Consider the following 237,999-nt stretch of genomic DNA (forward strand, 5'->3'; position numbering starts at 1 on the left):
AGACACTATGAAATAAATGGATAGATAAAATATGTTGTATAAACATGAAACTAAACTAATCCACTTTTTAGAAACTCTGCTCATTATTCTGAAGTTGTCTGCTTGAGGTTATATCAGGTCATTTTTATTTCATAACAGCAATTTCTCTTAGAAACACTGAATGGTCTGTCTGCTCGTTCAGACCAAAGTCTGCCCAGCTGCCCTTGACATTAGAAAATAAATTAGGGGCAGAAAAATAACACTGAATTAAAGCAGAAATATTCTGAAATACAAATTGCTGGAATGAAATAAATATGACCTGCAATGAATGTGAAAAGAGACAGGTTTTCATCATAATGATCTGGGTTTTAATCAGGATTGTTTGACAGTCCCACGGTTTAATTGCATATCAAGTATTTAATCAAACGACACACTGAGTGTCCGCACATGAAGGTGAGCAGCGAGCTGTTGAGGACTTTAATGCTCTTAACAAGGTCTTAACAAACAATGTCTTTAATTTCCAGGCTTTAGGGCCTCTCCTCCATACGTGCCCTGCACTTTTAAATCAGGCCAGTCCGTCTGCTCCGTCTCCTTTGTCTTCTCATGGTGTTAGACGCATGCCATCTGCTCCGTGTTATTATAGGCGGCTTTAGATGAAAAGCAGCACAACTTCTGCTGGTCCCTTTCGCCCAGACTTAAGTCAGCAACTTCCTGAACTCTTTCCAGCATTGCATGTCTTCTCGACTTGAATGGTGGCTCCTCCAGTTTCAGCGCTTTCTGACGGGGTGATAAGTCAGAGCTTATAGTTTAACATAACGGTGTATGGTTGCCTGGTGACGTCACTGTCCCAGTAAGAGTCCCATTTTTTGAGGCGCAGGCTGTGGGAAGAGACCAGCCAGGATGCTTTTCACTCTCAGTCCGGACTGCTGCAAACACCGCCCAAAGTCTCTGTGCAGGAGGGTCGGCCAAATGTGAAAGGTGTGCCGGACTATGTTTCGAAGAGCGGCGGTGTTGAAGAGAGCCGACGATGGAAACGTGGACTCCGGGGCTGAAACTGCCGAGTGAGTCAACGGTCGCCTGGCGTTAGCTTCAGGCTAATGTTAGCTAGCCAACTTCGCCTCGTTAGCCGCAGCCACAATGGAAATTAATTTTGTCCAAGACAGATAGTGTGAAGGGGGCTGACATTTGAAAGCAGAAACTTAGCACTTGCTTACACCTCTCAGCACTTTGCCACAGCGTTTTGTAATTGTTGAACTCTTCGCGGTATTTTCTCAGAAATGTACTTTTTAAGCTTATGTTAGCTAACAACAGGTTGTCATGGTGACCAAAGTGAAGGGGCAGCTTTCCAAACCAACCGCCACGAGATGGAGACAGATTTTTGTCTGGTCTCCAGTGTAAAACTCAACAAAATGTTGCGCAGCAATCACTCGTTTTTAGTATTCTTATTTATTTATTTTATTTCTTATCCTATTCAGATCTGACTGCAGCAGGATGTCATCATCTGGCAGTAAGTATTCATCCACTCATGGCAACCCTGTCATTTACAGGGTACTTTGATAAACTTGCAAACAACAATGGTCAAAATTGATGTAATGGATGCCTAGATATCCCAAATATGAGTCAAGCTCCAAAAACCTCAAATCCTACACCTCCCATAATGCAGTTGGATAGTTATTTTGACTAAAATATCTTTGTGCGTGTTCGTGTGGTGTGTGTTTGTGTGTGTGTGTGTGACCCCAGTTGAGCTCATGACCAGCCGGGTCAGGCAGCAGCAGCGGCAGCAGCAGCTCCTGCTGATGAACTTGCATCTGCTGGCCAACCCTGGAGACTCCCTGCTCCTGCAGCACACCCTGGATCGCCTCCTCCGCTGGCTCTGCCCGAGCCTCCGCATCTTCCACGTGTCGGAGAGGGCCTCCCCGTTCAGAAGTTACACGCGCCTCTGTCCTGTGACAGGTAAGGAGTCTTGCTGTGTGATCTTGCCTTTATGTACAATCATGTTGTTATACAGTCGGGGTCTCAGGTATTTCACTGGCAGAGGTGCAGAAAAAAACCCTGTTGTCCCATTGCATTTAACCTCACCGCTCGTTCTGTACGTGTATATTTTCCGTAAAAAGGAAAAAAATTATTTCCATGTGTGAGAACAAGACATGTTTACGGGAATTTCAACCATTTCAACTTTCCGTTCATGTCAGCAACCCCCTCAGACGTTTCGCTCTTAACTGAATATTACTTTTGCGCTGTGTATGGTGTAAACATGCCATTCCAGAATGAGCTTCTCTTCTTAGAATTGCATCTGTTTTTATTTAAGCTTGATTGAGAATAAATCTTTGCCAAAAAATGTTTCAGGCTACCCGTCTCTGGCCATCACGTTCTTCCTCCATGAGGCGTATGGAGAGGAGCGAATCCTCAAAGTGCTGGACTTCTTTCAGCGCCCGCCCTGGCAGTACCACCACACAGAAAGCTGCAGCAGACGAGCCGGAGGGATCCACATCACCTCCAGCAGCTCTCCTGCTAGTGCACTGATGCGGCCCTACCTCCTGCCCAGCAGAGACTTCTACAGCTTGGGTGCAGGGATGCCTGTGTGGGGGGTTCGACCGGTGCACTGTGGAGGAGAGATACTGCGCGTCACGCTCTACAGTGGATATGACAACTATGAGGATGCTGTGAGGCTCTATGAGACTGTGTTGCAGCGACAGGCGGAGGAGCAGAAGACAGGCTTCTGCTGGTTCACTCTCCACACTGGTACATCTTTGTAGTGTTGCACTATGGTTTTTGTCATGTTTGTATTCTAAAGCAATGAAAATTTAACATAGTAGCCTCAACAATTCCAGCTTTAAAGCTTATCTTTTATTATAATATCTAGAAAAGTAACTGGGCAGTGAAATGACACAAAGTCACTTGTTTCCAATGCAAAGATGCAAATCTGTTTGTCTACAGAACATCTTTGCATCCAGTGATCTTGACAACATGAAATGTTTCGCAGTATTGAAAGTATCAGTTGTATTTTGGATGAAATCCTCAAAACAAGACTAACTCTTTTTTTTTACTTCTGCTTTTAAAAGAGATTTCCTTCAATACACTCCCTTACATTCACTTCTCCTATATATCTGTTGCCCTCATTTGGCCTCCCCACACAGAGCCTGGGCTGTGCCTGCAGTTGGCTTTAAAACAACTGTCACCAGGGGTTCGGGTGGAGCCATGCAGCTCTGCCGTGCTGCAGTTCAGTGTGGAAGAGATTGGCCAGCTTGTCCCTCTGTTGCCCAACCCCTGTACCCCCATCAGTACTACCCGCTGGCAGACAGAAGACCTGGATGGCAACAAAGTTCTCTTCCAGGTAAGTGCAGCTAAAAATGCACCCAATGTCCTCATTTTATCCTGTCATCAGGAAATGATGAGAGGTTTTTGTTGAAAAAGTCAAGTGTGTTTCATGTTGCCTGATGTCTAGCGTAGCGTGGATTTGATTGTTCAGTTCCTGCTGTTTAATTGTATGTGTCACAGTCAGCATAATGACTGATGTTGTGTGTTTTTAGTCTGTCAGTCTGTCCCGCACTCACATATTAGGTATAATGGAGGAAAAGCTTCCCTTTGATTTATGTCAGGTTAAATCATGGTCTGAAGTAGCCCTACATTAACTGTAAACACACAGCAGTCTGCTGGTTGGTTTACTCTATAATCATCTCACAACATACAGAGTCCAGAGAGCAGGATCTCGTCCTGCTGAAATGTTATTTGTACAACAGGAGATTTTTTACTCAATCTGTAGCTGGCCAGGCTTCTGTGGAGACTAAAGATTTTGCTTTGGAGAGAAAACAGCAGTTGTTATGAAAGGAAGCAATGTGTTGTCTTTCAGTTTTATTTTTTCATTTTATGTTATGCTAAACAAACAATGATGATTTAAGCTGAAATTAGTAAAGGAGAAGCTTTTCTCCCATTGACAATTATCTCACATTATACAGCTGGAACTACAAATGTAAAAAGACAAACAACATCAGTTATTCTGCTGCATGCAAAGCACAGTTTTTATAATGCAAATCACCAGATGTTGTTCAAACACCTCAGTGTAAATAGAAATAGATACTTAGAAATAATAGAACATCTGTGGAGATGTATAGGGAAATAGAGAAATGATAGAATAGAATAATAGAAATAATACTGTCCAGATATTACAAGTATTACAAGATCAATGCCAGGATTTTTTATTTGAAAATTAATTCTGACTGGTTTTGTAATAGTAGTAGTAATAGTAATAGTAATAGCCAACTGAGGTGCGTTGTTATTTTAGAGGCTTTTAGATTAGTGTCCAAATACAATTATGCGTGAAATGATAAAGATGGTGAGGGAACTCATGATATTAGTCTTATATGTGGTAGTTGTTTTCTCAAATGTTATTGTTTGGTGCTCACATTTAAGTTTTTAACAGTGTCATGTAACACAAACGTGATGAGACAGAGCCCAATGAAATCAATCATCTCCAAAAAAAAAAAAGTATTGTTGAAGCCAAAAGGCCAGAGTCAGAGCTATTCAGCCTGTTCACACCATAGAGTGATCAGATCAGAGTTGACTGTCTGTGTTTATTTAGCTCAGAATAATCAAATCAAGCTTTCAGCTGGTGTTAAAATCATCTATTATAACCATCCCCATAAGATAAAGCATCATCCATTCAACACTTATCATGTTCATCCTGTGTGACAATCAAATCAAAAAAGGCATGTAGTTGCTGTCCTTGGCAGAGCCAACTCAAAGCTCTCACAATAGCCATATGCTCTAATGTTAATTCTGTCAAGTTACTTAACTTGCTTAAATCTCTCTAGTCCTGGTGTAAATCATAATCCTGCTCCTCCTGTCCTTCTGTGCTGCAGGTGAAAACCCCAACTCAAGCTCAGCGACCTCTGACCTGTGCTTTCCCCCTGACCTGCCCCAGCGTTCCCCCTCGAGGAATGCAACTCAGGAGCTCAGTGCAGGGCCACAGCCTGTCGCCCTGCAGCTTCACCATGCCCCTGCCCTGGCAAACGCACAGACAAGGTAAGTGCACAGAAGTAAAAGCTGTGTTCACAGGGTTTAAGATGCTCGACAGTGTGTTATATCTGCTGCATATATTGGTCGGCACAAATTCGCACGGAGCTCGAGGGACGGGGCAGCAGGAGAGGACACGATACTGGCAGTGAAACGGGTCTCTACAAGTCAGCCAGAATGATTTGACTCAACTCATGACAGAAGTATTTTAAATTTTTTCCCACCAGTCACATATGTATTAAATGACGGTTTTTATGTGGGAGGCTTATTGTAATCATAATCAGTTTAACAAATCAAAATGAATCAGAGACATGGAAAGTTTGCCAAGTAAGTGTGAAGTCTTTGTGTTACTCTCTGGAGTTTTTGGCCTCTAGTAGCAACATGGAACTTTTTTAGCGGCTGGGTCCCTGTTTTGTTGTCTCTTATACGCACAAGGACGCAGGTGACGTGATACACATTCCCGCCAATGGTTTTACACTTTTCCACTGAACTCCGGAATCTGCAGAAGAGGAAGAAGACTGCTAACTAGTGGACATGAATATAAACAAGAAAGTACTTTGAAATTATCGGCTTTGCACATATTTTATGAGGAAGGAAATGCATTCCATACGTTTGGTAGACCTCAAAGATACAGACACAGTGCATTGGGATGAATAACACTGAATGTGCACATAATGTTCTCTGGCCCAAGAGTCCCTGGTATTTGACAAAGCCATAACTTTGTATTCAAAATCATTAAAGCCCACCCATGGTGATTTATTTGTCAACACATTTCTTCTTTCTTAATTAAAAACAAATTTATCAAAATACTCGCCTACACTTTGAGTTGACACTGCACAGAGAAATCACTCTGAGCTGTTTTCATGTTCAATGATATTTGAGTTCAGTATAGCAAAGGTTTATTATTCACCACATTTGTTCCTCTGCTCGATGTGTCTTTGGTTGTCGATAGGCCACAGACCACGCAGTGACCCTGTCCTGGAGAAGCTTCATGGAGGAGGTGGTGGAGCAGAGAGCCTGGGATCAGGAAGCTGCTGCAGCACCCCTCCAGGCAGCTCTTGTTACTCATCCCAGCGCAGCAGCCCAGCACTACCTTCAACCACCAATCACCCTGACTCTCCTCTGCGCCCCTCCATCACCCGTTCTCTGTCCCATCTCCTTCTGGAAGAAGAGGAGGAGGAGCCAGAGACCAACGTAGACACAGGAGTCCCTGTATCACTTACACACTCTGGTCCAGCAGTCAAAACAATTGCTCGCTCTTCCTCCATGGACCTTTTGATGAGTCTCCGCTCTGAGAGGCCTGCAGCTGTCGGGGCTTCAGCTGGTGAGGGTCTGGCCAAGGAGCTCATTGAATGTCTGCCAGGGACACACATACACCCTCAGTGCCCCTCCAGGACATGGGGCTCCGCCGGTTGTACAGATGCAACCAAGAAGGGCTGTGGCAGCAGGACTGTGGCAGCAGGACAGAGCCCCTCCAGAGGGCCCGTGGTGGAGAGCAGGACTACTGCTGAGCTGCTGTCAGCACGCACAAACAATGAAGAGCCAGTCGACGAGTTCTTCATCTAAATTCCTGCCGCTACACTGCACGCTGTGGTAATAATCACAGCACAGGAGAAAACAGAGAGGTTGGGCAAGGTGAGAAACCCCTTAAAGAGGAGTTCTGTGGAATACAGACAAAACCAAAGTTCAGCTACAGGTGACACTTTCCACTGATTAGTGTCTGAAGTCTTTAAGTGTTTTGACTCATCCCATTCATTTCCACATTATACAGTCATTGTCCAAAGCCTACTCTAACAGACCTGCCAAGAGAGCGGTACACAGGGAGTGATATTTCAGTGCAGGTAGTAATATTGCTCAATATTAAAATGACTCTTGTATTTCGATCCAACTAATGATTTGTGCAGCTATTGTGCTAAAATGTAGCCCTGTGAGTAGCAAAACATGTCTCTGTATCAACTGTCAGGGTACTAGTGCCAGGCTAGGTTTCTGTTCTCAGCTAGGAAAGTAATGTCTTATTCTTCAATTGCCCTTGAAACAGATGAAGATGATCTCAGCGTGAAGTCGCTCTTTGATGTCTCTGTTGATCGTGATTAGAAACCTGATTTAGTCTGATCCACCGTGCAGCACTGTGGGTCTGTATTACACTTCTGAGGCCAGGCCTCACATAGTGAAAGTATATCCCAGTGGCTTTTTTTAAACGCACTTCAAATGATCTATGCTCGAGCATTTTTGTTTTACAATGTGTAAGTGGTGGACTAGACCTGGCCAAATTACTGTCCTGAAGAGGAATGAATATTCTCTCTTTTCATCCACAGAGATCCTACAGTTACTATGATTTCCTGAATAACTACTTTAAGAGAACATTGGGCCTGAATATCTTGTAGTATGATTTTCTTAATATTAATCTAACCATGTGTATGTAAGGTCTGAGACATCAGAAAAGTTGATTACTGTAAGGCCACAGTAAGCTGAGGGATCAGCACAGATTAACCACAGTGAAACCTCAGCTAATACACCATCTATTGAACTGATCAGTTCCAACAGATGGCCGTCAAACCCACAGTGCTCATGATCAGTGTAGTCAGAATAGCTGTTTAGAGACAAGTCTGATAAAGATAATATTGTATCATGTGAGGAAAGGAAAATACTATGCATTTAATGACTGCATGACTTCAACTCCAATTCCATAACATCTTTTCTTGTGACTAAAACTTCCAATTGTAAACCTGTGTCTGTTATTCACTTCTGTTACACATATGGCCAATGCATGATCAAACGCATGTAAGGTGGTATGGTAGGAGTCGCTCCTGTCCGGCTGCTCACACTTCAACAAGACGCTGTGGGTGTGCCGGCCAGCTTGGCTGTGTGATTGTGTTTGTTTACTGTAAATGGGCGTTACTGGAACAAAGCAAGTGTGCTCGTTCAGAGAGCGTCAACTGCGAGGCTACTTAGTGTCTAACATGTTCCGCCATGCAGAGAAATGTCATAAGGCTTGAGTATTAAAAGAAAAATGAATAAAATCACTTTCTGTTGTGGTCAGATGATGAAGGCAAACTGTGTGTGTTCTGATGGAAACGTTTCCTCGTCAATGTAATATCGAACTGTACTGTACAGTGAGCTGAGTTATCATCCATCCACATGTGCACTGACAGGCCGCTGCTCCGCCTGCAGTGATGTACTGCAGTGATGTACTCCTCCACTGGGATGAGAAGCACAGAGGTGAACACTGGAGGTTTCCCAGAATCACTGATACTCTACAGCTCTCTTTGAGAATGCATCACAATGTCGACAAAGCTATCACCGTTGTGATAACATCCACCACTCAACTGCCATCGCAATACACATCTGCTACACTTCAGGATGTGTTCCTCATATTATCCAGACAGTTTGACCTACACATCTACTACCTGCTTTGACAGACGTGAATCAGAAAAGTGCTGGAAGCTCAGCGTGTTAAGGCACAAAGGTTCAGGCCTTCTACACGAGCAAGCAAAAAAAGCAGGAAACACACAATCACAGACCAGAGTAAGTTAGCAGTCATTTATACAATATGTTACACATGTTAGTGACACTGCAGAAGAGATGATGGAAACATTTTGGTTTCTCTGTCAGTGTGCAAATACTACAAGAGAAAAGAGGATTGTTTTAAAAGCCAACGTAAAACAGTTCTGCTCTCATGAGAGAGCACGGTCACGCCATTATCTGTATTAATGAGGTTATACTTGCACATCCATATACAGTAATATCCATTGCTCTATAAATACTAAAGCAGTAGAAATACCAAATGTGCTTCAAAATGTAAAAACCAGATGGGTGTCTTTTTTTTTTTGTTGAATCCCTTCATGGCAGGAGTTCGCTGAGCTCGGCTCCTTTTGTAATACATAAACTCAATGTGGGTTCAGGCTGAAAGTGTTCAAGCACCTTTATGTTACAGGATACGCCAACAAATTGCACATTATCTAAAGCCTACAGCTCCCTCTGCTGGTCAAAGGATATTATTGTTCTGAGGAGCTCTGCTGCAACCAGTCCAGCTCAGATCCTTGGCCCACTGGCCCTCTCTGGTGACTCGCACCTTGACTGGGTCAAACCTCCAGAATCGCTGTTCTCTGAACAGGTAGAGACGTCCGTCTGGTCGGGTCAGCCCCCCATTGGTCCCCTGTGGCACACCTGTCCAGTCTGTCAGCCTGCGGGGGTAGTAGGGCTCTTGGTGCAGGGTTTTGAGGTTCAGCACAGAGTAGCGGGAGCCCTTGAAGACGACCATGTGACCCAGAGGAGCGTAATAGAAGGCACAGTCGGGGTGGCGAGGCAGCCCCAACTCACTGCTCTGCCTGGGGAAGCCACTGTCCAGAACACTGCCGGTGTAGCGCCACATCCGCTTCCCTGCACACCACATCAACAAGGGGGAAAACACAAAGGGACAGATTCCATAAGTCAGCAATAACTTTGGATGTATATTAATCATTTTGGTATCACTAATAATAAGACATTTATTTATAAAGCACCTTTCAAAACTACCATAAAGTGCTTCACAGCCAAGGACGAATGAAAGAACAGTCAAGCTTTACAAGATACAAGATCAAAGAAAAAGATGGAGGTGATTTATGGAATATAAATTGTGTCATCATAGAGCATCCCTAAAACAGTTCTGCACGTAGCAGATTAAGTAGAATCAGTGTCAGGTTTTTGGCCCTTAGCAGCAAAGTTAACCTTGGCAATAACTTCAAACAAGTTACCAGCCTTAAGCACACAGGTGAAGCTACTTCAACTACAGCTGAGGCTTCAGTGCAGTATAGTCTTTAAATAGGCACAATAGAATCTATTTTGGGTGGCAGGTTCATGAGGTTAGGCAACAGGTTAGTGAATGTCTTTAAAAGGAAGTGTGAGTCACATTCATGAGCTCAGCGAAGCAGCACCTTTGAAAAAGTACCACTTGGAGTCCAGCGGGGAGAAGGCGGCTGCCTCGATGGCCAGCGGGAGGTCGGACCAGCGCTGACGGAGAGGCAGCGGGCCGCTCACGCCACCTTCAGCCGACACCGTCCAGTACACGCTGCCCCGAAACACCAGCACCGTCTCATTCTGGTCTGGATGCACACAAACACAAATATATATGTGCCACGTTACAGATCTTCATTCCTGACCTTCCTGACAAAGTTCAATGTAGCAGCTTTTTCCAGAGCTTTCAAGTGCATCTCATGGTCTTCATCAGCAGACAGCGAGCTCAGTTGTCATGCAGTATGTGTCATGTGTCACAGGGTATAAAGACATGAAATGTGGTTGAAAGCTTCAGAAAAATTAAAAACTGTATACTGAAAACAGATAATTGGATGAAAACTAACTGGTTTAACTTTAACATGGCTTTGAAATAAAACAAATACAATAACAGGAATCTCTTCTGCTTGTGCAGGATCATATTTCTAATCTTGAAGCCACGCCAGTGCCCACAGTCATGACGGATACGGCTGAATGTTATTCTGGAATAACATTTCATTTGGAGCTCACCCATAGTGATGGCATCAAAGACACCCTGGCAGTAGAGAGGCTGCCCTGTGCTCTGATGCCCGTTGTGAAGCTCTGTGAACTCCCACTCTTGCAGCGCAGCATGCAAAACCTGGCCTGGCAGCCTCACAGGGCGATCGCCTGATGGCTTACCTGAGGGCAAAAACAAAGCAGGACAACTGTGAATTAAACGGTGACAGACAAGGCCATGAAAGAGGAATCCACTTCCTGTCATATAATCACATTGTGTAGGTTGCTGTCTATCCACAAATAGTGTGGTTCTATAGAGGTGATTATTTCAGACCTACAGTGACACAGATCAGCCTAATTTTTCATGCCGACAGCAGCTGAAGTGTTTTCTGAATTGGACAGCATGGGAACACATGGAAAGACAAACAGTGCAGGCTTCTCCCAAAACAGGACTTGGCTAATGTTAACATTGAAATCATCCTTTACAGGATGTGGCTGGGTTGATGCATACTGATGGATGACATTGTACTGGGCAGAAAATAAACAAAGCACTCTAGATAGAGCGCACACTGGAACCTTAAACAAACTTTCTGAATTTCAAGCACTTAAAAAAAGAGCCCAACATGCAACATGCCGAAGTATTAAGAGTAAACGACGGTGCTTTAGACGTGATTACAGCCATTTTGTTTGCAAGGAGCTGAACAAACATTTGTGTAGGAGGTGGATAAAATCAGCACACCCAAGAACAGGAGGGAGACAGCAGGAAAAATAGATATATACACACCACAGTGGATAGCACATAGACAGCTGCCCGGCTTTGTGTGTGTGCGTGTGTGTGTGTGTGTGTGTGTGAGAGAGAGAGAGAGAGAGAGAGAGAGAGAGAGAGCAGTGTAAGATAAGAGCTGAATGTCTGACTTCACTCTGTTTACATTCATCAGTGGTGCAAGAACTCCAAGATACCACAACTCACCATTACAGTATACTGAGAGAAAACTGACAAAACCCATACAAGTACACTTCTGGGCATCTGTAACATCATAGACAATATATAGAATGTAATATAATGTGCGCAAATCAGCATTTTGTGTGGAAAAATAAGTTATTTCCTATTATGAGTTCCATATTGTTCCTGTGTTCACCAGTGGTAAAGTACATGTATTCTAATATTATAAGTACTTAAGTGCACATTTGCGGTACTTGTACTTAACTTGAGCTGTTTTATTTTTATTTTATGCCACCTCACCCAGCACATTTCAATGGGACATATTGTACTTTTGACTGCATGGCGTTACCTAACATTATATATAATTGTTCAAATTAGCTCCATGATAACAATAAAAAGCTTCTTACACATTAATGTATGGGTACTGATCACACATATCTAACGCAATAACACTCACAGGGAGCAAGTTTTTATACTTTCAGTGCATTTTGCTAATAATATCTGATAACATTTTCACTATTTTCTCCGCCAAGTTAGGGTGTGAAGTTGACACCGGAAGCTTAGTCACTACTAGTTCGTTTCTTGCGGCATGATCTAACTTGTTTGGGTGTGAAATCATAAGAAAGCCAACCAACGATCAAAGATGGAGTTGAATCATCATGGTTACAGCGTGCATTAGCTTTCTGGCTGGCATGAGCCTCTTGGTATGGCAGCACATCATAGTGAAATAGATTAATATTGAAATGTCATATCAATAAATTAGATCTGTGCTGGATTAACTGGCGTGCAATTCATGAAAAAATGATGTGGTGTGGCAGAGAAAGTGCTGTTTCAGCATTAGCAAGTACAATTCTGACTACTGTCGGGGCAAATCTCAACTAATTAATTGTTCCTGCTGTAACTTCTCTTCGTGGTGCTTTTATTCTATCACGCATAATCCACAATTTAGAGACAATTCATGTTATAACTAGGCTAAATTCAGTTAAGTTAAGGCTAAGAGCTGACACACAGCTGGTGCAACAGGCTGCAGAACACTTGCTCCACCGCTGCTGTTCATCACACACACTGGATGTACATCGTCTTATAAGGCAGAATCACCGCCAGCGTGTTCTTAAATACGCTCTGAGGGTTTTCATGTTTCTTGACGCAGAGCAATCAGAGGGAGTCAGGAGCTCTGGAGACTGACAGAGTCAGGCTGTCTCACATCTGCTTCTCTTCAGATCACAATGCCAACACCAGGAATGGTTCTCTCTCTCACACACACATACACACACACACACACACACACACACACACACACACACACACACACACACACTGCCTGAAGCTCATATCTTTGTATGTAACATTCTCCCAGTGCTGGCAGGTCCTGTTAGCTGCCGTTCCTGTCCATGTCTGTCTGTGGAGCTGCTTGACATTTAGGTGGGAGCAGCTGCAGTTTGTAGAAATTACTGCCGCAGGGTGGAAATCAGGTAGATAAGCGCGAGAGTGAGCTCTCTTTTCTTCCTTTAAACGCTGATAAGCAAACATTCAGCCTTCAGTTTAAAAGCAAAACACATACAGCTCAATGACTGACTGAAACCTAATCAGCTGTTCTAACTGCTGCTCATTAGTGGCTATTAATTTAATGGCAGTATCTGTGGTCACATAATATATCAAAGTGGCATTAAGTGCTGTGGCTATTGAGCTGAAAACGAGAATGCGAGTCTGAGCGGCTGCTTGGCCGTGTGGTCAGTTGCTGTATTTTTTTTAAATTCCAGTGTGAATAAGGGAGGCCCTGAGGAGAAAAGGCTGGCAAATACCATTTTAGGAAGCTGAGGCCAGAGTATCTCCAGAGGCAGAGCAGATGGGACTACTCAGATATTAAACAGAAAAGGAGGCATATGGACGCCGGCAAGCTTCTGTTGGGCTGAATCTCAAATTCAGATTTGAATAATCCAAACGATAGCGAGGACATCCTGAGGCCATGCAAACATTGCTGCAGAGTGTTGTGTCTTCACTTGCAGCTGTTGTACACCACATTTCGGGGTCAAAGCAGGCAAACCATTTCTGCACCTTGAGCACCACATCATCACAGAGGAGGGTCAAATAGCTGCAGGAGCTACTTTGGGTGCAAACAAAGTAGAAAGATGTGCTCTTGTGCAACTGCTGCAGTGAAATCAGTATCGTAGCAGCAGGAAAAAAAACACAAGCAATACGAGAACCCTGCACATGTGGGAACGTGCCTGACACATGCCAGGAGGGTCAGCACGCTCACAGTCAACAGAAACTATTATATTTGTCATACGCAAAGACGTATGCAATGCTCCCACCCTCTGCAACAACGCCAGCAATCTATCACACAAAACTCCCAGGTAAGCGCTGTGTGAAGCACCGAGAGGCTGTTTGGTAATAATAACACATGGACAGGCCGCTGAGTGTGGAGCGAAGCCCGGCCCTCCTGCCAGAGATGAAGTCACTCAGTCTGTATTGTTGTGACGCCCACACCACCTCTGCTGCCCTCAGTCTAAAGCCTACTTCTCCCAGCAGCACAGAGGCCACAGAAGTGAAGCTGATAGAACAGACTTCCTCACGCTGTTAATGAGAAAAAAAAAGAAAAGATGTTGTTTCAACTCTTTATGGTCAAGAAGTGGCCGCAGAAAGTCGCCTGTTCTTTCCCTCCCTGTTATATAAATTAAGACTTCCAACAATCCCCTTCACAAATAATGCTGCTGTGGACTTTTAATCACATTCATAGTTGTGTGCTTTGTTTCACTACAACTCTGAATGTGATGCAAGCTTAAATGGGTAAAGGTGAACAGCCTGGAAGACACTGCTCTCATAACTCTCATTTTAAAACCAGCTTGAACGAACTGTGGGAAGTCTCATCAGGCGTTGCAGTTCTACTGATTCTCATTCTGTGTCTGCAGGTGGTGGCCTTTAGGGCTGCCTCTCCGGCCTTTTCACAGCTCAGTGCCACGACTCCTGGTTTAACGGGCAACAGAGCAAAAAAGGCTCCACTTCTGCGTTTCCTCAAAGACAGTCTGGATTCATAACAAGTCAGTCATTCATGCAGTCCATCCTACGTAATCCAATAACATTTCTCTCTAAACTGCAGCCTCATTTCACCATCTTTAACTCAGGCCAGACAGTGAGACATTTGTCATCTGTCCTCTAAAGGGCCCTTCAGACTTGAGGAAAAAGTTGTAAAAATATATCTGTGTGTCCAGTGAAGGCGCTATGTTTAACACTCCTCCTGACCTTGAGACCACACACTCCATTCCACCAAGAGCTCCCTTGAGTAGCTGCAGGAATCCGGACAAGACACAACAAACCGGAGGCTGCGGGGTTGGATAGATCACCATAAAAAGTACCATCATCTCACCGTACAGCTGCTGCACGGCGATGATGTCGTCCCAGCTCAGCACCAGGCTGCGGCCCAGTTTCCTGTAGTACGGTGACATTAGGGCGTGGCGGACGGGGGAGTGCTCCAGTCCCAGAGTGTGTCCAATCTCGTGGGCGGTCACCATGAACAGGTTGTGTCCCTTGTGTCCGTTCAGCGTCCACCTCTCCGCCCTGTCGAAGTGGGCCTCACCGCGGCGAGGCAGGAAGGCGTGAGCCAGAGTTCCTCCTGAGGGTCAGAGGAGGGAAACAGTTAGAGGCTCAGTTCAACAGTCATACGGGACTAAAACAAACCTGACCTCGGTTAACATGGTGGTTACAAGTCATGGAAACTTGTGTAATTCAGGCCAGTACAGAGTGTCTAATCAATCTATTATCTTAATCTGGTGGACTCGCAGTAATCCTGTTACTGTGTACAAATAAACAGTAGGACTTGTAAAGCTTTATTCATTCAGGAAGTTGGGATCAAGATCTCTTTTGCAGGAGAGATCTGAGAACAAATTACAGACACACGATCGTAACACAAAACAACCATCTCTCTCTCTCACACACACACACTAATTAAATCTATGACAAATCTTCCTTGATAGATGAAAACACAGATATGATCAGTCAGTGTGTGGCTGTCCCTGACCTGGGCCATCAAAGGCATTGCCGGCCCCATCGTTGTGGTCTCCCTCATAAAAGGCCAGCCGGATGTCCGCGGGACCTTCGGGGGCCTCCTGGAACACCAGGCCTGACACGTTGCTCCACAGCTGGAAGGCAGCGCGCACCGCGAGCCGCACTGAGCCCAGAGGCAGGTGGCGAGGCCAGTTCACTATCTGGTAGGTCAGATGACGTTTGTACCACTTCTCAGCTGGAGAACACACAGAGAGATGAGACATGCAGGTATGAAGCTCACAATCTTATTCATCACAGACTTACAGTCAGTGCAACTGCTGAAAAGCTCCAGTCACCAGATAACCAACAGAAAATCCCTGGCAGTCTTCCTCTGAGCAGGAATGTGGCAGCAGATGCTGAACTCATGCCTGCATTTCCATTAGTTTTGTTATTGACATTTAAAGTGAATTCATCACTTGTTTATCACTGCTATTTTCTCAAACAACCTCTTTTATTAGTATTATCCACTGGAGGAGTATTTACATGTTGCATGGCTGCATTATAAACTCGGATGCCAGATATCCCATGTTCAGATGAAATGTTTTGAAGTAGAGCCCGTCTACATCCAACAGGCAAAGCCAAAATGACAGGATGTTAAGCATGTTAGCTCGCAGCTGGGTAAACTAACAAGCACTGTGAGCACACACTCGACTAAACAATTTACTTCAACACGTGTCTGTGGTTTCTCAGCTTAGATATAATTATATGTGTCGCAAATGTCAGAATCTCCCATGTGTTCGGGGGAGAGAGGGAAGGGGGGAGTTCAATTCAACCGTTCTGTAATTTACAAAACGCTAATCTCTTCGATATAGACATTGGATTGCCATATGTAGCAATCGGGACGCAAAGCAAACGTAACAGCAAACACACACAAGCTCTCAAGCATGCAGCTAACGTTCACAACAAGCAGACAGAGAGGCTGCCTCGCAGGAAACAGTCATTAGATAATATGAACCTTAAGGGAGAGGCAGCGGGGGGGGGAGGCTCCTGAGTCACAGTGGACACATTTTAGATAGCTCAGTTGTTAAATTATACCAGGACGAAATCTCAAATCAACTTACAGTGCAGGATGAATATCTCTTTAAAATAATCTTACTCTGAATAATAAATAAATGAGGGCCACAGGAACACTTTCTGACAAAGGATAATTGGACTGTAGCTCTTTATGAAAAAACTGTATAGAGAAACTGACTATTACATTAAGACTTTTTATTTCTATTTTCAACCAAAACAGGTGGTATGTGGGTACAAGTCCGTCTGACACACAGAAAAAATGTAAAACAACCACAGAACCACTGCAGCAGCAGTAATTCAGACAAAATGAGGGCACTGCCCTTTAAAAGTATGTGTACTTATAGTGGTACGAAGGTTTAGAAGGCACTTTAGATGACTTACCACAAGGGCCTCATACATTTACACATACTTTCCCATCTGAGGCTGCACTAAAAAGTGGCAAAATAACTCAGGAACACTTACAGGTGTCAAAATATTTAAAGACACAGCCGTCGTATGTTTGCCCCGATGTGGAGGCCTAATGTGAGTGGGAGGTCTGCACACATGCCTGCGTTACACACCTCTGCTCAATCTTACACAGGGGACTGAGGCGGTCAGGTTAATGCGATGCCATATGTGCTCGGCTGAATAATATACAGCAGAGAGTCATGCGAGAGATGAGGGTGATAAAGCAGAGGTATGTGCTACATACTGTTACTGTTACAGCTCAACGGCACCCGTATCTGGATATCTGGAGCCATTAAGACATGGCTCTGGCAGTGACATCGGTGTGTGTTTCTATGCTTCAGCTCGACGCAAATCTTGGCACCAGGGTCTCACTGTAACCGCATGGGAGTGAATGACAGTCATCCTACTGATTTACATTCCAGGAAGGATGAAAATGAGATACAAGACGGTCAGAATTCAACCTCAGGAGTAACGTCACTGCCATCACAGCCTCCATTTCTATTTCTACCCAGTTTGATATCTGGTCTAGTTCTCAGCAGAGTCAGAGGGACACTTGAACACTCCCTTGTTTTCCCAACCCAGCTTCATTTTTCAGTCCCAGCTGAATAATACACATCGGGCTTGTCACCACTTGATGTGTGCAGATCTGCATTCTCGGCACAGCTCAGGCGCCTTTCTCCATCCCAGACGGCCGCAGAGTAAAGGGTCCCCGAGGACGGCAGAGAAGCCAGGAAGTCAGATACACAAGACATTCCCCAACTTCCCTTATGGAAGCAATTAGCATGATGCCCTCTATAGCAGCAGTGTGGGGCGGGTGGGTTATCACACACATTAGGAAGTGACCGAGATCATTCGATAGCTGAACTTATTGTTTGTGGAGGTGCAGACAGATTTGGTTTGTTACTGGTGTCAGTTTGGAGGCTGTTTGACGCAGCTGTTGCTCAGGTCAGCATGCAAACAGGCTCACAATGACAGCGGTGACCTGCTTATGTTTACCACGTTCACAATGTTAGCATTTTAGCACGCTAACATTTACTGAGTATCTAAATGGAGAATGAAAATAATCAGTAAGTGCAGTCCTGTCCTGTAATCAAGTAAACTACAATCTGTGCATTCAGCAGAAATAGTGTCAAATTAGCATATACTGGTAAAATGTTGTGAAATACCAATAAAGTGGTTAACAGTTTCCATGGGCAGGGCACAGACCCATAAGTGCACACCTTTGAAAACACACACACACACACACACACCTAGCACACTTATGGCGCTTATCTTGGACAAGGGTGGTGGAATGTGGGCTCTGTAAATATCAGTGGGAATGACCATCAGATTCAACCACAAGTCAAGGTCTGTTTTCAGTTTCCAGGAAGCTCAGAGGCAGCCATGTTCACACCAAACAAAATCACATCACACCACAGCTGAGAGTGAATAAACAGGCTGACTCCTCTGCATGTTGCTGTGGCCTGCAGGCCGGCTGCAGCCAATGTCAGCTGTCAAGGACACACAGCTCAAAGAGTGAAGCATTAAGTTGAAGTCATGGATGGTTTGGGTCGCATGTGTCCTAACTGGAGAGAGAAGCTGTAAGCTACGAGGGTTATTGGTGGACTGATACCTGAAAAATCAACAAATCATGACTGCAGTAGAATTTAAATTGCAAGGAAGCATTTGAATCATACATTTATAGTTTAATATGCAGTAATGAGAGGAGTTTGCATGCTAGCAGCTCTGTGAGGCTGCACAGTATTGCGAACGGCTAATGTCAGCATGCTAACATGCTTACAATGACAATGTTAACATGCTGGTGTTTAGCAGGTGTAACGTGTACTGTGTTCACCATCTTAGTTTAGCGTGTTACGTGCTAACATAGCTAACTAGCACTGAACGCAAACCGCAGCTGAGGCTGATGGGATTGTTATTAGATTCAAAGATATTCAGTCACAAAGGTAAAACTGACAAACTGAAATTTTGACCCGGTGATGAAAAGAGATGAAAGGTTTTTACAGTTCATCCTGAGGGAGATGTGAATGTTTGCACCAAATGTAATCGAATCCATCCAATTATTGTCAAAACATTTCACTCACAGCTACAAACGTGAACTTAAAGTCGTGGACAGACCAACCAGCATTTCCATCCAAACAGCCATGCCACTAACATACCTATAAACAAAGGCTATACACAATCATGGCCTGCAAATCAAATGTTACTGCCACCAAGCACTGAGTAATTCACTGTTTACCTTACAAAGACAATTTTTATTTACCCAGTGTGAATCTTTTAGACCAAATGTTCTATCCAAACATGAAAGTCTTCCAGTAAACATTCTTCAAGTCACAGGCAGACATATATTTTATCTGCTGCCACTGTTTGACAAAGCAAACTAATGTGTGAGTGCAAGGAGGTGGTTACACAGCCTCGCTGCACTGCCACTCACAATTAAGTTACTGAACAACTGAAAAACAACAGTGGATATATAAGAGGCTCGACCTGGGGGTGTAAAAGTATCTGCCATTATAATACAGCTACATATGAGTCATGTCTGGGACAAGAGTAAGGACAGAGACTTGTTTCCTTAATCGAGAACAGGCTGTAATCCATCCAAACAGTCAGTCACTCAGCAAGATATCCACTCATTTAGCCAGTGAGATATCTGGCCTTTGAGACAACCAGCCAGCCTGGCAAACAACGTGATCCAGTCAGTCAGCTGCGGATGTGTTTACCACAAGCGAACATGTCAGGTACTGACACGAAGAGGCAGCAGCAAACATCAGCCACCGCTGCATTCCCTGAACATTAGCCAACCTCGTCAGTGACAGGAAGGAATGCAGAGGCTTCACACGTCGTGAGGCCAGAGGCACCGGGCTGCTGCCGCTCATTCACACAGGAGGCTGAGGAATGACAGTGCCATAGAGGGACAGGGAGAACAAGAGAGATGAAAACATAAGTCATAAAAGGCACAGATGTGGACCTGTAACTCTATGTAACAGGGTGAAAATGGACCCAGAGCCATAGAGAGAAATAACGTTTTACTGCTGGGCCTGTGCTCTGGACCTTCCACCAATTTTCATTAAAAAGCCATTGAGTGTTTTTTGAGATATCCTGCTAATGTACAGACAGACAAACAAACAGCAGGAGCAAAAATCCACCTGCCCCATGCAGGGTTAAAAAAAAAAAAGATCCATTAGAGTCAAAAAAAATCACCCCAGCTCCTCTCAATATCTCCCACACATGTTTAGAGGAGAGGAGAAATTACACCTCTTGAGGATTTTCTCCTAAGCTTGGAGTGGAGGACGTTGTGCTTAGTTATGTCACACAGTCTGCAAGAAATCTGGCTGTTCAGCTGCACCGTGAACCACCGTTAAACACTTTAAATCCTGCAGTCTTTGGCCAGGGCAAACTGCAGCATTCTGCTCACCAATGAACGCTGCTGTGTTTAGAGCAGAAAATTAGGATAATCTCCAACAAGAGCCTCAGTAAACCCTCAAAGGAAAGCTGTGGTATTGTGAAAGAACATAACTTGGAAATGCAGATTTTTAGAGGAAATTGCTCAGACAAAGAGAGCCCAAAGAGGAAGTAAACTGGAGAAACTGGAGCTGCAGGATGTGTTGTTGTTCTTTCTCAAACCACAGAGGAGCCAGAAACTCCTAAAGATAAAAAACGCTACTGAGAAAACTGAAGGTGAAGGTTTTAACCCAGCGAAGATGACGCGCAGGATACACGAACTTGTGTAATTGCAGCTAAAAGCAGGAATCATCCGAGCTGACGTGTGGAACATCAGACAGTCCACCAGCTTTAATTGCACCCCTCGCCTCTATGCTTTAGTTTACAGGAGTGGACCCTCCCAGTTCACTGTTGGCTTTTTATGACCGCTCCACAACAGGACGCCCAAAACCTCCACATACAAGACAATGAGACACACCACAGCGTGCAAACAGAGGCAAAGATCTCAGTTCGGTCTTCACTATAGATACTCAGAAACACACACATCGACAGCACCTTGTGCAGAAGAGCTCCTCCTGCGGCGCTGTGGTCGTCTCCTTCCAGTGAAGATGGCGTTCACCCTCTGAGCCCAGATCTGCTGGCTGCCCTCGTCCGACACCCCGCAGCGGGGCTCCGACATCTGCCTCAGGGTGGCGCCGTCCAGCTCACCTGTGACAGGTAGCCGGGACAGCCACTGGAACTCGCTGCAGAGGGAGGAAATGTTTGCATGATGCTCCTGCTGGACACACGTTTGGCTTTTCGTGGCTCAGAAGGTTCATCATGTCATATTCATTCAACAATGGATTCTTTGCACTGTTTGTATTGTTTTGAATACGAGGACGTACATTTAATTTAATTCCTTTATTCTCTACCATTCTTCAGCTTTTTGTGGTATTCCTTGTAAGAGTACACATACTTAGCGAATAAACTCAGTCCTGACTCCTGACCTTTACTTTGTTTACCAGAGGCAGCTGACATGAATTAGCAATCAAAATGATCTTAAGTTACCAGATTTAGACAAAAGGCACATTTACATCTGCTCTCCATGAGATGAACAAGTAATATCAAAGCTTTCCAATCAGCTTCCATTAAAGTACAGTCAGTACGAGGGCCAGGGGACGAGGTTCTCCACATTCCTGGGTGGTTCAGTGAGGGTTCAGGGGAGGTTTCCCAGTGCAGAGGTAAGGGTGTGTTTTACTGCCCTGAAACTGACGTTCAGCCCCGGGGCTCATCCCACAACGAGCCCACCCTTCCCCCTGATGAACACAAGCAGCTAATGGTTGTTCTAAAATCACATCACATTCATTTCATCTCTGTTGTGATACATTGACACTGGCCCAGCAGAGGTTCTGTGATGAAGTTTCACAGGCTCTTTAGCTTGTTAAGCTTTAATAGATGAAGATCATCTTAAGCACCCACCAGATAGCTGACTGTATCTCAGCCGCGCTGTGGATGTGGTTGTCCTGGTGGAGGTAGCCGTACTTTTCCAGAAAAACCTGCAATTGTTACAACACTTGTTAATACTGCTTCAGAGAAACACATCAACCCCACAGGAAACTGCTTTCCCATCATTACTGCATCCTAGTGCCCTTCTGTAAAAAGGCAGTGCTTGCTTGGGGATGATGTGGATGATTTTACAGACCTACACTGTCACACTTTGCATCTCATAAAACACACTGTGGTAAATCCCCAGAGAGGCATACCTCACCATGAGGGGGGAAAGAGAGAAATCATAAAAGTGGAAAGATAAGTTCCCCTTTTTTTTTTATCATAGCTGCTGTCAGCTGCCACAGCAGATGTATAGATCTGGACCACCCCTAAGAGAGAGAAACCCCTCGGGTGACCCTGAAAATTCCTAGTTATTATTTCACAAGAATGTCATGCAAACATGCAAGCTGAGAATAGTTCTGAAGTTTGACGGCTATAAAATACTGTACAAAAACTGAGCCAACTGGATACATGACAACAGATGTCGCATTGTGGTTTGGGATTCGACCATGTTGATGGTTTGATATTACCATCTCTCAATCACAGCCCTTGGTGTGCATGTAGCGGGTTTCATGTTCAGACAACAGCAGGCGCAGCTATGATTACAGATGTGGTGAAGGTGGGATGGAAATTAAAATTGAGGAGATGACAGATGTGCTACAGCAAACAGGAATGTGCACTAAAAATGTCCCTTTGTCTCTCCGAAACGTGCCAGAAGGCTTTGTTTTCTGTAAGAGTGAGGCTGCAGAAACACATGTAAGATCATCGTTTTATATGCTCTAACAGCTTTGATGAACGTATAACTTATGGACGGCCAGCAGAGACAGCGGTGAAATGAAGCTACTGCAGTCTAAACCACAGTGAGGCCATTAAACGGTTATGTCCCAAAACAACACCACACACAAATAGCTGTACTGTCCTGTGGGCTTGGGCTCCTTGTGAGTCACTATTTGCAGCTATAATGTGTGGTTAAACATGTCATTCAATGGTCACATGGATTGCTATTGTAGACAATAAAATGATCAGGAAGCAGTTCCCAAGACAGTTTTTAACTTTTCCTCAGTTTTCAGAGATGTTCTGTGATGTTATCGACACAGGCTTAAAGAAAACTGCTCCTTTACATGGACATGTCATTTTAAAGGGACATAATCCAGTTTAACTCCTTTGTTTTGTTGCGATTTGCTGTTTCCATCAGGGGTTCCACATATCATTACTGTATGTACAGACATGTAATAACTGCAAAATTAACCAATTTTCCTCCTTTAAATATCCATTTTCTTATTTTCTAACTTAATAAATAACTAAACGCAATACGTAGAAAGTATTCAAGTGGTAACAATTTCCTTTACCATAAACTAAGCTTGCTCTCTTAAGGTGACACCGAAATGGGCACAAATTATTAATGAAAAGAAAATATTGCATATTTAATGTTATATGGGCTACAGATTAAACTAATAATCATTCATTTTCTGTGTCATTCACGAATACACGTTAGATAGCGACCTGGCTAATGTTTGGAGTCAACTTGACCGCAGAGACGTCTTAAAGTCGCTCAACACAAAGCCACATGGTCTTATTTAAAGTTTGGACGTAAAACCAGAAGCCTTTTACGGGACTACCTCTGGCTCCAGGACCAACGGTGCTCCCGCTACAGCCCGGGCGGTGATGAGAGTGGTCACAGTCAGGATCCAGGCTGTCCTCATGTCCCGTCCAGTTCCGCGCCGGTCCGGAGGTCGGCGGCTCATTCCGGGACAAGCACACGTTCACCACGCCGCTCCCAGCATGGCGCATCTCTGCTCAGATCCTAATGTGCGTTTCATTACTGGTTTTCCTTGCTGTCAGTGCCTGTGAGCATGCTGCTGCTCGTCTAAAGCCTCCATCCATGCGAGGAGTGCCGCAGCAAACACAGCCAGCCGGAGTGTTTACAGGGGGAGGGCCGGCACCGGCGCCGCCCCTCAGAACGGCTCACGGCAGCCGAAGGTTTTAATGTCTATCTGGATAAACTGTCATCAGTATCGCAATTGAGAGGTAAAAACTCACACAAAGCAGGGAGAAAAGATCAGTTTTTAATATCATTTTGGAAACAGAACCAAAAAGAAAAAAAAAAGAAAAGAACCGAAGTAAAATATTTTATTCCGCTCATACAAAACAAATGGTACGAAGCCTAACTCACAAAACACCTGCTACTAGAATCTGAGGAAATTAAAAAGGATGTACAAAGAAATAAAAACAAAAAAAATAACAAATCATAACAAACATTTGACCACATGCTAACCAGCCCAAAAGTCCCGTCACAGTAGCTCAACACACCCCTCCCTCACTCTGAAGAGCAGGAAGAACCTGAATGCACCGGCTACCAAAAAAAAAAAAAGGTACACAAACCAGAACGTCTGATCCATCCCCTTCCCCAGTCCTTTCCCCAAACTAAACCCTCCCTCCACGGCGAGCTCCAGGGCTGGAATGGTTTCCACCTGCTCAACACTTAGTATGGCCGGTCTCTTCTGTCGTCTCTACGTTCACCTCTGTGGGGAAAAGACAAAGATGTCCATCACCACTTTTGTCATTGAATGAAACAGCTTTGCTCTGAAAGACGAAGATGAGGGTGAAATATGGCGTCAACGTTTCCCTCCCATTCACCCTCCGCGTTGCCTTTTAAATCTGTAAATGGATAACATCATTTGCTTCCATTTAAATGACCGTCCTTCGTTTAACGCAGCACTTCACCTTCAGTGAGCGGCGATATATCAAAATATTCAAATCCACGAGACGCTCCAGGGGCATAAAAACACCCAGTGGAGGGCAGCATGGATATTTACAAACCAGACACTTCACTGCTTTGGCTCTTAATAAGCAGCGATTTAAAGTGGGTCTCTCCATTCAGGGGTAGAACTGTGATTCTGAAGAGCCTTGAACAGACATTTTTTTGAGCTTTTCTCTATTTTTTGGGGGGCATGTTGAGCAACTCGAGCAGAGTGCCATCTAGTTCCATTATGTTGGAGAGAAGGCAGACATCCATGTCTAAGTATAATCAAATCAGTCAGTAAGCATAACAACATTGATTTGAGTGTGCTGCTGATTGGACTCTATTCCTCTGCAATGATTACACATGAAAATGGAGCAACTTCTCAGCTGGAATACATTGTGGTAAAATACATCAGAAGCCGTGTGCTGTTTCTGTTCAACAGCAGCCTTTTAACATCTAATAAACTCCTACAAACAGTATACTAAAAAAATGTGCACAGTAGTATGAAATTGGGGTACAGCGTTTGTTACAGATTTAGAATAATCTCAGGCAGGCTGCACCATCTTCTGGTCATACAATGAAACTACAGCGGCAAAGAACCACAGATCATACGAGGACCATCCTGCAGAAGGTCAACTCACATGTAAAATATAATAAAATACAAAAAATTAACCAACCTTCCTCCCATTTTATAGCCCCCACCAAATCCTCCTCCGCCACCACCTCCTCCATAGCCTCCACGGTCTCCCCCACGGAAACCTCCACGGCCTCTGTAGCCGCCGCCGCCTCTGTCGCCGCCGTAACCACCTCTGCTTCCACGATCTGCAAACAGTCACAGCATTGTGAGTAAAACTGTAACAACTTTTTAAGGAGAACATTTTGCTATTTTCAATCCTCTGTGGTTTTTAAGAACACAAACAGCTGACACGCACCTCCACCTCCAAATCCTGCGTCTCCTGGTTTGGGTGCGCCACACTTGTTACACTCTTGCCGCCGTGCAAAATTCATGTTGCCACAAGAGCTGAGGACAGAGGAAAAACCAGTTGAGCACTTTATACTTAGAAATATAATCAACACATGAGGGCAAATGAACCCCTGAAGTTGTATATTAGTTACAACTTTTTTTTTTTTTTAAATAATGGGGCAGTGGGGGCAATGAAGAGACAAACCTGTTGGGGCAGGGCCAGTCCCCTCCCTTAATGTCAAAGTTAGGTCCTCCTCCACCGCCACGACCTCTGAAACCTAACACAAGGCACCAGGTCAAAAACTTCAGATCAGCAACATTAACACAAGTATTTCAATTTATTTCTAAACTACATACTTGCAGTATTTGCCATTTGAGCAGAGCGTCAGCTCGATCAATACCCACCTCCTCGTCCCCCTCCTCTTCCACCTCTCTGTGTGAATTCAGCTCTGCGAGTGGCAAATGATACTTTGATGGGTTTTCCATTGAACTCTTTGCCTGAAATGGAAAAGATAACAAAGCCAGTACAGGGACACCGTAGGATTTGAACAAAACAGTACGATGAGGACTTCAAAGACACGCCTGTGCTCTTACCATCAAACCAATCAATAGCAGCTTTGGCAGAGGGCGGGTCATCAAAGGACACTGTAGCTTCTCCCTTTGGCCGACCGGTGGCCTTGTCAGAGTAGATGTTTATCATTGGCTGGCCAGTCTTCTTGTTTACCTAAAAGCACAAAATGAACACACAACATTGAACACAACAAACCAAACAATGTGTCATTTTCATTAAGAGTTCACTAATTTGCTTCAAAAATACCAATGTGACATAAAAGTAACAAACTAGAGAAGTGTTCACATCGTAGTGCAGCGTTTGATAAATCAAAGAGAACAACTCAATACCTTTATGATACCAATTTGCTTGAAGAAGTCACCCACTTCCTGAACCGTGGCATCTTCTCCCAGTCCCTGGACAAAGATTGTGTTGTTGTCAGAGTTGTCCTGCTCACCAGCTGTGGAAGACATCAGAGGAGAGAAGACGTCAGTGATGAGGATATACAGAGATCAACCAGTGAGGATTTACTGTGCTCATCTCACAGGCAGAGGCAAAACACAAGTAATGATCAAAGAGTTTCACCTGGTTCATCCCTTGAGCCGTAGTCTCGAGAGCCTGTAAAACAGAGGAGAGGAGGAAGACAATGCTTGAGCAAGAAATCTTAAACTGTCCGCACGCTTTCACACAAATAATTAACTTCATCCCTATCAATGCATAATGATAAAGAAAATTAAACAAATGTCCATGTTTACAGCTCTCTGATGGGTGTTTTCATACCGCTGCGCCACATACCAACACCTTGCAACAAGAACAGAACTGTTCTGTTTTTTTGAGCTTACACCAGAAAAGAAAACCACCAAAAAGTCTCCAGTTTTAGAAAGTTCTCCTCCTTCGTCCTGGGAACACCTCTGTCATTTACAATCAGCCCTTGTCTTCATGCAACAATACCATTATTTTACAACTCAGGCTCCATGTTCTTTACCATATCTGAAGTCACTTATGAGAATTCCTGCTAAGAATAATAGGTGGAGTCCTTTGGGATCTGGACATGAAAATGGTGGCATTCACTGAGATTTTTTTTTTTTTAATCCCCCTCTCTTTTTTGCTAACTCAAGTTCTTTCCTCCCCCACCGACACAGTTCTGATGCTCGTCACTTACCACCGTAATTTTTGTAGCCACCACGGTCACCACCTCTGCAGAGGAAAAATTGGAGATATGATGGCTTTTCCTTTGTCCCAACTGAGAGCTCAAAGCTCCCCTACATCCCCATCAGTTTGCACTCCTGCCAGCGTGTGCGACTATGGTGGAAATGTCTCACACGAGGAATGCGTTAGTCTTTGACATTAGAGATCAATGGACAGACGACTAGGCAGCTCTGACGTCAGGCAGACGAGTGAAGACAATTATTACATGTCAGCGGGTCACCATTTACAGAGAATTGGGCACTTTTTCTTTTTACATGACCGGATTGGCTACCAAGAGCTGGAAAACCAGCTAAATTTAAAAAAAAACAAAACAAAACATAAGGCCAAATTGTTGTGAAAGGGGTGTAGGAACTGATAAGCAATCTTCCACTGAGTGCGTTTATGAGATCCTTTAACTGAGGTCCAAGTTTTAGTTCAATCACTCTGAATACCTGTAGTATAAAATGTAGATCCATGTTAACACAACACACATGTTCGCCATTGTCAAATATACAACACTTGAATGAAACCTGTTGAATGCGAAGCAGCTGAAGATGTGGGCTCCAGGTCTAAGGGCATCGTTTCAGCGGAGTTTCCTTTGTTCAAAAACCATTATGTGGTCCTCAGAGCACAAGAAACACACCAAAGCTGAGTTTCTAGCAATTGAAAAAATATGGCTGCTGGAGATTTAACTCTAATTTTGATAGTAACAGTAAAAAAAAATAAGATGGAAGCACAGCAAAAATTCCCCACTGTTTGGATCAAGATCAAATGACAAAATGTGACAGAAAAGTTCTCGTCTGAATCAGAGACTGCCATGGTCTAAGAATATAGATAACGCAGAACAAATATACAACAGACAAGAGTCTATTGTGCCAGTCGGCTTCACGGCGTTACCTGGTGGACCAATGTGTGGAGCTTTTACGTTGTACCAAAGTGCTACCTTTGCAGGTACTACAGGGAGGAAATGGGTCCATTCACAAGGGTGAAAAGATGACTCACATTATGTGCTTAGCTCAGAGTGGAGCACAAGTTTTCGGTGCCTAAGAAAGAACTGTGTCATATCTTAATGATGTGCTGCAGCACTGTTCACGTTACAGAAACTGTCTTCAGGTAGAGTTCTTAACTTTTTCAATGCTTCAATGTTTTGATTAATACTATACAGACTGATTAAAAGAAAAAAAAAAAAATAGGAAAAAAGGAAGGGGAAAAAGGCACAAGGTGCCCCTTCGTGGTTTATCGAAAAATTGCCGGCTGTTGGGACAAACTCTGTCACCAGGTCAGGGGTAATATGATCAGCAAGACCAGGTCTCTTTTGCCTTTAAAGCTCCATTTTGAGCAGGTATGTTCAGTCTCCATTCAGTTACTTGGAAACCCAGTGATAACGAGCAGATCCCCATTGGGTCAAGTATCTCATCTTTAACCTCCATCTAACCACCACTTGTGTGTAAGCACCCATCATTTGATCTCAACAGCAATGTGGATTAGACAGACTTGTTTAAAAACTCCAGGAGAATCGGGTTTGGAAAAAAACACTGACGCAGTTTGGGAACCTGGAGCACAATGCAGAGGGGTAGTGAATATTACTTATGTGATCTGTGACAACTTCGGATAAACCAGGTTTTGGGAAAACAAAAACGAAAAACAGTTTGAGGATCTGGAGCACAAAGCAGATGAGTGGTGAAAATCATCAAGGTGGATGGTGTGAAGTTCATGAGTGATGATGTGTTGAGTGGCAACAAGTCATTTCTCATATTTCAGTGTATAGGAGGTACCTTGGGGGCAGTGGCACTATGCAACTTACCCCATACCAGGAGGTCCACCTCTTCCGCCACGGTCGTATCCGCCACGGTCGTATCCACCACTGCGGTCATAGCCGCCACGGTCATAACCACCACGGTCATAGCCACCGCGGCCTCGGCCTCTGTAGCCCCCTCCATCTGAGCGGTCTCCTTGGTCACGTCCAAACCTTCCACCCTGACCGCCACTGTCACCTGGAGCAAAGAAAGATTTAATGAGGACCTTGTGTCACGTTCATATGTTCTTTCAAAATGTATGTGTAGTGTGTATATTTAAGTTCCAGTTATTCATACCTTCACTCCATCTTCCATAGCCACCGCCGCCACTGCCACCCCCTCCACCTTGTCCCTGGCCACCGTAAGAACTTTGCTGTCCATAGCTGTCGCCCCCTTGGCTCTGGCCACCATAGGAAGCTTGCTGCCCATAAGTCTTGTCTCCATACCTTGAGACAAAAAACACAGAAAGTCAGTGAGACTCATGAGGCTCAGACAACTCAGAGCACTCACTCAACCTAAGACGGTCCCTGAATAATGTGAGATGAGTGTCTTACCCAGTCGAGTCCTGTCCGCTATAGTTATCATAGCTCTGTTGTTGAGGCTGATTATATCCGCCTGGCAAAATACAGAGATGAGTCAAAAAGACAATTCACAAAACTGCATCTAAACATTAAAAATAATTACGTGAGGATTTAACAAATTAGAAAGGCATCAGTGCAATATTCATTGGTTTGCCAAACAACTGCTGTTCTGAAAATCTAGACATACTATACCTGGCGTCACACCTTGCTGTCCATAGCCACCATAACTCTGTCCCCCATAAGAGCTACCGCCATTTCCTTGGCCATAACCCTGTCAAACAGAAAGACCAGTTCGTTGACATAAAACTTGATTCTGACAGCGAACAGGCTGACAGTCATTTGAGGAATGGGCTTACCTGTCCACTCTGCTGACCGCCATATGATCCATAGCTAGACACAAGATATCAGCAGTTAGTGTCATGCTTCATATGCATCCAAGAAGTGGTTATATTTACATATATATGAACATTCAATTAATGTGAGGCTCGTTTGTTTGTACATTACCTTTGCGAGCCACCGTAGCCTGAATCTGAAAGAGACACAAAGCAGTGGTTTAAAGTTGTAAAAGGTTGACCGGAAGAAGAAAAGTATGTTTCCCAAATGATGGTGACTAAGCATTTCAGGATGAATCTGTAGTTTGAAGGCAGCAGAGGGTGGGCGTCACGTTCAGCAGGACAGCTGCACGGAAACGGGCCCGTCACCACGCCAACCCACTAAAAATGGCGGTCACTTAGTCTCGGCTCGGGCTAAATCACGCAACAAAACTACCAGGAGCTTAAAAATTATGCCCATTCTTTGGAAAGTTTGCTTCCAAAGAAACTCGCTAAACTGTGCAAACTTGTTCTAAAACCACATCTGCCCAAGTGGCGCAAAATGTTTCCTGTTCAGGTGGTAAACAATAGCATCGGCATAAACAAAGACACATTCATGTTCGCTAGCAGGCACCTGGGGCTAAGTTAGCTAGCCGACACAAGGCCTTCCACTGTCTACAGCAGTATTTCCATATACGAACAGTGCGGCGCAATCCTCGATAAATCCACACTCGAGTGTAATCATAGAGTAAACTCCCCTCTACAAAAAATTTTCACTGAACTTCCCGATAAACGTACTTCTACGCAGAAACGACGAGCCATGTTCCATGAAATAGACGCAGCCCATGTTCTGGCCTCGCGGTTGTCTGCTAACTAATAGCTCCAATGCTATTCGACCTACTTTTCATTATCCATACAAAAAATACACACAAAATCGACACATACTAAAAAGGAGTGCTGACTTACCAGTGGCCATTCTGTGCCGATATATATATGTTAAAAACACAACGAACTATGTTTCTTCTGATTAGCTGATAAAAACCCAGGTTGACATCTGCGTAGCGCCACAGGACTGAGCTCACCACACTGCGGCACTTCCCTTATGCAGCTTCTTCTTTTCCTGTTTGAACGCACAGCTCACATCCAGAGCTGAGTTACAGCACCGCCACCTACTGGTTCACAGTAGTGAGGATGAAAGAGTAATGCTGAAAATAACCTAAATACCACGTAAAACTGTACAGTATTCAGTGCTCCTTTGTTAATTGAGAAAGTTTGAAAAGATATTAGGCTGAATTGTATTAATCTTTTTCATTGTCGCATATTTATTATGTTGTGGGGACAAGAATCTACTCACACTAACACATTCATCTCAGTGGCACACAAGGTAAATCCTTTCATTTGTGGGTTAAGACTTGATTTTGGTTAAGCTTAGGATAAGGCTAATGAATGTGAATCAATGCAATGTAACTGTCTGAATATGACAAACACAAGGCTGTCTGTGTGTACATGAGTGACCAAACAACCCTTTTCATACAACATTTTTGACTTGGTTTGCATGCTCTCATGTCTCTCGCCTGTATGTCTGTCCTGAGAGAGGCGTCCCCACTCTATTTCTTTCCCTGAGGTTTCTTCCATTTTCCCCATTAAAAGTTTTCCCTTATTTGAATCCAGAGTCTGAGGACAGAGGGCAATGTATGCTGTGCAGATCTTGAGGTAAATTATAATACATAAATAAAAATCAGTGTTGAGTGTTGATTAACAATTCTATCAGCTGGTGCCTGTACTCCATTTAGATGTGTCCGTTTCAAGGTCCTGAATCTGTGCTTAGTTGCAGAGCCCTGTGTGACTTACTGGGAGACTTCACTGAAACATTACCGGTCATCAGGAACGATACTAGTTCAACCTGTTCTTGCTTTGACAACTCAGCATGTCTGGCATGAAAGAATGACGGTCTAGTGAGGAAATGCTCAACATTTTTAATTACAATATAAAAGTGTGTTTATGACAATGAGTTTTTGGGAACCCGGAGCAGGATTGATCACATCAGTCCTTGATCTGGGGGGAGTTGGTGTTTTGTTCCAATAACTTAAACAGACAGGTCAGTACACTTGCTTCTTGGAACAGGCTGCTGGTAGGGTTACTGAGAGTCACTCTCGATAGGAGGAGCTGCTGATTCAATTAAAACAGAAACAGTCTGTGGGCCTGTGTGATTTTAATCTCTCAACATTACTGTCTTGTGAATATTAGGACTGATGGAGCAGAATTGTCATGACAAATGACCAACAGATGGTGGAGATAACAACCTGCTAGAGTTCAGACTAAAATATACTCAGAGTTGGACTGATGGTCCTACACTCACAGCTATTCTGTAAAAGAATAATGCTACGATACTTCCCTCACATAGGTCATGTTTAGTGTAAGTGTCCAAGTTGTTGAATATGTTCTGTTCATATTCAACTACAGCCATGCCTGAAATCTCCTAAAACCTTATTTAATCCCAAAAAGTAATTAACATGACGGATTATTCCAATTTTATTCATTTAAAAAAATGCATGCCTTGATAAAACCAAATAATTACATCGTAAAATGGAATGACAAAAAAGTGACAGTACTGGGTAAAGTGACTTTCTATCAAAATATAAGCATGGAAGAAAACAAATATTAGACAGTGAAGTGTCAGAGTTTTAATTCTAACTTAATTATTAAGGCAGTGTTAAGAAGGCACAGGCTGCATTTCAACTGCTTGGCTGACCACCTCAAACTCCCCATATCCACACAAAACTACTGCAGTGACAGACACTGGGGGGGGGGTCCAACCATGTCGTGGTGCACATGACTGGACGAAATAATAGAAAATTACAGATAACCAAGGAGAGGTCGTATGTTCAAGTTACTGCCACATGACAAACACATTTCATAATCCTGTCAGATGCATATAAAATACACAACCACCATCTGGGAGGGCAGATCTGGTTTCAAGGCCAGAATATCAAGTGTTTTAACATTTTACCAATATAGGATACCTACATGTTCATTCTCATGTTCAAAAACAGGCTTTTACAGGGAATATAAATGCACAAAACCTCATGTTTTTGTCTAGAAATTGTCTTACCTTTTGCATCACTTTTTGTGCCTCTCAAAAAGTCACCATTACTGATTAAAATGAACAGAAACTTTTGCATAAGAGGCAGAATCCCTCATTAAAACACAAAGGTAAACATAATTGTACCTATGATGGCGGTTTGCCTCACCAAACATTAACCTCTTCATGTCTAAAACTACTCTGAGTGTTCACACTTCAACAGGAACACACAGCGCTCCTTAGGTTCACTTCACGTATGATGCACAGTTACCTGCTGCGGTGTGACTACAAACCGTTTATCAATTAGATCAAAGTTACGAACATCCCAAGATGGAAAAAGTGAATGAGCAAATTCTGAATCCAAATCTTCATATTCACAGTGGAAATATAATTCTGTACATTCAGAGGTTGGGCGCAGCGAGTCCCCGTCCCACAAAACAGATGGCTTTTCAACTCTGAGCTGTCATCAGCTGATAAATCTGCACAGCCGCACCGACTGACTCATTGATATAATCCAATCACAATTAAATCTGAAATGAAGACGGCTGTGCTGCTTTTTCAAAGTGAGCACCGTATTCAGTTGATGATTTTCAAGCCAGAGTTGCAGTCAAACACCCAATTACACAAATTCATTCATTTATATCAAACCTGCTGAGGTAGGGTTTGCCTCATGATGCTCTGCTACCTGTAGTGCTCATGAACAGGGGTGATGAGCAAGTGTTTCATGTTTTTATATTCAGTCCTGATAAAACAAGACACACAGTAAAAAGAGAACATTTAAAACCACAACTTGAGTAGTGAGGCTGAGGCCGAGTGAGGCTCTTTAACTCCACACATCTTGCGAGTAGCGTCCCTTGGTCATCAGTTTCTTGATGTAATCTGTGGCCTGGCTGCGCGTCATGGCTCCCAGCTCTTCTGCGATCTCATAGAAGGTCGTCTGCACGTCTTTAGCCATGTTCCTGGCATCCCTAAAATCAGGAAAGAGATCACTTTGGACATGTGGTCGCCTTTGTTTTAGTGCTGTTTTTTTAAATATTGTTTATTAAATATGGCTCATTAATAAAAAAAAAAAAAGAACAAAAACTGATCTTCAGCCAGCAACAACATTCACCTCAAACTCTGCTTTTGACTTCTCAATCATGAGGAATTTACAGAGAGAATATTGACTTCCAAAAGGGTTATTTCATTAATTTTGTTTTCCTTGTGTGTAAATTCCTGTTTCTATAATAACAAACGGTCAATTTTGATATGAGTTACAATCTCCAATACTCAACAACTCACTCCAGAATTCTTTCACAACATAAATAAGTGAAGAAAGGCTCAATCTTTTTGAATAAATGATATTTAATTGGAATTTTTCACTGGGCAAAAGGGTGACTTACCCACAGACGTAGATATGAGCGTTGTCTGAGTGAATCAGCTTCCATAGGTTCTCCTTATTGTTCTTCAGGAGATGCTGCACGTACACCTTTATTTTGAAAATGGAAAGCGAAAACATTGTTCGTGTGTGCGTCTTTAGCTGTATGTTTAAAGGCACACAGCGCTACTTTACCCAAACATCAATTATCTGAATACCATTCTTGTTGCTATGTAAGACTTAATCTGTTGATGACCAGGAAACAACTGCACAAATTGAGATACACCTCTACTATAAAATCCTGGAACGTTTTTTTCTGAACTAAACAATGACTAACAAGGACACTGAAACCTACAAATTCCCCTAATCCAACCAGGTACGCTCAATAAGCTGAAGTATGTTTGAGTCCCAGCAGCTTCTAGCTCCACCTCTGAGGGACCAGCAGTGAGGAACAACAGCCGTACCTTGTGCTCCTGGTCTCTGGAGAAGGCGACATTAAGCTGCGTTAGAACATTGTTCTTCTCTGCCTCCTCCAGCTCCTCCTGGTAGATGTAATCCTCATTCTTATGTCTGCAGCCGAAATACATCACCGTCTCTCCGACCTCCTTTCCTATATAAGGAGACGAAACAAAACAAAGAACTGGTTATTTTGTACCTGCTGATTATTCCATTCAGCCTCTTCCACTGAGGCTTTTGAGAATATAACTGATCAAGTAATTGTCAGAAACAACTGCACACACAAAGATTAGATAAACACACACACACACACACACACACACACGACCCACAGCGTCTATAAGTACCTTGCTCTTTGAGCCAGGCCCTCTCTTGGACGAAGCCCATGAAGGGGGCGATTCCTGTCCCAGGGCCGATCATGATCACTGGGTTGGTGGCTTTGAAGGGCAGGCGGAACTGAGACTTGCGGATGTACATGGGAACGGTGGACTTGTGGCCGTTGTCGCTGACCACTTTGTTCATCAGCCAGTTGGTGGCGACTCCCTTGTTGGTGCGGCCAGTCTTGGTTTTGTACTCCACCACTACAGCACAAATGTGCACGCTGTTGGGGTGAACCTACAGAACACGGGAGTTACCAACAGATCTCTACTTTAATTCTCACAGCTGACTGTATTTGTGTCTTTGTGGCAGCATTTCTACAAATGAAGTCTTTCACAAAAGGAAAAAAGGATATGACTCTTGTCTATCTTGGGCGATTTAAACAGGGCATTACCTTTGAGGAGGAGGCGATGGAATAGTAGCGAGCCTGGAGACGAGGCAGCAGCTCGCACAGGTGGTCAATGGGAGGCTTCAAAGAAGGCATGTCCTCCAGGATGGCCAGGATGTTTCTACTGGCATCCAACACCCAACTCTGGTAGAGTGCCTATGGAGAGGCAGCAACAGAAAGACAATAACATGAAGTATTCGAGGTAGAAGGTGGTTGAAAAAACACAAGTATCTGTATGCAGTGTAACGGTCTCCATGCATGAACCTGGCACTGACCTTGCCCTCAGGTGAGGAGGAGGCCATCTTGCGCATATTCTCCTGGTGTTTGGGGTCAGAGGCGTACTGTGCCAGCTCGTAGAGGACGTTTGTGCGAGGAGGGTGTGTGATGTCCAGGTAGTGAGTGAGGGCCGTGCGGTAGGTGGTGGGGCAGGGGAAAGGGTGCTTCTTGTTAGACTCCTCTGAAAATACATAAAGCAGATTCAGTATTGGTATCTAGAAGGAAAAGAAAATGTGTATCAAGGGCAAAACATTAAATGTCATTTTCCTGACACTTTGACCTTCAGATCATTTATTTCTGTTCAACACTGCGGACCGTGCACAAAGTCCATCATTATGAAGCATTTCCTGTAATTTTTTATAATGTCAAACACTCAACAAGGACTGCCTTAATGATCACTTACGCAACCACAAATTACAGCTGAAATATTCCTGCAATAACACCTAATTGCTGTAATAAAACAATATCCCATCCATATGCATTGAGTGAGCTGATACTGCGAGCAGAGATATGAGGGGAAGGTTTCGTGAGAAGGTTTGGTCAAGTCAAGGTGCTTCACGCTTTCAGTGCCGCACCGTCAAGGTTGTTGAGAGAGATAACCACATCAAGGTCCACTTCAAGGATTTGTCCCAGCTTGTTCACCAAAGTGGAGTCATTTGTGGGGAAAACAGCAACGTGGTCACCTGACTCATATCTGAAAGCACACAATGTGGTAAATTGAGACTTTGACCTGTATTCATAAAACCTTAAAATTGAACAATAATCAGAGTTTTTCATCCAGTTGTACGGCATTGGGTTTATGAAAAAAAGAATATATAACAATACAATGGACGTATCCATCCAGTCTCACCTGATCTTGGAGCCCGTTATGTCTAACTCCAGGTGCATGAGATGTCTATCACCAGCTTTGTTGAGTTTGCGGTTGACAGTGACCGGGGCCAGGAAGGGGTTTTTCGAATCAAAGGGCCTAAAAAGAGATAAAAGAGCAACAGAAATGTGAAAATACAATCACAAAAGGCTGAGCGCAGTCACAGAAGAGACATGAAATCTCAACTGAATAAAAAAAATTACTGCAATCCATTAATCCATTAAATAAATGACTTATTATAATTTGATTAAAACAGGCTGCAGAAGTGTGTTTCTCATGTCCACTAGGGGGCAGAAAGCTTGATTTTTAGAAAGTGATCTTCAGTAAACTTCACAGTGGGTTGTAATTGTGGGTGAAATGTGAGCAGACAGCACTTTGATGAAGAATGAGTTCTGGTGATGAAGAACAGCGTCTCTGCTACAGTACTTACGGCTTTTGGACCTCAAAACTCTTCAGGCGGCCGATCTCTCCTGTGTACACTTTGTTCATGTTGATGTCTGTGTGCTCTTTCAGCTCGTACTGTCGTATGCTGCAGGGGAAAACAGTTTGAAGTTAGCCCCTTCAGACGCTCCAAACAGACACAGTGACGACAGTGAAGATCTTAGTGCTGGTAAAGAAAAGCTTCAGAGTAAAGGTAAGACAAATTAAGAACGGTGGCAGTATGGTGAAAACTGAAAAGCAGTAAAAGCTTGAAATGATGATGTGAATGAACCTTGATTCATCTCCTAAGGCTTCCACTCCAAAGTGCTCACAGACGGCCGGCCAGAACTGCTCTCTCCATGAAACGAAGTCCTCTTCCAGACTGAAAGACAATTGTATTACAATCAATAATACATGTTTGATGCAGCAAATATAATGACGATTGTTATTATTCATTATATAGATATTCTTGATATTAGCCCCTTTATGATTTTGGGGTAAACACTGGGTTGCATTACAGTGAGGGCTCACGTTTTTCATGGTGCACTGAACACCTCTACACCAAGAGAAACGTTTACTTGTCATTTCTTTTTTGGTGCAGAGAATTTGCAGGTCACTTACTTGCCATCATCGTCCCCTAAACCGAGGTCAAAGATGCGCTTGGCCCCAAGTTCTTCCAGCCTTTTATCAACATATTTTCCCATTGCATTGTAGTGTTCATATGTCTTGTTGCCCAAAGCGAATACCTGGAGACAGAACAGGACAAAGTGAGACACCGTCAGCATGTGGCCTTGGCCAAATCTGGATCCAAACAGACAGAAAATAAAAGTACATGATGAACTTGTGGTTTACAGTTATCAATATTTAGACAGAAATTGTCTTATGAAGTTAAGAGGGGAGCCACGATCCTTTGATCTGGATGCGATATCATCAATGCAGACTGAAAACATTGACATTGAAAACAACCCCCCCCATCCTCAGCTGTGTTTCCAACATGAGATCAGGTGGATGTGTTTTGCTAATGGCTAAGAGCACCTGTCAATAAAAGTGAGTATTCCAACAATAGATTATTTCATACATGCTAAAATTGCTGTATTGTATTCAAATTCTGAGTTTGTTGTTCGTAAAGCAAGCTAAGAGTTACAGGTATAGGTTACAACTTCTGGTAGGGCTGTGCTGCAGGCGGACCCAAGCCAAAGTTCATCTCAGCCACAAACACACAATCTCACAGCAGGTATTAACTGGGAGTCAGAAAAAACATCACTTCACTGTTTGCCTTGTGTGAAGGGAGATAGCGATCAACCAGGCAGCCAGAGAGCGCGTGATGATGTCTGTATGTCTGTCTTTTAACCGTCTCCCCCTTTCTCTCAAGATCTGTTACCGACTGCTCAGATTTGTGACTCTCAAGACAGCTGTTCCACTCAGCTATCCTGGTCACCACGCAACTCGTGTTAAAAGGGCATATACTATCCTCTCATATCAATCACAAGCCCTTGAATTGAACCTAAATTATTCCATGGAAGACTGTCAGCAATATCAACAAATATCTTATCGTCGTCCAAAGAATCAATGTAATATGGTATTATGATAAAACTCGCGATTTATACCCCTAAAAGTTAATAATTTAACAATGCAGATGTTTGCTTTTGGTTCAAGGGTGAACACAGTATCAAGTCAAAAACAAAATGAGAACAACATGCCAAACTTAATGTCTCACAAGAGATCCAAAAAAATCTCTCAGTGGCTGTAACGCATGCAGTCACTCTAATACAGACTAGATAAAATACAAGAGGAAGGGCGTGACTGTGCCCAAGAATTTAACTAGATTTCCCACAATCAATTTCTTCACTCAAATGAGGCCAGAGGCCCCGCACCCCAACAATGACACACACACACACACACTCACACACGACACACAAAGCCCTTTCTTTCACGATGCACACAAAGGCCGACGCAGCTCGTGTTAGTGAAGCCTGTGTGCTGTGTGTCAGCGGGATAGACACGCAAACTGACATAGCGTGACTCCTAAAATGAACAGGTAGTGAAGCAGTGACAGTGAACAAAATGTGAATTTATATGTGAGTAATTCAAATCCAGCCTTTGCATCCCATTAGTCAGAGCTGGCTGTTCAAATTTCCATGCAACAACAGAAGCTATATAAAAAATGTGCACATTGAAAAACACAAGTCTCTCATACATATTAAGTTTGGAACCTGAACATGAAACCTGAGCTGCAAAGACGAGCCCGTTAAGTGATCAGTCAATTCATCTGCAACTATTTTCATCAAAAATCTATAAACAGTTCGACTAATTTTTAAGCGAAAATACACTCACAGTGTAGTTTAGTCCCGAGAGGTCTTCATCGTCGTTCTCCTGCAGCCAGTCATAGAAGTCCTGGGCATTATCTGTTGGGTCTCCTTCACCATAGGTGGCCATGCAAAATATGGCGAGGGAGTTTTCAATCTCTGACAGACGTGACAGCTCCCCCTGGAACATGAGCCAGCAGAATCAGACAGTGAGCACTGGAAAACTAATCATTTTCACATATTATTCTGTAATATAAAAAGCACATTATCATTGGTTATATGGTTCATCACTGGTTCTCAGTGTTGCAACACATTCTCGGAGAAAGCCTGACGTCATAACATTGTGCACTTTGACAGCGGACACATGTTGATATGAGTGTGTGTTGTCCTTGGGTGTTTACGGACTCACTTGCCCGGACATGTTTCATTTTATCACAGTGAATTTATAATTAGAATAATTATTACACTTGCAGTTATTAGAAACTGTTGCTTGGCTCATGTTTTACATTTTCATCAAAATCACTGAAGTCTCATGTCTGGACATCGCAGCAGAATCAGATTATCCACAGTCTTAAGCACTTCAGTGACACGTAGTTCATAATCTGTTCACAAATCATTGCGACAATAACCGACAGCTATCGTGAGTAATATCCAAAAGAACGAGCTCTTGTTAGTTTCGCTTCTGTGGTTTGGATGTTTTTCCACTGATGCAAATTACCATGTCATACTCCTCTGGATCGGCAGCCATTCCTTTCATGCCGTACCGCTGCGCGTCTTTGGACAGTCTGTTGGCAAACTCCTCTCCTGTGCCTGTCTGGGAGCCGTAGAACACGATGATGTTCTTGCCCTGGTTACAAACAGATAGAAAAACACAAGGTTTACATGGTGCAAGAAGAGGCTTTATCCCTCAACTGCAATAACAAGCTCATTCATCTCTGGCTGCTTTATGACACAGACCATGTGCGAGTACAACAGATGCAGTAGATCTTTTGTAATTTAATTAAAATATGTGGCGAAAGCACGCTGAAATGCTGCATTGCCAGCTAGAGCACTGCTGCATGTGACACAGAGGTATGAACACAACCCAAAACTGCACAATGTTCGATGACTTCAACTCACTTCAAAGCAAACACACATGAGAACATGCAGCTTATATTTTCATAAACAAGAAGCTCAATCTGCACATGGATTTTGTCCTTGCCTACAAAGTTGCCAATGATAATTCACAACACAGAAAAACAGAGACAAAATCGAATAGCACTGTGGGCCAACGTTCTCTTCTGCCACCATCATGGTATCCAAACTATTTGCTCCAAAACCACATGATTCAAAACCGAAGTCCTCTCTCAAGGCTGGCTTAAAAACAGAGGACCATCAAAGTCAAAACTACAGCTACACAGAGTCACATCAGCAGGGAGACCGTTATGGTCGTATCATCATAGCAAAATGAGTGTTGGCTTTCAACTACAGGCTGTAGGCTGTAGGCTGAAAAACCAACAAAACAAAACAAATACACTTTTCAGCTGAAGTGTTCCACTTATTTGCTGAGGAGAAAAACAATCAACATGTTGTGAAAGGCCACAACAGAAACACTGTTTAACACTGTATATCTGCAAGTCCAAATGATTCACAGAAAACCCTGAGTCATGTTTTGGAACCACAGATGTGCTCGTGGAGAATGAATTCATGTTGGCTAAAGGAAACGGCAGACACAGAACACGATTTGAGCTCATGTTATGGGAAAGGTTACGTGACTGAAAAAAAAAAAAAAAGAGAAATGCTTGTTAACAGTAACATTACTCACCGTTTTCTTCATTTTCTCGATGAAACTTGTCTCTCTTGTGGTGGGTGCTCTGTGATAAAAACAGATTTGACTTGTTATTAAGTAAGTTAACAAGTCGAGTTGTCCTTTACCATGACATTAACTATCTAGCACTTAGCAATGACCACGTTCATCCCTTACAAATGGAAATGTACTTTCATGTAATGCATCAGCTGTAATGAGAGGTGGAACTACTCCTCATCAATTAAAGGCCAAATAATCAAATTCAAGGTTTAACCTGATACCTTAAAGAAGAAGTACACTGTAGCCCTGCGAGCTCAGAGGGTTCAAAGGGATCAATAAAATGTATTTACTCTACAACTTTAGTTTTATTTAGAGCCAACCGATAAGACGGGAGTCGGTAATACTATGACAGTTGAGGTAAACACGGTTCAAAAGAGACACTTAAACATCTTCTGGGTAAAGAAAGTAGTAGAACTGGTTAATAAGTCAACATTATCATCTACCTCGCAAACATGTGATCATACTGATCAGATTTGTAAATTGCGCTGATGACTAAGCAAACCGAGAAAATGAGTGTTTGAAGTTTTTTGTTTAATGACAATTAATATATTTCATATTAATATTTAACAAATAAATAGGTGGATAGAAATGTACTGAGTTCTTATTTATTATTAAAATGACAAATAATCATGCACCAGCAACTTGGGTTAAAAGAAATGTGTGTAAGCCCTTTAAATTGATCAGGAATTAAAATTCGAGTGCAACTGCATTAAATCACAACAAAATGAAAACATCAAATCACAATGAAGTCACAAACGACTGCAAACAAACCTGATAAATTCACATTCACAATTTCAATGATTTATTTGAGTCAGTATCACATCAATATGCGATATCAGTATCAGACCATTGCATCCCTACATCAGTATGGATTATTTTATGTGGATGATTCATTCGCCTCATTGCGATATACAGCACAAAAGCCACAACAGCCTTACTGCTCAGACCAAGCATGACGTGAACACATTTTCAAATAATCAGCATCTAAATAAATGTGCAGCACGTGGACAACGTGAGCAAACTGTCTATTCTTTGTTATTTCTACAACAACAGGGAGTAGCAGAGCTGTGACTCAGCAGCCACACAGGCATTAGTCATAGTAACCATATGTGCAAGCACGTACTAAGCATCCGCATACAGTTTGCAATTTGTGATATTAAAGAGGGTACACCTCACGGTAATTCAATATCTTTATCCAGATTTGTCCAGGAAGTAATTAAAGGATGGGAACAGATCAAAACAACACATGTGAATGCAGTGTTTGGAGGAAAAAAAAAAAGGGAAACAGGAAGCAAAATCTATTATCGAGCCAAATAAAAGGCAACGCCGCTTCATTCAGCATCAAAGGTCTGAGTGGACAGCTGCAATTCCGTCTGCACTGAGAAAAATAAAAAGCCTACATGTAAGAACAAGCAGAAATGGTGAATATATTTTCAGATTTCACATATCCAAAAGCACAAGGCTATAATACAGCCATGAAAGCTAAGAGAAATAGAGGTGATATATGAATTTGCTACATTTAATCTGGGCTATATTAAGTATGAAGGAATTACACACAAAGAGCATCTGATTTCTTTTCTGTTCTTCTTCTCATCCACAGAGCAGCCGTGTGCAGAGTGCAGGCATGTGGGCCTGATGCCCAACATGCCATAAAAATGGGCCCCCTTGATTAATAAGGACTGCACACAAACACACAGAGCGAAGTGTAAACTCTCGATTAAAATTTGAAACAAGCTCGGTCAGACATTTTAATCCATTCCTTGGTCATTTCACTTGGGTTAGATTGTAGTTTTATTCTTTAATCTCAGTAAAGTACAAAGACTTAATGGAATGAAGATACAGGAAAAAACACAACTTATGGACAAAAATCATAGTTGACAAATGGCCCCACTTCATTTAGAGAAGACAAAGCTGTGTTTGCAAATCATACATTTTCAACAGGAATTTAAGTACTGCTGATCTGAGTGTGAACGAGCGCATGGACGCTGGCGTTCGGTCATCGGTGAACAATTTACATTTTAGCCCGAATAGCTCAGAGCTCATCAGCATTTATATATACTGTCAAATTTCATTTCCATCTATTCAACTCTTCCAGGACCTAAACATTTCCAAACATGCATACTGAGTCAGTTCAGTCTTGCTCTGCAGCACAAGGCTCATTCACCAGCGGAGGTGATCTTATGATGCTACAATCAATGACATGTTTTAGATTTACTCTTTAAAGGTACACAATGAAATGGAAATCAAACTCACGCAATGCTTATTTACTGACTAAAATGAAACAATCCTGGACATGTGCGACACAATGATGGCTGACACTGTAACTCACTGAACAGCGTTTGAGGAGCTTGTGGAAAAAGGGGGAAAAACAGAAGACCCAATAATTAAATTGGATTTGTAGTCAAACAGATTTTACGACCATCTGTTACATAACCTCCTGGGAACATTGAATGGTTTTTGAAACCACTATCTTGCCAGTCTGTGCTCGAGACAAGCAAATGGCACTGTGCGTAACGTTTACTTTGGAAACGAGCCGCCACTTCATTTACAAATCACTTTTACAAGGTGTCAAAGAAACACTTACACACCTAAGTGTGAGCTGAGCTAAGAAATCAAACAGCAGGATTAAACGATAGCTGTGAAAAATGTTTATGACCATATAAAGCAAGAATCATTAAAAAAAAAAAAAAAATCTCTTATTGTGTCTTAGAGGGCACAGTAAATCAAACACTTTTACTGACCTTTCAGCAGCATCTCTCCTGTCCTCTGGCAGGGAGAAGACACAGCCCATGGCATGCAGCCCTGTAGCTCGCCACTGCCACTACCACCACTGGCTAGGCCACACCGGGAGCCGCCACGCTCAAAATCAAAAGCAGGACGTCAACACTCCACAGCCACAGGATGGAAAAATAAACCAGCCCAGAAAGGCAGCCGGACACTCGCAGGTTTGGAAGAGCTGCCTGGCTTCACCATAGAGGCTTCAAACACGATGTGAACTCTGTCTCTTCCTGTGCTGCTCTCTGAGACCAGCAGCGTCTGTTCTCCACACACACACAGCCTACAAGCCCTGTCAGTGTCTGGCAACCGCTGAGGACACAATGGTGGGAAACTGACTTTCCCATAAAATGTAGCCGAGCTGCAGACCCACACTTTTGACTCACACAAACACACACTGAAACACTCTTGAGCTGAAAATGCCTTCCTCCTTGTCCCCGCCCCTTTTCCTCTCTGGTCTGAAAGGTGTTGGGAATGAAAAAGTCTACAAGAGCCATTCTAAGAATTTGGCTGGTTATCAGAGCAACTCCACGGTGGACCATTTAAGAGAGCGAGAGGTGGGGGGGGGGGGGCTGTGAATGGTAGTTTTTTCTCAAGTATCTCCCGCCCCCATCTCACTGGAGGAGAGAAAGGGGAATGTCATTGCTATGGTAACCTCATTTATCATAAAAGGATTGCATTTGTGACATGGCGCTACTCCAATGGCAGAGCAGCTCAGCTCAGCCCACACACACACACACACACACACACACACACACACACACATGCATACACATATACACACACACATAAAGAAAAACAAGGGAGTAGGGAAAAGAATGAAAAAAAAAAGTAACTCAGGGCAAAGAAAGGGTTGCTTGTCTTTTGCCTCAACTTTCCACCTTTGGAGAGGACTCACAAAAGCAGCTTGGCTAGCCCTCCTCATTTGCTCTCCAGGGAACTTTCAAAATGGGTTCAGAGCCAAAAACAAAAGCACAGGAAAGACATGGAAGACTACGCCCCCTTCATAACAGTTAGGTAATCACTGCTCCCTTTAAGGGGAGGGGAGACCAGCTTGGCGCTTGTGTTGCTCTATGCTCCCCTTCCTGTATTCCCGCCCTGCACTGATACATGCTCTTCCCGAGGCAACACATGCTCTAGGGGGGTCTTTCCAAGTCCTGCTTTTGCACAAATGGCCTGGATCTCCCCCACTCGGCCTCCAACACTGTCTCCATTCACACAACCACACAGCGAGTGTGGCTGCTGCTGGCCCGTGGCTTTTACTCTGGTGACCAAAGAAATTGTGTTGTGGTTGGGGAGGGAATAAAAGTGTGGCCAATGGAAGGAGAGTCCACTGAAACCAAGCCAAGCCTCCATAACTCCACTGATAAGTGATGAGGGGAGGGAGCGGAGAGGGAGAGGCACACATGCACTGAGAGACAGGCAGGCCGGAGAGTGAGATCAGACAAGTTTCTGAGGGAACGACACTGTGTAAAAGAGCACTGAAGGCAAAGAGAAAACAAAGGTCACTACTGGTGGAACATTTACAAGCCTGAAGCTATGCACTGTCACACACTTTCTTCAAGGCTCATACGGTGACTACTCCAACCGCTTATATGTAATAAAGCATTTGCAGGTAACTAGAGATACACTATACTATAAGCAAAGTCCAATTACAAAAACACAACAATTAAAAAAGTAATATCTTACTATGCCAAGATACTCCGCTCAGTAATCAATGAAAATATTAATTTCAACTGCAGAAAAACATGTCTTTTGGAATTCCATATCATAACACAGCATTTAACAGTTTTTACATGAACTACAGTGTGTGTGACAATTTTTGGGCAACAAATCTTGTGTGGATCAAAGTAAATATTGCGTCTCTTTGGGAGGTTTGTTCAACAGAAAGTACTGGTGTCAAAACCAGCTCCTAGATGAGTACAAGATAGCATAGAGGCAACAAGATAAACTTGATTCCTAAAAGTAAAGCTTCTTTAAATATGAGTCAACACATGACTTTACAGTGTGGCTGACGGGCTAACACTTCACAAGTAATGGAGGAGCTAATTTTCATTTGATAATCGTTTCATGAGCCGTCCTAGCAGCATGGTATCGCCGTAAGAAAACGCAAAATTTCTGATGTCCAAAGTCGTAGCCATAAGGCCCTAAACCTGCAGTAAAAACAAGTGTAAAACAGACTTCTTTTATATGGTGAGATAAGAGAACACGCTTTTTTATTTGACCTTTTTTCGTAAAAAGAACCGTGAAACACCTCATCATATATCTGCTAAGAATTAAAGGTAGCATTTGCCTTCATCATATTTTGTTAAAAAAATATTAAGAGTTGGAAGCAGGATATGACCAAATTAAAAAAAGATAAATGCAACATGGATCTCTTGAAGAATCTATGAAATCTACACAATAGCCAGTGTTACATGAAACTTCAATGACTAAAAGTAAAGCACAATCTATGTAAAAGACACAATATATATCCTCCTCCTTACATTTAGGAGCATAAGGATTTCAACCTGTTTCTTTACCTTTCAGCAGCATTAATTTTTTCCTCCTACACCAGTTAATACTCCAAACTCTTTAAAAAATGTGAAATAAAACGCAGTTTTAACGTGACGGATACTCACGGTGTGTCGAGCTTCTTGAACTCGGGGATGGGCTCAGGCTTCTTGCGTGACATGAACCAGTAAATGACGAGGCCGACAACCAGGGAGAAGAGGAGGAGGTCCAGGTTGCTGAAAAGAGGCTCCTCTTCGGCCTCGGTGTGGGTGGTGGTCTCATCCATGTCTGTCATGTTGACGCTCTACATGAGAACAGAACAAACACGACTATTAGACCAGTCTACCATGAAAAAAAAAGAAAAAAGAAAAAAAAAAGGAATCGAAAAAGAAAATTGACAAAGTTCGTAAAGGTTATAACTAAGCTATTATTTTTTCAAAAATATGTTTTCAAAAACATCAAATATTTGCCTCACTTCTCTTTGAGTATTTGGACTGTTGGTTAGACTAAAGCACCAGTTTTTACTCTGGGAATAGATATTTGATATCTTTTTATTATTTTACAGACTGAAGACCATCATTATCTTGCAATGATAATAATTATCTTACATTGACTACATCTACACACGCTACACTTTACCTGTACATGTTCCCTAAATGCCTTCCTTACACAGACTACTGTCTGTTTTTCACAACGTGTCATGAATTGCTTTTTTTTTTATAATTTAAGTTTTTATTTGAGTATGCATGAACAGACAGTATTCTTAATACATAATAATATATCCATAAGCAACCACAGTGGTACAGTTATATTATTGTCCAACAGTTACAACAGTGTCCCAGCAACGTTATGAGCAGAAACAAAAACCATCCCATGACCTTCATCATTAATTCTAGCTATCATTTGTTCATATGATACTATTTCTAACACAGATTTCATCCATTTCTTCAAGTCTGGAGGAGATGTACTCTTCCAAAATCTGAGGATCACTCGAGCAGCCCTGACCACCCCCACATTTATCACTGCAAAGTCATATTTTGACACACTTGGAAGCTGTGTTTGATCCCCCATCAGGCACAGTCTTGGTGATTTAGGTACCGTAGTACCTAACCACTTACCCATGTGTTCTAATATTTTTTTCCCAAAACGGGTAAACAAGTTTACATTCTCAGATGACATGTATAAATGTCCCAGTTTCTACCTGACATTTCCAACATAAATCACTGGCCAGCAAGTCCATCCTGTGGTGCTAAGAAGGAGTAAAATAAAACCTACGTAATAACTTACATCGAATAAATTGCCCTGTGCCTACTTTAGACATGAACTGGTTTAACAAAAAATGCAGGAAGAGCAAGTGTTAATTAAAACCTGCATTTCAAAAGTCTGTCACAGGTCTACAGGCTCGGGGTTAAATTCAAACTGAACAAAACTGGGGATTCATAAAACTGGTTAAAGTGCTGCACATACAATATGACTGTTAACATACATGAGCAGTTGTCCACATGCCATACCATACAATGACGCCATGTGTGCAAGCATTACTGGACAATAGGCTCTACATGCTACAAAACTGTGACCATTTGCTTCCCATAAACAAGGATTTTATTATTATTATTTTTTTTTTTGCATTAAAAAGCATCTCTTACCACACTGAGCACGAAAGCACTTCATGTTCTGACTGCTCAAGTTTCAATTAGGTTCAAAGAATGAAAAGAATGAGATCATCTTACGGCTAATCCAGCAAACTGGCTAGTCCACAACTACAGAACAATCTGTTTGACACGATAATGTGTACGCTCACTCAACAAACCACTGGTTTGCACACTTCTGGACTGCTGACTCACGGACATATCAAATAAATCACTTGAGCTTTTATGTACAGAGGTACCTGCGTGCCAGCCCAGTAGGTACACAAGTCACAGTTCATTTAAGGCTTTTCAGATGAACACTCAACATGGTCAAAAACACTTTGCAGTCAGTCATTTCTCAATAAAAGGTTCCAATGGTGTGTTCACAAATCAGTGTAGTGTGTTTTATGTGTTATATTTTGTACTGGAACATTGTCTATAATTGGACAACAAGATTTAAAAAATTGATTATCTGTCACTTTACAGCAAGCATTTCAAGCTAAATCAGACACTGAACATAAGTTTTTCTCAGAGCTTTTATCATGACTGTAGCTACACAGCAGCTTCATTGTTCTGTTTAATTGGTCTATGAAAACTGTACTAGTTAGTTTTATAATGGCATCCAAATGTATGGAATGATCAATTCTGGATTTTAAAGGCTGATATTGACATTTAAGAGGCATAAAAGTCTGTTCACAAACAAACTATGCTTACAAAGTGTTTATTTGAAAGATGTGATATGTATTGAGGGGAACATTTTATAGTTTTAAAAGTAACTTAGTCAGCGGTCTCTGATGGACAAACTATGTGAGTGACATTGTTTCTCAATGACTTCTGCCATTTCTGCATAGCCATTTGATTTTTCATTAGCTGACATATCATATAAGTAAGATATATCCACAAAAACCTAATATCAGCCAATTTATCAGTCTTGAAAGTAGTGACCCAAACACACTCAGTTGCCAGTTTATTAGGTAAACCTGACTAAAGGCCTGCAATAAATCCTGCCTTTGAGAGGGGTATTATATTAAATCATTTAAAATGGCTATTTTGCCTTTGTTGGACAGCAAGTAGTAAAGATGGAGACAGGTAAAAAGGGGGGAGCGAGGGGGGCAATGTATGCAACAAGGGTCCCACAGCTGGGATCAAACAAGAAACAGCTGTGGTTACGTGGTCACACACTTTAAGCATTTATGGTGCAGTTGAACTGTATTAAGTTATCCTCAGAGGTATATTATGTTCACCCTATTTATATCAATGAGGGTAGAATATTATTATAATATTAGTTTTAGCAAGATGTACCCAATAAACTGACAACTGAGGTTAAGTCTGATCATCCAGGAGCGAAGGTAATGACCACATACTACATCGTTTACGCAGTACCAGTGTCTCCTGTCTGTTGTAATATTGTATCCATGCCGACGACGTGTCCCAGCATAAAATGAACACACAAAAACCTCCTGTGTCAAGGTCAAAGCGTGTCTTACATGTATGAATACAAATGTACACAGAAGCACAGGCAATTTTTACTGATCATTTTGTTGATTTCACACACAGTGATGTATTCAAAAAGAGACCGTGATCGAGAAGCACTTACCTTAAGTTAAGCTCAAATGTTACTTAATGTTTTAGCGGTGTGGTCAAGGAGAAGTTGTCCAAAGACTACCAGCTATCCCAAATAAGCCACACACTTGACAGACGCACTGTATACCCTGTTCAAGTGTACGTAACTACAGACTATCACATGGTGTATTCAAAATCATGTGAGACTTTGGATAGTTGCCAACAGCGACAAGTAAAAGACACTTTAATAGCTGTTGCACCCGGGGATGTAGCTGATCAATGAATCAGACATGATTGAGGTTCACTGGAGTTCGTCCTAACAATTCACGTCTTCTGCTTAAAGCAAATAACGCTAGTTGTGTAACAGTCGGGATGGTGGAACCAGAGTCCGACAGCGTGTATGGAGTCCCACGTGAAAGTTAATGTAGACACCAGTTTAATTTCCTTCAAATGGGTTATGTCATAGCTGCTGAGCTATTTTCTTTTTACAAAATAATGCCAGCGGTCAAACAAAAAGAGGAAAATACCCAAGACAGCCAGCGGGAGTGGATTTTAGGGCCCCGACTATTCCCTGGACCGTGACAACTCTGGCTGAAAACACTACACTGTCAAAAATACAGGTTTATACAGAGACAAAACAGTGTTGGCTGAAACATGACATGTGCAAAGCTTATTAAATGTAAAATATTTCAACCTGTACACGCCGAGGAAACGACTTGCTCCAAAGACATAGAAGTTAGCCTCAGTTTGCGTAACATTGGAGTAAGCACTTCAGTTAAGCTAACGTTCATGCATCACTGAAAGAGCTAAGCATTTCCTCTCTTTTTCCATTTTCTAGCTCGGTGTTAATCTATTATTGCTGTCGTGTAATTCCCACAGACTGACACGCACTATAACTCGTAAAAAAACAATTTAAAGACGAGAGTTTGCTCTTGCGCTTACCTTCGTCTCCCCTCTTTGTGTTACACTCACACTGTATTCAACGCGGAAGGAAACTTTACGCCAGGTAGGATCAAACCAAATGGACCCTGGCAGCGGGGGAGGACACTTACACTTTCAGCGCCAATTACATCTAATTGTGGGATATTTGATATTTTTTTTTACAAAGCTACATATGTGTGTTTTTGAAATAAACACGTCTGGTCATATCGACTATTAAAATTAACAACGTTTATTCCTAATATCGATGGACACGTGTTTCGACATGGATCGGTCGACAAAGACATTACCTAATGTCATTATGCTCAAGTAACCCGCAGTGATAGATAACTTTCGAAGTGCAGCAGGCTAAGGATCATGGTTATGTAATATCACCAAGAGATCAGACCGTGGATCCCTGACAGAATGAGAGGCAGAGTCATTAAACACGTCCTCCTCAACTTCAAGGGTGTTTACGTTGACAGTACCAAGGGCATATGTTAGATTACCATGTTTAGTTATTCGTCCAGTGGACGAACTATTATTTACTGAAGTAAAAGTACCAATGCCACATAATAAAAATATTCTGTTAGAGGTAAAAGTCATGCATTCAAAATCTTCTTTAAGCAGAAGTTCACAAGGACACCAAAATGTGCTTGATGTATGAAAAGTAAAAGTATTCATTTAGGGGCAGAGTGACCCTGTCAAGAGAGACGGAGAGTTACTCAATTATTATATTATTTGTTATCAAATATTTGCTGTGATATTTCTGTCTTATTATTTGATATTTCTGTCATATTATTCACATTTGTCTTTTTGCTTTTGTTTGTTTTTCTCCAGTATCGTTTGGGATTAATAAGGTACTCTATTTGTCTATCTGTTTTATCCTTTAGGCTTCAATGCACTACATTTCAGAGAGAAATTGATTATTGTGTAGTTTTAACTTTAGCAATTAATCATATTTTATAAGCTTATCACAGGTTTTCTACATAAAATCATGCAAAAGAACTAGTTCATATTGCTTCCACATGAACGTCGTGGAGGAAGAAATACAGTATCTACTTCTCTAATGTGTAGTCAAGTACAAAGTTTAGAGTAACAGAAAATGGAAAAACTCAAGTAAATTACTTTAAGAATTGTACTTAAATACAATACATGAGTGTATGTGTTACATCAGTACGGCCTCAGTTAAGGTCACAGTTTGCATTACTACCTAACCACAGGGAGAAAATATTTATCTAATGTAACATAATAAAATAAAATGAGACGTAGTTTTTTAATCCTCGTGGGGATACCCAACTTTAACTCAACCAGATAAAAGGTGAAAAAAAAAGAAAAATATATCAAAGATATTCAAACACAAGGACAAAAGTAGGAGTACTAAAAAACATCTTCAAGTGTTTCTGTATTATATGATATACTTTATTGGAGGCTGCTTTTAATCATTGTCTTTTCATATAGGAGTAATTTTACTCTTTTTATTGTCATAATTTAACCTTTAATGATGATTGAATATTAAACATTTTCCATGTCCTTGTGTCTGCTGTACATGTATTGTAATAATAGTCAGAGACTTATGATGGCAAACAATGTTAACAATAGCAGTAATGATGACATGAGCTTTCATTTGCAGAAGACGCAACATTAAGTATCACAGACTCTTCGATTTCTGATTCCTGCTCTTGACCTTCTGACGGACCACGGCAAGAGTCGTGAAGAAGTTTCCCATGAACAGAATAAGGAAGCAGAGACCACACATCAAGACCTGGCATCACATGGAACACAGAGAACAATACATGAGTGAGCATGATAGTTTTAATTCAATGTTCAACTTGTGGTTGATTTCACCATAGCCATACAGATGATAAGGCCTCTACTGGTGTAAGCATGCTGTATAAGCAATTAAGAAGTGTTAATGCTGGCTGGATGATAGATAAATAGTTTCAGCAAATATTTAAGTTTTAGTAAGAACCAGATGAAATTGTGAAACTTGGTGACTGAGGTACGGACCTGCCATTCTTTACAGTCTGGACGCTGAGCCAGTCGGAAGAGAGACAGGCCGTTGAAGAGCTGCCAGAACTACAAGACAGAACATGACATCAGGGTTTATTTTGTGAAAACTGAATGTATACGCTGCAGTATGCAACACAGAGACGTGTTAAAGGTCACGCTGCTATCCAGATCACCTGAAAACATTGTGTCAAATCATGACGCTGCAGAATTACATGAACACATCAGCACTTATTAACGTCTTTTCTGTGTCACTCGGACTAAACCGTGACAATGCACAATTTTTGATGCAAGCTAAGCAGCAGTTAGAGGACATTTCTCAACTTCGGCTGCAAATCACGTCTGTGTCACAGACTGTACTCACATGACCAAAAAAGAGGAAGGGCAACAGAAACGTCAGCCCTTTCCACATCCACGACTGAAATCCCTCTGAAAACAGGAAGCAGACAAGAGTTTAAAAATCACTTTGTTTTAACCCCCACATCTGTTTATTAGCAGCAGGGACGATGGGGAGCCCAAGACACGCCGGATGACGCACCACTGCTTCTCATGACTTTCGAATTGAATATTCAGTTATGTTATGCCTGGCTGAGTGCGCCTGTGTTCTGCGTCCTTGGCCAGCGTATCTCACCCACGGTCAGATCCATGTTGTGTCTTTCTCCCAGAGCTCGCAGTCTGTACAGACATCCACTCTGATAATAGCACTGCAGACACTGAACAAAACCTGTGTGTTCCACATGGAAGAAAAACCGATCAGTTTGATTCAGGAAAGTGTGAACCATGAGCGTATTTCAAGTACTTTGACCTTACTTTGATAGAAGGAGTAGGCAAGGAACTGGCTCCTGAATATCTTGTACAGGTTCCCATCTGGCCTTGGGTGTGGGAGAGATGTAAATTGTTCATAAAAACTACAGTTTAAGTTGATGTATTTTCGTCTGACAGGAACAAAATAGAATAATAGAGTTTCATTGCTTCTTAACCTGTTATTTAAGGGGTTTTATCTTCCTCTACTCACCATGTTAGCATTACACCCGACAAAAAAGCTGACATGTAGTGATGAAAAACCCACCAGCCTTTGATCCTATGATACAGAACTCAGTTTAGACTTTTATTTGACATGCTTTTAGGTCAGAGAGCTAAGAATATGTTTTTTTTAATGAAATATATGGTAGTTTTATTTTCAATATTTTGATAGGGTGGTTGGCTGACCTGGAGCCGTTGGTGATGAGGATACTTTCCCTGATAGTTAATGTACAGTAGTACCACACCAGCAGGAAGTTGAGGATTGCATCAACAAATCTAAAATCGGGGACAAAAGACAAGTGCTGGATGTGGACATATGGTGTCCATATGATAAACTCATTGTATGAGAGATATGTGACGATGCTTACCTGTAGGTCACAAAGAAATAGCACATGAGAGAGAGCAGCAGCAGGAGGACCGTGAGGTACAGCTTGAACTTCTCATATTCATCTTTGTAGGCAAATCTGAAAAGGATGTGACAAATTCAGGTTTCAATATACAATACAAGGCTTTTCAGTACTACTGGAGTAGGCAAAACAGCCAAGAAAATGCTTTATTTAAGGAAATAAGGGATCTATTTAATATTAATCTAAAGTACTTGTTAGATAAAATAAAAACCATTTTACTGGGTGAAAGTTCACAGATAAATCTAAAGTAGGGCGGAAAATGTTGTTTAACCACATATACGTTACCATGCAAATGAATAGAAGGTTTAATATTCAGGTTTCGGGGCATTACTTACTTTGACTGCTTGCTGAAGAGAGTCACGTTCACATTTCCAAGAACCAGACTGAGGTACAAGCTGCAATATGAAACGATAATATTATTTTTGAATTGATGTATGGCAATAAAAGTAACTGATCCATTTTTATGTATTTAATCAGAGCGGTGACATCAAATTGCAGGTTTTCCTTCTGCTTTTGATTAAATAGAAGTCATCACCCATTTTTCTTGGGAAGGAAAGCTTCCATTTCAAAGTAAGCATTCGGTCGCGTCTTTATTTTCTCTTTGATTTCATCCAAGGTTTTAGCATCTTCTTCTGATCGTCCTGTGCTGCATCTGATGGACGATATAAGAGCATAAGGGCATAGGGTTGGTCTGTAACACTGACACGTGTGTGTGTGTGTGTGCGTGTGTGTGTGTGTGCGTGTGTGTGTGTGTGTGTGTGTGTGTGTGTGTGTGTGTGTGTGTGTGTGTGTGTTGAGTTGAGAGGGTTCCACTTTCTCCATATTAGCAAGTCTTTCTTTCACCCTTTGTCCAAATAAATGTGTATGACCGGAGGTACTGTTTCTATCTGTATACTATAAATTTGTGTCAATGCAAGTTTGGTTTGGTTGTGTGTGTTTGTGCGTGCGTGTGTGTGTGTGTGTGTGTGTGTAAGGTCACTTTTTGACTTGGTGGGACACCTCCTTCAGTCTTTTGCGCTGACGGGAAATGGAGGAAGAGCAGCTGTTTTGTAGCTTGGATATTTCATTCAGTTTCTCTAAGTACATTCTGTGTTTCTCCTGAGTGAGAAGAATATGATTCATATCAAAGAAATCAAAGAATTCAGATCAAAGAAAATGTGTATTAGATGAAGCATTTTGCACTATTTTGAACTTTTGGTCTGGTAGATTGCAGTCTGGACCACAATCAAGATATCTGACATTAATGAGCAGATGTTTGGCAGCTTTACAAGAGATTTAACTCGTTCATATCAAATTTAAAAAATGCCATTGTGTCTAAGTATGCAATGAATAACCAGTTTCCTACCTGAAGTTGTTGATACTCCTCTTCCAGACATTTCCACTCCTCCAGAATGGATGTTAAACTTTGAGACATTTTGTAATCACTACACTGTTTGGGCAGCAACCCCACTCTCACTTAAAACAAAACGAGTAAGTATTGTTTAACCACAAAGAAATGACTTGCTCACAGTGCTATGTTCAAGCATTTCTCTCCAGGGTGTGTGTCACATCTCCAGACGGTTTATTGCACAAAGTGAACTTTGACTGGTGCAAAAGTGCAAGATTTTGACTTGGACATTGTTCTGAGCAAATTCTTCGCTTAGAACATCACAGAGCAAAAAGCAAACGGATGTTGTTGACTATATTTTATACAATGCAGACTCAAGGTCTACCTTTTTACCTTTGCCATGATTCACCCGGCTCCCTGTTAGCTAGATGTTTTGTGCATATTTTATCTTTCACTATATGCTGTTCGTCACGTACACAGCTGCACATGAGCGACACCTGGTGGATGAAACGACTAAACCAGTGGTAACTCACTTTGCCATAGAGGCTGGTGTCCAGGGGGAATGTGGCTTTTGGAACTTGATGACAATTATTTTTAAAGATTTAAGAATCTAAATAGTCGGATGTGAAAATTCTGTGTTTTTTAAAATTGCAAAACCTGCACAAAATAGAATGACAAAAGCCAGACAGAGCGATGTTTTGACACAAAACAAATTCCAGTTTGATTATATTTAAAAAGATAACACATTTATTGGTCTGTACTCTATAATCAAATAAAAACCTAAATTAACAGTTTAAGAAAAAAATAACAAGAAGAAACTGCAGGTCCAAGTCAACGTAAGTGTACAGCATGTTGTGACAATCAATAATAATTAGATGCATGTGTGTTTTCTGTGACATTTTGTCAGATAGATAGATAGATAGATAGATAGATAGATAGATAGATCACCAAGAACATAATGTCATTCAAAAAGACCTGACTGAAATAAGAACTTGGGTCCTCATTAACACACACACAGAAAAATAAAATACAAATTAAAATGCGTTATATCAAAAGGACCAACAAAATCTGTATAAGCCAGCCATAATGATCAGAAAACAAATGAAATAACCCTGCACGTAATACAGCAAACCTGTGCTGGACTGTGATGTGTCATCACACCAGCCAGGTTAAGATAAAGCAATTGCAGTCACATTTGGTCTCGTAAAAAATATTCCTACCAAAATATGTAGTCACTCAAAATGTGTCGAAATGACGCTTTTATTCTGAAATACTGGGCCGGAGGGCCATGGCTGATGCCTCCGGAGTACGTTACAGCGCATGCGCAGACAACTGACAGCGACCGGTAAGTGTTTTGTCAGGGACAGCTGTGCGGTGCAAAGCTCACTGGAGCTGTGGACGAGAGGCTGGTGAATTATCTGCATATAAAGTGGCTTAATGTGTGGGTTCCTGACCACTAATTAAGTCACACTGGGACTGCCTAGTTTAGCCAACACGAAAGAGAAAGAAAACCCAAACAGTTTGATGACAAAGGTAAGATTTCATACTGTGAGTTCGAGCCCAGCTCAGCTAGCGTTAGCCTGCTTTAGCTAGTACACTGTCGTCAGTTAGCTGGTCAGCGAGCATGTCATTAAATAGTTGCTGCAATGGGGTGTTGTTATGAAGAAAGATGTCCGTAATTTTATCTAGCTGACATATTAATGTGAATCCTTTCTGCCTCACCGAGAGCAGGGCAGCTCAAGCTGTCCCACTGACAATGAATGACAGGCTGAGTGACACAATATCAGCTGAACCTTAAAATCTGAAACGTTCTGAGCAGCAGTTTGTGCCTCACATCTGATGGTTATCTGGCACGAACTGGTTACTAGTCTGGTTTCTAGTCACCATTGACCAGTTTATTATTAGCATGTATATTATTGGCTCTTAATAAATCATTATAAAGCACTTCTGAATGCCTTATAGGAGGTTATTAAGGGAAAACTCTTAGGTAGTTGTCTGGTAGTTGTACAGTATAATCATGCAGAATAAGGTATTAGTGCTGAATAATGACGAATAAAGAGCCAATATGCTGCTAATATGCATGCAACTTGTTAATGGTGAATATGTACACCTTTAATATTTTTTGATAATATGTGATGGCTCTCACTTGCAAAGACTTTTTACCTCCATTTATATCAATGTTAATGTAATACTGAGTTTGGGGCTGCAGGTCAACTGGCTGTTTCTCATTTTGGGTATTTTATTGCTCAATGTTGCAAAATGTCTCTGTCTGGGAAAAAAACAGACAGACTGTGAGTTTGTTGAAATCCTGCTTCACTGTTGACATTAATTTGAGTGGACTGTGTTGCTTTCCAGCTGCCTGATCGAAGATGTGTGCTGCCGTGTATGTCCTGTCAACGGTAACGGGCTACGTGCTCACCTCTGCCCTGCTGCTCAAATGTCCGAATCTTTTGCACCGGAAGAAGCGAGAGGCCTTCCTCGGCAGGCACATATCCCATCGTGGAGGTGAGCCAGTGGCTCTCTTTCTTATTTCAGCATTTGTCATGTATGCATGTCATCGCATATATTTGATTTCTGTCTTGAGCCTCAGGTTCACGTCACCTGTCAGCATCACAATAATCATGTTTGGACAGCTGTGAGTTGAATAAGTGAAGTTAGATGAGTGTAAGTGAAGTTATTTTGACTTTAAGTTCTCACTAAGACTGGCTAGGTGAGGCTGTTAACGTGTTTTTAATGTATTTGCATGGTTTTGGTTACATTGAAGTGCATTTATTACAGTATTTCCATCAGACAGGATGGTCATTGTTATTAATTTTGTGGTAAGCTGCAGTGGTTATTACAGGACATTGAATAAAGCTGCATACACTGTTTCTTGACCACACAGGGTTCCCAGAGGGTCATGGGTGTCCCTATGAGGGCAATGTTCCCGCTGTGGGTCCCACAGTAATGCCAATATAAAATAACACTGCACCATACATTCTTGCATTGCAGGCGCAGGGGAAAACTTGGAGAACACCATGGCAGCTTTCAAGCAGTGAGTAGAAACCTCAGTCACAGTGACAAAGCTCTTTGCCTGCATGTGTGAAACATAACTGCTGCTTGTGCGTGTGATTGTGGGCAGTGTGTGTCATTTGAGCTCAGTCATGGTCAGTTTGTGACCACAGTCACACAGCTATAAACTGCTAGAAACGCCGCAGCTATAAACACAGTATGTTTGTTGGTTCATGCAGCGCCGTGGATCTCGGCACAGACATGCTGGAGTTGGACTGTCACCTGACCAAAGACGAACAGGTCGTGGTCTCACATGACTCCAACTTGCAGAGGTCCACCGGCATCGACGCCTACATCTCTGACATGGCCTATGCTGTGAGTTACTGTCCTGCAACGTCTCCTTTAACATGCAAAAGACACAGAGGTTGAGAAGGCCACAAAAATTTGAGTTACAAACTCGAATATTTGTGAGAATTCAAATAGCAGTTCCACATTGTGTTCATGTATAAATTGTGTAAATGAGGCAGCAGCACTGATGGATCATGTTCTGAACATGTGATATGTCACATGATGAACTTTTGCCAGATTAAGAAAAATCTAATCCAGCAGAAATTCTTAGTGAGGCAGTTGGTAAATTGTCGCTCACTCAGGACTTCTGCTCCGCTCTGTTCAATGTCTTTGATGCAGGGTATACACAGCGTTCATGAAACAAAGACCCTTGTTTTCCTGGGAAGCCTTAAATGATTTCATACCAAAATGCCATTTGTGGAACTGAAGACTCACATCACAGTTTGACTGCTCTTTGACTTTGTAGTAGAGTGACACACAGAGAACTTCACATAAATCTTGCTGTGATGTGTCCTTGCTGGGTCCTGTCCCCTCTATATTAACTGTCATTGCTGTGAACAGCCTCTGTCACATTCATCTCGTCACCTCTGGACCTGACGTCGCAGGCTCTGACTGTAATTCTCATCTGTTAACCACTGACTGCTGTGTGCACTTTGCAGGAGCTGCCTCCGTACCTCTGCAAGCTGGGTGTGACCTTTCAGAGAGGTGAGCATCACGTACACTAGACTGCTGTGGTTACTGCAAAGCTAACACCACCCACACACAGATGCATATCTGCAACATCAGTGGCCGGTGTGCTCCTCAGGGGTTTCAGTGTTGTCTGTGATTTGAGTTTGTGTATCAGAAAACATGAATATTGTGTTTATTTGAAGTTTGCCTGTCTGCTAATACAATGGATCAATTCATCTGCAACAGAATTTAAAATGACTGTATGTGGTTGACTTTTGGTAAATGATATAGTTTAACTCTACAATATGTTGGCAAGGGAGCCAGAAAGCCACAGTTAAAATGACTGATGCCAACCTGGTATCATACCAAACCATGTGATAGGCCCATACCTGCTGGTACTACACCTTCATACATACATGTGTACTTTTCACGGCTAGTTGAGGCAAGGCGATCAGCAGGTGTTTTAGATGCTTTGGCGTGAGACCGGGTGTCAGTTCACTTGGGCCGATGTGCACCCCCCTCCTCCGTCATGTTGAGTATCTCTGAAGCTGAATGGGGTTTCCACTTGTCCTTGTCTGTGCAGAGTGTTTCTGCGAGGGGGGAGAAGACAAACGCATCCCTCTCCTCAGGGACGTGTTTGATGCGTTTCCAAATACCCCCGTCAACATTGACATCAAGGTCAACAACGACAGGCTCATCAAAAAGGTGTGTGTGTGTGTGTGTGTGTGTGTGTGTGTGTGTGTGTGTGTGTGTGTGTGTGTGTGTGTGTGTGTGTTTCCTCCTATTCTTTCTTCTTCTGGTGCTTTAACCCTCTTTTTAAACAACTTTTTCCTCTCTCTGTTTCTTTTTGTTTACTAATTTCCAACATAGTCACATCTGTTGAGCAGCAGTTGCTATTCACAGATTTTTGTATGCCCTTAAAAGCAGCATTAGTGGTTACCTCATTGTGCAAAGTCGTATGTACACATGCAGCCCATAGTTGTCATTTTGGCCCAAAATCCTGAAAAACTAAGAGACTTACGCTCTAATTCATGTCTCACACCTGTGCACCGTGTATTTCATGGAGTTTGTGTAATGATGACTCTTTAATCCTTGCAGGTCTCTGAGCTGGTGGTTAAGTACGACAGAGAGCACCTGACCGTCTGGGGCAACGCCAGCAACCAAGTTGTAAAGAAATGTTACAAAGAGGTACATTTACATAAAATGTGAAATTCAGTTTACCTGCAGGCCCCTTAAAAAGCATATGCTACCAGAAATAGTATTATTACATAGCAGGCCTTATACTGGCATGGACTGGGGGCCACAGAGAGGAGGAACTGTGCACTTTTCAATACAAGTAGTACATCTACTCTACACTACATGTGGAGTACATTTCAGATGTCTAGAGTACAGATTCATGCTGTGTCATCACACATCACCAGTATTGACTGAATTTAAGGGAGCTGACCCCAAGTTCAAGTTCTGTGTTTGCGTTTTGCAGAACCCACGTATTCCAGTGTTGTTCAGCCTCCCCAGAGTTTTGCAGCTGTTAGGCCTCTTCTACACCGGCCTTCTGCCCTTTGTGCCCCTCAAGGAGCAGTTTCTGGAGATCCCCATGCCTTCTATTATCACCAAGTAGGTTTACACACATGCACATACAAACAGGATTTAATATAAAAGAGGTGCACTTACAGCTTACAGGAGAGGCTGCAGGCAGTAACCCTGAACTCTGCTGGTTGTTGAACAACATGACCACAGTTGTAGTTTGTCAGTAAGATGCAGCAGCAACACTCGACTCTACCTGAGGAGATCAGTATCTGTCTGTTTACAAGCACACGACACTTGATAGCACTAGGTTGGTACTTTGACCTCTGTTTCAGCATGGGGCAAATTACCGCTCTAACCTTTTAAAAAGACTGAGTTGACATTTAGCTGCTGCTCAGTAATTAGCTGAAGGAAACTGTTCTCTTAATGCTGCCGGTTGATTTCCATTTATAGGTAAAAAACTTAAATGGTGATCTTGTTTGTCAGATTGTGGAGTTGAGCTTAAATGTTGGTTATAGACCTTGGAAACACTAGTTCAGAACAATCTTGGCACAGTGTCTGTGTACTGGGCCTTCATCACATCTGGCACATCTGGTGAAGGCCAAGAGATGTGGCTGAAAGCCCTTGAAATCTTCCAGTGAGTAGACTTTGATCTTCTAATTGTTTGTGTGGAATAGTTTATTTCCAGAACTTTGGCTTGATGTTTTTATTACAGTGGACTTTTAAAAGTTACACACTTTCTCTTTGTTTTCTCTAATTAAATGTACTTTTAATCACTCTTTCTTTTATCACCAGAGGCACCTGACGTGATTGGCACAGGTGTACCTGCTGCACTCTGTTCATTGGTCGATTCTGTGCAGCGTGTCCTTTCTGTCTCTGTTATCTGGGCCAGAGTGTTGTTTGAAAGACGATCTCGCTCTCTAATTAAGTCATTAAAAGAAACATTGACACCCCTCGCCCACAGAGTGCGTGTTAGCGGATCATAAAGATCAAGGTCATAGAGGAGATTATACGTATGTGCTGAACATTCATTAAGGATTAACAAGGATTACAAACACTCTTACAGTTTCACTGTCCATACATCTATCACCACTCTGCTGTGTTTAATGTACTCCACAAATTATGACCCGATGAAGCCGTGTTGCTGTTTGACGTTTGTTGAAACCATTTTCTCCCAGCCTGTGTCATCTTTTTTTTTAAGTTAATGATTTCCTTCATTTCTGAGAATGAAGACAATGTGTTGTTCCATCCAGATGTCGTGGGCTGTATTTGACCGCAGTCAACACGGCTCATCATTTTGCACCTCTGATCACCTGTAATGCAAAAGAGAAGTCTGACTGTGGCAACCACATCAATGGGATGTCACTTTTTTGACACTTTTCCTGTGTGATTTTGTTTTTTTTCAGACTTAAGGATCCAAGCAAATTAACCAGGAGTCAGCGACTCATCACCTGGATGGCTGACACGTAAGTCACTCATTTGTCTGAAGATTTGAAAAAGTCCAAGTGGCTGAATGTGTGGCTGTTTGCAATTTTAAACTTCCATAAACTTGTGTGTAGCTCTGACTATGTTCATGTATTTTCTTCTGCTGAGCACATTTGTGTTTTTGAGGAGTGCTGATACGTAGCTGAACAGGGCCGCTGGGAAGAACTCTGAGGCCTCATTACAAAATAATACACACACATTACTGCGTGACCATGATTAATGTATTTAACAATGGTACAACTACTCGTCTCTCTAGCTTTGCTGTATTTGCAGCTTCTCCCTGCAGACAAGTGTTTATTTTTCTCTTGCAGCTTGCTGATGAGGAAAGCTCTGTTTCAGCATCTGACTGCAAGGGGAATACAGGTAAAGCTGCTGTTACATGCCCTTTGTAGTAGTACTCACTGTCCTGAGCTCCAGACAGGTTTGCTTACATGACAGAGGCCTTTTTTATACAACAGTGTTTCCAGTGTTGACACGAACGTAGCTCAGAGCAGCTAGGGACAGAACTGGGTCAAGGCGAAGTCACTTTATCTGTGTTAAGTTTACTTCCAGGAACGACTGAAAAGGTTTTCCCTGGTATGAAATATCAACACTGAGCCTGGCTCTGTGCTGACGGCTGTTTGTTGTGGTTGCAGTGTTATGCTGTAGTTAAGAGCAGTCACTGGGAAATGTCCAAGGTCCCCTACAAGTTCAGAAATAGGCTCGAGTGGTCGCTAAGACTGCTGTTAGAGTACAGAAGCATTCTTGAGCCTTGTGCGTCTCCCTCCACTGTGTGATGTGAGTGCATCTGGTTTCAGGTCTACATTTGGGTGCTGAACGACGAGGAGGACTTCCAGAGGGCGTTTGACCTGGGAGCCACGGGAGTTATGACAGATTTTCCCACCAGGCTTAAAGACTTCATGGACAGGAATGGCATTTGTAAACAAAAGTGACCTGCCAAAATCTACCTCACCCACCCCCCCCACACCAGTGATTATCCTTCAACCTGACCTGACCTGCCAAACCAGCCCCCCGCACACACACACACACACACACACACACACACACACACACACACACACACACACACACACACACACACACACACAGGCACCCACTTTCAGGCATTCCAGCAGGGCTGCTCTCGTCGGTAGGGTTCTCCGCCATGTTCTGCACCCAGCACTGCTTTGAGGAAGCAGTTGTTGTACCAATAACACAGACCTCTATGTTTTCAATCACATAGAATACTCTGAAAGCACAGATATATGTTCTTATCTCCTTTGAGTTGTGTTATTTGCAGGTTCTTTGTTCCCTCACGATACACCTCGTACACACACAACAGTCAGTGTATTTATTTCACAAAATATCCTGGCTTTTTGCCCTTTTTCTGAAAAAGACAATATCCCTGCTCAGCTGTTTACACGGCTCAAAGAAATTTATAATACGCTAATATTCCTGTTTACACGCAGCCGTGCCTACTCTGATTAACGAACATATCCTCCCTCTTTCATTCGTTCAGCCACCCTCTTGAAAAGGTTAGTGTTGTGACAGTTTTGCATATCCAAAAGCCTGTTGATGTCCAAATCACTCATAGTGTTTGTTTCTCCTTCCAAACAGAAATGTGGGCTTTTGTTTTGTGCATGTGTCTCTGACCCAGCCTTGCAAACTGTTGGCTTGTTGGTTTGGTTAAAACGCACAGAGCTGACCATAAGCAGTAAAGAGGTTGTGTGTTGCAGACTGTGGTGATAACCTCAGTTGAGATGCATATTCTGGGCTGTATACAAGTACAAAGAATGCTCATAAAAGCCAAATACTATCAGCACAAGCCACATATCTTAATCAGAATATGCTACATTTGGAATAAGGCTTAATTTTGAACATCCAAACGCAATATGTTGTTTACATGACCCGTATCAAAGAGTGTTGTCATATTCTGAATAACAGAGGAATACTGGTAAAATGGAACAAAATGGCCATTGAAACACAGTGTTTGCAAGTCTTACCAGTCTTGAATTTCATAATAGGATGATGGCGAAAGGTTTTTTGTTAAGTTCTATTGATGTAAAGATTTTATTTTAGCTTTTGTAACACGTTCCAATACGTGACATTTTGCAGTGTTACTGCAGTAGGGTTGAGGTATTGTGCTAGTGAAAACTTTGATGTTGATTTACCAAGCGCTTTAAAATATTATCTTTTTTTTTTCACTTCGGCTCAGCACATGCAATAATACTCTAATGTGCTGGGACATATATATTTGCCACATGCAGCCTAAGAGTTGCTCTGAAAGTGAGAGGCTGCAGACACAAGTCCTCATCTGCATTGAGATTTCAAATGAGCAGCGGGAGCACTGAGGTGGGTTTAGCCGCTGCATCATATTTACAATTCAAAGGCACATTCAGCTGAACTGTGGACTGTTTTTGTTTGTTGTTCTCTATGGACAGTGGTTGTACGTTGCATTGCTGTGTTGTATGTTTATGTGTAGTTGCTTAGTCTCTGGATTTCCCTCTGATTCAAGTGAAATGACTGAAGCATCGTTTGTCCATTAACGAAGCTGAGAGAAGATTTTATGCACACAATAAGAAACTTTGTTTTAGTGACGAGTGGTAGCTTTTTCACCCGTGATGATGTGATCGCGAGCAGCATTCATATTTAAGAAATATGGACATATTGAATGTGCCGGATTTAAAGTACATGAGCAATACAGAGGAAGCTCTGATACGTGTTGAGTGATTGCTTCATTGCGGTCACTTTGAATTGAAATGTATTAAAGGCTGCAGCTGTTTTGCAATTCCTTGCTGTGGGTGTCACAGTGTAAAGATCATTAGGATTATCATACCACTGACATTCTCTAATCCAAACTTGTGACCACTCAGTGAGGGTCAGTAATGAATGTAGTATTGGTTGAATGTATTGTGTATTGTTTGATATTTTACAGTCAAAACAGTATTGCTGTTTTATTTGAAATTGTTTTTTTGTTTTCTTGTGTGAAATCTGCACAGCTGTTAGACTGATGACTTATATTTTATGTAGTTTTGAGAACACCTGTACTTCCCAAAATCATTCTTTGGGGGAAAAGCTTCTGATCTACCAATCTTATGACAGATCTTACATGAATTAATATCCTCTAGAGTATGTTGATTACATCGTCTGTGCTGTCCTGAGTGTATGTTTGTTTTGCATGCCTAAATGAACATTTGTAAAGCTGTTGTGTTTGAGTATTTTGTGATTTTGACGGAAGCACTCAAAATGTCAAAATGCCTTATCCCACATGGATCCTCCATGAAATTATGTTGATTTACTGAGAGGTTATTGAAAAAGTACGTTTTTATCAATATCAATAAACATTAATAACATTGCCACAAGTGGTGTATATTTATAGTATAAGAACAGCTTTAAATGTTTGGTAACTTCCTGCAGACTGACAGGAGGTGGCGCTGTAGGCTGGAGAGATTTAACAAGTTCACCTCGTAGCGGAAAAGTTAATGATGCTGGACATGTTTTGTTACATAAAAAACACCCGCACAACATATTTCTTCCTAGTTTTCACAAAAGATCTTTCAGCTTTTCCCCTGCTCGATATTCTTTCATATCATCAGAGGCTCGACGGTAAACTACACTTAAAGTTCGTGTTCATTCTCAAGAATCTAGTAAAAACTGTGAGATTGCAGTGACCTTATTGGTTAGTCGCTTCTGCTCTCCACCAATAAGCTCAGTGTTGCTATGCCTTATCGATGAGCTGATTGGCTGACACGGTTGTCATTTATCCATTGCCAGTGTGATATTTACCAAAGATCGTCAGCTTGGAAGTCAAGATAGATAACGAACAGTAACGTAATAAAGTCCGATCACCCGCCGTTGAATTGTATGAAAAAGCAGTGTTGTGATTGTCTTGTTTAGCTATCTTCTGTGAAACAGCTTGTAAACACGCGAACCCAGAGTTAGTTATTAAAATAGCATAATGACAATCGACTTCATACAGCATTCAGCCATTTAATACAAACAGCAAATGCAACAAATGGTCACGTTAAATATCCGGCAGTCGACGAAATGTGCGCATGCGCGACACTGTGTTTTGCCAATATTACCTATTATGTACGTGTTATAACAGTGTAAGGAACAGACGTTCTGAATCATTTCGCCAAACCTCAAAACAAAGCATAAAAAAATCCCGCTGCAAACTCACCGTGTACTGTTAAATATAGGAAGTCGCCCCAGCAGTGTAACGGTTTTTCTGCGAACACGGAAGTGGGTGGCAGTGAAGCCTCTCGCTCCGGCTGGCTGCTTCATCACTCTCTCGCTCTGCCTCCTCTAAACTCTGCTGGGCATCATTGCGCGTCAAAACATTGCGTCTCTGCAGGACTTGCCAGGGCCAGGGAGCGGAGGAAATTTGCCTGGGAAGGAATGCGAAAGGGGGTTTAGGATTGGCACTGCCACGAGGAAAACGAGGAGGTGCGACATTTTCTAGGCTACGTGGAGGTCCGTTTTTTCTTCCCTTCAAAGGTAAAAATGATCTCCTCTGCGTTATTTTTCACTGTGGTGCATTTGTTGTTACGCACTGTTATACCGTTCGGTGAAGCTTATTCCTGCGTCGATGGAGACATGTACAGCCTGTTCAATACTTTTAAACCGAGGCAACTTTTAATATAGACCGCAGGTACTCATGCTGTAACATGACAATAATAAGACAAGTTTATGGTGTGATGCTTCACATGATTGTCACAAGTCCTTTCAAGCCTGGACTGATGTTTTCTTCGCGGATGGGATGCTGAGGTGTACTCTGCAGTGGAGCTACAGTATCCAGCGGTTTATTATTAGGACACATGCTGTTTGTGGTGGCGGTCCAGCACGTATGCGCCATCATCCCTGTGCGCGCGCATGGCTGTGCATGCACGTCAGCGGCGATCAATGCGGGCCACGGTGTAGCCTAATACGCTCATGCGATAATAAACTCTGACGACATTCACCTGATTGTCATCGATCTGTCAAAGTCACTGCAGATGTTCGAGCCTTTTAGAGTGGGTGGCGGCGCGTGTGTGCGTGTACATGCGCGTGCACGGGAGGAGTGTGTGCTTCAGCAATGCTGAGCTGAGGCTTCCCCCCCATCTGTGCTCCGTGTGGTGGCTGAAGTCGTGCCCCAGATGAAGTGCGCCACTGCCTGTGACCTGATTCATACCAATAATCACACGCACACACTGTAAACCCCATGAAACTTCCAAGTTTTTGTTTATGTGTTGACGTGTTGTGGCTGTCAGTCTGCCAGCAGGTGGAAATGCTGCACCACCACCACCCCAAAAAAAGGCAAAATAAAAAAGAAAAAAGAAAAGAAAAAGAAAAAGAAAAGTCCAGATGGGTCCATACAGACAGTTTAACAATAGACACCTTTATCAAGTTACAACCTTTGCACTCTCTGTGATGTGTCTTCATCCCTGAGGGTGCATGCAGATAGTTATTGATCGTGAGGAGTCCATTCGCAGGGATCGAAGATGGTGTCCAGAGAGTTGCAGGCCTTTAAAGGTGCTCCTTCACATGCAGGGCTTGTGTACATAAACAAAAGTTGTGTACAGTGTGTTGCGCCTACAGTTTCACAGGCCTGACTCTCTCTGGCACTCCACCCACTCTGTTTTTTGACACTTTTTCTGACACTTTCATTGTTTATCATCTAAAAGCTACACACAGAAATGCAATGCAAAGTATATGTGAAAATGAATTAGGAGTGTATAAGTTAGACCCGCAATGAACAAGCACATTTAAAGAGCGTTTCCCTCATGCTTTTTATTAAACTCTGTAAGGAAATACACAAGTGTAAGTTTACCGAAAACAAGCTGCTTCCTCTCCGTAGAGGACAAACCAGCGACAGACAGAAGAAAATCAGAAGTGAGTACAGATCAAACTTAACAACAGTAACCAGAGACACACACACACACACACACCTGGGATGCAGGAGCATCGCTTTATCGTTGAGATTTGATACGGAGGGGGGAGGAGAGACGATGCTCTAATCAGTGATGTCATGCTGCTGTATGCTGCTGGCCTTGGTGGAAGACTGAATGGAGAGCAGCATGAAAGTACATGAAGTACGAGTCCGTGCAGCTCGTGGGCAGTATAGCACACACAGCTCATCCAGCGCCAAGGAGACACTCACTGCTCCTTCCCTCTTTCTTCCTCTGCTCATGTCACTAACTCCCTGTCCCTGTCTGACTCCCCCCACACTCCTACCGTCTCTTCCTCCCCTCTGTCTTTCTCCTGCTCTCCATCATTGTCAGGATCAGCATCAGCAGCGGCAGCATCAGTGCGTTACATAACAAAGGTTTTTTGTCGGGATACAAGGGCCCTTTTGGCTGTTGAGACTCGTGGCACGTAGCCTTTTGTGATGACACCCAGAAATGACCAGAATGGACAGCTCGGTGACCTCAAACGACCCGCGGCAGAACTGATGAATGGACAGAGCGACGGCAGGCAAAATAAACATACAAACAGGCTGAGAGGCACGGAGACGGACGAGGAGAAGAGGCAGGCAGGCAGGCAGGCAGGCGGACAGACAAACACCAGAGACACACACTGAGGCCATGCAGACAAGTCTTCATCCTGACGCGTCAGTTTTGATAACATTTTCCTGCAGTTGGATCGCTGCGATCAGTTCAAGTCATCTGATCATTTATGCAATTTGCTCCTCTGTCAAAGAGGTTTGTTTTTTAGTGCAAAGCAGCTCGGACTCACTCTTTGCGTCAGCGTTTTACAGCTCGTCAGCGTCCTCGTTCCCACAGACAATGTTGCCTTGCAAAATGATGTCCACCCACTAGTCGTTTAAAAATGTCAAACGGCGTCATCGTCCAGCCCAGATCAGGTCCGGGACATTTAGTTTAATGTGGTGCTAAAAGCCTTGTACTTTATGTCCGGTGGCCTTCTTGTCTTTGCAATTTCTTATTTCCTTTTTCAAAGTTGTGAGTCAGTCATGAGAAAATCTGTATGAAAGAAACCAAAATAAGCCTTTGATTATGTAACATGGAGGCCTTCATGTTACATAGTGTCAAAGAAATATGGCCAAAGCAGATTTTATGCCTGCCAAGCTAAAGTAATAGCACTTCCAGGGCTCTAACTAATGGCTATTTTCATTATCAGTTAATCTCCTTAGTATTTTCTCCATCTGGTCTATAAAATGTCAGAAAAGAACAAAAGACAAACGCTTGTCATGAGATCTCAGTCTTAAGATGTCTTGTTTTGTCCCACCAGTGGTCCAACCCCCAAAGATACTCAGTTCACTGTGACAGATGAAAGAGCATATCTTCATAACAGAGAGAGAGGAACCAATGCTTGGCAATTGAAAAAATGACCATTGATCATCAAAATAGTTCATCCTACAATGACGAGATTTCAGTGTATTTTTAATCACATGAGTAAGAGGTATCGGTTTTCATCCAAAGCCACTGGCAGGCTCCAGCACTCTGTTGTGATGAAGTGATTCTTCAGAGTTAATACACAGAGAGGATGGATTATGTATGACCCATGAAAAGATATGTGACACGTGCAATACTATAATCCCGCGCTGCTGTTGAGTGTCCGTCCGGTAAGGCCACATTAGTACCGTGATGCACCGTACGTCAAAACGCTGACAGTTCAGTGTAACAGCATCCACGGAGCTTTTTCCCCACAGCCGATAGTGAGTCGACATCTCGCCTGTCAGCTGTGATGGACGGGTTCTCGTCTGAACGTCACATTTATATTTCAGACGTTACGCTGCTACTTTTATCCTGAGTGACTTGCAGCAAACGCAGCAGAGGCTTAGAAGGAGAAGCTTAAATTTAATGTAATTAAATTTGGAGCTTAAGTTTGAAGCTTACATCTCCAGATTACTTACAGTACCTAAGGCTAATTACTGAGCTATAATCAGGAAGCTTTTCTTAATTGTTTGGTCTATAAAATGTCCTCATTGTGCTTGTCACAGTCTAAACAGTCTACATGTAAAAAATGGTCAAAATACTATCACAGAAGTCTTGAAAAATGAGCAATTTAAAGTAAAATTTTGGCATTTATGTTTAAAAAATGACTTGAACGATCAACAAAATTGTCGCAGATACATTTTCTGTTTATTGATTAACCCACTGATATTTTTTTAAGTGAAGTTAACGTTTCGTAACTTCCACAGCAGCCAAATACAAAATAATCAAGTGGCAAACGTCTCTGATTAGATCAGAAAATTGTCCATGTGTCTGTATGACAGGACTCAAATCTCAGAGGGCTGGACGCTACATAAACTTCCTTGTCCTCAGTCCTGAAATGAGTGAGAGGATAAAACATGCTTTGGGTTAAACGTCAGTCCGTGTGTGTGTGTGTGTGTCAGGGGTCAACTCTGACAACTGTACTGAGTGTGTCTTTGTGCCCCAATCCCACGCCGCTGGCACCAAGTCAGAGGAGAGAAAACAAGGGCACGTCTCACTGCCTTATTTATTTATATCCCCCAGCCCTTCCCATCAGCGCTGAAGCCTTTATCAGCCTCCATCCGACACTAAAAACAATCATATTGCAGAGCAGTAAAGAGGCCTTACTCTCTTTCTCTGTCTCTCTCTTGTTTGTCCTGAACTCACAGAGGCCTCCTGCTCCCATTCAGCTTTTTATTAGTTTTTCCAGATGGTTCAGTAAAGACAGACAGGAAGGAGAGGAGACAGAATGGGACAACAATATGTGAAGGTGATGAAACGACTCATAAAAACCAAGTTAGTGGAGTCATTACAGAATCTTGTCACAGTCATAGACCTGTAAACTGTGGAAATTATTGACTTTATTTAGATAGAAAGGTCACGTTTAAACTGAGGAAGAATAGCTGAAATAGGGAGATAGACAATAAGATGTCCTGTTGTAGTGAGGCTCCTCAACAACTTTATGGAAAGCAGCTATGGGGAGTAAAACCAGATTAAATTTTGTGATCGGTTGTGTTTAGCACAAGAGCTACAGTGCCGATATATCACAGTTAAAGTTGCACTGACCAATAAAAACACGAGGATTATGGCTGCACCACAAGGTAGAGGGCAGAGGGCCCCAAGCCATTTACTGTCTCCTGTACAGTTAGTCAAAACATACTCCTGTCCTCCTGGCCCCGAGCCTGTGGGACGGGTTCCCAGGCCAGCTCACTAATCTTCTCAGTCACCAGGGCACACCAGCAAAAGTATTTTGAGGGCTCAGTCTATTTGGATATCACGGAGTGAGCAGAGCACGATCCTCACAGTTGTGCTAGGCTAAGCAGATTATCTCCGCAGCCTCATAGACTTAAACACAGGATGTGAGCTAGCTTTGCTGCATGCGTGCTGCTGCATTGGAGTCAGTGCTGAATGGTTTGAGCACAGGCTAATGGAGTCAGCTGCAATGATTATTTTCTTTATCAACTATCTGCTGTGTATTTTCCCCATCAGCGAACTTTCTGTGCGGTCTGTCTGAAATTTTAAAATGTCCAACACCCAAAGGCATTCAGGTACAGCGACGTAAAACGGAGGAACGTACAAATATTTGAGAAGCAGGTACCAGACTAAAATGTTTTCAAATATGCTAACGTCAGTATGCTAAGATACTCACAACCAACATGCTAATGCTGATGTTTAGCAGGTATAATGTTGTCCATGTGTAGCACGTGTTAGCATGCTAACATATTAGCACTAAAGACAACCAAGGTGAAAAAATATACTTAAATTATACTTTTTGAAGAATGCACAAGTCCACTTTCTGCTATTTTGGTCACCTTCAGGTATACTTTAGTGTACGCAAGTAGTCCTTGAGTGCCACTTAAGTAGGCTAATGCTTGAATATACTTGAAGTTGAAATAGTATGCTAAATTGATGCAACTTTGTACAAACTTTAAGTGTACTGAAGTACACCAGTGAAAATCATCATTCATGAGCATTCAAAACACACGGTACAATTGTATTATATCACCAGTGTGTTGGAAATATACTTAAAATGAAGTGGAGGTTAAAGTACACTGCAGTTAAGCAAGCTAATAGTGTGTCACAAACGACTTGAAAATAAGAATACTTTTCACACACACGTTATTGCTATCGAAAGTATTCATAATGGAGTACACTTTTTAAAAGTACACTTGGGTACAATTTATGATACACTTTCAGTAAAGTACGCTTTTATAAATACTTTGAAATCCTTCTTCGTTATATATATGTATGTGTGTGTGTATATATATACACACACACACACACATATGTATATACAGAATATGTATATTCCGTTTTAATACATTTAAGTAGTACTTAATGACACACATCTATGACACTTTTTAAAAGTATATGTCAAACATACTTTAAATGAAGCACAAGTAAAAGTGTATTTGTAATGACTTTCTATACTTTCATTTCTAATTCACTAACCTGTACTACTTTTTGACCTGGGAAGGTGCAGCTGAGGCTGATGGGTTTGTCATTAGTTTGTAGTCATAAAGAAAATACCTGCAAATCCAATCTGCACTGGACAAATACAGACAGTTGATGGTGACGCTAGAAGTCAGTGGATCATCAAGTCACAAGGGTTCATCTCTGGGCACCATGAATGTCTGTGCAATTTCATGGCCATTCATCCAGTATTTTCTGAAGAACTGGCGAGCAGGCCAGCATTGTCATCTGTAGAGCTACACTGCTAGTCTGTCTAAAAATGACTTAAACTGAACAGTTATCAGAATAGTTACCTGTTAGTCTTTTGTCTGTCCCTGCTTTGGTGTTACACACTGTCCTCTCAACCAGCCAGGACTCACTGTTGGCCTCTTGGTCGACGTGTTTCTGCACCATGTTTGAATCCCACCTCCTAAAGTAGAGTTTCTTCAGTGTTTTCAGTCTGGAATTGAAATGTGAATTTTGGTGACTCAGCCTGGAACACAGGCTCATCAATAATGCATGACATCTTGCCACATCATCGCTTTTTCAGGTTTTAAGAGTCTCGCAGACAGCAGCAGGTTGGAGAGCAGACGATAATCCCATCAGCAGTTCTACACCTGTCCCTCAGTTTGCAGCAGCAGTTTAAGGAAGGAGCTGTTACACAACCGCGTAACCATTAGCTGCTCTTCTATCCTCCCTGCCCTCAGGTGTTCGCCTCCCAACCCACCGCCCACCACGGCCCTCACCTGTGTGTTGCGGTGCTTCCCCTGTGAGCCGACCTGGGCTGGCAGTCCCTTCTTGCACCGCCCGCCAACCCCGCCCATGGTCAGAATGACGCGCTCCAAGACGTTTCAGGCGTACCTGCCGAGCTGCCACCGAACCTACAGCTGCATCCACTGCCGAGCTCACCTGGCCAACCATGATGAGCTCATCTCCAAGGTAACTGGCGGCATCAGTGGCACTGTGTGAACTGACTCATCTTACCAACAGTGGTTGCCCCTGGAAGCCATTAGGCAGGTTGAGGCAGCTGACTATTACAGACTGAAAATGAAACTGGAGTTCACAGGCAGATGTACTTCGTGTACTTCATGTTTTACTTGTCTTACTAGAATTTACAGTCTCTTTGAATTTACAGCACAGTTAATATTTATATAATATAATTTACAAGCGTTAAGAGCAATTAAAAGGCCAAATGTTGACGATGTAACGAACAGATGAGGAATAAACAGCAGGCTGAAGACACCTGTATGTCTGTGTCAGCTGCTGCCACAATATTGCCTGTGCCTGGATTATGTTATAAGCTGGTTAGTGAATTGGATTATGAATGCACTATCACTGTTTCCACGTGCGACTATGAAAACACTCCTCACCTGTGTACAAAGACCTTCTGCCAGCTGTAACACAGCTGCACTGCATAAATCTGTTTCATGTGTCTCTTGTTGCTGTCTTGCCTGTGGCAAAGAAGATGGCAAGAAAATAACTGCATGGCTTGTCATGAAGATACTTATAGTCCCCCATGATGTTATCAGTAGCATATGGGCTGTTACTGGGAGAGTGTGCACCATTTAAAGTCTATATGTAAATAGATTTTCTGTGCAGGTTTTAAAATAAGAGCTTCTATTAAAGTAAAGGCACATCTACAGTCAACATGTGGAAACCAAACCACAGATATCATTTGACTGCAGCATTAGGGCAATATAATAGCATGCCTGTATTATTTAATAGAGTTATTAGACTTCATGAAAGGGTAGTTTTTTCTTGTTCCAGCCGTTTCATCTTTGTCTCATCTTGTCTCTGCAGTCGTTCCAGGGCAGCCAAGGCAGAGCCTACCTGTTCAACTCAGTGTGAGTATCCCTCTGAAAATCATTTCCGCTTGATTACAAATGAGTTTGCAGTTGACGTGATGTGTTGGGAAACGCTGTCCTGCCTGGCCTTCTTAGACAGCAGTGATCTAACATGCTCAGGTGTTCAGGTCTGAAATAGGTTAATGGTGCGTTTTGCTTGACACGGTGGATGTGTTGTTTTTGAAGCCCTGGCGTAGACGGAGCCAGCCTGTGCCTCGGAGCGCTGTCATTATCAGCTGAATTGAGTGTGAAAATTAGGCTGTTTGAATCTATGCTCCATGGCCTGGTGCCCTATCAGTATGCGCTGTGTGAGTGGGTGTGAGGCTGTGACTCACTCTGAGCACATCATACAGTACGCAACAGAGCCACTTGCACAATCCTCATTTTTACCTCTCTTTCTCTGCTTGTGTCTCCTTCCTCTCCACTTTCCAACCCACAAACCTACTGTCCCTCTCAGGGTGAACGTGGGGTGTGGCCCAGCAGAGGAGAGAGTGCTGCTCACAGGTCTGCATGCTGTCGCAGATATCTACTGTGAGAACTGCAAGACGACACTGGGCTGGAAATACGTAAGTGTCCTTGGCTGAATTGATGCACAGCACCAATAACTGCATCCAAGGTTAGAGGATGATAAACTGGGAGGTTGTTATTATAGCACACCCTAATTTTATTTGCACCCTAATTATATTTGGACCTCCTCTTCTCTGAGGGTCAGTGCAGCGGTACGGCTGTGGGCTGAATTAATGATGAGACAGATTTTTCCGAGCACATGGAGACAAGGCTTTGTTTATCTTGCGTGACTTGCGTGATGAGTTTTTAATGTTTCTTGGAAGTGGAAAACATCTGGATCAGCTCGAGTCACTTGATCCTGAAGATTTACTGACGTGCAGTTTATTCTTTAGGTTTCAACAGTAGAAGTCGACTTATACTGTACTTCATATGTCTTATTTCACTGTTAGGTGTTGATAATGTTGACTGAACATATGCAAACTGACAGTGTAGTTGATTTTAAACTCTTAACAGGTAACATTAGAGGTATATATACAGGTGAAGTTTCTTTAGAGCTGTGATAGAGCATGTTAAAATACATGTGCAGGATCTATTTAGTACAGGTGGTATTTTAGATCCCACGTCAGGGTGAATTAAACAGGATCCACCCTGTTAGCCGTCTTCATACATCAGCAGAGCTGAGCATGTGCAGCTGTCACTGTTGAACCCCGTCAGCATGGAGGTGAGAGTTTACATTAAAGGGCACGTGACTATATCGTTATGGGGTTAACGCAAACAAACAAACACACACACACACACACACACACACACACACTCACATACACACAGTAACCTTGTTGTTTGACTTCCAAGAATGCTCCATTGACCTCTAACTGAAACATTTGCCGCCACGTGTCTAACCTTAAACCTGATTCTTGAACCTTCCAGCCTAAAAATAACTTTTTTCCTTATGACGCCTGGTGAACACCTGGTAAACCAGCGTCAAAAGTAGATACTTTTCTGGGTTGTTTCTATTCCTGTCAGGACCCCACAAGGCAGAGAGGTCACAGGCATGCACAGGCACACAGACACTAGATAGGACTTAATGGAAGGCTGCCATTAATATCATTTGCAGCGGTATTGGTTTTCTGCAGACGTCAAAGTTCTACTGAGAGGCTTGACCTACTGCACTTCTAAACCGAGAAATCTGATAACGTGCCTCTGCAGCTTTGAACCAAAATAGCCAAAGACAAAAAAAAAAGTTACAGACGCTCTGCAGTGAAAGAACATTTGTATCTGCCTACTCTGTGACACGGTTTTTAACAGAGGCTTACAGTGAGTGAGTGGCTTCTCAGCAACAACACACGGTTGTTGTGGACAGGAAGTAAAAGTTGTCATTTTATGGCGCTGAGCCTGAGTGTACCGTTTGCTGCTGTCATTGTCAGTAACTGCGGACAGAAATAACCAAATTTGGGGATATTGGAGGTGCAACTGGAACAAACGTGAGATTAGCAAGCAGCAGCCACCACAGCTGAGCATGATCACATGACCACCATGAGAGACATCTGTTAATTAAAAGCATATTCACTCCTAACACACTCCTGCTTAAGTCTAAAAATTTCTGCTGAATCACCAGCTGTAAAAATACCCATGAAAACACATATTAGAAAAAGGAAAATTAGCTTGTAAGAAATGCCTTGTCTAGCTCTGTGAGGCTGTATTTTGAGCAAAATGCTAATGCTATCATGCTAAAATGCCCACAAGGATAATGCTAACATACTGATGCTAAGCATTTATAATATTTGCTATGTTCAATCTTAGTTTAGCATACTAGCATGCTAATTTTCGCTCATTACACAACACAAAGTACTCACAATTGAAGCTAGGTGTTTACCTGAAAACAAAATTTAAGCCATTAGAGAAACTTGCTGACACTGGTATCATGAATTTCAGTGTTCTTAGTTTTCTTTAACTTTGACTTGATTCTCTCACTGTGTTTACAGTATCTCAAGCTAGGCTACTGACTGTGGCAGTCATGCTTTTCAAATGATTGACATTTTTGTGCATACACAAAAGCGAATAAATAAAGGGTGAAAATGTATGTATTTTACTCAATAGAAGAACACTAAGTGGAGCTACTAAACCTCTCGTTTAGACTTTCTTGTCTGGTGATTCTAAGAAATCCCATTCATATTTTCCAGAGGAATCTTGGATTACACACCTAACAGCAGAAATGCAAGTTACAGCCTGCAAAATTAGAGCAGCCTCTGCATCTGTGTTGGCTGTGTTGGCTCAAACCTGTGGCTTTTTGGTTTTTGAAGTTTATTAGTGTATGGAGGCACTTTTCTGCCAGTACATGACGATCCAGTCTGGTAAGGTTTTTATTGTGCAGGGTGCTCTGCAGTGTGTAGTGACTGGCTGTTATATAACCACCTTCCATAGACAGAGAGACAGGCCAGGACTGAGTCAAGGGTTTTCATATACAGCTGAAAAGACTGCCATGAGCAGTTTTTTTCACTCATGTGTTTCTAACTATCAAACTTTCTGTCAGAGGTATAAACATGTTATTACTGTCCATCTGTCGTTTGAATTAAATGCCGTCTCTCTCCTGTCCTTTGCCACACCCTCCAGGAACATGCCTTTGAGAGCAGTCAGAAGTATAAAGAGGGCAAGTTCATCATCGAGCTGGCCCACATGATCAAGGACAACGGCTGGGACTGAGGGATGAGCAGCCGGGACACGACCGCTGGGGGGGTGAGGGGGGGACTAGATGGATGGACAAATAGATGGATGGATGGCAGGGAGGGAGGGAGGGAGGGAAGGGGGGTTGTGTGCGGTGGGTGAGTGTGTGACTTTGGTTTGGCTGATTTACCATTAACCTCTGTAACTCTCTTCCCATCCCTCCCTACCACGCCTCTTGATGTACACACACAAATAGTCACACACACACATCAAGGTCCCAGACATCCCAGCTTGACAGAGACTAGCCAGGCTTGTACGCAGCTAGCAGGACTAGGTGACTGGCCAGCAAGACAGGACGTCTCATTTTCAATTTTTCTTTACTGAAACATGACTTGATAGCTCTTAAAAAGGTGGCAACACTCCATCTATACCTGCTAGGAGGCATCTTCATTGTGTGAAGTATTCCCCCTTTCCCTACAACAACCATAAAACCAGTTGTTAACAGCTAATTCAGTGGACATTTAGCCAAAAGGAGGCCAGTTGGGCCTTGGTTGAAGAGCTGACGGGCATTCACTCTGTCTGAATGAGATGACCTAAGATGATTATAACAAATCCAGCTGATCGGGGCCATGCCAGCTGGGCCAGTGATGAGGCCTGGCGCTGAGGCTTGGCACGGAGGCCCGAGCACATGGGCGGTGGGTTGTGTCGGAGAGGGTCGGGGTGTGGGTGCGGGGATTGCCACCCACCAGGCTGCTCACTCAACGTGGTGCGGAGAGGAAGATCCTGATCCAGTTATGCGGTGGCCTTGATGGCTTCTGGCATGGATCCACTCCACGTCTTGCCAGCGATGCAGCTCAGAATGGGCAGGGTGGGCCGAGAGTGAAAGAGATACAGACAGACAGCCACCAGCTTGTCCTAAAACCTCACAGGAATTTGCCCTCGCAGCAGCAAAGCAGCTCCCCCTGAGTTTTATTCATCCTTCGATAAGAATCTCGTAAAGTGATCTGCTGATCCGTCCTGTGTTTGTCTGGTGTCGGCGGATGCTTCGCCGGGTCCGGCCTATGTTACTTGGCCAGATAGAATTACACAACATAAGCGTGTCTCAGGTGAACAACTTTGGCTGGGATTCCCAAGGGATTGCGAGCACTGTGAGCATCTTTCTGCTGCTGTAGGTCAGTGACCAAAGGTGATGAGGCTGTGCAGGCTTTGTGGTGGGTAGCTGGTGATCAGTCAGACAAAAACACAGCCCCTGCAATAATGCAAATACCAGTTTGATTTGAAGAAACTGACTAACAAATGGCCAATGCATGACTGGTTTCATTGGTTTCATGGGCCAAGGGGAAATGCATTGTAAAAAAAAGTTAACGGAAAAGTAAGTTATTATTTTTACTGAAGTCACGAGGTATATACACAACCACAGAGGTGTGTACTGTAGATGCATATGTATAAAAGGGTATATCTACCCCTCTTAGGCTCTCTTTCAGTGTGGGATGAATGCTGTTTAACTGATGCTACACTGATTTTCACCAACTGGACCTCACAAGACATTATAACACAGCTACTGGGCAACATTATGAAGCAATGCACTAGATAGACCTACTTATACTTTTATTCCATAATGCACCAACACATTATCTTCTTGGGTTTTGCTCCACTTTGAAATCATTTCTCTTTTTCATATTTTCCCCACCACAGTTGGCTTACTAAATATTCCTCATGCATCATGGGCCTTCCAGTTATGACACCTGGGTAATATTTGAGGTAACATTAATAGGAAGCATCGCTCAGTGTACCTTGATGCTAAATTTTCTTTGCTAGGGCCAGGATCCTACTTAATGTGCTGGATGTGTCATTCTCCGATGGAAATGTATTATTTTCAAATGAGAGAATCCCATTGCAGCCGCCTCTTTCCCGTGGAAATGCAACGTTAACGCATGCATGAAGTAAAACAGTGTGCTCAGACCAGTTTTGTGCTCGGTCCTCATCACGTTTTTGTGAAAAGAACAGTTCTGTGTGTATTAGAGTTGCAATGAAACATTGTGCTATGATACAACATCCTATCAGTTTCATCTCAGCACAGAAGCATTACGGACGAAATGTGATCCTGGTTTAGAAAAGTAAAAATTAGTTGCCCTGTTCGTCACATAATTTCCCCATGTTGTGAACTTTGCTCAAGAAGTTGCCCTGTATATGGCAAGTCCTGTTCAATACAGTTACAGCAACCCAACAACCAACCAACAACCTAAACAGATAACTCTCCTCAGTAACACTCAGCAGCTGACTGCTCAGCCGGCGGCTGCGACAGTAAACCCAGCACAACCAAAGAACCCACCCATCAACAATAAATTGACGAAGCAATTTACAATTTGGACAAACAGGGGGGTGTGTATAGCTGAAAGCCAAGGTTGTGGATAGCCTTTCTCTGTGATTATATATAATGCATTATGATTTTGTAAACAAAAGATCTTAATATATGAATATATTCTATTTACTGTATTCACCACGAGGATTACCATTCATGTCAACCTCTGTGTTACAGACTGTAAATAGTGTTAATGTATTGTGTTTTATCTATGATCCATACGATGATGAATGAATATGATTTAGGTCATGTCATGCTTTCTCTCTGGTACCCCACATTGGCTGTACGATACTACTTTTTTACTGAAAATGTTTCAATTTTAATGTCTTTTGTAAAGGAGGATGCTGATGTTGACTATATATCATTGGATCTTCATCTAATAAAATGCACCTTGATATCTGTATGGAATATAGGGGTTTGTTTCCACTCATGCAACCTTAAATCTTGGTATTCAGGATCATGCACTTTGAAGGGGATTTTTGAAAGGACTGATTGAAATTGGTGCAGCAGAGGGTGATATGTATTGACTTATAGTTCCTAGTGTGAGTAAAGCTCCAAAAACAATGGATTTTCCAGTTTTTTCTGTAATGCAAGTAGCATCTTTCATTAATCCATCCCACGCCTTTCAAACTTCAGGCGCTCTGTCATAAGTTAGAAGTCTGAAGCCAAGTTTGGTTATTTTTTCTTGTGCCTTATGTCTTTTGCTGAATTGTGATCACTGCAGCCACAAGTCACAATAAGCTCCCCAAAAGAGAGCTCCCCAAACCAGATAACACGGCCATCTGAAAGGGCTAAGGGCTCAGATGATAGGTGCAAGTGCAGCTAACACAAATGGTGAGATGAAGGAGTCATTCACACTAATTCTGCGGTGGATGTTTGTGTGACCAGGCATCATCAGACAACGTGGGCACACAGCCTGCTGCAACTGAACTGCGCTATCTGATGATGACATTTTATTGTCCCCATGGTAACAAGTGCATCATCTGTTACTATTGGGGGGGGGGGGGGACAACAATATAACGTGAGGATGATGCTCATGATGTTTTCTGTGAGAGTGGGTTTGGAGATGTATATTTGTGTGTTAGCGCGTGTGTGTGCGGAGGAGGGTTATGAGTGGGTGGCACAAGAGTCACACCTGTTAGTCATATATTAATCAAGCTCCTCATCATGCTTACTTTCCTCCCCCTCCCTCGCTGCTCTCCCTTCTCCTGCTAATTCTCCCCTCCTCTCTAATATCTTGCTTTTCTTCTCTCCCTTTCATGTTCCACTCTCACCCTTTACACTCCTTCTCCTCCCTCCGTCCTCTGTCCTCCTCTGTCTCTCCCTGTAGTGTTGTTTCCAGTGATCCGGGCTGATTTCTCTCTCTCTGTCCGACTTGGCTAACCCACTCCAAATATCACTGCAGCAGATGGTGCTGTGTTTGCATTGGGCCAGGTCTCCTAGCAACCCTGTCTCTCTCTCTCTCTCTGTCTCCTAAAGCGGAGCGGTGGAGGAGTTGGTGTCATGCACTGTCTGGGTCTGCCATGCCCACCCCTCCTCTGTCTCTTTGATTGACCTGCCCGCCTCTCGGTGTTGATGTCTATGTTTATGTCTGTGCCTCTGTCTCTCTCTCGGATGCAGAAGTAGGGCAGGGGCTGACGGTCTGGATTACTATACATGTGTAATGATTAAATTTGATGTGAAAATGGGCAAAGCAGGGCACAGCAACCAATGTGATTTGTAACCCTATGTGACCTAGATTTGTACAGATGTTCACGTATGTTGCAGCGGCAGGGAAAGATCACATCTGGGTCACGTTGGGTTTAAAGACAATGTTGCCACAATCACTGTATACTGAATTCCTAGTATTTCTAGCTGCTAAAACCTGAAAATGCCTGTTGAAGGATTTTTCAAGAGCTTATCATCACCATCCTGGGAGCCAGTGCTAATGAAAACACACCATCAGGTCTGCATGTGGAGATACCACAGATACAGTCCACCAGGCTACAACATACAGTCTGCTCTGACCAGACACACACACACACACACACACACACACACACACACACACACACACACACACACACACACACACAGCACTTTAAATAGACAGGAGGCAAATAAGGACTTGTGTCCTGATATGGCATTGGTTTTTGTGCTTTCATGCTGCCTCTGGCCTGCAGACACATTCACTGGTTTACCTCAGGTTTTTTTTTTTTTTTTTTTTAAATTGAGAGAAGATAGTTGAATTCACAGCAGACAGAAGCAAGCAAAATATGAACATTATGTAAATAAATGTGAAGTTTTCAATCTAAGAAATGCACACCATGTCACAGTACCTCTTCCTCTCTTACCTGCTGCCATTTCCTCCCATCTGTTCACCTGAGCAGCCAGTACTTTTCCACTCTCACTCCCCTGCCAGCCACGCCCACCTGCCCTCTCACCTGATTCTCATTACCAATCAGTCCAGTATTTAAGCTGCTCTCCCACACTTACTCTTTCCCAGATTGTTCTTTGTCTCATGCAAGACTCTCCAGTGCTCATAATTGGACCTGCCTGCCTTTGACTTTGTCTGATCCACTGTTCTCCGATAAATACCTCTGCCTTCAGTATCAGTGTTTTTCCCTGCACTTCCTGGATGTCTGCCTGTTTGCGACTGTTGTTTGGTTTGTCAAACATTTCCAGAGACTCTCAATAGTTCCGAGTGGGACATTGATCTGTACTACGGCTTATCCATCTCTGTCACGCGTGAGATCGTAGTCAGTGAAAGCGACTTCTGTGAACTGGTGGTGCTGCAGTTGGGTCCTAAATGAACCCGTTACGCACCAAATGGTTCTGAAACTAGATAATTAAAAAACAACTGAACTCAATGTTTAGGTGAGATTAATTAAGCAAACATTGAGGTGAATAATGATGAGTGAATAAATTCACTTCTCATTTTCTTTTTAAGACAAGTGGAAGCTAAAGGGTTGCACATTGAGTCTTTTTTCTTCAACCTCACAGTATTTTACTTTTTCATCTTCTTGCCCCCCCTTCACTTTTATTTTGACCTTAATCTAAAATCTAATCATGGGCCCAATCTTAAAAGAATAGTCACATGAGAAGATTAGATTAAGATAGATCAGAACATAGAAACATGTCTGTACAATATGAAGCTGGGGTCAGCAGCTGGTTAGCTTAGCGTAGCATAAAGACTGGAAACAGGTGTAAGCAGCAAGCCTGGCTGTGTCAAATGATAACAAAGTCAGCCTGTCTAAAGCTTGTTAATTAACATGTTATATGTATTTTGTTTAATATGTACAAAAAGGAGGATTTTGTTACCTTTGGACAGAACCAGGCTAGCTGTTATGCTAAGCTAAACTAGCCGTCTGCTGCCCCCAGCCTCATTTTTACCCTACAGGCTTGAGAGTGCTTTTGATATCTCGGCTCTAACTCTTTGCAAAGAAGTGAAGAATCATATATCCTCCAAACTATTCCTCTAAACTCTTCTTGCTCATGTTTTTATTGTTGTGGCAACATTTGGTTCTCACAAATGCAGAAGTTCAGGAGCGCACTCACACAGAAGCCTCTAAAGTCTCTAATGGCTCACAGAGTAATCATCCATCATGCACACAGACAAACACAGTCACTCACACACACGCAAACCACCACTGCGACACTTCAGTATTACTTGGGGAAAAAGAAAAACACAGTACAAATGGGAGCCACATGCCATGTTATGATGGCATGTGTCTCTGATTAATTGCTTTAATTTACTTTTCCAGCTGCATCACACAGAAAAAACAAATGCTTCATGATTCTTCTTGAAGTCTTCAAGCACAACGAACGACTGCTGCTTCATGAGTGCAATGGCTAACTTTTTATACAATGTGTTTTCAATAAATAAAAATGTGCCGTCTCACTCCTTAAAGCTTCTGTCATACACCTAAGTGGCACCAGATATTGTTGATCGATGGGTAGCCATGAAGCGTCCCCAGGTGATCGTCTGCACCAGCATCTAAAAGCTGCCTTTGTGGCTTTGCTTTCTTTCGGAGGCGAATCATTGGTCCCTGAGGGGAGCAAAGTGCTGCCTGCTTATTTGTTTTCCTCGGGCAGAAGAGCTCACAGGCCTCAGCGGAGAGGGAAAGACTTCTTTCCTCACTCATGTGACCTCATATCTGTATCAGGCACTCAAAAGCAGGGCCGAGACGGGCTGGAGAGCAATGTGCAAGGCGAGCACAAAACAATGCATTCAAAGGCCTTCAGTGACGGCGGCCTGAGTGATGACACTTTGCTATTCAGAAGGCTGACACACTTGTTCAGATAAACGTTTCCATAAACAGGAAGAGACGGGTTTTCAATACAAAGGTTGTACCTTTCAGGTGTCCTTCACAAGCTCAAGTCATCTGTTCTTCATCACGATGTGCTCCAGCAGCCCATAGAACATAGATCACAATTTTCATTGTTTTTCTTTTTTGTGGATTTATGCCATTTTCAGCAAATAGAGAGCAGCTACAGTCTCTAAGATTCCCCTAGTGACCAGTCGGGAAAGAAGCTGCTTCTGTTGAGGAAGTTATGTTTTATGTGTGTGTGTGTGTGTGTGTGTGTGTGTGTGTGTGTGTGTGTGAAGGAGTGGCCCAGATTTATTGAAGCTATGGAAAACTGTAGAAAAGAAAGCTTCTGCACACCTGGGAAACAAATGAAAGATACAAAAATGAAAAGGTTTTTCTGTCGTCTTCTGGTCCAAGAATCAATGAAAAACCACGGCGAACTGTCCCCTGAACTTAAAGTCTCCCCCCAACTTCAAAACACTAGAAGGCTGTTTTCACATTCATCTGGTGAAAGGGGAAAGCTCTTTTCTGTGCTCAGCTTAAAGTCCAGCTGAAATTAAAAGGATATCAAAAGACAACAGCCACCAGAGCAACAGCCTGACAAGCCATACAGAAGTATCCGCTGCCGTACCACCAGACTACAGAGCAGCTTCTTTCCTCAGGCCTCAAGCAGGATTTTATGGTTAGTTGTGGTCCAATATGCAACTTGCACATTGTGTACTGGAGACCTGAAACCTCCAGCGCACATTCATGGAGAACAGACTTCACAGTGAAGTAGGAGACATTTGCACATTCATTCACAACTTGTTACTCCAAGCAGAGTATTTTTACGTGTCTTAACACATCTGAGGAGACGTTAAAAAGTAAAAAATGTCTCGGCTGTGACCACATGAGGACTGGAATGCCTAATGAATATCAGCAAGTGTAGAGGACAAAGTGTCCTTCTTGAAAGGAGTTATTTTGGATTCACAACTCCTAAAAGAAGCTCAGAGGCAGTGTGCTATTTTTCTGGTCTTGACTTAGTGTCGGTTGGCTTATTTGCCTTCTTGACACAGCGATCCATCGTGACCAGGAGCACTTTCAGTTGATGACATGATCATTGAATGTAATACTTGTCCATGCACAGACATCCAGATCAATATGTGTCACTTATATAAAACTGCTGCTGCGGAGAGTGAGACCATTGAAATGTTTTGTTTTTCATGCGTCTCATGCGCTACACCTGAACCTCACCTCCATGACAACATCAGCACGTTTCCATACGGATGCTGACGAAAAGGCAATTAAATCTGATGAAAATCCCCCCTCAGCCCGGTCTGATGCAACAGTAATTGTGCACTGGTGAAATGCCCTTCAGTGTGTTTAAGTCAGCTGTTTTCACACAGATTAAAGTCCAACTTTCAACTGTAATAAAATGCAATGAGACTCAGGATGCTGCATGTTAGAGCACATTCTCAGACAGCTGAAAATCCAACGAAGGAAATCAAGGATTTCTGTTAGATAAAGGGTTAATTATAGATTTCTAAAGTGGGGCTACTCTGGTTACAGTATGTGATGGTGTTGCTGTTATTTTGTTGTGACAGAGTCTGAGGGATCAGGAGGGCTGATGGGAAATGCCGGGCCCGCTGACAAACGGCAACGTTGGGTCACTCGACCACAGAAATGACTCATGTTAAATGTTTTCATTACAGTTTCAGATTTCAACAACAAAATCTCATCTTATCAAGTCGCTTTTGTTTGCAATTTGAGTCTTGAAACTCATTTTTTCCCCAAAAACATGTTTACTTAAGTTTACTTACCTCATGTTTCTTGATGCCAGTCCAGCAACATACTAATTCCTGGAAATTTCTTTAAAAAAAAAGGTTGAACTTATCTCGATGCAATCACGGATTTTTTCCCTTTTAATGAAAATAATACTTTAATGAGAGGGAGGACTTTGTCGCGTGAAGGTTTCTTTGCTCTCAAATTATGTTTTTGTCTGCAGAAAGCAGAAAAAAGGCATTTGGAGTAATCATATTTAAACCTGATTAATCTAACAGATTTTAGAAGGAGCAGACCCAGCCTTTAATTAAATGAAAAATCAATAATAATTAAACAAATGTAAACCTTCATTGAGACAATCAAACAAGAAAGAGGAGGGAAACCAAATTTTAGGTAGGTAGTTTCCTGCAGGCCTAATGTTAGATGTCTATTGTCAGAGAATGATTCAAGCTTAACGTTTGAGGCCATATTTCTGTTGTGGCTTACACAACATTTTCCATATTATTACATCCACCAGCTGTATGCTGGCTGGCTCACAGAGGTCCATAGTAAGACCTGTACTCCCTCCTGTGCAGCCACACGAGTGACTTTGAACAATCGTTGTGTACCTGTCAGCATACCTGCTGCTTGAAAGCATTCATCTATGTGAGGCTGGTTGGTCCCTGCTGAATAATGCTTGTGTTGGAGAGCAGAGGGGAGACAAGCACAGACACTGCTGCTGCTGCTGCTGCCAGGAGACCTGCTGTAAGGCAGCCCAGCTCAGGACTGCGGAGACTATAAATAGCTCCGTCTCTCTCACAGGCGCCACCCACCACATTACCCATGTGGCAGAACAGCAGCAGAGAGCAAAACAACACAGCATCACTGCATACTGTACCACCACATCAGATCAGAGGTACCCTGCTCGCTGCTGAATGTGGACACGAGAATGAGTGAAGCCGAGAAACTGAAGTGAACAGTAGTCCTGATGGAGGCCTGTGGGGGTCAGAGGCTGGTTCCAAAGAAACCTTCTGGTCTGGAGAGTTGGGCCACTGGCCAATTATCTCAAATTTTAACAAGTTAGCCAACACACTCTTATAGCTTCCCATTGTGAGATGTGATGCTGACCAGCTCATAAGTAAGACAAACTGGAAAACAGCTTCAACAATGATGTGAAGCAGCCAATGAGAAACAACAGTACCATACACTGTATGGTTAATGAACTTTGTCTGCTGTGCTTCACTCATCTTTGAAATCTTTGAAGTTTTCTCAGCAAAATGTCATCGTGTTCTTCATGAAGTCAGTTTTCACGGAAATGTTCTGCTGCAGTTCACAGTACAGAGCCCAAAAACTAATAAAATGTAGTAAGTAAACTAAATGTGTGATTAGATTTTAAATTTCATGAACTGACTGGTGTTAAAGGAAACAATAAAAAGCCTTTATACAAACAGATTGAAGGTTCAAGGAAAAGTATAAAGCTGTTTGCATTTCATTTTTATTATCTAGTATCAATTATTGGTGTATGTTACATTACTGATGTATTTGGTAATCTGTCATGTGTAACTTTCAGGTCTCCATTCAGAGAAATGTGAAGCGGTGGTTCAGTCAGCCATGATTTTTGCTTGAAAAGAGTGTTGCACCCACACGGCTGATTTCACCTTGTTCAGACGGTCTTTGACTTACATCTCCCTCGTTCTCCTGCCAGTGCTGCCACGCTTGTGGGACAAATTACACCTTAATCCTTTCTATTAGTTCAGTGTAGCTCTGCCCACCTTCAACCTGCGCAGAGCTCTAATCTGTTGAAATGATCAGTGATGTGTTCTGATGAAACTGGACGTCGACCTCAAGTCTGACCATTTGTTTAAATGTGTCTGTGTCCACCTTGTGACTGAGAGCCGCCTGATTAGGGAAGTAACATTTAATTTGTCCTCAAACATCACGTGTCCCTGTGATCACCTGCCTGTCTGCAGCAACACTTCCTCAGCCTGTTGCTCGAGCACTGTCACCTCACTGGATTTACTAAACCACAAAACAGTTCCTGCTGTTTGGAGTGCTGCACTCTTTATTAGCCCTCGCTGATGGCTAACGACGCACACCTGGTCTGTGTGGCAGCAGGTGTGGCTCGTTACCTCGCAGGGAGGGATAAACCCCTGCAGGACACCTCTGAAAATCACGAGTGCATTAATTGTGTCACCAAGCAACAGAATGTCCAAAGTGTGTGTTTACAGTACAAAACGTCCAGGAAGGCTTAATTTTACAGGTGGATCGATCCCACTGGACTGATTAAAGATGCAGAACAGGGGAAATAAGCAAGAAACATCATCAATAGAGGATGATAGTAACTTTGTGCCAACGGGTGGAGCTTGTTTTTCTTACTGTCTCAGTGGGAGTCTGTTGCATTGCAGATACAACAAAATAAGATGCTTATCAGAAGATGTGGTTGATCCTGGAGCACACTTTAGCCCAGATTAGGGATTTCTGTAATCTCAGCACAGTGGTTTCAGATTACACTGATTCATTTAGTCCTGCAATGCCTCTAACGTATCTGCGTATGGGGGATATATTGTGCAGTGGGACGAGCAGGTGGAGTAAGAGCAGCAAGTCACTTTCTACCAAGTTCATGTCTGTGTCTCTAATTTGACAGTATTTTAAACTGAATGCCAACAAAGCACTTAAAATTGCATGACTCAATGCTTTTACTGGAAAAGGATTTACCTCCCCAAAAAAAATCAATCAGGTGCATTAGGATTTGAGCCCTGCTCTGATGCCGACGTGAGGCACTCGCTCCTGTAAAAGACAGCCACGGCGCGAACACACGTCCAGTTTTTCAGAGCATTGAGAAAATTCTCCTTAAATCACATAAACAGGAGCGTTATCTCCTCTGAAATAGAGCTGAAATGCAACCTTTGCGATTCATGTTCTCAGGATTCCTTGAGGTCTTTCTGAGCGTTGCATCAGCAGGTCAAGAAGATTAACAGAACAATGGATGAAGCAATTTATCAATCAGCAATTGTTCAGTAATATCCAGCTTGTCCATGAAGAATACTATGTGGAGTAAAACCAGCGAGCATCAGGCGAAAAGGCAGAGTAAAGCTGAGTCATCTAAAAATAACTTGTTTAATCACCTCAGCCTCCCTCTTCACTAATTATATTTCCTGATGGCTCAATGCTTTGTCAGACACCATAAAAACCACAGTCACACCTGGGTCTGTATTAACGAGTTGAAATATTTATTTTAAAAACTGAAAAAATAAAAACAAACCCACCAACATAGTTTTAGTATATCATACAAAGACATATTTCAATGTTGCTATGTGAGTATTTGTTTCTCTTTGACTACAGTGTGAGGCAGTTTGAAAGGCTGGCTGAGCTGGTAGGACTACAGACACAGACCCCAGAGAGAGAAGAGACAAAGAGAGAGAGGTTAATAAAGAATATTTGGGCAAAAATACAACCAAACATCACTCAAGGTGCGGTCCACTCATCTTTCAAGACACTTGAAATACTGTAAAAAGAGGCTCGATCCTTATTTTATGTTATTATTTTGTTTTAGGTTCCAATTTCTAATGAGATCAGCTGCCCAGGTGTGGGAGAAGTGACAGAACACAGCTAAAATCATCATTGAACACAAAGAGCTGGACCCAACAGCACTGCAAATAATACTTGCTGTTTGTTTTAACCTGGCTGGAGCAGCAGATGGGTGGTGCCAAATGGGAAAAATATTTCAAATTGTGATTAATAAAACACTTTTCTCTTCCATCTGCTCCCTCCAACTGATTCAAAAATAGTTTTTTTCAAAGAATTATTGGCAAATACTATTTGACCAGCGTCTGTTAAATAAACCAGTGTCACAACTTTGTAGATACACAGCTGAAGCGGAGCGTCTGAACTAAGTGTGTTAAGACACAGCGAAAGACAAACTGCCACCGTCGAACGGAGAGAAGAAATAAGGTGTTGGGTTCAAAACGGATGCCTGCTCATGTCAAGGCATGATCAGTCAGAGTCCACTGGCAACAAGCTGAAAGTCAGTCCATCAGTAGGAAATTCTGTTAAATAACAGTCTCTTATGGAAACAATAATGACCTCTATTGGTTAATTTAACTGAATCCTTACTTGGAAATATGCACAAATTGATGCTATTGAATGCTTTTAGATGAAAGGAAAGCAAGAGATTATCTCCAACAATAGAAGGCTTGTAGTTTATATACACAGCTACTTGGTCTTGAGGAAGCTATGGACAACACTGCAGTCTGTGTACTGCATACTTCAGAGTGCATTGTGGTCCTGGCAATGCAGACTGTTAGTGAAGGGCTTAGAAAACTGCAGTCAACCATCAGGCCTGTAGGCTGTTTGAAGAGGCAGGATCATGTGATACACCGGATAAATCTTAAACATTTCATGAATTAAAGGCCTGTGCAGCCTTAAGCTTCCCAAAACTGATGTTCAAGTTTGATCGAAAAGCTTTTCAGACTTCCTTTTGTTGCTTCTGCAGTCCTGTCTCCAAGAGCACGGTCGACCTGCTGGCAGTCATCACGTCTCCAGGAAAGAACCGAGCGGAAAAAAAAACAAAACTCGGACAGCCACGTGTCAGAAAAAGACGCCATCAGCAGATCGTGATGTGACTGGATCCAAAGCCGCTGCAGCTTCGGTGGCAGATTTGTTTTAGTGATGCTTGACCACTGACATTTGTAAAAATATGCACCAGTGAGGATCTTAAAGGTCCAGTGTGCAGGATTTACTGGCAGAAATGGGACAGAATATTCAGAAGTATGTTTTTCTTACTGTATAATCACCTGACGATAAGAATCACTGTGTTCGTGTTAGCTTAGAATCAGTACTTGCACGGAGTCTTTCTACAGAGGCCCAGAATGGACAAACCAAACACTGGCTCTAGAGAACGCCTTTCACATTTTAGTAGACACTCTAAGGAAAGGTGAGGCGGTCTGATGCCACTAAATCCTCCACACTGGGCCTTTCAGGGGAAAAAATAGCAGACCCCAAAGTTGTTGCTTTTTTTCTGTATAAAAAGAGGTTTTGCTCCCACTTCTTCCTTTAACCAATGAAAGGGGAAGAGACCAAACCGACCCCTTGTCATCAGCGTTCGGGCGACGGTTCTCTCTCGTCAGACCTACCCATGATGCACCGCTACCTCTGATGATGTAGCATGAGGTAGTTGGCAGTCTCAAAGCTCACAGGGAGAAGGAGAGAGAGAGAGAGAGAAAGAGAGAGAGAGAGAGAAAAGCCTGTGCTACTTTCCTGATCTGAAACGACTCACCGACTCCTCTGACAGTTCGGAGCGGTTTTAGGAGTTTCCATGCGAGCGGCTGTTAAAATAAAGAAAAGAGGGTCGGCTCCAGTTAACAGTCACAGGTCATTACAATGGTGGCGAGGTGAAAGGCAGAAAGTCCAGTGAACCAGCCAGTGAAGCGGTATGGACTTTATAAGGTGATAACTCACAGTGAGACAGAATAAGCAGGGAGGAAGATAAAGACAGATGAAGAGCAGCTCAGGCTCCAACAGCTTCACAAGCTCACAACGTGGAACAAACTCGTTTTAGTGGGAGAGCATGCATGCCATCTATGTTACACAGAGACATGGTTTTGGGGCTGGGGGAGGGCGGACAGTCACTGATGTCCCCCTCTTGCTGCTGAGAGCTTCGCCTTTGTGCAGTGCATCCTGGGATGTCTCGAGTAGAACTTGTGCTCGTAGCGTAAAGGAAAGGACAATAAATACTCTGTAGAACGGATCCACTTCACTTCCACTGCCTTAAACAACACAGTCCTGGGGGAGAGGCGGGGGTGGAGGATGTCATGTCTTTTCTCCTCCCACCCTCTCAGCTCCTTACATCCATTCGGAGCCCCCCCCCCCTTCACTGAGCCCTTGGTGCTGTCCTTTATGGAAGCTTTCAGACACGGGTGGAGAAGCAGGTTTAGAAAAGAAGCACCTTTTAATTTGGCTTAGATAACAAACAAAAAAGAGAGAAGAGAACAAGGGAGAGAGATTGAAAAGTGTGTGTATAAATAGAAGGAGGCAGACAGAAGCTGGTCTTCTGGAGGAGGAGGAGGAGGAGGAGGAGGAGGAGGAGGAGGGGGGACGACAGGGGCGACATCTCAACCTGTGCCTGTGGAGAAGAAGACCCACTTTAGCCTTTTGCACATGTTACCTGTGATATTTGTTGGGGTATAGTTACTGAACTGCAGTCCTCACCCTCCTCTCCCTCGTCCCAGCCCTCCGCTACGCCAGCCAGCTCGTAATGTTTCTTCCTCAGCTCGCCGAGACGCTCTCGCTCCTTCTGCAGGCGGGTCTCCAGCTCCAGGACCAGGACCTGAGGAGACACAGACAGAGGGCGGAGACGCGCTCGTCATTTCCCTGCCGCCTTTTATTTCCCCCTCGCAAACCACGAAAAAGCTCAAATCCTGAACAGATGATTATTTTCATGAGTCACAGACAGACGATAGCTGCATGGAAACACACTGGGAGGCAACAAAAGAGCTTTTGCAACACAATAAAAGGTGGTTTTCAACATTTAAAGCATCGTACATACAAATGAAATGTAAGCCATTGCAGAGGTTATCAAACTCCAGACGTCACCCAGGCTAAATGAGGTTAGACAGAGCAGTGGGAAATCAAATTCTTGCTGGGAGTATTATTTCCTCCAGTGTCCCCTGTGTCTGTGGATGCTTTCTGAATCCCAGTTAACAATCATTATTTACACAAGTTGCAGCTAAACTCCTATAAAGTGCACTTCAAATAGGAGCCCTCTGTGCGTTCACAACAATGGGCCGTGTGTTCGCGAGCAGGTCCAGACCTTTCTGTTTTCCTTTCAGCGGCGGAGAAGCAGAGTCACAACACACAGTCAAGTGTTCGTATGAAACACAGTTAGTATAGTTTGGATTTTCGTTCGTTTTTTGGCTGTCGTTTTCAATTCAGTTTGGTTTCCAGAGAGGGCTCGCTCACTTCAGTTCAGTCAGTTTTAGTTCGGTGTTTTTATTGTAGTATGGGGGTTTCTGTCAGGGGAAACGTTTAAGAAGTTCAGAATAGGTTTTACAATGCAGCCACTGTGTGGAGGCAGGCGGCTCACAGTCATGTAGACGTCCCCGTCTCAATAAACACGTGCACCAGAGCCTCCTCATTACTGCTGACTAAACTGACTAAACTGACTAAAACTTTTTCTCTGCTCTGGTTTGAATTATTTCGGTTAACTGAGATGTTTTTTGTGAAATGTGTTTGTAGCTTAGTTTTAGTTGACTGTAATCCAGTAACGCTGGTTTGAAATCATCCTCTGAGTGGATGAAAAACAGCCTCAGAGTCTAATGTGGAAACTTTATTCATTTATACAACTCACATATCGTTAATCCTAACTGATTATTAAATCGTTCATTCCTTACATAACTTTCCCAGAGTCTATTTCATCTAAACCAGATTTCTCAGGCGCAGTAAACTCAGCTATGTGGCTTGTTCAGACGGAGATCTCTGTTCAGTGTGTGTGTGTGTGTGTTCGGCTGCTCACCTGCGCGTCCATCTCCTGCCGTTTGATCTGGGTGAGAGTCATGCTGGAGAAGTCCATCGTATCTGGACACAAACACAAATGATGTTCAAACACCTTCTGAGTTTTCCTTTGACTTGTAGCTTTGAATGACCTCAGAGCTTAGAAATAAAAACGTTTTTTCAGCTAAACCATCTAACTTTGCACTCACTGTGCTTCTCTCACCTGTTTCTTCAATCTGAGACTTCCCAGACTTGGTGGAGGCCACGACGGCCGCGGTGGCCTGCGTGACGCCCCGGGACGCCTGCTGCAGACGGTGCAGGTTGGCGCTGTCCTTGTCTGCTTTTACCTGGAGAGAGATCATCGGATCAGATCATCCGGTCAGGATTCATTTGAGCTGTCTGGACTCCGCTGGGAGAACAAATGTACTCTTTGCTCACCTTAGAGGCAGCCACTAGCTGTGCCGTGCTGGCGGCGATTTCATGTGAACACACCATCAGCTCCTCATACTTCCCTTTGCCCTGCACCACCAGATCAGCGGCATCTCTGGAACGACACAACACAGTGCAAAATAACTCAGGGGGAACACAGGAGAGTTTGATTTCTGATGCATGATTGACCCTCCACGCTTCAAACCTGATTTACTGTTCTGTTATTTATTCATTTCCTCATAGGGGAATACATTTTTTTTACAGTAAAAGGTATCTAAACCAAAGATTTCCAGGCTCCCAAAGTCTTTTCCATCACATCTAATTTGTTACTTTGAACGCAATTGCAAAAAATACAGTTTCCAGTAAAAGCACTCATCACTTTGTTCTACCAGCTGTTCACATGAACTGAATGTTTCGATCATGATTATTTAATGCTTGCTCGTTTCCAGAGTAATGGATCAATAGAGGACGTATCTAGGTACGAGTGAACACTCCAGGAGACACGAACGTGATGACAGGACTGTTTCATTTCAACGGTTTTTGGTTTACATGTGTGATTGTAGGTTATGTGAAAATCAAGAATTTCTCAAGGTGGATATTCAAATCCAACCATATTCCTAATCTTGAAAACATAATGGCTGAAATGAAGCACTTTCCAACACGAGACTGAACGAACCCTGACTTCTTCACCTTCCTGCTGCTAACTTTATGAACATGAGCACTTTTACAGTGTGGAGGAGTCACTCAGGGGAGGAATGATACTTACACCATGACCGTGGCGCCCCATCCCACCGCTTTGGAGGCAGAGATCAGGCCCTCGGTCCAGCGGGAGTTCTTGGCGTAAAATTCCTTCATGGAGGCTGCCCCCTGGTGGACAAAAGGGGACATATCACCACATCATTATAAAATATATGATTTTGTTTATCATTGATTCATCTGCCAGTTGATTTCTTCTTTAATCAATTCATAATTTAGTCCAAAACACATCAGAAAACGATGACCAAGGCGACATGTTCAAACGTCTAATGGCCCAAACCAACTTTTATTCAATTTCCCTGTAATTTAGGAAAACAAATAAAAGCAGCAGACTCTCATTTTGGAGAAACTGGAACCATCGGCTAATCAAATGATGGACTAATGGTTTCAGCTCTGGATACAGAATTATGAAGATCTGTCCAACAAAGTGCAATCCAGCACTGCAGCCTCTGTTGAGAGTGTGCCAGAGACTGCATTACACTGTAAGGAGAGCCTAATATTATTATTTTTCTAGGTAGAAAAGTATTTTTTCAAAGCTGCAAATCATATGATTTTAAATTAGAAAAAGGGAACCGTGCTGCTTTTTTACATAAAACAAACGTCCTTAGTAAAAATGGTGAAGTTAAGCTTTCTACCTCTACATGAAATGCATCCACTGGACATTAAACAGTGTAAAGCTGCATATTCAAATCAGTCAGTTTGGAGATGTTACATATCAGGATTATGCTGCTTATTCAGATAATAATATGAGGCACTTCTCTCCCTCATTCAAACCAAGAGGACAAACTGCAGTATAACTCACCCTGCCGCTCTCCACGATGTCCCTTTGCAGATTTTTGGAAGACAGAATGAGCTCCTTTATCGCCTGCATCAGCTCCGTGCAGGAGCCCAAAATCCTGCAGGGGGCGACAGAGCAGAGGACACAAACACTCACTGACTGCGACTGCACTGAAGGGCCCGTGCTGATCTCTCTGTTTTGATATGGAGCACAACATTGTGAAGCCTGCTCAGTGTTGTGCCTGCAAGTGAATGCAACTCATTATATTCCGGTCTGCTCAGCTTGGTGCCAAAAAATATGATCCAACCTGACAGAGAGTGGCTTTATTTTGAAAGACGGAGGTCAAAACAGAGAGAAAGCAACCTCCTCACTGTGTGAAAAAAACCCCCAAAGTTTAGTTATTGCATGACTGGTGCACCACTGACCTAAATTTGTAGCTGCAGTGGTTGTTTGTTCCTTTTCATAATTATCTCTCACAGCAGCTATTGAGAAAGCAAGTTTTTTTTTAAACATTAATAACTGAGTCAGTGGGTGTTTAATTGGCTTGATCAGCACACAAAGAATTATTACACAGACTGGATGAATAATACATCATTTTCTCGGAGTTTCAGAGTATAGAAACAAACAGATATAAACCTTTACTACACGACACGCACACTTACATCAGTATGAGACAGAAGAGCTGAGTAAAAATCTCAAGCCAAAATGATCCGGGGGAAGATTTACAGGCGACAATCATCCTGATGGTTAAAGTTTGGAGCGGAGAGCCGAGCTTCTGCCCGATAATGTCATCAAGAGATTTCTGATCTTCCTGCGGCTGTTCGCAGCACAAAATAAATAAAGCCATTTGGTGTGAGACGTGTATGATGTGATCATAGTTGGTGCAGCTGCTCCACCGAAGAAGGAGCGACAATATTAAAACTACGTGATGCAAGCCCTTCTCAGGTTTGTGTGGATGAAACAGCCACCGTGCTGCTTTTCCAGTTCATCACCCTCGTTTGCATCCATTACATCTTGTGGTAAACTCTTTCACAAATACCTTCAGGTTTGCCTTGCTGCAATGAATCAGTTTCCTCAGTTTCGTATGTTTTCAGCCACTTTGATTTCTCTCTCCAGACTCATCGTTTCAGGTTTAGTCAGCTATGGCTTCCTCTTTCATCTTAACACAACTTACGGCTGTGGAGAGGCGACAAAGCCATCGAAAGCAGAGAGGTGTGTCTGTGGGTCAACTGTGTTCCTACTTCAGGAGAAGGCTGATGCTCTTGTGAGGTCGGTCTCGTACAAATCTTGTCAATCTCCTGTTGTGACCATAAAAAGTGATTCCAGTGTGTTTGAACCGCTGCCCTAATCCGCGTTTTACCTCTCATTGACCTCCATCTTGATTCCTGTATCAACTGCTCGAGACTTGTTGAGCATTTCCTGTTGGGAGGCACAACGGAGACAAAAAAAGACACTTTGAAGTTAATACTGCTGTAAAGTGAAACAGGGGGGGCAGTGTTTTCACACAGCGTGCAAAGAGCCGCACACTCACACGCACACACAGCCAGCACAAGTACACATCTGCCGTCAGATGACCGCGGCTAAACACACACACCTCTATCCTGGCAGCTGCTGATTCCACAGCGGCGGAAGTGGCAGCCATTTCCTGCTCCACGAGATCTCCCAGCTCCCCCTGCTGTAGCTCCAAACCCCGAGGACGCAGTTTCTGAACGGAGACACGACGAGAGAGACTGAAGTCAACTTCAAAGAAAATGTTCTCAGAGCCAAATTTAACCTTTTGTCACAGTCTAGAATCAGTTCAACTCATTCCTGTTTCATCACACAGCAACTCTGGGGACACTTTGACCTCATTCTATGTTCACGGTGTCCGAGTCTAAACATTTGTATGTTTGTGTTCAGGCAGTACGGACCTCCGCAGCGGCCAGGATGGCCTCCAGAGCCGCCTTCAGCCCGCCGCTGTCTGCTGCAGCCAGGCTGTCCTGCTGCTTCATCTGACCCAGCAGAGCCAGAGCCTCGGCCCCGCACGCCTTCACACTCTCTGACAGGGCTGACAGGGACGGAGACAAGGACAGGGAGGATGATGTGTTACCGCTTTGAAATACACAACATACACTGAGAGGAAACCTGCAGAAAGACTGCATTCCTGATAGATGTGATATATAGATGCTTTTTCAAGAGTTAAAGCTAACATATTCCACGCTGTGATTATTTACAGTCGCATATTCTGCCAAAATATATCCTCTGTAAACTCTGATGTGTAAGAGTACTGCTAGTGGGTGCAGCTGCAGTGTTAATTATACTGACATCCCCCTCAGGTAAAGTGTCAACTAACAGCTGAAGCAGCCACACTGATGGGAGGAAGAGGGAAACCAAAACTACCTCGACAGCAGCTGTTGGCCTGTTTTTTTTTTTTTTTTTTCATACAAGACAGCGAGCTGATTTGCATCAAACTGCACTTTCAAATGCTGCATTCAGACGTTTTAGAAACGCACGGACAAACACGGGGTCCACACCGTCTACATTGACTTCCAGAGACACAGCTACGGAAGTTCAACCCAGTTTCAATCCTACATGTTTGTCTTTGGTGCAGTAATAAGGCTGCTGGCCAGAGCTGTATTATATTCGGGCATGTTTAGACTTGCTCAGGCTGCTAATATCCCGAGAGTGTAAATCCTGCAAACATTGCTCCTGCGTGCAGTCAGCGACTTCGTTCTATCCATGGATCCAAGACTTTTTAAAGAGCTTTCTAAGGACATTAAACTAACTATATCAGTCAGTATGGACTGATATAACATATATAATACACATCCCAGCAAAATGCAGAGACAATACTTTTAGCTTACACTACCCAACCTTACTGTACACATGTAACATATGAAGAGGCATGAAGTACTCACAGACATGTCAGAACATGCCTGACTCACCCACAGATTAAAATCAAGACATCCCTTTCTTTCTTTCTTTCTTTCTTTCTTTCTTTCTTTCTTTCTTTCTTTCTTTCGTTCTTTCTGTCTGCACACATGCAAACGTACCATCAGCTTGCTCCACAGGCACCATGTGGGAGGTGGCACTACCCTGAACGATGGTGTCGCCCACCAGGTGGCCGCACTGGGTGACCACTCGAACCAGCTCAGACACACCTAGACAAACAAATAATAAACCACATATTGATATATTTTGTCATCAATTTTCATCCTGTGGTACAGTATACTGTGAAACTGGTATACTGCTGCAACCCTTCTTACATCACCATTTTATTGTTGTTTTGAAGATATATTCCTTTTTTATCTTGTTTTAGTGTCCTCATGCACCCCTTGCACGCCTACTGAACTGAACTATGACTGCTTATGACTGAACTCCAGGCTCTCCTGATAGAACATATGTAAATTCACTGTTTTGTACTGTTGTTTTCTTTGCGGCCCCTGTTGATTGTGGTGAAGCCAAAGACATTTTTTTTTTTTTTAATGTGGACGATAACATTGGTTTTAAACTTGTATTTTTGTTTTTGTTATGAATATGGCTGAAATATATATAGAATATATATTCAGAAAAGCCTCTTCAGTTGAAACCTTACAACAACTGTTTTAGCATTCAGGAGGAACATTAGCAAGCTAACACCTTGTTAGCTAGTAGGTAGCAAACAATGATTAGCCAAACACAGTTTATGACCTTAAAATACAGAACTACTACTGATAAAACTGATTCTTCTGTTGGGAATCACCACTGAAATCCCCAATGTCCAATTCTCGAACAGACGTCACCTCATGACGACTTTAGCTTTATTTGTTTCTCTCAGATTCCAACCCTGTTCTTATGATTCATGTTTTAAAGCCCCTCGACACCTACTGCACATTAATTTGTGAAAATGTTGGCACCACAGCATCAGTTCAAAAGGTTAATCATGTACAAGCTTATTACAGAACTTAAATACATTTAGTGCATCCCTCACTGAGCTACACTGAATCCTCTCACCTGTGCTGTCTGCCAAGAAGGCCTCTCTGCTGGACTGGAGTCGGTCCATACACTCTAAAGAGGCCTGACATCTGGATGCTAGGTAGTCTGCAGACATTTAAAAGAAAAAGACGTTAGAATGGGAGCTCAGGTATAAAAATAAAAGCATGCACACAAACTTTACTCCACGCAGTGCTAATTAGCATGAGAGCAGCTCTGTGCTGTGTTTGTTTCTGACCCGCGGAGCTGGTGCAGCTGATGTGTGCCGGGTCGTCTATCTGAGCCAGCGAGTCCTGGATGATCTTCTCTGCCTCCTCCACAGCTGCCTGCAGACTGGACCAGCGAGCTGCCACCAGCTGGCTCTCCAACGCCTGCTCCCTGCTCTCCTGAGGACGCAGACACACACAGGCGGGCTTGAACTTATCACACCAACCTTTATTAGGGTCCACACGTTAAGAACACAACGAAGACGGTTCTCAGCGGTTCCCTGAACATCTGCTTGAGTTATTACAGCTAATTAAGGAAGCTAATGAGGACGGGTAATTGAGAAAATGACAGTTCTTCACCTTCTCGTTGAGCTGATTCTGCAGGGCTTCTGCTGACTTCACCCCGCTCTCCCTCTCCGTCGCCAGAGAGGTCTGGACTTGCTCTAGCTCCACCCCGCGGACGGCCAGCTCCGCCTCCACCTTCGACAAGGACTGCACCAGCTCCGCCTTCTCGGACTCCAGGGCGGACAGCTGCGTGCTCAGCACCTCACTCGACTGCGGCGAGGAAATAAAAGATGGAGGGATGAAGAAAAGAGGGAAATTAGTAACAGAAGAAAATGATTTCGAGGTACAACGGACAGGATAATACGCAGCTGTTGTGACATGTGGGGATGTGGTGGGATGCAAGTGCGCTGACCTCGCAATTAAGAAACACTTTATCCTCAGCCACTGATTATAACAATACTGTCTCCACTTAAGCTTTGCGGAGAGGCGTAGAGTCTCCAGAGAGGTTTGGGTTGAGGTTCAGTTTACAATCAAACAAACACTGGGAAGTTGCGGTTGTGCAACTTGGCTGCAATGCAACACAGTGAAGAGTTTCATCAGATCCCGTCCACGGGAGGTATGTGAAATGACACTTGTTTGGACGACTAGCTGTCCTCATTTTTGTAGGTATGTGAACAATGTGCATGAAAGTGTTCTGCAGGTAAGAAAAACAGACTCACAGTCTGGGTGCCAGCAGGTCCGACAGAGAGAGAGAAATGCCGAGAGATGGAGGAGAAAACAGAGTTGTTAAGAATATGGATGTAAACTGCACAGCAGGGGATGGAGAGAGCTGGACAGTGGAGGCATGTGACAAGAGTGATAAAACGTGGGCTGCGTGTGAAAAAGGGACTATGGAGAGACGGAGGGGGAGGACAGAAAGTGATGGAGTTGATAAGTAGAGGATACAACAGCAGGACGTCAGGAGTGGGAGGCAGAGACGGATGAGAGGCGCAGGGGAGGGGTGAGGGAAAAACATCTGGAGGCGGAGGGAGTCAAGAGCGGTTAATGGGGTTCTGAGGGTTAATAGCATGAATTCGTGGCTTACTTCATTTCTGCCTCTCCCCTCCAAAATACTTCTGCAGATCAATCGTTGCTAGCTGCTCAAAGCGGCTGTGTTTACACCAGCAGCCGTCTGGACGCGATTTTACAGCTTCTGTGTTTTCATTCTGGTCTCTTCTTAGAAATAAGTGCCTTCAGTGGCCTGTTACAAACATCAACTTGGCTTTTTGGCAGGGCGGAGATGACAAACGCAGGGCCGAGAGAGGTTTAAGAGGGGGAAGACTATTTTGCTGCTGTTCGAACAGCCCCCCCCCCCCAAAGCTGAACACTGATTCACTGATGTCAAAGAAATGTATTAGCATATCAATTCAGTCAGAGGCTGGATGTGTTTGAGATTCAGCTGTAGGAGGAACAGTCAGTGACTAAGAGGGGAGATGACATAACAAAAGACAAAAAACTGAGATGGAGGGAGTTGTCTTCACATGAAAGACTCTGAAGTGTAAAAGGAACACAAAAACAGGCTTTTATCAGTCAGCATCCAGGATCTGCTGTTCGCACTTGTAGTCAGGATTTAGTGCTGACAGTCAGAACAGCCTGATCCAGGACACTGACTGGTGTGTACTGCAGCCTGGGCTCACTGGTTCTTGGTTAAAAAAAAAAAAAGTCAGGCTTTTAAGTATGGAAACAGGTCCCATGAACAGCTGAACCACACCATCGACCTTTCAGAAACACCGTGGAGTGGAAGTGAGACCATCGAATAATTGATGATGGCTAGAATAAGAATGTGTGACGCCAGTAGCCCCATTATTAGATTTTATCCAGACTGTACTCCATTAGCATCACGCAGGTGAAAAATTTCATGCCATTAATCTTTTTACACGTTCTTGTAGTAGCAGCTGCTATTAGCTCTATCAATTGGGACTTAATAGGTTCAGTATCTTTTCAGAGCAACTCAGGGATCTAATTAGCAGATTTAAGATAATCTTGTTGTGTGAGGGATGTAAAAAGAGAGGTGAGAGGAGAGTGACCTGCTGTGACGAGGCCATGGTGGTCTTCAGGGAGTCCAGCTCCACTCTGCTCGACATCAGCTCTCTCTGGAGCTCCTGAAGCTGATCCAGCTGGTCCCTCTCCTGAGTGAGAAAAGACAAAATCTCACTTTAAAAAGCTCACAGCCAAACTTAAACCAAAGAGGGGAAAAAACTGACCACCCTCAAAGCTGTCAATGCATGCGTCCTGCAGAAGCTGAGGCTACGTCCACACTCATAGCGTTTCATTTTAAAAGAGCTTTTAAAAACAAGAACCATCTCTGTCCACGCTGAAAACGCATATTACATGACCAATCACATACACTTGGCATGCAGGAGTGTGTTAGCGTTTGCCTCCTGCGCATTAGCAGGATGATAAAATGCAGGATTTAACTGCACAAACCTGCTAGCATAGAGAACAAGGTCAGCAATGCCTGCAAGTCATTAGCAATGTTGGATTAACTGCTGGTAGTCAATAGTAGTCAATGTATCTATATTCATCATGACCTCCATTTCAGCAGCTATGAAATGCCAGATCATTGTGGATGCTGGTCATAAAAGTAGCAGAAGTTATGCGTCTTAAAATGAAAATGTGGCTGCAGCCTCAGTTGTGCTGTACGTGTCTTGCAGCCGTAACAACATTCATCTCACACTCACTTGTCTTTCTGCGACCTCCTGAGCGGCCTTCACCTTCTCTTGCATCTCTCTCCTCACCGCCTCCACTTCATCCTGTGCGGCCCGAGCCACTGTCATCTGCCGGGTCACCTCTGCGTTCTGCGCGCACACACACACACACACACACACACACACACACAGAGAAGGACATGGGACACAGATGCAGACATACAGAGAAACACACCAAAATAATTAGGACAGACGCTGGATCTACAGCTGGGGAGGGTGTATAGGGACAGCAGGAGGACAGAGCTCAATTTAACTTTGAAGGTTTTTTTTTTTTTTTAGGAGGGGACAAGGACAGAGAGAAGCATTTGTTGAACACGAAAAAGATGTATGACTCGTCTTTTTCACCTTCCTCAGCAGGTCTGCATGACTCTGAACCAGCTCTGTGTACTTCTCCTTCAGTTTGGTGTAGCGCTGCTCATTGGCCTGAGCCTTTTCTGGTTAGAGACACACGTCAACACACGACGGAGACAGACACAGTTATTAGCAGACACAGTAAAGGCAGGAACTGGACAACCTTTAGTTTTCTTCGAGCGACAGACGGCCTTACTCTCTATCTCTGTCAGGCTCCGCTGCTCCTTCTCCGTGTCCTCTCTGACCCTCCGTAGGTCGTCCAGCTCTGCCTTCAGGAACTCGCTCTCCCCTACAGCCTGCAGCCTCAGGTGGCTCTGCTCTGCAAGCTCCGCCTCCAGCTCGTTGACACGCCCCCTCAGCGCCTGACACAAGCGACCACTCTGATGAGGGACGGAGAGAGACGGGCGGTTAGAGGGACAGATCACGGAGTTGGTGAAGAGCTGACTGACGTGGTTCTGGAGAGCTTCTATAAGCGCTTCACCTCCAGTCTGAAAGACTCCAGCTCGTCTTTGAGGGCCTGGATCTCCCTCGTCAGCTGTTCAATCAGGCGGTCTCTGATGGTTTCGGAAAAAACAATCAAAAGTAAAATCAATACCAATGAAATTCTGGGTTTTATATGCATCCAATTATACGCCAAGTTCTAAAATTATGTGTTGGCATCTTTAACATAAACATGACAAACACGACCAAAGATCTACATCCGTGCTGTGAACTGAACCACTGACACACATGATCAGCAGAGTCACATGGCCTTTATCTGGCACAGACAAACAGATGGTGGTGTGATGCTCTCGAGCCTTACTTGTCGTCCTTCCTCATGCCGTTCTGACTGTTGAAGTTGAAGGGGTCTATCGCAGCCGAGGTGCCAAACAGGTCGTCGAACTTGGTCTCCAAAGCAGCCTGAAAGAGAGTCATCTCTTTGTATCATGAAACACAGCCATTACCTGTTGGAGTTTGTACATTCAATCCACCTTAGTGCCCCTTTGGTTTCATGCCTTGACTGAACACCTGTGATCCAGGTGTTTGCAGCTAAACTGCGGCTCCAAAATACCATTAATTACCTCATTATCTCCTGTGTTTACAAGACGACAAATATTGTATTTTTCTTTTTCTGCACAAGTTCAGCTTCAATGGGCAGCTACGTGCCATTCAATATAAATTACCATGCAAAGTGGTGAATATAAACTCTCCACTTTGCATCTGCATCCTCTCATCTACGCCCACAAACACAACATCCCCTCTTGCATTTTGAATTGCTACATGAGCCGGAGAGCCGACTCTCTCCAAAACAGATGAAGTGCATTTCAGAAGGCATAATTCAGAGATTTTGTCTTGTTTAATTACCGGCAGCACGGGGACATCTGTGTCCACCAGGTCGTCTGTCTCCACCACGTGCTCCGACTCCGGGGACGACGACTCGGCGGGGATCACGACCACGGGGCTGATGTGCTCCGACAGAGCTGATGCACGCAGGAAGTTAGGAGGGTTCTGCAAGAAGCACAAGGCACAATTTCAATCAGTATATTAATTATAGATTTTTTGTTGTTGTTGTTCGTTTCAAGAACCCTGATTCCAAAAAAATTGGGTCCCAGTGTAAATAAAACAGAATGAATTTAAATGAGTTAATTCCTTACAATGAAGAACGAGGAGTGTAACTACAATAATGTGTGGGTCATGTTTTTGTGTTGAGTGAAGGATATGAGTTACACCCTCAAATAGATACAAGCAAATTAAGACCAGAATGTGAGCTGAAAGCACAGCGCTGTGAAGGCTGCCTCTCTTCTCACTTCCATTTATATTACGTGAAGCAGCATACATGAGCACACACACGCTGCGACTGCCACAGCAGGTCAGCAAATGAAGGAGAGCTCATAATAAAGACAAATAAGATGTGAACAATAACAGCGGTGCATGATGAAAGACAAACAGCCAGTATGTGTTAAGTTGAGGTTTAGGTGTGGTTAAGACTGAGGAAAGGGCAGCCCTCACCTCAGGCAACTGTGGGATCTGAATCAGCCTCTTGAAATACTGCAAGTTACTGGAGCGATAGAACAGACTCTTTAACCTGAAACAGAGAGGAAGAGAGCGAAGGGAAATCACAAAATCAGAAGAAATTCATTCAACACAGCACTGAGAGCTCAGTCCTCAGGGTCACATTGAGCCAGAGAGTGAAACCGTGACCGGCTGTGTCTCTGTTTGTGTCTCTGCCTGCGTGCCGTACTTCTTGAACTGTTCCTGGAAGCGATCTCTGTGGCCCTGGAGAGTGTCTGCTGGAAGGCCTGCGAGCACACACAAAAACACAAACACGTCAGCGCTCTGACTTCAAAACTATTCAGGTATTATAATGTCAGAGTGCACACGAGGATGATGGGATTTTGTGCATGAAGGTATCAAAGTCCACTTTGGAGAAACTGAGAAAAGTCTTTTAGAAGCTGAACCTCATCTGTGAATCTTTAAGAGAAGCTTCACCCATTCACACATGTTGTCTTTGTAGCAGAAGACGTTTAAGAGCTTAAAGTACAGCCAGACACCACGAGTCAATCCCAGGCTGCTCAGAGGCAAAGGACCACTCACACACACAGATATGTTTCTAAGAGTACCAGTGACTCATGAAGTTCTGGCATTTTAGTGTGACCAATCAACCGATGACCACTGATTTCTAGCTTTGAAAGAAGTTCAGAAACATTGACTGTCCTGTGTTGTATGTGAATTATTCAAATAGGTGGCATTGCCCTTTAGTTTGAAATCAATACGTGTAAATCACCAAGATGGAGTTTTCCAATCATTTCAGAAACACTCAAAAAACACAAAACGTTTGCATCTTGTCTTTGACACAATACTTAGCGTGTGCTATTTCTACTGAGCCTGCAGTTGTGCAGCTTGACCAACAGAGGTGTGCGTCACTCACAGGAGTGCAGCTTAAACAGCAGCTTGACGGTGTAGTCATACAGGTGGCTGCAGTCCAGGATGACTTGGATGAGGGGGGCCAGGCGGCACTGGCCGGCCGCCGTCACCGACACCGACCGAGACATGTCTAGAGAGCTGAAAACTGGGAGTGGAGAGAGAAACAGTCGATACATGTAGTCACAAGATCGATATGTGCCCACACACCCATCAGATATCATTACGAACACAGCAGGAGTCACCACGCACACTCGCACACACACACACACACACCGTCAGTGATTATTAATGCAAACACAAAGAGAGAGAGAGAGAGAGACGGGCGTGCGCCAGGCTCATCCATCATGAATTTTGCATGAACGAATCAAGTTGTGCTGCTCGGCTTCTCTGAAATTAAGCAATAAAAAGCAACACTCTGCTCCCTCTTGCTTATTGAAAAAAAGGCAGGAAGAGGGATTTAAAGTGGAGGCGAGAGGGAGCAGCAACCTGAACACTGACAGGATTGTCTGGATCCCTCTCTGCCTCCACCATTACACCCCTCTTTCATTTCCCTGCCACCACACTCACACCAACCCCAAAGCCAGGCCCTGAGAGCCTCTGTGCACTGCAGAGGCGTGGTTTCCTGCCCGGCTAGAACACACAGAAACATCCACAAACACACACACACGCTCACTCAGACACCTCAGGCCTGGCCTCTTCACCCCCCGGATGACGTGATGCTTTTAAAATACACCAGACCAGAGGCGGAAGCTGGCAAGGGCTTTGAGATTTGGGTGTGAGGTAACACAGAATCTAATGTGGATTTCTAGACAATATCAACTCATTTTGTCCTGAACACTAATGTAGAGATGTGGTTTTGCTTCTGGAAAGAGGAGGAGGAGGAGGAGGAGGAGGAGGGGGAGATAGCATCATCACACACAGAAACCAGACTGTAATTTCCTCCTGTTCATTTATGAATGGGAGCGCAGATTTTCAAGCGTTTCTCCTGAGCTCCCGGTCACATCCCGGCTGTCTATTTTTAGTCCTGTCCATCCTTTAAGAGACATTAGCCCAGGATGACTCACCCAGACAACAACAGGGCCACAGTACAGTATGGAAGCACCAACAGTGTCGTGGCTCTGTCGGGGGAGCTGCGATGATGCTGTACTATCATCTATAGTGTCTATTTCTGTCAGTCAGACAGCGTCTCCCTGTCTGTGTGTGTGTGTGTGTGTGTGTGTGTGTGTGTGTGTTTTCATGCTCAGATAAGCACAGCTGGTAGCACAGAGCAAGCAGTCGGACCAGAATAGCTTACCACCCAGGAAGAGGTTGAGCTCGCACTCCAGGTAGTCAAACATCTCGACCGTCAACTGGAAGCTAAAGGTGGGGGGGGGGGGGGGGGGGGGGGCACAGACAGAGAGGTGACCATTTATTCACGTGCTTTCAACAAACACACACACACACACACACACACACACACACAGGTCTGTTTTACTGTGTCACTGTGCTAGAGTCTGATGGAGGAGTGTTACAGACAGTTTCCCTCATTACTTCATGACTAAAACACTGGATCACTTCCTTCCTGAATTCTGATTGGCTGAGTCAAGGTCAAAGCTGGAAAATTCCAAAAACTACCCGACTCAGATTTTTGTAGAGAGCAGCCAAATCCAATTCAACGGACAAATTCTGACTATTTGTTGCTTTCTCCCTCTCTGAGAATCAATATCAGCCTAAATGAGTCTCATGTTTTATCTAATAGAGTCACATCTGAACGCCTTTTTTCATCATCCGTGATATGAAAATGTCAGTTTTTCACGCAGTCAGAGAAAGCATAAGTGTGCAGGCAGCTCGTAATTATAAAATCTCAGACTACATTTCCAGCATTGTGATTTTTTTATTCCTACGTCTGAAGAATAAGCTTTAATGAAAGAATATAATGTAATTATGATGAATAAATGAATCAAAGTACAAAAAACACCTCTTGCCTGCTCTTAAAATGACCCTGACGAATGAATTCTTGTGCCTTATTCATGTGCATCATGATTAAAGTATTCATGGATGTAATCATTTGATTTCACACTTTGGTCAACACGCTTTGAGAAACAACACTGGAGCCCGTTCGTGTCTGGATCCCGGGGTCCGCCGGCACAGTGGTCCGCTCCACAATACACCACCGTAACAATAACACACTCACAAGTTGTTAACGTCGTTCTCTCCCGCCTCGTCGAGCTGTCTGTTTGACATCTGCAGGTTGCCGGGGAAACGAGGGTTCTGTGAGAGAAGAAGAGGAGGAGGAGGAAGCTTTGAGCTCAGATAACAAGTTCGGCCGTTCTGACGTCCTCCTGAGATGAACATGTGATCATTTACAGGCAGGATCTGATGCTCGTAGCCATTGATATTCTGATCAAACTGCTCTTTAGGAAGTAAAAACATGGCTGTTCGCAGGCAGGTGGGCCGGAAAACATGTATATTTACTCAAACTGTATCTTTATATCACAGTATTTCTGCTTTTACTGACTGATTTTGTGGCCAGCTGGGGGCAGTGGAAACAAGCTGCTAACAGAACACTGACTATCATCATCTCTGAAGCTGATGTGGTGAACTTGTTAGCAGCCAGTTGCTTATTTCCTCGCCCAGCAGATACACAGCATATTTCATTTGGAGGTGTTTGTGCAGCGGCTGTTCAGCTGCGAGCCAGAAAACCTAAACTATTAGCTCTGTAGAGCTGAGGGGAGCTGCAGAGTCGGGTCACGATGAGCGAGCCCTTTCACACACAAGTAATCCTGTCATCCATTGTTAATATTAAAAAATATTGATCAGAGCAGTTTTAAGTAAAGCATGTGAGCTCCTCCTCTGCCACTGCTGCCTCGTAGGCTTGTGAAACGGACCCTTTGAGTCCCTCTGGTGAACGACTTGTTTGCTCTTGTGCATTCTTTAAATGTATTTCACTAGTTGAAGCCAATCAAAACAAAACGCTGGCTCTGAATCTAACAGGCTGCGCATTGGCTGCCTGCTACGCTGGAATTGACTTTAAGTGTAGCATTAAACTCTGTTATAACTGTTCACTTTGCGATTTCTGCTATGTGTCTCTCAGTCAAAACGATAACTAAAGGCTGAGTTTCATGATGTCATGAGGGATCATGGGAGTTGCTGTCTTCTTTATCAAACAACCAGCTATATAATAATGTTAAGTGGACAGCTCAGCAAAATATATAACATAGGTCTAGCTGTTTTTAGACATTTTAATGTGGAAATGTTCCATATTTTGTCTTTAAATGGTCAAAAGTGACATGAGGTTTAGTGTCATCTCCTCGTGGTGAGCAAAGCATATTTCAAACATCACGTCAGTCTGTTAAAATAGGACTAAAATAAGCTAAAGCAGCACACTTCTACTGCAGTCTGCATGTACCGAGTAGATAATGATTGTTTAGTAAGAGCAGATATTCTTTTTTTAGTTCACCAGCTCTTTGCAGGTTAAAAGTTAACAGAAGACTGTGTTTACTGGAGCTGATTGTTGATTAATTGACCTTTATGTGGAGCAGAGGGTCTGTATTCCCTCCTCTGAGAGCTCCGCCGTTACAACCCTGATTCCAGAACGGTTGGGAAGCTGTGCAAAATGTACGCCAATGTATGGGCAACACATTTAGCAAACACAAGGTCCAGAGAGGTGACAGAAACTTTGACCATCAGTTTAATCTGCCAAAGTGTCACATTACTCCCTTGATGCTCATGGTAGGTCTTGGCAAAACTGCCCTGTTAGACCTGGTAAGAATTAGCCATCAGCAGAGCAACGGCTAACTGCATCTGCGTGTGATAGCATCAATGCTACCTTTCGGTCCCTGTATCGCTGTCCCATAAAAAGGCTACATTACAGATTCTTGAGAGGCCATTAGTGTAAAAGGCAGAATTCTCTATGAAGCAACCCCCCCACCCACGGCCCACAGAGACACACTTGCACTAAATGGAGAGTCTGAGACAAAGATAATGAGTGATGAGGGAGACTGGCGCTGCGTTTTATAGGCCAGGCCAACTTACTTTGATGTGAAACTCCATTTTGGTGATGAGCAGTTTGAGGTAGATGCTGCACAGCTTCCCATAGCCTTCGCTCAGGTGACCCTGAGGGGACAGAAAGGGGTGGAAGAGAGACATTAAGAGAAAAAAGCGAGACGTGATCAAAGGGAGAAAATAATCTTCTCCTCTCCTGGAAGACTGTGAGGAAGCAAATCATTCGGTGTTTGGAGGAAACTCAATGTGGCACTTTGGCTGAAGGCAGCAGACAATAAACATGAAAAGAATGAGCACAAGGCCATTTTCATACTGCGGGGCTAAACAATACCACAGCAGCCAAAACAGTCTTTACTGGAAAACACAATAAACCAGCTGACTTTTGGAGCAGGTTCAGCTCAGTTCACTCTGTGTGAAAATGCCTCCGCTCCAAGAGTGTGGACAAAGTTGAATAGAGGAGCTATTTGGCCGATTGCTTCTCACTTCCTTTTTCCTTGAGCCTGGGTGAGCGGGTGGCGATGACACAACAGGAAAGAGTGGACACAACCCCGGTCACAGGGACCAGACTTCCTGTACCCTCCTGCTGAGTGACATCAGCAAAAAACTGAGCAATAAAACAACAGAGGGTAAATCCAGGAATGAAGAGCGGAGCCGGCCTCCGAACCCGAGCAAGTGTTGCTTCAGACGTAACTGAGGACTGACTGTTCTGTTCGTGGCTTCGTCCGTGCAAGTTTACACAATAAACCTCAAAAATTTCCTCAGCGGCGTGTGCAGCAAATCTGCGAAGACACTTGTGCTCACACAGATCAATGCAGGCGTCACCAGGGTTTCCGCTATCTACCGATCAGGTGAGAGGCGAGCAGACGAGCTTATGTAATATTACTGTCTGTTAGCCACAACACGTAGCTGGCAGGCGATCTGTTGTGAGCTCTGACAATCGCACTTGGCACGTTATACATGGCTTTGTCCACACAGGCCGCGATGTCTGTCACTCCGTCAGACAGACAGCAGGCCGCCTGCAAACAATCGTGTAATCCGATGACCATAACAAGGAGGCACAGTTGGTGGCTGTACGCTAATGCTAATAAACAGAGCTTAAGCATCCTTAATTACAGTTCTCCTTATTTCGAAGGGTAAATCGACAAATGGATATGCTGCAGGAAAACCATGTGAATTTCATGTTTCAACGTATGGACTTGCAGTAATATTATTTTTAATGTTTTAGTGTTATTTTCCTGGAATTATGTAGCTGCAGGACAGTTTGAACGCCGTGCTGTGATATGACCACATTAATATAATAATCTCTGCCTCCTTACCCACATCCTGCTCATATCGGTTAAATCAGCCTTGTTCCTCATGGAGTCCTTTATCACCTGCAGGGATGACACAGAGGAGGGGGCCCAAGCAGGGGGGGCGGGGGGTTAGTTAAGAGTTGTGTTTTATGGTCTGTGAGTGGAAACCATTAGAGAACGACATCTTTACATACGTTTGGATGGCCGTCTCGCAGCAGCTTGTGGAAGACATGGCAGAACTTCCAGCAGAGCACCGCGTTGCTGGAGAGAGGAAGCCGGTTGACCGCTGCCCAGAAGGTGTGGGCGCCTTTTTCATGATGGGTCCCCAAGATGCAGGGTGGCAGGGACAGTCAAGGATCACCAGGTCATAGCACAGAACATTAAAGAGCAATGTGGCATTTTATCCTCCCTTTGTCATGTCGTCCTTCGCAGGGATGTCACTGTGGTACACCTAAGAATCATCCTCTCAACCAATCTTCATTCAAAAAACCCATGATTTAAATGAAGTCTTTTGACAGCACTGACAGCTCAGACAATGCTTCGAAAATAAAGTAAAACAAATGAGCTGCTGATTATGTGCAAGAGTGTGTATAAAGATATGGCTCCACTTATTAAGCAGCATTCCCCAAATCTCTTTCTTGAAGAGTTAAAAACTGTTTTCTTGTTTTGTGTTTTTCGTGTGCTCTGTGCAACCAAAACGGGAGAAAACTGTGGAGAACAGCCCTCCTCTCTGTCCGTGTGGCTTTGTGTTTTGTTTCACACATGACTAAATTAGCTCTGCAGCAGGGCCACGTGTAGACGATGAGGTTACACTAAGTTTGTTGTTTTGATCTTGCACTAACATAACCCTCCAGCCACGGAGGAACACATGGAAATCAGGATAAACACACTTCTACTCGCACACACACACACACACAGACAATATGAGGATATTCCTGGCATGCTTCTCTTTGACAGCGACCTCCTGTGTGTTGATGGCCTTATTGATGCTGACAGCCTGTGAAGAGGAGGGAAGGAAGGGCAGAGGAGAGAAACAGAGAACACAAATCAGCCCACAGCTTTTTTCACACCGCTTACAGAAAAAAGAAAAAAACAACCATAAAAACCTTCAAGTGTCAAGCGTTTCATTTGAAAACTTGGCACCTTTCCACCTTTCAGAAAGTTGCCTTTTCCTTTCCTAACCATCTGGGGAATGGGAGGCAGCGAGGTTTTCAGTACAGGCTGACTGACCCATTTTCTGCTGTTGGTATTCAAGGCAGGTGCTGAGGGGCCTGAGCTCCTCTCTGCTTTTGAGGAGCTCTACAGAGGCGAACACCTGTCTCATCGAGGTAACACATATGCATGTTAAGTATATGGAAGCGGGCACGTGGTCAAAACAGTGCGTGCCATTTCTCTCGTTATGCTCCCATAAAGAGAGCTTCATGTTTCTGGCTGAATCGCAGGATTTGGGATTGTAAAATGTGATGAAAAGAATAGAAACGAGTGTATATTACGTCTAAAAAGACCATAGACAGAGACAAACAGACTTGAGCCATTTCAAAGCCAAAAGCCTGCGTTCGCTTTGGGTAAGCAGCCCTCGGTAAACACAGTTAACATTAGGACTGTGAGCAGGCAGACTAAACGAGACAGCACCAACAATTACACACACGCGGATGATAAGGAGAGTTATCTGTCTGTGCTGTGAAATCTACAAAGGAATGTTGGCTGGGCTAAAACTGAAGCCCCTCCAACTTCAGCTCAAATTAAAGTCTCGTCTTACAGAGACACTGCAGCAGAGTCACTGCTTTTCAGTAGTACACGCATCCTGCAGACGGACATAGTCAAACATTCGCGCTGACATGCACAGTCAGACGGCTGCAAAGTTGTTCTGCTGGTAATGTTTGATGGCAACGAGCTGAAATACACCCACCAAGTTTATTGATTTGATAGAGAGAAAATGCTATCAGTTAAAACTGTCAGGCATATCATCAAAGAGTCTACAGCTACGCTACGTTCACCATGTTCACCATTTAGTTTAGCGTGTTAGCATGCTGTAGTCTCCAAACCCAACTGACGCTGACTCAAGTGACATCACTTGAGGCAATTTTTTGCTTTTTTTTTTGGTCATACATGCAGCTGAATCCCCAAGACCTGTAAACAGACAATCAATGGAGTTCTTTAAAGGATTATGAAATCTTATCTTCTGGGGACCACGAATATCTACAAATTTAATAGCAATCCATCAATTGTGTTCAAGACATAATACTAAAAACCTCAACCGTTGACCTCATGCAGGTATGGAGCAAAAAACAGTTAAGATTCAATCTCTGGGGACCATGAATGCTTTGTCCACAGCAATTCTTCCAATAGCTGTCGAGATATTTCAGTGTGGACCAAAGCGGTGGACCAACCGACATCCACAGAGCTGCTCGCGTGGCCACATACCATGTACTTGTTCTCATGTGACACTTCTTCTTTTTGTCCCGTCGAGGTTATGTTAGGCAGCCACAGGAAAGCTGTGTGATGAAATAAAATATGAAAACGAGGCCACAGAGTGTTCCAGGCCCGCGTTGTTTGAGAGTTTAAGCCGTTTCAGATGGTTTGCAAAACAAGGTGTTCTGGAGCAGCATCTGGCTGACATATCACGTTGCACATGCGAGGAAAATCAAACCAAGAAAATCTCCCACAAGTCAAAATCTGGGTCTGAAACGCCAGAGTTAAACAACTAAAGCCACACTTGCATTTTGTCACTATTGTTTGCGTGGTTTCATGAACCGGGAGCGTGGTGGCCAGGGTCAGCAGAGGACGGGTGAGGCCTGTTTCATAATCTCACTTCCCACAGATGTCCTGAGTCTGCTCCTCCTCTTCCAGTATGTGAGCTGTCAGGACTGGAAGTTCACCCCGAGGAATCATTGGAGGAGGAGAGGGCCAGGAGGGGCAAGGAGGGAAGGAAGCAGGAGGAAAGGAGAGAAGAGGAGGAACAACTTGGTAGCACGGGTTGCTATCTCGAGGATGAGACCGACCCAACAAACTCCGCTAAAATGATCAGCTTTCCTCTGCATCCTTCGCTGAACAAACAAAATGCGACCAGGTGTCACCAGCTGCTTCCAATCTAAAATGTCTGGAAACTCAGTCCAGAGGATATTTTATTTATAACCATAATCCCTTCAAATACACAGCTCAGAACCAAAAACTCTGGTTGAAAATTCAGCTCCTGTCCTGACTGCATCCTCCACACGTCACAGCTGTGTAATGTGGGTGACATGTCTCACCAGCTCCTGCAAGTTTGCAAACACGAGTTCTGTGTTCACAAAAATCTAATTTACGGCTGCGATTCACATCAAGTCAGCGAAGCAAAGTGAGGACAGGAGGAGGAAGAGCGGGAGGAATGCAGAGCTGGCTGCCGTCTCGGTTTCTCTGACTTTAAATTCCACACCGTCTGCGCTCGGCTCGTCATCCTGCCGATGACGAGGAGGATGACGCCGCGGTGTGTGCAGTGAAGATGATGACTGACCGTGCTTCCACATTAAACATGCACAACGTGGATTAAACATGAGCACTGGAGCTACAAGTCCAACACCTGTCCTGTTGCCTCAGCAGCAACAACCTGAGCCAAGACTCCGCCGGTGAGCGTGTACTGTAAAGGTCACACACAGCGGGGCGTTCACTGTCCTGTCCGGGCTGTGCAGGAGAGAGCTGAGATCCGACGACGGCCGGACCTACAATCTGTTTCCTCTGATCGAGTCTGCCAGGGAAAGGTCACCGAGTTGGATCTGAGCATGTGCTTTGTTACACTTCCTGTTTGCAAATAAACTGCAAACACAAACTCAGTGGAAGAAGATTTGACGTCTGTGTGACACAGTTAGGAATGAACGACTTGCATTTATTTACCATCTTATCTTCATAGCTGGTGAGAACACAGGAAACCACAGCTTATTAGCAATGATGCCGCAGTAAGAGCAGCAAAGAAGATCATTTATAGCTTTGTAAATGCAGGTCTTCACATAATGTCCCTTTGTGGTGTTGGACATTGTTGTCAGCGTATTTGAATTTTTTGACTATCAAGCTTTATATTCATTGGTGTGAATGGGTTTGTTTGCACTTGTTGGCCTCAATTGAGAGAAATATTTAGGATTTATGGAACATGGAGGATGAGATGTGGGTGAAGGCCACTGGAGGACTGATAAGTGGAACTTGAGTAGTGACTATTTTGTCATTCATTTACTTCAAGAATGAGTCATCACATATATCAGCTTGTTGATGGTGTGCAGTCTTACATTTAGCATGCTGCAGGTCACACTGTGCGTGAGTGCAGCACATAAAGCAAGCCAGAGCTTTTTCAGTAACAGGGCTGTACTTTTTTAACAAAGATACATTCCTCCACCCGATACAGACTCTTTTATCAGGGAGGTTATTTTTCCAAAATCAAATTCAGTGTATAGCTTGCCTAAAACATTTTGTTTACACTCTGGCCACATCTGTCTTGTATTAGCAGAGAGGGACGTGGCTTTTTGTGTCATTTCCCGTCACTGCCCTGGTTGAAAAAGAAAACAACTATGGCATTATCTTGTGTTGTTGATGTGAATGTCACATTTAGATAACAGGACGATAAAATGTCAACACCTGGTTATTTTCCATTGTTGTGTCATTTCAACTCGTCGTGCATCCCCTTTTCCCTCAATCACTCACACACAAAAATCAAGGGATGATTGAAAAACTCCCACTGCAACCGGTTCCCACACGAGGATGACCCAATTAGCCCACAGTGAGACTTTGTACTTTGTGTTTGGGTTGAATGGGAGTGCCAGCTGCCTGGGACTGCTGGCATTGGCTGCTGGCATGGATACATCAATGGCCTATTAGCTCCTCACAGGGCGGCCACACAGACCAGCTGACAGAGTGCATGGATGAGAAATTAAATTGGAGGTGAGAAGCAAGTGATTACGTGGACAAAGAGCAAAGATCAGCCCTGAGGGAGACTTTCTTACGCTGGTTAAAGCGCACAGAAACCTACGTCACTGCGTCCACAGGGGACCCGCCTCCGCTCCTGACCCTCATCCTTCACCACGATACCCAACGGATATAATCAGGTTTCAATCAATTACTCACCATATGGGCACAAAACTCCTTTTGCATCTTGGTATCTACAGAAACATCTTTTATTCGCCCCACAGCTTTGCTTTCAAACAAAGTGTTGATACAGTGTTATGTTAAGTTGGGCCTGGTAAGCCCCAATCAGCCCCCTCTGTAGAGAGCAGGGCATTGATATGCTGATCGCAGCCTGGCTGTGTCCACTGAAGGGTCAGTGAACAGAGCCCAGAGAGAGGAAGCATCTTCTGCCTGCTAAATGAAACTGCCTTCACTCATTGACTCACTTCCCTTCCCTCTGCCTCGCCTCGGAGTGACTCCTCTGACCGATTCGCAAGAGCATGTGACTAATGCATGCCTCGGCAATTCGATTTCTACGTTAGTCCCGGAGATATGTCAGCGCGTCACGGCCGCTCCATGATGGTAGCAGAGAAAAGCCAGTGCTCTTGGTTATTTCAGTCTCCACTCGTGTCAACATTAAAGGGACAGTACACCCCAAAATGAAAATACATTTTCCCTCTTACCTGTGGTGCCATTTATCCAGAGCTTTGGAGAAATCAGCTGTAGAGATGTCGGGTGAGCTGTGCTAGCTGGCAGCATCGGTTAGCTATAAGCTAATCTCCATAACTTAGCCGGGTCGCACTAGTGTGAGGAGAGTCAATGCACACTTCCTTCAGTGCAATGATGAGGTATAGGGAAGCAGTCTTGTTCCATTATATTGGAGAGAAGGCAGATGTCTCTACAGCTGATATCTCCAGAACTCTGCAACTCAACACCCAAAACGGTCTAGATGGTTAAACACAGCAGTACAGGCAAGAGATGATTTTGGGGTGAACTGTCCCTTTAACGACGTGACGAACCCTCAGCCAGTAGTGTTCAATCATGAAGAAATGACTGTGGAAAACCTCACCAGAGCCAAATGAAAGGGGGCAGAGTAAATTCGGAAACACTTGTTCTCATCTGATTTAAATTCTCATGGTGGAGGAGGTGGAGGAGGTATCCTTGTGTAACCCTGATGATTTAGTATGGGAGTGGAGTGATTAATCTTAGTTACAGTGCTATGATTATCTGACCCAGTCATTTAAGTGTATGAGGAGGAGGAGGAGGAGGAGGAGGCAGAGCTTGAAGAACCCATGGAAGAATCTGCACACTCAGGCCCCACCAAGCATTCAGTCACAAAGTCAGATGTATGATGAGTTTGACTTCATGCTACAGACGGAGTTCGATGTTTGAATTCAGGGGTTTGGTGCTGCACCTACATTAGCTTCACTTTTTGCGATTTGCTGCATCTGTGAGGCTTTCAATGTGTTTGGACGAGAGCCGAAACGATTACTTCATTACAGGCAAATTAAAGGCTGACTATTACAATAATCCATTAACTGTTTCAGTCAAAATACTGTATTAAACAACATTTGCTGATTCCAGCCACCCAAATGTAAGGATTTGCTGCTTTCCTCTGATTTAGATCATTACGAATTTAAGATTTTTGGATTTGTGATCGGCAAAACACATTCACTACTGAAATTCCCAATGTTTGCAGACACAGGAGTCAGTGATCTTACAAAGTTAGAGGGGGGTTAGAGTCCACATCCTTATCCAGACCACTTAAAAATGGTCCTGTCTTCTGATGTTTCACAGGCTAAATGTTTTGAGAGACTTACCCTCAGATTAATGGATAATGTAGATAAATGTTGCAGCCCTAATTTGGACCTTGGGAACTATATATGTGAACTGTATTTCCCCAAGAGTACTCAGAAGAAAAAGCACATGTGTGCACAAATATTGCACAAACACGGACACATAAAAGTCCAGTACCGACAAATAAACACCACCTATAGCTGAAGAATGATGAGGACCTATACGCTGCCAGTTTAGTTTAAATGTAAATGCATCAGATCTAAGTGTTCAGAGTCTTCTCACTGTTTGATGTTTTCACGGAGGAGGGCGGCATGCTGACTTTACCAGCGACTGTAGTGAGCAGGGGGTGAACGGCGATGGGATTGAATGAAAGCAGGGAACATGCACGACTGTCTGTGAGTGCAGCAGCGCTGTAATGCTGAGGTGCGGCGGTGGAGGCCCGGTCACTGTGTCTGACGCACTGGGGTTGGAGGTAGCGGCGGTGGTGGGGAGGGGAGGGGTTACAGGCGCTCAGTCAGGCTTCCTGTCTTGGCACACCCTGCACTGCCCATTTCCTGCCTGCCTGCCTGCTGAAAAATGCCCGGCTCCACACCCCTTCAGCTGAAAACCTTGCTCAGTCGACCCAGACAGCGGCTGAGACAATCAGCCAGGCCGAACATTTCAGTCCTTCAACCTTCTCAGATTTCCAGCCAGACTCTTCCAGGTGACTTTAAAGGAAAACTACGTTTTACAACAACTATTTTCATAGCTCTGGCTATCTGTGAATAAAACTGCCCTGGCCAAAGTTATTGCTCAGTTCTGGGAATGAGGTGATATTGCTCAAAATATGAGGCCACACACATGAGCAGTCAGATCAGGCCAGATGATCTTAACCACTTTATTTACGTGTAAAACTGAAAGTGAGCACACCCATAGTGCCGCTTGTAATCCCTCATTGCACATGAGCACTCTGCAAGCAAATGAAAGGGTTTTCCTTTCAAGCTAAGCTGCACACACTCTGCCTTTACTCTTATGTTCATCTATGCATTGAGAGGCTGGACAGAGTATTGACAAGACAGCTTAGCATACCTAGTCTATCCTCACACGCAGCAGATACAGAGAAAACATTAGCAATCATTTGGAGTCGTGTTCTGGTCCAATGTTAGTCCAATATTTAACCTCCTTTTAGCTCTGTTTTTGGTCTCCACCAACTTTTGAGGGAAATATCTGGCTTTTTAGCTGCTAAATGCTCCAGTGTTCACCAGCTAAATGCTAACTGTCTGTCTGCTGTTGGATGCTGAGCAGGTTGTGTATAGTGAGTCTATCAGTCTGTCTAAAGCAGCAAGGCCAAAAACCAAAAACGACGAGCTGAAAGAGGCTGAAATGCTCCACAGAGCTGAGATGAGCTGAAGAGCTGGGTGATAATTCTTTGTGGGTTCATCAGTACGAGCGTCCCCCTTTCACATGAACATAGTTTGTTCAAATTGTTAACAAGAAAAATATACATTATAGCAGTTTTACTGTTATTGATTGAATTCGAGGTTTGTTCATACCAGAAAGATACACAAGCTGCAATTTATATGATCCAAAATTGACCAATGAGGCTTTTAATATCAGCCTTTCTTGGGCATTTGGATAGCTGTAGGCTAAAGGAAGGTTTGCCCAAAATAAAAACACAGGCCTGTTTCCTTGAAAATAATACAACTCCCCTCCCGGTTCAACACGCACGACCAAAAATAAACTCGTGAAACCGAAAGCTAGCCTCACCACGGCCTGTTTCACTCAAACACACATCCTCCCTTCACCATTCAATGGCACTTTCTTTCTTTTTTTTTTTTTTTCAAATGCATTCAAAAATCAGATAATAAATGGAAAAGCGTTTTGGGCCCAAACATTTTTCCAAAAGTAACTCCACCCGACTCCAAAGGTCACTGCTGTGAACAGAGCCCTCTGTGTTGCTTGTTTAAGGACCATTTACGTGTTGCATCTGACATGAACATCCGCTCTCATACAAAAGTCACTCCACACCTCTTGAAAAAGGAGTCTGGCTGGCACGGAGAGGAGGAGAGGAAGGCAGTGGAAAAGATGGTCCTTTTTACGGTGTACTTGAATGCACACAGATGAAGTCATGTACATGTAGAGCGCTGACTGGAAGGAAGAGAGGCAGCCTGCATTTTGATCTGCACCAATGTCAACACACTGAACTGAGTCTGCTTTGAAATGAATAAATCTGCTCATTAGTGACGGAGAAAGGGGCTTTTTACATTGCCTCAGTGTCTATCAGCGTCATCACACTCAAGAGCAACATCATGGGGCTGATAGCTGAAAGGTCAGTCAGGTACACTCCTGATTCCACCCTGCAAAAGCGTAAATAAGAACCAAATGCGATCATTTTCCCGAGCCCATGTAGTAATACCCTCTATACAACCTCTCTCCATCCTCGCTTGTGAACGACTGAGCCTCTCCAGGATGCCCCACTCACACCCAATCATGCCACTATCACCTGTTACCAATGAACCTGTTTACCTGTGTCCCAGCTTTTTTTGGAAGCAGGGTTGAACGAGCCTGTCAGGCTGAAGCTGGGAGCTTGTTTTCCACAGAACACACTGAGCATCTTCAATCCCATTAATAACATAACAGAGCATTTGCTGATGCAGATAAGCCCAGTGGGATGACACCGTCTCTTAAGAGCCCATTAAAAAGCATGAAAACATAGAGCTTGAGGATATTTGGAGTGTGTGACCTCAGAGCACCAGGCTTCTGTTCCTGAGGGCAGCAGCTGGTTAGACACACACACACACACACACACACACACACACACACACACACACACACACACGCACATGCACACACACATGCTGAAGGCCAGGCTCCAGCGTAATTAAACTCTCAGGCCGACACCCCCGTGGCAGGTTTATGAGCCTGTCCTCATAAGACGGCTTTCTGCAGCCTCGTGTGAAGGAGCCTCGGCTCTAAAGCTCAACTTCCTGCCGGACCGGTGATGTCACGACGACGCGTTATAAAAGAAACATCTGTGCGGCTCGCCGACGCTTCTCAGCCCACTTGCTCATTACTCCCTGACACTGAACATGCGTGAACATCACAGGGTCCGTCTGTGTCTGTGTTTTCCTGAAAGGCTCGATGACGGCTTGTGTAGTGATCTGATACCAATTAAAGTGTCCCACAACAGCGAGACCGTGTTGTCAGTGGTTTCTTCTAAGCACCACAGTGTGTTTGACTGGCAACTGCCAGCTCAGTTTGTTCAAGGAAGCTTTTGATGTGCATCGTTAGAGACTTTACTGAAGTTATGCGGAGGCAAAAATAGGTTTGACATTTGGGGATGAGGCGGCTCGCTCCTCCATACATACATGAGATCTGAAACGCAGGCAGTTTATGGTACCTTCCCACAGCTTTTTAAGAGTACAGTTTAGCACCTTCAAGGTATCCAAACCAAAGATTTCTCTCAAAGCCTTTATTGGCACATCTAAATTGTTATTACAAACGCAGTTGTGAAACATGAAGATTACAGAATTCGTTGTTGTGTAGTATGTTGTCACTCTGCTTCTTTTGCTTTCTTTTCTTTTGTTCATATTAACTTCGATTGTATGTTCTGATCATTATTATTCAATTCTTGCTCATTTTGATGCCAGGAGACAACAAGCAAATAGGATGACAGGGTTGTTTCACTTACAATATTGAAATGTTTTTGGGTTTTTTTGAGTGATTGCGCAGGTGGAACGCCAGCTTACGCTGAAAATCAAGCTTGTCTCAAGGAGTCTATGTGATTTCAAGCCCATTCTTGAAAACATAAAGCTTAAAACTATGCATCTGTCCAACTTTGAAGACTCTGCACGACCCCGGTATGAATCAACTGACCATCAAAACTGCTGCCAATGGATTTTCTGTCAACAGGTCGAGGAACCATTTCAACCATAGTTACAAACCAGTTTTCAATGAGTCATTACTCAACTATCTGCATGTTTATTAATATGTAACTGCAGCATCCCTGGACAAGTGAGACAGGTACAGTACGCCTTGGTCCTCACAGTTAAAGTCCACTTGGTGAGCTAAACACATGAGGCTACAGCAGGGAAGTGGAACTATCAGCATGTGTTACACAGAAGAGATCACTTATCTAATATGTGTAAAAATATCAAACTTCGCACAACACGTGCATGCAGTCAGGTTCCTCCACGCTCTCGTATCCAGCAAGCGTTTGCCTCCTGTGTGCATCGCCAGCTTCTGTGCAGTGTGGGAATGTCGGATTGTTTTCATACCACTGAGTCTCACTGCGTGCCAAACAGACAAAACACAGCCGAGGAGAACAGCCTTGAGGAGTTCTGCTAGATCCACAGTTCTGAACCGTGTCCCAAAACCGTCAAGACGTTTGTCTCGAATAACCAGTGAAGGGCAGCTGAATGGAGATCCAGTGGAAGAGATTTTCCATCACTACACCTACGCCATGTCTGCGCTACGTGCCCCGACTGGCTTCATGTGGGCAGCTGAGATTTATTTCAGAGATCGCAGAGTGAGTTTCCTGTCTGGATCTTGTGCCTCTGCATACATTTGCTACTATCGATGTTTACCATTCTTTTCACTGTTTCTCAAAGTTATTCCCATCAACGCAAACACTGGAAACAGGACTCTGGGTGTGCTTCCACTGCCCACCCTCCCCCACACCTACACAAGGGCTAAAAGTACAGCCATCCATCCATCCATGCTGGCAGTGAAAGGCTGGTTTGTTGCTTTGGCTTATGTGCACCTGCTCCAGTACAGTCTCCATCGCATCATAAACAGCACACCAGATCTCTGCTTGGCTTTCAAATACACAATGAAGTCCACGCTGTTAAACATTGCTTTTGCTGTCCTGCTTGAGATAAAGACAACACGCCGTCTCACTCGACTTGAGATTCGAAGCGAGTGTCTCTCTAAGTGGTGTAACGCACTGATAGCTGCACAAAGACACGCTGTTAGCTCCGTCTTTAAGTCTCCAACATCAGACATCAATGCAATCTGTAATTGGCATTCACGGCACACTTAGGCTGCGCTTTGGTGAACTTGCTCCACCGACCTGCAGCTGGAGGCAGAGAGAGGCACCTCTCTCACATATTTTGGACCCCCAAAAAAGACGCAGTTACAGCTGCAAACCCCTCATGTGTTAAAGTCCTGTCTTTGTACCAGGATGGCTCTGGTTCCTGTAACATTATCAGCCATGCTGAACAGTCTTTGCACAGTGGAAGTCAGGAGAAACCCCTGATCTGAGTGATTACTCCCAGAAAATCTAAGTGGACTTAAGCTGCTCTTCCATTCAGCTGGGGCCCTTTTTCTCTGGACCCCCATCAAGGACCCCGTGGCCCTAGCTGACTGCTCAGACCTTCATGCCTTTTTCTCCACAGCCACCACCAAACTTTCCACGGTCACACGGAGCCACTATCTCGGCAGACAACAACAAGTCCCTGCTTGCATTCAGCATAACTTGCATGTATTGGCGCAAACAGCGTGTGTGCGTGTGTGTGTGTGTGTGTGTGTGTGCGCTACAGGACTTCTTGAACACCACCCCCACCACCTCCAACAAAATCACGCAAAGCCTCGCCGTATCTCTAATTTAAAGATTAAAAAAGAAGAACGCAAAATCCTCTGCACTTACAATCTTACTGAGATCCATGATCGTCCCCCAAAGCGGTGAGTGAGGGTCCTCGGAGCCGGAGAGGAGGAGGTCCGCTGGCGTTATCCTAACGCGGAGTAATTAGTAACGGGAAAGCGATTGAGGCAACAAATGCATTTGGGAGGAGAAGAAGGGGGGAGGTGGAGCGGCCAGCTAGCTCAACATGTGTCCCGATTTGGTATCAAAATGCTCCTCTATCCTTCCTTCCTTCCTTCCTTCCCTCCGCTTCCCCTTTTTTTTTCTCCGCCCGACGTGCTCTCTTATCGGCGAGGACTTCCAGCATCCGACCGCCGCGAAGCCCGAAGCTGTCTGGAGGAAAAAAAGCCTGCGGACTGCGGCCGACGGCTCGATTCAGCGCTGCTTCACACTCCAAGAGAAAGCCTGCCCGTGTGTATCAGCCCACATAGCGGCTGAGGGCAAGACAGGAGGCTACCTTTATTTTGCAAATAGCCCGCTCTCCTGTGAGACAATAGTAGCATGGAGCCCGCAGAGTGGGATGGCTCTAACCCGGTGGTTCCCAAGCTGGGGTGCGGGTCCCGCCGGGGGTCCTGGAGGAGGGGAGGTGAAGTCCAGGAAATAAGAAAAACAGCTGAATTTCCCCCATTCATTGAGAGGCAGTGTGGTTGTTTCATCTCTGAGGGGTTTGAGGAGAAAAGACAGCAAAGAGAAAGATCAAAGTCCTCGAAAGGGATGTTCCTCTCTTGACCGGTTGGTTTGATTTAAGGGCCATGTGTAAGAAACGGTGTGGAGACCCCTCCACCGCCCCTGAATCCAGCTCAAAACATCCCCATTGCCACATAATGTGAAAAACATGGCATGATGGCACACGGTCAAATGTTTTAGTGAGCACACATTTGTGTTTTTAGGGTACAGGGCCTGTTTCAGGTTTATGTGTGTGTGTGTGTGTGTGTGTGTGATACTGTGCTTAAGGAAAACACATGAAGCCTTGAAATGAGCAAGTTCCAAAGGTAAAAAAAAAAAAAAAAAAACGGAGGAGGGGGAGCATGAGAGCAATCCTAGTTAACTGGTGCCCCCATCTGGTTTCTCTGAGACTGTCAGGCACAGTCTTCTGTCCTCGAGCCACTGCAGCTTGTTGTGTTTGAGGAAAGTGGGAACATGTTTTTACTACAGGAGTTTTAGAACAAGTGTTTTTCCACAGAGGACACGTCACAGTAACGCTTTCCAGTTTCCTTCCAGTCTGCGCAGAAGCCTCTTATTTATTTACTGATTTAGTCAGTCAGTTGAACGTGGGCCGGCCCGCAAGCAGAGAAGTGGCTGACACTTTTCCTCCCACCTCCTCAGCACACTCGTGGAGGCGGACGGTTTCTAACCATCACCCACGCCATCAGTTCTTCCTCCTCCACGGAACGAACGCCGGAGCTTGTCCGGGATGTTTCCCACATTTAGTGCAGAGAGGACGTTTGCTCCGGACTGAGCTTTAATATACATGAAGTCCAACATGTCTGCACTGAGAACATGTTGTTCCAGCCCGCATGCTGGTCGAAGTGAACACAGTGCTGATAAACGAACGTTATCAGCGGTAATAAACCCTAAATATTCACTCAGTGGCCAATTTATGAGGTACACATGTCAAATTGAATCCATAAAGCCCACATTCACACAGATCATACTATCAGAAAGGGATTTGATTAATTACAGGTTTTTTACTGGGGCTGTAGTTTGCAGTGGTGTTTCTCATGTTTTGTTCACCCCATTTACAAAAACTACACGCAGTTAAATGAACACTTCTCAGAAAGTGTGAACAAAAACTGGCCATAAAGGCAGAATACAGATCAGAGCTGCTGTACTGGATTACATTAGACTGAAACTGATGTGTAATATGTTTGTATACTGTGTGAGCATTTGATGTTAAAGCAGCACTTTAATGCATCGTGTTCTAACAGGAGATTTAAGTGTTAATATGAATTATCCAATTAGATATTTAAACCTTCAGCCTTTGAAGATCCAACATCTTTTTTTAATGCAAACTGTCTAATTAAAAGGATGATAATCATTCTTCAGCCAGAGACAATAAACCCACAAGATCCATTTTTAAATCCAGGCCACTGGTTTAAAAGGGCTTCTCTATACAATCACAGGACATCAGCTGACCGGCCGAGGCCAGGCCAGCCACCATAATCAATATGCTACTCATTATACCATCGGGGCTGCACATCATACCTCCAGGCTGCTCAACATAAACAGTCTGTCTCCAGACAATGCCGGCTCTTTTCCCCCCAGAGTCTCTTCACTTCCTGGTACGGCGTGGGCCCTTTGGCCGAGGGCAGCCTCACAGAGCATTTCTCACATACAGCAGTCCCACTCCGTCTCTGCCCGGCCTCTCACTCAGCCACACAACAAAACCCCTTCCCCTTTTTTACACAATGCGCCAACCTGGAGCACAGGAAACATGGGAGTGTGAGTTCTCGTCTTAAGCCAGGTGTTCTAAAATATTTCAAACACCTGCTGTTTCCTCAAAATAAACAGAGGTGAACTTATCAAACCATGTTGCATAATGGCGACATCTTATACTCTAAATTCTTTAGATTTAAAGGGTTTTTTCATGATTTAAGTCTGTAAACACCAAAGAAATCTGTCAGAATTCAGGAAGGGAAGGCGATCCACATTAATGATCTTTCTGTCTGTGTTGAGAAAACAAGCCGAGACCTGAGCGCAGGGGTTAAAGTCCTCTGTCGTAGGTGTCGCTTCCCCCTCGCTCGAGGCTGACAGAGGTTACGACATGGCGTGTAATAGGCTCCCAGTGCAAAAATCCCAATCCAGAGGTGACTGGAGACCCATGTTTCTACCATCTGTACGTGTTACTTGAAGCAGTCTGCAGGTTTGCAGAGAATGATGAGGCGAGACGATAGGATCATATCACGTTAATCACTGTGCAAACCTCTGTTGTGCACACCTGAGCGAGTAATCAACAACAGATGTAGCTAAAGTTTGGTTTATGTAAGAGTTTTGTCTGTAATGTCGAACAGCAGGATACAGTTCAATGCCCTGAACAGCAGTTTGACTACGTTACATCTCTTTTGCATAACTGGTATCAGTAAACGATCTCAGCCAGCCTTAGCCAGCGCCGAGTGTATTCTGTCACGCCGCTGAAGGCTGCATTGCATTTTGATTATTCAAAATGAGGCCGCTCATGTTGAAGCAGGCTAATTTGCATACCACACGCTTACACCGATGATGCAGGTTTCAGTCTGACTTCTGACCTCTGCCTCATGTGAAACAAAAAGCTCCACTCCATCTCTGTCGCTCTCTCTTTCCACTTTACCGTGCTGTAAAACACAGAAGAGAACTCCATAACAATCTGTAAATCAAAGCCATTGTTAATGCCGCCAGGAACTCATCGGTGCACTTTGTTCCACTTACTGACCTGTCACTCACGTCCAGCTCTATTATTCTACAGCCAGTCAGTGCAATGAGGCCACAAACCACCGCCTGCTGTTTCTGCTGCCTCAGTGCTTTTAATGGTCTCGCTTTCATGCCTGCATGCTTGTCTGTGTGTGCACTGCATGTACGTATGCGGATGTCCCTCCATAACCTCCCCGCATTTTGAATTGCAGGATGTAAAAGAGGCAAAGGAAGGCTCGAGACAATAAGCGATGGAGGGGGGAAAACAACAAGGCGAAAGGAGAGACAAAAGAGGGAGGGAAAGAGAGGCAGGGAGACGGGGTGATTAAAAAATTCTTGTCTACGTCCGCCCTGCTGAGTCCTGCTTGTGCCTGAAGGCCACAGCCCCGCTCCTCCCTTGAATTCCACAGCTGCCAGGGCACCAAACAGCATGCAGGCCGGGGGTACGAGGGGTGTCCAGCAGTGCAGCTCCACACATACTGGAACTGTACAGGGGCCACTTCTAGCTCAACTAATTTCAAGTAAAGCCAGAAATGAACTTTGAGCTCATACATGAGCTCAAAGTTCATTTCAGACACCTGAACGCCATGTGTTGCCATTGACAGTCTGATTAAATCAGCTAGCGGGCGAGCAGAGCAGCAGCTTCCGCTACTCCAAGTGGAGGCAGAGCGAACGCAAACCTGATCAGGCTGACACTGAACATCGACAGTTCAGTCAGACATAAACAGACGGGAAACTGAAGTGTTTCACACAAAAAAGGCCCCACAGTGATGCACTGAAACACAGATACTGTACAAACAGGAGGGACCTCCCTGTGGACAAGGAAAGGAGAAGGAGGAAGCTGGCAGGCAGTCTAATTTTAAGGCCTTAATTACGTAACACGCAGTGTGGTGTCACTCAGGGGCTCACCCTGCATGTCCCAGTTGAGGAACTGGTGCCCCAAAAGTTTTCCACAAGCACTAATTATGGTTCATATGGGTCCAGAGATTACTACCTACACCCACTTTCAACTGGAAAACCTCCTCTGGCCCCTGCAGTCGAGGAGAGGCTTGGCATCTCGGCCGGTTCGGAGCCTTCAGATAAAGGTTATGAAATACGTGGTGTGGTTCAGCGCTAACTTGCTGTTTACTTGTTTTTTTCCAAGCACCATTGAGAATACAATAGGACACGAAACCTGAAACATGCAATGACGTTTCAGACAAACACACCAAAGATTAAATCCCCCTTAAACTCTAAATTAAAGAGTCAGCTGCTATTATGAGGCTAAACATGTCATTAAAAGCGAGTGCTGTGTGCTATCTGGCTGCCCTGCGTCGTTCTTTTTATAACCCAATGTGGACACTATGACAGAGAGGATTTTGAACACACCCTGGTTGTTTACCCAACTCACCAGAGAGATAGGCGAGCACTTCTCAGAATCAGCGTTTTACACAAGCCACGGCTTTATAGCCAAGGTAGACGCCGCTGCTGTTGGCAATGCGCACTGCTGGTGTTCACACGCATGCAACTGCAGGATACTGAATTCAGGTCGTACCATCTACGGCTCACCCTTTGTCCAGTCGTCCCTCTGGACAAACTTCTCTCCACTCTGGAGTTAACATGCTCACACAAACTTCAGCAACTCAAAAACTGTCATATCTAACATGGGCTTACTAATATAAACACATTTTCACGCCCTCACAGCTGGAGAGAGATGGTTTAAATAGAAAAGATCGAAGACAGATAGGCAGACAGACAGATATGCGGACAGACAGGAGGTGAAAGCCAGCCACCCAGCAGATTTAGGCAGCTTTAGAGCACAACAGATCAGATGAGATTATCTCTCGCTGAGCTCCTGTAAAGTAGACAGCAGATTCATTGATTCCTGCACCGCCTGCCACCGCTCTGGATCCCCAGTGAAAAATCAACCGCAGGGGGAAACAAAAACATCGAGACGACAGGGGCCACAAATCCTACTCGGGCGGAAATTACAGAAAGTGTTTATGAAGAAGGAGCCAGTTGAACGTGTCATGCTGCGGTCGAGGCAAGTTGGAACGCTGATAACTTATCAGACTCGGGCTCGTTTAAACTTGCAGGAATATTTTCACTGCTGATCAACTGCAAAACTCTTTGTTTGGTCTAAATGATGCATTAAACTGCCAATTGCCACCACACGTGCTCTCAGGACTCTGTGCTATGACGACGTACTGGGAAGAAACTATGAGCCTGCATATGGTCGTGATGCTGGAGACCATTTTGCCTTGACACACTTCCAGAAGGTGTGATCTCAGGAGCCTGACAGTGACCTAGTGACCAGGCTTGGCTCCAACGCATGCGTCTCTCCCAGCCTCTAATCCACGCTGCTGCTGTCCCGGATGGGAGAGGGGAGCAGGGGTGGGGGTGGGGGGCTTTGGGCAAACTGCAGGCGACCATCCAGACGCAGAATAGCCAAATACCTGCTGTGCACATTTAGGCTGTGTTGACTGTGCCGTCCAATTTAGCAGCCGCTGTACATGGGAGAAGCACGTCGCAGCAGCAGCACCACGGCAGTTTGGCTGCCTTGATTCATCTGACCTACTTTCTCTCCCCTTCCCTCCCCTGTGCCTGGTGTGGGAGAGAGGGGAGGGGAGACCACCAGGCAGGAAGCAGCGGGCTCTACAGCATAACAGCAGCCTACATACATATGGTCACTGGGAGAGCACTTCATGCAAAGTCACATGAAACTCTGGTTGAAGCTACACAGCATTCATTATTCACGAGGAGCCATAATATAAAAACATAACAAAGAGGAGAAGAATGATCCTCTGTGCAGGTTTCACTTCAGACCTCCCCACCATCACTGATCCTGAGGGCCCACAGAAGGCACTGACAGCCTGTCATACATGACACAGCTCCACACAGCTCCAGCTCGCCTCCCTCCTGTCTGGTTTCATCCTACAGAGGGGCTAAACAGCACAGTTATCTGAATTCAAAAGGCCATTGACCTACATTTCAACAGCTCTTTTGTTGTACAGTAGACTCAATGGTATCACTGCTGATCACAGACAGACATCAGGCAAAGGAAGATCTGGATCTGGATCAAGCACAGTGGAGCTAGAAGAATTATTAAAATCTGTAAATGTATGTATACATTTACTAAACTGGGATTACGGTGTGTTTGTTGTGGACCCTGAGCTCGCTTCAGACAACATCTACCAAAGCAGAGTTGATGGGAGCTGACAGCAAACATCCTGGCATGACTGCTATCCTCCCACCTTGTAAAGCGGCTCTCAGCCAGGACCCTCAATCCCACGCTTTCACTAAAATAACATTATTTCATTAATGTGACACCCGGCCCCTCTGCTCCATACCTGTCCTCTTTCGAAGTTTTCCTTCTCCTGCTCCAGGCTGTTGGCCCCTCCGGTCCGTCGGATCACTTTGGGGATAGCGTTGGGTACTTGCTGCATGGAGCTCTTCACTCGATCCATTGTCGTCTGTTTTTCACAGCAGCGAAGGGAAAAAATAAACTTTGAGCCGACAAAGAGGCTGGACTGTAGAAACCCAAGTAAAATAAAAAAAATAAAATAGAAGCTGCGCTAACTATGGCGGGCAGCGGTCCATGCTGTGCTGGACTCGTCCCCCCCCGTTCACTGGGTCATCTGGCCTTTCTGTCCACCACCCCGTCAATGACAGGAGCAGCCTGAGCGGCACCAGCGTGAAGTCAGACACGGTTAGCGGAAGCACACACTTCCGCTTTGACTTTTTCAAAATAAAGCCCGTGTTGATTCATTTGCAGTGTAAATTAAAAGTGCGTGAAAATAGGGGTGTTTGATGAATAGATTCAGGTTTACCCTTGAGTGGAAGTTTTCTTTCTATTAAAATAATAGAAAATGTTCCTTAAATAGAAATAATTCTTAAATAATGTTTAATATTATTCAAATACTATTATTTGAATAATATTCAAATATTGAGATCAGCTAGTGTTGCCTTGCTGAAAGAGGCAACACTAGCGTTAAGAATTTTAACCAAAATATTGCAGGAAATATATGTTTACATTTTAACTTTTTGAGGATGTCCACAAAAACCAGAAATGATATGTGCAACGATGTGCGGAAACTTTACAAACCTCATTTTCTGTCTGTAACAATCAGCTCTGCAGCATGCTACACAAAACACAAGACCTCTGTGAAGAGCCTTTACAAACAGTGTCCCCACACAAACACGAGCCTCAGTAGCTGGTGGAAGAACACCTTTCAGCTTGCGTGCTCGTGAGAGTCGCTGTTATTTGGATATTTCCTCTGGCAACTGTCTGTGACTCCTCCCAGTGTTGTCTGCTACTGGCTGGAGCTGCAGCAGGGCCCACCCACAACAACAGTGATGTGCTGAGATTTTAATTTGATATCTTTGTCCAAAAGCTATCAGCAGTCTCACTAAAAACAGATATGACATATATGTCTCCACAACAATGTTACTGCCACAACTCCAGGCCCAAATATTTGTCAGTCTCATGATGCATGAAAATTGCTTCAAGGCTGCATATAATGTAAGTAAATTAAGACAAAACATAATAAATGTGGAGGAAGAATGAGTTCAAGAAGAATGAGTTTCTCTGAGGTCTCCTGATCAGTGCCAGCGTCAGTGAAGCATGGCACTACACACTGTCAGCACCTCTGATCAGTGATGCTGTACGTTATGCCATCAAGCATTGATTGTTAAGTGGGAGAGATTATAACACTACTTTTTTGTTCCCTTTATGTCACTACACAATGTTTTTCACAAGTCTTCCCTGAAGCTATACCACAATAAACCACACAGTCCACTCGGGTCAGTTTTGTGAGTTTTGAGTAGGTGGTAGCTGGCTGAAGAGAGCTGACCCTGCCCCATACTCCCTGAAGGATAGGGTAGGTAAGCAAATGATTATTTTGTGTCATCCCTTTAAGTAATTAATCAAAACTGCAGTGCACTCAACCATAGGAGGGGCCTCTTTGCGTTTCACGACTCAGGGCTGCCCTCTGTTGGTCAAGCATGAGCACCACAAGTCAAACCCACTGTACAGTATATTTAATCAAGCCTTTGTCTAAATACACACAATGGCAAGGGCGAATCCAATTTCGAACACTCACAAAAAAAAGATATACGATACATAAAAAAAAGATATATCAGCAAAGAAAAGCAGGAGGACTGGCCGGAAGTTTTTATTACAGAGCACAATAATATAAATCACAATCAAACAGATGGTTTGATCTATCTATCTAATTTATATACATTTATGTCTACAAACTGTTTACATTACAGTTTATACATTTTCCCATTACTACACACCTGCCTATCACAGTATATTAGACAGTCTATTATATTCTAATCCCTCAGCACTATTTTATGTGATAGACTCTAATTTTATCCACGTGATTTTCTTCTTATACATATTTTTATGAGCACTGTTGGAGAACAAAGGATTTCATTGCAAACGACTGCTTCACTGTAATTGCTATGCACGTGATAATAACACACTTGCAACTTAAATTTATGTGCAGTCATAATCTGGAGAATAAACTACACCTGGCACATACATGCAGTTGAATAAAAATCGAATATTGCTGAATTGCAGAAGTATAAAGTAGCATAAACAGTACTTGAGTAAATGCTTCTATCGGCCACTGTAAATAGAAACCTCTAATCATGTCAAATCATATGAATAAATACATAACGAGAAAAAATAAAAAGCACTAAATGTGTCCACCCTTTGATAACAGCACATACCGTACCAGAATACTGTTGAGGATGAAGGAAAGAAAGAGAGAGAAAAAAAAAAAACTGACGACGAAATCTCGCGAGATTACCACACGAGATGGTAACGGACGGGGGACTGGGGCTTGGTCTTGAAGTTTTCAGATGCATCTGTAGATGAATCATAACAGCGTCAAGATGTCGGGACGATCAGGCCGCGCTGAGACACGAAGTCGGGCTAAAGATGACATTAAAAAGGTCCTGGCAGCCATCGAGAAAGTGCGCAAATGGTATGTAGGCTGTGTGGGGGACAACATGGAGGGAAATGCATTAGTAGACTGTAGCCTGATATCTGCTGCGTCGCTCAACAAACTTCAGTCGGAAAAGTTAGATGATTGACGGAGCTGCTGACCAATCAATGCCCCAGGTTGACAGGCGAGGCGGGGCTAGCTGAGTTTTTTTCCGCCGAGAGCTGTCAATATGGCTACAGCCTCACATGCTGAGCGCCGTAGTGGAGACGACTGTCCTGTTGTCACATCACAGTGAAATTAATGAGCACCTTCCGTCCAATTCTCATGATTTTTACATGCTTATGTAAACGGTGGCTATCAATGAGCATAATAGGCTATGAGATTAGCTGTCATCTCTGCTGTGGACACACACGAGCTTGTGTACTATATGTCAGGTTACAGATGAAGGCTGTTAAAGCAGATGGATTAAACTGAGATCCTCTCGGAAATCTCACTTAATATCAAACTCATTTTATTCCCAGGGAGAAGAAATGGGTGACAGTTGGTGACACATCCTTACGCATATTCAAGTGGGTGCCAGTAACAGAAACAAAGCAGGTGGGGTCCTCTGTCATGGAAAATAAATAAATAAATACATAAATTCTCCATTGCTGTTAAGGCTTTACGTTCATGAATCTAGCCTGTGAATTAGCAATCTAATTTGATAATCCCCCCCCTTTGTTGTCAGATATATCGCACCAAATCCACAGGTGGAGATGTTAGAGGACTGAAAGATGTGGTCCTGGAAAATACTAACTCTTTACTGGATTTCACTGGTGAGTTTTGTGGCCGTTTTCTTCTGTAAAACACTGGAGCCATTAATCATGATGTGTATGTGTCAAAAAGACAAAACATCACATAACCAAACAAAATCTCAATGAAATTAATAAAACTGACGTTTAGTGCAACTCCTCTATCTCGGCCACTAGATGAAAACAGCAACCACAGCTTTCTGTCAGACGTTTATCAGCCTAAAATGGATAACAGCAGCAGCACCTCCAGCTCGCAGCAGGTCAGCCCTCCACATACCTCCAGCCTCCGCACTGAAGACTCTCAGCCACCAATGCTGGGTCAGGAGAGTGTCGATGGTATGTGCATGAAGCATCTTTTCTCTCAATTTTACACTTTATTCCTGTCATTTTAGAAAAGATGGACACAACAGATACTGTATCTGCTAATAAAATGGTATCAATCCTCGAGCTAAAAGACAAGGAACGGCTCTGCTCATCAGTTGACCCAACAATAAGACTTGACTTGTGCTCCAATGACAAGTTTCCATATCTCTATGAGATCGCTCACTTTTACTGTACTGTCTGTGTATCCCTTCACTGTCAAAGCTGCTTTAGTGAGGATATAATTCCACTCTTCCTTGTGAATGCAGAGCCAGTTCATTCAGGACAGGAGGGGGCTGATGAGCCTCCAACTCTCATCAAGGAGGACCTTCTTTCATCAGGAACTGTCAGACGGAGCACCACAGACGCACAGGTACACTTTCTGAAAATGGGTTCAAGGAAGACCAAACATTTGTGTTTAATTGTTATTAATCAATCGGGCGCATGATATAAAGTTGATGGTAATTTAAGACAGAATTACTTCTAACCACATGAGCATTTGAGCACCCTGTTTGATATGTTTGCTTTTATTCAACAGGAGGAATTGGATGAATCAGGAGCGCCTCCTCTAAAGAAGATCTGCACAGGAGAAAATGCTGTTCTGAGATAGCTTATTTATAATCGTATTGTTAAAATAGCTACACACGATACATGTCCTCAGTCCTCATTAGCTTAGCTTTCAAAATTATTCCAAGGTTCTCTTGACATATTTACGCAAATATTATATTTCAGCAAAAGACAAAAAAAAAAAAAAGTATTTACTGCAAAATCTTTGTTCACTTTTAAAGGCCTTTAAAGTTTTGCTGTTCTAGGTGATTTCTGAAATGAATGAAGAGGATTTTCCAAACTTTGTGGGCCAGTCACTGCTGTTGCAGGCAGTATTTCAATTTACATGCTGTAAATGTCTAGTTTTCTGGCAACTAACTGTTTCTGGTTTACTCGCTATATGTTTACTTGTGCATGTTTCCATCTCATATTTCTTTATTTTTGAGGTTTACAGGCCATTTTGGAAAGGTGTTAAATGTGTAGCTTTATGCAGACTGATGTTTAGATGTGCCATCTTGTTTTAAATACCATGCCCTTTCTAGAACGGATCTTCTTTTGGCTTATCACATGTAAGAAGAAAATGCTTTTTTAAAAAATATTTATAATATAATTTGCCCATGTTTATAATTGATTGTGTTGTAAACCATAATAAATGCCACTTTCTATTTCCATTTCAATTCATTGGCGCTGTAAGGTTGGTATTTATTCACGGTACATCTTGTGGTAATCACCATATAGACAGGCCCTATTGTTTAACCAGACCTGTTCAAAACGGAGCCCAGACAATGGGCTTAGAAATGTATTAGATAATTTAAAGAAGAAGGAATGCTACACGAGTTCTTAGCAATTACATTTTGAAAATAATTTAGTGTGTTTTACTATTAATAATACATCGTGTACTCCTTATTGTCATCAGCTGACCTCTAGTCTCTAATTTATATTCTACATGGGCGTAGTTTATTTGAAGGGGCTGTTCTAGACTGACAATAGACAGGCAATATTAGCCAATGATTGACAGTATCAGACCGATTCGACGGGGGCGCTTAACTGAGGAAGCCAATGAACGTCGAGAGAGGGCGGGACGTGTTTGCGACGCCGCTTGCTGCCGGGGAAACGGAGTACTGGCGGTGTACGGAATTGTGCCGGTGGACTAGAAACTCCCGCCATTTCGACAAGGAATTAACCTCTTGCTTGATCCAGGTTACTTTTTCGTGTTACTGACTAGCGCTGTTATCTGATAACGAAAAGCTCCGATAGTACGAACATGCAGCGAATACAACCGATTCAACGAAAACGAGACTAGTTTGCAAAGAGTTGGGACTGTACAGCGCGCCAGCCCTCCCGCTGAACTGAGCTTTGGCTCTTGCCGCGAGTTTGATTTCGGTGTGGTTTACATCCTTTCATGTTCATCTGGAGGAGGTAAAAGTTTACCAACTATACCGAGGGACGAGTCCAGCAACCTGTGGTTCACCTAAGACATTGCGTAAAACCAGCATGGCAACGCTACTAGAGGAGAGAAGAAGGATGCGATGAAGCGGGTGGCAATAAGCACACTGTTATTGTTTTGCAACCAGATAGCAATCCGCCTACTAGCTAGTCAGTTAGCTGCTACACGTTGAGTGCCGGGCCTGCCGGCGGTAACGTGAGACGTGCTACGATACTTCGGGATAGTTGTATACATGCTAAGGACATATTGTACATAATTGTACTCGTTTGTTGGAAGAAGACTGATTTGTACCATTGGCGTCCGTGCCATCTGTGGATTTGAAATGGCACCGCTTTTAGGCCGGAAACCTTACCCACTGGCTAAGCCGCTAGCCGAACCACCAGGCCCGGGAGAGGAGGTCTACATCATCGAGCACACCAAGGAGGCCTTCAGGAACAAAGAGTATCCTTTAACGTGATGCTGATGCTTAGTCTCGACTTCTAGAGCCAGTCGGCATGCCGTGTAACTGGCTTTGTCTTGCTGGCTACATTGATGTCCGTACAGTCATATGAACGGGATTGTAAATATGGCTAACGTACCTAATTTGACGTTACCTGACATATCCCCCCTCAATTAGTGTGTTCCCGCATGTACAGTTTTAACGTTACACTGGATGACAAGCTTGCTTGCTAGCTAATGGTCCGCTTTGCTATTGAGCTCATTGTAGATAGCTGGCTGTTTCACAAAACTAGTTTTGTGTGGCACATAGCACAATTTCCATGCTTAATTGAACGTAATGAGCTGTTAAAAGGCGTCCTATCACTCTCGGCTTTTACGGCCCCGCTGTCAGCTACTCGTGCTAACACGGTTAGCTAGCACACTGCTAACGTTAGGTATCCCATTATGTCACAATAGCCCGTCGTCTGGCTGAAGACGTCGCTCGGCTGGTTCGTTAGCTGTTAACGTTAGCACGCAAGCCTCTTCAAAGTTAGCTAGCATTAGCTACCGGCACGTTTGTTTTTCCAGGAGAGGACCACGGCTGTTTAAGAAGGGTGTACTTATTTATGACAACATTTTGGGGTGGATAGTTTGGTTATTGTGTAACAACTGGGTCACTTTACCCACTTGTTTTGGTGTTTAACTGAACGAAAGCTTTAAACGTCAGCGGTCCGTGCTCCTTGTATGAGAGCATGATTGTAAAACCAGTTATGACAGTTCAAAGTGACAACGTCGTGCGAAAAGTTTTTCTTAGTTCTTTCTATGGCCACCCAAGTTATTAAAAGTTGATGTACATTTGGATTCCTGCCTTGAGATAGCTGTGCAATTTTGTTGACTATATCTTAAACACAGAAACCTATGTTCACTGCTTGAAAACAGCTATGAGAAGCACAGGCCTCCCACCTACCTCTCCACCCTACCCGTCTGTAGTCAGGCTGTGAATTTGCCTTGGAAAAGTCATTTTACAGTTTTTTGACATTATTGGAGGTAGCAAAGTCACACGTTTACTCCAACCAACTACCTTAAGAAGTGTTTACTTTACTTACTGACTTTCCGCCCATCATCATTATTTCCCAGCCCACCCCTAACCTGGATGCCCCTTGACCTCAACCCACTTTAGAATTACTGACATCAGTTACACTCATTTGTCAACAATGGACCATGTACATCTCACTTGTAATTAGTATACAAAGGATATAACAAGGACCAACTGTTTATGTGCGACTATGTAATTTCCTTGACGAAATGTCTACAGAGAGTATGAAGCACGCTTGCAGAAGTATGCTGAGCGCATCTGGACATGCAAGAGCACTGGAAGCAGCCAGCTCACACATAAAGAAGCATGGGAGGAAGAACAAGAAGTCACCGAATTGTTAGTATTACATCCAAAGTTTGTGTGTGCATGATCATGAGTCCATCCAACTGGTCAAGTAACAGTCTCGTCCCTGCTGATTACAGTTCATGGATTACACAGATTTAGTATAGGCTGTGGTATGGATGTACCTATAGATGCACTTGGCCAAAAATACAGATTAGCAGAAGCTCAGTAGTATCAGGAAAGAGCCATACTCTCCCAGTGAAGGTCACAAGGCTCCCTGCTTTGCAATGATTGGATAAATGTGGTGCTCCTCCTCTCATTCTATTTAGAGGGTGTGTGATTGAGTCATCCTTGAATCTGCACTGGCCTGGTGATAGTTCTCTTATCCTGATCTGCGAAAAGGAAGGGCATAGGCCTTTGTTTGTTTGTGGGTTGTTAGTTGAATTGATAGTTGAATTGATCTCTTTCTGTCCACTTATCACCAACCAGGTGTAGGTATACTGTGTGTAAGTGCTGTCAGCATTAGGAAGATGAACCACTCTGTATGTGTGGCCTGAAGAGATGTCGCAGCAAAGGCAGCGCAGAGCAGTGCTCAGCTGCCCAGAGCTTAGTGACTGAGTGACTACTCAGGATCATGGGCTGTATTAAAGCTCTAATTATATCAGCCAAGAGATTGTACTCCCCCTACTGGTCACTCACAGCCCTTTGTTGCCCTGTTATGTAATGCTCTAGCCCCCGTGATGAATGCCTTGCAGAAACCCAAACAATATGAAAGATCTGAAGTCATGAATAGAGTGCATCACGCCCATGGGCAGCATCTCACTTTGTACTGAAGAAAGTGCAGCGTATTACGAGTCAAATGCAACGCAAAAGCTATATTATACTTCATCTTCATGTGTTGTAAACCTTTTTTTGTACTAAAAATGATCAATTTCCTGTGTGCAGGCTTCAGGAGGAGTACCCCCAGTGGTTTGAGAAACCAGTTCTAGAGATGGTCCACCACAACACAGTGTCTTTAGACAAGCTGGTTGAAATGGCCTGGGTGGAAATCCTCACCAAGTATGCTGTGGATGAAGAGTGTGACTTCCTGGTCAGTTTGACTTCTTATATTTCTAAATTTGGCTGTTATTATATCATGACTCCCATATTTTTCACCTGTTGAGTTACAAATTATCATTCTAAACATCTTTAGAGGAGTCATTAGTCATATTTTTAATTATTGCAGACCATTTTCTAAAGAATATCATCCATTTAAATTGATTTTGGCCTCTTAGGCAGCATTTGGATTCAGTTCCTTTAAGAGGTATTAGTGCACTAAAAATATTTTAAACTAATAGAATCTGACTAATGTGACCTGGCATTAATGTAAAATCTAAAATGAACACCAGCCGCAGTGAAAGTTCAGTGGTACGCAGGTATTTCCTCCCAGTGTATCATGAAATGCTCACAGGCTTTATAATTTCAGGTGGGGAAGGACAAAACCTTGCCAGTGAAGGTAGTGAAGATCCATCCGCTAGAAAACCCAGAGGGTGAGACAGCGGAGAAGAAGCACGAAGGTGCCTGTGACTCTCCATCCAGCGACAAGGAGAATGCAAGTCAGGAGAACCAGAGGAAGGAACTTCCTCCCCGAGAGGAGGAGAACAGGAGGGAGAGCCTCAGTGAGTACCAAGCAGTACATAAAAGAACAAAAGAAGCATGTAGAAAATGTTGTCATGCAGCATGGATACACCCAGACTTTCTGTAGAGTGATTATTAATGTGCCCTTTTTTTAACTGCAGTACAGGTTGCATAGTAATTGTATTGTTTGATAAAGCAGGCCAAGAATAGCTGGTGTTTGCTAAAAAAAATGTTTTTATTGGTCCTATCAGGTGACAGAGCACGGCGGTCACCAAGGAAACTTCCCACTGCAATGAAGGAAGAGAAGAAGAAGTGGGTGATGCCCAAGTTCCTCCCACATAAATACGACGTGAAGCTCATTAATGAGGACAAGGTTTGTGTCCTGTTATCAGCAGTGAACAAAAAGTTTCTGAACTTTCCTTCTTCAAACCAAAATTCCACGTGTGATTGATGATCTTTTAAGGTGAACACTGACTTTGCATTTGAAAGACATTCTAATTAATCTTCTTCACTGACTTCTCATAGGTGATCAGCGATGTCCCAGCAGACAGTCTGTACAGGACAGAGCGCCCTCCAACCAAAGAGATCATGCGCTACTTCATCAGGCATTACGCTCTCAGGCTGGGCATGGGAGAGAGCGCTCCCTGGGTGGTTGAAGATGAACTGGTGAAAAAATTTAACCTGCCCAGCAAATTCAGTGACTTTCTTCTTGATCCACACAAGGTAATTTGCTCATGGTGTGTTTTTTTGTGTGTTGCTTGATTTGAAACGGTGCCTGTTTTTGGCTCACGTTCTTTGGTTTGTCTCAAGTTTTTAGCGGAGAATCCCTCCACGAAGCGCAAGAGCTTGACATCTCCAGAGGGTAAACCAAGCAAGAAGCTGAAGACCGCTGACACACCAGGAGAGGAGTCAGGAACTGAGAAGGGAGAGAAGAAAAGGAAAAAGAAGAAAGATGCTTTAGGCATGCCTCTTAGTCCGACCATTTGGGGCCACATGCAGGTAAGCTGACATGTATGCACATTATCATGCGTATGTTATGATATTACGCCATGATTATGGGGTATCCCCGAAAAGGCAAAGCATTGCTTAACTAGCTTGTGTTGTCTGTATTTCAGAAAATAAAAATGAATGGTTCTCCACTCAAGGTAAAGAACTCGGGAACACCAAAGAAAGGAGAAGGCAAAGGCTCAGCTCCCTCCACTCCAAAACCGAGTCGAAAGTCTGGGGAGAAGAAGGAAGGAAAGAAAACTGGAAAGACTGCCGATAAGAAACTCAACGTCCTCAAAGCTTCTAAAAAGGACGGTAAAGCTGGCGCTAAAACGCCGAAGATGAAACAGATGACTCTTCTGCATCTGGCTAAAAGCCCCAGCGCTGGAAGCCCGAAGAAGAGAGCCCGCAGTACAAGCATGGGTACGCCGAAACTGGGGAAGCCACTGCACCCTATGGCTCTCCATCTCCTTCGTTACTATAAGGAGAACAAGGGCAAAGAAGACAAAAAGAACTCCCTGTCCTCCCTCATCTCCAAGGCTGCAAAGACTTTGTCCCCAGATGATCGAAGCCGGCTGCCGGAGGAGCTCAAGGAGCTGGTGCAGAAACGCTGGGAACTACTGGAGCAAAAGAAGCGATGGGCAGCCATGAGCGAAGAGGAAAGGCAGGAAGAGATGAAGAAAAGACGCGAGGAACTCAAAGAGAAACTGCGAGAAAAAGCCAAGGAGAGACGCGAGAAGGAGATGCTCGTCCGCCGCGAACAGTCGCGCAGATACGAGGACCAGGAGATCGAAGGTGGCAATGCCCTGCCGACGTTCAAGCTCGTAGACATGCCCGAGGGGTTGCCCAACACCCTGTTTGGTGATGTGGCTATGGTCGTGGACTTCCTTCATTGCTATGCAGGGCTGCTGATGCCGGATGACCAGTATCCCATCACAGCAGTGGCTCTGATGGAAGCACTGGCTGGGGAACGGTCCGGCTTCCTCTACCTGAACCGTGTGCTGGTGGTGCTGCTTCAGACGCTGCTGCAGGATGAGCTGGCAGAAGGCTACAGTGAGCTGGACATGCCCTTATCTGAGATCCCCCTCACCATGCACTCTGTGTCCGAGCTGGCACGACTGTGCCTGCGACCATGTGACGCGCACGGCGAGGAGAGCGGCCAGGGCTCAGAGGACTCGGGGGGTTTAGGAGGCTTTGACGATGTGGTGACCAGCGAGTTCTTGGATAAGCTTGAGACAATCGAGGTGTTTGAGCTGAGCCCCGAGGAGAAGGTCAACCTGCTGGTGGCACTGTGCCACCGCATACTCATGACGTACTCTGTTGAAGACCACGTTGATGCAAGGCAGCAACGGTCTGCTGAGCTGTGGAAGGAACGTCTGGCAATGCTGAAAGAGGTCAATGACCGCAAGAAGGCCGAGAGGAAGAAGCGAAAGGAGATGGAGGGCAAAGGTAGGCGGAGGTCACCAGAGAGCTTTATCTGTAATTTTAATGTAGCAGTGAATTAAATGAGATTTAATACTGTGCTGCACTGAAAAGCTTATGTAATACCCACAAAACACTAATACAACTTTTTAAACTATTTCAAGTAGTTATTAACAAATATGTTCTGAGGAAAATCTTCTTTCATCCTTTCACCAGACCTTTTTAACATCCCCAAAATGTAAACAGTCAAAGTCATTTCCATTGTATTGAGTTTTAATCTTTTTTTTTTCCTGCGCAAAAAGGTGAGAAAAAGAAAGAGGGCAATACAAAGAAGGAGATCAAAAAGGAAGTAAAGGTGGAGCCAGAGCCGGAGCCAGAAGACATGATCAGCTCAGTGAAGAGCCGGCGGCTGATGGCCATGCAGGCCAAGAAGGAAAAGGAGGAGATGGACAGACAGAACAAAGGTAAGATTTGTAAAGGAGACTGAAGTAGAAAATCTCAAAAGGGGTTATTTTAAAAAATGTGTGATGGTTAACTGACTAGTGTAAGTTTTGTTCTGTCAGTACCATTGAGATTTTATAGTGAAGTGTGTCATTTAGAGCAAAGCCAGACAGTTTATCATTCATTTCTTAATCATTTTTAAGTCATTCTTATTTGTTACTGTGTTATTCCCCTAGAGCGCATGGAGAAGGAGGCTGAGGAGGAGCGGATGCGTAGACAGAGGGCTGCTGCAGAAAGGGCCTTTCAGGATGGTATAACCAAAGCCAGACTTGTTATGCGCAGGACCCCACTGGGCACCGACAGAAATCATAACAGGTCAGTGCTCCACACAAACTTAAGAAGATTACACACAGATAAATGGATGCTGTTTGAATAACTGGAGTAAATTATAACTGTGGTTTCTTGATGTTTTGCTTCAGATATTGGCTTTTCTCTGATGTGGTTCCTGGTCTGTACATTGAGAAAGGCTGGGTGCACGAAAGCATCGACTACAGCTTCACCCCTCCACCAGAGGACAAGCCAGCCGAGCCTGAGGTAGAAGAGGAAGAAGATGGCGCGTCTGGCGCGACTCAGGATTCACAAGGTCACTGCCCGAAGTTATTTTCATCAAAATGTGTTAAAGAAATAAATTCGGGCTGAAATCTCAATTGTTTTAAAGTTGACATGAGATGACTGATTACTGTTTATGTTGTAGGAGCTGAAAAGGATGATGGCAGCATAGATGGTGCTATTAGTGAGGGGGCCCAGCAGGGGGGAGCAGCAGCAGACATCTGCATAGAAACTACTGTTCCCAAGCAGGGACAGAACCTCTGGTAAGAGCTTTGCTTCTGTCTTCTGGTCGGGCTTCCTCTTTCCTCTTTCTGTTGACTGATTTCTTTTTTTTTTTAATGCAATGGTTTGTTCTAATTTTCTGAATGCAGGTTCATATGTGACAACCCAGCTGAGCTGGAGGAACTAGTGGAAAATCTTCATCCTCAAGGGGTTCGAGAGAGTGAGCTAAGGGCGAAGATACAAAGCAGGTGCGCATATTCTCCTTATAAAAGATAATTGTTTGAACAAACATGAGGCCACCTAGTTCTGCTGTGCTGTTAAACGGCAGCAGCAGTGATGCAGCAGATGTGAAGCTGAACACGTTGATGTTTCCCTGTTTCAGATACCAGGACATCGTTCACTCCATCCATCTAACCCGCAAGGGCAAACTGGGCCTCAGGACCTGTGACGGCCACTCAGAGCTGCTCAACTACCTGCGCAGTGACATCCAGGAGGTGGCCTCGCGACTCCAGAAGGGCGGTCTGGGATACCTGGATGACAACGTAGACATCGAAGATCAGGTGAATTTCAACACTGAAGAGTATATCTTATCTTTGGGGTGGAGTGGTTGTGTCTCTCAGCACCTGAAATATTCCTCCCTGTTAGGCTGTAGGCAAGAAACGTAAGTTTGATGTTTAAATCCGGTCTATCCGGATATTGCAGCTGTGAGTTTACAGGCATTGATTATGTACACAAACGTTGACTACCATCATAAAACTTGAATAAGTTTGATTATGCTGTCAATGTTTTGTTAAACGGTGAAGTGTTACTGATCTTATCGCTCATGTCTGCGTTTGTTTCCTCTCTTCACAGTTGAAAAACATGGAGAGCTTGAAAGACTTTGGAGAATGCATCATCACCATTCAGGCCTGCGTAATCAAAAAGTTCCTGCAGGGATTCATGGCCCCAAAGCAGAAGAAGAAGAAAAAGCACGGAGGGGAAGAAAGCGCCAAGGCTGAAGAGTTGGACGAGGAGAAGAGGCTGGCAGAGGAGGCCAGGGTAAGAGACCAGAGGCATTAAAAAAAACTGGCTTTCATTCATGAAACACAGATAGAGCTACTGCTGTTGGACTTTCCTCACGTGAAGCGCTGCTGAGTTAAAACGAGGCTGGGCCTTTCCCTCGTAGGTAGCGACAGCGGTTGAGAAGTGGAAGACTGCTATCCGAGAGGCCCAGACCTTTTCCCGCATGCACGTCCTGCTGGGCATGTTGGACGCCTGCATCAAGTGGGACATGTCTGCCGAGAACGCTCGCTGCAAAGTCTGTCGCAGGAAAGGTGAGGACGGTCTTCAAATGCTGTCTCACTCGTTTGGTGTAAAGATGGGTATTCATCATAAATAAGATTGCAGGTTACGCAGCCAGAGAGCATTACTCCTTTCTTGAGATAGAAAGTGTTTTGTTGTAACGTGACTTTCTGTCTTTGTACACTGTCAGTCCTTACTGCTAGGTGTGCTGGATTTTTGAGTTGCAGTTAGAGTGAAGCGGTTCCACACCACTACCCAACGGTCTCTTGCCCCCCTGTCCTAGTGCTCAGGCAGAGCCCATTTGTGCTGAAACTGATGGAGCCCAGACCCAAACAGGGCAGCAGTGGCAGGCTCAGAGCAGAACAGACTAGTGGTGTCAGGCAGGTCTCCGTACAGAGACATCAGGTCTGCAAGGCAACAGGTGAAGCTGTAGTGATAAGATGACTATAAAAACGTGGTTACTTGCATAGATACATGAGGAAAATGAAAATTGGCCTCTGTGGGGAGTGAAGACAAGAAAAAAACGGAGAACAGAAATGAAGGAATTATAGGTAAAACTGGGAAATTGGTTTAAAAATACCTTGTTTAGCTCAGGCGTGTGAAATCTACTGGTCTCTTCCAGGTGACGACGAGAAGCTCATCCTCTGTGATGAGTGCAATAAGGCCTTCCACCTGTTCTGTCTGCGACCTGCCCTCTACCGCATTCCTGTCGGAGAGTGGCTGTGCCCGGCCTGCCAGCCCACCGTGGCCAGACGTGGCTCCCGCTCGAGGTAACTGTCCGCCGCACACTGTCACTATTTCCACGTTGTTTTCCACCACTTGAGGTTTGACTGGCGCTCTTTCAGTGATGTCATCTCATTGTGCCACCTTTGTCTTCTGTGGTTTCATGGCCCCCCGAGTGGAGAATTAGCACCACCAACTGTTAAAGTTCGAATATTTGCATAACAGCAGTGAATGGAGACACGTTAGTTTGCTGATTTGAATAATTTGGTTAAAATTTGAGCTCCATGAGGTTTGAAACCCGGCCAATGTGAGGGATGCTGCAACAAATAGGTGTGTTTCCTTCAGCCAGTCGAGACAAATGCAAGGTTTTTGATTGTTAACCTCGCCATTGCAGGAACTACAACCAAGACACAGATGAAGAAGAGGATGAGGAGGAGTCGGAAGAGGAGGACTCTGAGGAAGATGAGGAGGATGAGGAAGAGAATGACTACAAAGCCATGGGGCACAGCTGTGAGTATCAGCGAGAGAAAATTAAGTCCAGGTTTGACTTAATTGCCTCGGCTCAGATGCTGATGAAAGTGTTCCAGTCCGTCCATGTCATCATGTGTCAACTCAAAGCTGGACTCGTTTGTCATCCATACATTAAATTTTAGCTTTGGAAACTATGGCACGAAACAAAAGGTGTCACAGATTTGAACACCTGAGTTGACTTTGGGAAAAGGGGTCTTTAGTGCTGAAGGCTGGGAATGAGAGGAATGCTGATGGGGGATTTCTGCCCCCGCCATGTCCCTGTCTCTATTGTCTGTGTGTTGTCATGTAGCACAGCTCAGGTCTGGACCTTTTGCTTTGAAGCCATGTCTCACTGTGGGTTCACTCAGAGTATGTGGCAGGATGATCCTCTCTGTCAGCTCAAGCCTGCACGGCAACAATTTACAAAGTTTTATGGATCAATGCTGAATAGCTGAAGAGAGGATCGCAATGCACCAAAGTACATATTACTTTTATGGTTTGTGGTGGTTGTGTCTGGGTTTGGTGCAAATTAAAATGACAGCATATGACAAGTGCATGTAGTAAAGCTTTAAGTCAGACAAATTCTTGCACTTGTCAGGGTGGATTGATTAAACATCACATGTTTCATTTCTTTTCCTGTACCTTTTTTGTGCAAAGGCTCTTCTTGTTCTGATCACCTAATTATTTCTCTACAGTGAGACCAAGAAAGAAAAATAAGCAGTCCTCATCTCGGCAGAAAAGCTCAAAAAGTAAAAGCAAGAAGCCATCATCAAGTAGTCAGAGCAGCAAACAGAAGACTGGCCCCAACAGCCCTGCGGACATCGATGAACTGGTAAGAAACCACCCGCAGAATCCTTTATAGAGGACACCGCTTACTTAGAGGAGTTAAAGAATACATTCAGAGCAGGAAACATATGAGTACATGGTTCATGTGTGTTTCAGAAACTTAGGAGCACAGAATAAATGAGTTCTTGTGTTATTGTGTCTGCAGGTGCGACAGAGCTCCCAGTCAGGAGTGCGCAGGCAGGTGCTGGAGCTGGAGAGGTGTGAGGACATCCTCAAGAAACTGATGAAATTCCGCTACAGCTGGCCTTTCAGGTAAGCAAAGAGCACAGTCTGCACGTTTTCAGTTCACTTTCATTAAATACTCTGAAGCACCGGCAGCCACCGGGGTGAAAAATGAACCTTTTTTGTTCACCGGCTTGAGAAGGTTGAATGAACCATGTTGCCAATATTTTCCCACTCATTTCAGCTGATTGCTAATATAGACATATTTTCTTCTTTCACGTGCACAGGACATCAAATCTCTCCTGTAGTGGACTTAAGCTTGGTTTACGCTTCGATGTCGCGGCGACGCCGTACCTACGGCGTACACCCTACGCCTCACTGAGCATTCGTAGTTCTGCGTTAAGGGAACGCGTTGCTCCGCAATTCACCACCAAGCCGCTAGGGGGGTGTGGCTGTGTCTTTGTATGGTTTCGGGGTGCTCTTGCTGCCGCGAAGAGGAGTTGTAGAGGTGGTCGTACTTGCGTACCTCCTCGATAATTCTTTCTTTGGCTTGGTCCAGTTTTTCTTGTAGCTCTCACCACAGAAACTTTGAAAATGGCGGTGTTGTTGTGCTGCGACCATAGGGCTGCGACTGAACCGAAAATTACGTTCTGAACGGACCAATCACAGTCCGTCGACGCGACGCGTAGTCAGGATTTTTTTGGAGGTGCGCGTCAGGCTACGGCGTAGGGTCCACGTAGGGGTCTGCGTCGACGGCGTAGGGGTCTGCGTCGACGGCGTAGGTACGGCGTCGACGCGACGCAGAAGCGTAAACCAGGCTTTACTGTGTTGTTATTGTCTGGCAGATGCAGACTTAAAAAACAATGGTTTTCAAAAAAGAGCAGTTAAATCCCTCAGTTTGTACACAGTTCAGCTTTCCTGGGTTCTTATTACGATCCTCAGTCTGGAGTTTGGCGTAGCCCTCACTTCATGCTCTGCTCCTCTTACAGGGAGCCCGTGTCCGCGGAGGAGGCAGAGGACTACCTGGACATCATCTCCCATCCCATGGATTTCCAGACGATGCTGGGAAAGTTCGGCCAGGGCTCGTACCGTCACGCCCAGGACTTCCTGGAAGACATTAAACAAGTCTTCTCCAACGCAGAGGAGTACAACCAGCAGGGCAGCACCGTGCTCTCCTGCATGGTCAAGACGGAGCAGACGTTCACCGAACTGCTCCAGAAGCTGCTGCCTGGCCTCAGCTACCTCCGCCGGCGCTCACGCAAACGCGTCAGCCGAGCCCCCGCAACGTCCGAGGAAGAGGACGAGGACGAAGAGGAGGAAGAGGAAGAGGAAGAGGAGCCGAAGAAGAAGATGCAGAACGGCAAATCGAACAGGAAGAAAGCCAGAAACGGTCGGGGACGGAGGGACGAGGAGAGCGAGAGCGAGGAGGAGGACGAAGATGAGGATGAGGATGGTGATAATAACGGCAGGAGGAGAAGTAAGCGGACCTCTGCCACCTCAGGCAAGAAGGATTACAGGGAGCAGGATAGCGATGGCGAGCGGGACACACGGAGAACTCGTCAGCGGGGGGGCCGGGGCGAGGCTGGGGGGGCGAGCAGCGACGAGGACCAGTCCAGCCAGCAGCGACATTCCAAGAGACAGAAACGCTCATGAAGTCCAGGGTGTTTTTTATTGTTATTATTTTTTTTTTTTTGCATCTCTCTTTGCTTTAAAATTTCTGTCCCGCTCCTCAAATCACAAGCCCTCCTCCTCCTCCTCCTCCTCTTCCTCTTCCTCCAGCAAGCGGGACTTAATCCTCAGAAGGACTTTTTTTTTTGTGTTATTGAAATTCTGTTCATATTTTGAAAAACAAAAAGCAAACTGATTTATATTTGTAACATGTTTAATATTGGTGATGCTTTATTTAGTTTTTTTGTTGTTTTTCCAACCAAGAAAAACAGGACATTTGAGATAACGGAGAGATCCTCGTAGCTCTTAAGATTCTCTGATTAGAATTTCAGTTCCAAATTGACAACCTCGCACACGCCACCAGTGTCACATGATGGAAAATGTCCTGTGAACCGCTTCGTTTTTACATTGTTGCATTGTGTAATCGGAGGTCTGTCGCCGTTCATGACACTCATAGTCAAGCCATCGCTCAACTGGGGGGGATTTCAGCAGAAGTGAACCCATCTGGAAAATGTTTGTCCTCCTCACATCACTGTCGCAAGTCATTATGATTTCACTGACTAAAAGTACATCTTGTTGAAGAGATGTGGTTCATGTAGCTGAAACCCTGTCGGAAGCCTTTCTTTGCTCACAAACAGTTTTCCCCGTCACCTGTAAATCTCTTACTTCTAAGCATTGTGACGCCAAGATTGTCTTTGGTCAAATGCAAGTCTATAGATAAACATGATAGGATTTTACTAGTTGTAGTATTTTTTTTGGATTTTGTTCCCAGCCCAGGTTCAGCTTTGTTGTCAAAAGCTGGGTCGAGACTGCAGATCACACGTGGAGTCGCGTCAGTTTAGTGCTAAAAATGACTTTCATCTCAGCTCTCGGTGCCAAGATGTTTTTTTTAAAAAAGAAATGAAAATAAAAAATGGAGACCTGACTTGGAGTCTCCTCCTTGGCGTGTGGAGCTGACCAGCCTTTCCTCCTCTGTAGTGCCCTGCCACTTTAAAAGAACCGGTACCTCAATGCTCCGTCAGTTTGCACTCCTTCTTCTGTGTAAAGTGCACCTATTATGCCAGCAGCTGCAGGACCATACTTTATTGAAATGATCTGCATATGCATTTGTAAACAGTGTTTAAAAAGAAAAAAAAAACAACAAATGTGACATTTGGTAAGAAAATGGGCATTTTTGAATATTTGATATTTTTTGCACATTTTATTTGGTATTGTAAATGATAACTTGTTAGTGGATCTTAATCCCAGCCAATGAAGTGCAAAGGTTTATCCAGGGCTCTTAGTCGACGCAGAGAACATGGCAGAGTTTTACTTTTGTCGCGGGTGAACCAGCTCCACAGAGGCAGATGAGGGTTGCCCCTGCATGTCCTGGTCCAGTCACCGGGTGGTGCTCTACTCCTGCACTTTGGATAGTTTTGTCCCAGCATTTTCCAAGCGATTCAGTGGCGGTGCTGTTAGCTAAACGGGTGCAACACCTGACTCCCGCTGCTCTGTGTGCTCAGGACGGGGATGGGGGGTGGGGGGGGGGGTGGGCTTTGTCGTGCTGGTGGTTTTTGGCTCTTCTACTTGTTTTGTAATAACTTCACTGCGCAGGAGAACTGCTGCAGCCAATTGATTTAATTTTCAAACACCCACTTCACGAAAACCTTTCCAATGTGCAGAAGCTCCTGCAGTTTGTGGCGAGGTATATATGTATATGTGTACATATATATACTGATGAGGCAGTGGTTGGTTCCCCTCTTCTGTCTGTATTGTGCTGTGCTGTTTTCCTGTGTTTCTCTAGTGCTGTTATCATCAAGACCTTACTGGTTTCATTTGGCCACTGATTTGTTTCCCCCCTGTCTGTTTGTTTTAATTTGGCTTTGTTCCTGACATGATTAACAGATATTAAAAAATAATAAAATCAGCGATAATTGTTTGACATTTCAACAAACAAACAAACAAACAAAAAGGTGACTGCCCTTCTCAAGTTGACTGTAAATGCTTTCTTTGTTCTTGGAGGAACTGCAAAAGTCTTTTACACTTCCTTTTTTATATATATATATTTATAGTCTCTAAAGCTGGGTTTGGGCAAGTTCGGAGGATTCACATGTTAAGAATTTCCAATAAAGGTTATGGACGAAGACCGTAGTTCTCCCTGTTTTATTTGTGTTGAGCTGATGAGCATCCCCAGGTCCCACAGACAGACATCACTGCCATCTGTAAACCTTGTGATAAGACAATGAACGGGGAGGAAAACGGGTTGACCCTGACCACCGACTGATGTCTAATTTTACTTTTTAATAAAATATCAAGCAATTTTCTTACCCTCTGGTGTGGACTCTTTTTCTCACAAACATCTGCATCGTCAAACAGACGCCAAGTTAGCTACAAATATGGTGCGTTGAGGCCAAATGTGAGGGAGGATAAATGGTTTCATTCTTCGCAGAGAAGGATGAGCAACTTGGACTCAAACTGTTCCATGAAAGCATTCTGTGGAAAAGGTGAAGCTGGAGGTGGTTGAGTTAACAACTCGGGCTCTGTGCTGGTTGAACTCACATTGAACTGGAAGGTACAAGATCAAGATACTTTCATCGAGGGGCAGAAAGACAAAGTGTAAAGAATGGTTCTTGTAAGTAGGAAGCTGTGGACACCAGACCATTATAGCGTCCAGATCGCCACCGAAAGTCACTTCTCAGGCTGGTTAAGGGGCAAAATAATGATTTTGCTGCACAGTTAGTCCGAGTCAGCTCCACGGTTGGGTGTCTGTGCAGGTTGAAGGCAGCAACAGTGCGTTCCACAGCCATACGGCCAAAATGAAGAGTGTGTCTGTAACGTATGGAACAGAGGAGAGTGCAAGGAGGACAACAAGATCTTACGAAATATCTCCTGAGGTGCTGACAGCCTCTGAGCCATCTGTAACTTGGCAACAGGTGTCGAGGCTAAGATGGATCAGAGTAAAGGTCAGAGATGTGAAAAGTCAGTGGAAACCTTGATTAGTGACAGTTCGAGCACGGTGGCAGCTGCATTCAAAGCTAAAGTGATTCACTTTGACGCATCTATTTGTCCTTTACTGTTAATATTATATGTCTCAATGCAAAATGAAGGTGTGTCATGACAGAAGTAATCGTGTTTTGAGGTATGACAGAAGAAAGCGGTTGCAGGTCTGTGATTTAGACCCACAAGACAAGAAGTTTGACGACATTATGCACGCCTCAAGGCATTAGAGGGAAATCACAGCTTTTTATTTGCTCTGTTGTTATTTCTGAGACTTTATGCTGCCTGAATCGCTGTGACAGTTTTGGTGGCTGACTGCATGTTTTCAGTGAACCTCTCATGAACCTTGCAGATATTGTACTTTATATCACTACTTTTTGTCTGACTCTTGTCTTGTTTAATTATCTACAACCCCGATTCCCAAAAAGTTGTGATGCTGCATAAAAAAGGAAATAAAAATGATTAAATAATCATTTCCAAACAAACTGTGTTTAGAGTGAACAGTTTTACAAAGTGTAGTAAAATCCTTTGTCCAATTATGCATTTCACAAAGTGGTGAACCTTGTTGAGCCTTTCCAGGACGCCCCTTTCATGCCCAATCATGATCCTATCACCTGTTACCAATTAGCCTGATTACCTGTGGAACGTTCCAAACAGGTGTTTTAGCGCATTCCACAACTTTCCCAGTCTTTTGTTGCTCCTTGTTTGAAACATGTTGCTGCATCAAACTCAGACTAAGCAGACATTTACAAAAATCGATGAAGTTGATGAGGTCAAACATTAAATATATTGTCTTTGTTTCAATTGAGTATGTGTCAAAAGGGATTAGCAACTTATCACATGATGTTTTATTCATCCTAACTTTATTGGAATTGGGGTTGTAGTTATCTCCATGTTTGTCTTTCTTTCCATTTTATTTGAGTTACTTTTCTGGAAAAAAAAAGTAAACGTTATATGCACTTTAAGGTCAAATTACTTTGAGGAGACTGAGCACTGTTCACATGTCAAACACGCACAGTGAGGACTGCATGCATTTATTGACTATGTTTGATGTGAAATCATTTTGCACTTTGAAGTTGAAACGGTAATGTCTTAACTCTTGTTTGCTTTAAAGAACAGCAGAATTTATTGTTAAAATGGCTACAATTGTTCTTTTTTTTTTCATTAACAATTTCCCAAATGTGACAGTGTGAAAGGAGTCACTCACAGAGACGAGCCTTCAGAGAATCATCACACGAATCTGCTGCTTCCTTCAGCTTTATGGAGCGTTACAGTGAGTTTCAGCTCATTGTTTATCTGTCCGGCCGGCAGCTTTACTCTCACCATACTCACAGTGTTGTTTTCAGCCACAGCAGGCAGCCCTCAGTGAAAATACCAAACAGCAGACAGACACAGTTAGAGACCAGCTGGTGAACATAGTGGAGCGTTTAGCAGCTAAAGAGCCGGATAATTCCCTCAGGAGTTGGTAGAGACCAAAAACAGAGCATGAAAGACGGTGAATATTGGAAACATAAGTTTAAATGATTGATAACTGCTGGATGTGTAGATAAGCAAATGTTTCCTACCAACATGAAAAAAATCCTGGCTGACGTCACTCCCCCTCCCCCAAAGGCACCTGAAACTAATTCCAGTTAAACATAAGTGCTTCACCTTCAAATTGTCCTGTTTTTGCCATTTACAGAGACCCATGATCTCAGGACAAGGAGCCTATAAAATTGTGTCTCAGTATTTTGCGTATGTGGATCACAGATGGGTAAAATAATCCTTACAAATAATTCACTGTGTGCTTTTAACTTCGGGTGGTAGCAGATTGGTGTAGTTTAACAAAACAAGCTACTGAGCAGCACAAGGTCAATTAATTGGACATGTCTGGATATATTGAAGGTCCACTGTGTAGGATTTGGGGGGATCTAATAATGAAGAATCACCTGAAAATAAGAATGATTGTGTTTTTGTTACTTCAGAACAAGCTCTGGAGAGTGCCTTTGGCGTTTTTCATGGCCACTGTAGGTCCTCTTACATGCTTGGAAAGGGGTGGTTGTGGCGAGGGATATCGCTCGATTGCAATCTGCATATCTCACCCCTAGATGCCACTAAATTCTACACACTGGTCCTTTAAATGGAATCAACATATTAATTATGTTGCCTCCGCTATTAAATCACAAAGTCTGACCTGACAGGCCAAAGCAGGAGCAGGAGCAGCAGGTGCTTTCGCTCTCTGACAAGCAAACACTGGCCATGCGCTGACTAATCTTTGAACCCTGTGCAAACTGACAGCAGCAGTGTATAACCGAGCCATCCACGCTGTGTGTGTGTGTGTGTGTGTGTGTGTGTGTGTGTGTGTGTGTGTGTGTGTGTGTGTGTGTGTGTGTGTGTGTAAAAGCAGACTGGAGCAACCCACCCAGCAAATATTTACCTCAGGTCCAAGTCAGTGCAGAGGGCATCTGGCAAGGAGGGAACAAGTGTGTTTCTCAGTCTCATTCCACTAGACATGATGTACTGCAGGTCTGTGAATGGAAACATACTGTCAGCATGTTAAAAGACAGCTGAAGCATTTAACTGTGGCATCACAAAACGTCGACAATCATTTCATAAAGATCGTTTTCTGTTTTATCTCTATGCAAATAACTGTTAGCAGATATTCTCTGTTATTTGTGTGTATTTGTGGACCTCAGTGACTGCGTTAGAGGACGCTAATGGGGATCCAATGAACAAGACAGGAGTAAGTTCAGAAATGAGAGGAGAAACATCAATAAATAAGTATACATAGGGGTCAGGTATGCATACAGGCCATGAGGGGTCAATGGATTGTTTGAGGGGCATGAAAATGAATCATGTGCCGGAGATGTGATGAAATCTCCTCTTCCATCCTCTTTGATGTAAAACAGGTCTTCACAGTCACCTGATCTCAAACTGGGCTGACAGCGCCCTCAACACCATCATCAAAACACCAAATGAGGAAGTATCTTTTGATGTTGAATGATGTTCATCCCTCCAGTACAGTTCAGAGGCTTGCAGAGTCTATGTCCAAACACAAGAGTCGTGTTTCCATCCGCCATTTTGAGATTAGATTTAGATTTAATTAGCCTTTATTGTCCCAGTTCGGAGGAAATAAGAGACACAGACAGCGTGGTGGCAGCATCACACTCATATACATTTGGATGGAGACACCCACCTGTACCTTTAACACCTTTGGATGACTCTAGAGATCAAATCTTTATAAATATATTCCTACATGTTGAACAGGTCTTTGGCTACAGATGAGGTTATATTGAGACCTACTTGCTGCATTTTTGACACCTGTCCCACCGGTGCCGTCACACAGAATGACACAGTGAGTCAAGCTCTCCTGCTGGAGTCGGTGTTGTGGTGCATGAAGGGAGTTTTGAGCTGTAAGCGTAAACTGGATTTGTGTCACATCATGGCACACTTCAGAATGAGCTCAGTCAATAGTCTATCATGCTGGCAGCTGCAGGGACGCACACAGAGAAAATGAGGACAACGGGGAAGGAGACAGAAAAATCCTGACAGTCTGCCAGCACAGAAAGAGGAGAAGTATCATAATCATTCACAGAGCATAAAGGTGACCTGGAAATTGAGTGCCAAAACCAACGTATATGACCGCAGTGGCGACATGCCCTAAATTTCTCTCTCCCTCCTGCTTTAAGTACAAATGATTATTAATGCATTATTCACAAAACAGAGCCTTCGCCCCCAATTTTCTCTACTCATGTGCGTCCTCTCCCTTTGATGATATAACCAAAGTAAGAGGGGAGAAAAGCGAGGGAGTGCAGAAACAGAGGAGTTCAGAGGATGGCTTTCCTCATGGGACACAGAGCCCTCATCCCAAAAGGGATCCTGCACTCTTCTGAAACAGTCTTGCTGTAGACCAGGCTCCAAACAGCAGTATTAACATATCAGTCATAGATCAGAGATCAACCAGACACATCAGTACCAAGATACACACTTGGCCCGCTTGCTCCGGCTGGCTTTTCATCAAACAGGTAAATGTAGGGTATTCCTTCCATGTAGCCTCCTTCTTTATCAATAATATTTTAACTCGAGATTTACATGAAGGCACAAATCTGAAAAATGTTAAAGGCAATCTGAAAAACGACCGGGGAGAATAACCTCAGAATCACCCGGCGACGGCTTTGAACTCAGGGATCCAGATATGGCAGCAGCAACAATTGGATGAGCGAGCTACGGGGAAGATGAAAGACAGTCAAGCTTGTAGTCGTAATAAGTGGGCTGACGCCTTTCATGATTCATACTGAGGCTTCAACTTACCGTTCAGCCAAGCTAGTGATCCCAAATGTTCAATAGGCATATATATATATATATATATATATCTAGACTCTTTGTAAAGCTTAGCAGTAGATGATAGACAGACAATTAACTTCCTCCCCCTCTTCTGAGAAGGCACATTAGAGTAATTTTTGAAAGGAAAATTATTAAATTATGAGGAGTCAGTCAATTTAAACTCTCATTTATGGCAAATTTGTGTTTTTACAATTGTTTATTGTTTAAAGAGTAGATTGACAATTTGGGAAATTCACTTTCTTGCTGGAATGTCTGTGCTTTAGACATGAAGCTACAGCCAGCAAACATTAGCTTAGCTCATCATACAGACTGGAAACAGAGGGACACAGCTAGCCTGGTTCTGTTACTGCGCCCAGCTTAGAAACAGTGCTTGTCATTTTTACAGTTTTTTATGAATTAAACAAATGAGATATAATGTGTTCATAAGCTTTTGAGGTATAGGTCAGTGGATTTTGTTAGCTTTGGACAAAGCCAGGCTAGCTGTTCCCCTAGCTAGCTGTTGAGGTGTTTCCCCTGTTTACTGCTTTTGTGCTAAGCTAAGCTAAGCCTGGTTATTTCCAAATGTGCAAATAAGACAAAATGCAAATATGTTAAGCTGCGGTTTTACAACAGTTATGTGTTGTCTGTTTTTGTGTGCATGAAAAACAAACAAAGAGATAGTCTTAATTAGCAAGCTTAAGCTAACTTTGGCTAGGTTAGCTTTAGCATGGAGACATGAGAAGTATCAATCTTTTAATCTAACTCTTGGCAAGGAAGCAAATGAAGAGTAAAAAGTCAAAGTATTACTTTAATTAAAAGGATATTCCATTTTTTCAGAATTAAGATAATTAAGAAGCACATACACCAATCATGGACCATATTGTGTTTTTTCCCCTATTTCTTTTCTCTTTTCTCTCCAAATCAGATCCATCTTAAGCTACACGATGGCCTTGCTGCTGTGACGGCTCATGTTTCTCTGGAGTGTGCATATGCCCAGTGACAGGGATGTCAGCAATAAATAGATTAAAGTGTGTAATGGCCCAATAACCACCCCTGTCCTGCTCCACCCTGCATGGCTGATTCACTTTTAAAAAAACAAGAAGGCTGCAGCTGTTGGGGCTGACTTATGTTCAGATTTTTGGTCTAGTAAGAAACTAGAGGTGAGTGTGCACGTGCACATATGTGTGTGTTTGTATACAGTGTATGACTATAGACAGACAAAGAGAGGCAAAGACAGACAGGACAAATAAAAATGCCAGCTCAAATGTAGGCTGTGTGAGCGTGCACGAGTACAAACCTGCGTGCACTTTATCTGTATGTGTGTGTGTGTGTGTGTTCCAAGGTGTGCATGTGTACCAAGTGTGCATGTGTCTTAATAGGAAGCAGTCACAGGGCTGCTGACGGCTCCATAAAGGAGCCTTTGAATGGCTTGGCTCTGGTAAATTCATAGCAGATGTGAGCGAAAGAATATCCACCCAGGTTGAGTGGCCCTTCACTGCGAAGGCGACAGGAGTCCAATCCAGGGGAGGCAGACGGACGGCAGACAGGAGCCAGGAGAGACACACACACATGCACATACACACATTTTGGGTGAACTCCAATCAGCCAGGAGGGAACTCTGCACGCCACTAAACAGGAGACAGGAGTTTTTCTTTGAGCCACTCTGACTTTTAAGTAGAAAATAATTCTCCTTTTTATTCCTGAAAGAACAACTTTTGAGTTCCCGGTGTTGCTCTCTGGGCAGGTTTTCCATTCAAGTGTACAAGTTCAGGCCAGGTGTGTGCTACGGGGATGGCCTCCACACACTGGATCATGCATTCTGGTTCCCTCTGGACCCACGGAGTCTAGAGTGCTCCAAGGCCAGGCTCTATGCCACCTTTCCTGGCTCTGACTGACGCCAGAGGAGGGGTGGGGAGAGACTGGCGCCTCACCGCCAATTAACATCCTCTCACACTGAGGGCACGGCCAGGTAACACATGATAGGCCAGACTCCTTCTCGCAGACAGTCAAGTGGGGTGAGACTCATTAACTTGTCCATGCGCTGGACATCTGTCGGTGATACTACCCGAGGCAAGTGTTTTTTTCAGACGTTGTGAGCCTGTGGTGGTGTTAGCTTAGCTTAGCCCTGAAACGGGGGGAAAACAGGCAGCCTGGCTCCGTCCAAATGTAACAAAATCTGCCTACCAGCATGACTAAAGCTCAGTGACTCAACACATTATATCTCTATAAGTGACAATGACGACAGGAATCCAGGAAGTCGCTGCGCCCAGGCATGAAATAGCCCAACACAGACCCCCCTGTGAAGCCACTTCTTTTCCTTTTTAATCTTTGAGTTTATTATTTACAGACTGAGCCAGGCTGCTTCCCCATGTTTCCAGTCTGTATGCTAAGCTAACTGTTCACAATATCTTCTTATCTACCATACAAGTATGACAATTGTATCAGCCTTCTCATCAAAATGTCAAGAAAGTGAGTAAGAGTATTTCCCAAATGTCAGACCGCTCCTTTAAGCATCCTGTGTCTATGGAAAGTGTGGTGACTAATAATTATAAAATCTACAAACTGTGCCAATAAAGTTTAATCTGGACCACACAGAGATCTACATTTGTATTCTTTAACTTGACAAATATGTAAATGTTCCCTCCTCTGTGTCAGAAAAAGCAGCCCCAGCTTTAATTAAAAGTAGTCTGGAACATTTATCACGTGGGGGGCCCTGAAGCTCATTCACACACCTTCTGCCTGCTAAAGGCAATTACAACTGATAGATGGAGGGTTTAGCTTTATTACCCATGTTGCCATAAACAAGGTGCATGTACAATGAGCTTTTTTTAGTTTAAAGTGATGAGGGAATCCATGTGCCAGCTCATAAATGAGGCCCCAGCACTTAGTATCCGGAGGCGATTGGTAAACACAACATGAGCTCAGTCTCACTCGTAAACTGCTCCTCCGACTGTGACCACAATGCAAAAGCTGCAGCAGTGTCAGGAATTACTCTGACTAAAATATCTCTCAACCAAAGTCTGACAATACTCAATATCGTGGAAACCACACGACAGGATGGATGGATGTTAGGAATTGCCCTCTAGGTTTCCTGGATCTGGGTTGTAAGAGTCCTTAATGTGCTCTAAGCCAGTTGAGGTGATCTTGCATGCAAGGGTGCTTCTGGAAAACCAGAGTCTGGAGGGTAAGCAGATTTTTTCTGTAAGCAATACGCCCTCTTCTGTGTGTGGGGGGGCAACGGGCACTTTGTCTGTAACTGAGGCTGTTCCATCTGACTGCAACTGAAAACAAACAGTGAGGGAAATTTCACACCCTGAGCACCTCCTGAGCAGATAAATTACTCGATATCTCCTGTCTGAGTCTCTTGTCCTACATGTCTCTGCATTTTGTTTGTCTATTATGTTTTATTTCTGCCATCTGTCTGTCTCTTCTTCTCTTGTTTTGCTTTTCTGTCTTCATTCCACACTCAGCTGAAGCTCAGTGGATAGACAAAGCTGGGGGGGGGGGGTTAGCCGGCGGGCATCACTTTCACTTTTAATTAAAACTTCACACCCAAATAAATGTAGCTGAGAATCACACCCACTCATATCGCCCTATGAAAAGAGCCCGCCGGGGCCAGATGTTTGCCTAAGCAAGGATAAATATCTAAGTGGCAGCTTTCTCTGTAAGGGAATCTGCTCCCTGTGTCGTTTCGTCGGATTAGCTGGGGTAAGGAAAACATGGGGATCATGTTCCGTGCGTTTCCCACTCTCTGGCTGTTCAGCATAAACACCGTGAGTTCTTGGCCTTCCTCATATCCGTCTCTCCAGCTCCTCGGCCACTCTCCTCGGCCCCTGGGGTTCCAAGCGCAGGGTTTGTTTTAGTAGCATAGCCCCAGAAGAGTGTTTGGTTGTGTTGTGTGTCACACTGGGTGAGTGTTTGATTATGTTGAGTGTTACACGGTGCGGGTGAGCATGAGCAGAAAGGCGGGGGACGCTAATCCCTCTCTGCTTTGTCCTCTGCTGCACAGCTTTAGTCTTTGCAGGACACTTCACACTGGAACTGTGGAGGAATTCATGCTGAGAGAGGGGCCTGTGGGATGTGAGGGTCTCATAGTTATGCACACATACAAAAAAAAAAATGAACAAGGAAGGGCTGCTTCCACAACCAGACAGAAAGGATGAATTAAGGGCACCTCAGTGTGCTCAGTGTTCAGTCATATTTCTGGCTTGATTTGCATTTAGTGGCTGTGCTCACGCTATGCAGTGAGCCTCCTCTTTGGAAGGATGGGCATGGTGATATAAGCATAGTCATGTGCGTTCATCCAGTGTCTGCTATAGCATCCTCTGTGCCACAGAGCTCCATCTTTGTTGTCCTGAAACACGTCAGTGAGCCGCACGGCTGCAGCAGGTTACACTACACCTTCATGTAATTTTGTCTCCAAATGCTCTTGTATAGTTTCTGTCTTGTATTATTTTCTCATTTTAATTTTATATACCCCTATTATTTATTTGTCTTACTTTCTGCACTTAATTGTACGCATTTCTGGTAATCACTGGAGGTTTATCTCATCCAACAAATACTCCTCCTTGGGCACTGTTTTAGGAATTTAAAAGCATCCTTTTAAAATGAAAGATCTTCTCCTGACAAATGTGTTTTTCTTATGTTTATGTGCCATAAAATGTCTATACTGACTTGTACCTGTTCAAAGATTGTCACTCGAGAGGTGTTTCACATTCCTCAACCGACAGGGGAGATTGTCTCTGTTATGCCACAAATTTGAAAGCCAGTTGCTGTCTAATATGCAAATGCTCCGACTGCCAGTGAGCCAGTTCCCAGGCAAACTTGGTCGGCTATCAAGATACACAGATTTTATACGTAATATAAAAATTTTGATGAGACCACTGAGCAGATATTATTGTATGTTTCACAACCACTGACTCAGCCACTGCCAGACAACAAACAACATAAACAAATTAAAAATGCGAATTACACTCATCACTCTGAAACGTCTGTTAGTCAGTGATGTTTCCTCTAATGTTACAGCCATCTTGATGCATGCCGCTCTCTCACTGGTCAGCCTGCTGCAAGCAGCGGCGGTGGGCGTGCAACGAGGCCCGTGATTCATAGATGCAGAATTTCTCAATGAGGGAGAAAGAGCAGATGTGCTTCCCGCCCCTTTTCAGAGTTTTTTATTTATTTTTGTATTTTTTATGTGTGAAAACCACGTTAAACGAAATATCAATCATAATGGAGTATTTTATACAGTTTTGTACCATTAGTACATACTTTTATAGTAAACAAAAGGTTTGGGACTGATTATCACAGGCTGGGTAGAGAAGTTGTAAAGTATTGATTGAGATCGACTGACTTTGGTGTTTTCATGGGATTTACAGGTAATCACAAAAACGAAGAATAGATCCATCCTTAAAATCCAATGTCCAATCTGACAAATCCTCGTGGATGATAACATGTGGTGTTTGAGGGTTCGGCGAGACGTAACGATGCACACTTTTCTAATGAGTAAGCCCTGTTTAACCCTGTTTGGCTGTGTTGTGGAAACCAAGCTGCAGCACGGAGCACCTGGCCCAGTTGGGTTCTGGTTTGGGGCTACACTCCGGCCTCACTAATAGGCACTTGAGCACCCCCCACATCCGCCGAGTACCATGTTCCACTTAATGAGGCTCTACGCTGGGCTGTAAACAAGCCCAGATGCAACCCCAAAACACACACAGGAAATGTCTCATGACCATAACAACACAAGGATCCTGCCAGCTCATGCATGATGGGGTGTGAACAGGAAGGCTGATCCTTGCAGGTTTTCTCCCTCTCTGCTCCACAAGCAGTTATTATCCTGAGGGAAAGGGCTGCATGTGGTACTGCTGCTCCAGCTCTTGCTCTGCATGCCAAATCCTCACTGGCCGCCAAGATCATCACAGACCGCTGCCTCGCTCCTTTTCCACAGCCTACAGTTACAGTATGTACACAAACCACAGTTTATTCAGCACTGTGTTGGACCTGGCATGTCAGCTTTGACACTCCACAATAGGAACAATGTCTGCTTCTACACAAAGAGTATTTCACATGCAACAAGGTTTTTATTTAACTTGCAGGGGGGCTGAGACCTTGACAAAAGGTCCAGTGTTAGAGTGAGTGTGGCTCCAGCTGGTTCCCTTTACTAGACAGACTGGCTAATGTACAGTGATCAGCCTGAGTCAACAGCACTGGCCGGAAAAAGAGCTTAATTGATGATAGGAAACTTTCTGGCCAAATGTGTTTGAACTGCCCCAAAATGTCCCATTGAATTTTCTGTCATTTTGTGCACAAAATACAAACAGTCCTGGATAATGTCAGCACATGCCCAGTGTGCAAAGAGAACAAATGTGAGTTAATTAACATGTTCATTCTGAGAAACCAGAAACAGAAACCTGGACTAAAGAGTAGTTCCCACTGTTGATACCACGAGGACACCCCCAAACTCCACTCACATACACATACACACTCTCACCAACACCAAACACACACAGCCTCTCCTTAATTAGCCAATTACATCCTTCCATACAAACCTTTGAGCTGGTTCACAAAGGACTTTTATACCTTTAGACAGTCTGGTCGAGGGAAATCACTCCTGTTAGAAACTGCCTGGGCCCCGCTCACTCAGTCACTTGTCTACTGTAACAACATAAGAACAAATGTTCATTTTAAAGGAATAGTCAGACATTTTGGGATATAAGTTTATTTGCCTCCTTTCTGGGAGGAAGATGAGAGATAAAGAGTGGAAACTCTAACTGTGCAAAGGTAACAAAATCTGCCTAGCAGAACCTCTAAATCTCATTGATTAACAAATGATATCGTATTTAATATGTACAAAAAGTAAGTACACATAACCAATGAAATGAAAGCTTCAGTGTGAATGCAGTTTTTTTTTTTTGTCCTTAGATAAAGCTAAGCTAGCTGGTCCCCCCTTTTTACTGTATGCAATGCTGCAGTAGCTAATCAGCTGTTGGCTGTAGCTTCATGTTTAGTGGACAGGTGTGAGAGTTATATTAATCTTCCATGTAACACAAAAATGAATCCATTACCCAAATTTTTGAACTAAAACTATGTTTTATGCTAATTTTAGGAAATATTAAGATGGGGCCAAGAGACAATCAGCTTAGTTTAGTACGACTAGAAACAGGGGGAAACAGCTAGCCTGGCTCTGTCCGATGCTAAAAAACAAACAAACAAACAAACAAAGTCTTTCAGCAGCTTCATGTTATGGCTCTGGTACGGATTAAACAAATAAGATATAACAAGTTGATTGGTGAATTTAAGACATACAGGTAGACATTTTTTTTAAATCTTAGGACACAGGTTTGCTTTCCTCCCTGTTTTCCAGTCGCTATGCTAAGCTAATAACTAGCTCCTGGCTTTAGCTTCATATTTACTGTACAGACATCAGAGTGCTATCAGTCTTTTAACTCTTAACAAGTAAGCAAATAAGCATATTTGCCAAAATGTCCAACTGCATATTTGAGACTCATTTCATGTGATTATTGGCTTCCTCTGCCTTTGTAAAAAGTGAGTAATTCAGTGCAGGTATAGCAGAAGTGATTAAAGGCAGCGTCAGAAGCAGCTGTGCCAAGTTTGCAGAGTGTGCATCATCTGGAAACTTCATGAATCAAGGCAGACAGTGTGAAACACAACCAAGTCAAAAAAAAAGAGGGGAAAAAAGGCAGACGAGAACAAACTTCAAAACTCCAAATCAAAGAGTGTGAAATGCAACGGAGAATAGCAGATCCTTACCGAGCCTGAGGCCGGGGTGGGAGGGAGGGGATCAGTGCGTGTGCGGGAGGAGGCGGTGGTGGGGGGGGGTGTGCCTCCTCTCTCAGAACACAGAGCCGAGGGCTGAGCCTTTGATGGCGGAGCGTGACATGAGCACATTTAGGATGGGGGTGCAGCGGCAGTGTGACAGCAGACACACTTGCCAGACGACCCAGCCCCAAATCTGAGCGGTTCTGATCCAAACCTGTTGACAAACAACGTGCGCCCGAACCCTGATACACATCCACTGTCCTGCTCTCTCTGTCCACCACCATTTCTTTTTACAAGATAAACTCAAGAGTTGAAAGATGTTAAGTTTAAAATATCATTTTCCAGCATTTGCAAATGTGCACAGATTTGGGTGTTGTGTCTACCCTGCCGCTGTGATTGGCTGATCATCCTTTAGTTGTTCAGTCAATGGCACCAACAAAACCACAGGGGTTTAAAGATGTTCAGGAGGGCCAGAGTGGGTTTCAGGGCCGAGCTTAGGCTCCCACATCCTGTCCTTTTCCACTCCCTCCCTTTGGAGTGTTTCTAAAAGCAGTCCTTGCATGGGTTTGTGTTCTTTGTTGATGCTGTTTTCACATTTTTTTTTCGTCCTTTGTAACTCCTGCTCCCTCTCTTTTTCTCCTGGGAGAGACTCTTTGGTACAAGAGATTAGAGCGGGTGCTGCCTAGCAACTGCATAAAAATGGCAGCTACAAAAGGGGCGCTCTCACTCTCCAACGTCTGACCTACATAATCCCAAGCCTCTGATCGTGCAACATAACAACATGATGAAAGGCCTGCTGTGATTTAACCCTCAAACAAATACTTGCCATCAGTGACCCCTTGGCTCAAAGAGCAATCTCGCCTGCTGCAGAGCACCAACGGGTGGCTTCTGAAATCTTGACGGTGCCTAATTAGAAAGGAAGAAGAGGCTGCGAACACTATTGGAAATGAGATGAATGTATTTGAGGAGATGGCAGCAGAGTGGCAAAGGAGATTAACAGTGATCACAGCAATGCTGTTGGCTTCAGAGAGCGAGAGCGAGCGGCGGAACCTCCCTCTGTTCACTGATTCATCTCTCCTTCAGCCAAAGGCAGACGGAGCACAGGAATGAGTACAGAGGGATGAGAAAGCTTTACTTCTCTGTCTTCTGCTTATTGATCAAAGGACATGAAAAAACACTCTGGAAAAAAAGAAGATACAGCAAAAAGCTGGAAACTTTTTCTTGAAACTTTCTCCTCCTGCACCGTGTTCTTAATATAATCTGCCTGGCCTTTACTCTTCCTTGTAGCTCAGCTTTCATTCGCATCCATTTTCAACCTGTCTGCACCTTTGACAGATGCTTTTGTCCAAAGTAACTTACAATAAAAGCATACAATCACTGCAGGAGCGAGATGTAGATGTCATCAAAGACTGGAAGTGCACCTTGTTCAAGTAAACAGCTGATAGTACGAGGTGTTGAGATGAAGTTTGAAGGTTTTCAGCCTGTGGCGGAGGATCATGCAATGAAATCTGAAAAAAAAAAAGTCACCTTTTTCTTTTGGTTTGCATTTTCTTGAACTTTCTGCTCTTTGTAAAAATCTCTTTTGCAAAGTAGCTCTCTATTAACTTTGAACATTTCTGTGTGGAACATGTCACAGTCTTCACAAACTTTTCATTTAATCAGCCTTCTTTCAGGGTTGGCTGAAATGGCCCTAAAACAGGAGTGAGGAACTCTTTTCCTATCAAGGCCGTTTCAATCTTCATGACATCCTTCGAGGTCCATACTAAATTGTTGGACACATATGTCACTCAAACGTCTAACGGACTGGAGCTGATTCTCTTTGGCGAGGTGTCTGGTGTCAGATGATGGTGATGATGATGATGATGATGCTACTCACGGCTGGTTTTCCAGGTGTGGGTCAGTCAGTCTTGAGCAGAGCTGCTCACAACAGTTGGTTGTTGCTTTGCAGCTCAATGATTTCAGGTCGTACAGTAGGTTGTCACATCAGCTGGTTCCACACTGAAAATATGTTCAGTTAATTTGTTTACTTTTCGTGACCTGAACCCTCTCACCAAACGCCTGAAGGAGTTTTCACACTCAGCAGCATATTCAGATGTCATAGCAGCTTTTGTTCTTGCAGAGAAGGAGAATGCAGTGTTTCCTCTTTTCAGTTCCTCTTACAGCAGCTTTATTTTTACTTCAAAAATTTCTCATTTGAAAGCAGAGAGCTGAGAAGCTGCTGGAGCTTGAGGTTCAGTTTTGAGAGGTTCTTGGTAATGTCCACAACAAAGGCCAAATACACTCACTATCACTAAGTTTCCATGTCAGGTTTTCTCTTCATCTCTGTGAATTATTTAAGACAAACTGACACTCGTTGCTGGCAACTCTGCACAAATTCTCCTTCTGAATGAGGTTTTAGCTTCTTAGCTATCAGCTCGCTCACCACAGAACTAGCCTGTATAGCACTGTCTCTGGCCAAATGCGGTAACTGTAACTTTTTTAATAACTTTATCCAAGCACATTTGTCCTTGTAACTCATCCAGTTTAGTGTGTTTGCAGTGGTAATGATGATCGAGATCGGCCTTTTTCATCACTGTGAGCGCAGCCACAGACGCTAACTTAGACACAATGGCTTTCCTTTTAATTAAAAAAATAATTATTTGTCCATTTCTTGGAAAGTGTGACACTCCACGTCTCCTTTTTGGACTAACTCCTCCACCAAGGAGCCTATAGCAATGCTTGTTGTTGCAGGGCGTGATGATATCATTATATCAACAAGTTGAAATATTTCCACTATCTTAAAATGAAATTTCATCATATTTCAAACTTACACCAATGTTATTGTGAGTGATATGATCACATCGCTACTTTTTTTTCACATTAAATGTTTTTTTTCTTTTCTTAGAGTTTGTCCTTATCAAGCATTTGCAGGGTTGAGGGTCTATAGTTACAAGGAGTGATTTGTGATTTTGGGCTATATGAATAAGATAAATAGATACTTTATTGATCCACAAAGGGAAACTGTTGTGTTGCGACAGCAATTCACACACAAAACACACATAACGTACACTAAGCTGACCTGAGGTGGGTAAGAAAAACATTATTTTCTATGAAACGATGTACTAGATAAAAAGTGAAATAGAATAAAACAAATAGGTTAGATAAAACTGTCTTGATTGGCTCATTTAGTTAGATCTTTTTTGGGTCCTTCTTTGTGAATGTTTAATTAAGAATTCATTTCTGATTTAAATTGAAAACGACTTTCCTTCCACTGCTATTCACGTCCTCACTCTCTTTTAAACCAAGATGAAAAGATGAAGTCTGGAAACTGAAACAGGAAACTTAGGTCCTTCAGGTCAGATCAAGCACAGTCTCGACTTGGATTTTATCCACACTGCAGAAAATCTCCATGTTAACTGATCAGTCTGTGAATTATTCAGTCTTAATGTCTCAGCCTTTAAGAGAACATTAGCAAAATCTGCTGCTGGGGTGACTTTTTTTTTTTTGCACACATTTCCAAGAAACTATCTTAAATCAAGGGTTATTTTCTCGATACTTGTGCAACAATTTGCCAGTCTTGTTTCAGAGACAGCGAAACTCATATTTAGAAAATTACAGTTGGCATTATCTCAACCCACAAAGAAAAATAAATCCTGAAAGAATGATCTCAAACGAAGTAAGGAGGGAAAACAAGAATGAGCTTTGATTCATCTAAATGTATATTAATGATGGATGCGATGGTGTTGATTAGATAACACTTTGAAAAGAATAAAAAAAAAGAAATAAAGGTTTTCATTCTTCTGCAGAGCTTCTGAAATTCCAAGACACTGAACAACACAGCCGATCCTCTGTTCTCCAAAACACACTTTTAAACCCTCAGCCTGCGCGCTTTCATTTCATGGACGTGATAGATGCTGCAGAAGTATTTCAGCTGCTCTATCTCTTCAGCCACTTCACACGCTTGACACTGAAGCTTCACTTGGGCGAAAAAGTCACCGGAGAGCCAAATTCTCGACCTCGCCTGTGCAAGTTTTTACCTCCCCATGTAAATGTTTATGTCTGCATAACGATATGAGTCAGCATGCGCCTGTGCAATTGTGTGATTTCATGTGTGTTTGTGTCTTGCTCTAACAGGCCAGACGGCAGTGGCATACTGGGTGTCTGATTGGAGTCCGGTTGCGAGGAGTGGTGAGCTGTGTGAACTCTGGTGCTCTCTGACTGCCGCATTTTCATGGAAAGCATCTCTTTGGGGGCCTGCAGGTTTTCAATACGCTCATTTACACATCAAAACAGCACAGGAAAGGGATAGTGCTCAAGGGGGGTGAGGGACTGTAGGAGGAGGGAGGGCAGGGTAATGAAGGATGCTTTATTTTCTCTTTTTTTCTCCCCCTCAGGGCTGGGCAGGGGTTTAAGTCTATGAGGGAGGCGCATTGATGCCATAATGCTCGCCTTTAATCAGACCCATGACCAGATGGAGGGATTTCTCCTCAGCAGACAAAAACATGGTGTCAGCAGCTAAAGCGGGAAGGTGTTTTTACGTCTTTTTATATAAAACAAATTGTACAAATCCTGTGTAAACAGACCTGTTCTGTGTTGCTCTAGAATCAATAAATATACGGCTGGCCTCAGAGTGGACACAATGAAATATTCCTGAGAAACGTATAAGGAAAAGTGCTGCCTTTTCTGGGAGTAGTCTGACTTTTGGCCCAGACAGACTTGCTGCTCAGTGCGACTGACACTATTTAACCTCCTGAGCCAGAAGAGAAGAAAAACAGTGCGGAGACTCAGCCAAACTAAATCTTTCGAGCAAGACCGAGCTTACTTACTCCTGAAATTGGACATTTTGGAAGATGGGGTGGGGTCTTCTTCAGATTGAACTTGGTGTTGATTGGCTGCTGTTGCTCCAGTACTGCAGACCTCAGGTGTGCGTGTGTGTGTGTGTGTGTGTGTGTGTGTGTGTGTGTGTTTGTGTGTGAAGGGAAGGTGTTCCCGGCAGCCACATCTCTGGCGCCAAAGGAACCACAGCTCAAACAAACTCTGTTTTTGGAATGAACCTTTCTTTCTTGCCTCTATCTGAAGCACAGTGTGCTGTGTGATTCCTTTCCTCTGTGAAAGAGACGAGCTAAAAATAGCTGTCAGTGACCTGGAAATGTAGCGATAGGATTCATATTTGTGGAAAAAGAAACAGAGCAAAGACATCTTGTTGCTGCTGTAACATTTCTGTTGACCTTTGCAATGCTTTAAAACCCGTCTTAGTCATATTCAGCAATACATGGACAATTAAAAAAAAAAGAAATGTAGAAAGGGCAAGAAAATGAAAAAAGAAATGCTGAGAACTGGAAAAAAAAAAAAAAGTTTAAACAAAGCACGGCTGCAGAAGACAAACTTGCCCTCTGTACTACCCCCATGTCCTTAACCCTCTGCAGCTACCTCCTCTCTATCTAATCAGTGCAGCTCAGCGCAGGTGGGACAAGCTGGTTTGTGTCTCACACAGCAAGTGTTCGGCCTCTCTGGGTCATGTCACTGGAGTGTAAACTGGGGAGGAAGCACGCGCCCCCCGTTCAGGCGCCCATGAACTGGAACATGTGGCTGAACCACCACCAGCCGAGTCTCTGGCTGCGAGCGTGCTCCAAGCAAAACAACCCTTTTTAATAGTTAAATGTGATCCACACGGTGTCAGAGTCCAGGACTCGCAGCGCTCGCCTGCCAAGCCATGGACAACGTCTACAATGACTGAGTAATGAAAACAAAAAAAAAAAAAAAGGGGGGGGGGGAGGATGTTGGTAGTTAACCCACATCTTGTTCTGCAGGAGGAACGAATAAGTAATTGAAGTTAACTCAGGCGTTGCACAGATCCACACAACACTGCGCCGAGTGGAAATGTGGTTAATTTACTACAGGGACATAATGCAGCTTTGATTTAGACTGGTGTGTGTTTAGTAAATGAACACTAACATGTGCATGGAACAAGCTGTAGCACACAAATCTTATTATAACTCTGCTGGAAATGCAAATGGTGGAAAAATGAAAACAAAACAACTTTTAACCTCTGGAGATGTCAGCGAGCACACGCCTGCTTCACACTGCGGAGGTTCCAGTAATGTAATGAAAACAAGCTCCTGGTCATCACATTTTTTCCATGCTATCACTCCCATGTGCTGCTGCTGCTACAGCTACAGCACACAATTACACACACACACACAAACACACACACACACACACACACACACACAGACATAATAATCAATTCCACTGCTGTCAAACACTGTAATTTCCACTGTGTTTTGCTCTGAAATGACTTGCTGTGTGTGGCTGCAGTTTACGTTGGCACTTAAATTGTTAAAAGTCCTGTAATGTAAAAGCTATTTATTTTCACTTTTTTATGGACCATCTGAGAACATGGTGGCTCTTGTGCATAATAAACTGGACTTTATTACTGAAATGTTAGGTGCAAGATCCCAACTTAGAGTATTTATTTAATAAGAAATAATATTCTGCACACTTTTTCTCTGCATCAGTGATTATTTCGACCTGATGATGGTTCTTCAAGAATTAATGGCACATTGTTTCTTCGGCCTTCTGCCTTGCATTGAATCAAATTCAAACATTTAAACATGGAAATTTGGATCTTTTGCATTGTGGAGTTCCCTTAACGTTCGATATACAGCTTCAAGGAGCCACAAACCACATATAAAGTTAAATTAAAGTTAATAATCATCTACTCAACTGCAATTTTGAGCGCCTGTGCTCAACTTAAATTTGTCAGTGAAACCACGCAGTAATCCACTTCAGATTTGTCCTCTCAGATCAAAGTGCTGAGTGTTTGCACGGGGATCAAATGGAGCAGCGAGAGGGCAACAACAGTGATTCTGTGCAAGGATTAAAAGTGCCATTAATTAAATATATTCCTCTGCGAACTGCTGCTGCATTTTTAAGGCGATGATGCAAACGTGAAGACTTGCCACGGATTGTCACTCTATTCATCAGCGATTCTCTTTGAGGATTATTGTCTGGGACGCCTCTGGGATGTGTAGCATGCACTTGGAAGACAACATATTTGGCGGGGAGTCCCCCGCTGCAAAAAAAAAAAAAAAAAAAAGAAGTGTGAATCCCAGGAGGAGAATGGCGGGAAAATCAGGAAAACAGGACTGAAACGAGCAGTCATTTGTGACTATTAAATCTGAGACTGTTTAAGACTGTTAACGTGATTAAATGTTCATTATGAGCTGCTGTGAGATAGTTACCAAAACAACAACAATAATACCAAGAAGCAATGACGCTGAAGATGAATTCCACAAATTTATTATCCTCCAAAAGGCCAGAACCAGAGTTCTTAAAAAAGGCACTTAAATTCCCTTTACCTTTAATAAATGCATCTAAACAACAAATCTGATAAGAGCAAACTTTAAATTAAATATATTTACAATAAATAAAACATTTATACAGATTTATACAGTTAATCATGCCACTTTCAGGGAGGAGAACAGACCAATATTTCCCAAGATGCCTCCCATAACAGTCTTCTTTTTTGTTTTTGCTTTGAAACACTGGGCATGTCTACTGCACAGAACACGATGAAACAGAAAAATATGGGTAACAATACTTAACGTTTCCCTTTATGCATTGAATACTGTTTATAGATAGTTTGTCAGAGTGACGCCTGTACCTGTGTGTCCCTTGGCAGCAGCAGAGCAGTTACTGACAGATCAATTCAACCACTCATCTTCTTACAAAGTCTTTAGCAGCTCCTTACTCAGGGCATAGTATGTATGTGTGTGTGTGTGTGGGGGTGTATGTGGTTGCATTTGGCAGAGTGTGTGTGTGTGTGTCATGCTCCCTCTCAGACATGCGTGGGGTTGTCTGAGTGCAGGTCAGTCTTGGCCATGTGCAGAACCACAGCAGGAGACTTGTAGTGGCAGTGTGTGCTGCCGCAGCTGACACCGCTGCAGGGTTTCCTACTTCTAGTCCTGTCTGTCAGCTTCCTGCTGCAAAGGCCCTGCCAGGTCTGCAGGGTCTTGGAGCTCCACACCCACACCCCGCTGGTGATGCCAACCACCAGCGACATGAAGATCTTCAGCATGAACACAGCCACGGTCGGCACGGACGTCTGCAGCGAGCAGTCGCTGCTGAGCCCGTTGAACGATCCGCACTTCATCTGCAGCCCCCGCAGCTTCCAGTAGTCCATGTTTAGCCTCTCGTAGAAGTAGCAAACTATGACACAGGTGGCCGGCACCGTGTAGAGGATGGAGTAGATGCCGATTTTCACCATGAGCTTCTCCAGCTTCTCCGTGTTGGTGCCTTCCGTCTTCATCACCTTCCGGATGTGGAAGAGAGCCACGAAGCCGGTGAGGATGAAGGAGGTGCCGATGATCAGGTAGCAGGACAGAGGGATGAGGACGAAGCCGGTGAGTGCGCCGGAGTCCATGCTCCCCACGTAGCACAGCCCTGTCAGCTCATCTCCAGCCACCTTCCTCATTGTGAGGATGATGATGGTCTTCAGCGCAGGGATGCCCCAAGCAGCCATGTGGAAGTAGTTGCTGTGGGCCTCAATAGCCTCGTGGCCCCACTTCTTCCCCGCAGCCAGGAACCAGGTGAGGGTGAGGATGACCCACCAGATAGAGGAGGCCATGCCAAAGTAGTAGAGGATGAGGAAGACGATAGTGCAACCTGTGGACTCCAGCCCCTCCTGGATGATGTACAGCTCGCCGTTCTCCCGGTCGCAGGCGATGTTCTCAGCCCCTGCCACCGAGCGGATGATGAAGGCCACAGAGTAGACGTTGTAACACATCGAGAGGAAGATGATGGGGCGCTCGGGGTACTGGAAGCGGTGAGGTTCCAGGAGGAAGGTGAGGACAGTGAAGGCGGTTGAGACGAAGCAAAGGATGGACCACACCGTCATCCAAATGAAGGCAAAGTCCTTGTCCTGCCTGGACCAGAACACGTCCACAGCAGAGGAGCAGCGCGGCGCACACGACTGGCTCTTCTCCACAAACTGGAACTTGTCTGGGTTCTCACAGGAGCCCATGCTGCCCGGAGAGCGGCCGCTGCTGGTGCCCGGCTGCCTGGGGCGAGGGGGCACTGGAAGCATGCCTTCACCTTTCTTGCCCTCCGTCCTGGTTTCGTTCTCGGGAGCCTCCATGCACAGAGCGTTGGGGTCGTTCCTGGTGGGCAGCCTGGAGCAGTCGAGCGAGTCCGGCCAGGTGTAGCTGAACTTCTTCATGATGGGGGCACACCTCTCCCTGGCCTGCTCGCACATGGGTCTGCAGGCGGGGATGGAGGTCGACACTTTGTCCGTGCACATGGGGGCGTAGAGGGAGCAGAGGAAGAAGCGGAGGTGCACATCACAGCCGTAAGCCACCAGCGGGGCAAACTCATTCAGCTTGATGGCAGCCTCCTTCTGGTCGTCGTGGTCCATGAAGTTGGGCATGCGGGTCAGGTTGTAGCCGATCCCCTCGCACATGGGGATCACGATGGGCTCGCACTTGGCTGGTCTGCCTCGCTCCAGGTCGTAGGAGCCTATCTCAAAGCTGGAGCCCGAAATCACCAGCAGACACCACAAAAAAATCACCACCTTCAGCGGACAACCATCCATGCTCATTGTTTTAGTCAAAAGCTGAGCCGTGTCTCTTAAAAATGCTCATGAAAAAAGTCACAAACACGGGGGTCGGTTACAGACAGATCCCCGCTATTTCCCCATGGCGAAGGCTCCTCCAAATGTTGCCTTCACCGTTATCGCTCCGTCAGGGGACAAAACCCCCCAAAAAACAGCCCAACACAGACAGAAGCTGTGCGCTGACTTATTCAGGCTTGAATTAAAACGATTAATCCCACAGACAGTCGAGGTAAAGGTCCGTAACTAAGACGTGACAGTCGGAAACTTCGACAAACAATGGAGGAAAATCATCAAAATCAAAGACGGAGAGCTGAGTGTAAATCCTCAAACCGACCGTCGGCCGCCGCGGATACAAAGCGGAGATGAAAGCGGACGTTTGCGCTGTTTGTCGCCGGTCCAAAAAGGCTGTTCAACGGCGCGTCCTGTCCGTCTGTCGGCTCCTGCTCTTCGTCCTCCACGTTCAGGCTCGACACTGAAGTTTGAGAGCCGCTCAGTGGGACTCCAGTCAGGGCAGAGACGGAGAGGAGGAGGGGGGTGGGCGCTCCGTGACGCTCACATTTCAAGCGGCGGCACCACACAAGGAAAATTATCAGACAGATGCTGGAGGATGGTCTAATACCTCTGATATTTCTGCTTTCTGTCCCACTCAGACCCTTTGCTTCAGCAAAACAGCAAAGGCACGATGCAAAATACTCATTTATAGGTAAAAGTAGGCATCCAGCATTCATCTTAGATGAAGTAAAAGTACAGGAGTATTATCAGCAAAATGTACCTGAAGTACTCCTTTTCAGTGGTAGGATGTAGCATACGTTCACTCAAGTACTGGAAGTACACGTTTGAGCTCATGTTTGATGCTTTTGGTACATTCTGCTAATCAATTTATACAAGTGAAGGACTTCTACTTGTAATGGAGTATCTTTAGTGTGGTAATGTCACTTTTACTCAAGAGAAGGATCTGAATACTTCCTCCACTGCTGCTCTTCTTGCAGAATGACCCTTAACTGTATTGGATTATTGTTACTCATGCACAGTGGTGGAAGAGGTATTGACTTGCTTCAGTAAAAGTAGAAATGTAAAAATACCACATTACAAGTCTTGGATTCCAAATTATGCTCCACTATAAGCAGGGCCGGATTAAGCTTCCAGGGGCCCCGGGGCAAAAAAGAGCTGTGGGCCCCAAGAGAAGTGCCTCAACTTGGGGTCAACAAATTGATTAAATGCAAAATTATTTTTTAAGAATCCACCATGTAAACATAATATCAACTGAAAAACTAATAACTAGTAAAAACCAAAGCTTTTCACAAAGTGCAGAGTAGATTTTGCCGGTAACTGCAAGGTGAATGTTTAGTCAGAAGAAATAAATCACAAGTGTTTGTGTTAGTGGCCACACTGATCCTCTATCATATACTTGTATCTATCAGAATTAATGCTCTACACATTAAAATGAGATTTTGACAAGCGGGTCCTCGACAAAACCCTCAATATTAGGTCAAAATACAGGAGCCACTTTACGGTCCTCTCATTTTAATGTATATTCAATAAAACATAATGAATCTGAAGCCTTTGGGGTCCTGATGGGTCTGTGGGCCACTGGAGCAATATACCTCAAGGATTAATTTAAAAATCCCATGTGCAGCAGAATGGCGCTTTTCATTGTATTTTCATGATATCAGTGGATCATTATTACTGATGCATGAATGTTGTAGCAGGTCTAGAGGGAACTAATGTGAATTACTTCATAGTGTGTTGAGTAGTTTTATGCAAAGAAATACATAATACTTTTAAGCTTATGCTATATACATGTTTCATTTGCAAACTGCAGTTGCTGGATACATGTAGCAGAATAAAAAGTACAGAGTAGCATAAAATTGAAGTACGCAAGTAAAATAAAAACACCTCAAAATTGTACTTATGTACAGTGTTTTAGTAAATGTACTTTCTGCTGAGGCATTAGCATGTAGTGTTGAGTACCGCATACGGTCATTGTAGGGTTTTAAAATCTTAATCTGCGAAGAACTGCAGCTGGCAAATAAGCGCAATGAAGTAAAAATATATATTTCGTTGTAAAATGGGGTGGAATAAAGTAGAGCGTGATATAAAATGGATTTACTCAAGAAATGCACAAGAACCTCTGAGTTGAATGTAAGTACAGCACTTGAGTAAATGTATTTATTCAATGCTTACTTTGTATCATTGGTGAGTGACTATACAGCCAGTTACTAACAATGAGTTAAATTATCAACCACCAAATGGAGCTGAAATGATAATTATCCTTTATTAAGAAAATAAGAACGAAAAAATGCAAAAATTTCCCCTCCGGATCCATAATAAGAAACCTGCTGCGCAGAGTCAAACACTGAGCAGTTGATTTTTCTCCAGTATACTGGTAGAAAAAAGTCTACCTCTCTTGTAAAATGATAGTCCCAGTGGCATTTTACAGTTGCTGACTCATAATTGCTCTGTCACCATTTTCTGCTAATGTTTTCAGTGCAGTATAATGTGAAACTTTATTGAGCCCTGCAGGTCAGTTCTCCCCTGCAAAACAAAGGGTTTCACTGCCTTACTTAAGAACACCTCATCAGCAGTGCTTCAAGGGTGGACCAGTTGAAGGAGGGTCTCTCTAAAAACACAAACAAACATGCACCATTAAACCATAAATGATTTGAACTGGAAGAGGGAAACAGACAAAACAGTGCACAGAATCAGGCATAACATGCAACAAATGAATGCAACAGTGATTGTGCAGAGCAGAGGACTATTGTTTCCATCTAGTGGCTGAATGGGGCGAGCCTGCAGCTCAACAGCTGTTGTACTGAGCATTTGATCTTTTCTCAAACAGGGGAGGAACTCAAGGATTTTGGCCTCTCGCCCTGCAAGACTGAATTGGTTGTCAACTGCATACTGTCTCTATTAGCCCCTGTGTTAAAACTCTGCTGAAGGCAACATTGCACTTGTTTGCAGTGAGAATGACTTGTTGTTTGGAGCATTTAGATCAATGTTGGCTCAGAATATAAGCATGAAGCTGCGTCCTCATGCATGCAAACTAAAGCGCGGAAAAGCTACATTTTTTCATGAATAGTTCAATTTGGAAAATATCCTTATTTGCCTTTTTGTTGGAAGTGAGATGAGGAGATCTATGCCATGTCTCATGTCTGTATGCTAAAGTTAAGGGTAAATCCAATAGCTGTTGTCATAGCTTCGCATAAACAACTGGCTTTCTCTACAGGTGACAAAATCTGCCTAACGACACCTCTAAAACTCACAAATTACATGTTGTTTGTTTAATGTTTGCCAAAAACCCCCCCAACCCTAACCCTAACCCTTCAAAAGTGCAAGCTAGAGGGGCCAGGCAAGACTTCCCCCTCTGTTTTTCTGCTAACTTAAGTTAAGATAATCACCTACTGACTCTAGCTTCATATTTAGTGTACAGATGTGAGAGTGGTATGAACTTTTTCATAACTCTATTTCCCACAATATTTTGATCTTGTTTAATGACGTGTGAAAATACTGCTTAAATTCTGAACTTTATATTATCAGGCTATAAATTTACTGCTGCCCTATCAAAGGAAATCTACTCTTCTTATGCTTTCGAGAAGACAAATTGAGCTGGATGAAGGCAGTGTGCGCTGCTTTATCAGATCTGGCGTAAAAAAAAAAAAAAGCCTCCAACTTCAAATTAAGCCTGATCGAGCGGGGGAGGAAATACATTCCAGACTATGAGATGATATCTTATTGTACGTCAGCACGGAGGCTTTTGGTGAATCAAATAGAAATGCTTCGACTGAAGTTCCATTACTACTCAGCGGCCTCTCCACTTAAATGTTTTCAGGTTCACACTTCAAAGACGAGGGGTCATTGGAGAGGGCCAGGAGAGGCCTGAGTGTGCCCTTAGAAGGCTTCAGATTATTATCAGACTGATATCTTTCTCCAAGCTAAGCAGCACATATCAGGACGAATTAGTATCCAAGTCATAAAGCCACTTAAGGTGGAAACGCTGGTGGATCAAGGTTTGACCCTCAAAGCAGTTTGGACTGTTGTTAACTGACCCTCACTCTTTATCAGTGAGGGTTGAATTAAGGACAGTGACTCTCATAAGCAAACTGATTTATGGTTTTATTTGCTCAAAAACAGTTAAAGGAAACAAGTTAAAGGAATATTTTTACATGTAGGGCAATGCAATTATTCGCTTTCATTGTTGACAGATAAATGAGAGACCACTTTTATATCTGCAGGGTATCACTCAAAATACCACCAGCGGACAGTTAGCTCAGCAACACAACTAAAGTGCTAGCCTGGCTTCAGCTAGCACTTTAGTTGTGTTGTTCTTACAGTTGGTTGTAATGTTAGGGATTAAACGAACAAGATATATAATGTCTTAAAAAGTGACCTTTAAAAGTGCTGGTAGGTAGATTTCGTTACCATCAGACAGGCTACTGCAGCCAAGCTAGCTGAACTACTTTTTCTGGTTAAGCTAAGCTACTAGCTGCTGGCTCTAGACTTACGGTCAAATACAGTACAAGAAATGCATTACTTCGTCTCATTCTCGGCAAGACAGCAAATATGAAATATGGGGATTTCCCAAAATGCAACACTATTACTTTAAAAAAAAAAAAAAAAATTGGAAGCAGGTACAGCTAGCCTCTCTTTAACTGTCCAAAGGTAACAAAATATGGCGAGAAGCACCTTTAAAGCTCACTATCAGTATATTATATTTCTGTTACTGTGGCAGATCAAGAAAACATCTGCCACATAACCCCTGTAAATTTAGCAATTTTCATTACTTTTGGACAGAGCTAAGCTAGCTGTTTTCCCCTGTTTCCAGTTGCTAAAGTAAGCTTACCTGCTGCCGACTGTTGCTTCATATTTACTGTACACACATGAGAGTGGTATCAATCTTCTCATCCTAACAATTGTGAGAAAAAAAATGGAATAAGCATAGTTTCTAAAATGTCAAACTGTTCCTTTAATCCACTGTGACACCATTTACAGGCTTGATTTACAATTAAGTAAATCTGTTGAGTACATTGAGTTTGGGTGGCTGTCGATTCTCTGCTGATCAGTTCAGGAGACACAAGGTCTGACCGCACCACTGCTCTATGTCCTGGGCCCTACAATGGGATACCATTGTGCTTTCTTTGTGTGTTTTTACTTCACCTAATTGTGTTATTTCTTCTTGACCTGAACGGAGAATGGGGAAAGAGTAGGAATATGTGCAACTGAGTATTTTGATTTGGACAATCGCTGGCTTGCAGCTGATTTGTTTTAAGAAGGTCAATGCTATTTACTTTAGCATTTGGTGGAGGAAATGGATATATGCTATTTATTTCTCCCCCTGCTAACATTTTCCCGCTCATAATACTGCCGTATGTCAAGTCTGTGTATGTCTTTGTAATAACTAGCCTCCACAAAGAACCCCCCATCTTTTATTTCGCACATTCATCAGACGATCCGGTGGAGTGTGGGCCTTGTAATTACTACCTCTTACTTATTGGTTATCATATATCAGGCACAAAGCTATAAACATCCCGTGGAGAACAATGGGAGAGCCTTGCCACAGCCCGGCATGACATTACTATCCTGTCTGAAATTGTTATGGGTGTAATAAGAGACACCTCACACTTAAAGCAATACATCTGGACCAGTGTGCTGCCTTTGACAGGGAGTATAATGGCAAATTGTTGAGGCTTGGATCATGTAATTATCTCTTTGTTCATATTGTGTAGTAATTTATGTAGTGCTAAAGGAATGAGCAGACTCTGGAGACGAGTGAAAGCTAGCAGCAGTTCGTAGTTTTCTTGTTTTCTAATCAAGGCCAGAGAGTTATGATGTCTCTTTAAGTGACACTGTTCACTTCTTTCCAAATCCGCAATTTGAAATTGTTATTTGCTGTAATGAGAGGACAGTGTGCACAAAATGTCTCAGTTTCAGTGTTATGCAATTTTATGTAGTGCTATTAAGTGACTGGGTGAATGGGCCTGATTCATCACCTCAGCCCATCTGTGTTCCTCATCCTCCAGTGTTTTGAAATGAGATAATGTCCTTTACAGCCTGTGGCAGGTAGCAAGAATGACGCTGCTGTCATATCCTTAAAATGTCAGTGTTACTCGAGTTAAACAAGCGGATCACTGAACCGTTTCGCCATCCCAAAGTTTCCAGATGATCCAAGTTCTCTTGAGATGTGTTGGCATACAGATAACTGATTTCAACCATGAATGTAAACATGTCCAATCCAACTGAGCTACTAAACATTTATTTTTTGGAGGTATGTCAGTAAGTACACTTAAAAATGTCAGCATGAATACTATAATCACTTGATTTATGATCGTGCCGTTGATGGTCCCACAGTGCAACATGCAGCAGAAATGAAGTTACTAGTAACAGCTGGAAAAAAGTGAAATGACTGCGAATGGCGGCGCAATGGCTACAAAAGTTCAAAACACAGAAATTAAAGTAATAAATCATTGGAAAACATTTTTGACAGGTAAGTTTTTTTAGATTAAATTGGTGGTGGTGTTCCATACAAACATGCCAAATGGTGCATATCTTTTCTTGATCGTAAAACATCAGTTAAGTGAAATAATTCCTATGCTTGTACTGCCAAACAGTGCTATGTCAACCTACAGTTTATACTTTGTATTGTAAACATGTGTTATAGAATTAGTGCACCTGTTTTGAACCTAACATCCACCCTGCACTGTTCTATTTGTACAGCCAGTGCATATAGTACATATAAACCCAGCATTGATAGTGGAAACTAGGCTACAGGTTGAATTTAGAAGTTGTCTGTCTTTGCTACCAGCTGGCTACAGGCAACACTTTAACAATGCCAGCTCTCTTTCAAGGACAGTGGCTGCTTACTTGTTGCTAAAAAGGTTTCTACAAGTTGCCAGATGATTGTTCATATAGATAGGAATATTTTCTCCAGTCCCCTGTTCAGAGTGAGGGGGGTTGGGCAGTACTCATGAGCACTGAAACACAGCAGAAGGAACTTTCCCATCCAGCTATAACTTATGACAAAGGTCCAATCTTAGTTATTTTTGCATCTTTTTCTGTCATTTACCATATCTTCCTGCACCTCCACACTCTGTCACTCATTGCACATCAACAGGTATTTTGGTTTGTCATCGCAAGAAAACCACAGGTGTTACTAATAACATTAACGACAGCTTCACTCTATGCAAGTGTGCCAGTAAGCCATCACAGCATGACAGTTGGCCTACAAGCACAATACCATGAAATACCATCAAACTGAAGCAGCAAAGTGGAATTCAGCCATCCTTTTTCCTTTTTTTTTTTTTTTTACACCTGTGCTTTTCTGACTGTCAAAATGTTCTGTCACCAGCCTTTCTTGTTGTTCCCCAGTCACATGATCATCACCTTCATGCACACCTGTCCTCATTCAGCTAATCAGCCACCTAGTATATATACTGGTCCACCGTCAGTTCTGAATTGGCAGATTGTTGTGCTAATTGACCCTCACAGCCTTAGTTTTGTCTTATTCTGTCTGTTTGCTTGCTTATCTGTTCCTCTGTTTGTCCTCTTCTTTTTTCCTCATGCCAACTGTTTTTTTTAATCAAAGCCAAGTAAACAGTACTTTTGTGCTTACCTGATCTGCCTTTTGCACCCTGATTTTGAGTGCGCAACAACACTCCAGGTTTTATGAAATCAATAAAAACAGAGATTAGAGAAAACTGGAAATCTCATATGTGAAAAACTGCTACCACTGGTCATTGCCAAGTTGACGATGTCGGATTCTGGTAAAAAGGTGCCACATATAACATTAAAAGTGAGTCTTGACTGGATGTGCAACAATCTCTGCATCTTTGATATCTCCCAGTGTAACTGGGTTCTGCAACTGTTTATCTGATTTCCTCATTAGTTATTTACACACGGTACATTTAAAAAGGGAAAATAATCATTTTGACAAGAATTCATCACTATAGATAAATTCGTCTGTCATAAGAGAATAACAATATTTTGTCTAGAAACGATAGTTAAACAGTTGGTACACAACAGCTGGCCGTACTCTGAACTGTCCCACCCCGACTGTGACATAAGTTCAAAATGGCTCCTGTGGGAAAGTGGTCTATAGGGTTTCAGTGCTACAGCTGAATCATCAGCTTCAAAAAAACAAACAGGGAAACACAAAAATAGAACAGCAGATGTTCACAATGGAAGCTTTTATGATGAAGTTTTCTTACAGTGTATGTAAAGTGACCATATTTAATATTCATCAGTACGAATCATAAAAGTACGTCAACTTCAGGATGTTTATCCATACTTTTGAGAGATCATGAAGTCTGAATGTCAACACTCTCTCTGGTCCTGCTGGACTCAGTGTCCACACACACAGTTTGTGTAAATATGTCCTGAATGTGAGGTGCCAACAAGAGCAAAAACATTTCTAAAGGGCTTTCTAAAATAAATGGGATCTCTTACTTCCTGTAAGAAAGATTTATGAAATTATCAACAGTGTCTTAAATGTTTGTATAAGAGAAAGAGGTCAAAAGGAGCAGTTTAGTAAATAAGGATTATAATCTTCATTCCTTTAACCATGTTGAAAACAGTGAAATAGACTTATGGTGTACAGTATGTGTGTTTATGTATGTCACGCATGCAACATGTGAGTGTTTGCACTGGAAGACTAACGCTGAATGGCTCAATTTGCAACAGTGAAATGTCCCAGCTTTGTTTTTAAAGGCTGAAGTTTCTGGGCACACTCAGGTCCACTCTCAGATGTCCTTGGGGAGCAATGCAGTTGAAAGCAATACTACTGTGCGGTCATACAGCCGTAGTGGAGAGGGGCGGGGGTGTTTTGAATGGCTGAGGCTTTGCGCGGAGGGAAAGTGGGCTCAGAGGACTTAGAAATATTTTAAGATAAAATTTTTAGGGGAAAGAAGCCTAAACAATGATATTTTGTTGTTTAAATTGTTAGAATTTCTGTGGGATGATATGAGAAGACACAATGCCTGATTGCCAAGGTTGTATAACTGGAGAAGATGTTATATTCTTCTTTCCCAGAATATGAATTCTCCACAGGCGTAGTGCACTGCTAAGTGCTGGGATTGATTGTATTTCACTATGCGTCGCAGTGCTGCTAGTGAACGACTTTAGACACTCGGCCAGGCCGGCCTGGAAGGACTAAAAATGGACTGAGGGGGGTGGTGGAGGGAGCAAGGTTAAAGGAACAAGTAGCATATCTGACTTGAAATAACACTTGCAGTTGCCGTTTATTTTGTCAAGGCCTGTCAATCAGCTTTGAAACTGTACTTATAGAATGGAAAACATATAAAAGTTGACTTGAATTTCAAATATGCTCAGTAAATCCACTGTTTTGAAATCACACTGAGGGAAGGGGGTGTAGTGTTTTCACTTTTGAGATAAGTTTAAATGAAAAATTCAATATTTTTGCTGAGAATTAAATGACAAGGTTCACTCTTATGACTGTATGCTAAACATGAAGCTAGAAGCAGAGGCTGGTTAGCTCAGAAACTGAAAATTGGCAGAAGACAGCCATCTTAGCTCTGTCCAAAAGTAACAAAATTTGCTAAATTTACAGTGATTATGTGACAGACTTTTTCTTGGCCTGGCACAGTAACTTACTGAGATATAGCGTGCTAATTGGTGAGCTTCAAAGGTGCTGGCAGGAGTCTTTTTGTACTTTTGGACTAGAGGCTAGCTTTACATGAACCAGTTTGACATTTCGGGAAATACCCATATTCTCTATTTGCTCGCTTAGTGAGAATGAGATGAGAAGATTCATACCACTCTCATACTGTCTTTGTTAGGCTAGAGCTAGCAGCTGGTTAGCTTAGCTTAGTTTATCAACTGGAAACATGGGGTAACAGCTAGCCTGGCTCCATCCAAAGGTAACTAAATCTGCCTGTCAGCACCCCTACAGCTCACGAGATAACACATTAGCCGTTTGAAGTTTGTTTTATCCACGCAAAAATCAAAGCATAAAAACAAAAGTTTCTGGTAGGCATTTTTTTGTTTTGTTTTTGTTAGTTTTGGACAGAACCCGGCTAGCTGTTTCCCCATGTTTCCAGTGTTCATGCTAAGCTGCATTAACCCTCTCCTGGCTTCAACTTCACATTTTGTATGAAGATAATAGTCAAAACTCTATGCAAGGAAGTTAGTAAGCATAGAGTAAGAGTGATGTGAAAAAATGTTGACAGTCTCACATCTTTATGCTAAATTTGAAGCTACAGCCAAAAACTGGTTAGCTAGCGTTGCATAAATTTCGAAAAAGTGGAAACAGCTAACTTGGCTTTATTCAAAGGTCCAAAAAGTCTACTAAGGTTACAAAGGTAACTAAGGTTTAGCTCAGCTGGCTTCTGGCTGCAGCCTTATATTTACTGCACAAACATGACATGACATTGATCTTCTCATCTAATTCATGAAAGTAAATAAATGTCTACCTATTTCCTAAAATGTCCTTTAATGTTTAAATCTTTGCACATAAACAGAGAGACTATGAAAATGTTGTTTAAATAAAATCTGATCACAAAAAAAATAAAAAAAATAAATCACAGGGGAAAATCCAGTCCAAAAGTCAATAGCTAGTTTGAGAATCTTTCCATTGTAAACAGGGTAAAAAGGTGAATGTTTGATAGCTGCTGGTCTAACTGGTGCACCGGTCTGAAAATCCCTCCATGGTCCACAGGTTAAACTCCCACCCCCCTGCCAGGCCCTCACATCTCTCCCTCCTCTCTTTGCCTTCTCCTCTCCTCCATCTCTGTACTGTCAGAAAACTAATAAAATACTGAAGGAGGGCAGATTGCTCACTCTTCTTTGAAAAAAAAAAATGAAGGGAGAGGATTATTCCTCACAGCTGTTCAGTCCTGAGGCCGTATCTAAGGAGCCGCCAGCAGAGAGGTCAGCTCTGTCGCAGTCTCACACTTGCCTTTAAATCAATCACATGTCAAGGCTGTGAATAGCAGGCCAATAAGCTCAATTAACACCAAAATACTCTGAATCCGTGCCCTTCTGCCGCCCGTCACCACCTCCAGGGAGAGGCCTCTCAGATCTCAGGACATGAGAAGACACCGACAGGCCGACCCACCATAACAGCCCGCCCAGCCGTGGCCTCGCAGCCACGTACAGCCCCTATCAAGCTATAGTCACATAACTTAAGCCTGCACTCACACACAAACAGCTTGGTGCCTATTTATACATCACATCCTGGCAACGCACATGGGAAAACAAGAACCAGTGTATCCAGTGTTGTCTGCCTCTCACTGTTCTGTCCCCTGTCTGTTGTCGGAGGGGACAGAGACATAAGATAGCTGCTTAGGATAGCTGAAAGATGGCTGCTTTAGATAGCTGGAGATACCAAAACAACTTGATTATGCATTTGGCAGCGGGGAGCAGTTGTTGATATTCCAGACGTTGCATTCCCTGCCGACATTCCTGTGCGTGTAATTGTCTGTAGTCTTGTGTTATCAAATCATTATCAGCATGAGTTAGCTGCAATAAAACAGCGGGACAGTATGATTAAACTGTGCCAGCGGTGCTTTGTGCTGCGCTGTGAAACAAAAAGACACAAATGATTCTGTAACCACTGTGCTTTATTTGGATCTTGATACAGCTGATACCTCGATCAGAAAAAGACTTCACATCGCAAATAGACAGCGCAACGTGATAAACATGTGATGGGCAAAACAACAGGGACCCCTCACAGTATATTGCAATCCAATATACAGCAATAAATGTGACCTATGTGAGATTTTAATTAAAAAATAAACAAACAAAAGCACAAAAATCCTGTTAAAAAGACAGATCAGACATCTGCTGTGATGCCTTCTCTCAACTACCAGGCACCAGCAGCTTTAGACCTTCATTGAAGGCTGAAAACCTCTTAAGACACCATTAAAATCCTGGGGTGGTGTTGTGTTTCAAAAGGACATCTGTGTAATTTCTTTCTCATGTTTCATTTTGTCATTATTACTAAATTATTATTCTGTGAGTTTGGCATAACGACATCAACAACAACAGAAAAAAAAACATTGTCATTCTCCACAATTTTATCTGCTTGAGGTTAAAGATGTTGACCATGTGATTGTGGTTTGAATCTGTTGTTGTTGTTGTTGTTGTTGCAGCTCCGCTCTGTCTCCTAGTTAACAAAACAAAAGAGGAAATGTTTATGTAGTTGTTTTGTTAGCATATTCTTTTATGACTGTACATGTCTGTATGGTTAATATGACGCTGGAGTGAGGAGACAGTTAGCTTAGCTTAGCATAAAGACTGTAAACAGGGGAAACAGCTAGCCTGGTTTCACCTATAAGCACCTATAATGCATGTTTCCCCAAAATGTCCAACTATTTCTTTAACCTATGGCCACACCTTTTTTTTCCAAACAAGTAAAGACTTTGTCCAAAATTATAATATATAGTAAAGATGAAAATAGGGAAAATGAAGGATTCAGCATTGGCTGAAATACTGTTTCTTAAAGGTGTCGATACTGATCTGCAACTCCTCTGAAAATATACTGTATATCATGTCTAATAAGGTTTGTGGATGATCTGAGTGACACCAAGTCACCCAACCAAACACATTTTATCAGTGCGTTGTGTTCATTGTCAGGACTGACAGCTGACGATCAGACCCAGGTCCCAGCAGCCCAGCATGATTCCTCCTCCAGTCTTATCTTGATAACTGTTTTTATCTGTGTTTTCTTACCAGAAGAAGCCTCCAGCACGGCACCAGGAAGTTTACTTTAGTGCACTTCAGTGGTGGATCAGCAGAGATCACACAATGTGAGCCAAAAACTATACGCTCACACTTAAGACGGGGTTTAAAATCAATTTGTTGCTCTCCACTCACTTAGACTCTCTATTTAAGACTTGATTTTCTTTGATCTTGTTAATCTGCATATCCCGTTTCTCAGGAACTCTCTTTTGGGAAATACCACATGTGCAGGCCAAAGAATGATAATTCATATATTAACACATGTTGACTCATTCTGTGCCGCAGCCAAGTGTGTAGTATGTTCTGGGGGGAGGACGGAGGCTTTGGGGTCCATTATAATTCTAATGATGAAGCATAAATATCTCCCTGCCATTTGCCATGTGTCTGAGCAGTTCGATTACAAGCTGTCAGCCGAGCTCCAGCTGAAGGGAGAGAGTCTGTAATGATGATGATGAAGCACAAATACCTCTTACCATTTGTCATGTTTTCATGTGTTTGACCATTTCAATTACATGCTGTCAGCTGGAGAGAGAGAGGAAGGGAGAGAGTGCATGAGAGATACAGTGCATGCCAGAGAGAGTGCGAGTGACACATGTTACACAGAGTGAGTGAGGGGAGACACATGGTGGGCAGAGATTGAGACTAAAAGGAAGATAGCGAGGGCAGAGTTGCATGTGAGAGAAAGCTGGCAGCAGAGCGAGAGCGAGCGAGAGCGGTTAGAGGACAAGCACAGGGATATCAACTATCTTTGACCCTCCATCGCCTTCTAAACCACCCCACCCCGCCCCCCACGGCCCACCCTGTAAGCCTCAGCACTGGTACGTCAAATGAGTTCTATTTATAACCTGTGGATGGATGAGGGAATCAGGTGGACTCTTCTCTGGAAACAGTCCACATCTGAAGGGTGCGTGTATGTGTTAATGTGGAAATGTGTGTGTGTGGAGGGGTGGGATGTTAGCATGTGTGCATTTGTGCCCATGAATGTGCACAGGAATGTGTCCCGAGACTGAAAACGAGACTGCAAATGTGAGAATAGAGTCTTTTAACTTTGCAGTTATTCTTCTTCTTTCTGTTTTGTTTGTTGCAGGAGCGTCCCTCCTCTGTTTCCCTTCGTGAGGTTTAATTTTACTGTTTGATAGATGTTTTTTCATCTACCAATTTCTGTCGTCAGTGCCAAGATGTTTTGAGCTGGGATTCAATTATTGTTGGTGCTAGATGCAAGAAGTAAGCAAGTAAGTCAACCTTGAGTTTGGATTGTTTTGTTAAACTGTTTCAAAGGTAAATTAGAAGAGTGCAGATCTCCATCAGGTGTGTCTGTGGGCAAACTGAAGAAGTTACTGGTCACTTGCCACCCTGGGTAAGAGGAGTGAAGAGTCAGCAGTCAATGGTAGTATCAAACAGGGCGGTCAATAAAATGTTTTTTTGTAAAATTGTGAATTACCACAACCATGAGAGTGTCATAGTTTGTACTTCTTTCCTCGTGTGTTTTACGTTTGCATGTTTTGGCTAATGGCTCTCTCTCTCTCTCTCTCCTCGCCTGCAGTGGAGGTGTGGCCTGGCGGTGCTGCAGGTCTCCGACACACCTGAGGCAGATCTCCACTGATTGCGCCTACTCTTAAGCAGCTTGGCAGCGTTGCCACGCTGCCAGATTGTCAAAGCATTTTGCCGAGACTCTCCAGCCCCTGTCAATGTGCCTTAGCCAGTTCTCCAGACCTTGTCTTGTCTTTCTTGGTTATCGCCTTGTTAGCGCTAGTTTGGGTTTTGTCATTTGGTTTTCTTCTCTCGTATTTCCTGTGTATTTAGCTCTCCTACCCGCTCACCACGGTGTAGTGATTCTTTGTTTCATTAGGCTGATTTTGTGTTCTTCTGTTTTCTGTGATCAGACTGAGTAGTTAGTGTTTTTCTGTTACTATCTAGTTAGGTTTGTTTTCTCCTACCCGCTCGCCACGGTGTAGTGATGCTTTTGTTTTATTGGGCTGATTTTGTGTTCTAGTTCTTCGATTGTTATTAAAATCGTTTGTTGATTCGGCTCCTTGTTTTCCGGATGCTTCTTCCGCTCCACTGGTCCAACTAATTAACTGATTCTACGGAATCACAACAGAGAGGTTCTTGGTGTCCGCAAAAATATTAGGCTGATGGGTCCAGAGGTCTGTGAGATTAGCTGCCAACAGATTCAGACACACACGATTCCCTCCAAATACACACGGAACACCAATCTACACACCTCGAATGATACAAGGCAATGCTAATTTAGGGTGTGTTCACAAAAATGCCAGGCTCCATAGAGACTGACCTGAATAAACATCAGGTGTCAGACCTTCATAAAGAACGACAGCTGATACAGGAAAAGTGATCTTTGCATACCTACACTATTAAGAGAAGTCTATATGAGAATAAGCAAATGTGTTTTGGTGGACAGACCTTTGTCAGGCATTTCACTTCATTGCACACATACTCAGAAAGCACAACAACCAATCCTAAGTGTAGACAATGTGCAGGAGCTAATCGCTGCTACCTCTGCTGATTTAAACATTTCTCAAACTCCATCTCATCACCTCATCCTCAGCAGTTCCTCTCTCCTCCCTTTAGTTGCCACAATCAGCGCGTGTGTGTCCCGAGGTCGAGGTGTAAGGCTAAACCTGGACAGCTAATAGGCTCATCCATCATGGAGGAAATGAGACAGGCTCCCCCCCGTTCACTCTCTCCTCTCTCTGCCCAAGCCAAGCCAACTCCTGAGCCCAGACGTACTCACACACTTACAGGCAAAATTACTGCAAAGTTCTCCACCAGGGCATCCTTTCTTTATTATTTCAACTGAACAAGGGGGCCCTTCATAGTCAACGTAATTTACCCAGTGTCTCATTTCGGATAAAAAAGCTAAAAAATGAAGCTAAAGGAGAGAGAAGGTCGTTGTGGTTAGAAACCTCCAAACCTCAGGCCTTCCTGAGCAGCCTGAACATGGAACTGAGGCCAGAGGGTCGTGAGGAGGCCCATTCAGTCCTGGTTCTGTTTTGACACAGGCGAAAACACAGATCCATCAGTGGGACCATTTACAAACCCTTGCATTCCTACACTTTGTTCCCTTCTTAATAATTTTCTTTCTGGCCCGTCGTTTCAGAATATTTCATGGCTTCAAGAGGCTACTGCACTATAAACATCTTGATCTTATTTTCTGAACGCAGCGTTAAACGAAAGGATGTTTTGAGGATGCCGTCGAATGCTTCTTCGTTGCAACTGATACTAAAATGTTTACTGGGCATCCAGAACTTGTGGTGCGTGAGGAAAGAGGGTCTAATAAAACAAAATGTTTACAGGTGAGCCTCATGTAGTACAAAGAAAAAAAAACAGTTTGGGCTGTTAAGCCAAATACAATCAAATGTTTTGATTTAAAGTTGAATTGAAAACTATTTGGGCAAAATTAAAGAGAAATTTAAGTTAGCAGGCAGATTACATATTTGGGGACATCACATAGACTTACACTAATTTTCCTGGAGGCTTATCCTAACCACTACTTGCTTAACCCCAACCTTAATGCTTACCCTAACCTTAACACAAGTCTTTACCCTAAAATGTAATGATTTACATCATGAGGATGACTTGCATTTTGTCCCCACAAGGAAGGCGAGTCCCTACAATGTGACGGTGCAAACGGATTTATGTCCCCACAATATGAGTAATACACATCGGCACACACAAACATTTGTTTCCATCACCTGCGGAGACATTACATTGACTTACATTCGTTTCTTGGAGACTTACCCCGACCATAACCTTAACGCAAGTCATCACTCTGAAATTAATGATTTTTGTTATGGGCCCCTGCGTTTTGGTCCCCCTGAAGTTGCCGGATCCCCTGTGTGTGGACCTCCGGTTGTTGAACCCCACAAATACAGAAGAACAAGCATGCACACACACGCATACACACACACCTTTTGATGGTAAAAGACGTCTTTGATTTGGTCCCAAGTGCTATACCCAGAAGCCTGTATGTTTTCCCAAAAGCAGGAAAATCATAAAAAGTGCAGGTTCCTAAATTACTGTCACTCAAAGAGTTCCTTTCTCCTTCTCTCTCTCTCCCTGTCTCCATTCACCTCTCCTCCCGCCAGCCCCACAGTCTCCGACCCTTTCCTGCTTCCACCAGCAGCAATGGGGGCTTTCTCTTGTTTCCTGGTGCTGGCGCTGCTGGATAAACACACAACCTCCCCTTCATATAAAGGCTCAATTCTTCTCCATCATGTTTAAATATGGATACAAAGAGAAACTTGTATGATAATTTTTGGCATATGGTGGTGGGGGTCAGCGGGTGGGGTGTGTGTGTGTGTATAAGGGTGGTGGGGTGGGTGGTGGGTACAGGCTAGACAGAGTTCTGCCTTGTTCTGATACTTGTCTAAGATTTCAAGGTTTTTTGTTTTATGCAAGACCAGACCAATGCCATCTGACAGAGTGAGTGACTGAGCAGCCGTTTGTGTTTCAGCGTGCCCGAAAATGTGAGGTTTAACAAATGCTAGGCTCCTTCCAGTCGTATGTGCTGATATGATAAGTGCTGGCAGGGTGTGCTGCAGCATAAAGCAGCACTGGTATGGAATTTGGGTGGCATGTGGAAACACACTGAGAAGCCAGAGATTAAACAAAGACTTAATTGCCAAGCTCAAATGAAGGAGATCACTTCTCCTCTCTGACGGTGGGCTGTGTGGTCCCCGAGCGTGCAGCTATCTTTCATCTTTGATTTTGCGATGGAGTAATGGAAATGGAGACAGAATCTGGCTCCTGGGTTGGAACATGCCAGAGATGACACAGATACCCTGGATGATACTGATGGTCTGCTGATAGCCTGTAGATCACCTTACTGCTCCTGTGCCAACTGCAATGCAGCGAGTCAAGTACAAGCCCCTGAGGAGAGTGATGTTACCCTCCATGGATGCTTCAGAGGCTACAGCAGCTTCCAGTAATACAGCAAAGTAGCTGCAGCCTTTAAAAATATACAAGAGTTGCTGGTTGTGAACGTTTTATCTTTGAAGGTATAAATGGCATCACTTTCTAATGATGATGACTCTATAAATGGTATATAAGCTAAAAGTACTGGCTGCTTTATTTCTAATTATTGATAGATCAGCCATTAAAGCCATTCAATAACAGCCTTTGATTGCCAGGTTGTGAAAACTATATATACCTTTAGCATACTTAGCTGGTTTTGGCTACTAGTTTATGTAATCTAGATGGCTCACTACCATTTGTAACTCATTAACTTATTAGAAAGTCAGTAAGTCAATTAAGTGTTATTATCACTTAGTAATCAGTCATCATAAAGTTTTAATATACATATTTTTTTGATTAACAAAGCTATTAGTTAGACCTTATGAAACCTCTATATCGGCTATGAGGGAAGTAAATCAATTGACAAAATGCTTCAGAATGCAGTTTTGCTTTGTACATTTTTATCATAACACATCTTGAGACCTTGAATCATCCCTCGAAGAATTAAAAGAAAAAGCGATGTGACTTTGAGACAGGGGACCTATGTCCCATGTCCTATTAACAGTCAACCTCATTCGAGTCATTTGCTTCATCTTTGTCCTTTGTGTGCTCACGCAAAACAGTTAATTCTTGAATTTGGCAATTATGACTGGACAAATCCTGACTACTCGCTTCTTTACCACCTAGTATGTAGACCTCAATTTGGGATTTTGTCAAACTACTGAACAGTGTCCTTTTATGACTATCATAAGCACAGTACAACTGAGCAAACTGCGCTTGTGGTTAATTATTTGTCCGTACAATCCAAAATGACCCAATCTGTTTTGCTGGGTGGGTATGAGGTGGATATATTATTTGATGCTTATCAGCAGTGGAAATGAAAGTCAGAGGGAAGGCAGCAACCAAAACCATCAGATAGGAGCCAGCTCCAGGATTCTTTCTGGGACGATTTCTAGTGATAAAAGGGGATCACCTGGGATTTGTGTTGGATTGGAAGTGTGACACTGGGAGTAGGTGGAGTGTGGAGATGGTTGAAAAAGATGGAGGATGTGGATTTTCCATGAGAGATAAAATGACTGAGGTGCATGGCAAGAAGGTGGAGATTACAAAATCCTCTGTGTGTTCAGGGACTTAATCATTCATTGTGGGAATGCTGTATGCACTGCAGAGCATTGCATCAGGATGACAATGAATACATGTGCACACGGAGCTAAATATCTCAGTAAATTCAGGTTGCTTTTGCACGAGCGTGAGGGACACCTATAATGATTGGCAGGCGTGTGCAGAGGTAATAAAGCAGTTCATTCTTCTGTCTGTCAGAACATAGAGCACACATTCACCAGCCGCCAACCGACACAGCCTACTCCAGTTTGCTGAGGAGGACATATAAAAGTCCTGTTTCTTTTGTATTCGTCCCAAAAGCCTATTTGATATTTTAATCCAATCTCACCTTACCCCCGTCTCTCAAAAATGAAAACTCCAAAGATCCGGAAAAACAACACGTTCAGTTTACATTTGGCGAAACCCCTTTCCATTTTGACTTCTTCCAATGAAATGAATGAATGTTTGTGCTTTTGTGGAATGAGTAAAAAGTCCACATCAAATGGCATATAATTACTCATGCCCATTTCCAGGGGAACTACTGACAATCACAGCTACAGTTGGATCCTGAACTAGATTTCCAACCAGATAAAACTCCAGCAAGTCTTCATTCAACAGAGCAGGCGTTTCCGTGCATTTACTGAGTCAGCACTGTTGATTTTTACATTAAGTATTAGGACTCACTAACTGCCTGTGACCTTGCTTCATTAATCTTTCACAAGCCTCAACTCCAAACCCTCCCACGTTTACCAGAGAAGAAGAGGCCGCACTGACAGAGTAGCAGAAATACCACAGGTGTCTTTATCAGGAGTGAGCAGTGTGTAGCATTTTGAATTCATGCACATTTAATCTGGTCGTAATTATATCAGTGCTACACAGAGAAAGGAGGTTTTTAACTCTCCTGTGTGTGTGTGTGTGTGTGTGTGTGTGTGTGTGTGTGTGTGTGTGTGTGTGTGTGTTGAGTCGCCTCATGCCCTCATCTAACACTGAGGCGCGGGGGGAGAGCAGGGGAGGCACTGTAGGGTGGATGATGTGAGATAAAGCGCCCCTATGCCAAACTGTACACCAGAAATCTGATCTCTGAGACAATAAAGATCTAAAACACTGATGTTCAGGTTTCGACTTGGTAACTCTGACTCATAACAACCACCTCAGTGCAGCCGGCATGAAAGAAAAACCTTGACTGATTTTGACATGTGGAGGAGTGAGAGATATGGTCAGTGGAAAAGGCAGGAAGAAAACAGACAAGGCTTTTAGTGTTTCCACTGAGACTGGTCAGGAATTTTATGTTGTCTGTTTGGTAGAGAGGGTCGAGTACACAAATATATACATGACTGAATCACTGAAGACTATGACAGCTAAAAAAAAAAATCCTATCTTAGTCAACATGCTTAATTGCTTCACTCTTTAAACTACAAGTCAGATATTTCTTTGTTTCACTTCTGAGGTTAACAACCAGATCACTGTCACCTGATCTCTGATTTATATCATTATTTGTCAGATGTTACACAGGGATGTAAATGGCGGCGCACCTTCAGAAGTTAGATTTGACATAGATAGCAAACATTGTTTTCTGTGGCCTCTGGAACGACATATACGGGCGTTTTCTGATCTGATGCCCCGGTCAGCGGGACATCATTTGTCTTTGCCTTTCAGAGCAGTTACACTTCTGTTTTATGATGTGGTTAAAGTTTGGTTTGGTTTAGGCGCAAAACTGACTTGTTTCGGCTTATTTTACCAGGCTACTTCAGTCTACATGTCTGTTGCACAGGTGCATGCTGGGAGGTTCCACCCCATGGGACACTACAGCTCTCCTCCTCCTCTAACAGTGTCGGTTAAACTCACAATTTTTCTCCTCGATTTTCTGGCTTTTGATTTTCGGACAAAGTTATTAATTTTCGCTAAAACTGGGTTACCTCAGGCCAGAGCAGTGAAATATGTGCACTGAGATCTCTCTTAAGCACATGGGTGAATATATTCTGCCTTTCTCTGAACATATGTTGTGTCAGCATGTCAGTACAGTGATATGATTTCGGGAAAGCCGCTGCTGTGTCGGGCATTAATCAGCCGAAGCTTAGCCTGTCAACATTCAATAAAGTACTTTACTGTGTTCTTGATGCTATAAAGCTGCAGCCAGCATTGGAAACTCTCAGCCTCAACAGAGGAATGGAGGACGAGATAAAATATTGATTGCTCTCGCTTCTCTACATAAATCCTGTTAACAAGAATCCTTCATCTATCACAGCTGTTGGATGGAGAGCCTTGTGTCTCCAGGATTGAGAAAAACATTAATGTTGGATGTGGATTTCTGACAGAGAGCCATGTCTACTGAAAGCAACATTTTTCACCGGTCATAACAGACTGAACTAGTGCATATAAGGTATAATGTAACTTTTCAGTTTGGCTCAAGTGCTGCATGCTCAGTCCTCTTCAGATTAAACTCTGTTTCAGTCCAGGTTAAGCAGATGTGAGTTATGATGCGTATTCACTGGCAGGAGAGTTTATCTTCCTTGGGTGTCATTGTTCTGGCCTGTTGATTTACAGCACGTGTCTGAACTGTTTGGCCTGCTGATTTACAGCACGTGTCTGAACCGTTTCCCCCGGCCTGAGAGAGCCCCGGCCCATGGCTGGGGGGGCTGTAGGCCAATCAGGAGCCGGAGCGGTCTGGTTCACGCAGGGCGACGTGGTTCCACATACTGAAGTCTAATAAAGCTCCAGCGTGTCTGAGAGCAGAGAGGCCCCAATCCATGGGGGGGACTCAATCTGTCATGGCCCATCAGTGAAGCCCTGAAGCACAGCAATGGCTGTACTCCCAACAGCTCACTGCGGCAGTGTTTGTTACAGAGCAGGTCTGAGCTGCTACTATCTCCACTGCTGTTTCCACTCGACAGTCCATCCCACAAACACGACATGCAGTAATGACCAATACACCTGTTCTGTAAAGGCTGACAAGGCTTAGCCCCAAACTATATGAGACAACTGATGTTGACGGACAAACACTGTGCATTGCAGTTTACACGCGACAACAGAAGGAGCACAAACAATAGACCCACTCAACCAGAACAAACTTCACATGAACAGGTAATTTCAGATGGATTTAAATAAAAGTCACGTGATGGATAAAGTTGCCAATATTGTAGTGTTTTTGTCATTGTCAACAAATCCCATTAGAAGACCATAAGCAACGTGGCACTCAGCCCCAAGCCCACTGAAGATGGCACTCTTTAAAATCAGGTCGAAAATATGTTTTTTCCATTTCTTATCACAGGAAAAATAATTTTTAAAGGATGCTTTTTTTGTGTGTGTTTGTGTGTACACTTACAAATCATCACTGATGTCTTCAGTACCAGATGTAAGTATTGCATTGAAGGATCTTAAGCCAAGAGTAGCCTACACGAACCAGTTTGTGCTGTTGTGGGGGCTTTGCAGGCCACTATATAGAACACATATATAAATGCCATACTATCACTGGATGTGCTGAAGTCAGCCGTCTTCAAGTCCTACCCAGGGTGGCTTTAATCTCATGAAATAGACTTAAATAATACTCACTGACTAAAACCAAAAGTTTTCTACACAGCTCGTGGCAGACACACAGTATAACACGAAGCATCAAAAATATCTTTTGAGGTTTGTCAGGCCTCAAACTCCTCAAAGATTAGGCAGCTTTGTGGCACCTTGACCTTCACATAATTTACTGTGAACACTAAATTCACAGGCGCTTTGAGCAGCACCTTCAAGGAAGCCCGGTGATGTGTTTCAGTCGTCAGGACCCCTACTGTGCCTACACCTACAAGAGTTTGATGTTCCCAGAGTCCTGCGGCCTGGAGACATGCTTTATTTAAAGGAACACTTGACAGATTTTGGACCTTATTTCCATGTATTAGTCATAGTGGAGGCAGGTCCGTATCTTCTACAATACTTGCCAGTGCTCTCTGCAGCCAGCTGAAGCAGCTGAGTTTCTTCTGTCATCTCTTAATGCGTTCTGACATCAATGGATGGTGGAAGAACTACAGAGAGAGCTCGGCTTGGATATGAATTTGCTTTCTCTGCCAGGGTTCTGGGGTCGTCACTACAGCTCAGAGTTGAAAAAGGCATTCTGGTCAGCTAAAGTGACATGGGACATTATGGATTACTTCACATTTTGCTGCACAGTTTTGGGGCATACGTGTGTGGACTGCAGCCCGGCACTAAATGCAGAAGACAGACTCAGGCTGCCACTGCTTTTTCCGGGAGACAGCACCACAGCAGGACGATACGAGCCTCCAGGAGCTGACAGGTAGTGTTTGTGCTCCAGCCGCTCAACAGTGCCAATTCAAACCAAGCCACTCTGCTGCAGCTTCAGAGCAGCCAACAGAAACAAGAGGGCAGTTCAGTGAGTAAGTGTTTCTGTTGACTGACGCTGGATTTCTATATCTGATGCATTTATCTTTAGTTTTGTTTTAATTAACCAAATGTGTTTCTAATTTCTCTGCAAAGATCTGTTGTTTTTAAATGTGCTCTACAAATACATCGGCTTGATTCAATATATAATTTGGTCTTTATGTGAATGCTAAATGTGGCTACATGGGTACATATTTACTGTTTTACCTTCCCCTTCCCAGCCACAGTAAAGGCATTGTCCAGCTATGTGCACATTGTACATGCAATGCCTGTTGTGTTTGAACACCGGTCAGGTGAACGGAAACACTTTATCGGCAGGTGTGATAAGCGACTTGTGCTAACAGTTGGAGAAACAACACATCAAGTTGGACTCATCTGTGAATTTGCTGCTCCCAGCTTCATACATGGTGACTGCTGGTACCTGCAGACGCTGTTTTACAACACTTAATGTTGACTGTTTATTATATATTTATCTAATATCGTCATTTGTCTCATATTGTAGTTTTACCTCCAATCAGGGGTCTAAGGATCAAGGGTACAGGTAATAAAGCCCTGTGAGGCAAGTCTGTGATTCTGGGCTGTATAAATAAAATTTAGTTGACTTCAGTTTTAATTTATAGTTTTAAAGGACTACGTTACATTACATATCTGTTTGGACTACATGGAAGACTAGTACAGACTGGATGTTCACATAATCAGCTCAAATGTACTTACATGTGTGTCATATACATACACACATATATTCACAGACAATTTTCTCCAGCTGCTTTCAGTTTATACAGTTGAACCGACACTAATTTATTTTCAGGACTTCAACCGCAACTGACACTTCCAGGTCAAATTTCACACTTTGACTCACATTTCAGCTGCTTTCAGCGCTTAAAGGTCAGCTTCTCTCAGGCCCAGACCTAAACACACACATTAACTTCTTTCACTCCTCTGTTTCATCTTCCACTTTAACTTCTTTCAGTATTTTAGCAATTTCAAATGCTTTAAGTGCGAATTTTCTGCAATAAGTGCATGTTCTTTCCTATGCTGTTAAAATCTGGAAGAATCACTTTACATTTGGCCGGTTATTACGCACAGGAATTATAAAAATAAAAAGTTAAAAAATACAAGGTTTGCTCCGAATAGTTTTTGCTTTCAGCTGTAAGTTAAGGTGGACTTTCTCTCCTTTAACACCAATGGAAAAAGACTGAAACCAAGGAGACTCTCAAGAAAGCTATTTTCATTTTTAAGCGTAGCTGATACTGAGCTGATGGTCATGCCTTTTCTCTCTGCACCTCACCCAACACCCCCAATACTGTCCACTATGATTTCAATGTACGGAGGAACGCCAGCTCGACTTACCCAGATCTCACAGAGGTCTTCCCCCCGGTCATAAAGGCCACTTTATACAGCTGTACATCTGTGACCCAGCCTGTGGAAATGTCACACTCGGGCTGTTTGCGGCCTCTGTGCTCTTCTTGGCGTGAGGGACACACTCTGTTAAACCCTCTCACCCACAAATGCCAGCCAAGGATGACCGGGCCTCACTAATACATGCTAATACATTCAGAGTGGAACATGTGCTGCGGACCGCAAATTTCTCCGGAGCTTGATTCAAACTGTATGTCGATGCTAATGTTTAAAACATTTGACCTCCCCATAGTCTTGATATCAGTGCAAAGCTAAATTAGTTAAATCTGGCCTCAGCCGTTGTGTTTAGTCCAGTGATGAAACCTCTGCAGCACATGTGCGCAGCGCCATCACGAAGCGTATTTGCAAGGGATTACCTCGATGATCTGTGATAAAGTGCTCAACTGTTTTCCACACACTGCTCTCGTGGCCCCAAGGGCATTACAGGCGGATAGAGAGGAAGGGAGCGAGAGAAAGAGGGAGGGGGACAGAAATAGTAAGCGAGCAAGATGGACACATAGAATGGTGGGGAGACACTGAGAGGTAGAAACAGAGGAAGACAGACGGCCAGGCAGGGGGAGAAATGAGCAGTGGCAGAAGCGACAGACTGTGAGCATGAGATGGCAGAGCGGGAGAGTGAGAGAAAGAGGGAAACAAAGAGCATATTGTCGGTGCTGGGCGCTAATCGTCCCCTCTTAGGCTGCCAGAGACAACAGGTGAGAGCAGTTTGACTCCTGCAGGCTCCATGAGGCTTTCAGGGCTGTGTGTGTGTGTGTGAGTGTGTGTGTGTGTGTGTATGTGTGTGTACAGGGGCCAGGGGACCTCAGGAGAACTCTGCTGATGCCAACTCAAACGGCAAATGAGGAGTGAGGGCTGCACCATCAAAGGATTCTTTTCAGACATGCCAGGGCCTTGGCTGTATATATACAGTATGTGTGTGTGTGTGTGTGTGTGTGTGTGTGTGTGTGTGTATGTGAATTGTGCATGTGTGCCCATTTGCATGTGTATTCTGTGAGCAAGGTATACGCACCTTCCATGAAATTCTCCTTCTCCTCACACCAGCGGTAATAATGGGGTGTGTGTTCAAAGCAACAACAGGGGGGACGTTGCGTCGACGTCGAAAGAAAAAGACAGTCTTTGATGTTTACAAGAGTGCGTGGGCTTATTATGCGTTAACAATGTGACAGAGCATGTGACCCAGTGCAGCTGTTTGCAGAACTCTCACCTATAGCAGAAAGGAAACGGCTGCAGAATTTCAAGCAGGAGAGATTAAGAAAGAAACACGAGGAGCCTCGTAGTTAGTGGTGTGATTTTAACAGCAAAAGGAATATCTGAAGAGGTGCAGAAGGAATCTTTGTTTATCTTCATTATTAATTTAATGCCACGCCAGCTCGACACTGGTGGTGGTGAAGATCTGGAGATGACCTGATGAAAACAAAAAAAGCTATAGTAATGCTATAATAAGGATTATTATTATTATCTCCATCGCTCGTGCTGTCACTTCTGTTTTGATTCAAACAAACAAACAAACAAAGCAGACAATTATGCAGGCGGACAGTTTGGCAGGATTGGCTTCCACTTTATTTGGAGGACAAACTGAAAGTGAGCCCACCCATACTGTCGAGTAACACTGGAAAACCATGAGTGTGTGCAATTACGGCAAGCATACAGGGTTGTAATTATGCTAATTTTCTCAGCAGTTGTAATCAAGTACAATTTCACCATCATGAGTGGGACCGATGGTTTCAGCTCTGGAAATATAACCCAGGTTGTACTTTTCCTTTAAGATCTGACAGCGAACCAATGATTGGCTTAAGCCCCTGCACACCTATAGTCCACCCCCACAGGTGTTTTCACTTATGCTGCCTGATAACACTACTCTCCAGACTTTGTGGGTACGTACAAATTTGGGTTAATTGGCAGCTCCCTCCATCTCCTCTTTGCGTTGTTGCACCTTTCAGAGTGAGACAAGTTGTCATTCTTATAACACAGAGTTTTATGACATCAGCTAAATCTCAGGAGAGCAGCATCCAACTTCAACCTGACTGGAGTTCTAAGTAGTATCTGAAAGCAAGGTTAGATTTATTGAAGTAAATAGCAAGACCTGAAAGGCGAGTTAACAGAGCAAGAAACATGAAATATGAAGAGAAAAAAATGTAACTTTCACAAAGCTGCATTGGGAGAATAATAAATATCCCCATTCACAGCAGCACGACTGGATGCTTATTTCAGCTGGGACACCTGCTGTGGCATGTCTGAAAATGCAGTCATGAAAATATGTGTTGCTTTGCTGGTGTTTCATGCCAATGTGCAGATGTGTGACAAGCACAGTGGCATCCTTTGGCAAAGTGTTGGTATTTGTGATTTCAGTCCACCAATGAAAGAATGATCATTTCTATTTAAACTAGAGAGGAAAAGTCAGTGGTCTCTACCGTTTTAGCTGTAATGAATATTTGCGTTGTGTTTCTGTGGTAGTTCAGAAGTGAGTGGAAAAGAGTTCCAGTGGAAAAGTGCAGAGCTCTGTTGTGCATAGCATGGAGAGTTAACTGTGCATGCAGGGATAAACAAATGCATTGGAGTCACAACAGACCATGTCAAGAAACATCTGGGGGCAGTGAGTGTGCGTATTTGTGCTGGCATATTTGCATTTGTGTGTGGAAGACCACATCCCCATGACCGTCGCAAGATAAAACCCATTAATCCATCACGGGAGTATAAAACGTCATTCACCAAAGATAAAAATAAGAGCGATAAGGTTACAGTGTGGAGTTTTTAGATTTGAGGCGTGTTACCACTGAAAGTATTCCTAACAGAAGTTATGGCCGTCGTTACTGGACTGGCAACTTGAGCTCAGCTGGATTTGCTGAGAGATGGCGTGCGCCTGAAGTAGAGCTCTGAGGACGCAGTGTGTTGAAAACTGTACTTTCTGTCTTTCCACATTCCACATCAAAACTTATCGATCTGAGTTTCAAGTTGATTAGGGTAAAATTTATTTAGCTCCAGTTCTGGTTTGTACGTCATTGGACTACAGTACTTCATGTTTACTCGACACTGTAAAGCTATGCCGACGTTGCCATATGAGCCTGAAAATACATTATCCAGCCATTCCTATATCCACTATGATAGCAACCACGTTGTCGTTTTGTTTGTCGGCGTGAATGTGCTTCTATCATGTACTTTTATGTACCTGCCGCTTGAAAATACTGGACTCAAGAGTGCCAGTACTTTCACAATTGTTTGACTTATGGTGGCATTTCGTCGGGAGCACATGTCATGTCTTTCACAGTGTATTCTGACCCCCTGCAGTTGCAGCAGTGGTGGCTAAATCACAGCTAATCTACCCCTGACTCTCCTCTCTGCTCCATTTGCTGAGACACATCCGTCTTTCCCAGAGCAGTCAGGAATGGCAAAGCGGATGCTGCAGGGAAGCCTGTGCAACTGACCTAAACAGGAAAGAGTCACATTTTCCTTTTTGCAGCATTCGCATTCAAAACCTGAAGGGAGGTTTGCTCTGTAGCTGCAATTGATGCCTTTTTAGGGACATTACATAGACTTACATTCATTTCCTGGAGACTTACCCTAGCCATAGCCACTTCTTGCCTAACCCTAACCCCAACCTTAACCTTAACCCAAGTCTTCACCCTAACATGTAATGCTTTACATTACAGGGTCCTGCATTTTGTCCCCGTAAGGAAGGCCACACTGTGACTCACAAGGTGAAAACGACACCATCCTCGCTGTTATCAAGAATCCATAGCTGATGTGCATTTTTGGCAGTTTGCCTACTTCAGAATTTGCAAGTCATTGATTTGATTGACTGATTTATTCAAGTGTCCTTTGCCAAATGGTACCCAGCTGTGAGTTCCACAAATTCCAAAGGATTATATTTCATAAGAGAAGTGTCCTATCTCTGCTGAGTGTTCTCTGTCTTAGCTGCCAAAACCAAAACTTAACATTATCACCTATTATGCTTGGTTTTAACCTAAAGGAAACAACGATTTTGCCATCCTTTGTCTCTGTAAACCGACAGTAGAAGTTGATACTCTGAGGCTTTTCTCCCCCCTTGGCTCTGCTCACCCATGGCACTGTGAGTTTTAACAGAATTATCTTCTTATCTTCTGCAGACCACAGCATAATGTAACAAACTGTGGTGGACAGCGTGAAGGAATTGAAAGATTTCCTTTGTGGCTCAACTGCTGTTTTAACTGGTGAACCTAACCTTTGGTAAATCTCACCTGCTTCTCACCTTAACAACCCTGGCATAGCATACCTAAACTCCTCCACTTCATACAGCTGCTTCTCCCTCACCTGGGCCAATTTATGAAGCCATGAACATGACATCATGTGAAATCAGCAGAGATGCCAGGCTGCTGTCTGTCACCAAAGTGGACACTCTCCAGTCCTCTGCTACAGGCTGACATCCTGCCCATCAGGAATGAAAATGAGGACAAGCTGTATCCTTTTAGGAGTCCAAACCAAAGAATCTGAATACACCTCTTCCTGCTGAGTCGTGGCATGAGGAGAACCTGCAAGGCCATACCACATAGTTTTGGTCTCATTTCAGTGTGTTATTAAAAAAAACCCAGCCTTTGTCTTTCAGCAAAAAACAACTAGCTCACACACATACTGCACTTTTCTTTATTAAAGAAACAGCTTTGCAGAATTTTATCCATTCGCAGCTGCGTATCAACACACCCCAGATGTCCAGGGATGGTGTGATATGAGTGAATTTAGTGAGACACACACACACACACACACACACACACACACACACACACACACACACACACACACACAGAGTGCTACTGAGAATTTGAAACAACCAGAACTAGAAGAGGCAGGTTACAGAGTGGGGGAAGACACACACCAACAGCAGAGACTCGGACTTGGATCCAGTCCAGACTGCCTGCCGCGCCAACTGTCAGTCATATTACACCGCTAACAAAGAATGCAATAAGTACCAGCTAATTAAATCAAACTGGATACACTCTTAGAAACTAATACCAGCTCACAGCTTATATTTCTGTTTTTGTGTCACCATCATCCAGCACTGTGGAATCGATTGCCTTTATACCTGCTTGTGATGGGCAGGCTGGGATGTCCACACAAACACAGATGCCAAAACCAGCTTGGCCGTTGACCCAAGAGGCACCGTGGTCTACAGTAATTAAAGTACATTAACACATGCACCACAACTGTTTCTTTCCTTCACAGTTCAGGATGAGGAGAGTTGTAAAGTGTTTCCCTGATGTTCTGTATCATTATATCCCTCTCCCCTCGTTTGATGTGCTGATCTTCAATCACCCCGCAGTGGAGGGGTGAGGAACATCAGAAAGCTTTGCACTGTGGCCAACTCGGGTTTCAGGATGCTGTAACTTTTTGAACTTTAAGCCATTTCCTCGGGATTTTCTACTTGTGGGGGAGAACTTTATTCCTAGTGACAGGTGACCGGAGAGATGTGGTGGAGGGAGTGCTGATCGCAGAAGTGGGTGAACTTTTAAAGTTAGGAAGTAGAAGGACAGTTTAAAGAGTCTGACATAGTCGCAGCCTCATAATCAGATCGAAGGGCAACAAGGCGACAAGGTGAGTTTAGGCCCATCATCTGTACACTGCAGCTGCCAGGGGGTATGTGGACAGATTGTGGAGTGACTCAGCTGTCCAAAAAAAAAAAAAAAGAGAAAGAATGAATTTATGACTTGATTAAAAAATATACCCACATATTATGTATTAACTATGTGTTGAAAAGTAATTAGCAAGTAAGCAGAGTGAAAAGCTAAAAGCGGTGAATAAATGGGTGAACTAGACACAAAAATAATTGGTGCTCCTTTGCCAGAATGATATTACAGGAATATGCAGCATGTGAGCACAATTTAAAGTGAAATAATTAAAGTGTTAAAACTAGATGAACACGATGAAGAAATGAAGGAACTGTCTTAGCTGATATTGTACTTAAATGGTGCAAATTCCTCAGCAAATCTGAAGTTAATCAAGTTATGCACAACTGACTGATATGGAGTCAATCTGGGGCCTCTGGGACTCCCGGGGTTTGGAGCCCCTGGGTTGCTGGGTTTATCCCTTGCTGGGTTGGTAATCCAGCCTTGTAGGGGAATTATTTATTCATGTGGTTGATAAAAATGTAATTTTTTTAACAACTTGTAATTTTTCCAGGATGGTAAAATCTTCTGCAATTTTCTGATTCCTAAAATCCTATTTTCCTTAATCAAGGGACAACAGTGTCTTAATGCAAAAAATGCAAAAATACTGTGCAAACAGGTCAATCTTTTGATTGCCATGCGTTATAGTTACTGGAGGCACTATTTGGCACAACAGGAAACTTTTTTTTTTTTTTTGGCTAAAAGAAAAATAAATCTGGACATAAGATTAAAGGACACAGACAGATGATTTTTGCAATAAAGGGACCAAACATGGTGCAGAGACAGGACGAGGCTAAGGGTGTGTGACTGTTTATATGTGTGTATGTGTGTGTGTGTGTGATGAGACTCCATCCATGATGTTGTCCAGCCCCTGGCAGTAGAAGGGTCTGAGGTCTGGGCGCCATGGAAACTGCCCATTGGGCCTCAGTGGGGAAGAACATCATGCACACACACGCTCTGTTTCTGTTGGACCGGCCTGCAGGAATTCACTTATTTGTGGAAATGTTAAGAATTCGAGCAATGACGCTTCGAAAAATTGAACCAAAGACTACACACTTCCTGAGCGGTCGTGTGATTACCTTGAGCAGTTCAGTCCAGTGACGCACTGGGTCCTAATCTGGTTCTTGATTCTTGATTCCTCTTATTTTTAAAATGAAAAACAGATAAAGCCAAAAAATAAAGACCTTGCATTAACTGTGAGTACGAGACAGCGAGCAACAGCCCTCTTCCTCCTTCAATCTCTCTCCCACATGGTTGGCTCTCACTTTCCCCTCAGCAGACAATGGCCTCTCTGTCTCGACTGTTTAACCACTTTCTCACCTATCCTAAACACTCATGCACACTCTGGCAGACACACCCATGTGCATGTATAGACACAAATCAGTGAAATTTACATCTATGGAAACGCACGCAGACACACACATATGCATGTACGCACAAACGCACACACACAAGAACATCCAAAGAAGGGAAATAGCAGCAATATCGCTGGTGTGATACCATCCTCAGGATGCCAGGGCAGAGCTGAAGTGTGGCACATGCCTTTGATGTGAATCCAGAGCATGGGCATGTAACAAACGCAGATACCAAATTACACCCTGTCCTGCTTTGATCTTGAAAACCCCATGCCTGCTTCTACAGAGGTAATAAGATTGTGTGTGTGTGTGTGTGTGTACGTGAGTGTGTGTGTCAGAGTGTACATCACAGTGTTTGTTTAGATATGAGTGGGGTTTGTGTACATCTTAGCCTGCATTATCAGTGTTAACACAAGTTTGTGAATATGCATAAGTGTGCATGCATGTATGTGTATCTGCATGCATGAGTGCAAATATGCAATGATGTGTGTGTGTGTGTGTGTGTGTGTGTGTATGTTGCAGAGTGGCTCATGCAGTTTGTGTATTGGAGGGCAGCAGTTACAGCATCGGCCATGGGGAACTAAACCCTGGCAGAGGCTTGTAGGCGCCTGGTAAAAACATGTTCCTGGAGACCTTCTGCCGAGTTTGTCTTGTCGTCACGTCGTCCACAGTGGACTCCCCACTCTGCCTTCGCAGCCTATGATGATCGGGTTGCATCTTGGATTTCGGTCTGAACCACCCTCTAATCTCATGACAGTTGAGCGTGAATGGAGCCACTTCTCAGGCCTGTAAGGTCACCCCCTTGCAGGCATTAGCACAACACATGTTTATGTGTTCCTCATTACCTAAATGTGTCTGAGGTTTTGGAGTGATGCACTGAGTGATGGATGATGGACTCTGAATCAAACACTGCAGTGATATGATGTTAGATTTATGAATGTACTACGGTTACTCTCATGTTTTAAAGAGACAAGCACCTTCCTTCTGACCCTGTCTGTTGAGATATATGAGGATTGATGATATATGTGCCTTAAGATGAGCAACAAGAGGATAATCCAAACAACTTTTACCCCTAACTTTGAACATCATCAGTATGAGGAGTCATTTGTTAACAGAAATCAATGCAGCAGTGCAGCATAAGGAATATTGCTTTATTTCACTCAAGCTTATTTTTCCATCAAATCTCATAAAATGTTGTCATCAGGTTTGGATGTTTAACAAAAAAAGAGTGCAAAACATTGTTGTAAAAAAACAGATGTGTGAGGAAGGACAGGTATGAGATGTCACATAAAGCTGAGTCGTCATTTTAAAACCACATCGGAGCCAAACCACTGCAGATGAACATTTTTAGCCAATAGATGTCACAATGAAACTTCCCCATGTGATTACTTACATTAAGACAATCATTTTTTTGTATTCCAAGTTTTCTGAAATGTTACGTTCAGTTATGCAAATGAATCATTATCTGTTTAAATCTGTGCTCATTTGCATACTCTTCCAGAGCAGAAATCTGAACTAACATACTCACACATCTAAATGTGTATTTTGGTTCATTTTCGTTCCACTCGTCGTGTTACAGAAGCAAAATAGACCAGTACATGAAAGAAACAATGTTTTTGCCCGTAGTGTTTGCTCTTAAATATTACAAAATATTATTGGCATTGTGGCGTGCTGACAAGGCAGCTCTTTATGCAAGATATAAGTAAAACTAAGACACATGACACAGTTTGTCTTCATTGAAGACTTGAGGACTGGAACAAAGTGAAACAAATAAGAATTATAATGGGAGTCAGAAATAAGACATGTGGGACGTCCTGGTGGCCCAAAGATAAGACGCTAAATATGTAATTACAGTCTGTGGTTCGAGTTCAACCAGGGCCCTTTGTCACGTTACCACTCCTCTCTCTCCCCTCATTTCTTCTCTATGCTTGCTAACAAAGGCCAAAAATACCTGAAAAAATACCCAAAAGAAAAGTCAGTAAACATTAAAGTAGTGTCTGTAATAACTGTCCTCCTGGAGGTCAGTTAATCAATACTTATTACCAACAATAAGATGGATGGACGTGGACCTTCTACAACCACAAACTCCATATATGGAAACAGAGCAACCGTGAGTGAAAGCTAAATAGATATTTGTTGTTGCTACGCTGTGAGTAGTTAACCTCTCTCTCTTTCATAGGGTGATTTGGGGGGGTAATAAAAGGGGGTTGGTATTGCATTTTTAAGCCAAAAATTCAATGTTAACGTCTTTTTTTAAGTGGAAAAACTATGTGTACATACGACAATTTGTCTCCCTGCATCCCCTTGTTAAAGCTGAACAAGTCATGCAATGCTTGTAAATACCAGAGCAGCACAGCCAGGATAATGGGGGTGATGATGAGTGCTGCGGGAGGTCGAAGGCGCTTAACGGGTGTCTGGCGGCACTTAGTGGTGAACATGTGCTACTGAGCGACTTCACATCAGTCTGCAGCACTGAGGTCGCATGAAAGACTGGCATGAGCAGAAAAAAAAGGCATTCATGGCATTTAGGTGAGACTTCAGTCTGTGTAACAAATGTGGCACATCACTGCAAATACAGACGATAATCCTGCTGCTGCTCAATGACATACAAGCATTATGTAGCTTGTTTACAAACACGTGTAAACACTTAGGCCTGCCAAAATGGCTGAGTGATGTAATGGAAACTATGAATGCTTTGGGATCTGCTGTCTCACCAGGAATAGAGGGCAAAGTATGAAGCAACAGTTGCAGCACATTGTCAGTGTGTGAGTCCATCCGGGCACAATACTTCAATGAAAACTGTGGTTTCATTTTAACACTGAGACAAATGGCCCATCTGTTTTTGGAACAGCATTATAATTGTTAATTATGCTGATGATCATTTAAGTCATTTTTCAATACTTCAACATTTTTGAGGTTTCGACTGTTGGTTGGACAAAACGAGCATTGTGAAGGTGTCGCATTTATGATGGCATTTCTCGCTATTTTCAGAATTTTTACAAAGCAAACAATAACTCAATTAATGGAGACAATAATCAGCAGATAAGTCTCATAGAAAATAGTTCAAAAATAAGCTCCACCTCAACCAACTGCTACAGTTTTTCTGCATTTAGTACTTTAAGTTTTCATACTTTAAGTATGTTTTCATGATTATACTTACATTCTTTTACTTACCTATGATTTTCATTGCAGAGCTGTTACTTCTAGCAAAGTATTTTTATAATGTGCTATTGGTAAGAAAATACATTCAGACTAAGCATAAAAATAGCTGGCTGTTTTTTTTTTTTTTAAAAAAAAGGTACCTGAGGTGCTTCATTTATTATCATACCAGGCACTGCAGCAGTGTAAGAGATATTACATGAAAGGACTTCTGTGTAATTTCAAGCATTCAAAAGGAGTAAGGTGTTGCCCAGCTGCACACACTGAGCAGATAAAATGCTTACAGAATGATGCACATCCTGGATGTCCACACAGTCTCAGCACCGTTCAGATTGGGGTTGTTCAGTTCATCAAACACTCCGCTGTCGATCATCTCCGTCTGCCACTTCAAGGAGATGGCGCCTGTGCTGAACTCCTTGAAGAACGCCTCATCCTTGGCATCAAACTTAACGCCCTCATCCTCAGAGGTGTCCCTGAACTTGTCCATGTTCTTGGCATAGACCACATTGGATTTTGGCACCCAGGGGGGCTCCACCAGCCCGGCCTCCAGACGATGGCAATTGATGCTCTTGAAAAATGTGTGATTTCGTGGGTCATCACCACTAGTGTTGGAAAGACACAACAGATGTTCAATTACTGAACGGAGATCAAAAATGACCTTACAAAGGCAGGAGGTGTAATTAATAGCTTCATTATACGGCACTTTTCTTAACAGAGTTACAGTAAAAAAGGAACAAAACATCCACTGAAATAAGAGATAAAACAGCAAACAAAATCAACAGATGTGCAATATCAATGCATAATAAGAGTATACTGTTCATATTTGTCTAACTACTCCCCTTTTAGTCTAGTTAGTTCATTTAGGGACAACGTAAGTCGTTATTGTCCTTATTTGTGCACTGGTGACCTCATATTACAAACCCCAGCAACGGCTCTGTCCGCCTTCAGCAGTAGAGGTCTAATGAGCCATAGTAAATAAAAACAGACCTGTTTAGTTGTGCAGGGCATTGAAAATGTGGAGGTAGATAATATAGCATATAGAGGCACTTAAACATTCTTATACAAGTTGGTCTTAGAGGTGCACTGGCTGCAAAAGTTACAAAAAAACACAAAGATGTTCTCTGGACCCAGTGTTTGGTTTGTCCGTCCTAAGTAACGATATCGAGTAAGTAAGGTAACGAAAACACAAATCTTATTTTCAGGTGACATAACATGACACTAATGAAAACATAATTATGAATGTTACCTTTTTGCCATATTCTGCCCATAGATCACACATTGGTCCTTTAATTCACAGAGTTCGATGTGAAAATACACTTCCACCTGTCAGATCTACAAAGACCTATGATATCTTTTGTCATCTTTCTTGTTCTTTTAATCATCTTATGACCCCTTTGACGTGTCCAGACCTCCAGACTGGGAACCACTGGACTGAATTGGTGCTTTGCTCCATGACACCCACCTACGTTTCTACTTACCGGCTCCCAAGGCGATGCTGCACCTTCTTCCTGAGAAAGCGGCTGATGATATCTTTGGTGGGAGCGTCAAAGCGCTTGTGTTCAAACTTGCAATCATCCTCCAGAGTGCGACGAGTCACCTCCTCATTCTGCACCTTTTCTCTGAAGTCTTTAAAAGGCAAACGTGCAGCCACCATCTCATAGATGCTGCAGCCCAGAGCCCACCAGTCCACGGACATGCTGTAGTTCTCCTGCCTCAGAATCTCAGGAGCCATGTAACCAGTCGTGCCAGCCTGACACAGACACAGAGGGGAGACAGGAAGTGAGATGAGCCTTAAAAAAGACATGTACTGTATAATAATGATACAGCGCCACCCATTAGTGTGTGGACTGCCATTTTGAAGCTTGAGTTTGGCATTATGGCCATCGCCATTTTGGCTGTTTGGAGCCATAAATGACCATGTTTAGATGAGAGGGTGGGGCTGGGGATAATATGCATTGCTACGCCTCTTTGTTGATTGGATCTGACTGAGAATCAAAGGACAAATTGTGGTAGTGACCTGTCAATCACAACGTAGCCACACCATAAAGCATACCCTGGTTTATCATCTATTTTACTCTAAATGGGATCATAATTTACAAAATGAACATCATGTTGAAAATAGTGATTGAGACCATAAATTCTTAAATAAAATAAATAAATAAATATGAGTCTATATATGTGGTTGCCACTTCAAAAATGGCCTAGACTCTCTTGAAAAAAGTTTTTTCAGTTAAATTCAAATGTATGTAGGATGTTGTCAAGGAGACAGAGATATCTAGTCTGGTTCACTTTTAAAGTTAAATTCAGTTATCTGCGACAGACTATCTTGACCAGTTTCCACGTGATGGAAAACAAAATTAGATAATGAAACATGGAGACAAAAATAAAGACAGAAGAATGTGACAATGAGGAGCAAACAATAAGATACTGTTACAGCAAATAATGCTGCATTAACTGCCCTCCATCAGGCCGGTCAGCTAACAAATGAGACATTATTGTTCACTGTCCTGTCTGTAAAGTGGAGACCTGCTGTGAATCTCCTGGCTCATCTCCTTGGACAGACATGTGGAGGCCATATCTGGTATCAGCAAAGTAAAGATTAGCCAGCTAATGCTAACAGACTAATTTCTCAACTAGTGCAGCATCCAATGGGCATGAGGTCAGGCACCTTATAATAAGATTAATCTGGGTCACACAGAGTTTTGTTCTCTTGTGGTGTCTGTCAGGGCAGGACTAAGAGCCATCATATCTATTCCTGGTAAGATACTTATGGTGGGTGAACAAATATACTGTGTGATGTTAAAAAGTGAGCAAACATTGACCAATGAGGGTAATAACTAAGCTATTTTCCTATATGTAAACATACGATCAGGAATACAAAATAAATACAGAGATGTTGTGGGGCAGCACCAACCAACCACAGAGTGCATCGCGGTGCAAATGTCTGACAGAGAGCGCTGTAGGTTCATCTAGAGACAGGTCACCAGACTAACCTTCTGGCAGATCATTTTGCCCTTTGGCAGCTCCACAGCCAATCCGAGGTCCGACAGCCGACACTGTCCTTTAGCATCCAGCAGCACGTTCTCAGGCTTCATATCGCGGTACACAATGTCCATAGAGTGCAGGTGGAGTATCCCAGTGGTTATCTGGGCCGTGTAGTAAACAACACGCTCCATACGGATACCTCGCTCCCCAAGCTCATAGATATGGAACCTGAGGTCTCCTCCATTCATGAGGTCCATCACTAGGCACAGGTGGGTCTTGTTGTCATAAGCATAAGCCAGGTTTACAATGAAGAGACTGTTGACCTTCTCCAAGATCTGCTTCTCCAGGAGGGCAAACCTCTCGCCGCTTTTCTTCTTCAAGCGCCTCTTATCCAACTTCTTGCAGGCGTACATTTGGCCTGTATATTTCACCTGCACAGCACACACCTGCAAGACGGAGCAACATTATTTAGAATTTCTAACCATTTTATTTATTGCTTGTCATCTTTTTTGCTTTTCCTTGTGTCCTCTTGAACCTGCCGCTACTGTCTGATCCTGGAATATGTTACTTTTAGCTGTTAAAACAAGACAATGGGGTCCACTGTGTGTTAATACCAGACGTTAAAACATGATGTAACAGAGGCACAAATACAGACTAATTCATGTCTGTTCCATAGCAATATCATGCTAAAGTTTGCTAACATTAGCCTCCATAAACTACTGGTCATTACCAGACCAAGTGAGGTTGCAGCAGCAAAACCCCCTGAGTATACTGAATTGTAACAGTGCTTTCAATTGCTCATGCAATCAGGTAGACAATTGTCAGAGAAAGAAGGTTGTTTTTTCATTCAAAATTCAAAATTTTTAATTCAAGCATATTAGTTGTCGGTCCATCAAGAAATCAGACATTTGCACTTTTATCCAGATGATTGAATTTCTGGCACCTACCTCGCCAAAGCCACCTTTTCCCAAAGTCCTGAACTCATAAAAGTATTTGTCAGTGATCTTTTGCTTCTCGTACTCCTTCCACTGCAAGAACTTATAAAAAAAGGGGCTCTTCAGATACTCCGAGAAAGGTTTCCCCCTCAGGAAGTCCCTTGTGGCTTCTCTTAACTGGCCCATCGTTGCCTCATCAAAGTTCTTGTCTGATAAATTCCTACATTTTTCAGCTGCCTCTCCTGTGAGGTAGGAAAGAAAGCTCCCGGACTCAGGATGACAGAACTTAGCAAGGATGCTCTGTTTGGCCCTCTCTCTGGCTTCATCTTCAGCAAAGCTCCAGTGACTCAGCTCCTCCAGAAACTCAGCAGCAGTCACATACTGCGGGTTAGAGGCCAGGAGAAACTGCTGAAACAACTTCTTCCCAATTGGCTGCCGCTCACAAAGTGACTCGTACTTCCTTCCCACTGCCAGCCGGAGAGCAGAGGACTTCTTTGGTTTGGGCAGTGTTAGGGAGACTCTCAGCTTCCTCAGCTCATTGCGGTCTACACGCTGAGCCTTCAGGTAGGCTGTGTTGGCCACCAGGTTCTCCAGTCCCACCAGGTCACCCATATCAACTACAACACTACTGTTCACCCACCTGCGGCTTCCAGGCACGACTGAGCACCTCAAACACCTGCACCCTGAACATCCTCCACCTCTTGTAGCATCGAAAGTACCACAGTCCTCAGGGATTTGTTGTCAGCTAAGTGTCTTTGCATGCTTATTCGCAGACGGTACACAGGGAAAGCAACTTATGTGGTTTGAACTTAAGAGGCTTTAGGCTTGTCTATTTTTAGAGGATGCAAAGTGCTTGTGTGCAGTAATTGGGCTGACAGCATGACATGATGAAGTGGCAGATCCTGACCTTAACAAGTTATGGTTGATTATAGCTTGTTATGAGATAAAGAAGGTACTGAGAGAGCTGTGTTCATGTAATATGCGAAGTATGCAACAAAGTATGCACACTTCACTGCTTATTATAGGAGAAAGAATGAAGACTTTACTAAACGAGCCCTAATTGGCTAAGTAAGCAGCTCAAGAAATTAATTTGTGGAGAGGGAAGGCTACACACCCAATATTTGAAGATTTCACCTGCTCAGAACAGCAAATCGTACAACCCTGATTCCAAAAAAGTTTGGATGGTGTATAAAGCTTAAATAAAACAGAATGTGATAACTTGCTGAACCTATTTGACATATACTCAGTTGAATACAGTACAAAGACAATATATTTAATGTCTGACCTCACCAGCTTCATTGATTTTTATAAATATATGCTTAGTCTGAATTTGATGCAGCAACATGTTTCAAACAAGTTTGGACAGGAGCAACTAAAGCCTGGGAAAGATGTGGGATGCTCCAAGAACACATGATGGTATAAAGGATGTTAATGCATGGACTCAGGAAGACTTTGTAAAACCGTTTTCTGTACACAGTTGATTTGCAAATGATTGCATTCTGTTTCTATTTTTATTTATTTAGTCCAAAGTTTTTTAGAATCAGAGTTGTATATTTGAAAACTTAACATTGCTCAGGTCATTCAACACCGCTGCTGTTGAACGACCTGAGACAATTACAAAAGACTTTCTGTTGACACACATCCACCTAGGAAGGAAGTGGACAAAACAACATGAACACCTGCATAAATGACCACAGTCCGGCTGTAGATGCCAAGCTGAAAAGGATCAATGTCTTCTCAGGTTGTGTCATAGAAACTATGTTTGAACTCTTCCATATTTCTTGAGGCCAAATTTTTTAAAGTGTTGGTGTATGAAAGTACATAACAGCTTAATTAATAGGCAACACTTTGATGATCAATTGATTGTTTAACTAATTTTCAAGAAAAAGGACCAAACATTTGATGGTTCCGTGCTCTCAGAAAGGGGAAGTTTCTCCTTTTCCTTTTCCTATTATCATAGCATATTTAATATATTTGGGTTTTAGGCTGCTGGCAGAATAAAACAAGGTATTTGGTGACATCACTTTGGACTTGAGGAGATGGTGAGGGTTATGTTTAGCACCTTTTTATGTTTTACAGACCAAATTAATTATAAGATAATTGAAAGATCATTTTAATCATGAAAACAGTTGTTAGTTACAATGAAAAGTCACATCAAGTGTCCTGCTAATGAGGCATTTCCTGGACGACACTGATACAGAGAGTGCGTCCTGTTCTCTTCCTCCACATGCGGTCAAGAGGCTCGAAGCAGCGACCTTCCAGTCATTAGCCTCATGTCTAAGTGAATTACCCGATCAGTCCTCACCACTTACAACATTCCTTGACAAGGAAACTGTGTTCAGCAGTTTTCTTCAGAGCTGTCCTTCAGAAATGTGGTTAAACATTTTCATCATGTTGATGCATTCTATATATTGAGCCTTATTCTCTGCAATTCTTCCACACTTTGCACATTTTCGACATTAAGTTTGGTCGATCCAAATCCTGGCTAGATTTGTTACACTGGAAGCAGAACTCAGAACTTTTACTTCAATAAAAGTAGCAATACCACAATTGACAGCAAATTGTACTTAAAAGTATCAAAAATAACAGTTATTAAAAAAACTTATTGTGCAAAATGTCTCATTCAAAGTGGTACATTATGTATTTATAATTGGAGTTTTATTCTTGATTCATTGCTGTCTAAGCATCTGAAGGTTGACAAGGTAAAGCTAATTTTAACAACTGTATACTGTTGGGTAGTTTAATCGGTAACAATGCGTATTTCATAAACTAATAAGATGTTTCATGCACAAAATTTTCTTCTGAAAAACAACCATAGTAACTATAGCTGTCAGATAAATATAGTGGAGTAAAAAGTACAATATTTCCTCCTCAGATGTACTGGAGCAGAAATGTAAAGTAGCATAAAATGGAAATACTTGAGTAAATGTTCTTAGTTACTTGTACCGCTGCTGGTTTGAACAGATTAAGCCTGAGACTGGAAGAAGGCCAAAGGTAGCATACATGTATAACAAGTGCTAGAGGTTAGCATGGCCGCCTTCCAGGTAGATCACTTTGACTGCCAGAGGACTTACGTAGTAAGGTGACTTAAGGATTTTAGACTCCGTTCTTTAACTGGATATTGCACCAGGCCAATTGAAATTACTGGGTAAGCAAATACATGTTTGCAGATATACAGAATTCTTTATTCTTAAAAAGACAGTCACATATTCAAGATGTGCTGAACACCACCACAGACAATAATGTAAAGCTAACATGTGACCAAACACTGCAACATGGTTTGTCTTTCTCTTAAAGACTCTCGATCCCTCCAGCCACTTCTACCAACTGGTGACCAACGAGTCTGTGCTGCCTTAATTTTGTCCACTGTCCTCCCGTGACACCGGGTCTACTGGAACATGCAATCATAAGTAGGAGGGCAGTTGTCGATGTCAAGTGGCTTTGCACAGGAGATTGCAGTGATCATTGTCAAGTCTGTCACCACTTTTGGGTGCATACAGGTGTCGTCTGAGCATCAGACCGCCTGAAGTTGGAGCTTATTTGCCGATTCTCTGAACCACCCAGTCCTGCTGGCAGAGGGGACAGCGATTGTTCTGCTTCACCCAAAGGGACATGCAGCAGTTATGGAAAGAGTGGTTGCACTCTCCCCATACCACTGAAAGAAGATGAAGACAGGGACACAGGGAAAAAGACAATGAAAGAGTATTAATGGGGTGCAGTTGAGGTTACACAGGTTATAAAACAAACATATTTTCTTTTGATGGTGAATAAACCTGATAAACCTATAGTTTAGCAATGATTTTTACTAATGGTAAGGTAACATGACATTTCGTGGTTTAGAAGAGTGGACAAATGAAGGTGGATTTGTAGTTATAGCGGTTATAATATTTTCTTGAAAAAGAAAATTCACATTTAATATATGCATATTAATCTTGAGAGAATCAGTGATTGAGCAGGTATCAAGCTTATCTCTGTTTTATAATATCTGTGTGTGTGTGTGTGTGTGTGTGTGTGTGTGTGTGCTGGGTCATTCACACTGAATATAGGACTTTTACGTTAATTTCCACTACTAATGATATGAACTATATTATGATTACTTGGTGTGCAGATGGCTGTTAAATGTTAATAAATCTTTTCTCGAGTCATTTTCATTTTTGTTTACCTAAGATTATGCTTACTAAGTAATGAGCTGCATCCAAACAACATAATGTCACTAATATTATCTCTCTGTATGAATTGAAGCCATCGTAATCCGATAGATTTACACGAAATGATCGAGACGAGTTAAAAACTGCTTCCTCTGTGATTAGCTGGCTTGGTCGGTATGTTTGACAGCTCTCACTGGCTAGAGCTAACGCTAGCTTGTTGATTAAACCTGCTGAGTGATTTTTGTGACAACAACGTTAAAAGGTGTTTTAGTGCTGACAGTGTCTTACCAACACAGTCCTCTTGTTTGTTTTCCGCCTGGCATCGGAGACAAGCGTCTGCAAATCAAGAAAAAATACGTTACAGTGGCACTCTGGCCGCGACCTGCCGTATTAGTGGTAATATTAGCCAACTTAGCTACATTAGCCGGTGTCCGAGCTGAGCTAGGTAGCTAGCAGACTAACGCCCTCGGTTCCTCGTACTTACCCATCACTTGTACCCGACAAATGGCACAAGTATCACATTCAACGTCCCAGCTCCACATAGCTACAGCGTTCCACTTCTTTAGGGAAAACATCTTGTCCCCACCCGACTTAGAGCCTGAAGAAGTGTTGTGAGAGAGGACTAAACCCGGCTCGTCACCGTCATCCATCTCTGCTGCACAGTATCTAAGGTAACGTTAGCCAGGCTAGCTAAGCTAAACAAAATGGACGAAACACTTAAGCAATGCTAATGCTAATGCTAATGCTAAAGCTAGCTGCTTTAGCAGGGTCTTGTCTCCATAGCGACAAAAGAGGGCGCTGTCTTCCAGGATTTGAAGTCTGTCTGTGATGAACATAACCACAAAAAAAAAAAAAAACACTTGACAAACTACATACAACACAAACACACAGACAAGATACGACCATACTAACACAACAATAAATAAAATGAATAAACAATACATACACACACACACACACACACACACACACACACACACACAAACACACACACATGCTTCCTGTGTTTTCAAATTATTTTCTTTCTTTCATACATTAACAATAAGTTCATAATGACACCAGTGACAGATTTGTATTCATTTGGACCACACAAATTCTTTATGTGCCCGCTCTCCTTAAACTTTATCAGTATCCCAAAGGAAATTTGGGTTGCAGTGAAAATCTTGTAATTTTAAAAGATTTAACAATTTAACTATACATTTTTCATACTGACACATGTATTAAGCAGCTCCCCATCCTATACTTGTTCAATTACACTCAAGCATTTTAGATACATAATCGGTCAGCTCATCAACCACTAAAACCTTGAGTCAAGGCCATCGCTGATAGAGTAAGTAGTTTTTAGTCAGATTTGTAAATCATTGATAATCTAATATGTCTACATACATGTCATTAGTCAGCTTTGTAGCACTGTAGTATGTCAAGGCTGTCAATCAAAGAAAATACATTATATTTCATGCTTTGCATCATAAAAATGCTACATAGAAGAAAAGAAAGTCAATGTCAACAAAAGCCAGTGACCACCAGAAATCTGAAGCCATGCAACCTCTAACATGCACTGTACAACAGACAACAAAGGCAGTCATATGGTTTTAAGGTACAGGACTTATTAACTGGTCAGTGTGTAAGCCCCTAAAGGACCTTTTAGGTCCATACAGTCTTTAAAGGAGTATAGGAGCATCTCTGCTGTCTGCCTGGCATCAGTTCTGCCATCACACAGTATTTTCTCTTAAAAATTGGTAAGACTGAGCTGAGCAGATGACACTCAGCCATCAAGACATCAAGGTCACATGGGCGTCCACTGTGTCACATTATCTGTGATGCAGTGTGTGTGGATGCTTAATCCCCACTGAACTCACCACCAGAAATCTGGATCGGATCATGCACTGTATGTCAGCATGGTGCAACGAGTCAGCTTGAATGGACATTCCAGTAAAGTCGTTTGTCTTCTAAATCACACCTCACAGCAGATAACGTGCACATTTCTTTCAATAGGATACCATACAGGTGAAATAAATCCTGTGTGTGTTCATGAGCAGGAGATGCACATGGGTTATATCTTTCACAAGCATCTGCAGATGTTATTCACCAACTGTGCAAAACATTTTCTTTTCGATCAGTCAATGTGCAGCCCTCCTACAGTGACACTGCATGTCAGACCCAGGACCAGAGTGAGTGCACCAGGGCATGGTTTGCAAGATACTGTTCCTTCAGGGCTTTTTTTTTCCCAGTCTGAATACATATTTTATGTTTTATGGTTGCAGATGATTCTCACAAGGCTGCAAGATGCATACAGTGCCAGCAAGGCATCATTTGTAGAAAAGAAAGAGAGATTTGAAGAAAAGATGATAATCATATTCAACAGATTGATGCATCAATCCAGACACAAGGAAAGGAGTAATGATGTCAAAGATTTCTCCTCTTTAATGACACTTCCATGAGTTTCGAGCTTGATGTTCGCAGTGCGGGACCACATCATTACCACTTAACTGCATCACTGCACACGGTGTGAGTCAAATGTTATCAAATGGACTCAGTTGGCTCCTCTTATCACAGTATCTTAATCTATCTGCCTGCTCCATAAAAATGATTTATAGCACAATAACTTTCCCCCCGGCTTTGAGTTTCTTGTGAGTCTGTCCAGCTGGTGCTTAGCACTCGATGGCCATGCTGATTGGGGTTGGGAAGAATGAACTCTTCAAACTTCAAAACATATATGCAGGTAGCACATAAAAACAAAAAGAACAAAAAAAAACAACAACAAAACAGTTTAAACAAATTGTACAACAAATGGCAGAAAAAACATCACTTATGTGTCTAAATCATTCATTCTTATGGGATGTTTGTAGCAGTAGTATAACAATAATTACTTAGTGATTTTACAGTATATGGTTTTCGAATAGTAAGGGAAGCAAGGAAATAAGAAGAGAGATGAAACAAAGGTCACAGGTGGTTAACTTATTCACACTAGAAAAGAAATATCATCCCTCAGGACTTGAGGGACTCCGTAGATTTACACCTAACCGGTCAAATGTTTGGAATTTGAAAGAACTTGCCATCGTATATCATCTCAGTGTTTTGACAGTGGTAGACTTTCACATTTCCGACTGTGTGTGAACGTAGCAGAGGCTGGAGCATTCTGCACACAGAGCTGCACTGAAGGAGACCTGCATTCGCTCAGTACATGCCTGTGCTGCTCAGGACGCACTGACAGAAGACTTGTGAGCCTAAACTGGTCCCAGATTTAAAAAGCTGTCAGAGGGAAATCTCTGCTTATAAAGAGGATTTATCATGACTGCAAGGATCCAGGGAGCGACGGGCAAGAGCAAACCAGTGCCGAGGAGCAGAGCAACAGGTAATTCATTGAAAGTGAGATGATGATGTGGTGAGGGAGACATGGGACAGTCACAGGGGCTGCTGCGTTAAATACATGTTTTAATTAATGTATTACTCCTGAACTGAGTTTCTTTTTGGACTTACATTGGCTGGTTCATCGCTCTTTTCGCGTGCAGTTGACATTGAAACATATTTTACATATTGTACAGAACTCTTCTCAACCAGGAACAGTGAATGTCAGGGGTGTAGCTGTCCTTTCAGTGGTAGTGGTGTCATTTCAATGTGTAATTTTGCTATAGAAATGTAGAAATGTGTGCACATATTAAAGGGTTAAATTGGAGTCAACCCTGTAATATGGCTTATGTATGCCTTTCATATCAATACTGAGTAAACACTGATGATGCTGCACACTTCATTGCATCTTTTATTGCATCTGTTAGAGTATTACTACAGTATTTGCAGAATATTCCTTCACCTGCAGCATACTTAATTATTTCCCGCTGTAATCGTTGCATTTGCTGCACAACAACACTGAAAATCTGTTGAAGTTTTGGGAGTTTCAGTGTTGTTAAAGCTTTGATGTACACTTTAAAAAAACGTGATAAAACAGCTAGAAAATGAAGAAGACTGGGAGAAAATACTGCAGTTTTGACATGTTGTTTGCTTGTTTGCTTGCTTGTTCTCAGATGTATTAAAAATTGGATAATTATGTTATTGTTTGCCACTGGCTGACTGCCTCTTAAAGGCCATGTGATGAATAAATAGTCCACAACAATTTTTTATCGGACTGCTTCAGCATTCGGAGAGAATAATTCATCACATTTGAACTGAACAAGATGGAGACAGTCTGGATCCTTTTTCTTTAATCAAGTTACATTTAAATTAAATCAGTTTAAAGTAGATTTGTTTTGTTGACCTTGATGTTAAAGTTGCAGTGGGGTTCTTTAACGAATAAATGAAGCAAGTTCACACAATGCTGATGAAGCCTGTGACCGCCTGGTAAACCTTAGTATTTCACAGTTTTTAAATCTGGTGTCTGTCGGAGAGGGGTCTTTCTGCAGTACCCTGACTTCACTACAGGACACAAAACCAAAGATCATTGACTGTATATAAAGACGGACGATGTGAAAGCGCCTTAAAAGCAAACCCATCTTGATTGCCTACTGGTGGCTGGCTGTAGTAGGCCATAAACCGCCTTGAAAATCAAAGTACACACCAAAAAAAATGTTTTCCCAACGATAGATTCCATCACTTTAGGTAGCTCTTATCACGCTGAAGTGTTCATTTTTCTGATCTTCATGATTAATTATTTGATTAAGCCGAACTCATGATGAGTCAGGCGGTCACTAAATGGGGATTCAAACAACCACAACCAAGTCTGCATTCACACACTCACACACACAGTCGTACAATGGTGGCCAGGCCACCTGCTCATTACGAGCTTTAACCACTCACACAGCATCGGGAGCAAGTTAGGGTCCAGTATCTTGCCCAAGGATACTTTGACCTTTCGACTGCCGAGGCCAGGGATCGCACCACCAACCATCTGATACGTAGACGACCGCTCTGCCTCCTGAGCCACAGTCACTACTGCACAGACTCTGGCTCCATGATATCACTAGCATTAGATGACAGAAGAAGTTTTGCACAATGGCAGTAAGTGTAGATGTGCGTCCATCTTTATTTATCACCTAAAGTAGCTTTGGTGCCTAAACCTAATCGTTTTAAGAGTGTATCGTCCAGCTGGCACACTGGCAGCGATGCGTTTTACATCAACTAACAAAGGTTGGTTTGCCAGAGCTGAAGAGGGGAGCAATCACAGAACTGTGTAACATATAACACGACTAAGGGTTCCTCTCTCCTCTGTGGGTTTGCAGAGATGATGGTGAGATTGAGGAGAGCTCTGTGGCTGGTACTGGGCATGCTCAGTCTGTCCCTGCTGCTGGTGGTGCTGGGAGCCTTCATAACCACTCGAACAGAGAGCCTGAACGTGTCTGGCTACACTTCTGGAGTGATTGTAAGTTCTTTAGGTGTCCCTCGATAATTCCTGCCTATGATTTATTGAGTGAGGTGACAGATTGATATGACTTTAAAAAAAAGTGTTTGGTTTAAGGTTTGCAGCTATCAGGCAATCAACAGGAATTTTCAAAACATACAGAAACATCCTCCAGTATGTGATATCCATTAAACTGTGATCTTTTAGTGATCTGGCGCCGGCAAGATGTTTTGCTTTACTCATTGTGGTATTACAATAGTTGGAGACAGACATAATTATAGGTAAACTGTGAAACTGATGACTGACACTTCTGAGTCAGAGACCCACATGATGTCAGGCGCTTGGCTAACTTGAATGTTGTATTAATATTGTACCACCTTTGGGGCGCTTATCGTAGGTGTTCGGTGCTAATGTCGGCTTTTCCTTGGAATCAAACAAAGTATCACAACCCTTATGAAAATGGATCATATTTCTTTATCTTGGTTAACACTCATTGTGTTCAATGAATTGTGTTCTCTGCAGCTGACCCTTGGCTCATTTCTGGGACTTTTGGGACTCTGTCTGGAAGAAAACCGCAAACAGCTGGTATATTCTCCTGTTACCCCGCTATTTTTATATCTTACACAGTCACACACATAAATCCTCTGTTGTCCTTCTTCCTCATATTTCCCCTGTGCATATTCAGCCCCAACGTGTCAAAAGGGAGTGTAATTTGGCTAAGAGATAGAGCATGTTCGCACAGTGACCAGTTGTGCTGCTCTGCAACACGTAGCAGACAGCCTGTGGCCATCCACTGTGACACCAGAGACTTATAAATTGATCAGTGAGGAAGATGCAACTGCAGCTTTTATCCTAGTCTTAGATCTTACTTCACCTCTTTGTCTTCACTTTTGAAATATTTGTGAGAGAGACCAGAACGTTAGTCCTGGTTGGAAGTTAAAGGACAGACAAACAGCAGGTAAAGTCCACTAACACCTCCCCCAAACAGTGATTGTCTAATCATACCTTAGAAACTGTAACTAGTTTGGTCAGGTCTGTCAAGCTTTGGACTTCTCAACAGCTGTGAAATCACTCCCACGTAGTAAATTTAGATTTACTATTAACTGTCTGGTTAGTTATAGGACCACATAACAGTAATTTTCACCTCTATAGAATGCAGCTCAGTGCTTTGAGGGGTCGTTCACAGACAGCACTACATAACAGGCGCATTTACAGCCACAGAATCCAGACACTAAAATAAATTATCCGACAGTAAATGTAATGCACTACGTAGTAAATAAGCAGTGAGTTCAAACACAGCCCAAATGTGCTGTACACTCTTAGAAGTGAAGGTGCTAACTAGAACCACATGTGAATTTCCCTCTTCTGAATTCCCCTTGGGGATGAATAAAGTATCTATCTATCTATCTATCTATCTATCTATCTATCTATCTATCTATGGTTCTTCAGCTTGTAACCACAGGACAACCATTTGGTACCTGGTACAACCTTTCATAAGGGTTTCACCTGGAACCCTTTCAAAGAGTGCTATCTAGAACTCAACATTAAGGGTTATACCAGGAAAATATGTGAGGAAGGTTACTCTCAGAACCCCCTATGAGAGGTTCCCCCAAGAGCCCCCACTGGTCTGCCTCATCGTTTGTGCAGGCTGTATAGTTCGCTTCCTGAAATAAGATATTAGCTTCGGTTTTACCTCGATTCTGTGACGTTTTTAATCTGTCACTTCAACAGCTTCTAGCATCAGTTCATACACACATAGACAGGTGGTCACTCAATGTGTGGCCAGAGTGAAGGGGTGTGAATAAACTGGAGACACCAAAGTAATCACTATTGATATGTCATACTTGTTGAGTTGCTCTTAGAAACGCTCTCTGTTGGTGTGGGTCATTGCACCATCTGATGTTTCTTAAGATAAATCAAGTGTTTGAAGACCCTCTTGGATTAGCTGGAAAATGTATCGTCACAAAGCTGAAAACAGGCTGTTTTTCTGAGCTCATGAAAAGTTGAATTTTTAGAGATAATGGTTCTCACAGGACAGTGACACTACAAACATATGATCTCATAGAACAAGGGTGAGGGACTTTTTTTTCTATCGAGGGTGATTTAAATTTTTATAGCATCCTTCAAGGGCCACATGCCATAAGTGAACACATATATCAGACTAACCTCTGCGATGGGTGGAACTGATTCTCTTTGGAAAGGCTGGATGATGACGATGCTACTCGCAGCTGGTTTTCCAGGTTCGGGTCGGTCAGTCTTCAGCAGAACTGAGTCTTTGCAAGAGTCAACTTTGAAAAATGATCACAGTAGTTGGTCGTTACTTTGCAGCTCAATGACTTCCTGTTGTAGGTTCCACATTAAACAACGTAGGAAATATGTTGATTTCCTTGAGTTTACTTTTCATGACCTGAACCCTCTCACCAAACGCCTGCAGGAGTTTTCACACTCAGCAGCATTTTCAGATGTCATAGCAGCTTTTGTTCTTGCACAACAGAAACTATCATTTAACATTTATCATGTTTGTTGCTGTAATGACTTTTGAGATTTGGCTTTTTCTTCACTGCGATCTCGTCCCCAAAAACTAACACTGACTTTCCTTCTACTTCAACAAACAATAGTTGTTTGTCCATTTCTCTCTCATAGTGCGACACTCTGCATCTACTCTTGTTTTCTTGACAGTCGCCATGATGCAGTGATATGATATCAACCTATAACTGATACCATCTCCCACTGTCTACCTTTTGTCTATCTGTGTTTGAAATCAAGAAGCTATTGTTTCACACAAAGGAGCCAAAATATGAGAATCTAATATCTTGTAGCCCTACAGTATGGAATACAGTGAGTATTGTGTGTTGTTGCTACATGGTTTTTTTTTTAGATATCTGTCCTCTACAATGCTGCTACACTCAATCACTCCAGCAGAAATAAATGGAAAACCATTACCAGATGCTAATCTACTGTCCTTCCGTGCACATGTCTTTCTCTAAGAGACAGCTGTCCATGAGGCAACTTATCCTGGTGTTATTTCAGCCTTTCGGTAATTTGTGAAGCGTACCCCTGCCAATCATTCTGCTCAACACTCACAGGAGTGAAAACACTCACAAGAGGTAGAAGTACATTAGCAAGAAGTGACTATTGTTGCCTGACAGTATGGGAACAGGAAATAGGTCATTTGATCTGTTTAAGAAAGCACCATGTTTGTTGTTGGTGAAGTAAATGTGCACGTCTGAGCATGTTCTTTGGAAATGTGGGCTTGTTTAACTGTCCATTAGCTCTGCCTCCATGTATCAGAGATTGAGACTGAATCAGGTTTGATTTAATGTAGGGAGGAGAGATGTTAAAATCTAACAAATTATTAGGAAATCATGAAAAGCTCGAGCAGCTCTAACCACAGATTTTGTTCTGAAGGTGCAGTTCCTACGCACGTCATGCTCGAGCAGCTTTACATCATCCTCATGTGATGTGCTATCAAACGATGCTGTGACAGAAATCTGGCTTTGTGTCAAAAATGTTAACAACCGCAGATTGTCCTACTCAAGAGGGACATATAAGCACTTTTTGACAAGACTTCCACTGCTGGAGTTCTTGGGTAGAGCTGGACGTGCCTGGATATGGTATTACGTTTCGTGATAAGAAGATAATAATATTTTTCATTTTCAATTCATTCCACTGCTGACATTTTTCCAAGATATGGTAAATTGAGACGGTGATAAATGAAGAGCAGGAAGGAGGGAGATGTCAGCGGCTATAAGTTACCACATGCCAGGCTCACACGTTTATCGTGCTTTGTTCAGCCCCAAGTAGGCAGAAATAATATTATGATTTTGAAGGGTCACGGCTTAAAAACAAATGAGATCTTATTTCTGTTCTGAGACCGATATCAGGCTCTTCAGTCTAACCTGCAGCAGACTTTGTCTTCCTTCAGGGCAGAGGACAGTTAATCTGCAGTTAGTGGAAAAGTCTCATACAAATTAAAATATCGGGACAAAATTGTTCATCAAGGTCTGTATTTTCATATTGTTTTATTTATTTGCACATAAAAATACAACTGTAAGGGGGGTAGGGTAGGATATTCACATATGTCTTCACAGCACAGGTATCGAACATAAGAAATGTAAGGTTTGAAACCGTGAAAGATTTGTAAATGCTACAGAAAAAGTTCCCTGTAAAAGCTTGTTTTTTGAGCTATCAGACAAATGAACGTGTTGTGTCAGAACAGTCACTGCGGTGTTCAGAAATGTGATCGGCATGCATCTGTTGGAAAGGGGAAAAAAAACTCCACTTTTCTCAGCTATAATCTGCATTCTTGTCAAGCTGTGCGCCCTTTCCAATCAAACAATGCAGTTTTTTTTTCTGGTATTTTAAGATTTTATCTAGAAATTCTCTCATTTCCGCTTTTTCCTTTGTTCGTCCTCCAGCTGACGGCTGCGATTGTGTTCCTGAGCTTCGGGGTCATCACCTCTTTTCTGTGCCTGATCATTGATGGCGTCTGTATTGTCTTAAACATGGTGAGTTACTGTACCTGCACTTACATGTGTATACCGTAACACTAGACATGGTTGTACAGGATGATGAAACCAAACGGGAATAACAGACTGTGAAGCAATAATAAACCACTGTGGTGGCTGACTTGGATACTCCTGGAATGCCTCTTAGCCCACAGCGTGTACCAACATCACTCTGTTGGCAACATTGACACAATTTTGCCCATGAAAAGAGTTCCCACAAATTATAGCTCAGTCTTTACATTCACCAGCTTGTTGTCTGTGTATGTGTGTGTGTGTGTGTGTGTGTGTGTGTGTTTTCACAAAGTAAATTGCCAGTTGTGAATGCATCATGTGAGAAATAAAAAAACTGGACCAAGATGCACTATCAGTGTAGGAGTGATGAAGGAAGTCCAGTTGTCTTCGGCTAAATACGTCCAGACCTCCGATGACTTCAGGCTCGTTTGCTGAATGTGACTGTTGTTGCTTTAAAAGCGAGCTGCCTCCAACATTTAACAGGTTAAAAAAAGCACAGCCATATTCCTATCGCCAGCCACGACTGAGATAAAGACAGATGAAAGAAAGGAAAACATGCACAAGATGCTTCGCTTCTTCTTCATCTTTTTCATATTTGCAACCTCCAAACACTCCTTCTGAATTCAATGCCTTCAGCATGTCTTAAAACGTGGGACAGGGGCATGTTTCAACACTCTATATATCATCTTGTCACATATACGACTTAAGCTGTTCAACGGTCCGAGGTCTCTGTGGTTGTATTTTACGTTTCGTAATGCACCACACATTTTCAACTGAGGACGGGTCTGCACTGTGGGAAGGCTACAACCTGCACTCTTTTACTATGAAGCCGCTGCTGAAACCCCTGCAGAATGTGGCTCGGTGTCGTCTTCCTTGAAAAAGCGGGATGCCATTAATGGTGCCTTCACAGAGTTACCCCTGCCATGGGCACTAACACAAGCCGCACACCATCACAGATGCTGGCTTCTGATCTTTGGGCTGGTAACAATCTGGATGGTCCTTTTCCTCTCTAGCCTGAAACTTCCATGATTTTGCAAAGCAATGTAAAATGTGTGTTTTTCAGACAACAGCACACTTTTCCTCTTTGCATGGTGGAGTCTCGACATGAATTTGTCGACGCAGCCGTGAACTGTGTTTACCATGAATGTTTTTCCCTCATACGATCATGTTGGTTTTTAATGCAGTGTTGCCTGAGTGATCGAAGGTCACTGGAATTCAATATTGGTTTTTGGCCTTGCCCCAGAGATTTCTCTGGGTTCTCTGAATATTTTAATAATATTATAGATTATAGATGGTGAACTCCTGAGATTTCTTGTGATTTTGCTTTGAGAAACGTTGATCTTATGCAGTTTTTCACAAAGTGGTGAACCTCATTCCATCCTCGCTTGTGATTGACTGAGCCTTTCCAGGATGCCCCTTTCATACCCAATCATGATACTATCACCTGTTACCAATGAACCTGTTTACCTGTGGAATAATCCAAGCAGGTGTTTTTGGAGCATCCCACAAATTTCCCAGTCTTTTGTTGCTCCTGTCCCTACTTGTTTGAAACATGCTGCTGCATCAAATTCAGAATAAACACATATTTACAAAATCAATGAAGCTGATGAGGTCAAACATTAAATATACTGTCTTTGTACTGTTTTCAATGAAGGGAGGGGAACCTTATTTTTTTTCATTTAAATGAGCTGTAAACAGTATTTTGTTCAAAGTGGACTGAATAAGCTCTGGAAACTGATCACAGACAGACTCTTCATGTGTTCTTGTCACTCATCTGGATTACCTTGTGTAATGAATGTCAATTCATTTTGTTCTTTTATTTCTATTTTATCTTTGATAAATATTGATCAGTGTTGTTTTGTGGATGACATTTCTTCATGAATTAACTTTTGCCAGGACATGCGTCCACTGAAAGCGGGGAGGTGCCAGTATTACAGCAGTGGAAACAGCTACATCTATGAGAATTTCTACACATCTGTGAGTGAGAATTACAAACTGACGTCTATGAGGAAAATATTATCCTGACACTCGTTTAGCCAAACGTTCACAATCTGAGTTATGATTAAGGCAAGCTTGGTCAGGTCCAACTAAACTGAGTATCAGCTACAATTCCCATTTTCACTTTGAAAGCTTTGGCGATAGTTTTCCATCCCAGCTGCAGCTGTTGTGTTGGACTTGTCTGTGTTGTATTTGCATGTGACTACATCGTGCACTTGTGCTTCCTTTGCCAGGTGCAGTGCTGGAGTCCAAAGGAGACTTGTAACATGACAACACGAAGTGGGACGTGCTACTGCTGCGACCTGTACGACTGCGCCAAGTGAGACAGCGCACCACTATCTATATATATGTCATTCATTCGTGAATGATTGCTAATAGACAGCTGTTCTGTTCTGCAGTGGAGGCTACCTCAGCAACTACTATGAGTTTGTTGGAGTGCGAAGCTGTGAGGAAGTTTTCACCCTGTACATTTTAATCTGGATGCTCACCGGCCTGAACCTCGTGGCCTTCTTCACAGGCATCCTAACTACAGCAGTGCTGGGCAGCATCAAGGCTGCGGTAAGACACATGTTCACAGACACAGAATCTGACACATATTTACAAAGTTCAGTTTAATTTTAGATTAGACACATACTCTTAATCTGCAGAGACCCAACCAGTCCCTCATGAGCGAGCACTTGGCAACAGTGGCGAGAAAAACTTCCTTTTAACAGACAGGAACCTTGAGCAGAATGATGTCAGACCATTTCGTGTTTCTTGGCTATTTTCGCGCCAACCTCCAGAACATCGAATTATGTCAAAGCACTTTGATGGAAAAGGGGCAAAAATTTTCGTGTCCACCGGGACTATTTCACTTCCACTGTTTTGCAGATAGTTTAGCCCAGTTGAACTCTGCACAAGGCAAAGGAAGCGGGATCAAATCACAACCGGTTTTTCAGTTTTTATTAAGAGGAAATCTTTATGTAGCCAGCTGGCAGGTCAAATCAGCGGTGCTACAAAGAAGTTTGCCAGTGAAAGTTGATAACCTTAAACTCATTCTCATGTGTTTAGCATGCACAAGCTGTGCATGGATAAATGGATAAGAAAGCCATGGAGTATGAGGACGTCCAGAAAATTTTCTCCACATGGTGTCTACAATGTGGTCGAGACCCATCCAGCTAACAGTGGGTTCAGGAGAGGCCTGGAGTTCATTACAACGATTCATATGTTTATTTCATGCGTCTTGTAAAGAACATCATGAATAAGCTGTTAGTTTACATTTTCAGATTTGCAGCATACCCCTTGACAGAAACTCAACCTTACTATCCATAATAGTAAAAACAAGAGCTCAACCCTGCATATCTTAGCATGGTTAGAGATTTAGCCCAATTATAAATTACATGTTTAATAGCAGTATTTTCCATTTTACTGTGTATTTATTGTCAGCCAAGAGCTTAGTGTGGTAGTGGATAGAGAGGAAAACAGAAGCAAACTGAGTGAAATTCAAGCTGTTTCACAGAGATGCCACCTCGAGTTGGGTGGTATTTTAAAACATGCATTTTCTTTCCCTTAATGTGCGGCCTCACATTCATTGGTCGTGTCCTGGTTTGTTATCAAATTCACATCATGCACACGTGGGACTCCTGTACCAAGGAGTCATAATGTTCAGGTTCAGTTAAATAATTTATGGTGAGAACACTAAGTATTTAATCCACGATTAGGTTTTTGGTTGTAGCTGCATCTAATGTGGTGAAGAATTTGGTGCTCATTCAGCAGCATGCCAGCGTTCAGCCAGATGATCTTGAGACCACATGCTGCATGTGAGGGAAAGAAAATTTGTCTGCTTGATTTAAGGACAGGAGTTTCACATGCTGTGGTTGGATGGCTGAAAAACAGTCGCCGCCTAATCAGGAACGCTAAACTGGTAATATATTCAGATATTCATTCAAGTCCACATCTGTCCAAATGCTGTTTTGTTGCAAGAAGGCTTTGGTGTACCAGAGCAGGGGTTCGCCTGCATGATAAACTCTTCTGGATCTCTCTTGGTCTTAGCATGAGAGGAAATGGAAACACATAACATTAAAATGCCATTTGCAATATTCTGAAGGCTGTGTTGCTTTAAATTGACCCACGGTTAATATCCAGTTCAGTACAGACCTTCAATCTTAATCTTTGCAGCAAGATCAAGATAAACTGCTCTAAAACTGTTCAAAAGCTGTCTTCAAAACGTGATTGCCGTCCTCTCATTCCAGCCTGCAGAATGAGAAATGCTCATTGAGATCAGTTCATATATCCGTCAATGTCCATGCATGAGCTCGGTTTCTCCCTGCAGAACTCTCTCTCTCTCTTTCTTCCACCACCATACACTAATAGGAGGTATCAACAGGACTACATCTGGGTGCTAAGCCCCAGTCTATCAGCGAGGTTTATCAAAAGCATTCCTTCACTCCTCCTCCTGCAGCGGACAGGAGAGTAAAACCATCAAAGACATTTTTCCCCGCCAAGATCCCCCTAAAGACTACAAAACCACGAGTATCATATTCTAAATTGTATATGTTGAAATATGCTTTGCGTGCTCATAATATGACTGTGTCCTTTCCACTTTAAAGAGATGATAGAGTTCATTACAGGAGCGGTAATGATATGGTGTTTGATATGAAATGATAGCACCATGTGTGACTTTTTTGGGGAAAATTATGTTTGATAATAGGTATATCCAAATATAATAATAATACTAATAATGATAAAATGATTTGATGGTAGCGGTGCAGACAAAGGTCACTGCATCTTGTCTCCTTCTGATTCACAATTTGAGCATCAGACTCTCTGAACTGTCCTAAATCTCTCTGTTATCTTTAGATCAGTAGTTAATGTGTGTCTTCACAGGAATGTATTCAAACTTAATGTGATTCATTACTATGAGTGACCTGCAGACTCCTCTGCATTCGACTTTTTAAGATCCCAGAACTCCCTGACGTGTCAAATCTGGAGTGGAGGAGTGGCAAATCATTATCTGGAATCCTCCAGTCTGTATTTGCTGCATACCTATGAGATGATTAATTTCCATCTAAATATGTTTACATTAATTATTTTGAAGATGTTTTTTTTTTACCCCTTTCTGGCTGCAGTAGATTACACGAAAGACAGGGGAACTGACACTTTGCAAAATTTATAGGTTTGCAGCCTCTAGCTTTTTGGATTTAACCTCAAATGTGCTGCAGACAGACCACCCAAATGGAGAGCAAAACAAGGCTGAGGCCCAGAATCACCGATGGTCTTTGTGGGAAGGAATGTGTAGCACATCACTCTGATGACTTGCTGAGAGTGCCCGCCACTAACCGTGTGCAAAGTACGCCTGATAGTGCCTGCTGATTGGCCTCTGCTGCTTCATTCACTCTTCACCATCAGCTGTTTGGGTACCAGCTGACTGATATCCAGCCATATTCATGCAGGGTTCATACTGTGTTGCCACTATAACCTGACACTTTTTACTGTTACTAGTTTACTGTCATGACTCCTTCCACCACCCCAACCTCCACCTTAAGGGCTAAATATTTGCTGATTTATAGGCTCTGACAGGAGCTTCTTACGATGAGTGACCAAGCCACACATGCTTCTGCCACAGTTGGAAGAGTTTTTGGTTATTTCTCATGCATTTCTTTTTTTTGTACTTGTTCTCCTCACTGGTCAGTACTCAGTTTGAAAAAGGTGATGTTACATACTTCTGCCCACCAGTCAGGTTTTACCAACATCTGAACCAAAATGTCACAACAACAGGTAATTCCAGTTGTGGGCTTCGCTTATGTTGCACCCAAATCTGATCAAATCACACCCACACGGTCCTGATGAAACAGATTGACTGAGTCCTTGTATGCTTTTGGTTCGGTTTGTTTGTCTGACTCTCAGAAGGATTATGGAAACGCTGCTGAGCCAATTTTCATGAAATTGGGTGTAAGGGTGTAGCATGGCCCAAGGAAGAACCCATTAAATTTTGGAGTGGATGGTAGTAAGGTTCAGTGTCAACAAAGCATAGCCAGTTGTAGAAATATGATGACTTCATGTCATAATCCACGTTCCAGTTACCAGTAATCCTCTGAGTTAGCTGACACATGCAGCTGCTCAAACTTCGTCCAGAAAGCAGTCGATATGGAGCGCTCAGGGCAGTGGTTTTGTTTCATGGGAGAACTGGTATGACTATAACTTCAGCACTATTACTACAAGGCTTTTCCCTCAAACTAAGGTGTGGCCAAAATGTAATTTCTGGTTCTCACAAATGTATGTTAACTATGTGAAACATTTCCAGTTTAGAAGTTTTAGAAGATAGTTTCATAGTGGTTGTGCTAGATTTACAGTCATGGAGGAGCAGACAATTGGCCTTGGCCGAGGTCTGTGCTCTCTGGGTGCCTTTCTAGTTGCTGCTTAGATTGCTGTTGGAAGCCTCTCAAGCAGCAGAGCCTCTTCTGCCAAACCTAACTGTACTACTATTTGTTACACACAGAAAGAGACAGAACTGGTTCTGTTTTCAGTTAACCCAACTATAGGGTCACATCTAGATTTGGTCAGATTCCAGTCATAAAATAAATTGAGTGCCATGGGTCCCACTGTCCCAATGGCCCATTTGAAATGTAGTTAATGTAAACTATGTTGACTGTCCATGGCGCATACGTTACATGATTACAATGTTGTTGAGTTTTCCCAGTTTAAAACATTTCAGACCTCAGATCTAATCGTCTATATCACTCATATGTAATGTGACCGTTGCATGCGTGCAAACAAAAAAGAGCACATTGTACTTATAATGATATTGTGTGTGTGTGTGTGTGTGTGTGTGTGTGTGTGTGTGTGTTTCTCTTGGTTTTATATCAGAAGAGCAGCAACCTTTTGACCGAGCCCTCTGAGAGCACAACATCTTCCCCTACAGCTCCTCTGCTGATGGATGCCAACACACACACAGTTCACCATCTCCACCCAGTCAGTATGCAGTCCACACACACACACACACACACACACACCAGCACAATATACCATTCCAAACATAATGTATGTGCGTAGTCTAGTTCTCATTTTTAATCTCTCCCTTTTTCTGTCTCCATCTATCTCCATAACACTAACCTTTGTACAGTCACGCAAATCCCTTAAACCTCCTCGTCTCCATCCTGCCTCCATCCATTAAACATTCTTTTGTGCAAATGCTCACTGTTGATAGATGAAAACCATGCACATCCAGGAAGTATACCCCTATTACACCTATATAACAGTATAAACATCATAAGAGATACAAGATATCGAGTGGAATTTAGCCTTTAAATTACTCCTAACTTGTGCTTACAGAACCTCTCATGAAAACAAGAGGTCTCATCAGTGGTACTTTTGGCATTCAGCATTTCAGAATGGTTCCTGAAATCAAAGTAATATCTTTTCAATTTACAGCTTGATGAATATGTTTAATATTAATATAATGACAACAATTGTGTACAGTAGTTACACTGTGAGTGATGTATTTCATGCTGTATGTGTTGTTTTTGGTTGTATCAAAGGTTTAATTCATCCAGTTCTTTGGTTTATGAGCATGTGGCTGAATAAAAAAACCCCCATGTGAATAAAGTTAAAAGGTTTAGTGTGCACCGTCACTACACACAATCTCATTTCTCTGTAGTTTCTACTTGATTTTAGGCATTTTAATGCTAAATGACAGGCTTTAAGCAATTCAAATTTTAGATTTAAAGGCAGTTGGAAATATTTGCCTAAACATGAGCAGCTGGATCGGATGTGAACATGACCTACAGTGAATCTCCAACTACTTATCACATTCATTTCTAAACTTAATGTCTTACACTTTCTATTATCACACTCAAAAAAAAAAGAATGATGTTTTCCTTGTCAACTTGATTTGCATAAATTGAGATACTGATTCATCCAAATCCAAATGCAAATCACACTTGTTTGGCCCCAATTCACTTCAAAACACTGATACTCTCAGCTCTGGTTAGAGGTATCCTGTCGAGTTTTGGACCACCAGTTGTGCTGGAGGTTGCAGGACCATGGGCACGACACACGTCTGTGTCTACTGTCCCTGACCATGTCCCTCTGCTTAACAGTTCATGTGCTGTAATAGGTGCACCATTTAAGAGGAGAGGACGAAGACCACAAGCTGATGTGAGCAATGCTTCAAAACAGTTTTAATAGTTATTATCCTCAATTTTTCTCAAATGAAACCTCATTTTTGATACTATTTATGTTGTTTTTTTCTGCAATGGTCACTCTCCTGAAGCCATATTATAAATTATTTTTACGAAGCAGCCACAACAAACACAATGTGTCTGTTGGAGGTTAGCGCTGGTCATGATTGTGCAACAAAAAAGTGTCCAAAAAAGTGGTATCTGTGGAGTCGGTGCTCAAGGAAAAGCTTCAGCATGTTTGTTGGATCTTAAGGACACAGCAGGAAAAATGAGTGGAAGGAAAATCTTTTGTTTGCGTTTGTTTAAAGGAAATCTCCTCTGGGTGTGATGAATAAAGAAACTCTGAGCCCATAAAGAGAGGCTGCCCTTATGTTGTCTGCAAAACCAGTCAGAACCAGTTATCCCAAGAACACCCCAAGGTCCTCTAATCTTTCTGACTGTACAGTCTGAACCTCTTTTCATACCAAAGAGTGCATAAAGTTTGCAGTAAGGTCAGTGGGGAAAGTGAAAGGCAGCACTTGCCCTCCTTCATTACCACCACTGAGGTGCCCAGTACATTTCAGTAGTTTTCTACAACAGGTTGCCTTCAGTTCAGAAAATATCAGCATTTTTCCACAAACAGAAACAGAGGAAAAAGACTGTAGAGGTCTCCACTCCTGACCACCCACATCTGATCAAGTGAGATCAGTCTTGATCTGTTTAGCACGAGAACGCTGTACTTTCATCAAAGCAATAAACCAGTTTTTAAAATCCTCAGCAAGGCTGTTTACTGAAATTCTCATCCGGTGAAACGAATCAGCGTTAGAGTGTGAACCTTTATTCTTGATCCAAAACAGCAGTTTGAGAAAAACGTGCAAAGGGTACAATATTGGAAACTGTTCAGACATTTGTTACGTGTTATCACAAAATGTTCAGTCCACACAAAAGTCATATGACTTGAAGTCTGTGGTCAGCTTCTTGTGGTCAGCTCGGTCTTTGCTTTGTCCTGCTCATCCAGGGAGCCTCCATGTATTTCCCTCCAGCAGATGGGACCGCTGCCTCACAGAGTTTCCCCTCATTGTCGTCTCCTCGCACAGACTCCAACCCTCCTCCCTCCACCCCGCTGACCAGCCTGCTGCCTTGCAGAGTTGACGGCCCCTCCGCCTGAGGGCCACCAGCAGCCTTTCACTGGAAAATGACTAAAAAACAAAGAACAGAAGGGATAAACAGATGCATTATTAGTATTATTCTTATTATTATCGATGTTGTTGTGATAAAAGAGAGGAAGTACAACAGGTACAGCTAAAAGAAAGATATACTTTATGATTTTGTGACATGGGAAGTTTCATGGAAAGCACTTTCTACTACTATCAGTTGTATGCAAATATTATATACTGTATTTTGCTTAAAAACATAAATGTCTTATGTTGTAAAATGTTTGTAAATTACAGATGCACAGGCAGTAACTCACTGTTTCACATGAATTAACGTCAACATACATGAAATATGTATCATTCAAAATATCTGTAACACGGCCAATCTGGAAAAACTTTGATGAATAAAAGAAAAACTTGATGAACCTCAGCTGCCTTTGGTTGAATATACGTCTTTATTACAACACAAATCTGATATCACACAAACACTGTTCTAAAAAAACAACCAGAGGCCTGAAAAAGGCTATTACCAGGAGGTCAGCTGAGACTACAGGACTGAGCCTGCTATGCCTTTGCCATAGCAGGATTTATAAATTTGTGACTGGGTATTGTCCAAAACCAACGACATTTGGGGAGCAGTCTGTGTTGTGGGAGTGTTGGATAATGTAGCAGTGACCTCCTAAGCACACTCTGACACCTCCGTTCCTCACTAAAAGAGGAGAAAGAGGAATGGAAGAAGAGTAACTGTACATGTATATGTAAACATGTAAAAAGTCCTGTTAGCAGGGTTAGCACCGGCACTATTTTGGTCACATTCATCACTGCACAAAATCACTTTCCCATGTCAACAATGCAAATGGCGTTTCTGAATATCTTCACCTCGAAGGAGTTTTCTATAAGCTCCACAGGCAGTGACCTAAAACTACATTTGTGTGTTGACAAAAGGCCAAAATGCACAGAGAAAGCTACATTTTAAAAGTACCTGCAGACGAGGCATCGCTCAGTTATCTGAGGACTCTGAAACATCTGGTCGTCTCCATCTTACCTTCACCTCCAGACACTCAGAGCCTCCTCACATAGAGTATGCCCCATGTGAAGGACTGTGAAGAGGTCTCTCTGATCACCTGAAGAAAAACACAGCTTCATTGCTCTGTTAATATGATATGTTTTTAGTGTTACGTGGAAAAAATGTCCACACCCGTTTGTGTAATGCGTTTTCTGTAACACAGTTCATGTTTCATGTGGAAGCATATGAGGCACCAAACAGCGGATAGTGAAGAGGGGTGTGAGGTAGGTCTGGCAACAAGATGTTGGGAAAAACAAAGCATGCCAGCTCTGTGGGAATTAAAGGGTACTTTTCCTCTGTAAACAGTCCTCAGACTGAGGCCCTCCTGACTTCAGTCAAAGATGGTCAGGGATCAAGGATAACCATCGGATGTATCGTGCGGTGCTTGCCAGAAACATACAGAACATGCAAACAACATGATTAACTTTATCCATGTAATTTCTGTTCATTCGTATGAAGTATGACTAGTCTGCAATCAAGAGCATCTTAAACTAGATTCAAAAGAGAAAACAGATTTGTTAGTATTCTGTTCATTTGCTAGTTTAATGTTTCATGCCTTTAAATTCTGCATATGAGGATTCATTTCAACAGCAGCATATGGGGTACGGGAGGCTGAAAGGACAGAAATAGTTGTTGCTGTCGGCTTTCAGGATCTGTCCGAGCTGAAACTGAGGAGGCTAGTTTATTAGGGAATGGGATTATGGGGTGGGGAAGATTTTTTTGTTTTGTTTTAGATTAGTTAGGAGCATTGGGTATTTTTTCAAAGCCAGTTGCAGGCTGCAAATCAACATTTGGATGCAAACTCTGAAAACTCAGAAAAACAAAGAAGAAGAAGAACAAGAAGAAGAGGGCTTGTTTAAGATCTTAGAAAATCTGGGGTTGCCGTCCATAAATAATAATAATAATAATAAAGCTGAGACTGATGGTTGATAAATATTGAAATCAACCTAAATGACTTGACAAACCTCGTCCCCTTGGCAAGATAAATAAGACTAAAACGCTTTAAAACCCTAACTAAAACATCCATCCATCCATTTTCTACTGCTTATCTGGTGGCTGCAGAATAAACAATTTCCAGCCACTCCTGAAGGATCTTGAGGGTGTTGCCAAACCAGACCTGCCCTATAATCCATTCATTATAATCTGGTTCTATCCAGTGTCTCCTACCAGTTAAACATACCTGGAAAATCTCATCCTAATGAGATGAGAAAGTCGTTCTTCATAGCCTCCTTGAACTCCTCCAACAGGTGGATTTTGGCTTCAGCGACCACCAAAGCTGCAGACCGGTCTAGTCACGCAGGACCTTTCTGCAGCTTCAGGAGGCCCCTTAGCCAATTAAACCCAGAGGCCTCCTTCAGTAAAACAATACTAAAATAAACAGAGCACTGTTCCAAATTTAGTGCAAGGATGACAACTTTCTGTACTAAATGAACTCCTCACGTTCCTCCATTCACGCTGACAGTCAGTCATTTCTCTTCAGCCTCTCAACCGACGATGAAATGGTGAATGACTGCATTTATCTTGAGCTTTTCTAGTCTACCAACCACTCAGAGCACTTTATCGTTATCATAATTATATCGGTGCTGTGCGAGTTACTAAAAATTAGAAGATGTGTAAAACTCAATGATGTTCTCACAATGGAAACAAACCTGTTAGGATCCGCTAACTTGTCTGGTCCTCGTGTTCTCTTTTTCCCTTTCCCTTAGTGTTATGTGTCTGTCTGTCTGTCCCCCTGTCTGTCTCAGCTGTGTGTGTCCCTGCACCCAGCTGGCTCCACCCTACCAGCAGCACACCTGAGGCACATGAGCCTGATCAGGGCTGAGTATTTAAGGA

The 237,999-nt window shown here is 43.2% G+C and overlaps 14 protein-coding genes across 22 annotated transcripts; 6 read left to right on the forward strand and 8 right to left on the reverse strand.

Moving 5' to 3' along the window:
* The first annotated feature begins 828 nt into the window (after positions 1-828).
* Positions 829-8,034, forward strand: fam124b (family with sequence similarity 124B). The gene is made up of 7 exons (XM_076734415.1): positions 829-1,040; positions 1,455-1,486; positions 1,720-1,932; positions 2,326-2,721; positions 3,117-3,313; positions 4,839-5,001; positions 5,945-8,034. Exons 1-7 carry the CDS (start codon positions 970-972, stop codon positions 6,556-6,558), a joined length of 1,686 nt encoding a protein of 561 aa, XP_076590530.1. The 5' UTR covers positions 829-969; the 3' UTR covers positions 6,559-8,034.
* Positions 8,035-8,517: 483 nt separating this feature from the next.
* On the reverse strand, positions 8,518-23,794 carry mmp28 (matrix metallopeptidase 28). The gene is made up of 8 exons (XM_076734732.1): positions 23,488-23,794; positions 21,800-21,876; positions 20,897-21,084; positions 15,417-15,638; positions 14,766-15,011; positions 10,492-10,641; positions 9,906-10,073; positions 8,518-9,372 (listed from the first exon to the last, which is right to left on the reverse strand). The coding sequence occupies exons 1-8, from the start codon at positions 23,611-23,613 to the stop codon at positions 8,978-8,980; spliced, it is 1,572 nt and encodes a 523-aa protein (XP_076590847.1). The 5' UTR covers positions 23,614-23,794; the 3' UTR covers positions 8,518-8,977.
* A 120-nt stretch (positions 23,795-23,914) lies between these two features.
* taf15 (TAF15 RNA polymerase II, TATA box binding protein (TBP)-associated factor) lies at positions 23,915-31,108 on the reverse strand. 2 transcript variants are annotated; one of them, XM_076734733.1, is made up of 16 exons: positions 30,968-31,108; positions 30,195-30,219; positions 30,047-30,080; positions 29,883-29,961; positions 29,664-29,724; positions 29,407-29,555; positions 29,118-29,307; positions 27,288-27,322; positions 26,711-26,743; positions 26,476-26,585; positions 26,170-26,299; positions 25,981-26,073; positions 25,781-25,853; positions 25,544-25,632; positions 25,289-25,433; positions 23,915-24,390 (listed from the first exon to the last, which is right to left on the reverse strand). In XM_076734733.1, the coding sequence occupies exons 1-16, from the start codon at positions 30,975-30,977 to the stop codon at positions 24,351-24,353; spliced, it is 1,296 nt and encodes a 431-aa protein (XP_076590848.1). In that variant the 5' UTR covers positions 30,978-31,108; the 3' UTR covers positions 23,915-24,350. The 2 variants fall into 2 exon arrangements, with proteins under 2 accessions (XP_076590848.1, XP_076590849.1); XM_076734734.1 differs by lacking the exon at positions 27,288-27,322 and having other exon boundaries at positions 30,968-31,105.
* Positions 31,109-32,519: 1,411 nt separating this feature from the next.
* porb (P450 (cytochrome) oxidoreductase b) lies at positions 32,520-50,827 on the reverse strand. Of its 3 annotated transcripts, none has more exons than XM_076735363.1 (16): positions 50,780-50,827; positions 46,775-46,950; positions 41,337-41,385; positions 40,251-40,379; positions 39,561-39,713; positions 37,848-37,972; positions 37,519-37,608; positions 37,237-37,335; positions 36,789-36,905; positions 36,514-36,632; positions 35,938-36,119; positions 35,669-35,818; positions 35,244-35,511; positions 34,905-35,050; positions 34,466-34,551; positions 32,520-34,051 (listed from the first exon to the last, which is right to left on the reverse strand). In XM_076735363.1, exons 2-16 carry the CDS (start codon positions 46,939-46,941, stop codon positions 33,907-33,909), a joined length of 2,025 nt encoding a protein of 674 aa, XP_076591478.1. In that variant the 5' UTR covers positions 46,942-46,950; positions 50,780-50,827; the 3' UTR covers positions 32,520-33,906. The 3 variants fall into 3 exon arrangements, with proteins under 3 accessions (XP_076591478.1, XP_076591480.1, XP_076591479.1); XM_076735365.1 differs by lacking the exon at positions 50,780-50,827 and adding an exon at positions 50,532-50,554; XM_076735364.1 differs by lacking the exon at positions 50,780-50,827 and adding an exon at positions 49,872-49,920.
* A 1,579-nt stretch (positions 50,828-52,406) lies between these two features.
* On the reverse strand, positions 52,407-55,609 carry LOC143323755 (transmembrane protein 120A-A-like). The gene is made up of 12 exons (XM_076735801.1): positions 55,541-55,609; positions 55,175-55,293; positions 54,731-54,847; positions 54,531-54,590; positions 54,157-54,252; positions 53,975-54,064; positions 53,781-53,846; positions 53,576-53,637; positions 53,397-53,489; positions 53,130-53,194; positions 52,766-52,834; positions 52,407-52,520 (listed from the first exon to the last, which is right to left on the reverse strand). The coding sequence occupies exons 1-12, from the start codon at positions 55,607-55,609 to the stop codon at positions 52,407-52,409; spliced, it is 1,020 nt and encodes a 339-aa protein (XP_076591916.1).
* A 1,228-nt stretch (positions 55,610-56,837) lies between these two features.
* Positions 56,838-65,724, forward strand: gdpd1 (glycerophosphodiester phosphodiesterase domain containing 1). The gene is made up of 11 exons (XM_076735799.1): positions 56,838-57,055; positions 57,878-58,027; positions 58,514-58,556; positions 58,753-58,888; positions 59,521-59,566; positions 60,114-60,235; positions 60,629-60,718; positions 61,011-61,144; positions 62,461-62,520; positions 62,851-62,902; positions 63,337-65,724. The coding sequence occupies exons 2-11, from the start codon at positions 57,892-57,894 to the stop codon at positions 63,469-63,471; spliced, it is 954 nt and encodes a 317-aa protein (XP_076591914.1). The 5' UTR covers positions 56,838-57,055; positions 57,878-57,891; the 3' UTR covers positions 63,472-65,724.
* A 1,082-nt stretch (positions 65,725-66,806) lies between these two features.
* On the forward strand, positions 66,807-80,662 carry ypel2b (yippee-like 2b). The gene is made up of 5 exons (XM_076735046.1): positions 66,807-67,018; positions 73,593-73,824; positions 74,686-74,729; positions 75,187-75,295; positions 77,847-80,662. The coding sequence occupies exons 2-5, from the start codon at positions 73,708-73,710 to the stop codon at positions 77,934-77,936; spliced, it is 360 nt and encodes a 119-aa protein (XP_076591161.1). The 5' UTR covers positions 66,807-67,018; positions 73,593-73,707; the 3' UTR covers positions 77,937-80,662.
* An 8,833-nt stretch (positions 80,663-89,495) lies between these two features.
* On the reverse strand, positions 89,496-130,844 carry hip1 (huntingtin interacting protein 1). Of its 2 annotated transcripts, none has more exons than XM_076734886.1 (31): positions 130,501-130,844; positions 112,393-112,456; positions 111,654-111,796; positions 111,484-111,540; positions 110,198-110,278; positions 108,357-108,433; positions 107,478-107,539; positions 106,188-106,328; positions 105,501-105,558; positions 105,269-105,344; positions 104,624-104,767; positions 104,082-104,179; positions 103,761-103,833; positions 103,476-103,659; positions 103,274-103,362; positions 102,902-103,018; positions 102,248-102,349; positions 100,257-100,451; positions 99,929-100,076; positions 99,712-99,798; positions 98,772-98,879; positions 97,650-97,786; positions 97,334-97,444; positions 97,100-97,158; positions 95,764-95,857; positions 94,972-95,072; positions 94,215-94,320; positions 94,000-94,123; positions 93,799-93,860; positions 92,496-92,613; positions 89,496-92,409 (listed from the first exon to the last, which is right to left on the reverse strand). In XM_076734886.1, exons 1-31 carry the CDS (start codon positions 130,615-130,617, stop codon positions 92,399-92,401), a joined length of 3,144 nt encoding a protein of 1,047 aa, XP_076591001.1. In that variant the 5' UTR covers positions 130,618-130,844; the 3' UTR covers positions 89,496-92,398. The 2 variants fall into 2 exon arrangements, with proteins under 2 accessions (XP_076591001.1, XP_076591002.1); XM_076734887.1 differs by lacking the exon at positions 130,501-130,844 and adding an exon at positions 123,791-124,285.
* A 2,123-nt stretch (positions 130,845-132,967) lies between these two features.
* On the forward strand, positions 132,968-135,483 carry bcl7bb (BAF chromatin remodeling complex subunit BCL7B b). Its single transcript, XM_076735296.1, has 6 exons — positions 132,968-133,146; positions 133,629-133,704; positions 133,835-133,922; positions 134,076-134,234; positions 134,528-134,631; positions 134,797-135,483. Exons 1-6 carry the CDS (start codon positions 133,034-133,036, stop codon positions 134,866-134,868), a joined length of 612 nt encoding a protein of 203 aa, XP_076591411.1. The 5' UTR covers positions 132,968-133,033; the 3' UTR covers positions 134,869-135,483.
* Positions 135,484-135,893: 410 nt separating this feature from the next.
* On the forward strand, positions 135,894-149,699 carry baz1b (bromodomain adjacent to zinc finger domain, 1B). 2 transcript variants are annotated; one of them, XM_076734906.1, is made up of 21 exons: positions 135,894-136,692; positions 137,984-138,100; positions 138,992-139,136; positions 139,512-139,704; positions 139,915-140,036; positions 140,189-140,386; positions 140,474-140,662; positions 140,779-142,099; positions 142,375-142,536; positions 142,750-142,888; positions 142,993-143,156; positions 143,268-143,385; positions 143,494-143,592; positions 143,727-143,904; positions 144,197-144,382; positions 144,510-144,657; positions 145,248-145,395; positions 145,743-145,858; positions 146,554-146,690; positions 146,850-146,956; positions 147,856-149,699. In XM_076734906.1, exons 1-21 carry the CDS (start codon positions 136,574-136,576, stop codon positions 148,517-148,519), a joined length of 4,770 nt encoding a protein of 1,589 aa, XP_076591021.1. In that variant the 5' UTR covers positions 135,894-136,573; the 3' UTR covers positions 148,520-149,699. The 2 variants fall into 2 exon arrangements, with proteins under 2 accessions (XP_076591021.1, XP_076591022.1); XM_076734907.1 differs by having other exon boundaries at positions 135,902-136,692; positions 140,809-142,099.
* A 21,159-nt stretch (positions 149,700-170,858) lies between these two features.
* On the reverse strand, positions 170,859-173,626 carry fzd9b (frizzled class receptor 9b). Its single transcript, XM_076736071.1, has one exon. The coding sequence runs from the start codon at positions 173,163-173,165 to the stop codon at positions 171,408-171,410; it is 1,758 nt and encodes a 585-aa protein (XP_076592186.1). The 5' UTR covers positions 173,166-173,626; the 3' UTR covers positions 170,859-171,407.
* Positions 173,627-205,894: 32,268 nt separating this feature from the next.
* Positions 205,895-212,524, reverse strand: LOC143323299 (rhodopsin kinase grk7-b-like). 2 transcript variants are annotated; one of them, XM_076735100.1, is made up of 4 exons: positions 212,452-212,524; positions 210,885-211,322; positions 209,370-209,641; positions 205,895-208,493 (listed from the first exon to the last, which is right to left on the reverse strand). In XM_076735100.1, the coding sequence occupies exons 1-4, from the start codon at positions 212,500-212,502 to the stop codon at positions 208,172-208,174; spliced, it is 1,083 nt and encodes a 360-aa protein (XP_076591215.1). In that variant the 5' UTR covers positions 212,503-212,524; the 3' UTR covers positions 205,895-208,171. The 2 variants fall into 2 exon arrangements, with proteins under 2 accessions (XP_076591215.1, XP_076591214.1); XM_076735099.1 differs by having other exon boundaries at positions 211,824-212,519.
* Positions 212,525-214,974: 2,450 nt separating this feature from the next.
* On the reverse strand, positions 214,975-216,644 carry rnf7 (ring finger protein 7). Its single transcript, XM_076734278.1, has 3 exons — positions 216,444-216,644; positions 216,248-216,295; positions 214,975-215,466 (listed from the first exon to the last, which is right to left on the reverse strand). The coding sequence occupies exons 1-3, from the start codon at positions 216,607-216,609 to the stop codon at positions 215,348-215,350; spliced, it is 333 nt and encodes a 110-aa protein (XP_076590393.1). The 5' UTR covers positions 216,610-216,644; the 3' UTR covers positions 214,975-215,347.
* A 2,494-nt stretch (positions 216,645-219,138) lies between these two features.
* Positions 219,139-235,529, forward strand: LOC143323653 (transmembrane protein 255B). 3 transcript variants are annotated; one of them, XM_076735627.1, is made up of 9 exons: positions 219,139-219,314; positions 221,173-221,312; positions 221,814-221,876; positions 225,710-225,799; positions 227,708-227,788; positions 228,043-228,128; positions 228,208-228,367; positions 232,655-232,759; positions 234,965-235,529. In XM_076735627.1, the coding sequence occupies exons 1-9, from the start codon at positions 219,251-219,253 to the stop codon at positions 235,112-235,114; spliced, it is 939 nt and encodes a 312-aa protein (XP_076591742.1). In that variant the 5' UTR covers positions 219,139-219,250; the 3' UTR covers positions 235,115-235,529. The 3 variants fall into 3 exon arrangements, with proteins under 3 accessions (XP_076591742.1, XP_076591743.1, XP_076591746.1); XM_076735628.1 differs by having other exon boundaries at positions 219,152-219,314; positions 232,658-232,759; positions 234,965-235,248; XM_076735631.1 differs by lacking the exon at positions 232,655-232,759 and having other exon boundaries at positions 219,152-219,314; positions 234,990-235,201.
* The last annotated feature ends 2,470 nt before the right edge of the window (positions 235,530-237,999 follow it).

Source organism: Chaetodon auriga, chromosome 7 (assembly GCF_051107435.1).
Source record: "Chaetodon auriga isolate fChaAug3 chromosome 7, fChaAug3.hap1, whole genome shotgun sequence".
NCBI classification, from domain to species: domain Eukaryota; kingdom Metazoa; phylum Chordata; class Actinopteri; order Chaetodontiformes; family Chaetodontidae; genus Chaetodon; species Chaetodon auriga.

Excerpts from the sequence above, each read along its gene's own strand:
- fzd9b (XM_076736071.1), bottom strand. The coding sequence starts at position 173,165 with ATGAGCATGGATGGTTGTCCGCTGAAGGTGGTGATTTTTTTGTGGTGT.
- porb (XM_076735363.1), bottom strand. The coding sequence starts at position 46,941 with ATGACAGACATGGATGAGACCACCACCCACACCGAGGCCGAAGAGGAG. Across the intron at positions 40,380-41,336 it reads TCGAGAAAATGAAGAAAACG|GGCAAGAACATCATCGTGTT; the intron begins GTGAGTAATGTT and ends GTTTGTAACCAG. Across the intron at positions 39,714-40,250 it reads ATCCAGAGGAGTATGACATG|GGGGAGCTGTCACGTCTGTC; the intron begins GTAATTTGCATC and ends CTCATGTTCCAG.
- taf15 (XM_076734733.1), bottom strand. Across the intron at positions 29,556-29,663 it reads AGCGGACAGGACTCGACTGG|GTATGGAGACAAGACTTATG; the intron begins GTAAGACACTCA and ends TTTTGTCTCAAG. Across the intron at positions 29,308-29,406 it reads CTATGGAAGATGGAGTGAAG|GTGACAGTGGCGGTCAGGGT; the intron begins GTATGAATAACT and ends TCTTTGCTCCAG.
- fam124b (XM_076734415.1), top strand. The coding sequence starts at position 970 with ATGTTTCGAAGAGCGGCGGTGTTGAAGAGAGCCGACGATGGAAACGTG. Across the intron at positions 1,487-1,719 it reads CAGGATGTCATCATCTGGCA|TTGAGCTCATGACCAGCCGG; the intron begins GTAAGTATTCAT and ends GTGTGACCCCAG. Across the intron at positions 1,933-2,325 it reads GCGCCTCTGTCCTGTGACAG|GCTACCCGTCTCTGGCCATC; the intron begins GTAAGGAGTCTT and ends AAAATGTTTCAG.
- hip1 (XM_076734886.1), bottom strand. The coding sequence starts at position 130,617 with ATGGATCGAGTGAAGAGCTCCATGCAGCAAGTACCCAACGCTATCCCC. Across the intron at positions 112,457-130,500 it reads AAAACTTCGAAAGAGGACAG|GCTGTCAGCATCAATAAGGC; the intron begins GTATGGAGCAGA and ends TCCTCTTCACAG. Across the intron at positions 105,345-105,500 it reads TTCCAGGAACAGTTCAAGAA|GTTAAAGAGTCTGTTCTATC; the intron begins GTACGGCACGCA and ends TCTCTGTTTCAG.
- gdpd1 (XM_076735799.1), top strand. The coding sequence starts at position 57,892 with ATGTGTGCTGCCGTGTATGTCCTGTCAACGGTAACGGGCTACGTGCTC. Across the intron at positions 60,719-61,010 it reads TAAAGAAATGTTACAAAGAG|AACCCACGTATTCCAGTGTT; the intron begins GTACATTTACAT and ends TGCGTTTTGCAG. Across the intron at positions 61,145-62,460 it reads ATGCCTTCTATTATCACCAA|ACTTAAGGATCCAAGCAAAT; the intron begins GTAGGTTTACAC and ends GTTTTTTTTCAG.
- mmp28 (XM_076734732.1), bottom strand. The coding sequence starts at position 23,613 with ATGAGCCGCCGACCTCCGGACCGGCGCGGAACTGGACGGGACATGAGG. Across the intron at positions 15,639-20,896 it reads GAGGAGCTCTTCTGCACAAG|CTGAGAAGTGGTACAAACGT; the intron begins GTGCTGTCGATG and ends TGTGTTCTCCAG. Across the intron at positions 10,074-10,491 it reads CTTTGATGCCATCACTATGG|ACCAGAATGAGACGGTGCTG; the intron begins GTGAGCTCCAAA and ends GTGTGCATCCAG.
- ypel2b (XM_076735046.1), top strand. The coding sequence starts at position 73,708 with ATGGTCAGAATGACGCGCTCCAAGACGTTTCAGGCGTACCTGCCGAGC. Across the intron at positions 73,825-74,685 it reads ATGATGAGCTCATCTCCAAG|TCGTTCCAGGGCAGCCAAGG; the intron begins GTAACTGGCGGC and ends TTGTCTCTGCAG. Across the intron at positions 74,730-75,186 it reads GCCTACCTGTTCAACTCAGT|GGTGAACGTGGGGTGTGGCC; the intron begins GTGAGTATCCCT and ends TGTCCCTCTCAG.
- LOC143323755 (XM_076735801.1), bottom strand. The coding sequence starts at position 55,609 with ATGTCTCAAAGTTTAACATCCATTCTGGAGGAGTGGAAATGTCTGGAA. Across the intron at positions 54,848-55,174 it reads GTGTCCCACCAAGTCAAAAA|ATGCAGCACAGGACGATCAG; the intron begins GTGACCTTACAC and ends ATCGTCCATCAG. Across the intron at positions 54,253-54,530 it reads CTCTTCAGCAAGCAGTCAAA|ATTTGCCTACAAAGATGAAT; the intron begins GTAAGTAATGCC and ends CATCCTTTTCAG.
- rnf7 (XM_076734278.1), bottom strand. The coding sequence starts at position 216,609 with ATGGATGACGGTGACGAGCCGGGTTTAGTCCTCTCTCACAACACTTCT. Across the intron at positions 216,296-216,443 it reads TTGTCGGGTACAAGTGATGG|ACGCTTGTCTCCGATGCCAG; the intron begins GTAAGTACGAGG and ends CTTGATTTGCAG. Across the intron at positions 215,467-216,247 it reads CAAACAAGAGGACTGTGTTG|TGGTATGGGGAGAGTGCAAC; the intron begins GTAAGACACTGT and ends ATCTTCTTTCAG.
- LOC143323653 (XM_076735627.1), top strand. The coding sequence starts at position 219,251 with ATGACTGCAAGGATCCAGGGAGCGACGGGCAAGAGCAAACCAGTGCCG. Across the intron at positions 221,313-221,813 it reads GCTACACTTCTGGAGTGATT|CTGACCCTTGGCTCATTTCT; the intron begins GTAAGTTCTTTA and ends TGTTCTCTGCAG. Across the intron at positions 225,800-227,707 it reads TCTGTATTGTCTTAAACATG|GACATGCGTCCACTGAAAGC; the intron begins GTGAGTTACTGT and ends AACTTTTGCCAG.
- LOC143323299 (XM_076735099.1), bottom strand. The coding sequence starts at position 212,423 with ATGGGTGACCTGGTGGGACTGGAGAACCTGGTGGCCAACACAGCCTAC. Across the intron at positions 211,323-211,823 it reads GAAAAGGTGGCTTTGGCGAG|GTGTGTGCTGTGCAGGTGAA; the intron begins GTAGGTGCCAGA and ends TCCGTCTTGCAG. Across the intron at positions 208,494-209,369 it reads CAGCATCGCCTTGGGAGCCG|TGGTGATGACCCACGAAATC; the intron begins GTAAGTAGAAAC and ends TTCCAACACTAG.
- bcl7bb (XM_076735296.1), top strand. The coding sequence starts at position 133,034 with ATGAATCATAACAGCGTCAAGATGTCGGGACGATCAGGCCGCGCTGAG. Across the intron at positions 133,147-133,628 it reads ATCGAGAAAGTGCGCAAATG|GGAGAAGAAATGGGTGACAG; the intron begins GTATGTAGGCTG and ends TTTTATTCCCAG. Across the intron at positions 133,705-133,834 it reads CAGTAACAGAAACAAAGCAG|ATATATCGCACCAAATCCAC; the intron begins GTGGGGTCCTCT and ends CTTTGTTGTCAG.
- baz1b (XM_076734906.1), top strand. The coding sequence starts at position 136,574 with ATGGCACCGCTTTTAGGCCGGAAACCTTACCCACTGGCTAAGCCGCTA. Across the intron at positions 142,537-142,749 it reads GATGGACAGACAGAACAAAG|AGCGCATGGAGAAGGAGGCT; the intron begins GTAAGATTTGTA and ends TTATTCCCCTAG. Across the intron at positions 146,957-147,855 it reads CGCTACAGCTGGCCTTTCAG|GGAGCCCGTGTCCGCGGAGG; the intron begins GTAAGCAAAGAG and ends CTCCTCTTACAG.